At 52.1% G+C, this 256,727-nt stretch overlaps 2 protein-coding genes and 1 non-coding gene across 5 annotated transcripts; 1 reads left to right on the top strand and 2 right to left on the bottom strand.

The window, feature by feature from the left end:
* Nucleotides 1–13,814: 13,814 nt before the first annotated feature.
* On the top strand, nt 13,815–212,370 carry TSPAN18 (tetraspanin 18). Of its 3 annotated transcripts, none has more exons than XM_065944119.1 (12): nt 13,815–14,107; nt 52,483–52,564; nt 144,396–144,536; nt 181,137–181,212; nt 182,329–182,392; nt 186,192–186,264; nt 188,488–188,682; nt 194,935–195,009; nt 196,035–196,133; nt 196,665–196,847; nt 206,889–206,972; nt 209,144–212,370. In XM_065944119.1, the coding sequence occupies exons 6-12, from the start codon at nt 186,202–186,204 to the stop codon at nt 209,189–209,191; spliced, it is 747 nt and encodes a 248-aa protein (XP_065800191.1). In that variant the 5' UTR covers nt 13,815–14,107; nt 52,483–52,564; nt 144,396–144,536; nt 181,137–181,212; nt 182,329–182,392; nt 186,192–186,201; the 3' UTR covers nt 209,192–212,370. The 3 variants fall into 3 exon arrangements, with proteins under 3 accessions (XP_065800191.1, XP_065800190.1, XP_065800189.1); XM_065944118.1 differs by lacking the exon at nt 182,329–182,392 and adding an exon at nt 98,426–98,565; XM_065944117.1 differs by lacking the exon at nt 182,329–182,392.
* On the bottom strand, nt 212,371–230,041 carry TP53I11 (tumor protein p53 inducible protein 11). Its single transcript, XM_065944120.1, has 8 exons — nt 229,861–230,041; nt 218,090–218,157; nt 217,154–217,313; nt 216,461–216,519; nt 216,224–216,272; nt 215,800–215,896; nt 214,973–215,074; nt 212,371–214,510 (listed from the first exon to the last, which is right to left on the bottom strand). Exons 3-8 carry the CDS (start codon nt 217,280–217,282, stop codon nt 214,377–214,379), a joined length of 570 nt encoding a protein of 189 aa, XP_065800192.1. The 5' UTR covers nt 217,283–217,313; nt 218,090–218,157; nt 229,861–230,041; the 3' UTR covers nt 212,371–214,376.
* Nucleotides 230,042–239,309: 9,268 nt separating this feature from the next.
* On the bottom strand, nt 239,310–239,382 carry TRNAE-UUC (transfer RNA glutamic acid (anticodon UUC)). Its single transcript has one exon. It is a non-coding gene; the product is annotated as a tRNA-Glu (tRNA).
* Nucleotides 239,383–256,727: the final 17,345 nt, after the last annotated feature.

Genomic DNA, 256,727 nt, shown 5'->3' with positions numbered 1-256,727 from the left:
TCCGACTCTTTGTGATCCCCATGGACTATAGCCCGCCAAGCTCCTCTGGCCATGGAATTCTCCAGGCAAGAATGCTGGAGTGGGCCGCCATTCATAAAACCTGCCAAACATATCTTTCCAGCTCTTCTTCCTCAACCTCCTCCATGTTCCTTATGCGTTCAGCCCCACTGAGCTTCTAGCAGCTCATTCATTCATTCAGCTCATTCACTCACTCACTCAGCATTAGCATCTACTATTGCCGGGCACTGAATTAGACATCAAGGCTGCAGCCCTCATGAAGCTTGCAGTCACTCCCACTATCACATTTTACACACTCCAGTGACTTTGCACAAGCTGTGTCATTTGCCTCAAATCCAGTCACCTTTCTCCTACCCCTATTCACCTCTTTTCACCAAGGCCCAGCCATTTTCCTCTCTGGGGACCTTTCTGATGCCCCAGACTCAAAGAGATGGGTGTTTCCAGAGTTTTCTACCTTGTTATCTACAGGGTTTTCTCAAAGGCAGGGACCTGAATTTATTCATCCCTCTATCTCCAAGTATTTGAATGAATGAGGGTTAGTAAGGATTCCCCAGATTTGATTAAAGTTGACTAATGGTATCTGGTCATTAGCTCAGCTGAGATGAGCTGGCAGTTGGTCTAACATCTCTTTGCACATGAACTGTCAGCAGTGTTCTTTGGAGAAGAGTATGGCCTCCTAGAGAATGATGGAGGGTTCTCCAGGCTGGAGCCCCTGGACTGGAGGAGAGAGGTCTGTTGAGGAGGGGTACGGGAGCCAGGGAGGTGTTTCTGGTCCCAGCTAGTTCAAGCCACCAGCGCCAGCTGTCCCCTGTGGCCTCTGAGGAGAGCTGAGGTAACCATGGCAACCAGGCACCGGAGCCAGGAATGGATGGAGCCAGACCCATGGAGAGGCCTGCGGGCCAGGCCGGGCCCCAGGGTCACCATGTGTGTGTGGGGGGGCATACAGGAGGAAATGAAGGGGTGCTCCAGGACTGGCTGTGGGAAAGGGGCGACCGTAAGGCTGAGATTCAGGGCTCTGAGTTGGTTAACCATCATTATGCATCACATGGCACACAGTTCTCTGGGTCCCAGCCCCCTTCTCTGAGAACAGGAAAGAAAGATGGAGTGAGGAATATGGGGAGAGAAACTGACACTGGGAAGAGAGAGGCAGGAGGCAGAGCGGGAGGGAGAAAGAGAGATTATTAGCAGGAGAAAAGACAGACAGAGGAGAGAGGAAGAGGGACAGGGCAGATTCCCACATAAAGTGCCAACGGAGGACAGACAGAAAGAAAGGGACACGGAGACTGAGGGACACAGAGATGCAGAGATGCACGGAGAGATGAGGAGTAAAGCTAGTAGGAGACGGAGAATGAAAGGGAAAACAGAGAGAAGCTGAGGCAGAGTTAGAGGAAGGATTAAATACAGAGAGCAGCCAAGGGAGGCTGAAGAACACTGGGGCAGGAAATCAGAATCAACAAGAGGGTAAGAGAGAGAAGGCAGGCAGGAGAGACCAGCAGAGAAAAGAAAGGAACTTAGAAGAAAGAGAGAATGGCTAAACATACGGAAAAGAAAAAGGAATCAGAAATAGAGAGATGAGCAGGAAAGGGGGCAGGAGGATTGAGCTAAAAGATGAGCAGATTGGCAGTGGGTGCCCAGCCCCGCCCCACCGGGATCTGAGCCCCAGCCATTGGGAGGGACCCAGGAGAACCTCGATCTGCCCTAGGAAAGGTCAGGAGCGCTGTGCCCCTTGCCTCCCAGGAGAAGAGCCAAGATCCCATCAGTGCCCCCAGGCCCAGACACGAGGGGCCCGGCTGCTCAGTGGGGACCGCTGGGAACAGCGGCGGTGACGATGCCGCAGGAGGCTGGCTGCTGAAGTGTTTCCTGGTGGAAGCTGCATTCCCCAATCCTCCATATGTCCCGCGCATATGTTTAGCAACCTGCCTCCAAACTGGGAGCCGTATTTACGCCCAGGGCGGGTGACAGTCTATTGTTGGAGAAAGGAAGCTGGCAGTGTTTTACATTTCAAGGTGTCACTGCCATCTTTGCAGGTTGGGATTCCCTGGCAACCTGCAGCTCTTGCCTAGTGGAAAAGTCAGAGCTACTGTGTTGCCGCCAAGAGATAAATTCCCCCTAGACGGTGGTGCCAGCAAGGAGATTGTTCTCTTTCAAAGAACTTAAGGTGCCTTTCCCCCTCTGATGGTTATCACATTTTTGCCTTGGTTGCTGGGAAGCTCGACTCTAAATGGTCATAGTTCATGCACGTATAACCAGTTTCCAAGTTGGCAATTCTTTACTTGACTCTTTTGGATCACCAGGGCTTTCTACAGCCCCTGATACTGTGTGTGAAATGATTTCGTCTGCTCCATCACAAAGCACCATAGGTTAGGTGCCTTGAACCACAAACATATATTTTTCACAGTTTTGGAGGCTGGGAAGTTTAAGATCAAGGTGCCAGCAGATTCACTGTCTGGTGAAGACCCTCTTTCTGGCTTGCAGATGGATATATATATATATATATATATATATATATTTTTTTTTTTTTTTTTGCTGTATCCTCATATGACAAAGAAAGGAGACTCTGGAGTTTCTTCATTTTGCCAGAGCACTGATCCCATCATGGGGGTCTATGTAACAAGCCTAATAATCTCCCAAAGACCCTACCTCCAAATACCATCACGTTGTGAGTAGGAATTCCACATATCAATCTGGGGGGACATGTTCAATCCATACCAATTCCACGGATGTAAATTTTTCTGTGAAGGAATTTTCAGCTTCTCAACATTCTCAAATCTGTTCATGACCTTTAAAGGATTAAGAAAAAGGGAGCATGGACTAGCCTGGTGGTCCAGTGATTGAGACTCTGTGATTTCAATTCAAAGGGCACGGGTTCGACCTCTGGTTGGGAAACTAAAATACTGCATGCTGCAAGGGATGGCCAAAAGAAAAAAAAAAAAGGGAGGGGGCAGTCAGGGTTCAGCTTATACCATCCCTTGGATAACTAACCCTTTCTTTAAAGCCACACCTTCTGTGAGGTGGGGGCAACATGGTAGGAGCAGCTGATAATCGCTGTCATGAAGATGAAGCCAGCTGACATGCACTCAGCCTGCGGTAGCGCTGATAGCAGGACTTGATCACTGTTTGTTGTCCCGACTGTTTTACCAAGTTACCCTCTGGTGTGACTTCCAGCATGGTGCCTTGTATACAGCAGGCGCTCAATAAACACATACCTGCCTGCCTAATTTACTGCCTGAGCTTCTCATGTCCCTAGTGCCTCTACCCGGCCTCTGAAATGTGGCCTGACCTAAAGGAATCTGAGAAGAAAGGGCATGTGTAAGAAGACTTGCAATAATCCCATTTCTGAGACTTCTCTGGCTGTCCAGTGGTTAGGACTCCGTGCTTCTACTACAGGGGGCGCAGGTTCAATCCCTGGTTGGTGAACTAGAATCCTGCATGCCACGTAGAAAAAATAAAAAGGAAAATAAATCCCGTTTCTGTCTAAGTCCCTCACACAAAAGGACTCTCCCCTTCTCCGCGCCCCCCCCACCCTCATTTAGGCCAAGCAAGCTCACCTGTCCTGTCTTTTCTGTCCTTGTGCTGGGGGGACTTGAGCCCAGGTGGGGAGAAGAGGCTCCCAGAGGGCTGCCTCCTTCTGATGGAAGCACCAGGGCAAATGATGAAGATAAGAGGGGCAGACGCATTTGTGCTTAGCGGTGTCCCTTTCCCAGATAGAGGGAGCAGCCCGTGCAAAGGCCCTGGGGTGGGAATATGTCTGGCATGCTACTGTTGGAGCCAGTATGATTGGGGCAGGATAAGTGAGGTAGGAGATGGAAGGAGACGATATAAGGCTAGTGGGGAGAACAGATAAACCCGCTATTGCACTGTCAGAACTTCAGCTCTTACTCTGAGAAGCAGCGTGGACACGCAGGGCTGCCCTTTGATCTGTCCTCCACCTTGGTCCTCAGAGGTCTGCAGGTGATCTGTGGGAAAACCCCTAGTAGAAGTGAACGCCCCTGTGGGTGACAGAAAGGCTGGGATCACCGTCTCTGGCAAGCCAAAGGATGGCATCGTGTGCAGAGCCCTGAGCCCGGATAGTCCCGGTGTCCCTTGACCACTAGCGCCGGCATCTTTGGCCTTTGACTTTTGAGTCCAACAGTGAAGGCTGGAGCTCCCTCCCGGAGCTGAGGTTGGCTGAGTCTTGGGGGCTGGCTGCTGTGGCCAGCGGTTCCCTAGGGAACTTGCATTTGAGAGTGAGAGTACATGACAGAGAAAGACACAGGGCAATCCAGGCAAAAGCAGGATCCTGAGTCAGGGGGATGACAGGTAACGGGCGTGGACAGGGCCGGGACCTAGAGGTATTTACACAGACGCCAAGGCCTGAGCTGGAAGGGAATTCACAGCTCATCTCATCCAACCTGTAGGAGCCAGAAAGGGCAAGGCCTTCTCCAGCTCACAAGCCTATCACCAATTCCAGCTAGAATCTTCATCTGCTGATGACCAGGGTGGTCAGACCCCTCCACCCCCAATCCCGTCACCTCCAAGTTTTGAGTATATTCAGGGCTCCATGGAGCCCCTCTTTGGGCTTAATTATTCCCTTGAGTTTTTAGTTTGTTTTAGAGGGTAGCGGTTCTGGGCTTTAGAAAGCGAAGTATGAATTGTACAGTGAGTTTTATCTCTATTAATAAAGTGCTAATGCTCAGCTTGGCCTCATAGGAAGTGTGGGAGTGTCACCCCCTTTCCCATAAGTGGCCTTGGGGTCTTTCCCTACCGTGGACCATGAGGAGGGACTGGGCCACTCTGCCTTCACTGGGCAGTCTCATGTCTAGTCAGTCCCAAGGTAGACAGCTTTTCCCACGGTCTGTGGGCATCTCAAAAGCAGGGATTGCGTCTCTCAGGTTCACCTTTAAACGCCCCCAGTGTTTATCCAGCTGCTGGCCCATGGGCAGGACTCTAAAATATTGACCGGATAAATGAAACCTCTGAATTGAAGCATCTTTCCCCAGAATGCAGCACACTATCTCCAAATACATGGGGCTCAAAGGCAGAGATTATCAGAACAAGATTTTTTTCTTTTTTTTTCTTTTTTTGGCCAGGATGAATATGCTATTTGTTATTTTCCTTTTAGAGGAATTTATCTTCTAATTCTGCTTTGCTAAAGCTAACACTTTTTGATTTATTTGATTCACTCCTTCATTCACCAGGTATTTATCAAATCCTTACCAAGTGCCAGATGCTACGAATTAGACAGTGGAAGTGAATGGTTCGCGAATCCTCGGTCGTGAGCACCTGTGATCTGCTCTGGGGTAACGGTCTGAGTGGACCCAGGGTCTTGTCGCAAAGGCTGGCCTCGAAAAGAGGGAGCCAGAATGCAAACATTCTGGGGGCGCTTAATGGAGTGAAGCTGTTTATGCTGGGGAAGCATTTCTATAAACTGCACATGGGGCCTTTTATCCACCTTATAATTGGCTCGGGCTCCTCTGTAACTGGGGATAAATCAGACATAAGCCTGTCTCTAGGTTTATTAGAGTTTTACATATTTGGAATAAAAAGTAAGGGATCTGGCAGGCAGTAGCAGAGAAGAAAAATGTGGGTAGAAGGAAAAAAACAGGAGGAGAGAAGCTGGACCAATGGGGTCGACCCTCGTCCTGCTGCATGCAAGTCAGCAGATGAACTTGGCTTCCATGGACCTGCTGGGTTCTGGGAGGTTCCACAGCTGCACGGCAAGTCAGCTGGATAAAATCACTTTTGATAAACCAGGAAATACTCCCCTTTACCTCTCCTCTGGGAGTTTTTATTCCCTATCTTCCTTTGCAAGCCTCTCAAACTTCCTCTTTTGTCAGAATGCTAGACGGAGGTCAGTAGACATCGCCGTGCAAAACAAGAGAAAGTCAGAGAAAAGCTGACCGTTGCCTAATGCTTGTTAACTCAGGAATGAGAGCCACTCCATATTTTGTTGGTGGAGGGGTCTCGAAGGTCAGTTCACTTATTGGCACATGGACTAGCTGTTCCCATTAAATGAGTCAGTCACCATGTGAACATTAATTTGAGTAAATGAATCAGCCTCTCTCTGAGAAAGAAAAAAGATGCCATTAAGCAGTGTGGACGTGTACCAACACACACACTTACATAAGTGCAAACATGTACCATCATACACACACACAGATATATACCATTACATGTAACATGTATACACATCGTAAGCATAGATGTGTCCCCTTACACACACACACACACACACACACACACACACACACCTCAAGCAGAAGGCTAGCCAACCATCCCAGTTCCTTCCATCTCTGAGGTCCTGGGAGCTCACAAGTCCTGTCACCATGACAGCCAAGTGCAGATCTGTCCTTGGAGCTGGCCCGGCAGGGAGCCAGGCTTCTCAACCCTGCTCTCTGTAGCTATCTGGCTCCTGAGCACGTGGAATGAACATCAAAATCCAGGACCACGAGGTGGCCGCACCTTCTTGTCACGCACCCAGTACACACCCCAGTGACCTGAGAGCCTGCATGACCCCTGAAGGGTCACTCAGCTCCACACAGGCAGCCCTTCCTGGCTAGACCGAGCTCGTAGGCCAGTCACCCGGCCTGCGTCACAGAAGTCAAGGCCACTGCAGGCAGAACATCTAGGCTTCTTTCTGGTTCTGCTGCCGCTCTGCTCGCGAGTTACTCTACCTCCCTGAATCTCACTTTGCTCATCTGTAAAATGGGGATGGGTCTAATAGCCACAGGGTTATCGGGAAGAACAGAGAGCCAATGTGTGTGAAGGAGTGAGTCAGGATATAGAAACTGGACTCTGGAATACGGCTGACTGCCTGGGTTCAAATTCCATCCCACCAGCTAGGGCATTGAGGACAGGCAACTTAATCTCTCTAAGCCTTTGTTTTCCTCTCTGTAAAAGGGGGACACTAATGGATTCTTCCTTACAGGATTTTTGGGAGGAACAGAGTACAGTGTTAAGCGAGCTTCCTGGGCTTCAGTAAGAGCTCAATGAAGTTCTTGTCTGCGGCCTTTGCAGCTTAGCCTCCTTCTAAGCACACAGTATGCTCACAGCACCTAGTGTATCAGTGAGACTCGGTCTGCAAGGGAAATAAGTAGAACAGTCTTGAATACTTGCCCTGTACCCTCTAGAAGCACTTTCCATGTGCTATTTCAATGAATCTTGAGGAGGAAGAGACTGAGCTTCAGGGAGGTTAAGTCACAGCCCCCGTCTAATCTGCCCCAGAGTCCAAAGAGTTGCAACATGCTAACACTGCAAGGAAATCGATCTTAATCCCAATGACTTCCCCGTTGGCTTGAGTGTCCCAGATGAGGGATCCAGGGCCCATGGGCAGAACTGCCCTTGGCCAAAGACCCGTCTCTAAGGGCTTTCTGCAGTCAATTCTGGATATTGCCTAAGGCCCCCGATTGACCAAAAATGTGCATGGCCACATCCTTCTTCGGAAGCTGTTTTCATCAGAGGGCAGAAAGGGTGGACACAGGCTCTTAGTTTAGGGGGTAGAGGTGTGGGGGTCTGCTGTTAGGTCAGACTGGGAAGTCGGTAGCCACTAGCAACTTAGGCTCTGACGACAGAAAATGAGGCAGGTGGTTTGGTCAAAAGAACACCGATTTGGAAGCAGTACTCAACTTCGCCCAAACTCTGAAGTCAACTTGCTGGCAGATGGATAAATGGTTGCTACCCACCCTGGGCTTAAAGTCAGTGTTTTCATCTGTGAAGTGAGAAGTCTGTTTTACAGGGTGAGTCTTAACTTTAAAACTTTTCTGATTGCATTGATGGTTCAATCACCCAAAGAAAGGTAGGGACCAAATACATTCTCTGTTCTAACTCAGGTTTGTATGTCCAGGTATGGAGCCACTTCCTTGCTGACAGTTGCATCTTCAGGAATTTTTATTGGATTGACTGAATTGTACCAGGAGGACTCTGAGTCCAAAACACAGATGATAAAGATGATTTAAAAAATCGAAACTTGGAATTGTTACTTGCTTTCTGGTTTTCAAAGCCCCTTTGCAGATGTCATCTTCTTCAATGTTTACAACTGCCCCGTGGGGTAGCTCCTATCATCTTCCTTCACAAAAGCACAGGGAGGCTGAGAGAAGCCAGGCCACTTGACCAAGGTCACACAGCCAGAATGTCCAGTGCCAGGATGACCCTCTTTCTGACCTCTTCCCTGCCCACCACCCTCTCCCTGTCTCCTGAGTATGTGCCCCCAAAGGTGGTGAAAAGAGAAAGGTTTGAATTCTTGTGCATTTTTTTGCTGGGAAAATTATGGGACGTCTTTGAGCTTTTCTCTCCAGCCGTCCCCATCTAATGGAATTGTTTGGAGGCTTCAGCGAGCTGGTGCTTTAAAAAACAGCCTTATCACAGTGCCTGTCATACAGTGTACATTCCTCTTGTTAAAGATCAGGAGTCTAAAGCAGTTTTCCCATCTCTCTTTAGTCTGCTCTAAAGAGAGGGAAAGTAACTTGCCCAAAACCACACAGCTGGGACATAAAAGAGCCAGATTTCGAACCTGGGTTTATCCAACCTTAAAACCCAAGCCTCTACCCAAGTAAGCACTCATGAATGGCAGCTGCTATTGGGCTGGCCAAAAAGTTATTTCAGGTTTTTTTCCCTAAGATCTTCTGGGAAAACCTGAGCCAACTTTTAGGCCGACCCAATAGTATTGTATTACTTACTATCAGTTAATAAGGTAACGATGAAGGTTCAGAAGTATCCTTATCTGGCAGGATCTAGTCGAGGAGCTGCTTTCTGGAAAACTGGACTACAAAACACCCACAGGAAGCTCAACCCTGGGCCCTTCCCAGCGCACCTATCCAGTGTTAATGCTAGTCTCTAAGTTGTGTCTAAACTCTTTGCGACTCCACGGACTGTAACCCGCCAGCCTCCTCTGTCCCTGAAACTGTCCAGGCAAGAACACTGGCGTGGGTAGCCGTTCCCATCTCCAGGGGATCCTCCCAACCCAGGGACTGAACCCCGATGGTCTCCTGCATTGCAGGCAGATCCTTTACCATCTGAGCCACCAGGGAAGCCCAACTACGAAGAATCCACCTCTTTTCCTGCAGAGGGTGGGGGAGGGGGCACAGGCCATCCCTTTCTCCCAGCTCCCAGCCAGCAGCATTCCTGGGGGTGGAGGAAGACCTTGGCAGGCAGGCCCTCGGGCCTGGTGCTGAAAACTCTCAGTAAGACTGCCCAGTGTCGGTGGGTAAGCTAGTTGGAGGCAGAAAAAGAGAGAAGGGGCGGGGGTGGGGAGGATCCTATAACTGGTCCAGGCTCTGGAGGGTCATAATCAAATTCATCAAAGCTCCAAAGAGTGTTCCAAGGATTTGCAAATTTATTTCTATGAAGATCATTGCAAAGATAAACAAATTCAATCACACTCAGTTGTACATTTAATGAACTGTCATTTTGGGGGAAATGATTGCAAATTACATATAAAAAGAGACAATTCAGGGGAAAAAAAAATCAGGGAGGCAATGATTAAATATTTATAATGCAGACTGCCTTGGAAAGGCTGGGTTGGAAGGTCAAGATGTCTTCTGGGAAAAGGATCTAGCCCGACTAGCATTGGTTCAGCCAGCAATCCACACATGAGGTGCACCTTCACTGAGCATTCATTATATGCCAGGGGTTTTCCAGGAGACTCCCACAACCACCCCAACTTACAATTGTAAACTGTATTTAGAATTCCCATCTAGAAATACATCAGTGCACTGAGGCTCAGAGAGTTCTGAAGTGGCCAGTTTATGGTGGCACAGGTAGGAAGTCGTACCCATGTCCCCTGAGCACTGATCCTGCCAGGTGCCGAAGGCCCGCAGATGAACAAGGCAGGGCCCCAGGACTTGAGAGGCTCACAGTCTAATCGGCCATAAATTTATAAGTGTCAGGAGCAAAAGGTCATCTCTTCTAGTGATTTCGAATTCTTTTCAAGTGAAGGACACTTTCTCCTTGAAATCTTAATGTGAGACACCAGCGTGCAAAACAGAAGAAAAGGGACCTTGCTTCTGGCTAACGCATGGAAGGAGAGGTCCTTCCCTCTTCCATGGTCTTTAGGAGCAGGAACTGCCAGCCTGAACTGAGACCCACTGAGTCCCCCTAAACAGCTCACTTTATAGATGGGAACACTGAGGCCTAGAGAGGGAAGGGGACTGTCAAGATGGGCAGGACTGGGACTCGGCTCCATGGACTCGTGTTTTGGGGCTCCTGGCTCGGCCTGAGTGCCTCCAGGATGCCACAGCGTGGCTGCCCACTCCAGGTGTCCTGTACCCAGAGGCTGCAGCAGAGTTCCCGGGTTGCCCAACCGGCCGCTCTCAGTGAGTTTGGGGCTTTCATGCCAATGCAACATTGTTTACAGTGACAGAGAAAAATAACGTCTAAGAACCCTTTGGAGGAGAGGTGAGTATTTTCAGAAGAACCATTTGTGCTAGACCCTCAAACACCAGGCGAGTAAAAAGGGCCCTGACCTCGAAGTCAGGAGGCTTCGTTCAATGCCCAGTTCTCTGACCACCAGTGGCAGCTGGTCTGCAGTTCCTCCTCACTTTTCCCATCTATAAAATGAGTGGTTGTAGTACAGGGAATTCTCCACAAGATTGCTGCCAGGGTGGACAAACGCGGAATCTAGAACCTTTGGGGCCAGGCCACTTCTGGGTTTATGATAAGCACAGATGTGAGAATGGACCATAAAGAAGGCTGAGAGCCGAAGAATTGATGCTTTTGAATTGCGGTGCTGGAGAAGACTCTTGAGAGTCCCTTGGAAAGCAAGGAGATCAAACCAGTCCATCCTAAAGAAAATCAACCCTGAATATTCTTTGGAAGCACGGATGCTGAAGCTGAAACTCCTACACTTTGGCCACCTGATGTGAAGAGCTGACCCATTAGAAAAGACCCTGATGCTGGGAAAGATTGAGGGCAGGAGGAGAAGGGGACGACAGAGGATTAGGTGGTTGGATGGCATCACCGACTCAACGGATGTGAATTTGAGGGAACTCTGGGAGACGGTGAAGGACACGGAAGCCTGGTGTGCTGCAATCCACGGGGTGACAAAGAGTCAGACACGACTTCGTAACGGAACAACAACAGACTCCAGTCGGTCTGCAGTGGCCTTAACACCACCTTCACTCCTTCCTGGGGACCACTCACCCTTCTTCACAGCCCCACCCCCAACACAACATTTCCTCCCTTACTGGCCTCACCCCAATCCACCCCCTCTCCTCGGTGAAGCCATCTTTCTCTGTCTTCCAATAAGCCACAATCTTAGCTCCTTCCTTGCTTTTATCAAAGGATGAAATCTCAGGAGGGATCCCAGAAGCCATCTGCCCTGGCCCCTAGTGGTGCAGGCGGCGACACTGATGTCAGACGAGGCAGGACTTCCCCGAGTCCATCCAGTGAGAAGGAGCGAGTCTGGCTCTCTGGAACCCAGATCACTTTGTCTAGTCCAGGACTAAACTGGTTGCGGTTCCTGACTTTTGCCAAAAAGTACTTTTTGCCTAATACATTTAGAATTGGGTTTCCCGATTATGGGGCATCAGAGATTCTCAAGGAAACTTTACGGGGGCCTTTAATACCCCCAATGGACCTCCCGGGGAGGAGGGGTGGATGTTCCTTTCCAACTCTCAGTCCTTTTGATCTGGAGTCTTGGTTTATTGCTGCTGTGTCCTTAACACTTTTTTTTTTCCTTGTTAAGCTTTCTTTTTCAGAGACAGAGGGGCCTCTGGCTCCACACCTTCCCTAGGCATCAGTATCTTGTTGGAATTTTTTTTTTTTTTTTTACTGTGGTTAAATATACATTGCTAGAATTTAATAACACTATTTTATTTTCACTGTCTTCATTTTTATGGTTACCTCCTATTTATAGTAGTGTGATGCCCGTTTTCCATTTATGGTAATGATATAACATTTCTTTGTAAAAACAAGCTCATTTAAGTTTTTTAAAAAAAAGGGAGAGAGCGATAAAACAGACAAACAAAAAGCCCAAGAGCTGATTTAAAGAAAGCTATTAAGCAAATGGTTCTGTCTGGTGTGCAGATATGGCCAGATTATCCACGGAGGCAGGAGAAGGGCTGAGGTCTGGGAAACTCTGACTTGGAACCAGAGGTCTCCTTCCAGCTGGGTGTCCGAATGTCCAAATGGCCTGCTCCGTCCTCCTCTCACTGCTCCCTTCTCCTGCTTCGCCCTGCCTGCTTCTGCCAATCCCCGGGACCCTCAGAAACTCCATCCCTCCCTCCTGGTGCCTCTGGCCCCCACCTCCCAGGCCCCCAGCACCCTCTTGGTAGGTTCACGCTTTCTTCCTCTTTAAATTTATGTGGCGCCTCGCATCCAAAGAGGCCCACACAGCCGGCCTCTTCCAAGAGCATTCCAGAAACAGAGAGCCTATGGGGTTTCTCAGTGCAAAGGGTCAGCCTCTCCCCCAACCCTGTTTTGGCAGCTGAAGGGGTGAATGTGGAGCCTGAAGCCCTTTCAAGTGTTCTTTGTCCTCGTTTTACAGACACTGCACTAGTAAAGATTTTTCTTCCCTTGGGGTAGGCGTTGCTCACTCTGGGTCCATTTAAAAACTGTGAATCCAGGTTTTTTTCTTTTCCTCCCAGTCACTCCCCTAAGGTATTATCCTCACCACGATTTACTCAGTGAAATAGCTGAAAGGACCAGACATCTTCGAAGTCCTTAGAAGGATGTATCCTTTTCCTGGAATGTGGGCAAGGAAAGGCAGCGACTTCCTGCCCCTTGCAAACACTGCCCGATGGCCTGACATCACCAACATTCCTATCCAAGACTGGAGTAGGTTCAACTCCTATCAGTCACTCACCCCTGAGTGCAAATCAGTTGACCAAGGGGCCTCCCGCAGAGCTTGAGCGTGTTTGAATGTCCAGGCAGCCAGGCACGGAGTATGGATGCTTCAGAACCGCGACTCCAAAAGTTGTTGCCCAGGGAAAGAGAGTTGGGCAACCCAGGCCCCCTCTCCTCTGGGGGGATAGGGGGCATTTTCACTTGGGCTGTCTGCTTTGGTCGGCTTCCTTGCCCATTTTGTCCGGGGCAGGCAGGGGCTGGGGGCGGGGGGGTTAGCTACTTCACACAGCAAAGGTTCAGAGGTTAAATGTCTCGGTGAAGTCATGTGTCAGTGGCCGGAGCGGGGGATGTGGCTGAGGCACTGGTACAAAGATGAACAGATAAGCCCTGAGATGGAGACACAGGTCTGGCCTTTTGAAATCAAGTCATTTGCTTCTGGTCTGGGGTCCGCACCCCCCAGCCACCTGGACCACCCCCACCCCCCACTTCCTGCAGCAACCCCTCCAGGTGTCTCTGTTAAGGACAGAGTTCAAAGCAGCCCAGGGAGAGTGAATCCCTCCTGGTTTTCAACAGGTCCTTCCAGGGCAGCGGGAAGCCGAGGAGCGAGGTCCCCACGGAGGATCATCCCACCCCCAGCCCTGAGGTCCGGTCAGGGACGTGGAGGGGGCAGCGTGGAAGTTTCCCTGGAACACATCCCCTGTCTAGGGTACCCCTCTCCCCACACCCCCAGTGGATCTCCAGAATTCAGACGAACCAAGGGCGGGGAGGCGGGCAAGAGGGCAGGAAGGGGAGACGAGCAGAGGGAGGCCCCAGGGGCCCCCGGGGCGAGGCCGGGATGCCGTCCAGAAGGCAGGGACCGAGGCCGGGAGGGGACGAGGGGGGCCGGCCCGCCGGAGGAGACGTGCCTTCACGGCAGCGGTGGCGGCGGCGGCGGCGGCTGGAGACTGAAGGGGAGGAGGTTCGGGGAGGGGAGGGCGCGCGGGCGAGAGCGAGGGAGGGACGGAGCGGCGGCGGGGAGGTGGGGCCGGCGGGCGGGCGGGCGGCTGCAGCAGCCGCCGGCGACTCCGGGGCTCCAGGCTGCGGGGCGGACGCAGCGCCGAGCGATCCACCGCGGAGCCGCGCGAGGCCGCCCGAGCCCCGAGTCCCGAGCCAGCGCCGCGGCCGCAGCCGCCGCCTCGCGCCGGTCGGTCCCCGGACGCGCCGCCGCCGCCAACGCCGGGAAGGCAGCGGGCGCCGAGCAAGTTGCGAGCGCGCCTCTCCGCCCGGGGGAAAGTTTCCCCCGCGGCCGCCGACGCGAGTTGGCGCGGGGTCCGGCCGCTGCGGCTGGAAGGTAGGGGCCCCGCACCTCCGCGCCTTCCGCGCGCTCCGCCGCCGCGCCCCCCGGGGGACTTGGGGACCCAAGCGCGCCCTCCTCGGCGTGGTAGGGGTTGGGGTGGAATGGGGGGAGCTCCTAGGATGGCTCTGGGGAAGCCCGGGAACCGAGTTCTACTTCGGCTAGAGGCTGGGGAAGGGGCGGGGAAGACGTGCTCGCCCGCATCCGCGCTCCGAACCCGCCGAGGGCCGGCGGCGTCCCCCGGGGACAGGTGCAGCGCGGCCCGGCGCTCCGGGCCGGGTGAGTGGGGGGCGCATGCAGAACGGCGCCGGGTGGGGGGCAGGTGTGGTTGCGAGGTCGGGGGGCTAGGCGAGGGCTGAGTCCGGAGGGGAGGGGGTGCGCGCCACGCCGCTCTGTAAGAGGATGGGGGGTGGGGGCGCAGGTAGGGACTAGGGATTAGGAGCGAGGATCAGGGCTGTGGGGATTGCCCGCCCCAGCGGGGCCACCGAGGGCCGACAGTCTTCGGGGTCCCTGGAAGCGGGGCGGGGGCGCCACGCTTTTCTTCGGGGGGGTCCCCCTTGACTCCGAACGCGGTGTGTGCGGTTTGGGGAAGCCGAGACTCCGGTAGGTGCTCGGTGAATCCGAAACTCGAGCACATCCAGATTTAGGGTCGCAGCGGGAGAACGCTTGGAGGGTTGGCGGGCGCGGGTGGGTTCGCGCCGGCTTGGCGTCCGGGCCGGATTGAGGGGAGTTGGCTCCCGCCAGGGGGCGCCCTTCTCTGGCCCTTTCACCCCTAGAAAGGCGAGTCCTGGTTCCAGAGAGACAAACGCACGGAAATGCAGGACCTACAGACCGCAACCACAGACCAGCCCCCAACGCCCGGGGGACCCCCCACTGAGGAGCACCGCACCCCAGGCGGGATGGGGGAGAGGGTTGGAGTGTGAAGCTAGGGTGCCCCCAGTTATAACTGTGCATTGGAAAGCTTGGCTTTCAGAAGCTGGTTTTTCTTGGGCGACCTGGCAGGATGTCTGGGTGAATAAAAAAAATTCACCCTCAGAAAAACAAAAAGGAGGGGAACTTTACATTAACAGCAAATCGGTGTGAAATGATTGGATGGGAGAATTAACTTTCTGAGGTTTCTATGGAGCCTGAAACCTAAACGGCTGAATGCACCCTTTTTGTGAAAGTTGTACCTTTGGTTCCAGGGATCTGGCCAGATCCCTTTCTGGTGTGTGTGGTGTTGAGGGTCTTAGGGTGTATCCTTTCTCTGGGCACAGGGTGGGGTTGATGGGGGCGCCTTTCGCAGTCCAGTGGTAAATTTCTCAGTCAACAAGAGCCCCTCCTCTTGGGGTCTGGAGTCCACAGGCTGCATTCATCTGATCATTTCACAATTATTGGTGGAAATCTGCTGTGTGTCCCACTGTGGGACTTCAGGTGTGTGTTGAATCTGTGAGTCTGTGCTAAGGCCTTGGAAAGCAGAAGACTGCTGGCTTCTGTGAAGAGCATCGTCTTTGCCATGTGTGGGACTGTTCAACATTGAAGGGACACTATAGGGACTGTGGTCTCACTTTCTCTCATTCTCTCCCTCCTCCCAGCACCCTGAGTGAGTACAACTGAGCAAATCTAAGAATGTGCAGTGGCCTCGTAGTGGCCGGTAGAAATTTTCATCTTTCTCTTGGCTCCAAACAGTGGCTCATTGGGCAGCACCCCCACCCCCGCCTCCTTCCTCTCGTGTCCCCAGAGTCCCCTGCAAAGGTGATAGAGACGGGGTGGTCCTTGAAAGAGAGCTGAGGTTCTTGCTTTCGGTATAGCAAATGTTTTTTATTGGATGCTCTCAAATTGCTATAGGACAAAGTTGCCACGAAGAAAGAGCAGCATGGTTTTTATTTTGCATAGAGGAGGCCATGAAGGGAGGAGACAGAGGAAAGGGTGGAGAGGCCTGCTGTCTCTGGGTTTGTCTTCAAGACATTCCATGGGGCCAGAAAACAAAAGGAGTTGTTTTGTTTGTGTTCAGTTTTGTGTTTTATGACTCGTTTTTCTGCCGAGGGAAGCCTGCCCCAAACAGCCCTGCCCTTGGAACCTGGGAGTGAGCAAGGGGCCCCCACAGGGCTGGCAGGTCTGCCTTCTATCCATCCTCCCTGCCCACCCCCTTCACAGCCAACCTGCCCCGAAAAGAGGAGGGGGTTGAGACTCCGAGGGCATCTGACGTCCATGTTTGAGTACCATGTGTGGGCTCAGTCTGCTCCCTGGGAAACTAAGATCTCTGATCCAGTAGAATTTCAGGTCTCCTGGTCTAACAGTCCCCAGACACATTCAAATGGCAGAACTGTGGGATATCTTTACCCAGCCCGAGGCTGAAATGGCAGTATATGGATGAAAGTTCCAGGCCACTTTTTAGAGGCATTGGTTCATCTGGAGTAGTAGTTAGGACACCTTGGGTTGATCCAGCAAAAACTGGCCCCCTGCCTCCTTTCAGAACTGCCTCGTCAGCCCGGAAACAGCTACCTGAATTACTGAATGAGTTTTTAATGGTCTGGGGCCAGGGTGGGGTTTGGGGAGACAGAATGGGGATGGAGAACAGGATAAACCTGTAAGATGAGAGTGTCGGCCCAGGAGATTCTGAGGAGGCCTTGCAACTTAAAGTCAGGAGAGTCTGACATTTCAGGGCGCTAGGCAGCCCTGTCTTCCGTCCAGCGGGGGGCACCTCTCCTGGCCATGTCTTGTTCTCTCTGCCCCCGCACAGCAACGTGAACCGGGAGCCTGTCAGCCATCAGACTGTGGCCTGCGGACAGAGAGGGTGATGTTGTGACCAGTTCCTGCTGGGCTCCTCATTTCTGCCTGCAGACTTGTCCACTATATTTCTCTGGATGTCTCTCCAGCTTTCACTGTCTGCTCTTTCCCGGGAAGAGCAAATGGTGGCCCCTCTAAGGGACCCCCCTCTTTCCAGAGGGCTGCTTTTCCGGTCTGTTTCATCAGCCATTGAGAAGAAAAACCAGGAACATTTGTTCATGCTCAGCTGGGACACAGCAAAGGGAGGGGGCCCTTTGGAAGCCAGCACTTTGGTCCCCCAGAGCAGATGACGGGTTGATGGGTATTTTCGCAATCTGATGCTGTTAAGTAACCCGCCAGCCTGGGCTCCTCCTGCTGCTCGGGCTGCCACCTTGGACCCGCATCAGCGCTCTGCCCTGGGTGGTTGGGGGATAGAGTGTGCAGATAATGAAACGCTGATTAAGAAGAGAGGGAGAGAGAGAGATGGGCCTCAGTGTTTGCAGCTGGCAAAGCAGATCTTTCATCTCAGCACTTGTTATCTTCAGGTCCAGCCCTTGCCCCTTGTTGGTACGCAAGACTCCTGGTTTAATTAGTAATTAAACCACTTGGAGATGAGCAAAACCATGTGCGCTAGTCGTATGCGTGTGTGTACTTACTGATTGGCAACAGGATGCAGTGGAAAGGTCACTGGACCAGCTGGATCAGGAGTAAGGAGACCTGTGTTCTAGCCCCAATTCTATTGCAGCTGGAGCTGTGGGACCTCGAGTGAGTCACTACCCCTCTCTGAGCCTTAGTTTCCCCATCTCTCTAGACACAACATGGTGAGGCAGTTAGGCTGCCTGGGTTTGAATGTCAGCTTTCTTCTACTTATTAGCCATGTGACCGTAGGCCATGCAACCTCTGGTGCCTCAGTTTCCTGATCTGTAAAATGGGACTAATAACACTCCCTCAGATTGTTGCGAAACATCAACAAGATAAAACATGTGAAACGCTTAGCACTGTGCCAGGCAGGTAGTAAATGCTCAGCAGACGTTCAGTATCATCACTGTCATTATTATTACTTCTGCAGTTGCTGTTATTGTGAAATGGGGGAGATCAACGTTGACCCTTTCCAGCTCTGATATTTTGGGGCATGGTGTATGTGTGTGTGTGTGTGTGTGTGTGTGTCTGCTTTAGAGATGGAAGACTAGGGTGAATATTTTTGTTGCTTGTTTTCTTTTTTTCTTCCTTTCCCTGCCTCACTGGAGGGACTCCTGAGTTAAAACCTTGTGCGTGTTCTCATGATAGCCCCATCCTTGTGGCAGGAAGCCCAATGTGACGTCACTGAAAATATCCTGCTTTCTGGCACTTGAGGGATGATATTTCATCAGCTAGTAGATGCCCATCCTTTGTCTCCCACCCTTAACCATAGTACGAAGACCATATGTGCAGATAATGAGTTTAAGCTGATAAACAACTCCCAGATTCACCCAAATAAAAGGCCATCCTCCTAGAAGACACTTTCGACTTTAAAATAAATAATCTGGCTCCTCGGCTGCATTGCACTATGTCTGGCTGGCACTGCTTCCCTCTCAGTGTTCTGCCCCTCAGTCTGTTGCAGGGACGTGGGCCGGGCCAGACCCATGGTCTGGGCTATGTCAGCCATCCTGGCGGGGCAGCCTCTAGCGGCACCGCGGCCTCATCTCTCTCCAGCAGAGGCTGTTCTCTGAGCCATTCCAGCAATGATCTTCATGATGGCAGATGTTTGGGGAGTGCTTACCGTCAGCCAGGACCTAGACAATGCTTCATCTCACCTCCAACCCTGAAAGCTGGTTCAGATATCGCCCCCGTTTCACAGATTAGAATGTACGGCTCAGAAAAAGCAAGCCAGTAAGTTGGGGGGGGACTGGAACTAGATCCTAGGTCGATCTGTTTCACCCTTTTGTGATGTTTCTCTCCCATCAAAACCGCCTGTGGAGCCCCAAAGCCCAGGAAAGATTTCCCTGAGATATGATCAGATCTCCTCTTCTCTGCTTTTGCTCATCTTCCAGTCTCAGAGTGCTTTATGAGATGCTCTTTTTTCATCCTCTGTTGATTTCTCAGCCGTCCTGGGGATGCTGAGAGGTAGGAGATTTTGGGGACAAGATTGCTTATAGGAAGGGGATGATCTCATTCAGCCACAGAAAGTTGTAGTTGACAGAGGATGCGTGTTGGAGTCACAGATGTGAACTTGCTTCTTGTGCCTGCCGTTTATTGACTCTGTGGCCTTGGTTTCCAGTGTCAAGCGAAGTAACACCAGCAACCACAGCAGGTGACCCCAGACTCTCAGTGGCTTAACCGTGTGGGTTCAGTTCTCACTCATGCTACTCGTCTAGCATGGATCTCTGCTCCACACGGTCGTTTAGGGACCCCGGCGGATGGTGGCTCCACCGTCATTATAGCTGCACATCCTGGGTGATGTGGCATCCATGGTTACTGCAGAAGGAGAGGAGAGCGATGGAGAAGGAAAAGGCCCGGGAAGACTCCACTGCCTCAGCGGGAGGTGACACACATCACTTCAGCTCTGGTGCTTCGGTCAGAACCCCAAACCAGCTGCAAGGGAGGCTGCTATTTACCGGGCACTAACTCCTTGCATTTCTATTTCCTGGGTAGAGTGCTTTGAGGATTCACTGAGATGATGCATTTGAAGCTTCTAGCGTAGACCTGGCACATAATTAGTCCTTAAACTACACAGATGCTTCCTTTCCTTAATGATCCTTGATGTGCATTGCTCTTAGGAGATTACAGACCGTATACCTAGAAATGACCTCTGGGCAGATGATGTAGTGCCCATAATACACGGGAGAGAGGCAGGGCTCAGAGAGGCCAAGGGACTGGCCCGTGAACACACAGCAAGGGTGCAGAGCCAGGCCCTTGACCTCCGCCCCAGAGCTCCCATGGCCTCCTTTGCCCTACTGAAATTTGCTGCTCTGAGGACTTCTTCCAAGACCCTCCAGAGCCTACTTCTTCTGTCTCCTCTTCCCGTGCCCTAATGGGGAAGAGCTCTGTGTTCATCTTCTGTATGTGCAAGGGGCAGGGGGAGAGGAGGCTGGAAGAGGCTGCAGGAACTATCTGGAAGCTGAGGCAGTAGCCCTAGGGCATGAGAAGGCTTGGCTGTAAATACTCATGGTGAAAGCCATAGGCATTTGGGCCCTACATACACTGCTTTGGGAACTGCTGTGCATTCAAGCTTTGGGGTGCCCCCCAAATGACACAGAAAGTTACCTGGGTTTCCTGTCCCATCTCTGCAGCCTCCTACTTCCCCTTTCGCTCCTTGTGGGACTGAGCAAGTAAAGACAGGGAGTCTAATGAGGCTTCGCAGCCCAGTTTTTCTGAGAACAGTAAGATGGTCAAACTTTGATTGGAATCCTGACTCCTCTGCTTAGCATGAGTGCATCTTTCTGCGCCTCAGTTTTCTCCTCTGTAAAATGGAAAGGATGTAGAAAGCTATAGAGCTAACTAAGCGCCTGGCACTTAGTAGGTGTCAGAATGTTTGCGCATTCCTCCTCGCCCACTTGAGTTAGAAGGGAGTGATGCCTCTGGCCAGGGGCCAGCATCTGAAGCGAAGCTCCAAGTGCTCCCCGCCTCCCCAGCGTCCTCCCCTCCGCCCCCCAACACACCCATCCTTCACTCCCGTCTCTTGGATGGAGAGGGTCTGGGCTCCCATCCTGGGTGGCCTCGGGCTGGGCTCTCGTGTTGAACTAATGCGGCTTCCATGTGAAATGGGAGAAGAATTTGGAGCCCCGGCCCTTGGATTTAGGCCCGTCTTTTCATGTCTAATTACCACTGTGGGCGCAGGGCCTGGGGGTGCCGCTGAGAGAGGCCGCCTCTCTGGCTGGGACAGATTGCCGCATTCTCGCTGGCCAAGAGCGTCTCAGCCTCCTGGGAGCGCGGCGGCCCGCACCACCTGGTGCCTGGCATACAGGGCTCCCTCCCCAGGGCGAGCCCAGGGTGCTCATTTTGCCCACGTTTTTAGCCCCCGGGGAATGAGGGGCTCCTCCAGCCAAAATATAAACACCCCTAGGATAATGGGGATTTACTGTCCCCTCCCTTGCAAAAGACCTCCCAGGAATAGCTGATAGACTGGACACTGGGGTGGAAGGCTCTTTGGGAAGGTTTGGCTCCTCAAGACAGGATTCAGAGGTGGCCTATGTCCCCCTGAGTAGAGGGGATGATTGTTCCTGGGGGCACAGAGAGACTGGCCTTCCATTGCAGCTGCCACCAAGATGCCCACGGCTTCTCTGCGAAGCAGGGGTGGGGTGGCAAGCTAGTTAGGCTATGAGTCAGGCACTGTGAGGTCCCTAAAACACACTCATTCCCTCCTGCCCCCAGACGTCAGCTGCTGCAGCCCCTCCCCACTAAAGACTGCGGCAGAGCTTAGGACCAGCTCAAGAGCCCGATGAGGCTGTATTGGTTTCCCGGGGCTGCAGTGATAAATACCCTAAACTGGGAGCTTCCAACCACAGACATTCATCCTCTCACAGTTCTGGAGGCTGAAAGTCCAACATCAAGGTGTCAGCAGGGCTCTAGGGGAGGGTCCTTCCTTGCTCCTGGTGGCTGTTGGCAGTTCTTGGTGTTCCTTGGCTTGTAGACACATCACTCCAGTCTCCTCTTCTGTCGTCACAAGCTGTTCTCCCTGTGTCTGTCCTTCCTCTTCTTATGAGGACTCCAGTCACATTGGATTAGAGCCTAGTGACCTCATCTGAACTTGATGGCATTGGCAAAGACCCTGTTTTCAAATAAGGTCATGGACTAGCGATAAGGATGTCAACACAGCTTTGGGGGCACACAATTCAATCCATAACAGGTGGGTATGTTATCACTCAGGGTCACTCAACTATACAATTAGTAATGGGGATTGGGGGCAGGAGGAGAAGGGGACGACAGAGGATGAGATGGTTCGATGGCATCACCAACTCGGTGGACATGGGTTTGAGTAAACTCCGGGAGTTGGTGATGGACCGGGAAGCCTGGCGTGCTGTGATTCTTGGGGTTGCAAAGAGTCGGACACGACTGAGTGACTGAACTGAACTGAACTGAACTGAATCTCTCTACATTTCAGTCTTCTTATCAATAAAGTGAGGATTCACACCCACTCGTTGCCTAGTTATAAGCATCAGAAGAGGCAGTGTCTGCATCAGACATGCTCTGTCCACCACTGACATTTGTCAGATGCTGTTTTCCATGTTTGTTCCCTCCCAACAGTCTTGGAGGGGACACTAGTGGTAAAGACCCCGCCTGCCAATGCAGGAGATGTAAGAGACGTGGTTTCAATCCTTTGGGTCAGCAAGATCCCCTCGAGGAGGAAATGGCAACCCATTCCAGTATTCTTGCTTGGAGAATCCCGTGGACAGAGGAGCCTGGCGGGCTACAGACCATGGGCTCGCAAAGAGTTGGACACGACTGAAGCGACTTAGCACACAGCACACAACAGGCTTGGAAGGGTGTCGGGTGTTCAATACGGGCTTAAGAAACATCGATGCATGTGAATCATGACTAATTTACTTTCTTTTTTAACCTTGTCTTTGTTGGGGGGTACCTGTTGCCTCCATCTCCTCTCAGGCTGAGAATGTCTGGTCCTGATGAATTATCCTTGCTGTTTATCCTAGGTTCGCCTTCAGCACCAGAGATCACAATGATGTTGGCAAGTTGGGTTCCTCTCCCCCGGGGGCGGTATCCCGACTTCTCTGCACAAGAAGGGGGGTTAGCTGAGGCTTCCAGCCCCCGAGCCCATCCCACAGGGACCCTGGAGGGTTTGGAGGCTCAGCTGTGGAGGCCGAGGTTCAGATACACAGCTGCATCCCGTGCATTGAAAGCAGAAGAGGCAACATGCCATGCAGGGTTAGGCGTTCTGAGCATAAGGGCCCTGGTTCAAGTCCCAATTCAGCCACAGTCCATGACTTTCAGTGGCCTTTAACCAAATACTTAAGTTTTCTGTACCACCATAAGGTTATTTTTTTTTAACTGAGGTCTGATTGACATAAGACATTATATTAGTTTCAGATGTATAACATGATTACCCAATTTTTTATGTTTTGTGAAATGATCACCATCATAAGGCTTTATAAAGATAAAATAAGATTAAAATGCATAGATGTATCTTTTAGGATGGAACGTGGCACCTCAAAAGTGTTCAATGAATGTTGGAATTGTTCTAATTATTTTATTTATGATATGTTTTCCTCAGTGGGATGAGGGCGGAGACTTGTCTGTCTCATTCTCCATGGAGCCCACAGCATGTGTAACTCAGTGCTCAGGACAAAATAGATGGATGTTCATAGGTGTTCATACATGCTGAATGAATGAATGAATGAATTCTTAGAGCTTTTTGGGATCTCATCCTCCTTTGCTGAGCACCAAGGCCTCTACCGGTAACCCCCTTAGGTGGGGGCACTGGGGATATATGGGGACAAACCCGCGGGGAGCCAGGGGTGGCGGGACAAACTCATGACAAGCAGTTACATCTGGGGGCTGGGGCAGCAAAGGCCTCCGCATGGAAGTAAGTACAAGTTAAAGCTTGGGGATGAGGAGGAGCTGGGGAAGAGGAGCCTGGAAGGTTGTGGGTACCAGGAAACAGGCTGTGTGGTGGCCCGCTGGGGAAAGCCGTGTTCAGAAGCTTCCAGTGCCCCGAGACTCGGGATGGGGGAGCAGACGGCCACGACCAGCAGAGACACTCACCCGCCTGCTGCCACACGGAAGGCCAGTCCTCCTCCGGTATTGTTACCTAGCGGGTGTGCCTCACTCGAGGTGGCCGGATCTGTGAAATGCCAGCTGGATCAGAGGCTCCTCGTCCCATTTACAGACAGTTAACTCTCAGATTCCCGTTCCTCCCTACCGCCTTAAAAATAAAATTCAATTTACTGACGTTCAACCTGCATGCTTTGTTAGAGGAAGCATCTGTTGTGTAATGTGATCATGCTAGCCATGTTGCGCTCTTTTGGAAACCCTTCCATGTTCTCACTTGCGTTTATTTTAGTGTATGTGCTGCCACAGCGAGCACCTCGCTTGCGTTTCTAAGACTTTCCGGCAACCTCTGCCCCCTCTGCCACCCAAGCCTTCCGCCACCTGGCTTCCTTCTCTTGCCCCTGCCTGCACAGGGCCACTCTGAATGTTCTTCCCCAGTCACTACAATCATTCGCTCCTTTTTTAGCTACCCATCTCCCCTTTATCCTTTGGATCCTATCACTTCCTCCAAGAAGCCCTCCTTGACTTTCAAGTAGACCAGATTTCTCACCCATTGGCTCTGATGGCTCCACTGTGCTGTGTGCTTAGGCTCTAGTCGTAGTCCAGCCCCATGAACTACAGCCCAACAGGCTCCTCTGTCCCTGGGGATTCTCCAGGCAAGTATACTGCAGTGGGTTGCCATGCTTCCTCCAGGGAATCTTCCCAACCCAGGGATAGAGCCCAGGTCTCCCGCATTGCAGGCGGATTCTTTACCGTCTGAGCCACCAAGGGAAGCCATGAATACCGGAGTGGGTAGCCTATCCCTTCTCCAGGGGATATTCCTGACCCAGCCAGGGATTGAACCAGGGCCTCCTGCATTGCAGGTGGGTTCTTCACCAGCCGAGCTAACAGGGAAGCCCCGATAGCTCTGCTATCCTCTTCTTAACAGGAGTTTGTTAAAATTGGGTGATTGTTGACTTGTCTGTGTGATTATTTAACTTTCACCTCCCCATTCTAGTGTAACCCCTGTCAGCCTTGGCTCATCCCTGGGTCCCAGGCACCTGGCAGGTGCTCACAAAATGCCTTCCTCCATTTTTACCCTTTGCAGACCAGTCTTTTTCAGGTTATTTTGGGTGAAGGGTGCAGTGACCACGTATTGATCACTTTCAGGGTGCCAGGCACTTACAATCCCTATCTCATCCAAAGGGATGGTTTGCAGCGTTGGGCAAGTTACTCAACCTCTTTGTTCATCACTTTCTTGTCCATAAAATGGTGCTAAAAATAATACCTGATTTATTGGGTTGTTGCGGACACTAAGTAAGTTAATTCTTATCAGATTTATTTTTCACAGTTTTGGGTAGAAGGGTAGAAGTTCATGATCAAGGTGTTGGCAGATTCAGTTTCTTCTGAGGGCTGTCTTCTAGGCTTGCAGCAGGCTGTCTGCTCACTGGGTCCTTTGTGCATGTGTACTTCTGGTGTCCCCTGGGGGTCCAATCTTGTGTCCCCCGAGGGTCCAAATCTCTTTTTATAAGGGCATTAGTCAGATTGGATTACGACCCACCCTAAAAGCCTCGTTTTAATTTGATCATCTCTTTAAAGACCCAGCATTACACAGTCTGTTCCGTGGCTCTGCTCCTCTGTGGGACACCAAGGTCTTCTCTGTTGGAGCCAGTTCGTGTCTTATCTGCCAGAGTGGGAGGAAATCAGGATCCAGGGGTCTTAGAGGTCTGTCACCTGGTCCTGAGCTCGCCTCCAGCCCTTAATTCCTTTGTTTGACAGCAGCTGCCAAACCTCTAAGGGAACTGGGACCCGTGGTGCTGCAGGTGGAGTAGAGGGAGGCCACGGGCCCGGGGAGGTGAGGAGGAGGTGGGAGGGCCCTAGGAAGTCAGGGGGGTGGCTTATTCTGGGTTTTCTCCCTCTCTATAGGTCTTTTTCTTTTCTTTTCTTTACTTTCTAGAAGCTCTTTGAAATAAATCACTTTTTATTGATAAAAGACCAAAGAAAAAAATAATCAGAATAAACATAGTAAGAGAGTATAGAAATAGAACAAAAGCAGATTCAATGGAAACTGAGTCTTAAGCCCATCTCCTTACCCAGACCCACTGTGAGCAACCCCCAACCCTGCTGAATTGTTTACCCAGTAAATGAGCACAGCTGTGTATATAGCGCCTGTTATTCTCATATACAGTACGTCCCTCACGTATGAAGGAGTTCCAAGAACACATTCGTTAAGTCCAGTTTGTAAGTCTAGCAGTTAGCCTAGGTACCCAACTATATGTATATATATGTCTTATATACAGTATGGTGAAATGAAGTCACTCAGTCATGGCCAATTCTGTGGCCCCATGGACTCTAGCCCATCAGGCTCCTCCACCCATGGCATTTTCCAGGCAAGAGTACCGGAGTGGGTTGCCATTTCCTTCTCCAGGGGATCTTCCCAACCCAGGGATCGAACCTGGGTCTCCAGCATTGCAGGCAGACACTTTTACCATCTAGGCCACCAAGTCTGCCAGTATATATGTATATATATGTATATTTGTCCTATATACAGTAGGTCCATCACGTATGAAGTTCCATTCCAAGAACACGGTTGTAAGTCCAACAAAGTTAGCCTAGGTACCCAACTAACACGATCTGCTATATAGTACTGTACTGTAACAGGTTTATGATACTTTTCACACAAACGATACAAAAAATAAATCAAACATTTTTAGCCTCTCAGTACAGTACCTTGAAGAGTAGAGTAGTACCAGTGTAACAGTTGGCGCCCAGGGGCGTGTTTGCATCCTTGAACATTTGCAACTTGAAGGGAGGGGGCTTGTGCCCCTGGAGGCATTTCCCCCTTTCTACTTTGCATGGTGCATTTTCTCATTTGTCCTGTCTTAGCATATACACTTCTGCCTTGGTCTAGATGGGGTCTCCAAAAACATACCCTGAGCAAGGATTTGGGTACAAAGAGTGTATGTGTGGTGAGGTTGTCTCAGACAGGCGGGTGGGCAGGGAGGGGAGGAGAGCCAGTCAAAGATGTGTAACAGGCCGCCTCCTGCTGTGGGCACCCGGGGCCCCGTCCCACTGGGGACCCTCCCAGAGACTGTGTGAAGCACCCCTCAGACTTGGTCCAGCAGGTGGTCACCAACTTCCAGCTCTCACTGGTTGAGGGTGGCTCCTGGGGGCATCAGCTTCCGGAAGCTTCCAGCCTGCCTTCAAACCAAGAGACCGAATGGGGGTGCTTGAGTAGGGGCTCCCGGAGTCAGCAGAACTGTCCCCAAAGACGTAGCGAGGCTCCAGAGTGGCCCGCGGGGCAGCGGAGAGGCACGGCCCCGTGTCAGTCACTAGCCGCGCCGTCTCGGGATGGGTGCCTGGCGTACCCCTGTGTGGACAGCGTGATGCCTTTGCTGGATTCCCACTGCTGGGCTGAATTGCTTTTCTGGGACACACCTCTTTCTCGCTGCTCCTCCAAGCAGACAATGTGTGGTGACCACCTCCTGTGGAGTGGCCAGCCTGGGTCCGTGGCCATCTTCTCTTTCCGTGGTTTCCGGGTCCTCTCTGACCTCTTCCTGGCCCCTGCCCATCCCCGCTGAGTCCCTACAGATGTCATTTTGACCCTTTCATCTCATGGGGCCGGGAGCCTGGCCTAGTGGGGTTTCTGAAAGACCCTGGGGCCTTTTGGAGAGCATTTGTGAAAGAGGGGTTAGCAGGTCACTCCAGAGAGTGGTTTCCACCTTCCCCCAGGGTTGGACGAGGACGTCCACTGGCAGATCAAAAGGCTTTTTGTTGTTGTTTTATTTTCCTTTCCAGCGGCTTCTTGCTGGGGAAGCAGGCTTGCAGAGCCAAGGCAAACAGAGCGACCTCTGAGGCCGCTGCTGCTGGTTCTGTGAGGCTGAGGAGATAGAGGTCAGGTTGCAGGGGCTGCGGAGGGGCTGGAGCGGGGGCCACGGGTGGTGGCTTTCCCCGACGTGGGGCCCTTCTCTCCTCTGGGCCCAGAGACCAAACGGAGACTACGGGGGCCAAGTTCAGAGCCTGGAATGGGCTCACGGAGGCCTGGGAACTGGGTGGGGACGCCACGAGGGCTGAGCAGGGCATGGCAGCCCACTCCAGTGTTCTTGCCTGGGGAATGGCCATGGACAGAGGAGCCTGGTGGCCTCCGGTCCACGGGGTCACAGAGCCAGACACGACTGAAGCGACTTAGCATGCACGCACCAAGAGGGGGGGACTAGACCCCAATCCCTGAATCGCCATCCTTACCGTTGTTCCCCAGCTGAGGAGGTGGGGCGAGCCCTGGATGGGGGTCCAGACAGTCAGAACCTAGACCTAACCCTGTTTGGGCTGCAACCAGCGCTGCGGACCTCTGACATCACACCCACACCCTGGGGAGCAGGACTGCTCCTCCTCCACGTCTGCTCTGGCTCCAGAACCTCCCCTCCGTGTCTCCAACAGGGACTACAACCGAATGGCCGCGAATCCCTTGGAGAAAAGCGCTCAGGAAGCCAAGGCGTGGTTGTTGATGGAAGCGGGGGTGTTGTTTAAATAAATTAAAAGTGCAAGAGGAAAATCCATCAGCATTATTCTCAATAGCGGGGATGATATGCCTAACATTTCCTCCCTTTCATTTGATCATTTTCTCTTCTCAAAATAGTTTGGAGAAAGAAAATGTCTGATGATTTGCTGCACAATAAGCTCAAATAAATATACTCTTTAAAAAAAAAGTGGTTGCTATGTAATTGAATTGAAATAATAGGCAATTTTTGTTTCTAAGTAGCCCTACCACTCACAAAGCTCTATTCAAACCTGTTGGAGAGGTGCATGTGTGTGTGTTTGTGGGCAAAGAAAAGAAAAAAAAGATCTCTGTTAAGGAATCTTTAGGCAAGGCAATAATAATGATAACAATATATTTAAATAAAGTTCTGTGCATGTCTGCTGGGGAGAAATGTACGGGATTAAAATTAAATGCTTTTCTAGAAGGAAGAGTTTCGAAGGCAGTTGTAGAGCCCAGGTGGTATTTGAGTGGGGATATAAATAAGTAAGGGGGAATTCCGGCTTCTGAATTCCACACTTCAAATCCAAACTCTTCAAATCCTCACCAGCTATATGGCCTTGGCAAGTTTTTTATCCTAACTGAACCTCAGTTTCCTCATCTGGAAAGAAGGGGACAATACAAGCTGGACCCACTTGGTGTTGCGTGCGGCATGACCTTCTATATTGGTTCTCTTTCCTCCCCTTTCCATCCCAGAAGCACAGCAGAATTTTTCCATGTGTCCAGCAGACACCCATGTATATGATGTCATTTGATGCCCAACAGTCTGATTGGGGTGAGATTTTTAATCCTTGTTTTATGGAAGGGAAACTTGAGTTGCTAAGATACTGGAATTCCATAGATCACCCAGTTGTTTTCAGTGGTATGAGAAACTGGAAGGGTTTCTCTGAACCATTGTAAGGCCCAGCCTTTTCCATTGCAAGAGGATCCTTGCCTGGGAGGTCTGTTGAGTGCAGAAAAGGGTTCCTGGTGTTGCTTGGTGAAAGAATTCATTCATTCTTTCTTTATTCCATTGTGTGTCCTGTCAGCTCTCTGCATCCACAGATTTTGCATTGGTGGATTCAACCAACTGTGGATTGAAAATATTCAAAAATAAAAATTTCAGAAAGCTCCAAAACAAGCAAAACTTGAATTTACCACACTCCAGCAACTATTTGGGCTGCCCTGGTGGCTCAGTGGTAAAGAATCCGCCTGCCAGTGCAGAAGATGCAACAGACGTGGTTTCAAACCCACTCCACTATTCTTGCTTGGAAAATTCCATGGACCATGGAGCCTGGTGGACTACTCCATGGGGTGGCAAAGAGTCAGACAGGACTGAGCAACTGAGAGAGAGAGAGAAAGATCAACTATTTACATAGCATTTACAGAGCAACTATTTACATAGCATTTGGTGGTTCAGATGGTAAAGAATCTGCCCATAGTGCAGGAGACTGAGATTCCATCCTTGGGTCGGGAAGATTCCCTGGCAACCCACTCCGGTATTCTTGCCTGAAGAATTCCGTGGACAGAGGAGCCTGCGGGCTGCAGTCCATGGAGTCGCAAGAAGTCGAACATGACTGAGCAACTGATATTTTCACTTTTCCCTTCGGGTATTATAAGCAATAAGATGATGTCAAGGATACAGAAGGATGGGTGTAGGTTACATGTAAATACAACACCATTTTATATGCGGGATCAGTGGACTTTGCTATCCTTGGAGGTCCTGTAACCAATCTCGAGGGATGACTGTACTAGACTTTTACCGAAGATTTGAGGTGGAGGGTGCTACATCCAGAAGGTGTATAACCATCTGGTTCAACACTGGTTTTGAAGCCCCTGAACCCCACCCACCATGAGGAGTCTCTCCTGGATCCCTGACTCAGGCTGCGCCCTCTTGCCCACCCGTCTCATGTCCCAACCTTCGCCCCTGTCTCAGGCCCCCTCTGTTCCTGCCTCTGAGGACATGGAGTTTCTGGTCTCCTGGAAGGTCCTCTGTGCCTTGTGTGGCTGACTCAGGCTTGGTACTGCTCTCACTTGGAGAATGATGGGAACCCACCTCACCTTCCTTTCCTCCCATACAAAGTCACCCTTGGTCAGAGATTTTTTACCAGTCCTGGCTGGGCTCCTGATGCTGCTTGATTTTCTGAGACTGTCTGTGCCTTGGTACCTAAAGGTTCTTGAGAGAATAGTTTTCTTAAGGGTCCTCCCAGGGGGAGCGGCAGGTCATCCCTAGTTCACGTCTGTAGTCTTGTCTCTCCTGCCAGTTGACGGGATGCTGTGATCAGAGGTAGTATTTATTCCCCCAAAAGAGAATTAAGGAGCTGATGTCACACCGATGTGTACACATGTGTGCAATTGGATGGGTTTTGCGGGGCCCTGAACCTGGGCCTTGGGCTTCCCAGGTGGTGCTAGTGGTAAAGAACCTGTCTGCCAATGCAGGAAACATAAGACATGCAGGGAGATCCCCTGGAGGAGGGCATGGTAACCCACTCCAGTATTCTTGTCTGGAGAATTGCATGGATAGAGGAGCCTTGCTTCGATCCACGGGGTCACAGGAGTTGGACACGACTGAAGGGACTTAGCACACACACAGGAACCTGAGCCTTAAGGCGTCACCAAGGGCCACGTTGGAAATGAGTGCCATGCTGGAGGCAGCAGACGACTGTCCCTTTGGGATGGGGACAGGTCCATCCTGTCCATCCTGTCCCCTTGGATAGGGCAAGGTCCATCCCAGCCAGTTTTGTAGTAATGGGACGAGAACCTTGCAGCGGTCAGGGCCTGGGCCTGGGGTCAGGGCACCATGGGTAGATTCTGACCCTGCCACTTTCTGCTGTGTGTGTGTGTGTGTGTGTGTGTGTGTGTGTGTGAGAGAGAGAGAGAGAGAGAGAGAGAGAGAGAGAGAGAGCGACCTCGAGTTGCTTTTTTTAATTCTATGTGAAACTAGATAACAGCAGTGCAGGTTGGTGGGAAGCTGAGTAACTCAATCAGGTCCTGCCATGAACACGAGTCCTCAGAAGTTTGGGGAGAGGTGTGTGCGAGGGTAGGAATGCCCCACATTTTGAGCTGGACGTCTCCCAAACACTGCAGGCACTCCGGGTCTTGCCTGTGGTCTCCAATGCGGATGTGGGCATGGACGGGCGTGCTGTCCTTCCTCTGCCACCCCGGGAGCCCCAAAGCTCTGTAGAAGGCGAAGACTTTGGAGGTGAAGATACAACTGTTCCCAAGGGGGAAGATGCTGTTTTAAGACAATCCAAAGACTCAGTTTGGGGCACCTTTGGCTAAAAATGACCCGGAAAGGCAGATGTTAGGGATCTTTGAGTATTTTTGAGCTAAAAAAAAAAAAAAAAATTCTAGCATGAGCAAGGGGAAAAGAGCGAGAAGGAGCCATCTGGCCTGGTTGAGGGGAGAAAATGAAATTGCGTGGTTTTCATTTGCAGCAAAGCACACTGTGAGTTTTTCTGCAAATGTTAATAAAGACAGAAAGCAGTGGGACCACGTAGGCCACCTGCCCCCCGGCTGCTGCTGGAAGCTGCTCCATCTTGGAGCCCCTCCCTGGGTTTGTGTGGATTATCGCATTGGAAAAGGACAATTTTCAGCCATGTTGGGTCACCGAACTCAGCTGCATTAGGGAAAATCTCTTTCTTGGAGCCCAGGGATCAGCGTGAGAATGGCTTCTCGCCGGCTCTTGGCCGAGGCCTTGTCTCTGAGCTGAGATCCCAGCCCGCAGCCAGCCTGGACGCTGTCTCCACTGTTTACTGCTTAGCGGGGAAGAAGTGAACCAGATGTGATTGGTTTGGGATGAATGAGGTTGCCATTGTGTTTCTGGCTTTTCCAGTAGTTCCTAATTGGCTGTGAGAGGTCCCCTGGAGAGAGTGAGAGAGCCCTGGATTAGCGATGGGGAGATGGTTCAGGTTCCCCTTGGGCGAGGCACTGGCCGTCTCTGGACTTGTTTGCCACCCATAAAACCTGCAGCCAAAACCCCAAAGAAACACAAATACCCCAGGGCAGAGATAAATCATCTTCATGGCAAGCTTCTTGGGTTGGCGTGGGAATCAGAATCAAAGAAGTTGAAGAATGGGGCCAGGCTTGGGTTTGGTCTCTTCTCTGTTTCTTACCCGTCCTGAATGTAAAAGGCGGAGCCACTTAGGAAAGTAGCAAGCATTTCCAGAGGCCAACACTGAATAGCAGGAGCGGCAAATACATACATGTGTGCATGCTAAGTTGCTCCAGTCATGTCCAACTCTCTGCGAACCTATGGACCATAGCCTGCCAGGATCCTCTGTCCATGGGATTCTCCAGGCAAGAGTCCCGAGTGGGTTGCCATGCCCTCATCCAAGGGATCTTCCTGACCTAGGTGTCTAACCCACATTTCCAAAGTCCCGGTACTGGGAGACAGGTTCTTTACCACTAGTGCCAACTGCAAAGTCCCAGTGGCAAATGCATTTAATCTCAAATGCCAACTCTGATCGATTAGTAGGGCCTGCTGAAAGGTAGATCAGGCTGGGTTACTTGGACTCAACAGGAAGGAGGGCCAGGATCAATTATTGATGTCTGTTACGGCTGGAGGAAGGTGGAGTGTTGGCCCAGAGGGTAGATTTAGGGAACCCTAGGGTGCTGGGTGGGCCCCCAACTGGCAGTAGTGGTAAAGAACCCGCCTGCCAGTGCAGGAGACACAAGAGATGTGGGTTCAATGCCTGGGTCAGGAAGATCCCCTGGAGGAGGGCATGGCAACCCTCCCAGTATTCTTGCCTGGAGAATCCCATGGACAGAGGAGCCTGACGGGCTACAGTCCATACAGCCACACAGAGGCAGACACGACTGAAGCGACTTAGCACCTCTGGGGTGCTGGAGACTACCTGCTGGGACCCTCGGTTCTCTGCTGTCACTGGCTTCGTGCTCTATGGCCTCAGGCAGAGATTCTTAATTAGGATGCATTCCAAAATAATCATGCCTGGGTGGGTGTCTGTGTTCTCAGGAAGTCTGTTCGGTACTAGTGCAGTGCTGGGCATGTGTCATTTGAAGAGATCGTCCAAATGATTGCAATGTGTTGTGCTGGCCAAAAATTCTTCTGGGGTTTTCTATAAGATGTTACGGAAACACCCGAACAAATTTTTAGGCCAACCCAGTAATTTTATCCTCATAGAGAAATACTCACTGAAGGACAGCCTTTGACAGCTAACTGAGATCTCAATCACTCATCAGTGTGGTGAAGGGGAATGTTAGAATCTTCCCTACTGTTGTCATATGAACTTGTGAGGCACTGCAGAAGATGATTTGGCTGGTGGCTACATTGCATGAAGTGCATAGGCCAAAGATGCAACATGAACATGGTGGCCTGCAGGCCAGATCCTAGCTGGATCTGGCTATCTGCACCTACCTGGATCTGCACCTATCTGTTTAAGGTGCAGAATGTTTAAGACATAAAACTGACTCAACATTAAAATATTGGGTGTGTGTGCATGCTTAGTTGCTTCGGTTGTGTCCGACTCTGAGACCCAATGGACTGTAGCCCACCAGAATCGTCTGTCCATGGGATTCTCCAGGCAAGAATACTGGAGTGCATTGCCATTTCCTTCTCCAGGGGATCTTCCCAACCTGGAGATTGAACCCATGTCTGTCTGCATCTCCTGCATTGCAGGTGAATTCTTTACCTACTGAGCCACCTAGGAAGCCCAGCTAAAGCATACATAGACCATGCATACATAGATGATATGACCCAACAATTCCACTCTTAAGTATACTTCCAATAGGGAAGTGTATATGTGCTCCTAAAAGGCATGTATAAGAATTTCTGTGGCTTCATTCTCCATGAGAGATGATAGATACCTGGAAACAACTCAATGTTCATTACTTCTAGAATGGATATGGAAGTACTACACAGCAGAGAATGAATGAACTCTTGCTGCTGATGGCAAGTTGGGGGGAAATCTCAGAAAACTGATATTAAGCAAAAGACCCCAGAGGTGAAAGCGAATACATAGAATGATTCTATTTATATAAAGTTCAAAGTCAGCAAAATGAAGCTATGGTGTTAAATCAAGTCACGATAGTGTTTCTATTTGGGCATAAGTCGGGAGAGCCTGGAAGAGGGCACCAGGGGCTTCTGGGCGCTGGTTTGTTCCTTTTCGTGCTCTGCTTGCTGGTTTTACGGGTGTGTCCAGTTTGGGACTATTCATGGAGCTGTGCATTTCAGATCCAGGTACTTTTCTGTTTATAGGTTATATTTCAATATATTGCATTGTTAACAAAACAGAAAACAGAATTCTAGCCAGTTGAGAAAGAGACGTAGCATAGAACTCTAGGTTTCTGCTTTCTTTGACAAAGGAGCCCCTTCATGGCAAGAGTAGGCTAGGGGTGAGCAGGAGCTGCCCCCTTGGGACAGGTTGTCTGTCGGGATTTGCCTTTGAAACGCTGCCCTATGGGACTCCCAGCCTCCTGCAGGGAGAAAGGCTTTGCGGGTGAGTGATGGGTGACGTAGAACAGGCAAAGCCTCCAGGGCAGACTGGCTTCGGTCCTGACCATGTGGACACTTAGAATTTTGTAGATGTTGGGCGAGTTGTTTAGTCTCTCTGAGTCTCAGTTAACCTGTTTGCAAAGCCATAAGAGTAACACCCACTTCAAAGGATTGTTTGGGGGTCGGGACAAGATAGGATGAGAAAATGCGTGGTATGCCTCGTGGCTGGGTCTGCTTGGCAGAGGGACATTTGCCTGGTGCTGTCCCTTCATGCCTACTGGGAGCACGAGACTCTATGGTTACTGAGATGTGGCCACCTGGACCCATGTCCCTTTGCTGAGCTTGACATGGGAGGTGGGAGACCTTCTCTCTGGTCCAGTCCTGTGCACCAGGGCCTGGCTTGCATGGAAGGGCAGGGCCTGCCTCTGGCTGATCAGGGCCAGGCGCCCAGGCAAAGTGACACCCACAACTCCTAATAGCTAATACTGCCCATCACGGTGCCAGGCACTCCTGCAGAAGCAAGCATCTGCCTTGCCCTGCGCACAGCTGGGAACCTGCCATCTTCACTTCCTTCTTGCTCCTGGTGTCTGCTTCTCCTTCCTGCTTGCAGTGGCCAGAGCAGCCCTCCTTAAGGGGGGGGGGGTCCTCAGGAACAGAGTGCATCTGGAAGACCCTTGCTGGCTGCATCTCTGCTGTTCACCAGGCTTCCTTATCCCAGGAATCACCCAGACGGGGAGATGTATGACCAAGTGATTTCCCCTCTCCAAGCCTCAGTGGCCTGATCTGGAAAGTGGGTGTTGATCACACCTGTTCCTCAGGGCTGTTCAAGAATCCTAACTATGACTGTGAATGTTACCGTCGCTGTTGACTGTTGGCCGTGAGAAAGCATCAGGTGGGCCCTTGAGGGTGGACTTTGGGGTAAAGGATGTGGTTTGAAATGGGCTCTTTGTCTCAGAACAATCTGTTTTGATTTATTTGACTGTGGGAATTTGAAAACGGCCCAAATGCTTTTCCTCCTCTTGTTCTCTCTCTCCAACACTCGGATTTCCCCTCGCTCACCCGTTCACTCACTCCCCGCGCAGAACCCTCTTGCTCATGTTTGTTCACACTTCCCTGCTCGTCAAAATGCAGGGGGGAGGTCAGATGCCCCAGAGGTTTCTCCTTCTCCATCAGAGGCTCGTGCTGTCACAACTACTTACACTCGGAGGTATAAACGGTCATTTTCACACTCAGACTTCCCTCCTGACCCTTGCTCATCCCCTCCACCCCCCACCCCTGCAGAGCCTGCAGAGCCTTGAGGTCAGGAGATCTGGTTCTCACTCAGTTTCTTTAACCCAAAGACTCTATGACTGTGTGATGCAGGCAGAATCACTCAGCTTCTCTGGGCCTTGGTTCCCTCTCTCACAACAGAGGCAAAGCGACCAGTTTGCATTTAGAGGGATCATCACTTTCTTCTGGCGTGTCTCAGAGGCTCTGAGATAAAGTTCTTTCCACATCTTAATTTCCCTGACGCTGCAAATGAGTGGATTCGATCTCATTAGGCAGACTGTGCGCCAACCTGAAGTTGTTCTTTAGCCATTTCCTGGTGCTGAGGACACATCATTTTATTTGGAGTCTAGAACTTAAAACGAGGTCAGGAGAAACCAGAAAGTTCAAGATGGTGATTCATGCTTGAGTTTGGAGAGACACAACATCATAACATCTCACTGGATCCCATTCCTCTTCCCCTTGGTGTCCCCAGGAGAGGTGACTCGGGAAACAGGGATGGTGGTCAGTTTGCCATTGCTGATGTGGGAAGGGGGTGGAAATCAGGAGAAAGATGCTATGTTTCCTGCACCAAGTCCAGCAGAAGGATCCACTTTATTTTGTGTCCCTGTCTCTGCCCCAGGTTATGGCAAATACATGGCATTTACTGTCCCCTTGAATACTTGCATCAGCCCTACAGGTTATGTATGAAAATTATTTCCATTTTAAGGATGGTGAGATAGGAACCTGGGAGGTCATAGCTGGGTCTGTGACAGGGCAGCGACCTACACTTGTGCTAAGCTTTGACCCCAAAAGCACGCTGTCCTGAGTGGCCCAGTGATGCCAACATGGAGGCGGGAGAAATGGGATTTCAAGACGGGAGTCTGAAAATTAATCCTCCTCTAGTACAGGCTCATTATGAACCTTGGGTAAATCTCTTACCCTCTTTGGGCCTCAGTCATGCATTGTAAGTGCTTCTTAGGTGGCTCAGTGGGTAAAGAATCGGCCTGCAATGCAGAAGGCATGAGTTTGATCCCTGGGTCAGGAAGATCCCCTGGAGGTGGGCATGGAACCCACTCCAGTACTCTTGCCTGGAAAATTCTTGAACAGAAGAGCCTGGTGGGCTACAGTCCACAGGGTCACAAAGAGTCAGACGCGACTGAAGCCATTGAGCACACGTGCATGCACATTCATTGTAAAATGGAGAAGAGGATCAACTGATCCCTAAGTCCCTTTCCAGAGTGATATTTTGTGGCTGTGTGGGGCAGTATGTGCAGTGATTTCGGGCAGTGATTCAGAGATAGGGTGCTGGGGTTAAATCCTGCTGCAGAGCTGTGTGGCCTTGGGTAGGTTACTCAGCTTCTCTGACGCACAGATTTTCCATCTGCAAAATGCAGAGAAGCTCAATGTCTGTTGCATAAAGCTTCCATGAGGGCTGAGAGAGAGAGTACCTGGGACAGTGTAAGTGTTGGCATGTGAGCCAGCGCTTACTGGGCTTTTATGCTCCGTCTCGGCTGATGCTTTCTCTAGGGGTGTGGACGTGCTGCCTGCCAGAGAGAGCCCATCCCAGAGTCAGAGGCATTCTGTCCCCAAGTGCTATTACACACGGATCACCATGATCCCTTTGGATTAAAAAACATTTGCCCGTTAGATGTCTTAACCAAGGTACCATGTTCGGCATCCCAGATGCCAGATGCCAAAGTGAAAAGGGTCTGGGATGACTTAGTCCAGTGGCATGCAACTTACCTGTGGTCACAGACCTCAAAGAAAGTTCCGGATCCCGGATCCGGATGCCAAAGTGAAAAGGGTCTGGGATGACTTAGTCCAGTGGCATGCAACTTACCTGTGGTCACAGACCTCAAAGAAAGTTCACCGTGGAGCCTTCAAAACAACTCAGAGAGGAGCTGCCCTGTTGAAGCAGGCATAGGCGGCTGGTCCCCCCCTCCCCTCTCCTTCTCCACGTGGGTATCTCCTGAGGAACCCCTGGGAAACGCATTCTGAGAATCACAGGCCATTAGGTTACAGTTAATGAAACTGAGATCCCGAAAGGGGCATGAACTCACCCAGGAATCAGAGGCTGACACATCTGCTAGAATCATTTTCATTAGCAGTATCATTTCCCATTTTTAGAAGAGGGCTCTCCTGTGTTTCTTTTGGCCATTGATCTTAATTAATCACCTAGAGATGAGTCTTTCAATATTGACACTTCCTTAGTGGCTGACATTTCTGAATTATTCTCTTCTGCCTTCCTCATAGGTAGAGGTGGATGGTTATTTATTGTTAAATCAAGGAAAATGGGGCTTTTACTTGGAATCTTTTGAAACAGAGTATTTACCCAAACAATCCTGCCCGACTCTGTAAACATATTTGACCAAAATAAATAATAAATAAATTAATTGTGAGCAGAATGAATCCACAGATAGGGTAGTTTGTAGGGGCTCTTGAGAGCCCTATTGAGATGAAGCGTCTTCCCCCATTCCCCCTTTTGCAGCCCTCCACCTCAATTTGGTTTTCCAGATCACAAGGTATTCTTCCCTCAACACCTAATTTCCGCACAGATTTAACCAGCAGTGACCTGCCACATGAAGAGCTTTACTAAGAATCAATAGGCGTGGGTCTCTGGTATGTGCTCCACGCCTGCTGCATATTAAACACCCCGGCAGCGACAGCAAGACTGATGCTGGCAAGACATCTGGGGCGTCATAGCACAGCAGGTCCCCCTTGCCCATTTTAAGGGCAAGGCGAAGGTCCAGAGATGCTTGGTGGCTTGCCCAAGGTCACACAGCGATTTGGAGGCAGGAGCCCATGTCCTCCAGGATTCCAAGGCCATGTCCCTTTCCAACACACTGAACCCCCTCTTCGTGGAAACCAGGCTGCCGTTTGCTTTAAGATACAGGTAATAAACCAGTCTGTAATGCCTGTGTGGGCAAGGAGAGAGATGGAGTGTGCTATTAATTAGAGGCTGCCCTTTAGAGTCGCTGAATGGGGTTAGCTAGAAGAGATGCCATCAGAGCAGGGAGAGAGGGGTTCTGAGACAAGTGCTGAGTCCTGATGGGAGGTTCCAGGAATGGAGAAGAGCCCAGCCTGCAAGTGTGGGAGAGACACATGTGAATCCAATTCAAGGCTGGCGAGGTTTGCGCTTGACTTCCCAGCACATGGTGCTCTGGGAGTGGGTGGGAACATGGTCTTCTCCAAGCCTGACCCTGGCAGCCCGGCAGATGTGTTTATTTCTTCCTTTTCCACTTGGGAGGCAGGCGTCTGGCAGGGTGGTTAGGCAGGCAAGCTGTGGGGGCCAGACTGCCTGGGGTTCAGATCCTGGCTCTTGCTGTTGAGATCCACGATCTGAGGCTAACTTCCATGTTCTCATCTGTAGAACGGGGAGAGTAATAGTAGTTTCGGCCTGGATGGTGTGATGGTGAGGCGTTAATGAGGTGGTCCACTTAGGTGCTTAGAGCCCCACCTGCCCTGACAGATGGGATGGGCAAGCAGTTTGTTTTAGCTGCTAGCCTGGGGGTCGTACACGGGTGTGTATTTCTCCATTTAGAAAATAATGTTTATCACTTCTTTTCTGATTGTAACAATCTCTCATACACAAACACCAGTTACCTAAAGATGCCCACTGGTAACATTTTGCTGTAGTTTCTTTCCACTTTTACCCCTGTGCATGGTGTGTGTGTGTGTGTAATTGAGCATGTACTGTTGAAGTATACTTTTCAAAAAATTATAAATCCTGACTCACATGTAAATCTAGAGCAAACAAGGATCAAAGACTGATTTAACTTGTAAGCGAGGGAGCCAACAGGAGAAGCTCATGGGTAAAGCTGGTTCTCAGGAGAACCAGAGAGTCAGCAGTTATGCAGGCATGGGAGAAAGAATACTGGGAGAAGATAGCTGGATTGGATACACAAAGCTTAAGCCTCACCTTTGGGCTAGCTTTTCTACCAGACCAAAGAATTCACCTGTAACCTCCCATGAGTCTAACTTACATTTCTCTAGAATCCTCTAGATCAGCAGTTTCCACCCTTTTTGTCCCCAGGGGCCTGTTTCATGGAAGGCAATTTTTCCGCAGACCCGGCTGCGGAGGGGAGGATGGTTTCAGGATGATTCAATCTCATTACATTTATTGTGCACTTTATTTCTGTTATTATTACATCAGCTCCACCTCCGATCATCCGAGGCATTAGATCCCGGAGGTTGCGGACCCCTGCCCTAGATAATCACTCCTTGGGTGAGTCTGCTTAACAGTGCTCCAATGTGATGTTGAAAGTTCAGTTATCATTTATCCCACCAGTGTCTATATATTCTTCCTGATCATGGGCTAGCTAACTGCACACTTCACCTTTTATACTTAATATTCCCTCACGTTCATTTTTTTTTCAAAAGCAAGTTTCGAGGGAGGACCAAGAGTCCCCCAAGGGTGTGACTCGTCCTTCAGCCCAGCTTGACTGAGGTGCCCCACACCCTCCACCTTGGGGTCCCAGGGCAACTGCATTGGCCTCCTGCTGCATTTTCTTGTATTTGTCAATTTCCTTCTCTCGGTCTCCTCATCTAGACTGAGTTTTCTGAGATCAGAGATTTGTTGAGCCGAACCGTCTTCCTGACCCTTCTTTCCCAAGCACCTAATAAGTGATTCTTCTGCCATGCTTGTCCAGGGATGTTAAGAGGCCTGGCCTTCGTCAGTTACAAAAGATGAACCGTGCTGTTTCCGAACTAGCAGGGCTCCTCTCCAGGACTGGCTGCGTCCTTCTGTTGAGTCAGAGAAGCTCTCAACCCCCACTGAATATCACAGCCTTCTCACCCCCACCCCCACCCCCCATGCCTGATTCTGCCATTTAATTGTGTTTGGAGGGCTCCACACACTCCGTCTAGATAACTCGGCTCTCTCTTCTCTGTAGCACTCTTGAGACTGAGCTGAGTTCCTAACTTTCTTTTTCCTAATCAAGGTCTTAAAGGGGTAAAAAGTTCTTGGCCACCTCCAGCTGTGGAGGGAGAGGGGTGATGGAAGGATTAATCTCTAAGTGATGAATTTTAAAGCCCTCTTGTTCCATGTGTTGGGAAAAACCCATCAAAATGCTAATAGATCTGCCGTCTCACCTCCTGCAGACCCTTTTCTGAATTGGAATATATTTACAGGGAAATATATTGAGCAGGGAAGGATTACAAGGAGTTGGGGTGCTTTTTTCCCTGATTCCACTGCAGCCCCGTGGGTTGTAAATGCTGAATTAATAGCCCCATGTTGCAGAGGAGAGCTGTGGTGGGCTGTAGACTTGGCCCTTCAGTTATGAATTCTCAGCTTTCGGCTTCCTGGCTAACGGCAGGGCAGCTGGTTTGGAAACATCTCTATTACTGTCATGTGGCTTTTTAATACTGATTCTCTCAGAGGCAGAATAGCCTCAGACAGGCGTTCCCGTAGGTGTAAAGCTGGCTGCTCAGCGGATCCCCGTTGAGTTCAGGGTCTGCAGCGTGTTGAGATTCATTTTGTGCCAAAGTCAGCTTCCGCACTGAGACGGTCTCAGCTCTTCTTGAACCCTATGCTGGGAAATGCTGGATTGTTCTTGAAGCCTTTGAAACTCTAGGCATCTTTGTCCAAACAGCCCAATGGCCTGAGAACTTCTCAGATGTATCCTCCGGAGACAGGATACTTATGGGGTTAGCCTAATGCACACTGGACTCTGGAGAAGTGACTCTAGAACTTTGGCTACAGACAGCATCATGAGTTCTGGTCCTTCCTCTGCCTGGTCCAGCTCTGTCACGGCAAACAAGTGACCTCTCTGAGCATCACTTCCTTCCTTTGTTAGTGACGAGGAGGATGCTGGCCACTTAGTACAAGAGTACTGGGCTCAGATTTTTCATTTCTCTGTGCTTCAGATGACACAGTGAAGCCAGAGCCGAGCAAGCCAGGCTCCATCTTCAGAGATAAGTCCCTTAAACTGTTAGGGCTCCTGGGTCCCTCTGGGTGCTTGTCTGACAGGTCTGCAGGAGCCCCGATCTCCTTGTGAGGATGAGTGAGCCTTATTAGCAGATAGTCTTATTGATTCTTTTTCCCTTTCTCTATGAACTAAACCAATGTTTGGGCTTCCCAGATGGTGCTAGTGGTAAAGAACCCGCCCGCCAGTGCAGGAGACATAAGACGTGTGGGTTCGATCCTTGGGTCATGAAGATCCCCTGGAGGAGGGCATGGCAACCCACTCCAGTATTCTTGCTTGGAGAATCCCCATGGACAGAGGAGCCTGGTGGGCTACAGTCCATGGGGTCGCAAAGAGTCAGACACAACTGAATCGACTTAGCACACTCGCAAACCGATGTTCAGTTACATAAAAACCCTGTGGCTCAATTCACTTTCCTCATCTGTGACATGGGAAGAGTGTTAATTCTCTCCTTGCAGTGTGGGAGGAAGAGGAGTGAAGATCAGAAGTACAGTCAACTCCAGGGGATGCATAGCCTTTGTCCCCCCTGCCCCCTCGGGTACCAAAAAGTGCTTCCAGTCAGGAAAGAGGGGGAGCAGATGCAGGGCAATGCCCGCTGACAACAGGGCAGTCTCGCCAGTTCTCCTTCTTGTTCTGTCAAGCATCGTGGGGTGGCATCTGTCCCACGGATCCCGGTACTATGCAGAGGGCACGGGAGATCCTCACTAGCATGTGCAGAAAAACTCCAGACATGACGGCAGGTGCCGAGATGGGGAGAGGATCACTAATGACAGTTGCAGTGAGAATTAACAGCTTCACGTGTTAATTTGTGGGGAAGGGACATTTCTCTTCCGGGCCCTTCCACCCTCCCCAAGCCACCAAGAGCTAATGGGCTCAGATTGGGAGTCCCTCGCCAACCAGGCAGATCCTCCTGGGCCCCGGCTAGCAGTGCCAGCGCCCGCTGTTCCATGCCCGATGGCAGGTGCGGCCCTCCCCTCCCTGAGTGAAGATAAATCATACCTCCCAGTCTTTCTGAGGATGTCACGGCTCCCACTTCAGCCCCATCGAGACCCTGAGACACAATTAACAGGCTCATTCAGGGACTCATCATGGGAACAGAGGGTGATGGGGCTGAGTGACAGGGCGGGCAGCCCTGGGAAGCGCTCTTCCTCCCCCAGCGAGACAAGGGCAGGTGGAGAGACAAGGCAGAGGCGTGATGAGCTCAGGAGGCTTCATTAAGGGCTGCCCGGGGGATCTTTGAGATGCAGGACGCAGCAGGAACTCGTCCTGAACAAGCCTTGGCTTCTCTCCCTCTCCCCCACCCCCAGGCCAACCCCCTGCGTTGCTAATTTTAAACAAAGCAAAACAAAGCCCCAGCTTTGCTTTGGAGCCATAAACTGCAGAGCTTTTATCCATCAACAAGCAATGCATCCGGCTGGATGTGGCCCAGCCTGGATCCCGTGGCCTGGCATCAGTGTGGGGCGAGGGGGCCCAAGGCTGAGTTGGCTTCCAGGACTCACCGAGGATGCTGTCCCTTCTTGGGGCTCAAGACTCAGAGTACTTGTGATCACAGAACTCAGAAGGAAGGCTGGTCCACCTAGGGTGGCTAGTAGATAGAGAGGGAGAAAAACAGAGAGAGAGGGAAAGAGAGAGAGATTTCTAGCAGGAGCTAGCCAGGAAAAGGCTCATTATTGAGCTGACCACCTTCTTCTGTCCCTCCTTTCCTCGCTGTCTCTTCCAGGAAGACTTCCCAGCTCTCCACTGTGAAATCCTACTGACTTGGGACTCTAGGATATCAAGAGGCTCTCAGTCAGTCAGCTTCAACATTATCTGGAAACTTAATATGTAATCAGTCAGAAAGTCCATCTGTTGTGAATTAAGTGGTAGGCTGTACATACAGGGTGTAGATGCCATGTTCTGAGTGTAGGACCCCTGAGGGAGAGAGGGCAGGGTCTGAGGACTATGACTTGGAACTACTGATCATGACCACTACCCTCTTTATAGAAAGTAGCAACAAGGTCTTCCATGTAATTTCTATGGCCTCCGAGGGCTTATTCTGTGCTGAGCACCGTGGGAATCACTTATAATCCCTTAGCTCATCTAATCTACAGCTCAGGCCACTGAGGTAGGACTGTGGTGGTCCAGAATTTGCACGTGACTAACGTGAGGTTTAATGGGATAAAGGCCCCTAAAGGTGGCAGGTGGCCTAGTTGAGACTCATACCTAGGCCTGTGGGAGAGGAAAGCCTGGTCTCTTAACCATGGTGCTTACTGCCATTTGATGCTGAGGGCACTCCACCTACCATCCACCTTGCCCCACATTGCAGAGAGGCAGTAGGCTCCAGTGAGGGATTTTCTCCCTTTGAGCCTGCTCACAGGTAACCATCCAAATGGTTCTACACTGTCCACTGAGCCTGACCTTTCAGCCATTTTGCTGTTGTTCAATTGCTAAGTTGTGTCCAACTCATTGGGACCCCAAGGACTGCAGCACACCAGACTCCCCATCCTTCACTATCTCCTGGAGTCTATTCAAACTCAAATCCATTGAGTTGGGGGTGCCATCCAACCATTGCATCCTCTGTTGTCCCCTTCTCTTACTGCCTGCAATCTCTCCCAGCATCATGGTCTTTTCCAATGAGTCAACTCTTTGCATCACTTGGCCAAAGTATTGGAACTTCAGCTTCAGCATCCTTCCAATGAATATTTAGTGTTGATTTCCTTTAGGATTAAACTTCCCTGGGGTCTCAGACGGTAAAGTGTCTGCCTACAATATGGGAGACCCGGGTTCAATCCCTGGGTTGGGAAGATATCCTGGAGAAGGAAATAGTAACCCACTTCAGTATTCTTGCCTGGAAAATCCCATGGACAGAGAAGCCTAGTAAGCTACAGTCCATGGGGTCGCAAAGTGTTGGACACAACAGAGCGACTTCACTTTCACTTTCACTTTCCTTTAGGATTGACTGGTTTGATCTCCTTGTTGTCCAAGGGACTCTCAAGAGTCTTCTCCAGCATCACAGTTTGAAAGCATTAATTCTTTGCCATTCAGCCTTCTTTATGATCCAACTCTCACATCTGTAGATGACTACTGGAAAAAACATAGCCTCTTGGGGTCCACAGGAAATTACACAAATAGTTGAGTCTTTCATTCCTTCTCTTATCTCCATTAACCAAGTTGTTCTGCCTTCCTACTTTTCATATAAAACCCGTTCTTTTATAGATACATTCACTTCCATCTGTCCTCCTATTCATTTCTCCATTTACCTGTCCATCTATCCATCATCCATCCATCCATGTGTATCATCTGTCATCCGTTTCTGTTTCCATGCATCCATGCATGCTTGCATTCATTTATCTGTACATTTCTACATGCATGTATCCATCGTTTGTCTTTCTATATCCTTAATTATTCATCCATCCCTGGAACCAACTACAATCTAGTTCCCTTTTCTCTTCTACCGTTCAGTTCTTGAGCAGATCCACTCTCTATCCATCCATTTATTCGTCTATCATAGCAACTACCCATTCATCCAACTACTCTGTGCTGAGTCAGGAATTGAGACCACAGAGCGGGTAAGACATCACCCACATCCTTCAGTCTGATGGATGAGAAAGCTCACATGAAGAAGAAACCAGACTGTGCTCAGATGCTGACTTTACTACCTGTACACACAAATTGTTATAAGAGTCCAGAGAACAGTGATTAATCATGCCTGTGTAAGTCTGGGAAGGTTTCTCAGAGCAGTTATTGAAGGAGGGTTCTGCAGGATGACTAGGAGCTTGCCCAATGATCTGGGGAGTGTGGGGTTGGGGCTGAAGTTCAGGATGAGGAAAGGCAGAACGGACTTCCAGGTGGAATGAAAAACAGCCAAATCCGACTGAGTGTGGTGGTGTGGCATGAGTGTCCAGGTCAGTTCAGTTTGACTATGGGGTCTGTGCATATTGCGAGGACCTGAAGATGGGCCTGGGAAGGCTGCCAGGGGTCAGATGATAAAAGGTCCTATGTATAACAGAGGGAGGCCAAGAAACCCACTGAAGCAGGAGAGAAAGACATGGGCTCAGTCTGGCAGCAAAGGAGAGGGCATGTTGGAAGGAACAGAGGCAACAGGCTGGTAGATGAGAGGGAGCCTATTTGCAGTAAGCAGACAGGTGACCTCGGGCTGTGCCCAGGCAGGGACCAGCAGGGGCAGTGAGGATAGAGAAACAGGGATGACTGGGCAGACATGGGATGGGAGAGAAACAATGACCGGGAGAAGAGGGAAGTCTTTGATCTGGGTGTCCTGTTCTACGGGTACTCTGCTTTTGAAAAGCCAGCAGGCGGCCGTATACTCCTAGTGTGTACACCATTGTGTGTATGTGTGTGTGTGTACACTATTTCAATTTTAATATAGAGTGGAAAACATCAGGGTAGATATTTAAGTCTCTCATCTTGGTCTTATCCAGGATACTGAATTGGCTATCAGATTTTTTTCCTATACATTTATTTAAAATGCAGATTTGCTTTGCTTGGAAGAAAGGAGAAAGAAGATCTAAGTTTTGAGCCAGACCTTGCAAAACGGGAGCACCTGGCTAATATCATCACTAACTAGCACTGACTAAGCTCTTACTGTGTATTTTATGGATTCCAAGGCACCCTTCTTTGTATCTTTCGCTTCTGTTAGGTCCATATCATTTCTGTCCTTTATTGTGCCCATCTTTGCATAAAATGTTCCCTTGGTATCTCTAATTTTCTTGAAGAGTCTTTCCCATTCTATTGTTTCCTTCTATTTCTTTGCACTGATCACTGAGGAAGGCTCTCTTATCTCTCCTTGCTATTCTTTGGAACTTTGCATTCAAATGGGTGTATCTTTCCTTTTCTCCTTTGCCTTTTACTTCTATTCTTTTCATAGCTGTTTGTAAGGTCTCCTCAGACAACCATTTTGCCTTTTTGCCTTTCTTTTTCTTGGGGATGGTCTTGATCACTGCCTGCTGTACAATGTCACGAGCCTCTGTCCATAGTTCTTCAAGCACTGTTATCAGATCTAATCCCTTAGATCTGAAGGGAATCTATTTCTCACTTCCACTGTATAATCTAAGGGATTTGATTTAAATCATACCTGAATGGTCTAGTGGTTTTCCCTACTTTCTTCAATTTAAGTCTGAATTTGGCAATAAGGAGTTCATGATCTGAGCCACAGTCAGCTCCTGGTCTTGTTTTTGCTGACTATATAGAGCTTCTCCATCTTTGGTTGCAAAGAATATGATCAATCTGATTTCGGTATTGACCATCTGGTGATGTTGATGTGTAGAGTCTTCTCTTGTGTTGTTGGAAGAGGGTGTTTGCTATGACCAGTGCATTCTCTTGGCAAAACTCTATTAACCTTTGCCCTCCTTCATTTTGTACTCCAAGGACAAATTTGCCTGTTACTCCAGGTATCTCTTGACTTCCTAATTTTGCATTCTAGACCCTTATAATGAAAAGGACATCTTTTTTGGGTGTTAGTTCTAGAAGGTCTTATAAGTCTTCATAGAACCGTTCAGCTTCTTCAGTGTTACCGGTTGGGGCATAGACTTGGATTGTTGTGATACTGAATGATTTGCCTTGAAAATGAACAGAGATTATTCTGCTGTTTTTGAGACTGCACCCAAGTACTGCATTTTGGACTCTTTTGTTGACTATGAGGGCTCCATTTCTTCTAAGGGATTCTTGCCCATAGTAACTCTTAAAGAGATGGGAATACCAGACCACCTGACCTCCTCCTGAGAAATCTGTATGCAGGTCAAGGAGCAACAGTTAGAACTGGACATGGAACAGCAGACTGGTTCCAAATTGGGAAAGAAGTATGTCAAGGTTGTAAATTGTCACCCTGCTTATTTAACTTATATGCAGAGTACATCATGTGAAATGCCAGCTGGATGAAGCACAAGTTGGAACCAAGATTGCTGGTAGAAATATCAATAACCTCAGATATGCAGATGATACTACCCTTATGGCAGAAAGCAAAGAACTAAAGAACCTCTTGATGAAAGTGAAAGAGTAGAGTGAAAAAGTTGGCTTAAAACCCAGTATTCAGAAAACGAAGGCCGTGGCAACTGGTCCCATCACTTCAGGGCAAATAGATGGGGAAACAGTGGAAACAGTGACAGACTTTATTTTTCTGGACTCCAAAATCACTGCAGATGGTGACTGCAGCCTTGAAATTAAAAGACGCTTGCTCCTTGAAAGAAAAGCTATGACCAACATAGACAGCATATTAAAAAGCAGAGACATTACATTGATGACAAATGTCCATCTAGTCAAGGCTATGGTTTTTCCAGTAGTCATGTATGGATGTGAGAGTTGGACTATAAAGAAAGTTGAGCGCTGAAGAATTGATGCTTTTGAAATGTGGTGTTGGAGAAGACTCTTGAGAGTCCCTTGGACTGCAAGGAGATCCAACCAATCCATCCTAAAGGAAATCAGTCCTGAATATTCATTGGAAAGACTGATGCTGAAGCTGAAAATTCAACACTTTGGCCACCTGAGGGGAAGAACTGACTCCTTGGAAAAGACTCTGATACTGGGAAAGATTGAAGGCAGGAGGAGAAAGGGACGACAAATGGTTGGATGGCATCACCAACTCGACGGACATGAGTTTGAGCAAGCTCCGGGAGTTGTTGATGGACAGGGAAGCCTGGCGTGCTGCAGTCCATGGGGTTGCAAAGAGTTAGACACAACTGAGTGACTGAACTGAACTGAAGGCACCCTTGTTAAAAAAATATTTAAAGGTCTCTGAAATGGGGGTGCATCATACAAAAAGTGATGTCGTAATCAAATAGCTTAGCAGGCACTGTTTTCTCTTTATCAGAAACCCATAAAATAATGGTGCAATTATAACCCATGGAGTCTTACATTCAAGAAACAGGGTATCATGTGCCAGGCTCTTAGCTGAGTTCTGTGTGTACATTCGTCATGTCATCCTCACATTGTATGAGTCATCAGCTGTTGTTAACCCTGTTTCCCAGATGAGGAGCTGAGGCGTGGAGCAGGAAGTTCATTTGCTCAAGGTCACAGAGCTAGTCAGAGGTGGACTCAGGATTCTATAGTTTGTTGTGATCCACATAGTCAAAGGCCTTAGCTTAGTCAATGATGCTGCAGCTGAAGCTCCAATAATTTAGCCACCTGATGTGAACTCATTGGAAAAGACCCTGATGCTGGGAAAGACAGAAGGCAGGAGGAGAAAGGGGCGACAGAGGACAAGATGGCTGGATGGCATCACCGACTCAACAGACATGAATTTGAGCAAGCTTTGGGAGATGGTGAAGGACAGGCAAGCCTGGCGCGCTGCAGTCCCTGGGGCTGCAAAGAGCAACTGAGCGACTGAACAACAGGATTCCAACCTGTTTCACTTTAAACCTGCAGGTGGAGGGGGTGGGTGGGGAATTTTTGGATAAAAGCAAGAGCAAGTCCACAGCAAGAGACAACCTGGTCAACCGCAGCCGCCATCACCCTGCCGGCCACATTTCGATGCTGCCTCTTGTCACCAGCCCCCCCACCCCCAGCCCCCACATTGCCATCTTGGCCCTAAACCCTAGGATTCTTTTCCCCTCCTCGAGGGCTCTGGGTCTAACATCTGTAGTGATTTCCCTCCCCCACAGAGAGGAGAGGGCTGGGAGGAGATCTCAGGGGAGAAGGGAAGACATTCCGAGCCCAGCTGGTTTCCCTCACACAATGCAGATTTGCTTAAATGGGAATTAGGATTAGTGCCGGATTTCACCTCTCCTGGCAGGCTGGTAATAAACTAATCTCCTCTTAGGCTGCAGGAAGACAGAATTCCAACGAAGACTGAAGACAGCTTCGGGGCTCGGAAGTGCAAAACCTGAAAAGTAATTTTGTTGTTGACGGGCCTTGCTCGCACCTCTTGACACGCAGCCCGCGGCTCCTTCCCAGCGTGGCTGCAGCCTTTAATTTTGTTAATGTGTGACATTCACCCAGGCTGCGTGGCTGATGGGCACACTTGACATTAATATGTGTTCCTCGCGATCCCTAGAGCTCATAAAAGCTCATTATCAGTTCTGAGCCTGTAAATGTAGTTCCCGGGCTCAGGTGGATGAGGAACACGGAGATGCTCCAGGGAAGTGAAACAGTGGACAGCTACATAAGCCAAGAAATAAACTCCTTCCTCATCCAGGGAACACGACCTGCCAGGCCAGTGGGAGGTGAACAGAAAAGCAACTCTGCAGGCTAAACTCTGAGTTCAGATTTGCATTCAAGCAAAGGGGCTGCTGCCCTGTTATTTGAGAGGAGTCAATCCAGTATTTTGGGGCTTTCCTAGTGCCTCGGCACTAAAGAATCCGCCTGCCAATTCAGGAGACTTGGGTTTGATCCCTGGGTTGGGAAGATCCCCTGAAGAAGGAAATGGCCCCACTCCAGTACCCTTGCCTGGGAAATCCCATGGACAGAGGAGCCTGGCGGGCTACAGTCCATGGAGTCGCAAAAGAGTCAGACACGACTAACTGACTAAATAACAACAACAACAATAGGGAAAAGGCAGTTTGTCAAATATGATGTTTGCAGAGCCTCTGCCTGGCCATCCAGCTTCGAGGCATCCAGGCTTTGGAAGTGCTTGAAAATGTCCACACAGAAATGAATGCACCAAGGGGGGCATGGCCACAAGTTGGTCACAGCCAGAAATGGAAACACGCACATGTGCATGGTGGGTGAGGTGAGGGACTGTGGTCCACACCTGCCATGGATACCGTGCAGCTGTGAAGAAGACTCCAGAAGATGGCTGTGTGCTCACTTGCAGGGGTAGACATGGTCTCACAGAGAGCTGGGATTGTATAACACGTGTAAGGTCCCACGGTGTAAAAGGTTGCACTGTCTGCGTGTGGGCCCCCATGGGTACATGCTAATACACACATGTACACAAATATGGCGCTAGCAGTAAAGAACCTGCCTGCCAGTGCAGGAGACATAAGAGACACAGGTTCAATCCCTGGGTGGGGAAGGTCCCCGGGATGAGGGTATGGCAACCTACTCCAATATTCTTGCCTGGAGAATCCCATGGACAGAGGAGCCTGGTGGGCTACGGTCCATGGGATCACAAAGAGTCAGACATGACTGAAACGACTTAGCGTGCACGCACACACATATGTGATTACATGGACTATAGCCTGGAAGGCCATATTACAGAGATTGCACAGTGAGTCTATCTGTTAAACAGGATAAATGCATATGGAAAAACTTGCACTTTTGTAGTTAAAAATGAAAATTATATACATATACATCCATATCCATATTCATGTGCATGGATGTATATGGAGATGGATATGGCTGTAGGTGTATCTGTACATGTACATGTATCGTGAATTCCTCTGACTGTAGCTTTAGTCTGGCCCACTGGACTGACACCATCTGGGTGGATGTCTGAGGCAGAGATAGCCAAATAGAATGAGGTCATGTCCTCTGGCCAAGCCTTGTTCCCCATCAGTTAGCAGGGAGCTCTGATAGTTTCTTTTAGGCATCGGGTGCACTGGCGCTGGGATATACAGGGCAAGACCCTGAACTCATTGCTCTCCTTGAACTAGGCCTCCCCCACCATGGAGAGGGCAGTTTCAAGGGCTTGACTTCCCTGAGTGTTGTCCCGGGTCTGTCCCTTTTCAGCAGTATGGCGGTGTGGGCAAGTTAACGCCCCGGAATTCATTGTGGTCCTCATTCCTAACGGGGTCATGCTTTCTCATGAGATTGTTGAGGGTGTTGGGATCATTGTCATTATTATCTGAGGCAACATGAAATTCAATCGGGGCTTCTGTGCGGCCGGGGCATTGGAAGGCAGGGATGGGGGCCCCCGGCCCTCCCTGTTTCTGCTCAGCGGTGTCTTTTGCTCAGCTGGGCATGTGAACAAGCTGGTCCCCTGGAACCGGCCTAAGCCTTGGCTGACAGGTATGCAGCCTGGACGTGGTGAATTTGATCCTTCCCCTGTGACCCGCGAACTCTTCGTCAAACTGACAGAGAGGAGGTGGAGGGTTGAGGGGAGAGGCTGGACTTCTGGGTCCTGGGCTCTGGAGCCGAGTTGTTTTTCTCATCACCGGTGTTCTCCACTTACTATTTATCTGTGCCTGAATACCAGATCTTGAAAGTGTGGCTCTGCCCCAGAGGCTGCATTCATTAAGCAGTGATTAATTCTCTTTCGCATTTTCAAAATGACTCAGAGAGCCTTTCCTTCACCCGAGGAAAGTGGAGTCCCCACACCGAGTTGATAATATTCTAGCTAGAAGCAAAGAGATGCAGTGTGGTGCTGCGATCAGCCTGCTCCGCGTCATCACAGGGCGGTTGTACAGGCTCCTGGGGTTATTTTGGATGACTGAAAATACACCCCGGGCCCTAGGCTCTGGGGACGCCATCCTGGGACCCTTGGTGGGGCTGGGTGCTTGCTTCTGTCTTTCTGGGCCCTGTCTGGCTTCTGTATCACCTCCCGCAGAGATGGGAGGTGGGAGTGGGTGAACATCTAGATGATGCGGCCCCCAGAAGCCGCATGCCCCCCATCCCTTGCCTTATTTATTTATTTTTGGCGGTGCTGGTTGCTGCGTGGGCGTTTCTCCAGTTGGGGCAAGTGGAGGCCACTGTCTAACTGTGGTGTGCGGGCTTCTAATTGAGGTGGCTTGTCTGGTGGTGGACCACCGGCTCTAGGGCACATGGGCTTCAGTAGTTGTGGCGTGTGGGCTCCGTAGTCGTGATGCGTGGGATCTTTCCAGATCAGGGATCAAACCCCTGTCTCCTGCTTTGGCAGGTGGATTCTTTACCCCTGAGCCACCAGGGAAGGCCCCCTTAGCCTTTTAAAATGTATTTCTCTCTGTCCTCCTTCTAGAGTTTATCCAGAAGCCACCATCAGAAAGAGACCCCAGGAGAATCTTGACACCCCAGACAGGAGAAGACACCAGTTGAAAAAGGTAAGGCTGGCGCCCTGGAGGCGCGGATCTCAACTTATTCAAATAAGAGGGTCGAATCTTCTTCTCTCCTCTCCCTGCTCCCAGACCCTCTGTGGCTGAGTGAGAAAGCTCTCAGCTCGTGCTGGAGGCTGCAGGGCAGGCGAAGGGCGGCTTTTCTCTTGTCCTCACCCCCAGATGTTTACTCTGTGACGGGAGCAAAGGTGAGGGGTGAGGGATGAGGAGAAGGAGCCTGACGCTGAAGGGGGAATCTCACCAGACTGGGTGCTGCCCCACTGATGGGGTGGAAGGTCAGGGTTGGTCCTGAGACAACCCAGGAGGTGAGGGTTGAAGGGCTGGAGGAAGTGAACCCTCCTGGGGAAAGCAGAGTTCCTGGAGGTTCACAGAGGGTCCCAGCTCTCTCAAAGACCCCTCCCTACCTCCCCTCCCCCACACCCCCCACACCCCTCCCCCACACCCACCATAATCTTGGGACTGTGGGAAGGAAATACCTTCCTAGGGTGATTTCCACCCCTACCTCTCCCCTCATGCACTCCCCCCATTCCAAGACTCTTTTTGGATAAAGTTTAAATCCACAAGTACTAGGATCAGTCATCACATTCCACGACGGAACTGGGAATGCTTTGGTCTGCTTCCTGGGTTCTGGAAGCTTCTTGGGCTGCTCACAATCCCAGGTCTGGTGATAGGCCGGGTCGCCTCATTTTTTTCCCCGAAGGTTCCTGAATGAGGAGCCAGGATGTGTGACTTCTGGCGCTCAGTCTGTGCCTTATTTTCTCATCTGCAAAATGGGGCAGCAGTGACTTGAATCTCTGTTCCAACCACACGTGCCTGGCTGAGGTCTCAAGACCAGGGCTGAGCTAGAGGAAGGGACGGGTGGTGGTATCGGGGTGGGGGGAATGGCAGGGAGGCAGAGGTTTGGTCAAGTCTGTAGAGAGGAGAGGGGATCAGAAAGCTCTGAGAGATCTGATTGCCTGTCTAGGTCCCCAGGGGAAAGACCACAGGTGCAGACCACAGAGGTTCGGATGGAACTGTGTTTGAATCCCAGCTAATCAGAAGAGTCAGATTTACTAACCTTGATTGAAGCTTCTCCATGCCAACTGCAGGGTTAAGTTGCAGTTTATGTACCAACAGCCCTCCTGTCACCTCCATCTTAGGGAAGAGAAAACCAGGTCTCAGAGAAGTTAAGTGACTCGCTCAAGGTCACTCAGCACTGTGTGGCTGAATTTGAAGCACCTCCTTGAACTACCCAACCATTCTTGTGCAACTTGCTTACCGGTTCCATGACTTGAATCTTAAGGTTAAAAAATTCCTTGAAACCAAATCACATCTCTGAACTTCATTTCTTAAAAAAGACACAAAACTGTCTTTTTAACAATTTTTTTATTAAAGTTTGGGCCCTTGTTAAAATCTCTGCAGGTCTTGGTTTTCTGGTGCCCGTGGTTGGGACGCAGTTGGTCACTTTCTGAGTCACTAATCTGGCGTTCCACCAGTCTCCAAGCTCATCCTGTCAACGGTGGAGTATGCATCCTGGCTGACTGGGGTTATTTTAGGTTGAAATCCGAGGCAGGGTGGCCAGGTCCTAGCAGCAGATAAAGCAGGACCAGGTCAAGGGCCACCCAAGTGGACAGTGCAGAGGAGCAGTGAGGCCAGGAATCGGGGATGGGGGGCTTCTCTAGAGCCCTCATAGCATCTGTCTTGCAGCTCCCCGGGCTCCACCAGCCACCTCGGTCATAATCTTCAGTGTAAACCTCCTGGCAGTGACTGCCCTCATCGCCGCAGGAAGCAATCACCTTATCAGAGCCTGGATTCCTGCCTGATTTTCTTAATCAGGGGAAGGCGCTGAAGTGAGTCAGAAATAGCTTAACTTCCTCAGGATCTTTCTGTAAGGGATGTTTCGCCATCAGGGGAAGCCTTGGGCCTTGGGAGAGAGGAAAGAGTCTCTTGAAGTACAGAAAGAAAAACAGTGAGGGGGCTGTTGATCTTGGTTTACCATCAGCAAGGCTGCTGAGACAGCAGTGATCTCACCTGGCTCTGTTGTTAATCAGAAAACAGAAATGTTATAGTCACAGGGAGCACGTAAAGATGACCATCAGCTATGGGCAGACAGGCATGCACTGTTGTGGGAAATGTATGCTGGCGTCTCATAGCCAGACTGATGGAGGCTGAGTCCCAGCTCTGCCCTTCAGTAGCCATTTGACTCCAGATGAGTGCTTTGATCACCCAGAGTGATCTCAGTTTTCTTATCCATTAAATGGGCAAATAGTATGCACCCCTACTGAGTGGTTGTAAGGGCCAGGAAATCTCCAGCGCGATGCTCCTTTCTGCTTTGAATGAGGGACGCTCCCTGGAATGATGTGGGTGGCCTTCCGAGGTGACCTCTGTGAAGAGGCTTGGGCTCTTGACATGAGAAAGCTGGGTGTTTGTGAGCATAGTGGGGTCACCCTGGAGACACATACCTCTTTCTGTATGTGATCTAAAAATGGCCCGAGAGGAAGTGCCTGGGTTGTGTCAGCTCTCTGTTCTGACACTCCTGGGGCGGGAGGCCATGTAGGGTGTGAACAGTTCTTCCTGAGCCTTAATTCCATGGTTTACATTTGACTCCCAGTGATCTTTCCTGGGTCCTCTCTGGAGGTAATCACGGTTCCTCCCCACATCCCGGGAGGCAGGGATTAATGAGCTCTTTTTAAGGACAGTTGGGATTCTGAAAAGTGGTAAATTATCCTAGGGTTCACCTCTAAAAAGCAGCAAGGTTAGGACCCAAACCCAGGGTTCCTGCCCTAAAGACAGTGTGTTTGCCATAGCACCCCACAGCACCCACAGTCCCCTCAAAGGCAGCCCTCCACATTTCCAGAGGCTCCTGGTGTGTGTCCTCATAGGCTCCATATAGCACTGCAGTGGTTCCCCGCTGTGCCCACAGGGGCATCTAAAGCACCCCAGGCCTCACATCATCACCCCGTGGCGTTCATGGTGGTCCCCATGTGGCTAAAGAGCACCCCGCATGCCTGCAGTGATACACCACGGCAGGCTCCCACATTGGCACTGCTCCTGTGTTCTCCACCCAGCCTTGCATGGAGTGTGGAGCTCAGGAAGAATGGGGAGTCCCTTGATGTTTTTATCTGCCCAGCCAGCCCTTTACAGAAGACTGAGAAAATGAATGAGGGCAGCTTCCTGGAAGCCTCCTGATCATCTTCCTGCTGAGATCTCACAGCAGGAAGCAAGTGGCTGGTGGGGTGGGTGGTGGTGAAGAAGGCCTGCTGCCCCCGCAGTAGAGCCTCTACTCACTTACCTATTTTCACTTTTGTTGCTTGTGCTTTTGGTGTCATATCTAAGACTCCGTTGCCAAATCCAAACTAATAAAGATTCACCTCAGTGTTTTCTTCTGAGTTTTAAGACCTTAGCTCTTATATTTAGGCCATTGATTCATTTGAGTTAATTTTTGTATTTGGTTTGAGATAGGAGTCCAACTTCATTCTTTGGCACATGAATATCCTTGGACAACCATTGAAGAGACTGTTTTTCTCCATTGCATAGTCTTGGCACCCTTGTTGAAAATTCATTGGCCATAGGTATATAGGTTTGTTTCTGTAATCTCAGTTCTCTTCCACTGGTCTATGTGTTGTTGTTTAGTCGATAAGTCTTGTCCAACTCTTTGTGGCCCCATGGACTGTAGCACACCAGACTTCCCTGACCTTCACTATCTCCTGGAATTTGCTCAGACTCATGTCCATTGAGTCAATGATGCCATCCAACCATCTCATCCGTCGTCATCCCCTTTTCCTCCTTCCCTCTATCTTTCCTAGCATCAGAGTCTTTTCCAATGAGTCAACTCTTCACATCAGATGACCAAATTTTTGGAGCATCGACTTCAGCATCAGTCCTTCCAACGAATATTCAGAGTTTATTTCCTTTAGGATTGACTTGTTTGTTCTCCTTTCTGTCCTCTGGCCTATATGTCTATCTTTATGCTGTTGCCATGCTGTTTTGATTACTGTAGCTTTATGTATAATTTTTTGGAGGGGTATTAGAGCTCCCCAAGTGATTCCAATGTACAGCCACCATTGCTCACTACTGGTGTTTAGAGGAAGATGAAGCACAGTCAGGGAGGCTGGTTGGGAGGCTGCCAGGATGATTCAGGGCAGCGCAGGGCAGAGAAGATGTGACCCTGAACTAAAGCTTCAGTCACTGAGGTGAGGAGGCCATGATAAAGTCGAAAGAGGTTAATGAGGGAGACATCCTGATTCTCCTTGATTCTGGAAAGGCTTCAGAGGTGTCAAACAGAAGCCAGTGGTCCAGGTGAGCTTGATTAACCTCCCATCCAACCCTAGTGTGATTTTGAGGAAGACCTGAGTCCCAGTCCAGCTCATCTCCCTGTGACTCGTGACAGTAACCTAGTCCTTCTCTGCCTTCCAGGATATTGTCCATACCAAACCTTTCCTTTCTCTCTTTTTCAAGTTGTTCTAGATTAGCACAAGAAGGTCATCCCAGGACCACACACACTTTGTCCCTATGTTTTTCCCTCTGAAATGTCCCCTCTCCCTGACCTGGTTGGCTGAGAGAACAAGGCCAGACTGACCCTTCACTCTGTGGGGTGACCACTCCTTAACATCATGGATAGTTGATAATAAGTCTAAACTTACTCATCTAAAGGATAAGCAAAGTATTATTTTTCTGTTCCTGCAGCAAAAATGAGCATAACATGCCCTTAAAAGGTTTTTTTTTTAAGTAATGACATATATCCACACTGTGAGTCACAGCTGAAGAACTTTCAAATAGCCAGATGTGACAAAGAGTGAGGGAATAGAAACTTCATTTTCAGATGCATTTCACCATCACAGAGGCGAAATGCCTTGCCCAAAGTCACAGAGCTATGGAAGGAGATGGGCTTCGTCTGCAGGTCTTCTGACCTGGACTGGTGATCCTCCTACTGCACCCAGCCACCTTTTTTTATTGGGTAACAGTGTATTCTTTTTTATAGTCTATTTTATAGGGCTTCCCTAGGTGGCTCAGGGGTAAAGAATACACCTGCCAATGCAGGAGACATGGGCTCGATCCCTGATCCGGAAGATCCCACATGGGATCAGAACAACTTGTGCTCTAGAACCCGGGAGTTGCAACTACTGAGCTCAACATGCTGCAACTCCTGAAGCCTGCATGCCCTAGAGCCCGTGCTCCACAGCAAGAGAAGCCACTGCAATGAGAAGCCCATGCACCGCAGCCAGAGAGCAGCCCCCACTCGCCGCAACTAGGGGAAGCCTGTGCACCCCAAAGAAGACCCAGCACTACCAAGAATAAGTTTTTTTAAAAAAACGTATAAAATAATGTTTGTTCATTAATAGCCTACAAATAAAGCAAAAAGCCCAAATCAGCTGGCAGGGCTGCTTTGGTGGCTGTGGTCGTATATCATCTGCCCAGAGCTGCTGCTGTGAGAAGAAATGAATGGAGACGTCCCCTGTGCTTTGGGGTTTGCTAAGACGCCTTCCTTTTCTGGGCCATGGGCAGGGGTGTGTTATGGGTTGGAGGCAGGAGAGTGGGGTCTGGACTCTGAAGCTTTTTTCTTTTTTAAAGTAGACTTTGTTTTCTAGAGCAGTTTTAGATTCACAGCAAAATTGAGGGGAAAGTGCAGAGAATTCTCATATTCTCTCTGTCTCTGTACATTCCTACACACACGTATAGCCACCCCGACTACTGACATCCCACACCCAGCGGTACATACAGTACAGTTGAGGGACCTACACTGACACATCGTCATCACCCAAAGCCCATAGTTTATACTGTGGTTCTCTGTTGGTGTTGTATATTCATTCTATGGGTTTTGACAAGTGGATAATGACATGTATCCACCATTACAGTATATACAGAGTAGTTTCACTGCCCTAAAAATCCTCTGTGCTCCACCAATTCATCCTTTCCCCTCTACTAAACCCTGGAAACCTCTGATCTTTTTACTGTCTCTGTAGTTTTGCCTTTTCCTGCATGTCATAGAGTTGGAATCATACAGTATGGAGCCTTTTCAAATTGGCTTCTTTCACTTAGTAATGTGCGTTTAAGGTTCTTCCATGTCTTTTCATGTTTTGATAGTTCAACTTCTCTTTTTTCCCCTATTTTTTATTGTGGTGAAATATATATAACAGAATTTAATATTTTAACCATTTGAAATGCACAGTTCAGTGGTATTAAGTGCATTTAAAATTGTTGTGCAACCACCCCTACCATCCATCTCCAGAATGCTTTTCATCTTGTAAAAATAAACAGTAAACAATAATTTCATATTCCCTTCTCCTCCCAGCCTCTGGCAAACCCCTTCATCTTTCCTGTTGCTGTGATTTTAACTTCTTTAAGTGCCTTATATAAGTGGAATCATCCATTATTATTATTTTTGTAATGGCTTATTTCACTTAGTGTAATGTCCCTAAGGTTTGTCCATGTTGTAGTGTATGACAGAATTTCCTTCCTTTTAAAGCTGAGCAATATTTCTCTGTATGTGTAAACTACATTTTGCTAATCCATTCATCTGTTGGACCCTTAGAGTGTATTCATATTTTAGCCATTGCCAGTAACGTTGCTAAGTTCATTTTTTTTTAGCACTGAATAGTATCCATGTCTGATTGTACCACAGTTTATTTATCCATCACCTACTGAAGGATATTGGGCTTCCCCTGGTGGCTCAGACAGTAAAGAATCTGCCTGCAATGCGGGAGACCTGGGTTCCATCCCTGGGTTGGGAAGATCCCCTGGAGGAGGGCATGGCAACCCACTCCAATATTCTTGCCTGGAGAACCCCCACAGACAGAAGAGCCTGGCGGGCTGCAGTCTATGGAGTAGCAAAGAGTCTGACACAACTGAATGACTAAGCACAGTACAACTGAAAGATATGCTGTTTGCTTTCAAGTTTTGGCAATTATGAATAAAGCTACTGTAGAACTTCTGCAGATTCTGGTGTGTACATAAATTTTCAACTCATTTGAGTAAATACCAATCAGCACAACTGCTGGATTATGTGGTAAAAGTATGTTTAAATTTGTGAGAAACTGCCAAAGTATCTTCCAAAGTGGCGATACTATTTTGCATTCCAAACACCTATGAATGAGAGTTCTTGTTGTTTCACATCTTGGTCAGCATTTGGTGTTGTCAGTGATTTGAATTTTGGCCATTTTTACAGGTGTATAGCAGTATCCAATTTTGTTTCAGTTTGCAGTTCTCTGATCACATATGGTGTAAAGCATCTTTTTATATGCTTATTTTCCATCTGTGGATCTTTGGTGAGTTGTCGGTTCAGGTGTTTTGTCATTTTTAAATTGGGTTATTTGTTTACTTACTGTTGAGTTTTAACAACAAAGCAAGTTTACAAATTTACAAGTTCTTTGTATATTTTGGGTAATAATTCTTTATCTGTGCATCTTTGCAACATTTTCTCCCAGTCTATGACTTCTTGTTCTCTTGACAATGTCTTTCACAGAGTAGAATTTGACAATTTTAATCAAGTCTAGCTTATCCATTATTTCTTTCATGAATTATGATGTTGTATCTGAAAAGTCACTGCCATACCCAAAGTCGTCTAGATCGTTCTCCTGTGTTATCTTTTAGGAGTTTCATAATTTTGTGTTTTATGTTTATGTCTGTGATCCATTTTGAGTTAATTTTTGTGATAATTATAAGATCTGAGTCTATATGTGTGTGTGCATATATATTTTTGCTTGTGGATATTGAGTTGTTCCAGCACCATTTGTTGAAAAGGCTACTTCTCCAATGCATCCCCTTTGCTTCTTTGTCAGAGATCAGTTTGCTGTATTTTTGTGGGTCTGTTTCTGCTCTTTATTCTATTCCATTGATTTATGTGATCACTATTTTGCCAGTACCATACTGTTTTGATTACTATAGCTTGTAAATCTTGAAGTCAGTAGTGCCAGTCTTCTGAATTTGCTCTTCTTCATTTTAATGTAGGCTATTCTGGATCTTTTGCATCTTCATAAGACTTTAAAATCAGTTTTGGGTATCCACAAAATAATTTTCTGCAGTGTTAACTGAGGTTGTATTGAATTTATAGATCAAATTTGGAAGAACTGACATCTTGACGATACTGAGTCTTTGTATCCATGAACATGGAATATTTCTCTAATCATTTGGTTTCTTCTTTGATGTCTCTCATCATAGTTTTGTAGTTTTCCTCATAAAGATCTTTTAAATATTTTGTTAGAATTATACCTAAGTGTTTCATTTCTTTTGGTGCCAATGGAAATGTATAATTTTTAAAAAATTTCAAATTCCACTTGTTCACTGCTTGTGAATAGGGAAGCAAGGGACGTTTGTATACTAAGCTTGTGTCCTGCAACCTCACTTTACTATAAACACTTATTGGTTCCAAGCAGTTTTCTGTCAGTTTTTTCAAATTTTAAAGATAGACAATCATGTCATATGTGAACAAAGACAGTTTTATTTCTTCCTTCCCAATCTGTAAAATTAAAATGCCTGTAGAAAGTAGAAACAGTCGGACATGACTGAGTGACTGAACTGAGAAAGCAAAAAAGTTTCTTTCCTTATATGTAAAAATAAAAAAAGCCTATGTCTTATTGCACTAGCTAGGACTTCCAGTACAATATTGAAAAGCAATGGTGAGAAGGGATGTACTTTCCTTGTTTCTTAATGGGAGAGTTTCTAGCTTTTCACCATTAACGATGATGTTAGATATGGGTTTTTATAGACATTCCTTATCAAGTTGATAAAATTTCCCTCTATTTCTCTAGTCTTCTGAGAGTTTTATCATGAATGGGTATTGGATTTTGTCATGCTGTTTTTATATCTATTAATGTGGTCATGTGATGTTTCTTCTTTAGCTGATTGATATAATGGATTACTTTAGCTGGTTTTTGAATATTGAAACAGCCTTGCATACCTGGGATAAATCCCACTTGGCCATATTGTATAATTCTTTTTATACTTTTTTCAGTTCTATTTGTTCATATTTTGTGGAAGATTTTTACATGTATGTTTATGAGATATTTGTCTATAGTTTTCTTGTAATATCTTTTTCAGTTTTGTCAGGCCAAGTCGCTTCAGTCACGTCCAACTCTTTGCGACCTCATGGACTATAGTCCACCAGGCTCCTCTGTCCATGGGGATTCTCTAGCAAGAATACTGAAGTGGATTACCATTTCCTTCTCCAGGGCTTCTTCCCAACGTGGGGATCAAACTCAAGTCTCCCTCATTGCAGGCAGATTCTTTACCAGCTGAGCCACCAGAGAAGCTCAAAAGTCACTCAGTTGTGTCTGACTCTTTGCAACCCCATGGACTATATAATGCAGAGAATTCTCCAGGCCAGAACACTGGAGTGGGTAACCTTTCCCTTCTCCAGGGGATCTTCCCAACCCAGGGATTGAACCCAGGTCTCCCACATTGCAGGCAGATTCTTTACCAGCTGAGCCACAAGGGAAGTCCAAGAATACTGGAGTGGGTAGCCTATCCCTTCTCCAGCAGATCTTCCCGACCCAGGAATCGAACCGGGGTTTCCTGCATTGCGGGTAGATTCTTTACCTACTGAGCTATCAGGGAAGCCCTGTTTTCACTTTTGGTATTAGGTTAATACTGCTCTCATAGAATGAGTCAGAACATATTTTCTCTACTAGTATCTTCTGGAAGAAATTGTTGTGAATTGATACATTCCTCCTTAAATGTTTGGTAGAATTCACCAGTGAACCCATGTGTGCCTAATGTTTTCTTTTTTTGACAGGTTATTAATTTTTGATTCAAAATATTTAATAGATACAGGCCTATTCAGATTGCATATTTCTTTTTGTATGATTTTTGGCAGATTGTGTCTTTCAAGAAATTGGTCTGTTTCATCTTGGTTATCAAATTTAAGGGCATAGAATTATTCACATTATCCTTTTATTTCCCTTTTCATGTTTGTAGGAACTATAGTGATGTCCTCTCTTTCATTTCTGATATTAATAATTTGTATTTTCTCTTTTTTTTTCCCTTAGCCTGGCTAGAGGCTTTTTCATTTTTGCCGGTTTTCTCAAAGAACCAGCTTTTGATTTTGTTGATTTTCTGTATTGATTTCCTCTTCTTTGAAGCCCGTGTTTTAATCATGGATGTGTCACTAACTGACATGGATCTGAGGGGTCTTGAGGCTAAGTCCCTCCCATTCTGAGTCTCAGTTTCTGCATCTGCAAAATGGTTGTGATGATAGCAATACTTCGCCCAGAGTTAGTCTGAGGGAAGATGTCAAATTTAAGTCCACTTCATTGATTCAGTAAATGCTGTTGAGCCTTTGGTATGTATGTACCAGGTTCTGCTTTATCTGCTAGGAATGTAGTATTGTGAACAAAACAACACAGTCCCTGCCCTCATGGAGCTTGAGCTCTAGTTGGAGGAGACAGAGATCAAACACATAAACTGAGTGTCAGACAGTATTAGAGGCAGGAAGAGAAAGGCAGGGGCTAAGGATGTGCTATTTCAGATAGGGGGCATCCTGATCAGATGTCATTTGAACAGAGACTTGCAGGCAGTGAGGAGTGAGCCTGGACTTCATCTGTGGGAAGAGCCTTCCCGGTGAAGGGAACAGCAAGAGTAAGGGCCATAACGGCAGCTGACAGGTTGGGGGATCAGCAAGGAGGCCACAGGGCTAGAACGAGGGAGGAAGGAGGGGGACGAGGCCAGGAGGGAGCTGCCAGTCAGGTGAGGACTGTGGATTTGGATTCTAAGTGTGATGGGAAGCCAGTGTACAAGGAGGAGACAGGATCGATTTTGTTTTACCCAATAAGATAATACATTTTACCAAGATTGCTCTGACTGCAGGATAGAGGACAGATTGTAGGGGACAAGGAGACTGGGGTAGAGACTGATCCAGGCCAGAGATGAGGTGATTTTGGAAGGACAAAAGGGTGGTGGAGGTGCTTTGAAGCCAAATCATTCATAATCTGTTTGGGAAGTAGAGCTGATAGACTCACTGATGAGGAGGAAGAGAAATAGAGGCGTCATGGATGACTGTAGAGTTTTGTGCCTGTAAATGCAGGAGCCGCGGTGGCTAGTCTTTGGTGAAGGTTGAGGGGCACATACATACTGAGCTCTCTTTTGAGCTATTTTAAGTTGGGACACTGATCCATCCAAATGGAGGTGGCAAAAACGCGAATGAAGGAACATACCTGGAGTTCAGGGGCGAGGTCAGTGCTGGAGAGGCAAATCTGGGAGCCATCAGCGGACAGAGTACTTCCAGCCTTCGTCCCTAATGAGACCCCCTCGGGGTGAGTGTAGATGGAGATGATGGAGCAGTGCAGGGTCTTGGAGGACCTGCAGAAGGTGCCCACTGGCGGCTACCCGGAGCTGCCCAGAGGGCGGCCCGTCTGGGACACCAGGGCGAACAGATCTTAGCTTTGCATTGTCCAGGGAACTGTTGTGGAAGAGAAGCCAGCTGCGAGAGCAAGCCCAGGCTTAGCTTGCCCCGAAGGCGAGCGCTGTTCAATTATCGATGCTCGACATGAACTAGAACAGGGCAGCAGGACGAGGTACCTAGGATATGCGACACCCAGGGAAGATGGCTCTTAACACCTGTCATCTCTGCACAACAAAATTATTTTCAGTAATAGCAGTGAAATAAAACCAATTCTAATAATGGCCAGAAAAGAAATAGCAAAACGTTCCTTTCAGTGGACTTTATATACAGAACCATGCCAGTCAACAAACATTACAGCACACACAAAAAAAGCGGGGGGGAGAAGTAATGAGTTCACACCTTTTAATTACGTTAATGGATTTTTTTGGAAAAAGAAAAAAATTGCACAAAGAAAGTTCCAAAAGCATGAAACCCGCAAGGCTGGGAGAATGAACAGAGGTGGCTGCCTTGGCAATAATCTGTTCCAATGTCCTTGCAGTCACTGTGCTGTCATTGCCTAGCTCAGGTCAACTATTTAAGACTTGAATATCTGGTGTCTGTGAGAATATCCAGTATCAAAGGTGCTGGTACAAAGAGAACTAGTACAAAGTACTAGTACCACCTCGTACAGAGAGAACTCACTCGGCTCTGAATCCTTTTTCTCGGCTCTGAATCCTATTCCTCTGAATCTTTTCTCTGAACGTGTGCAGCAGAATCGGCAAATGTTGGGGTCTGGCTGTACTAGAGGTTGTTCTCTGAACTCACATCCATGTAAGCACAATATTTACGAAAGGTCAAGTAATAAAAATGTGCTCATCTGGAGCTTCCACACATATTATTAAAACTCAGCCGTGATTACAGCAGTTGTTTAGAACTTGGAACAACAAGATTGTTTTTTTCAAGGCAGTACATTTTATCATTGACATTGTTTAGCGTTGTCAGCTTTTAGCTGTTTTTATGTTTGTTTTAAATGTTCCTGCAGACAATGCATCCCCTATTGCCTACACCTTGTGCAGATTGCTCCTACCACCTGGTCCTTGGGAGATAATGCAGGAAACGAATGGGCCTCTTGTCCTGGGCGGGGGTGGAGAGGAGGCCGGTGGAGAACTCTGAAGAGGTGATGCTATGGATGGGCCCTGCTGTGTGACCGCCTAGTTTCCAGGTGGAAATAGGTGCAGAAAGACCTTTTAGGTGTCCTGTATACACTGAGGAGAGAAGTAGGAGGACCCTGAGTAGGTTGGCATTAGGCGCTAGTTCCTAAAGGTCACCCTGAGTCTGAGCACCATCTATGTACAAGGTCTAGCATAACAGAGAGCCGAACACGGAACGCTGCCTCCGTGGAGTGACAGTTTGCCCTGGTGGATAAGAGACGACATCCGCCCTGGAGACGCACCCAGCCCTGCTCAGTGGGATCCTGGCTCTCCTCCGCCCCTCCCTCTCTCCCCTTCCCTTTCCTTTTTCTGCAGAGCAGTCCATGAAGATAGCCGTTCTAATGAAAAATCTCATAAATACCAGGAGATAAGCATCCAGGACCTTGGGTTTTTATTTCTGCCAAGACTCCCTGGAGAGCCTCCTTGGTAGGAAATATCCCTTCAGAGCTGAGATTTTCTCCCGGGCTTCAAAGACAGTGCTGGCTTCTTAGGGACACAACATCTGTTTAAACTGAACTTGAACCGGGAGGCAGGCGCATCCCCTACAGGAGGGGGACACAGTGGAGCAGGAGGGTGCGGAATCTGCCCTCTGGCCTAGGAAAAGCTCCCCAGGCCTGTTCCTCCTTCTAGCGGTGCGTCCTCCTGCCAGGGGGTGGCTCTGGATAAACGCAGAGCGCTGGCAGAGGGCGAAGGCTACAGGGGTCTCAGACCTGAGGCTGGGCTTTGTGCTGCCTGCTCCCCAAATAGCCCCCCAACCCATGACTGCCAAGGCTTCTGCACCCAGGGGACAGAGCAAGGAGACCCAGGGTGACAGAGCAGCTTCTGCAGCCTGGGTGGTCTTCTGGGCCCTGGGAGCCCGTTTCCAAGCCCAGACATCCCAGCTCTTGGCATTTGTACCAACCAATCCTCTCTTCCCCCATCCCCTTTCTTTCGTTTCTCCCTTCGTCATTCGCTGAGCATCCTCTGGGATACAGGAATTAAAAATCCCTGGTCCATAACTTCAACAAACTTGAAATCTGATAGAACAACCTGATTGCTCTCCAAGATAAGAAAAATTGAGGGTTTTGTGTGCCTGGGCGGACATGCCAGCGCACACGGTTATTGTTAAGGCCGTAAAACAACATTAGAGAGGGCTTGGGAAATGGAGGGAAGAGAACGCAGGCAGTGCCCCTCTCAGGACAAGAGGCCTATTCGCTTCCTGCTTTTGTTCCCACTCAGGCACACATACAGCAGAGATGCCTCCAGAAAGTTCACCAAGTTCAGCTTCCTGCTTTTCTTTGCACACCAGGTCCCGCTGCAAAACAGCCATGTGGGACTCCTTCCTGGGCAGTACCAGGCTAGGGGCCCCCATTCCGGCAGCTTGCTTCCGATGCCCGCCAGTGCTCGACGCTAAATGTGTGCCCCCTGGAAAGGGTTGCCAGGTTAGCAGATCGCACTACAGGACGCCCTGGTTAACTCGAACTTTGTAGAGCCAGCAAGGCGTTTTTTAGTGCGAGTGTGATTCCCATCAGTAGGAGTCCCTAGTGGCTCAGTTGGCAAAGAATCCGCCTGCAATACAGGAGACCTGGGTCCGATCCCTGGGTCCGATCCCTGGGTCCGATCCCTGGGTTCGATCCCTGGGTCCGATCCCTGGGTTCGATCCCTGGGTCCGATCCCTGGGTCAGGAAGACCCTCCTGGAGAAGAGAATGGCTACCCACTCCAATATTCTTGCCTGGAGTATTCCATGGACAGAGGAGCCTGGTGGGCTATAGTCCTTGGGGTCGCAGAGTCGGACATGACTGAGCAACTAATACCTCACACTCTTATGTTCCATTAGTATCAGTCCCACAGACTATTAGGAACGAAAACTGAAACATTCTTTAGTGTTTGTCTGAAATTCAGACTTCACTGAGCATCTTGGACTTTACCTGGAAACTGTACCTGGAGAGTCCTGTTGCATGTGTAAGTCAAGGCTGCTTTATTGAATGCTAGAGAAAACTAGCTGGTGATATGCTTCCTTTCCCGTTTTGTGCGGAACACTCTCCCTAACTTGAATCTATCCCTGCTTTTTTTATTGTGTCTCCCCGACAACTCTGATAGCCATGGCTCTGTGGCTTAGCGCACTTGGAGGTCAATGAATTCATCCCCTGTGGTCCTTCTGAGTACATCTCTCCCTCAGCCTCTTTCTGGAGACTGCCAATGACTGCAGATATTTGGTTTGCTTTATGGAGGGAGAAGGAAGGGCTGGTGGGAGGTATTAGCATTCCCCCTTGGGTCCATGGAGCTGCTTCCTCCAGAGCCCATCAGCTTCTCTAGCTGCCACAGATATAAGCAGTCGTGCCCATCTTTGCCCTGCTGGAAGGAGCAAAGGTTTGAGGATGTGTCCAGGGCTGCAGACCCGCAGAGGTTTATGACATCTTTCTCCCCATCAATGAACTTATTTTTCATTCTAAGGCAGCTTCAGGGAATAAAAATATAAATCGAAGTGGCAGACAGTAAAGAAAAAAAAATGATTGACTGGAGAGTGGGAAGACAGAGTGATGCCTTGTGGTTAAATGGATTTTCTGTTTAACTGAGGGTTAAGTAGAAAACTCGTTTTGATTCATCCTCTGCTCTTGCAAATCTTTCTGAAATGTATTAGCCTGCTCCCTGGTTTTCCTAAGTGCACCATAATGACCATAATTGAATCTCTTTGCTGGCAGAGCATCCTGTGGGGCGTTGGGGCATGCTGTTGTAAATGTCAGTCCTTTAGGTGCAGTCGGGACCTGGGCTTTGGAGCCTGTGGCGTAGGCTGTGTGCCATGCAGTGGCCCTTCCTTCACATCCACCGCCACCTCCTTCAGTCTTCCCAGCCACTCTGGACTGGGACTCAGGAAGGGGCCCATTTGCAGATGTGGAAACTGAGGTCCATGACGTGACGGACTCTCTTCAAGTCACTCTGGCTGGTAGAGGAGCTGAACCTGAAGCTAGTAGAAATGGTGGTGGTGAGTTGGTCTGGATTCAAATCCTGGCCCTTATTTCCTGGCTGGAAGAAGACCATTAAGCTTCATGAACCTCAGTTTCTCCATCTCTGAATTGGGCATAATAACCTTTCCTTACAGAGCTGCTGATGAGATGAAGTGAGGTAATTGTGGGTGGGCTGCACACCTAGGTCTTCATTTTTAAAAAAAAACAAAATGGCACATACACTTTCTTATCCCCAAATGTCTCACATGCCTGGTCCTGGGACCCTGTCTCCAGCTTCTTTCTACTTGCTGTCCTGCCTCCTCTGTGCCTTAATCGTTTGCAAGACTGCAGGTCCAGAATGTCCGGGTTTGAATCCTGACCTTGTGTCCCACTCCTTGGGTGGTTCTGTTTCTGGGCCTCAGTTTTCCCATCTATAAAATGGGGATAGTAGTGACCTGCCTTGTAGGGTTGTTGTGGGGATTAAAAGCAAGAGAGCTTGTCCAGGCCAGTGTTATGCAAGGATTTGCCATTGTCGTTCTAGGACTTGCTTATGTGAGTCCAGGTTAATCAGGCTTTTAGGATTTGGTCCATACCCTGAGCATGTTAGCAGGAGTAGACTTGCAGACCAGGCTCCCTGTTGGTGCCCCAGGAGTTTGCAGTCAGTCTGGGGAGAAGGAAAGAGCTGCTCTTTCTTCCTGCCATTGTCTGACGGGTGTTTACCCCTCGTTGAGTGCTCAGAGAAGTACACCAGGAGGGAGCCATGGGTGGGTTATGAGGGGCCCTACTTTTGCCCTGACAGGGCCCCTGCCCAGAGGTCATCACCCTCCAATTGTCTGTCTGTCTGTGACCTTGGTGCTCCCTCTCCGTATGTCACGGATCCCTAGCATTTCAAGAAGGCATTTGTTTCTCTCCTTACCAAGGGATCCACTTGGAGCACAGAGGGCTCTCTGTGTGTGCCCTCTGGACTCCCCCTGGGGTCCAGGCTGGAGGGTGAGAAGGACACTTCGTCAAGCCAAGCCTAAGCCAATGAGGCCACCTGTTTGGGCTCTGGCCCGCTGGGTCCACACCTCCGTGGGTCTTCCGAGTCCTGCCGAGCCACCTCCTTGCTCTCCGAGTCACCCTCTCTGGACACCCTCTGGGATTTTTTGCAGCAGCTGAATAGTCACCTTGGTACTTGGGGACAGGAACAGCAGCCTGTGTGCAAAGCCCCGGGTAGGCTGGTTTATTTATGCGTTTATCTTTACTGGGAAGGCTGAGAGAAACGGCGCGGTTTGTGAATATTTACAGGCACATTACTACAGGGAGGAAATGAATTCATTCCGTCTCCTCTCCCGCTGTTAACAGATCGCACTGTGGTTCCCCACCGCCCGCCTCCCACAGCCCTCCCTGCGCTTGTAATTCCATGTCGTCTTTTTTGTTTGTTTGTCTTTTTTGTTTGTTTTGCCTTTTGGCCGAGCCGTGGCGGTATGTGGGGATCGAACCTGCGATCCCTGCATAGGAAGCGCAGAGTCTTAACCACTGGCCTGACACAGAAGTCCGCCTTGTAAGTTTTTACTCCAGCTTCAGAAGGGGCAGCCGGGAAGATGCATCAGTGTGATTCCCCCATGCACTTACTGAGCACCTACTGTATTCCATCCCCAGTTCTGGTGCTGGGGGTACTGAGGTGAGTGCCGCGCCTATTGCCCCGGCTCTCCCCCTCAAGGGGAACTGTGGACAAGAACAGCAGTGTCTGTTGGAGGAAAACAGTTGCTTTGAGACCTGTGGCCATGCTGGGGATGGGCAAGATGGGATCTGTCTGTATAACAGGGGGGAAGGCTGGGAAGTAGCAAGGCTGCTTGTCCTGGGCCTGAAAGGACTTTTTCCCAGCAGAAAGGGTCACTTGGGCAGAGGCCAGAGCACAGAGCCTTGGAGGTGTGAAGGACGGCACTTCCTGGGGGTGGGGTGGCAGGGAACCTTCTGGTGGGTTAGACATGGCATCCGTGGAAGGAAGCAGGAGGAGGAGGAGCTGGAAATGGGGGTGGGCTGGGTCGTTTCTGGTTCTGAGCTGGGGAGGGAGGGGACCTAAAGGGAAGACGGGGACCAGGGTTGCCCAGTTTCCAGAGGTAGACAGGTGGAGCACTTGTCCTGTGGCGAAGGACTAAATTGGCGAATAATGGCCTCTATTGAAAGAAGGAGTTTCCCATCCCCTCCCCCCCCTCCCCTTCTCCTCCCTCCCCCTCCTCCTCCCTCCCTCTCCTCCCTCCCCTCTCCCCCTCCCCCTGTTCTGAACTGACAGTCTTGTGGTCTGTGGTTCTCAGAACCTCAAGTGTTGGGGTCAACTCTGACCAAGGGCAGGGCTGGCCCAGATCGTTCCGGACAGGTGGCAGTCTAGGCGGCCACCTGTTCAACCGCCAGAGGGCGTGGGGATCCCTTGGGACATCGGGCTTGGTCCCTGGTCCACAAGCAAGGCCTCCCCACCGTAGTTGGTCAGATGCCCACCACATCCAGTCTGTGCAGTGAGAACCTCGGCTCGGGCTCTGGGTCCTGCTGAGCTGAGGGAGGAGCTGGGCTGCCCCCCGGGGACTTCGCTGGGGGGCTCAGGCCGGGCCCGGCGCGTCGGTCCTGGGAGCCTGCCCGGGCGTTGACTCTGGGCTCTTCTCGGTGGGGGGAACCTTCCATCGTGCTCACTTTCCTCCCAGGTTTGCTCTTTCTGCCCCAGCCCGCCCCTCCTGGGGTGCCCTGTGTCCTCAGGTTACCTGAGATCAGGGGCAGTGAGATACCCCTTTGCCCTCAGGATTCTGAAATGAGGCCGGACGGGAGCACAGACTTCAGAACTGTCTGAGTCCTCCCCTGGCCAGGTGCCCTCAGACGCTAATAAAAGCACTGTGTGTTTTTCGGATTCAGGGAGGGTCCCTCCTTGACCTGTGACGGGTGGGAGGGAGTGGGGCAGGCCAGCCAGGGTTCAGATCCTGGGGAAGGGTAGAGGGAGGCAGCGAGGTTCCCAGGTTGGGAGGCTTTGGGATCATGGCTGTGGTTGAAATTGATCACCCTGGGAGCCTGCACCGTGGCCTTGTTAAGACACAGGCTGCCTTCAACTGCTTCTAATGGGCACTTGCCCCTGCCAGCCTCATGCCTTCATGCTCATCATCCTGGGCATGTACGGATCGCACGCCTGTGCACACATCCAACACACCTGTGTATACCTATTCTCCCCTGCACGCACCCATTCATGCAAGTGCCCTCACATCCCAGCACGTGCCTCTCCTCCACACCTACCCCGGCTCCCGCTTCCTACCCACAGCCTTCCTATACACACCCTGTCCTTTCCATAGAGTCCCTCCCGACCCCACCATTCATGAGCACGCACACACATGCATAGGCTGCAACCAGACTTTTAGATGACCTTGCTTGTTTCTCAGCCTGCAGAATTCTGGATTATCTGGGATTCTTTTTACTCAGATGCTGAGCCCAGCAAGGGCTCCAGAGAGAGTGAGAAGGTTGAGTCAGAGTAAGCCTGGACCCAGTGCAACTGCCCTGTGAGGCAAGTGTCCTGACTCCTCCTGTTTCACACATCCATCCATCCACCCATCCATCTACCCATCCACCTATCTATCCATCCATCCACCCATCTACCCTTCTATCCATCCATCCATTCATCCTTCATCTATCCATTCACCAGTCCATCCATCTATCCATCCATCCATTCACTTATTAATCTACCCACCATTTATTCCAGCACATACTCATAGCAGTGAACCAGGCATTTCTTTCATGGTCTGAGAACCCTATGAAATGACATAGGGCCTTGATACTTGTTTTTGAAACGAGAAAACTTGGAATCTAGTTTCTGTCTCTAGCTAGCTTTGTGACCTTGGTCATATCCTGTCATCCTTAAGGCTTAGTTTCCCCACCTGTTAAATGGGAATCATGGTGCCTCATCCCAGGAAGAGTGCTGGGCCCTGGGGATGGTAGCCATGAGCAGTAACTTGGGGACTTCTGTGTCCATCATCAAAACCCTCCTTGAAAATTCTGATTCAAAAAGATACATGCACCCCAATGTTCACAACAGAACTATTTACAATAGCCAACCATGAAAGCAACCTAAATGTCCATTAACAGATAATGGAGAGGGAAGATGTCATATATATACATACAATGGAATACTACTCAGTCATAAAAAAGGAAGAATGCCATTTGCAACATGGATGAACGTAGAGATGATCATACTAAGTATTAATAAGGCAGTCAGAGAAAGTCAAATGTCATATGATATCACTTGTATGTAGATCTAAAATATGACACAAACGAACTTATCTACAAAACAGAACAGACTCACAAACATAGAAAACAAGGTCACCAGAGGGGAAAGGGTAGGAGGGTTAAGTTAGGAGTTTGGATTAACAGATACAAACTACCATATAGAAAATAGGTAAGCAGCAAGGTCCTACTGCACAGTACAGGGAACTATATTTAATATCCTGTAATAAACCATAATGGAAAAGAATACAAAAAAATATACATATGTATAACTGAATCACTTTGCTATACATCAGAAACTAACATAACATTGTAAATCAATTATACTTCAATAAAAAAGTCAAAACCTTCCTTAAAATAGGGATGAAACGAGGCAAAATAAACTCCCTGCAACCTGCAGCTTCATAGGGTTGGAACGAGAAGCCAGGATGTGGGTCCTGGTGGATCTTTGGATCTGTCTGCAGAATGCCTACATTTCAGCCATGGTTGGTCAGTTTCTATTTTTCTGTCCTTTTAAGAGAAAGACATTGAGAAAGGACTAGCTATCACACACATTAAGGAAATGTGCTGCTCTAGAGGTTTCTGCAAAGGGAGGGAGGAGCAGCCAGAAGCTGGTGGCTTAGCCATCAGGGGGCTGCACTGGGGGGGTCCCCGGCATCTCTAGGGAGCAGACAGTGAAGCCGGCTGGAGGCTCGGGAAACCTCGCTGACGGTGGAAGGTTGGGCCTTGCTGGAGGGCAGCCCACAGTCACCAGATCCCCTCCACAGCCCTGGGCCTTCTTGATGCAGGTCCAGAAGTTAGGGCTGCCTAGGGCCCGGGGCAATGAAGAGGTGGCTAGTGGCTGTGTTTTGTTTTTTTTTTTTTTTTCAATATTATTACACTTTTAAGTGGTTATTGGAAAATATGATGGCTAACTTCTTTTTTAAAAATAATTTATTTACTTATGGTGGTGCTGGGTCTTCGTTGCTGAGAAGGCTTTTCCCTAGAAATGGCGAGTGGGGACTACTCTCTAGGTGCGATGTGCGGGCTTCTCATTGTGGGGGCTTCGCTTGTCGCAGGGCACGGGCTCTAGGGCGCACAGGCTTCAGGAGCTACGGCACATGGGCTCAGGAGTCATGGCTCCTGGGCTTCCTGCGTGTGGGGTCTTCCCGGATGAGGGATCAAACCCACGTCTCCTGCATTGGCAAGTGGATTCTTTACCACCAAGCCCCCAGGGAAGCCCCTGGCTAACTTCTTGAGAAGGCACACACACACACACACACACACACAAACAGAATGACCGTGAGCTCCTTGATGCATGGGACGCTGGCATATCGGCCTTTGTTGCTCCAGAGGTCCTAACAGCCGCAGTAGGGGTAGCAGATCTCTGTTGGATGAGGAAGGAATGGGATGTTGCAGCAGCTTGCCTGTACTTGCCTCTGTCTCTTCGCCGTCCCTGGCATGCTTAGTAACAATGTCAGACTTATGGAGCCTCTGGAAAAAGGAAGAATAAAAGAGATGTCAGATAAGCGTCCAAACCTGCAACTAGGAGACAAGTCCTGGAGAGCTAATGCACAGTGTAGTGAGAATGGGCAACACTATTGTATTAGTCACTGAAGTTGCTAGGAGACTAGATCTTAATCATTCCCAGCTCAAAAAAGAAGTGATGGGACTTCCCTGGTGGTTCAGTGGTTAAGATTTTGCCTTCCAATGCAGGGGATGTGGGTTCCATCCCTGGTCAGGGAGCTATGATCCCACATGCCTTGCGGCCAAAATCCAAAGCATAAAACAGAAGCAATATTGTACCAAATTCAATAAAGACTTAAAAAATGGCCCACATTAAAAAAAGAAAAAGAAACAACCATGTAATATAATAAAAGTGCTATCACTATAATGGCAATATACATACATTAAATCAACTTGTTGGACACCTTGAATTTATACAATGTTATATGTCAAATACTTTGGCCACCTGATATAAAGAGCCGACTCATTAGAAAAGACCCTGATGCTGGGAAAGATAGAAGGCAGGAGAAGAAGGGGACGACAGAGGACAAGATGGTTAGATGGCATCACCAACTCAATGGACATGAGTTTGAGCAAGCTTCGGGGGATGGTGAAAGACAGGGAAGTCTGGCGTGCTGCAGTCCTTGGGGTCGCAAAGAATCACACATGACTGAGCAGCTGAACAACAGCAACAAATATGTCAATACATTTCAATAAATAAATAAGTAAACTTATTTTTAAAATAAATGAAATAACAGCTGTTGAAGGAATTATATATACTTTCATCCAGCAACTTTTTCTTCCCCGCCCCAGCCACAAAGAATTAGAAACTTTATTGGAGTACAATTTATATTCAGATCGAAAGCATTCCATACATTCTGACCTTGTTTACGCCCCTGTAATCCGAATTCCCAGCAAGACAGGAAACTTTTCCATCAGCCCGGGGAGTTTCCTCATGCCTTTTCCAGTTAACCATGGCTCTGCTTTGTATCACTGTAGGTTAGCTTTGTTCTAGAACTTCCTATAAATGGAATCACACAGTTTGCGCTCTTGTGTCTGGCTTCCTTCCCTCAGCTTGTTGTTGTTGTTCAGTTGCCAAGTTGTGTCTGACTCTTTGCGACCCCAACAGCATGCCAGGCTTCCCTGTCCTTCACCATCTCCTGGAGTTTACTCAAGTTCATTGAGCTTGTTGAGTCAGTGATGCTACCTAACCATCTTGATGTTTCTGAAATTCATGCCTGTTGTTGGGAGCTATGTGGGGAGCTCATTACTTTGAAGTGCTTCACAATATTTTATCTTATGTATATACAATATCTTGTTTATACATTCATCCTTTTTGATGGGCCTTTGCATGTTCCCAGTTTTGGACTATTATGTAATCAAACTCCTATGAACATTTGAGTACAAGTCTTTGCGTGGATCCCTGCTTTCTTTTCTCATGTGTAAATATCTAGGAGTAGAATGGTTGCATTAGAGGGCAAGTGTATGTTTAACTTAAAAGAAAGTGCCAAGCTATTTTCTAAAATTCTTGTACCATTTCACACCTCCACCAGCTGTGTCTGAAGGTTCCAATTCCTCCATAGCCTGATCAACACTTGGTATTGTCAACAGAGCTTTTCGATTTTAGACATTCTATAGTTATGTGACATTCATTATTTCATTATTTTCATGTGTACTTCCCTGTTGGGCCAGTGGAGTTGAGCATCTTTCATCTGAATGTCTTCTTTTGTGGACTCTCATTCAAGTCTTTTGCCCATTTTTTTATTGAATTGTCTTTTTATTATTGAGTTAAAGGGATTATTTAACTTTTGGAAGACAACCTTACAGAATAGCTTCACAATCTTATAGTGGGCAGAGACTTATTAGACAGGACAATAAAAATAGGAACCGTAAAAGGAAAAACGGATGAATTGGACTTCACCAAAATTTAAAACTTCTGCTTATTCACTTTTAAGAAAAATGAATCAGAAATCCACAGACCGGAAGAAGAAAATCACAGCACATGTGCCCAGGATGTACCACAACCATTTTATGAGGACTTGCTTCTACCTGGCACTTGCCCCACCCTATGAGGTCCTACAGACCCCACTCCCCTAGCAGCCAGGGTGCTCGCTATTGAAACCAAGTCTAACCCTGCTGAACTTGCAGCACCCACAGGGTAAGCCCCTGCACCCTGGAGGTGGCCTCAAGACTCCGCCCCCTGCCACTCAAGATCTTGAGTTCGCGCCCTGGTCTCGCAGTCTCGCGAGGCCCTAAGCTCTCCCGAGAGAGCTCCCTTCACAAAGGCTGTTCCTGAAGAACACACTGTTCTGGCGGTTCACGCAGCGGCCTCGTCTCCCCCTTCAGAATTCACCTGAGGTGAACCTTCTTGAGGGGAACGTCCCTGGACCCTAGAGGTGGAAGCCGACTCCAGGTGGGGGCTTGGGTGGAAGCGGGGGTCAGGAATCAGCCTGCGTTGCAGGGAGAGACTGAGGCGTGATTCAGAGCTCCCCGCTCATCCTTTGACTCAGGGACAAAACGCCAGCTATTTAATGACAGGTGGGTGCTGGTTCTGACCGGCCAGGTAGACCCTGGTCAGAGCGCTGAGTCGCAGAGGTCCTTGCGGAGAGCAGACACCCCTCCTTCAGCTGCTGGGGAGGGGCTGGGGGGCTGGGGGAGACTTTGGAGCCCAGAGCAACAGTTAGTTGTTGATACCAACCGGTGCCAGCGTATGGCAGGACTCTTGTCAGACCCGGAGTGTGCAGGCGAGCTCTTGGCCTGTCCGGTTGGCCTTCTGGTCCCGGCTCACGGTCTTGCCTTTACCCTGTTTTATCTAAAGCCTTTTTATTCATCTCAACCCATTATCGTTCCAACACGCCTTCAGATGATGAGACTGTGATCAGGCATCAGTGCCCCCATCAGACCTGTGGAACCCTTGGCCATCGCTCTCTGGGGACAGCCCCCTGTCCTGTCCTCGGCACTCGGAGCTGAGCCTGGGACGCAGGAATTGCTCAATGAATCTGTCACCAACCAGTGAAGGTTAGCTCACAACCACCCCCCGTGATAGACAACTAAGTTATTCTTGTTTTGTCTCGAAGTCAGGTCTAACTCTATGCGATCCCATGGACTGTAGCTCGCCAGGCTCCTCTGTCCGTGAGACTTCCCAAGCAAGAATACTGGAGTGGGTTGCCGTTTCCTTCTCCAGGATATCTTCCTGACCCAGGAACTGGACCTGACTCTTCTGCATTACAGGCAGACTCTTTACCACTGAGCCATCTGGGAAGCCCAGACAACTGAGTACATTCTTCCGTTTTCTCAGTTGGGAAACGGAGGCTGCGGGAAACTCGGTGGCTTGTTCAGGGTCTCACAACTGATGAGAGGCAGAGTCACGAGGGAAAAGCAGATCTGGTTTCTGGCATTTTCTGCCCTATGATGGCTACATTATTTCCTCCTAAGTTTAAACCCAATAGTGGAAGAAAGTGGTGAATGTTATAAAAATGTGCAATGTTATATAAATGAAAGGTATCATTAAAAATGTCTATGTTGATTTTAATCATCTCCAACTACAATAATGAGACAAAGCATCTTTTGAAACATGGGCAAGATTAGGGCTAAAATTTAGATTTTTTTAGGGTCTTTGGTATATCTCACGTGTGAATGCTTCTGTTGAACATTGGGATGCAAAGGATATTTATCAAGTAAGTGTAGGGGATCAATTATAGCAACACATTGAACACGTGAGGACCCATCGCCCCAACCCAGAAACAGCAGAGGCTTCACCGGACCTGAGCCAGTCTCTTCCCAGCCCGGATTTTGCATCTGTCCCCCTCTAGCCTTTTTTTTTATGACTTTTCCACATCCGTGACTTTAATATTTTCTCTTCATTGATACATTCATCCAGCAAATGCTGGTAGAGCTCTACTCCCTGGAGGAGTCTTACAGAGTCTCCCACTCCCACCCCTGCAGTTTTTAAAAATGAAGAAAGATAGGTGATTTTTTTTTCCTCTGACCCCGCCCCCCCAAAAAAAATTCCTCCTGGTGGTATGTGTGTCCCACCCCCCACCACTCCGTGAAGCCAGCTTTTCCTCTCAAGTGCCTCCTTTGCTTTTTGGCGCAGACTGTAGTCCTCTGTGAGTGTTTTTCCACAAAGTATTTGTGGCTTTGGCAAGGTGGTTTATACCGTTCATAGTGCTCCCTTTGTCCGGAGGTTCCCCGGCTCTGCTCCACCCTATGTGCATCGGGTCATTGACTGGACCTGGCAAAGCAGAACTTTGCTCCCAGGCCCTTTAATTCTATTTCCGTTTTATTGATTTAAATTTAATAGCCATGTGTGGCTAGTGGCGGCCACAGTGGCCAGTGCAGTTTGGAGGAGCGGTTTCCTGCAAAGGGAGGTGTTCGACAAGAGCTGGTGGCATCTCATCCCTGGCTTTATTTCTCCTGTACCCGGAGAAGCCAGCCAGGATCAAGGAAGTCATGTGTCAGAGTTGATTTCTACATGAATTCCCTCCCCTCTGCTCTAAGCAGAGAAGAGAGCAAGAGGAAGGAAGAATCCAGGTGTCCGGCTGCCTTTGCCTTTCTGCAGACGAGGCTGTGCAGAGCGCCTGGCCGTCCAGAGAGTGATGAGGACAGCAAAAGGAGAGAGATGTGCGGGTATTCGGTGTGCGACAACCTTGCCCCACCACACTCGCATCAGGGGCTGGGTTTCATTCACGTGGGGAGAAGGGAATGCTGTATAAATTCATCAATGAGTTCTTTTCACAGCTTATGAATGTTTACATGAGGCAGGGCTGGGTTCGGCAGAAAAGCTGAGGTTCTCGCTAACAGAAATAAGTCACGGGAGGGGAAATAAAAAAATCACCCAATGGCAGGGTTTACAGGATTCTTCCCCTCTTTAGCCATCGCCGCCAGAATTAAATTGTCCAATTTGGAGCCTTGGAAAGGAAAATAGCTCTATTGGTTTTTATATCTACTAAGAAAAAAGCTTTCCAAGATTTGTCTGTTCCTTTCTGAACTTGCTGTGTGGCCTAAGACAAGTTACTTACCCTCTCTGGACCTCAGGCTCTCCATCTGACAAGGGTGGGCAATGGTACCTCGCAGGGGGCTTTTAGGAATTTGCTGAGACAAAAAGCGGCTGTCATACGGCAGAGGGAGGTGTGCTCACAAGGAGACTTCAAGATTAGTGATGCTGGTTCAGGAGCAAGCCAAGGGTGGAGTGTGTGCCAGAAATCCAGAATTATGGTATTTGTGGAATGAAAAGAAAAAAGTACCCCAGATCAGTGGGAAATGAATCTTTATTTTCATAGTCTGTCAGCAGGACACTGCAAGCACTGGAAAAGGAAAAACAATAATAGTCCGTCTTTAAATGTAGCTCTGGCTCCCTCCGCCCAATCTTTGTGGGACGGTGCATAGACCAGAAAGACCCCTTCAGGAGCCCTCACCCCATGCCACAGCCCCTGGTGAGTGCTTTGGGGGCCTGGGGTGATGCTGGCTGGTAGTCCAGGGAGCAGAGTCTCTTGGGATTTTATGAGCTGTCAGTAGGACACCAATCATGAGAATGTCCTTATCCTGCCCCTGAGTCCAGGACCTCGGGCATCATGGACTCACAGCCCTTGGTCCGTCACTTGGGCAGTACCTTCACTGCTGGGCTATCGGAGGCCAGGAAGGTGCCTGGCTGCATGCGTGTGTGTGTGTGTGCACGCACACCTGTGTGAATGCTTGCTCTGAGCTGTCAGAGAACAGAAAAGGAGATGGGATAGCAGACATCTACGGATACCCAGAACCTGGTCAAGCAGAGTGAGGTGACCCAAACAGGGACACCACGAGGTTTAGAGTCCTGCGCTTCCCCTTTGAGCCTCGACATCCTCATCTGTGAAGTGGGACTGAGGAAAGCTAGCTCACAGGGCGAGAGGACAGGTCAGTGCGGGCCAGGGGCACAACGGGAGCCAGGACAGGGTGGCCCGGTGACGGAGTCGTCCTGGGAGTGGCTTCCTCTCGTGGATCCCCTTAGGAGAGGTTATTTTGTGTTGGAGGTGGGGATTCTCTAGTGCATCTAAGGCAAGGTCTGTCCTGAGCTCCTTCTCCAGGCCCTCAGAAAATGAAGGCTACTCTGGTCCCCATGTCGAGGCAAGCAGCAGCCCCAGGCTGGGTAACGAGGTCTTCTGAGCAACTCCGTGCCCCGTGAACTTTTGGAAACTGGGTCTGGGACAGGCTATCCTGCCCCGTCTCCTCTCTCACTGCTGAAACATACAACAGGGACGGAAGGCGAGGTCAGTGGAGATGCCCTTGGCAATGCTCTGCCATTGGCCGGCTCTAGCCCGGGTGAGCAAAGGGACCAGTGTCATTGGGCCCCTGCTTCTCCAGCTTTGGTGGCAGAAGATGGAGGGATCCCTGAAACACGTTCATAATGATACACATTCAAACATTTGAGCTAATGGGCTCACATGTTCAATTAGTAACAACATATCGGGTCCTCCGAAGAGGTTTCAGAGTTTGCATCTGGACCCCTAACATGGAGAGGCTGGAAGCCTTGGCTGTGATTGAAGAGCTGGTGGGGGCATCTTTCTGTTCTGACGAGTACCTGCCCCTGCCTCCACTGGCCCCACCTCCTCATGGCCATCGAGAGATGCTCAGAGGCGGGCCAGCCACCCCTTCTGTGGACCATCTCCTCCTCCAGGTCCCCGCTGTGTCCCCTGCCATGGAAGAGCCATCACCAGGGTCTGGGCATCTGCTCTGGAAAGAGGAGCCAGGCTCTGGGGACGGTGTGCAGGGTGTGGTGGTATTGGCAAGGGTTCATGGTCACAGCGGTGCCCCAGGGCTTTAGAATCAGGGTGTCCTTGGTCTGTGTGGCCTTGGGCAAGTCATCTCACCCAGTGAGCTTCAGTGTGTAACGGCGCTTACATCGAAGGACTGTTTCTCAGCAGTCAATTAGGGGCTAAGACTGTATTCATTCATTCAAAATTATTTGTTGAACATTTACAGTGTGCTGCAGCCACCGTTCTGGGTAGTGAACAAAGGTCCTTCTTTTCTGGATGTTACATTCTAGTGGGAGAGACAGACAATGAAATATATGGTCAATGTGAACCGATTTATATGTTATATACATAGCATATATTCAATTGTATGCCTGTCATTAAATATATACTTACTGTAGGCTCATATATTATATATAAACAAATATGTACTTCAGGTAGTGAGAAAATCAGTGAGTGATGATGGGGGATGCTGTTTGCAATAGAGGGGATAGAGGGGTCGGGGAGAGCCCTCTGACAGGGATGTTTAAGCAGAGACCAGAGGAAGTGAGGGAACACGCCCAGGGCTCCTGTGGCACAGAGGGCTGCAGACAGGGGAACCGCGGGCACCAAGGGCTTGGCTTTCCAGAACTGGGGTGATGCGTGGGGGAGCGAGTGCGAGGAGGCCGGGGAGGCAGCCGGGCGTCATGCAGGGTCTTGCACATGTCGTGAGGACTGCGCGGCTTGTCTGACCGACTACTTGGCACAGACTAGGTGCTACCTAAGTGCGCCTGCATTCGCTCATTCGGTGTTTGTTAGCACTTCCTCAGTGATGGACCCTGAGCAGGGCGTGAGGATGCAGAGAGGACATCTCAGTACCTGCCCTGGGGACTCACAGCCGACTCTGGGACACCAAGGACATCCCCTTCAAGTTGGGGCTTTGGTGGAAGTGATGTAGCCACAAGGAGGTCCCTGTGCCCCTCTGAGCCCCTTCAGCAGTGGCTGAGGCCCAGGAAGGCCTCCCAGGCAAGGGGATGCCTCAGCCAGCCTTGTAGGGTGCGTGGACCTCAGCCCCGGGGAAGCAGCCTGGGAAGGAGGTGCCAAGCTGAGGGTACAGACAACGGCACGTGCCAAGACCCTGAGGTTCGGAGGAGCGTGGCTGTGGGGAAAGGCCCTTTTCTAGTGTGCCTGGAAGTCCAGAGTGCACGAGGGATGGGAAGGGCTGAGAGCCACGGTCTGGGTATGGGAACAGCTCCAACGTGACCCACTGTGTGCCCGAGGTCTGGCTGCACCCGGAGCAGAGCCTGAGAGGAGGGGCCTGTGCGAGCGATTTAAGGCTCTGCCCCCGTGGGAGCTGATGAGGGAGGGGAGGGGAGGGTGTCAAGCCAGGGGCATCCCAGGCGACGTCCGCCAGAAGGTGGCTTTCATTTGAGCCCCGAGGGGAGCTCAGAACTTGTCCTAGGCCAAGGCCAGGGAACAAGGCTTTCCTGTCGGCTATTGGCTCAGCACACCCCACCCCACCCCCCGCCTGCCCCCAGCCTAGAGGAGGGTGGCTCAGAGCACTTCTGACTGTCTGCTGGTGAGCAGAGCATCTCTGAGATGTGAAGGAGAGTCACAGGTATAGGCATTAGAAACAAATGCCCGGGAGGTGAACCCACCATCCCAGTTTGCCAGAGACCAGGGGGTTTCCTGGGACCCGGGACTTTGAGTGCTAAAACCAGGATGTTCGGTCACCCAGAGCATTGCCACAGTGGCCTCTACAATGACCTCACCTCCTCAAGCCTCAGTTTCCTCTTCTGTAACATGGGGTTCATAATTCTGCCACCTTCATGGGGCTGATGGTGAACTTCATCACAAAACCCCAATCAGAGCCCATTGCCCAGACTAGAAGCCACTTGAAGAATGTTCTCTGAACCCAACTTGCCGGGCACTAGGTGACCCCAAGCCTTAGATGGATGGGAGCCGACATTTCCAAAGCCAGGGGTCCTCCTCCCTCACCTCCTACCACAGTCACCCCCTACCCGCTCCCCAGCCACTTGACAAGTGCTCGTGGACTGAGGCCCCAAAGAGGAGGAGGCTGTGTCTTTAAGTGTTCAGAACAGGACTGAAATGTTATGACAGTGCATCTCACAAGGGATGCAGTTTCCACGGCAACCCCACACTAAGATAAGCAAGCCGCCTGCATTTTTTTCTGAAAGGTTCAGGAACAGGGGGGAATTAGGCGATCTGTCAGCGGGTGGGACTTGAAAGCCAGAGCCAAGTCCATTAATCCTTGAGCTCTGATTGCGTTATCCAGCAGTGAACGTGAGCCATCACAGGAGGGAGAAGCCAGGCCCCCTTCCCCTGGCGCCCCGTCTCATGGGCCAGAGCAGCAAGAGGAGGCAAGAGAGAGCCACAGTCAAGTTCTGTTTGAGAAACTGTAACCCACTACGAGCTCCACGCTCAACAATGTTTCCTAGTTCCAGAGAGTTAAAGCCCAATGTGGGGGGTGTGTGTGTGTATCTTTGGGGGCGGGGAGGCGGTGGTGGTTAGTATTGAGGACTCAGTCTCTGTGCTCACACAGACATGGGTTCAAGTTCTGGCTTTGCCAGTGGCTGGGGTATTGGACAAGCTACTTAACCGTTGGAGCCTCAGTTTCTCCATCTGTAAAATGAGATAGTACCGAAAATAACCTGTGTATTATTGTAAAGTAAATCTTGTTGTCAGAGAAGGCAATGGCACCCCACTCCAGTACTCTTGCCTGGAAAATCCCATGGACAGAGGAGACTGGTAGGCTGCAGTCCATGGGGTCGCTACGAGTCAGACACGATTGAGCGACTTCACTTTCACTTTTCACCTTCATGCATTGGAGAAGGAAATGGCAATCCACTCCAGTGTTCTTGCCTGGAGAATCCCAGGGACGGGGGAGCCTGGTGGGCTGCCGTCTATGGGGTCGCACAGAGTCGGACATGACTGAAGCGACTTAGCAGTAGCAGCAGTAAATCATGTTGTAAGTGAAACCGTGTCATGGGATAGGCATGAGGCTTTAATGAGAGAATGGATGTATTGATATGGAACAGTGCTCAGCCCAGTAGCTGGCACACAGTAGAAGCTTAATACATGCTAGTTGGTGGTGTTCAGTCATCCGGTCGTGTCCGGCTCTTCATGACCCAATGGACAGCAGCATGCCAGGCTTCCCTGTCCCTCATCATCTCCCAGAGTTTGCCCAAGTACATATCCATGGCATTGGTGATGCCATCCAGCCATCTCATCATAACTCAGATGCTAGCTATGATCATTTATATTTATTAGCTGAATCAATGGAAGTAAATGGTGCCACTTTGGTTGATGCATGAAAGATGTGTCATAACTGGCTTGGGGAAGAAATTGTTATTATCCAGGCCTTCCCCCTAAGAGCTGCTGCCCTATCTGCCATTGGAAGCCCCCCAGGGTCCTCCCATCACGCTTAAAGTAAGATCTAAGCCCATCCTGTGGGCGGGCTCCTGCCAACCTATCTTACCTCTGCTCTTTGCTGTCTCTATTCTAGCCGTATTGGTTTCCCTGGGTTCCTTCAGCATACCAAGTCAGTTCTTGTCTTCATACCACCTGCTTCTCTGCTGGGACCCCTCTTTCCTCACTGTGGGAGATGTTTGACATCATCCAGCAGTCACCACCTACCAATTCCCTAGTCCTGATATTGGCATCAGATATGTTTAAGATGCTTGCCCTTTAGTCTTCCTATCTGAAGGAAATCCACAGTCCCACCTCACCTCTTCCAGTAAACATGAGCCAGATCGTTTCTTTAAACCTCAGCTTCCTCATCTGTAAAATGGGCATAATGATACCCTTACCTCTGCTCATTCATTCATTCTACCAAGCAGTAGGGCAGAAGTCCCGGAGACTGGGTAGGAGGCATTAGTTCAAGCAGACAATGGTGGTAGCCAGGATCAGATGTGCACCAAACCTCCAGTGAGTTCACACCAGGAACTGCCACCTTCTGAGTACTGCCGCTTCTGGTGGGCCAGGCCCCTGCTCTGAGAGCAGGGAGAAACGTGGACTCTCTCGCCAGACCTCTGGAGGGATCAGCCTCAGGATCTGCTTAGTGCCCAGGTGGCTGGAGCCTGAGGCCGTGTAGCTGCGGGATGCACCTGCTTCCTTAGGGGAGGCACGTGGGACCGCCCCGGGCCCAGAGCCCACAGCAGACTTGCTCCAAGGGTGTTCTGGCACTCTGGGTTGAATGAGGACTGGCCAGAGCCCTTGCCCTTGGGCCTGCTGAATGTGGGGTCGCGGCCCACGAACCTGACCTGTCACCGCCGCTGACCACCCCGAACTGCGAGGTTCTGCCACGACTACATATACACCTGCCAGTCCTTTTCCGTGCCCCAGCGCATCGCCCTTGGGCCCCTTCCGCATTGCAGCCGCCTCTCACTGCCTCAGGGTCCAGGACACCCTTTGCCTGTGATCATCAGCTTTTAAAGAACAGCCAGCTGAGAACTCATGGGATGGCAAGGAGGAGGCTGCTGGTTCTTTGCTCATTTATTTTGACAACTTTAATTTCATTTTAATTATTTATGCTCATGTTTCAGTGTTCACCGGCAAATGGCTGGAGGTGTGCATTTCTCACGGTGGAGAAAGCACGAATGGGAGACTTGGTTTTTAGTTTCTGCTGATTCATGGGGAAAAAAGATGTCAGAGTCCTCTCTTGTTCCCCACTTTCACCCCATGGGTTCCGCCGCCATCCCTGGAGAAGTATTCTGGGTTTGTACCAGGAGGTATAAAGCAAAAGCCCAGGGTTCAGAGTCCCATGGGGAGCTGAGCCCCCTGTTTTAGGCTGGCTGCTCCTTCTTGGATTGTATTGCTGGCCCTCTTGCAGAGGGGTGGCTCGTTGGAACCTGGAATATTAGAATAAGCAGAATGTTTGTGATGACGGGTCTTGCCCTCGTGTTTGTACACAGGGAAAATAATGACCAGAGAGGGACAGGTGTATCCTCAGTCACACAGCAACAGACAGTCCCCAGACCTGCTCACCCCGGGTAAGCTCGAGCCTGCCCTTCCTCCTCCATCTGCCCGTGCTCCTGCCCCAGCTGCAAATGAAAGCAAGAGCACTCAGTTCACTGACATGTGTATCCCTAGGTCCCAGGACCCGAGTCTGCAGGCGTAGTCCCTCTTGAGATACAGGCTTGATGTGGTCGTCACTGGGGTTTCATCAGGGCCACCAGGTGTGTTTCTTCTGTTATCGGCTTTGAGGGTGCCAGGGATACACCCCTGCCCCCAAGTAGTACCCACATCTCATTTCAGGTGTCACCAGACCTGACATTCTGCCATGGGAGGATCTGTCTTTAGGGATAGATAAGCTTTGCACTTGATATTCCTTCTGACGAGGATGCCCTTGGGAGATGGTCTTCATTAAGGCCACAAGGAAGGCTCTAATAACGACCGTGTCTTTTGAGCACATTGCACGATTGGCTCATCTGATTTCTCATGACTCACCAGGAAAGCAGACAAAGCCAGGCTCACTCTGCCCATTTTACAGATGAGAACCCAGAGGCTCCAAGAAGCTGACTCCTCGTGAGGCTCGAGGCCAGTGAGTTCACAAACCAGACTCTGGATATTTGAGCCCTGCTGTACCCATGGGGGGTAGGTGTTAGGGAATAGGGGAGGAGGGGCTGAGGGGTGGTTGAGGGGTAAGAAGGGAGAGGAGGAAAGGCTTTGGCCACCTCTCTGTCCCTCCGCATTTTGGCAGTTAAAAGTTCCATTCATTCATTCATTCCTCCAATGGCACACTGTTTTAGACGGAGAGATCTGTTACTGATCCCCTGCTGTACAGACTGGCTATGTGACCTCAGCTATAGTTAGAGAGATGAAATCTACTTCTCAGTGTTGATGTGAAGGGTTTTAAACTTACCTCCAGTATGTAATAGTGCCTATCTCAGTGCTGGCTATCATGCCTGGCCTCAGCTACGACTCTCCAAGTGGAACAGGCTCCTGGCTGTTTGCTCGGGACTTAGAGCCTGAGTCCCTGTCATCAGGCATGTGGGTGATGATGTGCAGGAGTATTTTCTCAGTTGGACCAGGACCAGGATCACCCTTGGCAATGCCGCAAGCCAGTGACTGTCCTCACCCTTGTCTGCTGAGCAGTCTCCCTCACTCATCCTATCAGCAGATATTGCTGGGACACCTGCAATGGTGAGGTGTTATGCTAGATACCAAGACTAGAACAATGCATAAGGCAATCTCCTTCCCTCATGGAGTTTCCTACCTTCTAGTTCAAGGAGAGAGAAAAGAAATGTGGAAACAAATTAAATACAAAACTTTCAAATGGATGTAGTGCTGGGAAGGAGACAGGGAAATGTGATAGCACCTATGACCATTGTGATGAGGGGCTACTTGGGATGGAGTGGTCAGGGAGAGTCTCTTCACGAAGGTGGATGGTTAGGCAGACTCCTGATATCTGCATGACATTCCAGAGGATGCGAATTGCAGGAAGAGGGACAGGCAAGCGCAAAGACCCTGGGGTGAGATCTGAAAGGAAACCAACCAGGCTGCAGGACAGTGAGTGGCAGGGTGAATTGCATGCAAGTTGGTGGGTAAGGTAGGATCATGGGGAGCTTTAGAAGACAAAGGTTTTGGTTTAGTGTGAGAGAAAGCCATTCGGCAGTTTGCAGCAGGGGGGTGGCATGGTCTGATTGCATTTAGCTCATCTGCCTGCAATACAGGAGACCCAGGTTCAATTCCTGGACCGGGAAGATCCCCTGGAGAAGGAAATGGCAACCCACTTCAGTATTCTTGCCTGGAGAATCCCACAGACAGAGGAACCTGGTGGGTTACAGTCCATGGGGTCGCAAGAATTGGACACGACTTAGCAACTAAACCACCACTGTGGGGAAAAGGCTGGTGGGGCTAGAGGGAATCTGGAAGGTCATTGAGGAGGCAACGATAGCATCCACGCGAGAGATGACGGGGACTGGGACAAGTGCAATAGTAGTTAGAAACGGTGAGCCATGATTAAAGTTGGGACATATCTTGGAGTAGATCCAGTAGGACTTGCTGATGGAGGGGGTGTGAGGGATAAGGGGCAGGAGGGATAGAAAATGGCTGGGAGTTTGGACCTGAGCCTCCAGGAGAAGAGTCCTGCCATTATCAAAAATAGGGGAGCAGATCGACATAGCTGCAGGTCTCCCTAATAAGACAAAAAGATTCTCGTGCAGGGCCTCGTGGGATGAGTTTCCCATGACTGGTTCGTGGAGTGCAGATGTGAATGAGGGAGGAGAAAGAACTCATGAAGGCAGGAACGTGTGAATAAATGAAGCGGGAATGGCTACAGCAGCATCTGACTTTCCCCCCAAGTTGGTGACACAGAACCCTCACCCTTGGCTCTAAAGGATTGTGAAGCAGTGTGTAATTCCGCCACCCTTTCTGGAGATTCGAGATGCAGATTGGGCCCAACAAAGACTTTGATGAGTCCCTCACAAAAGATCCTATTTAACTTGGGTTAAGCCAGCATTTCCCAGACTTCACCGATCACAGGGCCTTTTATTGCTGGTGCACTTAACGTCTGAACACACTTCAAGGAAGGCTCTGCTGGCCGGGCCGCCTCATATCTGCTCAATCGCTGGCTGTCGCTGAAGAGGGTTCAGGGACAAGGTGCACTCCCACACTTGGCTCTGGGGAAATTGCTCCCTGAGCTTAAGGATTATTCTGAAGATGGTGCCATCATTAGCATCATAATAATGGCCACTCCTTACTCAGTCACACCCTGGACCAGGCACTGTTGTGAGTCGTTCCCAGGCATCTTGCATTGAAAGCTCCGAACAGCCCTGGGACTTGGATACTATCACTGCCACCCTCATTTTCAGTTCAGTTCAGTTCAGTTGCTCAGTCGTGTCCGACTCTTTGCAACCTCATGGGCTGCATGCAGTACATCAGGCCTCCCTGTCCATCACCAGGTCCCAGAGTTTACTCAAACTCATGTCCTTTGAGTCGCTGATGCCATCCAGCCATCTCATCCTCTGTCGTCCCCTTCTCTTCCCGCCTTCTATCTTTCCCAGCTTCAGGGTTTTTCAAACGCAAGACTTGGGAGGATTCAGGTCCCAAGGTTGGAAAGCAGCCGAATCAGCAGGTAGTCACTGGAAGGTCTCAGAGCGTGCCCCTCCCGCAGCCTGACCACTACCCTATCCTGCTAGGGGCTGGTACCCTCCCCCATCTGTCCCAGTCCCTGGTCAAACCACAGTGGTGGTAGGGGAGTTGGGGCGGGGGGGGGAGTTGGGGGTTGGAGGAGAGCCCGCAGTTTGGTGTCTGCATTGTTAGCTGGCTGGGAAGCCCACCCCCTGCCCTGCCCCCAGCATCTCAGAAGCCCATGGAATAGGAGAGTTTTAAACAGGAAGCTGGTATAATTTTGGTCAGGAGCTCAGGCAAGAGGGAGAATTCTGCCAGGCAAGAGGGAGAATTCTGCACAGCCACATCCAAAAGAAATAGAGAGGGAGGGTTTAGGGTTTCAAGTTTGTGCGTTTAAGGGATATTAAGACAAATAAAGGACTTTTATTCAGCCCCGTCTGGGCTTGGCCATCTCCTGCTTTTCTAGGCTCTCCCATCCCTCGCTGAATTGAAGGAGACTGGGGTCGACAAGGGGACCCCAGTGCGGGGACGCCGCCCCCACCCCGGCCCCTGTGACTTGGCATATGGTGCCCCCTCCCCGCCCCCTCTCCCAGGCTCCGTCCCAACCAGTGTAGCCCTCCTATCCTTCCCCTCCCTCTTTTTTTTTGTTCTTCCGAGAGCTCCCCAGAGACTGGGCCGCTGTGGGGCCTGCCGGTGCAGAGAGGACACAATGGAATCCTTGTGAGGCTGTAGACCCATCCTGCCCCCTCCCCACGGGGCCTGTGGAACATTCCTCAGCCTTGCCCAAGACCTCCCTGAACCTCGTCCCCTTGGAAAACCAGACTAAGCCAGTCGGGGCGGGGCGGGGTGGGGGGCGGCAGATGGGTTTTCTTTGCCCCAGGAGCCTGTCCCCCTACCCAACCCCACTGCCCTTGCACGGTCCACACCCGTGGTCCACGTAACGCAACCGCAACACAGCGCCAGGCTCGGATCTAGCCGTTTTATTAGATCAGCCAGTTCATTCTTCCCTTAGGTTTTCCCAGCCCCCGTTCAATTGTATTCCAATTCCAGAAACATCTATTAGCCTCTCACCGCGTCGAGCAAGCAGTGACTCGTAAGCGGGGCGTAGGCAGTGGGGGGAGGCAGGGCCGGTGACAGCTGCAGGCACGGATCGGGAGGAGCATGAATGAGTCTTTACGATGTGCCAGCTATGATCAGGCGCTCACAACATTACCCTGTGAGGGAGCTGCTCGGCCTGCCGGCAGCAGAGGCAACAGGCCGCGGGAGTGATGCTCTCTGCTCAGGTTTGCGGTCAGCACACGGCAGAGTCAGGGTTCGAGCCTGGGCAGGCTGCCTTCAGAGCTGCTCTTCGACATCCCCTGCACTTATCAGAAGGTCTGGTGAGCGTTTGTGGGCCACGCATGGTCTCTGCCTCCAAACAGCTTTTCTCAAGCGCGCATGCGTCAAGATTCTCTTTCCAGTTACTGTCTTCAGGCTGACCACCTGGGAATTACAATCTCCATTTTGATGATGGAGAAACTGAGGTCCCAAAGGGTGACTGGAATTGCCAGAAGCACCAGAGCCCATGGATCCAGCATTGGAACCAACCTCTCTAGCTCAACTGATGTTCGCCTGAGCCCTTGGGTGAGGGTCACCTGTGAATGACAGCCAGGTTAATGCAGGAGACCAGCCCCTCTGATCCGTGAGAGAGCCTGCCGCCTGGTCCAGGGCCCTTCCGAACTGACTGATGGGCTTCTATCTGCCTAGTGTTGGAACTGATCTCCCCGGGGGCTCTTCCTGGGCTGTCCAGCAGGACTCTGGGTGACTTCTGCCTGTGGAAGTTTCTAGTTTCCCCACTTGGACCAGAGATCCCCCACGCCACGTGTGGTCCCCTCCCCGAGAGGGCGGCTTCCCAGGACTGGAGGAGGGTACCCACTGTCAGATCCTAAATCAGGGCCAGCTGCAGAGCTTTCCCCACCAGAAGCAAGTGTTTTCAGGGAAGGCTGTCTCCTGGGAAAGGAGATTTCCAGAAGGCCACGATGGCTCACGACCATGCAGGGACCCTGCCTGGCTTTTGGGGTCTGCTGGGGCCTGAGGCTGTAGGTCAGATCTTACAGATCTTCTGACCCCAACCCTAGTCTGATACTTTTTCAGCTACACATGTTTATTTATTTATTTTTTAAATAGCGTCAGAATAAGGATGGCGGGATTGTTGACGCTGAGTGAGTGGTCCACGAGAATTCACTGTGGTATTCTCTCTGTGTGTATCTTTGAAAATTTCCACAATCATCAGTTAAAATCTTAAACTACATATTACCTCCTCAGAAAGGCCTTCTCTGAAAGAAAATATTAGATTACCATTCTCCTCTGCAGTTCTTCTTTGCTTCCTCCACAAAACTTAGGATAACTCGCAGTTCTTTTTATTTATTTGATTACTCCGGGTCTCAGACGCGGCATGTGGATCTTTTTTTTTTTTCAGTTGTAGCATGCAGGATCTTTAGTTGAGGCCTGCAAACTCTTAGCTGCGTGGTGTGGGATCTAGTTCCCTGACCAGAGACTGAAGCCGGGCACCCTGCATTGGGTGCGCAGAATCTTAACCACTGGACCACCAGGGAAGTCCCCTAACTCACAGCTCTTTTTCTTATTTGTCTCCGTCTGTCTCTGTGTTCTCCTCCACTGGCTTGCTGGCCGGCGCATCCATGTCTGCTAGCACGGAGCGGCTAAACTAAACTCCCGTGTAGGTCTTGGGAGTTTCCTCATTAAGAAAGGAGGGAGGTTCTTCGGTGAGTGGAGAAAGAAGTAGATGGGGGGAACCCTGGGGAGACCCCGGGGGTCTCTGATGGGTTAGGAACCCTCCTGGAGAGGGGCAACAAACACAGGGGCCTTGGGAAGTGTTCAGGGACTCAGAGACGCAAAGCCTGATGTGGCTGGGTGAGTAGGGGGCAAGACTAGGGGATAAAGTCGCAGGTGGGGAAGGCCATAGTCTTTGAAGAGTTTGGGTTTATTCTAAGTGCAATGAGATGCCATGAGGTGGCCCAGTGGTTAAGACTCTGTGCTACCAATGCAGGGGGCGTGGGTTCCACTCCTAGCCAGGATCCTAAGATCCCACGTGCCACCGTGGCATGGCCAGAACAAATTTTAATCAAGTAAGCACAATGAGAAACCTGCAGAGGGGTTAAAGCATGAGCGCCAGGTTCTGATTTGCATTTTAAATAAATCTCTGGCTGCTGCATGGAGAATGGATTACAGGGGCCAAAGCAGGAGCCAAGGATCTGGAGGAACAGAGACTGAAGTCAGGACTGCCCCACCCCTGCCTGCATCCCAAGGAAGGACCTGCTGGGGGGTGAGCGTTGCTCACACACATATACACACGCATCTTCTTTCAGGTGGGTTCAAAAACCTGGAAGAGAGGCCACTTGGGGTCTACAGATGGGGTCTACAGGTTAGGGAGAACCCTAGCATCTAGCTGGGAGGTAGGGACCCTCAGTTTGTCTAGACGGATCCTCAAAATAGTGGGAGAGAAGAGGAAATGGAGAGAGGAAAATTACACAGAGGATTTTATTAAGGAAGCCCCCCCACCGACCTGGAGTATGCATGAGTCTACTGATTTAATTATTGTTGTTGTTTATATGTTTCATGTTATTATTCAAACATTAATTAATAATAAATAACATTTTTAGTGTTATTTTGTAAAACATTTTAAAATGCCATTATTGTGACATTGAGCTGCTATGGTCAACTGGTACACCAACCTGTTGATGGTAGGGGAAAGTAGTGAGGACAGCTATGGAGAGAGGAACAGTGTAATTTCATTAGCCACCCATTCATTGAGACCTTGGTGTTTTCCGGACCCTACTAGGTATGAAAAGGTATTCACTAGTCCATAAGACCAGGTTTCTGCCCCTAGGAATTCAGCCTCATAATATTGACTACATATATAAATGAACTACTTTGCTATACAGTTGAGACTAACACAACTTTGTAAATCAACTATACTTCAATTTAAAAAAAATGAAATCTGTGCAATAAAATAACAGATTATCTTTTAAAAAGAAAAGCAAAGGGGTAATTACAGACTATAACACTGAAGTAGGGTATGAATGGTGCCAGAAACAAAATCCACAAGGATAGTTAAGACTTTTTAAGAGGATAGAAGTGAAAGAGGTGTCAGCAAAGCCTTCACTGAGGTGGCCTTGAAGTACTGGGGTTGGGAGGATGACATTTCAGGTAATGGGGTAGCATTTGGCAACATTTGGACATGGGAAAGCATGGCGTGTGTATTTTAAGCAAAGAAGGAATCATCTCTTTTGATGACAGTTCTGGCAACATGTAGAGGAGTAGTGGAATATTAAATTGTAAAGGTAGGTTGGAGTCAGATTATAGAAGTCCTTGAATGCTGAGTTTGCACTTAATTGTTCAGCCTTTTGGAGGGTAGGGAGACTTTGAAAGTTTTGCATCAAGCCAATGGTCAAGGTGGACTTGCTCTGACAGGGCTACAGAGGATGGACTGAAGAGGAGAGACTGGGACCTCTGCCTCCTGCCGAGGTCCAAGCACTAGACCATGCAGATGTCAGGTAGAGCAGGGAGGCTGGGGTAGAGATAAGGGGGCAAATGCAGGAAGCCACGGAAGACCCTGTAGGACTTTGGAACAAACTGGGGGGGAGCGACAGCAGAAATGATGAGGTGACTGGGAGATTGCTGAGGCTGCTACGAAAAGCAGCGAGAGCTCAGGGGATGGGAAAAGAGAAAGCTGGATAGGTCAGGGAGATGATAAACTCAGCTTTGAGCAGAGAGTTATAATGTTCAGCCCACCACTGTTCCTCTATCAGAATTCCATGCCAGCAGTACTCTCTCAGCCCTGAGATGGACGTTCCAGCAACCTTTATTAAGGCTTGAAAAGGAGGATAGAATACTGCCGGTCCGGAGCCTAACTGTGTGGTCTTTATCAGACTACATTGCTACTCACCTTTACTCTGCGTCTTTGATTCTGTTCCTTTCAACTCTTGCAGATATTGAATTCATCTGGGGCCACAAGGCAGGCCACGTTTGTTCTCTTTTTACTCGCATGGACCCAGAATACGTCGCTGTTTGGTAACAGAAGAGTTCAGCAAGGCAGCTGGAAGGGAGGGAAAGAAGGAGAAGGCCTTATTCATCTCAGTTGAGCACTGAGCCTAGCGCTCAGAAGCTTCTTGACTGATATTCACGGACTGGTGTGCAGTGGAGGAGTGATTCTTTGCAGGCTGAGGTTTCAGAGCTCCTCTCTGGTAGTTGCCATATTTACAGTCAACGGTGTATTTATCTTTAAGGCTTGGATATAAATTTTCCTTTCAAGTCCAAAGGCATTTACAAACCTCAGCCTATAAAACAAGCGGGGCTGCATTTCTAAGGAGGAGGAGTGGTGGGGGAGGGAAGAAGGAAGAGGAGAAAACAAGAAAACTTCTCCATCCCCAACCCCCTGCTGATTTCTGGGATAGAGGTTAGAGCTATAAAAACAGCCGGGGGTGTTTAAGTGGGGTGAGCCACCAGCCCAGCCCCTGGGGGTGCTGGGAAGAGGAAGGGGGAAGAAATCAGTTTATGGAGAAGTAATAGACCTTCTCCTGGCTGGCTGCTTTTAGCAGCAAAAACCACAGCCACCCTGGGGGAGGCATGGGGAGTGCCTGTCTGGCGTCTTGGTAGTGGGAGTGGTTGAAGCAGCCCGGCATTGTCCACCCAGAAGAAACTGCTCTGGTTATTGCTTGTTATAAAAGTTGGGTCTGATCGATGCCTGGGCGGGGCCCCTTGGTAGTCGCTCAGTCGTGTCCGCCTCTTTGCAACCCTATGGACTGTAGCCCACCAGGCTCCTCTGTCCATGGAATTCTCCAGTCAAGAATACTGGAGTGAGTAGCCATTTCCTCCTCCCAAGAATCTGCCCCACCCAGGGATTGAACCCCAGTCTCCTGCATTGCAGGCAGATTCTTTTACCATCTGAGCCACCAGGGAAGCCCTTGGCAGAGTACAAAACCAGCTCTAAATGGGAGCCGTGGATGTGCAGATCTGTGCAGACAGCCCCGTGAGAACACATGGGGAGACTCGGCTAATGACAGGTGGCATTTCTGGCCAATTTTCACAGCTCTTTGTGATGCAGAAGTAAAGACTTGTGAGAATGAACGTATGGTTACCAGGGTGGAAAGATGCGGGGGAGGGAGAATTAGGGAGTTAGGGGTTGACATGTACACACTGCTATGTTTAAAACGGATAACCAGCAAGGATCTACTGTGCAGCACAAGGAACTCTGCTCACCGTTGTGTGGCAGCCTGGATAGGAGGGCAGTTTGGGTGGAAAATGGATACACGCGTATGTATGGCATGGATACACGCCGAGTACCTTTGCTCATCACCTGGAAGTATCACAACGTTGTTAATCAGCTCTACGCCAATATAAAATAAAAAGTTAAAAAAAAAATTAGCTGCTTCTGCAGAGGCAAATACAGTCTCAGGGATCTGGGAAGTTTGGAGGTAGGGTCTGCCTCTCTTGTGTGCTGGCTGCTGGTTTCTGGGACGCTCCTGTCTCTTTCAAGGAAAGATTAAGACCCCGCCTGGGAGGCTTGGGTTTCAGTCCCAGGTCTCAGATGAAGGAATTGTGGGGCCTCAGTTCTCTCTAGGTCTCTGTTCTCGCCCTCTGTCTTAGCCTTAGGGCTGCTGTAACAAGTTACCGCAAACTGAGTGCCACAAAAAAAAAAAAAAGTGTAGTCTTTCACACTTCTCGAGGATGAAAGTCTGAAATCAAGGGACCAGCAAGGCCTGAGCTCCACCCAGGGTTCTGGGGAAGAATCCTTCCTGCCTCTTCCAGCTTCTGGTGGCTGCGGGCACTTTTGGTGTTTCCTGACTTAGTAACTGCTCCACTCCTGCCTCTGACCCTGTCTTGCTTCTGTGTCTGTTTTTCTGTGCTTCCGCTCCTCTTACAAGGACTCAGTCGTTGGATTTAGGACCCTCCCTAAGTCAGGATGACCTCATCCTAACTAATTACATGTGAAAAGACCCTTTTCCCAAATAAGGCCACATTCTGAGGTTCCCATGGTCTTGTGTTTGGGGGGAACACAGTTCAACCCAATATATCTTCCTCCTTTAAAGAGTTGTATTTTATGGAGTTCAACATGCGTAGTTCATAAGCAATTATTGAGTGCTTGTTGGGTTCAGAGTGCGGGGGAAGGAACCTCCAAAGATGAGTAAGACACTGTTTTGGATTTGTCAGCTTCATTCATAACAAGTCCATGTCGGCAGAACTTGAGCTAGGCCTGTTGGGGGCTGGATGGGTTCCAAGAAGACAGGGCTTTTTCCCAAGAAATGTAGCTGCTTAACTACAACACCTGTGTGGTGTTTGTATTAGACAACCTCAGACTTCCTTGGACGTCTAAAGAAAAATGTCAGAGCTATCATTTTTTATGTCACTTCTTCCATTATAAAACTCTGTCTCACTTATCTTGGGGCTGAAAGAACATTTTCTGATTCCCCAGACTCTTGATCCAACAACTCTTGGAATATTGACTGGATAATCTAGGAAGTCTTGGCAGGTCCAAGTCAAACAGAACTTTGGGAGTCTGGTTCCTTCAACGCTTCCAGAGAAGGGAGAAAGGACATCAGGAGTCAGAGGCCCATGACATGCTTGAAGATTTTAGGTGGAACTCAGGTGAATTAGAGCACTTTTCATCTTAATGGTTATATAGCTATTAAACATCTCCAACCCATGGTCTCCTGAGTAGTGTTGCTTAAGGTCAGGTTTTAAAAACTAGATTGTTTATTTAAGTCATTTGATAGAGCAAGACTCAGTAAAGAAGAGTACAAATGGGAGATGTTTATGATGATAAGATGAGTGAAGGGAGGTAGTCTGCAACGGGTGTGGTTTACTGCAGATACTGTGATGGGGTTATGGGAGCCACTAGCAAGTTCAGAGAACACTAGCTGAGTGGATTAGAGAGGCTGGCATTCACACCAGGGTTTGGGTCTTGGCTGTACCACTTACTGGCCTGGGAACCTCGGTCAAGTCACTTAATGCCTTTGGGCATCAGTTTCTCCATCTGATGGCTCAGAGAGGATCGTCCCTGTGGAGCACTGGGCACGGAGGGAGAGCTGATGTGGGCTAGAGGTGGCTGTCCAATCAGAGGGGCCTCCGGTGGCATTCAGATTGGAAGACAGGTCCAAACTTCCAGATGCCCAAGAGAGGGGGTAGTGTGGGGCTGGCTGAGTTCCAGGGCTCTGAGCTGGAGGGGTCCCCTCGAATGCTTGACTCTAGGAAGCGATCCTGAGAAGGCAGCCTCCTGCAGTTTCGAGGCTAGAGTGGGATCAGGAGAATAAACTAATTCAGGAAGCTTTGGTTTGATTTTTTCTTTTCTTTTTTTAAAGCTCCTACTATGTGCCAGGTGCTTCACTTGAATTTTTATTACTCCCAAAACAACCCCATGGGGAAAAGTGGTACTATTCCCATTTTACTGATGAGGGGACTGAGGCTCAGAGAAGTGAAGTAACTTGACCAAGGTCTTACAGCTAGAAGAGGCAGAGGGAGGGTTGGAAACCTTCGTTGTCTTTCTTGCTCCAACACCCTGGTCCTACCACCCTCAGGATGGGTGTTTCTGTATCTGGATCCAGGGAACAGCTGTGGTGATGGACAGACCTGGCATAGGAGAAGAGACAGGAAACTGACCAGAAAATCCTACACCGCTTTGCACCTAAGCATCCCCTAAGTAAAGGCACCCCACAGTCTTATGCTCTTCATTTCACCTGTCTTTCTAGAAAGGAGACACAGGGGAACATCACCTCATCTGAGGCTTTCACATTTCTCTGCAGCACAAGAGCCAGTAAAATCGTCCAAACGCATCCTCTGGAGACCATGGGGGCAGGGGGATGCAGTCTCCTGGGATTAAAAAGCAATTTGAACATGAAATTGCTCCCCGGGGCCTGGCAGTTGCACAGGGAGGGAGATATAATTTGACATTTCTTGGAAATGGATATTCTCACTTCCCAGTAGATCTGAATTCGTGGGCTGTCTCCTGGGCTATGTCTCTCTCACACGGTCATGATAGCCGCCGATTGCCCTTATTCTTAGGAGGCTCACATTTGTACGTGGGCTTTCGCTTGAAAACAGGCCTGAGTTCATTTGGCCTTTGGGTCTATTGTGGTTCACCGGACGTCTGTCTAAACTTTGCACCTTGATTTCTCCCCAGGCCCACACTCTGTATAGGCAGAGACCAGGGTGATGATAATAAGACTTAATGGTAATCATATAGCAATTACCACCTGTCAGGGCTTCCCTGGTGGCTCAGCTGGTAAAGAATCCGCCTGCAATGTGGGAGACCTGGGTTTGATTCCTGGGTTGGGAAGATCCACTGGAGAAGGGAAAGGCTACCCACTCCAGTATTCTGGCCGATAGAATTCCATGGACTTTACAGTCACAAGGAGCTGGACATGACTGAGTGACTTTCACTTTCACTTTTCACCCATCAGGCCTTGTTCTAAGCATGTCTCATGTCCTCAATTATTTAACCCTCAGTACAACCCTTTGAGGCAGCTACATTTAGCCTCATTTTAGACGTGACGCCCAGAGAGGTTAGATGACTTGCCCAAAGTCATATAGCTCAGCTGTGATAGAAGGATTAGAACTAGAGTCTGCCTTCTTAACACTTTGCCACACTGCACCTCCCATGAGTTCCTTGGATATGCATCCAGCATTTTCTGAGTAGAGGTCAATTATTGAGTTTATGATACTCAAGAGTACTCATTTATTTTCCAATTTTTCTCCACCGCAAGTTCCGTGAAGCTGGGGCCTGGGCTTCCTCAGTTCTGCATCCCAGGACCTGGCATGGCACTTGGCACATGGAGAATGTTCGATAATGTTGTTTTCGTTAAAAAAAAAAAAAAAAAGATTCAAATTTGAAGTTCCCTTTCAGGAAAATTTGCAACAGTGGGTGCCGAGAATCAGGAAAACCCATTTGAAGAGGAAGGAGCCCACGGAGGCAGCTGGTTGGTGAGACGTGGGGCAGGACGACCCGGCGCCTTGCTCGACACTGAACATTCGTGTGCAGACGAGGTGGGCTCGTGAGTCTGGAGGGCATGGTGCTTGGTGTTGACCTTGAGATGCTCTGAGCCCAGCAATAGCCAGTTCTCCTAAACAATGTTGGCAAGTATGAGGCGGGCAGGGCAGTGTGGTATCATGGTTAGTGCAGCCTGGGCTTGAACTCTGGCTCCCCAGCTCTGATTTTCTTTAAACCTCAAGTTCCCCATCTGTAAAATGGGTTTACTTATGAAGATTAAATGAGAAAAAAAGGCAATAAATGCTCCGCACAGTAAGTGACCCATCAATCTTTAATAAACGTTTGCTTACTACATCTTACGTTTTCAGAATAACTTCCCCATCTCGCACCTGCTGGACCCTCACACAGCCTAGAAAGCCCCCATTCTATAGAGGGGGAAACTGAGGCTGAGAGAGCGTGAAAGTGATTGCCTTAAGTTCCGAGGTTAGACAAGGTTGAACAAAAGTACCGCCAGGGCCGCTGACCCGTAACCCAGTACCCTGCCTCCCCTGCCTCCGTTTCATCATGGAAAGCTCAGGCTTTCTTTACTTTTTTTTTCTTTAAAAAAATAATTTGTTGAGATGAAATCCACATAACATGAAATTAACTATGTTGAGGCCAACAGTTCAGTGGCATCCGGTTCATTGACAGTCTTGTGCAATTACTTCCCATTCTAAAACATTCATGTCATTCCACAGCAGTACCCCTTACCTATTAAGCAGGTTCTCTCCATTCCTCTCTTCCTCCAGCTCCTCATATCTGCCTTCTCTCTCAATAGACTTACCTATTTTGAATATTTCCTATCAGTGGCCTCCTACAATATGCAGCCTTTGTGGATGTAGCCTTTCTTTCACTTAGCAAGTTGTTTTAAAGTTTCATCCATGTTGTAACACGTGTCAGTACCTCATTCCTTTTTGTGGCTGAGTAACATTCCGTGGGGTGGATGGGCCACAGTTAGTTATCCATTCATCTGTTGTCGGGCATTGGATTATTTCCACCCTTTGGTTGCTGTCAGAAGTGCTCCTCTGGCTGTGCATGTACATAGGCTTGCTTTATTACCTATTTAAAATCTCTTGGGTTTATAATACTTTCCTTAAGTTTTAGAGAACTAGGCAGATGCGTGCTGCATTGTCATGTCTTAACATTACTAAGCCGGCAGGCATTTGTAATTAAAGAATTTGGTTCACATCTGTCTCATCCCCCAAAATAATAGGCTTCCTGTGCTACAAATGTGGTTTAAATACCTCAACTTCCCTGGTTCATGTTTTAAACACACAAACGTGTGCACACACACATACAAATACACGCCTGAGCCTTCTCAGGCGGTAGCCACTGCTTTTCCACCGGTTGCTCTCCAACTGGGAGGCTGTGTCTCTGTTGATGTTTATTGACGTAATCTGATGTTTGGGTTTGTAACTGCCTCCATTAGGCACTCAGAGCCACTCAAAAGATGTGAGAAAAGAGAAGGCGGGAGAAAGCACAGCCACCAATTAGCCTTGGGGAGGGACTCAGAAATGCAAGAACAATTCATCTTCCAGTGATAAACTCCTTGACGGCACATACAGTATTTTCTGCTGTTTTTCTTTGGCTCCACATGTGGGGCTCTGCCCCTGTTCAGTTTTGATGCGCTGACAAGCTCCTTCATGAAGGCAGCCGTGGGCGAAGTGAGGAACCCCAGGCAGAGCGGACAAGGGTCAGCTCGCTGCCTGGGGTGACCACTGCCGCGTCAACCCCGTGAGCGGGCAGAGCCAGCCGCGTCGTGTGCTGCCGTCAGTCTGTCCCCTGGTGCGCTGGATGGAAACGCCATTCTCCTTGGCTGATCAGAGCAGGCCTCCCAGGTCGCCACCAGACGGGCCTCCAGGCTGGGCTCGTTCTGCCCTCCGAGGCCACGTAGACCAAACCAGGGCCAAGGGCATGTACTTTGTAGGTCTGTAGACCTGGTTTCAGATTCCCAACCTGGCCACTTCCTGGCTGTGTGACCTTGGAGAAATGACTCAACCTCTCAGAGGTTATAGTAACCAAGAAATGAGCTTGAGCCTATGTGCTCAGTGTCTGGTGCACATTAAGAACTCACTCACTTCTATGATTCTTCTTACTGTGCCCTTTTCCTTCCTCCCTCCAGACTCCAGGCATTTTCTGTTTCTGGGGTGTGATGGGAGCTGTGACTCCTCTGCTGTCCTAAAGGGCAGTCCAAGGGGATGATATACAAAAAAAGAGGACTTCTCTGGTGATCCAGTGGTTAAGACTTTGCCTTCCAATGCAGGGGGTGCAGGTCCTATCCCTGGTCAGGAAGCTTAAGATCCCACATGCCGTTCAGGCAAAAAAACAAAACATAAAACAGAAGCAGCATTGTAACAGATTCGATAAACATTTTAATAATGGTCTACATTTAAAAAAAAACACCTCTTAAAAAAACAAACAAGCAAAAACAGACAAATGCAATCACAGAGGATGTACCATGCTCTGCTGGAAATCCTGCTGGGGGCGTGGACCCATCTTCCTGGGAGTGACTCCCTACTTGGCTCCTAGAGGGTGACCAGCAGCCTGCCTGGTGGAAGAGGTGGGTTGGCATTCATTCCCATGAGGGCCCAGCCTGGGCAGAGGCAGGGAGGGGCTTCAGAACAAGGTGAGCAATGTAGTTAGGTGGGCCGAGGTCTCCAGGTGTGTGTGAGTTTAAGGTGAGATCTGATAGTACCTTACTGCATGCGTGCGCAGTCGCTCAGTTATGTCCGACTCTTTGCAACCCCATGGACTGTAGCCCACTAGGCTCCCCTGTCCTTGGGATATTTCAGGCAAGAATACTGGAATGGAAAAAAAGAAAAAAAAGAATACTGGAGTGGGGTCCCATTTTCTCCTCCAAGGGATCTTCCTAACCCAGGGTTCAAACCCACATCTCTTGCATCTCCTGCATTGGTAGGTGGATTCTTGAACACTGGGCTACCTGGGAAGCCCAGTGCCTTATTGCATGAAGCCTAAGATGAGTTAGAAGTTAAGGCTGGAAGTTAGGGTCTGTCTACAGTATACAAGGTGTGGCTCTTGCTCTCTGCAGAACTAACCAATCCCAGCTCAAATAGGGAACTCAAAGAAGGAATCCCGAAGGGAAATGAGGGCTCAGCAAATGACGGGATGACTTCTCCACCCGCCTCTCCACCCGTCCCAACCCCAAAGGATGTGGGGCACCATGATCATTAAGGCACATGCCAGGTTCATGCAATAGCTTCTCTGGGCTGGAGCAGGGGCTGGTGGATTCTTAGCCGGAGTGAGTCTCTGCAGAAGGGAGGAGGGATGTAGCTGGCAGCCCCTCCTTCAGCGATGCTGCTGCTACTGGCACTAGTGGGGCCTCTTGGGTTTCCGGAAATGCCAAGACCTATTAGTGCACATGTACACGCGTGCACACACACACATACACGGAGCCCACAAAGGGGCCCAAATTACTTGTTTTGCTCTGTGACAGAGATAAATGCTCTGTGTGTGTGAGTTAATTAGTGAAATGACAGAGCAGAGCCGTGTCTCTCTGCAGCCCTCCCCAGCACTAGCCCTGTCCTTTCAGACACCACCTGCCTCCTGCACCCCTCGCATGGCCAGAGCCTGCCGTTATTCACTGTTCTGCTCCTGGTCTCGCTCAGAGTGGCCCTGAACCTTTGATGTCTGCAGGTCTTAGATTTTCTCCAGCCACTCCTGGCCTCAGCAGCCTGGTGCTTCCTGCTTCTGCAAGACAGGGTCTCAACCAGGCTGTTTTTAGAGACAACCCTATGCAGAAAAAGGCCAGCTGAATGTCCTGTGGACAGGGACTTGCAGCCACGACTTGGGGAAAGACACAAAGAAAGAGGGCAGAGTAGATGCAAGTCTGATCCTGGTTTAGCCCCATCTCGGACTTTTCGTGTGATCATGGGCAATTTATGGAACCTCCCATGCCTCAGTGTCCATAGGCGCGAGTCGGGCTCCTGACACAGGCTTGCATCTGTGGTTGGGAAGATGCCCTGAAGTGCCTGGCACAGCCCCAGCACTCCACACCCGGGGTTTTGAACACAGGGTGAGCAAATTGGAGACAGGTTTAACGTTTCTCACATCCGGGACAGGCTGCCAAAGAGCTCTTGAAATTTCCGTTCAGCAGACGCTGCTGGGCGAGAGACCTCTAAGAACTGGCTTTGTGCCTTCCCTTGCTGTGTGACCTTGAATAAGACCGTGGGTCTCTGTAAATGAGGCTAAAAATGAAGGTAGGACAACCACTCCCAGGGCCAGGGCCCCAGATGCATCCGCCACACCTCAAATGCAGTTATTTTGTGGGTTTTTTTTGCAAGACGCACAAAGTCTGGTGCCGAGAGACCCTGGAAACAGTGTGTGGGGCAGAGGGCAATGGTCACTGCCAGAGCGGCATGAAGGACCCAGCTGGTCCAGCAGGAGACTTTCTGGGTCCTCCAGCTCTTGCACGTCAGGAGTCAAGCACACCTGGACTTGGAGGAAAGTTAGGGCTAGAGTTGGGCTTCCCTGGTAGCTCAGCTGGTAAAGAATCCGCCTGCGGTGCAGGAGACCCCAGTTCGGTTCCTGGGAAGATTCCCTGGAGAAGAGATAGGCTACCCAGCTCCAGTATTCTTGGGTTTCCCTGGTTGGCTCAGATGGTAAAGAATCTGCCTGCCCTGTGGGAGACCTGGGTTCGATCCCTGGGTTGGGAAGATCCCCTGGAGGAGGGTAAGGCAACCCACTCCAGTCTTGCCCAGAGAATCCCCAGGGACAGAGGAGCCTAGCGGGCTACAGTCCAGGGGGTCGCCAAGTCGGACACGACTGAGTGACTAAACACAGCTTAGCACAGGGTTAGGATTAGGCTTAGGGGCTGCGATGTGACAAGAATCAAGGGCACAGAGACCATGGAAATGGGGCCTTGGAGACCAGCCCTGAGATCGTCGAACTCTATAAAGCAGTGAAACGACTTTTTAAAATGGAGCTCAAAATAGGAAATAGACAAAAGCAAGGGAGTCTTGGGCAGTTTAATTCTTCATTGTTGGTGGAAAAGGGCTCATTGTTTGGGGCATGTCAGCAGAGCACCAGGGTGGAGGGGCCCAGACTTCATTTCCTTTACCAATAAAATTACCAAAAAAAAAAAAAAGAGTCAGGACTGACATCTGCATCTGGTTGACAACCTCTTCCTGTTACAGAGCAAGGATGTTTAAAAAAAAAAGACAACGACCATCTCCCAGCACCATTATTTCTCAGATGAAGGTCTGGCTCCCTCTCCACCCCAGTGAAGAAGGGCAGGGCTTTGCAAGGAGGACACCCGTCTTCCTGAAACCTCACTGCCTGTCTGGAGTTTGCTCGTTGGCGGATTTGAAATCCACAGCAAGAGCGCTACCAGTGGGAACCGCTTGCAGAGGGTTTCCAGCCACACCGTTTGAAGAGTGTTGACTTGTCCTGCTGCCTCACTGAATAGATGTAGAAACCGAGACCCTGAAAATAAGACAACTCCTTCCCTGGATGTTTCCTGAGGGTATGTTTCATGCATTGCCCCAGGCCCCGAGTACTTCAGCTACCCGAGCTTCAGAGAGAAATTTCATCAAGGAGGACTGGATCCCACAGGAAGAATCAATCACTCATTCTGTCGTTCTTTCATTCATCAATAGCTTTTTGAGCCACTGCAATAGACCAGCTAACATAGAGCCGTTAGGAACCGCCTAACGGGGTTTGAAGCCTGGTGGGACAGACAGATAAACGTAAAGACTAAAGAAAACAAATCAATAAGGTGAAAATGATACACTGATGATGGAACAGAGTAACAGGACAGTGACAATGGGGTGGTCTGGTGATGAGGTGATGTCTGTGTGAAGACCTGAGCCATGAGAAGAGCCTGGTCACGCAGAGGGCTGGTGGAGGCACGTTCCAGGCAGAGGAAGTGGCAAGAGCCATGGTTCTGAGGTGGAAGAGGGTTTGGTGTGGGGAAGCAGCAGCACAAAGTTCCGGAGTGGCATCTCAGTTCAGTTCAGTTCAGTCTCTCAGTCGTGTCCGACTCTGCGACCCCATGGACTGCAGCACGCCAGGCCCCCCTGTCCATCATCAGAGTTTACTCAAACTCATGTCCACTGAGTCGGTGATGCCATCCAACCATCTCATCCTCTGTCATCCCCTTCTCCTCCCACCTTCAATCTTTCCCAGCATCAGGGTCTTTTCAAATGAGTCATTTCTTCGCATCAGGAGGCCAAAGTATTAGAGTTTCAGCTTCAGCATCAGTCCTTCCAATGAATATTCAGGACTGATTTCCTTTAGGATGGACTAGTTTGATCTCCTTGCAGTCCAAGGGACTCTCAAGAGTCTTCTCCAACACCACAGTTCAAAAGCATCAATTCTTCAGTGCTCAGCTTTCTTTATAGTCCAACTCTAACCCCCATACTTGACTACTGGAAAAACCATAGCTTTGACTAGACGGACCTTTGTTGCAGCTGGAGGTGGTGAATCAGGAGGGGAGAGGAGAAAGGAGTAAAAACAAGTGCAGAGGCTCCAGCTGCTGACCCTTGGGGGAGAAAGCCCAGGGGGCCAAGTACTCAGCCAGTACGAGCCTGGGACCCCCACGGGCCTCACATTGGGGTCTGCCTGAGCTTTGGCCAGTGTGAAGATGGAAACCCACCAGGATTCTGGACTGTCCCACGAGGCAGCACTCCTGGGGGAACTTCCCGGCCCTCACTTGAGACCTGCTTTCTGTGACACATGATCTGGGTGCAGAGTGGGTGGGCCAAGAACAAGGAGTTGGTCCTGCATTATCTCAGAGTCTTTCTCAGGCCGTCTCACATCTGAAACCAAGGGACCAAAATAAACCTGCCCTATTCCCAGAAGGTGCTTGGGAATGAAGAGGCAGAAGCTTCATTCCCCAATGCTACAGCTGGCCAGCCCTTCTGCAGAGAGGTGTGTGTGTGTGTGTGTGTATGTGTGTGTGTGTGTGTGTGTGTGGATATGGGTGGGTGGGATAGGTAAGATTTATTCGACAAATATTTATCAAGTACCTACTTGATGCTGGGGATCATTATAGGCCCTGAGGTGCTATGGTGAGGATGACATGCTAAAGAAAAGGAAAGGAGATCATAGAGCAGGATAATGGGGGCTGAGGGTGCAGCCACTTCAGAGCGAGGGGCCAGGGAAAGGGCAGCCTCTCTGAGAAGGGGTTGTTGAGAGCCGAGCTTGAGGGCTCTCCAGCCCTGGGTCATCGGGAGGCAGAGGGGCCAGATGTAGGCCACTGCGTGGGGACAGAACTGTGTGATCCAGGAACATACAGATGGCTGGGTGGCTGGAGCAGAGAAAGCTGGGGAGGGAGCCTGCGCCTCATGTGTCAGAGACTGACGAGACAGGGAAGACTAGTCCCTTCCTTTCGCCCAGTATGTCCAGAAAACAAAGCCAGTGTCAGTGTGGAAAATGCTGGTGCGGTGGGGGAAGCAGCAGAGTCTAGAGACCTGAGCTGTTGTTGTGCTCCCCTGTGCTGCCTGGGGCAAGTCTATCGCTCACCCTGGGCTTCTGCTCTGTAAAACAAGACTGGATTGGAACCTCTCCCACTGCAAATAGCACATTCTTTCTGCTGTAACTGCTGCCTTCTCACAGAAGGGGAGGACACTGCACACATTTGGAGACTGTGCCCTGACAGACTCTCGAGGGGAGTGAGACCATGGAAGTAGATACTGACCGCCTGCTTCTCCTGTGCCCTCCTGCTCCCCCTCAAGCCTGCTGCCTGCCAATCAAAGTGAAGGTAGATTTATTCAAAGGAGTCGGCTTCCCGGCTGCCCGGTGTCCAGGTGCAGGAGGTAGGTGGGCCCAGCAAGAACCTGACAGCCTTCTCTTCTGACTGCTGTCTGCTTTCCCTCTCCTTCTCTTTCCCCCGGGTCTGTCCTGACCTTTCACCCAGGTCTGTCCCTGCCAAGGGTGTGTGTTCAGTTCAGTTCAGTCGCTTAGTGAAGTCCGACTCTTTGTGACCCCATGGACTGCAGCATGCCAGGCCTCCCTGTCCATCACCAACTCCCAGAGTTTACCCAGACTCATGTCCATTGAGTCGGTGATGCCATCCAACCATCTCATCCTCTGTCGTCCCCTTCTCCTGCCCTCAGTCTTTCCCAGCATCAGGGTCTTTTCCAATGAGTCGATTCTTCGCATCAGGTGGCCAAAGTATTGGAGTTTCAGCGTCAGCATCGGTCCTTCCAATGAGCATTCAGGACTGATCTCCTTTAGGATGTGTGAGAGGGTGATAAATCAGAGTGCCCAGCCTGGGTGAGGGCAACCTTTAGGGCAGGAGATCTGGTCCCAGAGCTGGGGTTAGTGGCCTGGATGCTGTCTGATGGCGCTACTCCAACCAACACCCCCCCACCCCACCCCCTGCTCAGGAAAGTGTGGGGCTGGAGGGGAGGATGTAGGGGTCTGCTTGGCAGCACCCCCTCAGGGGACACCTGCTGAGCATCACTGCCTCAGCCTGCTGGTGCGGGGCGGGGGGGGGGGGGGTGTCGGTGCAGCTTGAGGGTCTGTCTCAGGGGGCTGTCCTGGGTTCCAGCCCCTGCTTTGTTATCTGCCAGCATCATGAGCTGAGCAAGTCACTTAACCTCTCTTCCTCATAGTACAATGGGAGTTGCATTTGTTATCATCAAAATAATGCCACATAACAGAAGATCCCAAACCTCAGTGGCTTAAAGCCACATTTATTTTCTTGTTCATGGGCTGTGAGACAGCTGCACCTTGGGTGGGCTAGCCTGGACTCCAGGCTCTGGCTGCAGATTGGGCTTTGAGTCTGTACCACCTGTCTCTCATCCTCCTTAGACCAGTAGCTACTGGGGCTTGATGTCTGCTCTACGCGTGTTTATTCTGCAGGCCAGGCTACTGAGACATGTTCTTTTCATGGCATTTGACCAGTGCCCAAGAGGGCCCTCCCACCCATGCAGAGAGAGCCATGCTCTGCTCTGACATCCTACTGGTCAAAGCAGGCCACCCACTCAGGCCCAAAGTCAAAGGGTGGGCGATCACTGCCCGTGTGAGGCTGTGGCCAGGGTGTGGGTGAGTAATTCTGCTGTGGGGCGGGGAGGCTTGGGAACTCTTAATTCCACTCCAGCTACCACTGAGATGTGGAAGGACTGCACAGCATCCCCATCGCAGACTCAGCATGCACCCACATGATCCAGGTACCATGCAAAGCGCCTCAGGCACATCAGCTCTGCTGGTGGTGGCTCTTCCCCACCCTGTCTTCTTCCCAGATGGGAAAACAAAGCCTCAGGAACTGAAGTCTCACAGACCACCGTTCCCTGAGTCCAAACCCTTAGCCACTGTGGTCCAGGCACTTCCCTTGGTGCCGATTCGCTTATATCCAACCTGCCAACGGTCCCCAGGGGTACCTACTTTGTACAAGGGCTGGCTGAAGCCAGAGAGGGGAGTCCCATAGTGAGATCACCCATCCATCCAAGAAGCCAGAGAATCTGTCCACAGACTTCCAGTTCTTTCCACGCTGAGTGTTCTTATCTGCTCCTTTTAGCCGTAAGTATGTTTTAGGCTAGGAGGGCTGGGAGCAGTAGCCTGCCAGTGTCAGGATATCCAGGTTTTGCCTCTGGCTAGGTGTGTGATGTGGGCAAGTCTCTGTTGTTTGACTTGGCCGGTGCAGGACAGACGGTGAATGACAGGAAAGCCCATTTCCCTCCGAGAGCCCTGCCCGAGCAGGGGACGCTATTTCTATACATCCTCCCTCCAGGACACAGCTCTCCTGGGCCCTGACCCTGACCTTCCTTTGCCCAAGGCCCTGAGGCTGGGGCAAGCCTGAGGCCCCAGAGCTGGAGGATTTCCTGGCTTAGCCCCCCCAGGTGCCAGAGGGCACATGGCAGGGCCCCCCACCCAGGCTCCCAGCCAGGGTTCTCTGTTTCCAGTGCATCAGGGCAGGCGGGGAAGTGGCACGGGCTTTTGAGGCATGATTGGCCCAGTGTCCTGCATTTGTCTGAGACCCGGCTGGGACTCAAGCGGCCTAGGCCTGAGTCCTGGTCCTGCAACTGAGCGCACACGGTCTGCTTTCCCTGAGCCTCAGTTTCTCCATTTGCCAAGTGGCCTAGCATCTCTCACAGCGGTCCTGACCCTGATATTCTAGAGACAGGCCGGACAGGGCCCTCGTGAGCAAATGCTGCAGGCCTTTGCCCTGTCTGAACAGGGAGTGTCATCTCAGACCCTGCTCCTGTGGATCATTAGAACATCCACCGATATCGAAGCTTCTGGTTTCATGTGAAAGTGGTTCTGAGGATGGAGTCAAGTGCTGAACGTCCTTCCTTCAGTGTCGCCTTAAAACTGGTTCTTCTCCTGAGTGGTTGGGGCTGGTCTTGCCAGAGGCAGTGGTCTGAACAAAAAAGAACCATGCCACTTCCTTCAGCCTCCTGGTCTGTAGGAATTTGCACCCTCAGAAGCATCTTAGTGCTGATTAGAGAGCTGGGAGGAGCTGCTAACTATAAGGAGTGGGGTTGGGATATCTTGACTTCTGGAGCTGGAGGTGGGGGTTACATTTCATGCTAATCACAGGGGCCCGGGGAACCCTGCTGTGTGTGTGTATGTGTGGGTATGTCTTGGGTTCTTTAAAACTGCTAATTGTCAGGGTGAAAATATTTTCGCAGATTCGCTCTCCAGGAGAACCGTTATTACTGAGCCCATTGGCAGTCTCGTTGAAGTCAAACGGCCACAGTCAACATGGAAATCCTAATTAATAGACGCTCGTGCTGCTCTCGGGCACGGCAGCGGAAGTAATTATCATGATTTAATTGACTTTTCTCCCCTCTGTTAGGCTCTCTGCTTTTTCCATTTTCTTGAGCTAGAAAGGGTTATTTAAAAAAAAAAAAAACACCTCCTTTCTCTTTCTCTTTTTTCCCCCTTTTAATACAGACTGCCTCTCACCCCACTGCTCTATTTGTCAAATCCTATTACAGTAAATATTGTGACAGCACAAATCTCTGTGTTACAGAAAAGTCCGGCGCCTGAGCCAACGGCTTACTTATAAGGAGCGTGTTGGTTTTGTAAAGGTGCCGGCAGGCCCAGTGAAGGTGTCTGGCGAGCAGAAGGGGAGTCTGTTTGCTGAGAAGTGCTGGTTTTAGCAAGCCCCTTGGGGGGCAGTGGGGACAGAGGACCACGTGCCCTAGAGCCACTCGAGGGAGGTGGCTGTCGAGACACATCCAAGGTTCAAGGCAATCTGAGGGACCGAAGTGGGCCACTTCCAAGCTCCTAGAGCCAGAGAGACACATCTGAAGAACTCTAAACTGCCGTCAGGCCCCTTCGGGGTGGCTCTGTGTCTCATGGCTTTGACCAGCGGTGGCTGCTGATTGGGACTCTGATCCTGGTGAGCGGACCCTGCATTCCCCTGGGTTTCAGTCTCATGGCCAAGGGTCCTTGGAGCTTCCCTGGGCAAGCCTGCCTGAATGCCTTCCCCAGAAGGCTGTGCCTGGTACTGCCAGTGGTCAAAGAATGGGCTGCCCCGGGCCAGGCGTCCTTTCTGATCCTGTCAGCTCTGGACGGTGGGACGGGGTCCTGTGGCCTGCCGTCCACTCTTCAGAGCTATGGGCAAAGCCTTTTGAGGATAGGTGAGACTGTGGGTCCTACCAACATAGCCCTTGAGAGCCTGACTGCCTGGATTTGAATCCTGGTTTGACCACCTACTTGCTGTGCATCCTTGGGCCATGTACTTAAACTTGGCTGCATCTTGGTATCCTCATCTATAAAATGATAGCCCTTACTTCATAGGTTTGTTATAAAAGATATATGACCGCTCTGTGTCACACTGGATAAACACTCAGTAAGATGTTCACTTACTAGCAGGGACAGGTGGACAGGGGAGACAGTTCCTCCATGAGCAAGCAAGAGAACTCTAGAGTCACAGACTCTGAAGATGGCAGGGAGCCTGAGTGACTGTTAGGTTAGCTCTTTCATCATACCCAAGGGGAAACTGAAGCACAGAGAAGGGATGTAACCTTTTATTAATTTCATTATTAAATAATTTTAACAATATAATATTGGGCTATTTGGCATGGAGCTAAAATTAAAACATCTCCTTAGATCTCATTTGGGGCTGCTTAAGAGTGCTTGACTTTTATTAGAATATTACACATTATAAAAGAAAGTAGAAGAGAAGGTGAACCTGGGACTATTCTATTTTTCTTTGTCTCCATTTGGAAATTCTACTTTTAATCTTTTGAAGGAAGTACCTCATCTTTATTGATCTTCTTTTTCAGATGATTCCTATATGTTGGGTCAGTGGGTAGGATGTCACCAATCGGCTGTGTTATTTTAGACACTTAGCTTTGCTGAGCCTCAGTTTCCTCATCTGAAAAATGGACTGCCTGGACTGAAAGCGTCTCAAGGGCAAGGATGGTTTCTTTTTTGCCTCTTCTTCCTCTTCTAGAATGCTGCCTAACTCACATTTCTAGGAATTTCTAGAAATGCTGAATGATCTTTTGAGCTGTCGTGAGGGTCAGAAGGAGTCAGCTTTGTAGACAAGTTGTATGGACAGCTGTGCTCCTGAAAGGGGAGGCCATTTGATGCCGGAATTGAGATTCCAAGAAGTCAAAATACTCCAGACCTTGACGGGTGTATAGAGAGAGGATGTTTGCTGGTTCTTTCTTAGGAGAGCTGGAATGGAGGCTAGACGGGAGGGGGTTGAGATGTGAGTGGAAGATGTAGAAATGGTGACAAAAGGTATAGACAACTCCAGTGAGATGTATGGCTTTGAAAGGGAGGTAGGAATCATCGCTGTGCACGGGGGTGGAGATAAAGTAATGGGTTTACCAGAGAACTTTTTACATGTCGGCGAGACAGGGCCAGGTATAGGAAGCGCTCAGTAAATGTCTCCTGAATTAAACAGATTTCTAGCTGAACCCTTGGGGTTGCCAGGGTCTTTCCCAACATTCTCAATAATGGTTATTGATGAGATGGTTGTAATAAATGAGAACCTAAGACTAGCGTATTGGTTAAGACAATACTGAGGGCTATAAGAGGTAAAGCCTGAATTTCAGTACTTTAACACAATGCAAAATTATTTCTTGCTCAGCAACAGTTCAATGAAAGTGGAAGGTGGCTTTCCATACAGAATTGAGGGCCCCTGTTTCCCTCCATCTTCAACATGTGGCTTCCAAGGTCACCATGGAAAGAGTACGTAAAGGTAGAGAGGGTCCGTCTGCTTCCTCGTCACTTTGGACTAGGAGAGTTCACATCACTTCCACTGGCATTGGTGGAAATGACTCACAGGGCCCCAAAGGTGCAAGGGAGCCTAGGAAATGTAGTTCCTGGTTGAGCAGGCTTTTTCCAGCCATAGTTCTTCACTCTGGACGGAGAGCATGAGTGTTTAGAACAGTCAATCTCTCTGCACTGGAATTGCAACCCTTTTCAGCTCTCTGAGAAGCACTTTCCAACAGCTTGAGGAGACACAATCTAACTAACTGAGAAAACGTTAGACTCCAAATGAACACCAGTCCCTGCTCCTGAGGGCGAAAGAGAGATAAGTCATTGATCTGGGCCTCCGTTTGCCTACTTGTATAATATTAAGTCCTGCCGGTCCAAGTTAAGGGCATTATAGTAGCTAAGGGTTGACGGGCTGCGTTTGAGCACTTGATCTTTCACCTGCTAGCTTGATGGCACCAGACAGGTTTCTAAACTTTCTGAGTTGTTGTCAAGTCCTCCCTGAGTTGCCATGAGGATTATTGGCAAAACACTCCTGGCATATAGTCACGCTCAATAAATGTGAGCTGCTGCTGTTGGTACCCAGGTCCTCTCTCCTTCATTACCTCAACAAAAGTGAACAGTCTTGATTCAGGTTTAAGGGCAAAATGAATAGAATTGATATTGCCTGGAGATCAGCATATTAAAAAGCAGAGACATTATCTTGCCAACAAAGGTCTGTCTAGTCAAAGCTATGGTTTTTCCAGTGGTCATGTATGGATGTGAGAGTTGGACTGTAAAGAAAGCTGAGCACCAAAGAATTAATGCTTTTGAATTGTGGTGTTGGAGAAGACTCTTGAGAGCCCCTTGGACTTCAAGGAGATCCAACCAATCCATCCTAAAGGAAATCAGTCCTGAATATTCATTGGAAGGACTCATACTGAAGCTGAAACTCCAATACTTTGGCCTCCTGATGCAAAGAACTGAGTCCTTGGAAAAGACCCTGATGCTGGGAAAGATTGAAGGTGGGAGGAGAAGGGGATGACAGAGGATGAGATGATTGGATGGCATCACTGACTCAATGGATATGAGTTTGAGTAAACTCCAGGAGTTGGTGATGGACAGGGAGGCCTGGCGTGCTGCAGTCCATGCAGGCCATGGGGTCACAGAGTTGGACACAACTGAGCGACTGAACTGAACTGACTGGAGATCTTCTTGTCTTCCGCATTTTCCATCCCTCTCTGCGACAATTAGAGAGGGTCTTTGGAGTCAAAGGAGCTGGAGCTGGGCAAGATGGGGAGGGGGAACAAGAAGTCAGCTCCTGGGGGCTGGGTGTCGCCATCCCACTCACACTGGAAGACCAGGATCGAACAGGCGTGTTTCTTGCTTGTCTCTGACAGCCACGGGAGCTCTGCTCCGTGGCAGCAGCTGTAAATCAATTAGAAGATGAGGCTTGGTGCTGAGCCCCACCCTCCACCCCCTGCCTCCTGTCTTCTGGGTCCTCCCCTAGTGGAAAACCTACCTCACCAACTCGAGTCCAGGGTTTGGAGTTAAGGCCTCTGAGTTTCTCTGAGCAGCCTGAGTTCTGAGAAATCCATAGACCCCTGGTGCTTCCACATGCCTTCTTCCTCCATGGACTTTCCCTCTGCTGGGGGGGAGGGCCTGGTTTGCCCCCTCCCCACAACCCCCCATTCCATGCCCTTCCTAGCAGTCCTTATTTAGCATTTGAAGTTACCGGCCCTGGTTACTTATTTGGCATGGAGCTTTGTGGCATAACCCCCACTTCAGCTAATCGTTTGGCTTCCTGGGCCTCCGGAGTGGACTACCAGCCAGGCAGGGTTGGGGCAGGCACAGGGCAAGTGGAGGCCTCCCAGTTTCTGAGAAAACCAAGCCGCGACGGGGAGGGTCCCTGGGAAAGGAATGTCCCAGAAGGGGAACTGGCCACTCTGCTGTGCCCCGCACCTCAGGCCAGCACGGCCATCCGTACAAAGCCGGGCCCTTGGCCTGGGGCTGTGGGAAGCCAGGCAGGGACAATGGGAGGAAGGAGAAAGCAGGGAGATAAAGCCCAGAGTCCTGGGGTCTGTGCCTGGGATTCCGGAGGCTGGCTTCTCTCACCCCAGTGAGAGGAGGCTGCAGTGTAAACATGGCTGGGCTTCCTGCGGTTACAGGGCCAGCGCCCTCTCTATTATGCAGTGATCTTCGAGATTATTGTTCCATTTCAGGAGAAGCCTAAGCAAGGACAGACTGCCTATCTGATGCTTCCACAGGGACACTGCCGTCATTCATTCATGCATTAATGCCACAGACATTTATTTGGCACCAGCTGGTACCAAAGGCTTTGCTTGGTGCTGGGAATGTAGAATCAACATCCACCCATCCCTGTCCTTGGTAAGCCCTTCTCTGGTCCTGGAGACAGACACCAAGCAGATCTTTATGGTTCCGCATAGCCAGCTGAACAATCAGAACAAACCCAAGGTTTAGAAGTGATGCTGAGAATGAAGCAATACACTGCCTTTTGAGGGGCACGCACTGGTCAGGGCCCGGCTGGGAGGTCAGGGGTGTTCTGATCTGAGCACCCTAGATGCCTGCTGAGTACCAAAAGTGGTCAAAGAGTTCGCTTTTTTTGTTTTTAAATCTCTTTCCAACTCCAAACCAAAGGACTCTTAGAATGCAACCAATTAGGAGGCTGAGGTTTATCCAGCACCTTCCATGTGTCAGAAACTACTGTGGGAGCTTGTACAGATTATTACCCCAGTGATCTTTTAATCTTCAGGACTCCCTCTGAGGTAGGGCTGACTTTTGTCCCCATTTCACAGAGGAGAGGACTGAGGTCACGGGGCCCATTCACGTCACTGAGGAAGTGGGCAGCTGGGTGGTAAACCAGGTCTGTGGACTCAGAGCCTTCACGCTTCTCCCCGGGTCTCTCTGCCTTTTGCAAACCTCTCCCCATCCGGGTGCTCTCTACAGGGTTCTCAGGTACCTGCAGAGGTGGAGCCCCACCTAGGACAAGGTTAGCCTTGCCTGACTTGATGCCCCCAAGAGGAATCCCCTCCTGTGGGGAGGTGGGGTCTCCTGATGAACGTGAGCTGGGAACAGGAGTCAGGGTCTGGCTGACTTGTGTAAGGATTCTGGCAGGTCTGTGGATCAGCCCTCAAGCCTGATAGAGATGCATCAGGGCAGACTGTCTGTGGCTGTCCATGTCACCTGGGGCCTGCCTTCTTTTACAAGGCCATTTCCTGGATTCTCAGCTTCCCCATTTATCCGCGGAGCCCCTGCTGGACTTGTTTTTCCTTTAGTATGTTTCGAGGTGGGTGACTTCTCAGCATGTCTTGCAGTATGTGCAGGGTGAAGTGGCCTTGGAAATCAGGCTCTGCGCCCCCACCCTGCCCCTCTGCTGGCCGTGGGACCTTGAGCCTGGAGATTCGACGCTTCCCTCTGTTTCCCATGGGTAAAATGGAACAATGATAAAATTTCCCTCAGCAGGCTGGAGGAAAGACGTCAGGAGATAGGGGATATAAAGCACTCTTTACATTCCAGAGTTAGAGGGGTACAGCAGAAAGCAGGGCTTTCCTGGAACAGCCACACAAAAGTCCGCGTCCACCAGTACACGGAGTGCAGGCGTCTGGGGATTGTCCCCGTGTCTGCCGCCTGCAGACGTCGGCAACGTCAGCACCTCAGGTCCTGTGCCCAGGGCTTTACCTGCCTAACTTCTCCCTAGGGTCAGAGATGAGGAAACAGATGCACAGAGTGGTTAAGTAACTTGCCCCAGGTCACACAGCCAGCAGGTCATAGAGGCAGAACTAAAACCGGAAATTCGCCTCCGAAGCCGGAGCCCCTCATCCCGTGGGTCTGCCTCTTAACATCCGGGAGGCCTGTGGCTGGACACACACAGGTGCTTGTGTTCTGAGCGGGGCGTGAGTCAGCCGTGGCGGGGGTGGGGACTGTGTCTATCTGCGAGTCCAGGTGAAGGGCATGGATTTACTCTCTGCGTAGTGTCCTTTCTCCTGTCTGCCTTTTTCAATGAGGCGGTCTGGGTCCACATGCCTCTCCCAGCATTCTGTGCCCCCGCTGCGCTTAGAATCAAACCCCTGCTCCTGTGACAGCCCGGCCCTGCCCTCCTCCCAGGTCACTTCACCCACACCCTCCCCTTTGCCTGGCCCCTGCCACCCCTGCCCCCTCAGCCCCATTCTGGTTCCTAGAACGGGGCCCTTTTCTTGCCTCGGGGGCCCCGCAGAGGCTGTTCCCTGTTTAGAACACTTGTCCAACCTCTGCACGGGGCAGGCCCCTCTCTTTCTTCCGTGTTCAGCCTGTCCGGGGAGCCCTTCCTCGTCTTCTCTTGTGTTCCCCTCTGTTTATTACCATGGTGGCACATGTCTCAAACCAGATTTACAGATTGATTTGGATTTAATAATAGCGATTGGATTTAACAGTGGTCTGAAGTGCCACGGAGGCAGTGACATGTCTGTTGTTCAGACGTGCCCCAGGGTCGTGACCAGCACTTGGCATAAAGGTGTTGCTCGGCATTTGTGTGCTGCTTGGAGGATGAAGGGCTGGGCCAGTTTAGCCAGACAGGAAGGGGATGCAGAAGTATTTATGGAGCATCAGTTAGGTACCAGCCATAGTCTGACCACCTTTCATTCATCTTCTTTGATTTTAGAAGGAAAGATCATTTGTACTTTAGAAGTGAGGAAACTGGGGCAAAGGGTACTTAGACCAGGAATCATTCGAATTCCGACATGGACCAAGCAGCTAATGCAAATAAGTGAGTAGGTTGAGTGACAAATGAACAAACAAACCAGGAGCCCAGGCTCAATGATAATGGGCCTTTAAACCATGACTTGACTGTCTGGGAGCGGTAGACACTGCCGTGAGCTTCAACACACACTCCCTCTGAGGAGAGAAGCAACATTTTACTTCCAGCATTTTTAAATCTTCTGCAATTAAAAAAAAAAAGCCCCAAACTTGGATTTTTAAAGAGATATTTTCCAACTGTTAAATATTGCTGACTCATTCATAGTTTTGTTTTTATTTTTAAATGCCCGTGTGCTACCGCGGTGCTAGGCCAAGGGAGCTCTGGCTTCCCAGACACTGGCTTTCCACTCTGGTTTAGGGCACAGAAAACAGAAAAGCAAAGCTCCTCAGGAAATCTCAGTCTGTCCTGCCCCGTCAGACCCATTGAAAGGCTCTCTTCTGCCTCAGGAACAGATGAAAAGATTATGTGTGCTCTCAGAGCTCTGGACTCAGAAGATGTGGCTCAAAAAAAAAAAAAAAAAAAGATGTCAGGACCGCACGGCACACGGGCGCTGCTGAGTGGTGTTACATTTTCTGGTTCATTGCTCTCAGGGTCCTTCACCCAGGCCTTTGCCTTTGCCAGCCTCAGGGATTCCAGAACTTGGCTTTGGGACAAGCCAAGCCACAAATCCAGACCTGACCATCACTGTGCCTATTCACATAGCCCATTCCCCACTCCCTGGTCCTGCTGGGGAAGTCCAGGTAATCTGGGCTGGGCCATTCATTTATTCACTCATTCATTCATTCAGTCACAACTGTATTTTTATTTTTAATTAGAGTGCATTACAGTATCATGTTAGTTTCAGGTGTACATCTTCAGATTCGCTCTCATGACACGTTATTATAAGGTACTGAATACAGTTCCCTGTGCTCCAAGTAAATCCTTGTTGTTTACCTATTTTATATGCGTCTGTGTGTTAGTCGCTCAGTTGTATCCGACTCTTTGTGACCCCATGGACTGTGGCATGCTAGGTTCCTCTATCCATGGAGGCAAGAATACTGGAGTGGGTTGCCATGCCCTTCTCCAGGGGATCTTCCTGACCCAGGGATTGAACCCAGGTCTCCGACATTCCAGGCAGACTCTTTACCATTTGAGCTACTTGGGAAGTCCCATTTTATATCTAGTACTCTGTATCTGTTAATCCCATCCTCCTAATTTACCCCTCTCCCCACTTTCCTCTGTAGAAACCGTATATTTCTTTTCTATGTCTGTGAGTCTGTTTATGTTTTGTAAACAAGTTGATTTGTATTTTTTGTTTAGATTCCACATGTAAGTTGTATCATACATTTGTCTTTCTCTGTCTGACTTACTGTGGTGATCTCTAGGTCCATTCATGTTGCTGCAAATGGCCATGTTTTACCCTTTTGTGGCTGAGTAATATTCCATTGTAGACATATACCACATCTTCTTTATCCGTTCATCTGTTGATGGACGCTTAGGGTGCTTCCATATCTTGGCTACTACACAAATGTATGTTGATGTCCGCTCTGTGCTGGGCAATATTCTCCATGCTGGGAAAACGGTGAACAAAGTCTCCATCCCCCAGAACTTTCCTTCAGTGAGTAACTGGGGGAGTGGGGAGCTGCCTGAGACAGAGTGGTCCAGGAAGGCCTCTTGGAGGAGGTGACATCTGAGCAGAGACCTGAATGAAATAAGGAAATGAACCGAGCAAAGATCCAGGATAAGAGATTCTTACCAGAGGGAGCACCAGTACCCAGATGCCATGACTCCCTGCATGGAGCATCTTGGGGACTTTTATTTTCCAGCAGTGCCCCTTTGACACCTACTAAGTGAGGCTGTTCACTAATGCCTCTCTGCTCTCCCACCCCGTGCCTTTGTCCTGCATAATGCCAAATACCAGGAATGCCCTTCCTCCCTTCTCTGCCTGTCCAAAGCTCCCACATTTGGAAGACACCTCCTCCAGGAAGCCTGCCTACACTGCTCCGACAAAAGCACTGTCTCGCAGCTTGGAGCTCCACAGCATGGTCTGCCCGGTTCACTGTTCACTTCTGCCCCTAGCTGTTCTTGACGTAGGGCACAGGGCAGGACACATGGACGCATGGACCTGGGCTTAAAACCTAGCTTTCCTTCCTGCTGGCTTAGTGACCTTGGGCAACTAGCCAAACCCTCCATGCCCATTCTTTCATCTATAAGGTGGACTAGTAAGATTACCTTGGGGCTTCCCTGGTGACTCAGTTCGTGAAGAATCTGCAATGCAAGAAACCACCTGCAATGCAGGAGACCCAGGTTCAATCCCTGGGTTGGGAAGATCCCCTGGAGAAGGAAAGGGCAACCCACTCTGTATTCTTGCGTGGAAAATCCCATGGAGAGAGGAGCCTTGCAGGCTACAATCCACAGGATCACAAAGAGTTGAACGTGACTGAACAATTAAACCACCACCATCACCGCCTTTGTGAACTGGGCCAAATCATTAATCATTAACCAAGATTACCTTGCAGGGTTCATTTAATGATTAGAGGCTAAGTGAAGCCCCCACCTCCTTCCTGGCATGCCACAAATTGTAACTGTGTGATAATTACTCCTCCTTTGCTTTTACCTGCCCTGACCCCAAGGGTATTACCATCCACCTCCTCCAGGAAGCCCTCCATGGCCTCCCAGGCTTAGTCCTTCTTTCCTCTTACACCCCCCAGCATTTCATTAATGACTGATTTTGCCCCTTAGAACAGTTGTTAGATGATTTTATCTTTTATGCTAGATTCGTGTTATGAGGATGCATGACATAATCTTCCATCATGGTGCTCTTCTGTGGTGGCTAAATTTGCTGTGGATCCTGGTAAACCCAGAAGGGTGGCCAGCAGGGAAGAGGAACTGGGAGCATCAGAGAAGGTGACATGTACAGACACTGGCCCTGACCCACACCTTACTTCTGCCTTGATTTTTCCTTCTTAAAAGTCACCTGGGTCTCTGGGATCTGCGGACTGGCAGGAGAATAAAGACGCCCCCATTCCTGTTCATCTGTAATTGACTGCTCACTCCCATCTAAAGAGAAGGCTGATTTGCCCATCACCTGCCCAGATGGAACCTGCTGGGCAGGTAAATAACACACAGAAAAGGAATTTATGACGGCAGCTGGGAGATCATTAATTACTGCTGGCCCCCCTCTGCCGGGCCTTGTGCAGCCAGGGATCAGCCTTTGTTTCCAAGGTTTAAACCCAGGCGGGTCTCGGAGACTAGGAGCAAAGAGGGACCTGTCTGTGATTTTTTTTTCTTTCTTTTGAAAGGACTCCATGGGGCGATGAGGGGACCAAGGCACTGAAGAGCAAGTCATTAGCCCCTTCCTAGCCTTGTACCCAGTCCCACTGAAACAAGCAAGGACCTGCCAGCTCCCACGGCCCTTTAGAGCCCCCCCTTCTCTGCTGAGCAAGCAAATTGCTGCCTGAGATGGGCCTTGCGTTGACTGGGAGGAGGAGAGTCCAGAGGGTTCCTTCTCGGGAAGCCGGAGAAGCAACCCCAGAGAAAGCCTGACAGATGGGCTTCAGATCACACTGCGTGCCTGAGCTGGCGAATGATGAATCTAGTTTATTTGTATTTGTTTTTTACTTTGATGAAACCCAAGACCCCACAAGGACTTTTCACCTATCGTCCTTTACTAGATGTCTCTCCCCAACCCCCTTCCTCCATGTTCTCACATCTCCGAGGGGTTGAGGTAGTCATCACACAGAGAAGTGAGGCCGGAGTGCTTGGTCTCAGACTGATGGCAATTCAAATCCCACTCGGCTACTTACTTACTTTGTAACTTGGTCACTGTTCAATCGCTCAGTCGTGTCTGACTCTTTTTGGCCCCAAGGACTGCAGCATGCCAGAGTTCCCTGTCCTCCACCATCTCCCGAAGCTTGTTTAGACTCATGTCCATTGAGTCGATGATGCTATCCAACCATCTCATCCCCTGTCACCCCGTTCTTGGGCATATTGTTAAACTTCTCTGGCCCCAGCTTCCTCATCTGAAAAGTGGAAATCATCACAGCATTCACCTCGAAGGGTTGATATTCAATGAGATGACATATGTATCCTTATCTGGATATCCCAGAAGTAGACTCCAAGATAAGCATTTGTGAAAAAGGGATTTATTCAGGAAGAAACCAGTAAGAAGTTGTGGGAACAGAATGGGGAAGGAAGAAAGATGCCGAGAAAGGGAGCAAAGTCAGGCTGAGTCCAGCAGAGGCTGCTCCCCTGACCCTGCCGGGAACTCAGGGGTGTAGATTGCATCTCTGAGTTTGTCTCACCCTGAGACAAGAGAGCTGGACTTGCGTCTGCCCGTGCCCTCAGACACTGGCTGAGGGCCACCCGAGCATATGGGGGACGATGTAAGCTCCCAGACACTCTGGTTCCCTAAACACGGGGACAAAGGGCTCTGGCAGCCCAAGGGCAGTCTTCTCATGAGGGTGGCAGGTGCAGGCCTTGGGAGGAAAAAACACACAGAACAGGGGCCCTTGGAGGAGCCCGGACAGTGCTGCCACCATATGTGAAGCTCTTAGCTAGCACTGAGGATGCGGACTGTGGTACCAGGGATCAGAATCACTGGACAAGTACTGAAGGTAAGGGTAAATCCGCCTGCCAATGCAGGAGAGACGCATTCCATCCCTGGGTCAGGAAGATTCCCTGGAGAAGGAAATGGCAACCCACTCCAGTATTCTTGGCTGGGAAATCCCATGGACGCAGGAGCCTGGCAGGATATAATCCATACATAGGGCTGTAAAAGAGTTGGATACGGCTGAGTCAGTAGATCCTTTGTCAGACACCACAGTCCTTTGGAGTTCTAAGCTGATCTTCCTCTTGTTTCCTGAGAGCTCTTCTGTGCCTTCCATGAGGTCCGGACTGCCCTCAGGGGTCCGATTTTGCTGGAAAAGCCAGCTACAGCCCAACTCTGATCACACTGCATCCCGTTTCACTGGATGGGTGGTGACACCGAGGTGTGTCCCCTCCACGGTTGATGAGCCTCTGGGTGCAGAGGTAGGCAGAGCAATGAGCCCCCAAAGATGCCCACATCCTAATGCCTGGAACCTCCGAATTTATTTTTTTATGTGCCTAAAGGAACTTTGTAAACAAGTGAAGGGTCTTGAGATGGGACGTTATCCTGACTGACCTGGGTGGGGTCAGTCTAATCACATGGATCCTTAAAAGATCCAAAGGGGAGTTTGACTGCAGAGGGGCGTGTCGGGAGGATGCAGCCTGAGAAAGGCGAGGCTGGCCTTGGATGATGCTGAAGACATGGGGACCACGAGGCAAGGAGTACAGGCAGCATGTAGAATCTGGAAAAGGCTTCTCCCTCATGTTTCCAGAGGGAGCACAGTCCTGCTAACACCTTGACTTTTGCTGAGTCCCATTTCAAAGGACTTCTGTCTGACTTGCCAAACTGTGAGACAATAACTGTGCCTTGCTTTCAGCCCCTACATTTGTGGCAGTTCATTAGAGAAGCCAGAGGAAACCGTGTGAGGTGGTGTGATGTGTCAGCTTGGCAGGGCTGTCGTACCCAGTGACCGAAGCAAACACCAATCGAGGCGTTGCCCTGAAGGTCTTTTGTAGACATGGCTAGACCATCTGCAATCCGTTGACTTAGGTGTGTAGAAGGGCCTTATCCAATCAATTAAAAGGCCTTAAGAGCAAAAACTGAGGTTTCCCAGGAAAGAAGGAATTCTGCCTCGAGAATGCATCAACTCCCATCTGAGCTTCCAACCCACCTTTTAGATATGGGACTTCCCAGCCTGACAACAGCATAAAGCAGTTCCTTAAGAGAACTCTCTCGATAGATACACACACAGATTTATTACACATATGTAATATTGTGCATGTGTGATATATGTGATATCATCTATATGAGATACATAGATATATACATGGTTATATATAAAACTGCTCTTGGTCCTGTGTCTCTGGAGAACCGGCAGGTATAGGTGGCTCTCAGTGTTTTTGGCTATTGTGGACCTGCTGTGAACGTTGTGGTGGCCACACAAATGTGTTTCTGCTCATTTTACCTCCAGGGCAAGCAGCCCCGTGGTTCAGAGTGTTAGTGTCCTGGGCTCGGGTCTCTCAGCTCCCACCCTGCCCTCCCTCCACGAAAGCTGCCTCCCCGGCCTCCTGCAAGGGGAAACCACTTCCCAGACACCCTCTGGGACAAGGCCAGATACATGAGCCTGTGGCCACTGAGGTTCTCCCTCGGGCTCTTCGTCCGCTTTTCCTGGGACCTCTGGTCCGTCTTTCTCCCTCCCACAGGCTCCCGGGGTGTCCTCGCTTCTCTGTCTCCCCTGCACATCCTCTCTCGAGTCCAGATCCCGCTGCCTCTCTTCTTCTCGTATTCAGCCTGTCTCCTCTCTCTACCTCCCTCTCTCCCCATCCCTTGGAGTCTGTCTGCCCCAGGGCCCCTTTCTGCCAGCTCTTCCCCCCACCACCTGCCTTCTCTCTGCTTCACGAATCTTGTCTAATGGCTTTCTGGAGCCAAGACTGGCACCATTAGACTGAGCATGTGATGGGGGGAATGGTGACAGAGTGATGCCCCCAGATGCTCCAGGGCCGTTTAGGGGTGGGGGCGGGGCTTTGGCCAATGGGGAGGAGCCAGGGGGCAGGCTGGGCCAGTGACTATCTAAGGAGGCCAAGGTGAATGCGATGTGTTGAGTCCCCAGGGATCCCCACGCAGGAAGGTCTTCCTGGGACCCAGAGCCGGTCCTGCCCGCCCCAGGCACACTCCCCACTCTGCGTGCGCATTCCTAGGTGCCACACTCAGGGTGGGTGACTGTGCTCCGTCCCTTGCAGAGTGGAGCCCTCGGCCAGCACCTCCCTGAGTGCAGGGCCACCTCGGGAATGAGCAGTGTCCCAGGTCACCCTGGACCTCGCTCTACAAGACACAAAGGTGCCGCCTTGGCCAAGTCCTCCACGGGGAGAAAACGTTCCCATGACAGCCAGGGAAGCTTGAGCAAGGTTACTTGAGGCTCAGTTTATCATTGTTCTTTTTAGTCACTCAGTCGTGTCTGACTCTTTGTGACCCCATGGACTGCAGCAAGTCAGACTTCCCTGTCCTTCACTATCTCCTGGAGTTTGCTCAGACTCATTTCCATTGATGCCATCCTATCATCTCATCCTCTGTTGCCCCCTTCTCCTCCTGCCCTTTATCATCCCCAGCATCAGGATCTTTTTCAGTGAGTCGGCTCTTGGCATCAGGTGGCCAAAGTGTGGAGCTTCAGCTTCAGTATCAGTCCTTCCAATGAATATTTAGGGTTAATTTCCTTTAGGGTTGGCTGGTTCAGTTTACCCATCTATTAAATGGGACTGAAGGTGATGTAGGGGCCACTGCTAAGCGCACAAGGAGGCTGCTTGAGAGGGTGTCCCGCAGTGCCGGGCATCCCGTGAAGGCCCATAAAGCCCAGCCAGCCTTGTTACCTGGGGGTGGAGTGAGTATCCTTCTGTGTTTCAACTGCACAGGCCTCTTTCTCCCTCTTTAGTGGGGAGTTGATAAAATCAGAGCTGGAAGCCACAGGACATCAAAAGCAACATTTGCACAGTGCTTTGGAAGGAATAAAGCCCTTTTCATAGGTGATGGCACTTAATGTTCTTAACTGCTTGGGCGGGGGGAAGGGAATTATTCTTCTCATTTTGCAGAGAAGACTCAAGTTCAAAGACATGTAACGTGCGCCTGAGGGCACTCAGCTCTGAGCTGGGATGCAGCAGGATTCCAACCGAGGGCAGTCCGATTCCAGAAGGCTCTCTTTCCCCTCACTGGCTGCCTCTGGGAGGGGCAGGCGCAGACGCCAACGGGCAACACAAACCTCAGTTTCAACATCAGTGCAGCTGCACGCTGTTGCTGGTGTGCAAAGCGCCCCTCCTTAATTATCCTGCTTGATCATGACACAGCTTGCAGCGCAGGCGGGAGACCTTAGCCCCACTTTACAGACAAGAAAAGCACAGCCTGGAGAGATGGAATCTCCCGCCCACAGATGGCACAGAGCCGTCTGTGTCCAAGCTCAGGGCTTCAGGTGTGTGACTGTGGGCACATCTCTTCACTGCTCCGAGCCTCAGTTACCCAACTAATCCTGTCTCCGAAGGCTCTAGTGAGAATTAAATGACACAAGGATGCAGAGAGCCTGGCATCGTCACAGTACCTGCTGGGTCCTCTATACCTCAACATTTTCTTTCTTTGGGAAATTCTGACATGAGCTTCTGAAGGCAGCAGGAGCTCTGGAGTGCTGCCTGAGAGGATGGAAGAAAATGCAGATATACACGAGTGTCTACAGTGTATATGTCAGAGGGTTTAATGGTGGCAGACACCACGGCTGACCACAGGGAATTTACACCGCAGTGCAGAAGACAGAAAATAAGAAATCCACGAGTTCCTCCAATGATTCCATGTTTTAATCAGTGGGATGAAGGTAGAAAGAGAAAACACAGGGAGGGACTGCTTCTCTGGTCAGGGAAGGTCTTTGAGGAGCAGAACTCTGAGTCAGGGTCCTGAAACAGGCAAGGGTTGGCCATGCAGAGCTAGGGAGAAGATGGTTCCGAGTTAAGACGGCAGGATGTGCAAAGGCCCTGGGTCAGGAATGGATCTGAGTGTTGTAGGCTGGAGGGAAGAGCATTATGGCTGGGACCTAGTGACAGATGAGAGAGAAGTTCAAGCCGAGGCTGGGAAGGTTGGCAGGGATCTAACCATGAGGATCTGGTCATGGATTTGGACTTTTAAGTTGAATAAGAAGCAGTAGATAAGGTTTTAAGCAAGGAGGGACATGGAATAATTTTGACTTTAAGAAGTAAGCAGTTTACAAACTCATAAACATTTCTCCCTGGAGAAGGAAATGGCAACCCACTCCAGTATTCTTGCCTGAAAAACCCCATGGACAGAGGAGCCTGGTGGCTCATGGGGTCGCAAAGAGTCGGACACAGCTGCCTGACTAAGCACAAGCAGTTCTAGCTGGAAGGATCTCTAAATAGGATCTAGTCCATCCGTCTATAGTGCGGTGGGGAACCTGAGGCCCTGGAGGTGAGAAGTTGGTGGGCAACGTCATACAGCATTTGGAGGCAGAAGCAACCCTGGAATGCAGGACCCCAGACTCCAGCTTCAGTTCTCTTCCCTTTGAAAGGTCAGCAGAAGCCCCAGCCCAGGAACAACCTCTGTTTCCTTCAAGGATGAGCCCAGCACAGTCCTGGCCCAATCGCCTGCAGGATCATGCTAGCATCGGTGCTTTCGCAGGTCAAACCAGTGGCTGTCCGTTTCTCATGACGACCTCTTCCACGGCCACCATCTCTAGATCCCTCGACACCAAAGAAACACACATGGGCCAAGTTTGAATTTTAAACCACACCCTCGCTGGAGTAATTGCAATTCTGCCTGAACGTACTTGACCCCATGCAAAGAGACATCTGCTAGCAATTCTGGGAATGCAGTTAGCATTTTTGCTCTGTGATGCTCAGAGCATTTCACGTGCATGACCATGTTTCTCCCTCTTGGAGGGGACTCCTGGCAGCACAACCCTCTCTTTTTTGCAGATGGGGTGATGAGGCCAGGAGTGGCCAGCTGACTTACACAGAGTCAGGGAGGGAGAGCAAGCCAGACAAGGGGCCTCTCTCAGCAAGTGAAAGGGAAGAGAAAGAATAAAATGAACATACCACCTTCAGATTCTAGCATCAGACTCTAAGAATCATTCTCCAGGCTCTGAGAATCATAAAATGATAGAGCTGACATGCCTCAGAGATGGCTGGGTCCAGTGGATCCTCAGGTTATTTATTTGTTTGGCTGCACTAGGTCTTCCTTGCGGCATGTGGGATCTATCTGTGCTGCGGTATGCAGGGTCTTTAGTTACAGCATGTGAGATCTAGTTCCCTGACCAGGGATCGAGCCCCACATTGGGCTCCCTGCATTGGGAGTGTGGAGTCTAAGCCACTGGATCACCAGGGAAGTTCAATCTTCTGGGAATTAAAAAAAAATCCTTTTAGGGATAATACATATACAGTAAAATACATCCATCTCCCGTACACAGCTCAGAGATTCTCTTAGGGACCAAGCAACCACCGTGCAGGCCAAGCTGGAGGTGAAGCCTGGCCATGCAGAACTGGGGAGACGAGGGCCCCGGTCCTGGCCATGCAGACCTGGGGAGATCAGGGCCCCGGTCCTGGCCATGCAGAACTGGGGAGACGAGGGCCCCGGTCCTGGCCATGCAGACCTGGGGAGACGAGGGCCCCGGTCCTGGCCATGCAGACCTGGGGAGACCAGGGCCCCGGTCCTGGCCATGCAGACCTGGGGAGACGAGGGCCCCGGTCCTGGCCATGCAGAACTGGGGAGACGAGGGCCCCGGTCCTGGCCATGCAGAACTGGGGAGACGAGGGCCCCGGTCCTGGCCATGCAGAACTGGGGAGATGAGGGCCCCGGTCCTGGCCATGCAGAACTGGGGAGATGAGGGCCCCGGTCCTGGCCATGCAGACCTGGGGAGATCAGGGCCCCGGTCCTGGCCATGCAGAACTGGGGAGACGAGGGCCCCGGTCCTGGCCATGCAGAACTGGGGAGACGAGGGCCCCGGTCCTGGCCATGCAGAACTGGGGAGACGAGGGCCCCGGTCCTGGCCATGCAGAACTGGGGAGACGAGGGCCCCGGTCCTGGCCATGCAGAACTGGGGAGACGAGGGCCCCGGTCCTGGCCATGCAGACCTGGGGAGACGAGGGCCCCGGTTGGAGATGGCAAGGTGTGCAACAGCCCCGGGGGCAGGAATGGGTTTGAGTGGAGAAGGGTGGAGCGAAGAGCGTCATATGGCCTCGCGACAGATGAGGGAGAGGCCCAAGCCAAGGCCAGGGAGGTTGGCAGGCACCCATCCCACCAGCCCAGAGGCGCTCCTGTGTCCCATCCCCGGTGACACGCTCCTTTCCTCACCCCCCCCCTTACCCCCAAGTACCTGCTGTTCTGGCTTCAGTCACCATCAAGCTGTTGTTCTTGTTCTCGAACTTCATGTAAGTGGAATCATACAGCTTGAGTTCCTCCAGGCCTGGATTCTTTTGCTCAACGCAGTGATTTTAAGATCCTTCCATTGTTGTTACACATGACAGTAGTTCTTTTTTTTAGCTGTTGTGTAATATTCCATCACACACACACACACACACACACACACGCTTCCTTGGTGGCTCATCAATAAAAGAGTCTGCCTGCAATGTGGGAGATGAGGGTTCAATCCCTGTGTTGGGAAGATCCCCTGGAGAAAGAAATGGCAACCCACTCCAGTATTCTTGCCTGGGAAATCCCATGGACAGAGGAGCCTGGTGGGCTACAGTCCTTGGGGTCATAAAGAGTTGGACACAACTTATCAACTAAGCTACCACCACCATACACATGAAATGACTTACCACAGCACTTATATATATATATATAACAACTGATTCATCTATTTTTCTGTGTGGGCATCAAGTTATATCCCATTGGTGGTGCTTATAAAGAGAGCTGCAACAAATATTTTGTGATCCAGGTCATTTTGTGGGCACTTGCAGGCTTTTCTCTTGGGTGTATAACCAGGAGTGGAAATGATGAATTGTCATGGGTTTGACTTTAATAGACAGTACCCAAGAGGATGGTTGTGCCACGTGAAGCTCCTGCCACCTGCGTGTGACTGTTCTAGTCTCTCCATCTCCTCACCTGTGCTTGATGTCATCCCCCTGTTCAATTTTAGTCAACCAGTGGGCCAGTATCTCAGTACCGCGATGAGATACTGTGGTTTTTATTTGCATTTCCCTGGCGACTAATGATGCTGAGCACCTTTTCATATACTTATCAGCTATGTGAATTTCTTTTGGGGATGATCTTTTCAAGTCTTTCACCCAATTTCAACTGGGTTATTTTCTTATTGATTTGTAGGCATTCTTTACATGTTCTGGATACAAGTCCTCTGTCATACGTATGTATAATAAATACAGCTTTCAGTCTGCATTTTTTTTTTTTTAACTCTCTAAATGGTATCTGGGGATAGTTTGAGAAGGAAGAGAATAAATACTATGGAGAGCTTCTGTTGTGACCATCCAGGTGCTCTGCACGTCCGTCTCAACTTTGCTGATGTTCATCACCATTCAGGGAGGTGAATATCGTCACCCCATCTCTTCAGGCCCCCACACCACCGGACAATAAGGGATTTAAGGAGCTGGCCCGACATCTCAGAGTTGGCAAGTGTCTGGGCTGAACTTCTCTGGTCCCAGGCTGCCTCTTTCTGTTTTGAGTGTCAGCTGGACAGGTAGTGGTCCCCTCCACCTCCCGCCACCCACCCCCATCCTTAGCCTGTCTTGCTATCAACAGCCAAGTGGAGAGAAAGATCAAGGAGATGCATATCTCTTTGCCTTTCCTGGAGTGAGGGCTTTCTAATTTGGCCGCCTTGTTTTATTTGAAGTGAATTTCTTGGCATCTTTAACTAAATTCACATTCCATTGCAGATTCACAAGAGCTTCCAAAAGCATCTTGAAAAGGTTGGCACAGCCTGGTGTTTGGGATTATTCTTAATGCCAATACCTTAAATGTATATAATTCGTTTAGTTTAGAAAGTGCTTCCATGATGAATGTCTTATTGCATATTCATTAGTTAAGCCAGTGAAATAAGCAGGGCAACAGTCATTAACGAGCTCACATTCAGAGGCCAGAACTGATTTGTCCTGATCTGCAGAAGCTGGGGCTGGAGATACCTCGGGAAACAAAACATCAGGGCTCAGCCGGGGTCTGGCTGGTCCCAGGAGCCCCAGGCATTCAGCAGAAACAGCCGACTCCGGGTGTGTGCGTGCTGGGCCAGCGCGGCCGGGAGGAAATGGAGTTGCATTTATTATAAACTGTGAACCAAGACAGCCTTCCTGCCCAGCGGGAGGACAGGTAGGGAAGTGCCTGCTTGTCCAGGAGTTTTCTGTCTCTCACCTGGCATTCCACAATTGTTTGAGGAGTTCTGCTGGGAGCAGGGCCTGTGCCAGGGAAGCAGAGATGAGTCAGCAGGTTCGAGTCCTTTCGCAGCGAACCCGGCCCTGTTAACAAGTACCACTGACTGAGCGCTCTCTGCCTGCCAAGCCCAGAGTGAACTCCGTGGGCATTCATGTCCTCTAACCCTCACCAGGACCTGTGAGTGTGATGACCCCCTCAGGCTCTGGGGGAGCCAGGGAGAGGCCTGTACACCGCCAACCCTGCAGGAGGCAGGAGGCAAGGCTGACCCAAACAGGGCACAGGGCCAGGGCCTCCAAGGACAGAAATCAGGAAGGCTTCATGGAGGTGGTGGCTTTCAACCAAGGCCCTTGAAGAATAGGTAGGATTTTGAGTGCAGAAATAGGAACAGGGGGCCGTGCTAGCTGAGGCAACAACAGAGGCAAAGGCCAGGGATGGGAGAGCAAGTTCAGGCAGCTGAGGGTGGTGGCCAAGGGCATGCCCTGCAGTCAGCAAGACCCAAGAGTGAGCCTTGGCTCCTCGAGCACCTGTTCTTTGATCTTCAGTGAATTGTATCACTTTCCCCTTCCTCAGTCTCCCTCAGCTTTTAAAACAAATAGAGGTGAGGGAATTCCCTGGCAGTCCTGTGATCAGGACTCAGCGTTTTCACTGCGGGTTTAATCTCTGGTTGGGGAATTGAGATCCTGCAAGCCACACAGCACGGCCAAAAATAATAATAATTACAACTTCATTTCATTAAAGAAAATTGAGGTGAAATTCACATGACATAAAATTAACCATTTTAAATTAACAGTCCAGCGGCATTTAGTCCAGTGTTATGCAATCACTGCTTTTATCTAGTTCCAGAACCTTTCCTTCACCCAAAAGAAAACCCCAGACACATCAAGGGTGCCTCCCTGCAGCCTATGGCAACCACTAATTTGCTTTCTGTGTATATAGACTGACCTATTCTAGAAGTCTCATATAAGTGGAATCATACAACACACGGCCTTTTGTACCTGACTTCTTTCACTTAGCATAATGTTTTGGAGGTTTATCCATACTATAGCATGTATTGGTACTTCCTTTTTCTGAGAGAATAATATTCCATTGAATGGATCTATTACATTCCTATGTTTATCCGTGTAAATATTGATGACATTTGGGGTGTTTCCACCTTTTGGCTCCTGTGAATAGTGCCGCCGTCAGCATTTGGGTACAAGTATCTGTTTAGTCCTGTCTTCAGTTCTCTGGGGCACAGACCCAGGAATGGAACTGCTGGGTCATAAGGTGGCACAACGGTAAAGAATCTTTTGCCAATGCAAGAGATGCAGGTTCGATCCCTGCGTCAGGAAGATCCCCTGGAGGAGGGAATGGCAATCCAGTATTCTTGCCTAGAGAATTCCATGGACAGAGGAGCCTGATAGGCCCAAGTCCATGGGGTCTTAAAGAGTCAGACACAACTGAGCAACGGAGCTTGCATGCACACACATGGTAATTTTATGATGAGCTTGTTGGGGATACCGCATAATTTTGAACCTCAGTTTCTGCATCTGTAGAAGGGATGGTAATGACAGCTTTCCCATACAAGGTCGATGGAACAGGGTTTTTGAGGATTAAATGAAGTCCAGCGCCCAGGGCAGCCAGGGCTCAGGGTGCATTGGGAGAGCTCCTGTTGCAGAGGGCTGAAGGGTGTGGGCGGGAAGGGTGAGGGGCTGGGCTCAGCTGCGTCCCCGGGCGGTGGGCTGACTGAGACATTCTGCCCTTTCCTCTCCAAGATGGGGCAGAGTGTGAGGGTGGCTGGTGCTCTGGGAACCAGAGCCTTGTCCTGCTCTTGGATCCAAGGAGGCTAGCCTGCCCTGGCCCCACTGCACCGCCCTCACTCAGGGTCATGGCTGTCGGATTCATGCCAGGGGGCCTGGGGGCGGGGGAGCCACCACTGCCTGCAAGGGTAACTTCCCCCCATTTGCCTCCTGCCCCCTTGCCACTTCACTCCTTTCAGAGCCTCGCATGGAGCTGTCCAGGCTTGGCCAGCAGCAGGGGTCAGAAACCGAATTAACAGGTAACAATTCCCATTTTCTGCCTGTCACCCGCCTGGCTGAACTGCAAAATCTGTGACATAACAAGAATTGGGGGAAGGGTGGGGAGGAGCCTGATGGGTGGGACTCATTTAAGAGGGAGAGCCCCCCAGGCTTGTGATGGGGGAAGGGTCCAGGATGGCACCAGGGAAGCAATCACCGGTGACCCACACTCCCACTGGCTGCCATCCTTGAGCTGCCTATCCCAGGAGGTGGCAGAGGGGAATAGCCAGCTATTCATGCATCCTTGGGTCATCCCCCAGGGATGACCCTAACCACTGGGAGTCCCTGCCCTCCATCTCAGATGTATTCAGGTCCCCTTTGTGAATGGGAGGCAAGCCCTGGGGTCCAGCAATCAGGCAGAACTGAGGTCAAATCCAAGTGCAGTCACATAGGAGTTGCCAGTGACCCTGGGCAAATGACAACTCTCTGAGCCTCAGCTCCATCTATTAAGTAGGAGCTAACGAAACTTCTTGGCTGGGTTGTTGCTGGTGTTGAGTGATGCCAGGAGGAACAGGGTTGCCCAGTGTCTGAAGCTCTTGATGCTCAGTCCGGTGAGGGAGCAGTGGTCGTGGTTGAAGGGACTGTGTCGTGATCGGCCTGTGTCTCAGGTCTGACTCCCGCTGGGTGCATGCTCCCAAGACGGCAGGAGCCGTGTCTGTCTCCTTTGTGACTTAGGTTGGGTTGTCTAAAAGCAGAACGTGAACAGGGACGGTTATGCAAGTGAATTATCGAGGGAGGACACTCAGGACCAGAGAGAGAAGCAGGATAAGGCAGAGAAGAAGTTAAGCAAGGATGGGGTTCAAGAGCTTTCTAGCCTCAGCTGAACCCCAGGGGAGCTCCGGGGCATGAATGACATTGAGTTTGTGGCCAGCACACTCTGCCGGGGGCAATGGCCTATTCCTGGGCATGGGGACAGGGCTGTAGCTTCCCAGGCATCACTGGGTGATGTGGACCCAAACAGCCAGAGCCAGCAGTGCCCCCAGAGAAGGGGCACATGGAGACTTTTGCATCTTTCATGGCTGTGGTCAAAGGAGGGGTGTGCCATCCAGGGGGCTTCCCCGGTGGCTTAGGCATAAAGAATCCACCTTCAATGCAGGAGATCTAGGTTCCATCCCTGGGTCGAGCAGATCCCCTGGAGGCGAGCATGGCAACCCACTCCAGTGTTCAGGCCCTGCAGGGAAGGGCGCCCACACCTGCAATCCCTTCCTCTGGAATTAGAAAACACTGGCTGTGGTGCCTGGCAGACTTAGGTGTGAAGCCCCTTTCTACCACCTACTGGAATCACCCACCTCTCTGGGTCTCCATTTAGAGAGCCCTCCACGGGCTTCCCAGGTGGTGCTAGTGGTAAAGAATCCACCTGCCAAAGTAGCAGATGCAAGAGACACAGGTTCGATCCCTGGGTTGGGAAGATACCCTGAAGGAGGAAATGGCAACCCACTCCCGTATTCTTGCTTGGAAAATCCCATGGACAGAGGAGCCTGGCGGGCTACAATCCATGGGGTCACAGAGTCGGACACAGCTGAGCATCTGAGCTCAATACCCCATAGGGTCCACAGGAGGACACATCAGATGCTACGTGGACTGTGGCTCCATTGTACCTGCTGGGCAGGTGGAGTCAGGCTTCCTGCTCTCTCCATCTGCGTGGAGGCTCTCACCATCCCAGGACCGGTCTCTCCTGCCTGGCCCGGCCTGGCGCTCCTTCCCTCCCCCAGACGGGAGGTGGACTAGCGATCTCTAGTAACCCCTGTCCCCAGGGCCAGGAGTGGGGAAGGCCATTGTTCTCAGCTCCCTTCCTCCAGGAATGAGAAACACAGCTGGAGCTTTCAGCATCGGGGTCAGCCAAGGACTGGGACTTCCCCAGAGGTGTTTGTCCCCAGATGATTGAGGAATTCTCACTGGTATTTAACAATACATGGAGATATTCCCCTCATGAATAAAAAGAACACGTTTCAGGGGAGGTTAGAAGCCCTAATGGTGGGTTCCTTTCTCCAGAGCTCTGAGAAGTGGCCACTGTTTGTCCAGAAAACTGATGTTTGGTCCAGAGCTGTGTTTGCATGTGGCCAAGGTGTCATAAGGCAAGCCCCCCTTCAGGGTGGGCCTACCAGGGGTCTGGGAGGGCTGTACTCCGTCCTGTGAGGACCAGCCACTTCTCAGAGTCCCTGCTGACCTGAGGATGGCACAGAGCAGTGAAGGAGCTGTAGCTGAGATTTCCCCCAGCTGGAGCTGTAATTGTAATACTAACAAAAGCTCCCACTTACTGAGGCTAAGTTGGCCCAGACGCTATGCTGGGCAATCTCCTTGTGTCTTCTCGTTTAACTTTATGAGTGAGAAATGTCATTGAACCCATTTTACAGGTGAGGAAACTGAGGCTTCAAGGGGTTCACATAGGTTTCCAGTATCATAATGAAACATGGGCTCAGCCTTTGAATTTAGCCTCACCCCCCACCCCCAGTGAAGCTATAAGAGCCATGGGTTGTTGAATCTGTCGGCACCTGGCTGGCTTTCTCCCAGGTACAGGGCTTGTCACCCCCGGGACTCTGAAGCCTCAGGGACTTCAGATTCTTCCTCATCTCACTTTTGCCCATCTGTGGGGACTTGGCCCCCTTCCATTCACTTGAGCATTGAAGATCATTGTACTAGCGGTTAAGAGCCTGCCTGCCAGTGCAGGAAACAGAAGAGACACTGATTCAGTCCCTGGATCAGGAAGATCCCCTGGAGGAGGAAATGGCAACCCACTCCAGTATTCTCGCCTTGAGAACCCCATGGATGGAGGAGGCTGGCAGACCACAGTCCCTGGGGTTGAAAAGAGTCGGACACGACTGAAGTGACTTAGCACACACGTCTCATTTTGTAGAGGAGAAAAGAGAAGCCCAGGGCACACAGCAAGGCTGTCCCAGAGCTGAGACGAGAACAAAGGTTTCTGCCTTCTGGTCAGCATTCTTGATGTTCTTGACCTTATTACTTTAATCCAACACCAGAGTTTGCCTTGGGTGTTGGCGTGTGCATGTACTTGTATGCGTTTGTGTGTGCGTGTCTGTATGTGTATTTGTGAGTGAAGAGCCAGAGTGGGTCGGGGGAGGGAGGGGGCCCAGGAGGCCCATGGGGCGAGGAAGAAGGCCTCCCTGCTCAGCCACTTTCATGTGACAGCTGAGCCCGGGCCAGCAGTGAGCCCGGCTGGCCCTAAGTGAGGACAACTGCACCCTGACTTTGCACGCCCCTCCCTACATCTGTCATCTGGGCTGGTACTGCCTCCGTGGAGGTTGGTGGCCGGAGCACTGGCCCTGTGGCCTTGCCCTGTGGCTGAGCAGGGAGCTTTATATAAACTCCAGGCAAGAGAAATATTCGATCCTATGTGCCCTGGAAGCGTTCCCATCAGTTTCCCAGCAGGGGGGCTTCAGAGCTCCAAAGAACAAGGCTTGAACTTCAGACAAAGAAGGAAAACCCTGGACCTAAAGTGGCCCCCATCAGCCTCTCCGTGAATTCCGTTTGGCTCCCCACTAGCCCAGGCTTTGCCAGCCGTGACCACCGGCTCCCTGTCCTTTCCCCTTTCACGTCTCCGCCAGAGCACAGCCTAGAGGCTGCTCCTTCCACCTGTCATGCCAGGGAAGGCCCCTGAGCCACTGACTGGGCCATGCCCTCTGCGTTTCCCTCTCTTCACCTTCTCCTTGGACCGGAGCCCACTCATCTGGAGCCCACTCCTTCATCCGTGCTGCCATCCGTTCCATCTAGCGCCTGGGGATGGCCAGCAATTTGAGCCTTTGGAGGTGCAGCAATGAGGTTTGAAGCACTTCCCAGCCTCTGCCCGCTCCCAGCTCCCTGTAAACTACCTCTGCCATGTGACCTCTGCCCTCCCGCAGCACCTAACAGAGATTTCTACAGCCGGCACTCAGGGAGTCTTTGCTGAATGAATAAATGAATGACAAATATCACTTTCCTGCCTTCTGTTGTAATGATTCTCCACCCACAGGAACTTCTCCACCCATAGATCTAGAACTACATGCCGAGTTCTATTTTAGACACTGAATTTCTATATGTTCCCAGGGTTTACTATTCTTACTGTGGTTTAATCACTAAGTCGTGTCCGACCCTTGTGACCCCCATGGACTACTGTAGCCCACCAGGCTCCTCTGTCCATGGAATTTTCCAGTCAAGCATACTGGAGTGGATTGCCATTTCCTTCTCCAGAGGATCTTCCCGACCCGGGGATTGAACTTGGGTTTTCTGCATTGCAGGCAGATCCTTTACCATCTGAGCTACCAGGGAAGCCCCATTATTCTTACTAATAATAACAAAATAGCTAACACTGTCTGGCTCGTCCCACATACCAAACAGTGTGATCAGAGTGTGCATGACCTCACAAGAATGCTATTGGTGGGAGCTATTATTAGCCTCACTTTACAGCTAATAACTGAGGCTAACCCTTGGACAGCAAGGAGATCAAACCAGTCAATCCTAAAGGAAATAAATTCTGAATATTCATCGGAAGGACTGATGCTGAAGCTCCAATAATTTGACCACCTAATGTGATGAGCCAACTCTTTGGAAAAGACCCTGATGCTGGGAAAGATTGAGGGCAGGAAGAGAAGGGGACAGCGGAGAATGAGTTCGTTGGATGGCATCACTGACTCAATGAACACGAGTTTGAGCAAACTCTGGGAGATGGTGAAGGACAGGGAGGCCTGGAGTGCTGCAGCCCATGGGGTTGCAAAGAGTTGGACACGACTTAGCAACTTAGCAACTTAACAACTGAGGCTAATAGCTAAGAGAAGTTCAGGGACTTTCCCAAAGTCACATAGGAGTCAGAGGTAGAGACAGGACTCTACCAGGGGTCTGACTCCAGAGCCCAATGTTTTACGTTTATCAAGTAAGTGAATGACTCACTGTTCCTGATGTTTTTGTAACTGAAGGAGTTGAGTCACATGAGAAGTAGCTCCATTGGCCCCGTCTGTGCAAAGAAAGGTGTGCGTGATGCACACTCAGGCACACCACCACCACCCCTTGGCTCTCTCCAGGGTGTGCCGTCTGCGCTGGATCTGTCACTGTGTCCCTTACACTCCCCTCTTGAGCGGACCACACGGTGGCCCCTGCATCCGAGGTTCCTGATACAGTCTCTTTGCTCAGCTGGACTTGTGGTTTCTGTGCCTGAAAATATGGATTTTTATTTTTATTTTTTTCTTTATGGATGTAGTTGGTTTTATTTGCTTCGGGGTTTTTGTTTGCTTGTTTTTACTTTTCGGCCATGTTGCGTGGCAAGTAGCGTCTTCGTTTCCCAACCAGGGATTGAACCTGTGCCCCCTGCGGTGGAAGCACAGAGTCTTAACCGCTGGGTCTCCAGAGAAGTCCTGAATCCTTCTTAAATGCAGCTGGTTTGAAGATTTTTATGGGGGGGGGGGACAGGGGAGGGGAAATAACCAGTGAGGAATAAACCCCAAATTCCAAGATAAACCTAAGTCCATGGAGATATGCAGGCTCATAAAATACTCTGGGGCTTCCCAGCTTGATGGGTATGAATGCCTGTCAAATCTTGCAAGACATTCATTCCTTCATTCATCCTCAAAAGCTTAGGTGCTCGTGCAACCAAGCAATGATGGAATTTGGAGCATTGGTGATCATCCAGCGAGGGCAGGTGGCATAGGCAGTAGTGAGTTACAGACGGTTGTTGAGCAGGAGAGTGGCATGGTCCAAGCTCTGCTCCCTGAGGACTCGTCTCCCTGCCCATGGAGGATGAAATAGGCTGAAGGCAGCAGGGAGATGGTGTGGAGGCTGATGGCCGTGGACCAGGAGAGAAAGGATGAAGGCTTGGCTCCGGGAAGTGGGGCCCATGGAGGTGGCCGGCAGAGGGGAGAGGACAAGGTAGGAAGTTTCCTGGTAGGCGGGACCAAGCTCTAAGTGAGGCATAGAGAGTGGAATCCGAAAGATTGAATGTTAGGGAGACTGATTGGGAGGATTCCTGGAGAGGCCATTTCTGGGTAAATAATAGTGATGTGTTAGTAATTCAGTCGTGTCTGACTCTTTGTGACCCCATGGATTATAGCCTGCCTGGTTCCTCTGTCCATGGAATTCTCCAGGCAAGAATACTGGAGTGGTTAGCCGGTCCCTTCTCCAGGGGATATTCCCAACCCAGGGCTTGAACCCTGTCTCCTGCATTGCAGGTGGATTATTTACCATCTGAGCCACCAGGGAAGCCCAAATAATAACAATATAGTTATAATAGATATTACTGGAGCCTGACTCTGTGCCAGGCTCTGTACTAAATGCTTCATGTTTTCTATCATATGCAATACAAGACCCCTCTGAAGTAACAGCTGCTCTGTTTCCATCTTGCACATGGGGGAACTGAGGCATGGTTAACTCAACGGAGGTGACACAGAGTAACTGGTAGAGCTGAGATTCGGCTCTAGGCAGCTGCCTGCAGAGTGCCCCCAGGTAACCCCTGCCGGCCGCTGCCCCTCCATCCACAGGCCAGTGGGCGGCCAGCTTCCTTTCAGCAAAGGACGTGGATTTCCAAGCTGGAGAGCTGAGCGGAGAGGACCAGGACGAATGCTGCTGCTGCTGCTAAGTCGCTTCAGTCGTGTCCGACTCTGCGACCCCATACGGCAGCCCACCAGGCTCCTCTGTCCCTGGGATTCTCCATGCAAGAATACTGGAGTGGGTTGCCATTTCCTTCTCCAATGCATGCATGCATGCTAAGCCGCTTCAGTCATGTTCGACTCTGTGTGACCCCATGGACAGCAGCCCACCAGGCTCCTCTGCCCACAGGATTCTCTAGGCAAGAGTACTGGGTTGTCATTTCCTTCTCCGCAGGATGAATGAGGATCACATTAAACCCAGTGTCTGTGCAGAAGCAGCACAGCAGGGAGGAGGCCGGCAGCCTGCCTGGGCTCTTTGCTCTGCCTGGTGGGGACATCAGCCCAGAATATTAGTGAGAGGGCAGGGTAGGAAGGAAAAGGAAGGAGAGAAGAAAAATCGCTGCCCGTCATACCTGTCCTTTGGCGAGGCCGGCTAATTATCAAACCCTCGGCAATAAAATATTTCGTTTTGGTGTAATTGCAAAGTAATTATGTGGTGCGGGTTGTGTATTAATTGTGTTGATTAATAACACTCAGGTAGTAATTAAACATCTGCTTCATAATCGAGTGTGGGCTGAAGCTTAACATACATGCGTGCACGCATGCGTGCCTGGGCCACAGGCAGAGCTCCTTCGTCCCTGTGGGTGTGTGTGTGTGTGTGAGAGAGAGAGAGAGAGAGAGAGAGAGAGAGAGAGAGAGAGAGAGAGAGCCTGACTGAGTTAAGCGACCCCTCCCCTCCCCACCATACAATAGGCCTTTGTGCCCCCTGCTCACTGGAACACGGGGAGGAACCGACCTGGGCCTGGGCCATGCCAACCTGCAGCCACTCTCGGAACAGAACCCCAGGCCCCCATGTGCCCCTCCTGGCTGGCAGGGTGGGCACAGGAACTCAGGGTTCCACACATAGCAAGGTGCTAGGGTCTTAGAACACCCTTTGCTATCAGTATTGGATGAGTTGGGCTTTGAGGGTCCTTTCTTGGGCAGAGTACTTTTCTCCAGAGCGAGGAAAAAGTTCTTATTACAGGATCCACCATGACTAAGGCCCAAGTAATAGCTCTGCACACCCGTCAGGGCTGGATTTAATAATCTGATCCCAGACGACGCAGGGACCAGGGCGGGACGCTGACCCGGGTGCCTGGAGCCTGGGGTTCTAGGCTGGATCCTCCTACCGCCAGCTGCTGTGTGATCTTGGGCAACTGGTTCTCCTCCTCCCTCCGGTTCCAGGTCTGTAAGACAAAGGACACTGAGCTTACATGTCTCCAGGGGCCTTTCCAGATCTGCTGTACTTGGATTCTAATTTGGTTTGTACTAATTAGGAATCAGAGACAATTTAAATTCAATACATATGATCCTTAGTGGGTAAACAATTGGAAATAACTCCTTCCTTTATGACTTCTCAAAGGCTCACTCATGAGCAATGAGAACCCAAGCTAAAATCAATAGCTTTTATGTTTAAGGCAGAGAAATTGCAGATTCCTTGAGCTGCTGGGCATTGCAATTCATTCTTGTATTTTAAAATTTTATGTTTATGTTTATGGACTGCCATTAGGTAATATGGATCCGTCCTGAAGGTTGATTTTTTTCATTAACTTAACTCATTTTACTTATTAGTTCACATTTATAGCTTGGGTTTAATAAGCACACGGCACAAAAGTCATAAAGCAGCCCTTTTCTTTAGCAATATTTTAAAATCAGGACTCTTCTCTGAGTCATCCCACATTTATTTGCTCATAATTTGCTTCTCCTGTGATTTGAGGCCCAACACTGCCAATTCCAGCCACTCCTTTGACCTTGAACTTCAGTGTCTTCATTTGTAATAGGGGAAGGTCATCACTAATTTAAAAAAGCAATAAATGCTTACCTTTTATAAAGCAAGCATACAACAATCACTTAGTTTGTTCAGAATACCTCTTATAGATTATCTGGTTGAATTCCACATCTCTTTATTTTTTTCAGTTTAGAGGGAAGGCAACTGAGGCCCAGCGAGGTAAACTGACATGCCTGAGAGAAAGCATGAGGACAGTGACAGAGCTGGGACCAAACCCAACATGTCCTAATCCAGTCATCATCTCCCCCACACTCCTGTGTCACCTCCCCACAACCTGCCAGTTTCAATATCCCCCCCACCTTCCCCACGCCTCCAGCAACCCTTCATCCACCTCCAGCCCCACCATCAGCCCTGCCCATCCTCCCTCCATCCTCTCCTTGTCTGTTTCCCCTTGCCTGGTCTCCTAGCCATTGTCAACCTCCTAAAGCATGTTTCTGCTCTATGACCTTCAGTGGCTCCCCTTTGCCTTTGAATAGAGTTCATCGTCCTTGGTCCTGCATTCAAGGACCTTCATCATCCAGCCCCTTCCTATCTCATTTCTCATTCTACCCCTGTGGGCAGCCTTGCCTCTGGTCCTGAGTACCCACTGCGCACTTGAGCACCACCCTGCCTTTGCTCACTCTGGCCGTTTTGCCACAGTGCCCTCATCTGCATGCATTCAAATCTGCCTCCTCCTCCAGGAAGCCTTCCCGGGGCCCAAGCAGGAAGGGGCCCCTCCTTCCTCTGAACTGAAAGCAAAGTGATGAGCCCCCCCGAAGCCACTCTGAACTATGGAGACCTGGGCATGGTCACTTTTCCCTGTAACAGGAGCTCTTTTGAAAGGCAGAGTTGGTACCTCACCTGGCACCCCCAGAGTCCCAGTACATAGTAGGTGCTCCATTAATGCTCCTGTCCCTTGAGGTCTCCAGGCAATAGAAAGCCTTGTGTCCTCTCACTCAGGGCCAGCCCAGTGCAAACTTGGCTAGAGAGTTTGTCCAAGTTCTTTCAGCTTCCAGCAGCTCTGCTCCCCTCTGTTCCTGCGTGCTTCCTTCTGTCTGTTCAGAGGCATTCCTTCTTGGTCAGTGGCTTGAACACGCAACCATGAAACCTCTCTCCACCCGTTGAAACTTTCCCATCTTGGGCCCCAGTTACTCAGCTTACTGCTGCAAGAATAGCCCTCTGGTTTCTGACAAGTGAAATCCAGCCGTGACCTTAACAGCGAATCATGGTGAAGAACAGTAGACACGGAGGGGCCGAGCCCTGCTCCGTATCCAAGCCTGAAAACCCTCTGCTTTATGGGTGGGGAGACTGAGGCCCAGGGGAGGAGCAGGGGGACTTAACCTAAAGGCCTTGGCTGGATTCCCAGTCATTGCTCCCTCGGGAACTCTCTGCTACTTCCTGGGTTGCCTTGGCCACTAGATTTCGAACCACAGCCCTGGCTGTGGGCACGGAACGTCATGGTTTGCAAGCCTTTTTCCTTAGGCGGTCATCTTAGCAGCTCAGTGAGGGGGTCCCTGAGGCTCAGAGAGGCGGGTTGCAGCCACGATCACACAGCCAGTGGCTAGTGGCTGGAGTCCAGGTCTGACTGGTCCCCAGTGGGTGCAAGGTGCCACTCACCTGCTGGCTTCCCCGCTCACTGGCAGCAGCACCAGGTGTCTACCAGGCTCTGTCTGCTGGATCTGTCCCCGGCTGGGGCAGGCAACCCCAGGGGCCATGGAGGAGACTGAGTCAAGAAAGAGGCCAAGGGCAGGACATGCCAGCCTCCTGGGCAGCAGTCAGAGGAGCATGGGATCCGGGGATAAGTGATGCGGGCCAGGCTGCATGGCAGGATCTGTGAGCACAGGCCCAACTCGTAGGCAGCAGAGCAGGGGTTCGGGGGCCACCATGGGATGGCCCGGGCCCTCTGCCTGCCCACTCCCCAGCCCCATTGGTCATCCAGGATTTCTGGGCCCTGGCTTCAGGCAGCAACTTCATTCAGCAGTGACCAACCCTCATTTACAATGTCTACACGCTCACACACGCAACTCCCCCAACTCCTTGCATGTGTTATAAGACACAAAGGCTCCTGAATTTCTCTTGTGCTCCTTCTATTTTAAACAGTCTAGACAGCCGCATCCCACAGCAGTCAAGAGCTTCTGCCCTTAAATCAACTCTGGAGTTCAAATGCAATTGGTGATGTTTTAACAACCCTGTGTCTCTGCTCATTATTTAACCTCTCTGAGCCTCAGTTTCTCCTCAATAAATTGGGAAGGCTAGCAATGTTAGAATTAAAGGGGAACTAGTGTGGAAAGCACTGACCACAGGACTCTTCCATCTCATTTTCCAACCTCCTCATGGACAGCCTTCACTCCAAGTCCTTCTCCCTCCGCTGTGTCTCCCCATGCCTTTGCTCACCCAGCACCCTGCCCACAGCTCCCTGCTTTCATCTCCACACACACACACATCTGCCCCCTCCTCCAGGAAGCCTTAATGTGCCTGCTGGTGTCATCACTGCCAGCATCATAAGGGCATTAGAAGAGGAGGAGCCTCGGGCTTCCACGGTGGTCCAGGGTTGAGACTCTGAGCTTCCACTGCAGGGGCATGGGTTTGATCCCTGGTCAAGGAATTAAGATTCCGCAAGCATGCAGCACAGCCAAAAAATAAAAAGAGAGAAGGAAATGTACATTGGCATCTCTGCCTGTGAGTTGGTTGAGGTGGGGGTGGTGGTGGTTAGAGCTGACTTGGAGAGATTGTCGGGACTGGTGGTAAGTCTGACACCCCCTTCACAACTAGAGAAGCTAAGAACTCCATGAAGGGGAGGATGTGCCTGAGTGCTCAGGGCAAGCTAGTTCCATGTTGGGGCTGGAGCCCAGAACTCCTGCCTGCGGATTCAAGGGGTCCAATGCTGCCACCTCCTCCTGGGAGAGAGGATGCCCCCCCCCCACCACTGCCATATTAATTGAGGGGGTGGTCTACTTCTCTCAGCAGATTTGAGGGAGCTGGGCTGGGATGGAAACGGGAGGGTGGAGGTTGAGTGTCCCGCCTTTGAGCTGCTTCATCAGCTGGGGGAGGAGGTGGAGGCCCAGAGAGGCCAAGACACATCCATCATCTGGATGGGGGTTGAAGCAGGGACCACAGGCGGCCATGGTGAACCTGGAAAGAGTCACAGCTGCAGAGAGGCTGCCAGAACAGTCTCCACTGTCGCCTCTTTCCTGAAGCCGTTCATTTAGTTCTTCATCATACCCTTATTGGAAAAAGCTGAGAAGGCCACTCCTCCTGCGGAATTCGCCCCCCACCCTCCACCCCTCCCCAGTTCTCCTGTGCCGCCTGGTGACATTAGCTCACCAGCTTGCAGAGTGCTAATGACATTTGCATTTTGCTGGCTGGTGAAATGTGGGCTGGGGTGTGGGGAGCCCGTGGGTAGGTGGGGAGTTGCAGCCAGCAGGGAGAGGCAGGTACGCTGGGCTGTGAAGGGAGAGATGGGGATGGACAGTGGGAGCTGAGAACGTGAATCACAGGTAACATCGAGAGATTCTTTTTGTCTAAAGACTTGCCAAGGGCTCAAGGCACCTCCCAAGTCCAACGCTCTGACCCTCATAGACCCTGCTCTGGGTCGCCTCCCTGGCTTTTTGGAGTGATGGCTGTGAGCCAAATGCTCTGCTGTGGCCCCACAGACTTGGGAGAGTCATTTTCACTCCCTGCAATCCTTCAGGAGAGATGCTACTTGTTTTCTTGTTCTGCAGACCAGGAGACTGATGCTCTGAGAGGATGCCTGCTTCCCCCAGGGTCTCTCACTCCCGGAAAGAGGTTGCCCCGACATGTGATGGAAGTCCATGTGCCTGCAAGCCCATGCTCCCAGCCACCCTGGAAACTACCTCCCATAGCTTGTCCAGGCTTGGACGCAGCCAGAGGACCACTCTCCGTTCAGGCTGTGAGCAGCATTCATCTGTCAGACCAGGAGCAGAGCCTGTGCCCAGGCTGCTCCAGGGGTGCCCGTCTGACGACCACAAGGGAGGGCGTGGCCCGGGAGAGAGCACCCAGCCACGGGTTAGGCGAAACTGCGGTTTCGACTTCACTCTGCCACCAACTTGCTGTGACTTTGGGCAAGTCGCTGCCCCTCTCTGGGTGGGGGGGGGGGGTGTCTCTTCATTGCTAAAACGAGGCCATTAGTCTGGCTGGATGGAGCATCCCAGGAGTGTATTTTCACACGAGGAAAAAAACTCTCTCCACCAATGCGCGTGAACTCGCAGTTTCCTCCCACTCACTCAGACATATAAAATGATGTTTCACATCAAAGCAAATTGGGAAACATTCATCAAGCCTCCCGTTCTGCCAAGGGCGCTGTGCTAGACACAGTGGGTGTGATCTTGCGTATTTCTATCCAGGATGGACACACAGGCGTATGCATATCTTTGTGTCTTGGAACTGTTTCCAGGCAAGTTCAGTTGGGACCTAGAGGGTGACTCCCCCCACAACCCTGAGGCCCAGGCCCAGGCTCCCGCCCGCCAGCCGCCCTTTGCACTCTCTCCTCCGGGCCCAGAGTGCATTTTAAACAAACAGACCTTGGGCAGTGTGAGCTGATGGGGTCCCCCACTCGCAGCCATGACCGGTTCTGCTTGTCTCTCACAGGTGGACATCTCCGTGACAGCCGGGGCTTGCAGAGACCAGACCTTCCGAAACTGTCATCAAAGCAACGTGAACCCTTTGCATCTGAACTTCTAAAAACGTGGGCACAATCTTTTTCCAGACTTCTCAACACCGGCTACCCAGGTAAGGGAGCTCGGGGTGTTTAGCACGGGGTTTTATGCAGCTTTTGCTGCTGCTAACAGCAGCCGTTGGAGGACACCCTAATCATTCTTTATCACTGTGTGTTGTTGTATTCCCTTCACTAGCAGGAGAGCCCAGTGGCTAAGGCTTTAAAGTTGAACAGAGTTGGGTTCCAATCCTGAATCACCAGTTACTAGCTGTGTGACCTTGGGCAGGTTTCTCAACCTTTCTATGAGTCTGCTTCTTCCTCAGTCAAATGAGAAAGCAACAGCACCCCTCTCTTGGGTTTGTGGTGAAGATAAAATGAAGTAATATATGAAAAGCCCTTAGAACAGGACATGTAGTAAGCTTAGAATGCAGTAAGCGTTAGCTGTTACTAATAGCATCACTGTACTTGTGACAATCTATAATTAACTCATCCTCATGTTGAGTCCTTGTCTGTCTCCTGCAATAGAATATGGACTCCAGAGGACAGGGGTTTGTCTGTCTCATTCTTAGTTGAACCCCCAGATCCCAGCAGAGTAAGAGAGTGAAAGTGAAGTCGCTCAGTCATGTCTGACTCTTTGCGACGCCATGGACCGTAGCCCACCAGGCTCCTCCATCCATGGCATTTCCCAGGCAAGAGTACTGTTGTGGGTTGCCATTTCCTTCTCCAGGGGATCTTCTCCACCCAGGGATCGAACCCAGGTCTCCTGCCCTGCGGGCAGACGCTTTACCGCCTGAGCCATCGGGGAAGCCAGCAGAGTAAACTGGCTGTTATTTGCCGAATGAATGAATGAGTGCGTGAAGCTGTTTTACCTATATTATGCAGAATCCTCAGGACAATTCTTGAGGGTCCTTGCACTTATAAGGATAATCACTTGGTTATATGTGATAAAAATGCAAACTAAATTTCCTTAAGCAAGAGACAGGTTGATTTTCCTCTCAGGAAATTTCTAAGCTAAAGGGATCCTTTGACATAAAAACGTTAGGGACCCAAGTTCCTTTTGTGCTGTGGTTGCACCCATCGCTTGTCTACATGACCCACGATGGCCCGTGACTGTCTCTCCATTCGGGTTGGCAAGAAGGAAGAAATCAGAAAAGGAGAGGGTGTCCCTTTCTTTAAGAGGTGCACACATCACTTCCTCTCAGCTCCCATTGGCCAGAGTAGAGTCCTGCGGCACAATTAGCTGCAAGGGAGGCTGGAAGTTAGAGTCTTTATTCTAGGGGATTATCTGCCCAATTATAATTCTATTAAAAAGAAAAGAGGGGCAATGGATACTAAGGGACCCTCTGCCTTGCCAGTTGATATGATCCCCCCTTTTTTTCATCCTCCATGCCTTCTTCCTCACCCCCAGAAACCAATGATCCTTTTACTGCCTTCTTTCCTTTGTGCTGTTTCCAGAATGTCATATAATGGAATCATATAGTAGGTACCGTTGTCAGACTGTCTTCTTTCACTTCATAATATGTATTCCTCCATGTCTTTTCATGACTTGATGGCTCATTCATTTTCATCACTGAATAATATTCCACAGAAGGCACCAGAATTCATTTATCCATTCATCTGTTGAAAGAAATTTTGGTTATTTCCAGTTTGGGGTGATTATGAACAAAGCTACTATAAACATGCATGTGCAGGTTTTTGTGTGGACATAAGTTCTCAGTCAGCTGGGTAACTATGTAGGAGCATGACTGCTGAATTGTACGGGTAGAGTATATCTCGCTGTTTGAGGGACTGCCAAGCTGTCTTCCAAAGTGGCTGTTTCACTTTGCATCCCCACCAGCAACAAGCGAGAGTTCCATTTGCGCCGTCTCATCACCACCAACTGGTGCTGCCAGTTTTGTAGGTTTTTGTCCTTCTGTCAGGTATTTGGTGCTATGATACCCACTTAAAGTTGAGGATCCTGCAACAGAGAGAGCAGCTTGCCCAAGATGACACAGCGGGTAAAAGATCAAGGAATTTTCCCTACCTGCTCGACAACTGAGCCCAGTCATACCCCACTGCCTCTCCCCTCTGCAGGTCTCTGAGGCATCGCCAAAGCCATGGGGTGACTCTTCCCACCCCAAGCTCAGGAGGGCCCTCATTCACTGTGTGGTGTCTGTTTCTCGAAGCAGAACTGAAGTTCAGTGAACAGAACAACGAGCGATGGCAGCAGAGTGAATGGATTTGAGTCCAGGTTGGAGGGGTCTCATTAGATTAGCCCAACGAGACCCCTAGGTGGGGCAGCGGACACAGGGTGGTGGGATGGGGTAGGGCGATGAGTGAAGTATTAGCTTCTCAGTCATTTCCGACTCCTTGCAACTCCATGGTCTAGAGCCCGCACAGGCTCCTCTGTCCATGGAACTCTCCAGACAAGAATACTGGAGTGGGTTGCCATCTCCTTCTCTGGGGGACCTTCTCAACCCAGAGATTGAACCCAGGTGTGCTGCATTACTAGACAGGTTCTTTACTGTCTCAACCACCAGGGAAGCCAGGCAAAGCCTGAACTGAGCTCAGATGCCACATCATTTGGGAGCCAACGCTCATTTCAACCCTGATAAAGCAAGAGGATATGCAACATATTCATTTTGTTTGTTTGTTCTGTTTTCCAATATCATGGCAATCTGGGACCTGTTTATTGGTGTCCAAGGTTCAAGACATGCCCAGGTCTGTGCCTTCTGCTTCCTTCCTTGTGGGATTCAGTCCCTAGTAAGCACTCCCCACGTGGCAGTAGGGCAGCGGCCAGCAGCTCCAGGCTGACATCCTGTTCACTGCAAACCCAATGAAAGGAGAGCTTCCATTTCCCAGGAGTGAATTAGAGCCCAGGTTGGAGGGATCTCACTAGCTCAGCCAAAACACAACCCTAGGTGGGGCCAGACAACGGCGAAGGCTGGGGTACGGGTGAGTCCCAGAGGCTGCTGGCTTGTGTCCGGTTCCTGGGTCTGAGGGGAAGGCTAGAGCTGCTGCCCAGGTCAGAAGAACCAGTGACGGGCCAGAAGTGAAGGTCGGCTGCAGGGAGTACCGGAAGTCCCAGAGTCGAAGCTTATTGGCTGGTCTCGGGTCACATGACCACCTCTGACCAATCACTGAAGGAGAGGATGTGCTCATTGACCGGACTAGGCCAGTGTTGAGTGGTCTGTGCTTGGAGGGGGGTGTGTGTGCGCGCGTGCTGTGGGTGGGAGGATTCAGCCTGAAAGTGAGAGGGCTGGTACCCCAAAGGGGAATCCGGGTGCTATTTTCAGAAGAAGGAGGAAGGGATGCTGGGCAGACACAACAGGTACTCCCTACTGGTGCCGTGGCAGGGGGCGGGGGCTGCTTTGTCCTAAACGGGCCCTTTGTGGCTTGCAGCACCCGGGTAGCTTCTCTCTGACAGATGCGTTCCGTTTCAGTGGATCTGGTATCTGAAAGCCACACACACACTCTCTCTCTCTCTCTCTCTCTCTCTCTCTCTGTCTCTCTCTCTGCAGGTGTCGCTTCACTTTCTGAAAGTATTGTCCAGAAAGCAAGGGCTTCCTAAATTGAGTCCTTGTGTTCCCTATTTCAGCTACCACTTGAAAGTGAAAGTCGCTCCATTGTGTCCGACTCTTGGCGACCCCATGAACTATATACAGTCCATGGAATTCTCCAGACCAGAATACTGGAGTGGGAGGCCTTTCCCTTCTCCAGGGCATCTTCCCAACCCAGGGATCGAACCCAGGTCTCCCGCATTGCAGGTGGATTCTTGACCAGCTGGGTCACAACAGCTACCGCTTACCTGGAGGCTTTGGGTTGCCCTTCCCTTGCTGGGAGGGCCTTTTGGTTTCTTTTCGCCACCCCCACTCGCTCATCTCTGGGGAAAGTTTCTTGAGCCACTTTAGCATTTGCGTGTGTGCGTGCTAAGTCACTTCCATCCTGTCTGACTCTGTGTGACCCCATGGACTGTAGCCTGCCAGGCTCCTGTGTCCATGGGATTCTCCAGCCAGAATATTGGACTGGGTTGCCGTGCCCTCCTTCAGGGGATCTTCCCAACCCAGGGATCAAACCCGCGTCTCCTGCATTGCAGGCAGATTCTTTATGGCTGAGCCACCACGAAGCCCACTTTAGCGTTTATTTGCCCTAAATGGCCTCCCAGAAGACCTGGCCTATGACTGCCCAGAGAGGGCCCACAGCCCTCCCCTCAGCCACCTCCTTCCTGCGGCCTCTCGGAGGGATGGAAGAGGAGAGGAGGAGGTCACTGGTGGAGCTGGAGGGGCCCCAGGAGTCCCCGGGTTTGCAGGCCAGCCTCGTAGCCCCAGCTGACGTGCACCGTGGAAGCTCTGTTATGCATTTACGGTACGGTGTATGATTTCATTTGGAAAAAGATTGCTCTGCAGAAAAAAGATGGAAAACCACAGTGTTTGATGCTGCCTCCCAGGCAACTGTGGCCAAGTGCTTTTTAAGATCTGTCCTTTGTTGATTTCGGTCAACCACAAATCTCCTGGCCCTGTACCCGTGTCTCTCTCTCTCTCTCTCTCCATCTCTCTCCCCTGTGAATTCTGCGGCCCTGACTCACCACACAGACCCACTCAGCGTCCAGCACCACCCTGCCTTATATGGGATGCTCACTGCTCTGAGGTCAATATGTATTAATTCATTTCTACAGCCGTTGTCTTTTGAGCTCCTACTGTGTTCCAGACACTGTTTATTTTCTGGGGATTAGAAGTGGGCAAAGTCGAAAGGTTCCTGCCCTCAGGGATCCCTCCCATCTCCTCTGTGAGATCCACTGAGGGCAGGATCTTTCCTCTGGGTTTTTTTCCCCAACCCCTCATATAGTGTCTCATTCAATGCCAAACTGTAGTTGGACTTGGCGGATGTTTGTCACAATTATTTTCCACATTATTTTTTAAAGCCCCCACTTATGACTGATGCTGCAGAGACACTGGAGTGATTTGGTCCTCACCCTCTAGGACTGAGAGTTTAAGATGCAGCTGGCGATAGGCCCTGAAGAGGAAGGAAGATTAGAGATCTGTATGCAAACACAGTCAGGGGTGTGCATGAGTCAAGAGTAGGCCAACCTCTGCACTCCCAGCCAGCGCTGGGGGCCCTGCTCCGAGCCACCTGGTTATAAGGGATAGACATGAAAGTAAGTCTCGTCATTTGAGGTGGAGAATGGGAGAGTTTGGAGCAGAAATATGAAGGAAGGCTGGGAGGTGCAAAGACCAGTTCAGGAAGACTCTTCTGGGTGGTGATAGTTGTGGGAAATCAGGGGAAAGCAGTGTATTTGATCTGGGCTTTGAAAACTGGGTAGGACATGGGACAGGCGAAGATGCTGGGGGGAGGGCTTTCCAGGAGAAAGAACAGTGAGAGCTGAAGCCTGGAGGCGGGAGCTCTGGAGCTTGGAAGACTGTACCAGGCAGGAAGTGAGATGAAGGCAGTCAGCTTCTTCTGTGCAGTCCTCCAGGCTTGGCCGCCTTAAACCACAGACTGGGTTTGGAGCCGAGTGGCTCTTCTGTTTCCCCTTTTTCCCTTCCATGCCCAGGAGAGGGAGTTTTGGAGGGGCCCTTTAGAAGAGACAGTGCTGCACCCCGACCAAGAATAATGAATCTTCCCATCTCAAGGTTCTTTGCAGAACTTCGAAACCATGATCAGTGACAGTGTCGCAAGCAGCAGGCCTAGGGGCAGACCCAGCACTGAAGGGAGGGGCACTCTCGAACTCTTGGCCCCGCTGTGCTCCTGAGGCCCCCAGCCTCCCTGTGTGTAGTCTGTGCTTTGTAACATGAGGGGTGAGGCCCCTCCAGCTTTAAACTTTTATTCCGAGTCAGACCTGCGTGCAGACCCCAGCTCTGCTACTGATACAGGCTTGGCCCTCTGAGCCTCAGTTTTCTCATCTGCAAATTGGGGCTAATAATACTCTGTATCTCCCAGGACTGATGTGAAGATGCAATGAAATAACTAAGTGAGATAATGTGCTTGGTAGCACACCTGACGGCGCTCGGTACTTTGTGATATACCACTGATGTTACTGGTGTTAACATTATTTATATTTTCAGTTTTATAACTCTGTGGGAGGAATCCTCAGCAAACTCTTTGTGTAGGTGTCTGAAAGGCAGCCTATGTCCACGTCCCCCAAAATTGGGTGATGTGGTTGAGAGTCACACCCCTCTTATCTCCAAATGGGGACATAGCTGCCTTCCTCAAAATCACATTCATTCATTCATCCATCATACATGCCGTGTTCCGGGGTCTCTGAGAGGCACGTAGGATCTTGTTGAATGGGGCACCTACGCTGCCTGCTCTCAGCAGCTCAGACGGTGCTTGGGGCAGTCTCTGCCCTCCAGCTGGCCCCGTGGATACCACTGGCCAGAGGAGCTCATGGCAGCGTAAATGCACTCGAGTCTGCAGGTTGGAACATGGGGAGAAATCCTACCCTGTCTCCTGCAGTTCCTGGAGCTTTGCATAACCCCTTCCTTTCCATCGTGGGACTAATGGATGAAATGCCACAGAATCCACCGCATCTAGCTGGTCTGGTGTATGTTTGGGTTGGATTGCCAAGACCAGGCTTGGCATTATGCACATGAAGGCATCTGGGAGAGGAAGCCCAGCAGTGGGCATGGGTTACAGGGCTGTGTTTTACTCTTACTGCCTGTGATGCTTGTTTGGGTCCCGGATTGCAAAGGGTCCTGGGTCCTTCTTGGAGGACACAAAGCTGGCAAATTGGAAGGTGCTAAGGGGTCCTATCTGTCTTGCGCTTACCTGATCCTCTCCTGGTGGCTGGAGCATCTCACACTCTCTGATCCCCAGCGTCTAGCACAGAGCCAGGCATGCCAGGCTTCAGGGGTTGGGGATGGTTGGACGGATGGGTGGATCACAGTGAATTCACTGTCATACACACTTTCCTTGCCTTGGCCCAAATTTCCAAGGCGATTTGGTGATACCAGGTCCTGGGTTTGTTTTTCTTTGACAGTTTGATTTGGGTTCTGTGCAAAACCAGTAGTTTTCAAGTAGTGGAGTAAACACAAAACAAATGGCTTTGGGGGCCTGTCAGTGTTTCAGCTTCAGTTGCAGGAGGTGGTGTGGTGTGTACCCTGATCTAAGGATGAAACCTTAGATCTGTCAGACTTTACATCTGTCTGTCAGACACAGGAGAGTTCAAACCCCCGCTCCAAGGGTGGGTAATCTTGGACATGTTACTTAGTTTGGATCAAATTCTGTTTTCTCATTTAGAAAATGATAATACTAATAGCTTCCAACTCGTAGCGCTGTGATGAGCATTAGATTAAATAATGGGTGTTACAACGTGGAGTAGCGCTTTGGTAGCTCATGGTAGATGCTCAAGAGAGGATGATGATGTATTTAATGACACCTTAAGCTATTGTGGCATAGACTTCTCCCTTCTGAACAAATTTTTGCAGACTGCTTTGCATTGTTAAGACAAAAATTATTTTTGAAGGTTATTGTTATAGAAGTAATACATGCTCCTTAAAAATGCAAGTGAAAGGATTTAAATGTAAAAACCAGTACCCCCACCCACCCTCTGCCACCTTCCAGCTCTTTCCCTCCCCTTCCCCAGCAATATTCTCTTTGAATGAGGAGCTTCCCAAGTCTGGGAATTCTCTCCTTTTTTGCTGCCTTAAGGGCAGATAGGCAGTCAGAAGGGGACAGTGGACAGTTGCCATTATGGCCAAAGGTGCTGCAGTCAGTACCAGCCGTCCTATTGGAGCCAGAGCAGCCTGTGTGTCCTTGGCTCCAGTTGTCTCTGAGCCTTGAGGGTCTCCAGTGTTATGTCCTGGAGTCCTGGGGCGGTAGCCTGAGGGGTCGCACTCCTACCAAGCTCGAAGTGGGAGGCTTGTAGACACAAATCTGGCCGCGTGGCCAGGCCCTCTTTTGTCACTGTGCCCCAGGGCTCCGTCCAGCCCAAGCTTCCATGTTCCTAGCAAGACAGTTGCTCCTTCCTGTCCACCTTCTGCCAGTCTGCTCTTCCTGTTCTCTGCTGCCTTCCAGAGGATTCCGGTGCAAGATCAAGTTTGAGAACAATAGGCAGGCAGCCAGGGTCTGATACACTGTGGTGCAGTCACACTTAGAAGGGGTGAAGGAGCCCACGCTGGGGGAGGGGGAGGTCTTGGGGGAGGCTTGGATTATGAATGACTTAAAGGTGGACAAAGACTTCTGTGTGTGACTTAGGGGAGGGGAGTGGATTCCTGGCCAAAGGATCAGCCCATGCGAAGTCCCTGGGGCGTGCTAGAGCCCCAGCATTCAAGGAGCTACAAGGGGTGCTGCTGGGCGTGGGGGAGGGGAGGGCACAATCAATAGGCGTCTTGTGCTCTGAGTTTGGGCTTTTCCCCAGGAGTGCTGGGGAACCATGGAAGGGTTTATGCAGAGGAAGGATGATGGGGAAGATGGATGGTTGCATGGGGTTCCTGGATCACAGCAGGGGGCAGGCTGTCTTCTGGAGGGCACGGCTGAGCCTGCAGCAGATGAAGAGAAGGAGCCAGTGTGGGGCTGGGCCGCCCTGAGTTGTGGAGGAGCCTGGCCCATTACTAGAACATTCGCTCAGGAGAGTACAAGAGCCCAGGTAACCATCTTTGTCCCTCTCTGACTTAGGACGTTGAAAGGATGCTGTCTTGTACTGCAATTAGTCTGTGCATTCATGCCTTCCCTCCCCAGAGTCTCCACTCACTGTTTCTGGGGTGAAAGTGAAAATGAAAGTCACTCAGTTGCATCCGACTCTTTGCCACTCCATGGGCTCTACTCTCCGTGGAATTCTCCAGGCCAGAATACTGAAGTGGGTAGCCTTTCCCTCCTCCAGGCGATCTTCCCAGCCCAGGGATCAAACCCAGGTCTTCCTCATTGCAGGCAGATTCTTTACCTGCTGAGTCACAAGGGAAGCCCAAGAATACTGGAGTGGGTAGCCTATCCCTTCTCCAGGGGATCTTCCCAACCTAGGAATCAAACCTGCATTGCAGGTGGATTCTTTACCAACTGCGCACAAGAGACTAAAGTGCCTCCTGCACGTCTGGGATCTGGGTCCCGAGTGAGGCAGCAAGAGAGAGAAGAGCAAATGGAGATTCCCTCTGAGGGTGGAGCAGGGTAGAGGCTGGGAAGGTGGGAGGGCCCCGGCACGGTGTGGGTCAGAAGGGCCCCTGGCCTTCCCAACCTCAGTGCTGGCTTGGGGAGCCCCCTGAAGAGGAGGAGGCAGAGGAAGCCCCCAGCCCAGTTCCCTCCTCTGAGGCCCAGCCTCCCTCACTGTCTTCCAGGGCCAGGCCGGCACTTGAAAGGGAGCCGGGGCCTCTCCCAGGCCTGGGATTCTTGATTGGGAAGGGGCCTCTGATGAGCTCATCCTGTGGTGAGTCCAGAGCTGGGAGGATGCGGAGTCTGCAGGGAGGCCAGATCTGCGTGCCCCTGCGGGGCAGAGGAGGGGCAGGTATGAAACAGGCCTCGGGCTGGAGGGCCAGACGGGGCCCTTTTGCCCGGTTGGGCAGCATCTTTGGGGTGGGAGCTCCTGCTCTTCCTGCCCTCACTCCCAGGGCTAGTTTAGGATGAAGTGCAGTTGCCTGGAGCCTAGTGATGCTCACCCTGGCCCAGTCCCTGTGTATTCGAGTACCATGTTAGCCCCAAACAGCAATCAGCGGTGGTATGCGGCAGGAGCTCAGGGGAGCTATGATTCCAGCTGAGGACATACCAGTCAGGCCCTGCCCTCTATGTCCCCTCCCTCAGGGGTTCAGAAATGGCTCCGGCTTTTCTACTTTCCTCTCAGTCCAGATTTAACTCTCAAGGAAAATGACCAGCATGGATTTGTGGACTCGCAAGCTAAGTGGACTAGCAGGGCTTCCAAGGTCATCTGTTTTGACTTCTTGAGAGTTATTTATTAAGCCTCTGCTTACATACCTCTAGTGATGGGGAGCTCACTACTAACCAAGAATCCGCTTTCATTCAGATTGCTCTGAAAGTTATTCTCCTGCTTGACATAGACCCTGGGTTCAAATCTTACTTCTGCCACTTCCTGTGCAGTCTCAGGCAAGTGACGTAGCTTCCATAGCTCTGGTTTTCTTTCACGTTAAATGGGTCTGATAAATGTTGCTGTGTAGTTGCTCAATTGTGTCCAACTCATGCATCCCCACGGACTGTAGCCCACCAGGCTCCTCTGTCCATGGGATTTCCCAGGCAAGAATACTCGAGTGGGTTGCCATTTCCTTCTCCAGGGGATCTTCCCAACCCAGGGATCGAACCCGGGTCTCCTGCATTGACAGGTGGATTCTTTACTATGGAGCCACCTGGGAAGCCAAGGTTTGATAAGTACTCACTTCTCATTTATGTTTAAACTAGACAGCTTTACAACCATGAGCAAGTCAGATCTGTCCGCAGTGCATAGGTCTGTGTCCAGGTAAGACTTTGCTGTGGGTCTGCAGGCCCACAGCCAGTCACATCACCTGGTGAATACCCACCCTCCCCAGCACATAGTAGGTGCTCAGCAGATAATGGGTTGCGTCTCCTTCTCCCTCAAGTGGACCCAGCAGTGCCTTCAGACACGGCCAGGCCAAGTCCTTGGCTTTTATCCTAACTCAGAGACCCAGAACCAGAAAGTGCTCTGAGCTGCCACACAGCACTGGTCTCTGAAGTCTTCCGGGAGGCCAGTTTCCTCCAGGACTCTGGATTCCTCACCCTTCTGCAGAACCCCTCCTCCTCACATCACCTGAGGTTCTCTGCAGGCTTTTAATGAGGTTGGCCAGTGGGTCTGTTCCATTTCCTCGAATCCTGCACAACAAAAGATAACAAGGAAGTACCCAGGCGAAGCCACAGGTGGAGGAGACGGGAGGTGACCTCAGGCCTCCTGACCTCTGACCTTAATCTGCTACAACCAAGCTTCCCGTGGGGTGTGGACATCACCCTCCACCACACCACCGGTTCCTCTGGAATCCTGTTTTATTGGTGACTGTTTTGGTTTTGTTTTTAACAGCTTTATTGAGGCAAAATTTATGCACCATAAAATTCTCTCACTTTAAGGGTATGATTCAATGATTTGTAGTAAATTTATGAAGTTGTATAACCATCACTACAATCTAATTTTAGACTATTTCCATCACCCTCCAAAAGAAACCTGGTTCCTATTTTCTGTCAGTCCCCGTTCCCACCCCCTGCCCCAGGCAACAACCAATCTACCCTCTGTCTCTATAAATTTTGCCTTTTCTGGACATTTTTTATAAAGGGAATCATGCATTGTGTGTGGACTCCTGTTTTTCATAGCCTGGTGGAGGTGGGTGGAGACCATGTCCACTCTTTCCACAGCCGGCCAAGGCCAAGTTGTAAGTGTGCTTTTTGAGAGCTGTAAGAACTCATAAGGACACCGAGTACAATCTTTATTTCAGTGCAAACAAGAAATCCTCCAACCCTGATCCTGCACTCAGACTCTGACATCTGCTTGAATACACCCAGTGTCAGGCAGCTTACTACCTCCGCTACCTTACTGCCTTCCCAGAGACTGAAGGAAATTTGCATGTCCTGATCACACACCAAGTGCCACTGGCCCATACACCCAGTGTATTGCCAGATATTATTGATATCTTTCATCTTTGGTTTCATCCTCTGAGATGAAATCATTTTACAGCGGAGAAAATTGTAGTTCAGAGGGATTGAGGCACTCCCCCAAAAGCAGGAAGTGGCGGACACCAGGATTTAAACCCTAGGCCTCTCTGACTCTACAGAGATGGGAGATACATATTACTGTATCCAGATGAACTGTGTCTCCCTGTAACTGTCACATGTCATTTCTAGTTTTGCCAGTTAGACCCATGCGTGCAGGCGTGCTATGTCGCTTCAGTTGTGTCTGATTCTTGGCAACCCCACGGACTGTAGCCTGCCAGGCTATTTTGTCCGTGAGATTCTTCAGGCAAGAATACTGGAGTGGGTTGCCATGCCCTCCTCGAGGAAGCTTTCTCAACCCGGGGATCGAAACCAAGTCTCTTTCATCTCCTGCATTGGGAAACAGGTTCTTTACCACTAACGCCCCAGTAGGACCCTCCCATGCTACCAACCTGGACATGAGGAGGTTGGAGGGAGAAAGAGTTGAGGAAGACTTCTTGGAGGAGGTGATATCTGAGTTGGGACTTGGAAAATGAGCAGGAATTAACAGACAGAGCTGGTCAGGAAGTTTTTTTCCCAGGGACTCTTCTAACTGCTGTCCCTTCTAATATTTCACAGCTGCTTGAGGCTGGAGAGAACTATTGAAAATATCTTCTCTTGCTGTTCATATTGTATGAAAATGTTTTCTTGCTGTTCATTCTTCCCCAAACATCACCAGTAAGTAGAGGTCCAACAACAGTGCTTGAATACCTTCAGGGACAGTGAGCATACCCCCTGACCTGGGAACCTTTTCCATTGTAGAACTGCTCTGGCTCTAAACCAGGCCGAAGATGACTCCCTGTAGCCACAGCCAGCTTGTAGTCACATAGGATGCGGTCAGCCCCTCTCCCCTCCACTGGCCTTCAGATGCTGGGCATAGCAGCAGGTCTTGGAAACAGCCTGAAAGTCTTGGCCAAAATGTGTCCCATTCCTGCACCCATGCTCCTTGATATAGACTGTCCATGCTGCTCGGGCATGGCCACCTGCTTCTGGGATGCCCAGTCCCTGCCCTTGAACTTGGAGGCAGGTTCAGGTAGAGTGTGGACTTGGTAGTGAATGCCAGCTTCACAGCCCAGCTTTGCCACTCACCAGGTGTGACCTTGGGACAAGTCCCTTAAGTTCACATGCCTCACTGCCCATGTATCAAATGAGATTAGGGAGAATTATATTAGTCAGCTAGAGCTACCGTCACAAAACAGAACAGTCTGGGGGCTTAAACAGAAGACATCTGTTCTCTCACAGTTCTAGAGAGTCAAGAAGTCCAAGATCAAGGTGCCAGGAAGTTTAATTTGAGGTGAGCCCTCTCCTCCCGGCTCATAGGCAGCCACTTTCTCACTGTGTCCTCACATGGCCTTTGCTCTGTGTCTGCCCAGAGAGAGAGAGAGAGGAACCTCTGGGGTCTTCTCCTCTTCTTATAGAGACACTAATCCTGTTGGATGAGGGCCCCACCCTTATGACCTCATTTAACCTCAGTCACCTCCCTAAGGGCTGCATCTCTAACATAGTCAGCTGGGGGAATTCAGACTGTGCTGTGTGTGCTGTGCTTAGGCACCCAGTCACGTCTGACTCTTTGGGACTCTTTGAACTGCAGCCTGCCAGGCTCCTCTGTCCATGGGAATTCTCCAGGCAAGAATACTGGAGTGGGTGGTTATCACCATAAAAAAGTAAAAAAAAAAACCCAGCATCTATTTATATCATGCTTCTGTACCAGGCTCCATCGGAGTGTTTTATAGAGCCGGATGTAAGCTTCATGTCAGCCTTGTGAGATAGATATTCTTTGTATCCCAGTTGTGCAGTGAAGAGACAGAGGCACAGAGAGGTGAAGTGACTGGCCCCGGGTCACCCAGCCATCAAGTGCCCAAGAGGTTAATAGCATTGATGCCATTATTTATTTGAATAGTATTTATTAAGCTTCCTTGGTGGCTCGTGGTAACGAATCTGCCTGCCAATGCAGGAGACATAGGTTCAATCCCTGGGTTGGGAACAGCCCCTGGAGAAGGAAATGGCAACCCACTCGAGTACTCTTGCCTGGGAAATTCCATGGACAGAGGAGCCTGGTGGGCTGGAGTTCGTGGGGTCGCAAAAGAGTCAGGCATGCCTTAGCAACTAAACAATAATAACAAATTCATTCAGAGTAATCTGAGCATGCCAAGAACTCAGTCCCTGCCCTCTGGGAATTCACAGGCTGGTGGAGGAGACAGACCCGAGGGCAGGTAGTGGCAGCACTGTGTGCTGAGTGCTCTAATGGGGCAAACCCAGGGAGCCTCATGGAGCTCACAGCTTGACATCTGTGCTGTGGCAGCTAGCAAGGCCCGGGGAGACGCCAGGGAGGGCTTTCTGGAAGAAGCAGCATTTAAGCTGAGATCAGAAAGAACCAACCTGAATACAGAGCTGGGAATGAGAGTGTGCAGTTGTGGGTTGTTGGAGGATCCATAAACTGATCATTTCCATTCTAAGATATTCCAGCGGTCCTGTGACAGCACAGGGGTTCTTTGGTGACCCAGGGTCTCTGATATCGCCTAGATGTCCTGGAGCAGCCCAGCTGCATCCCCCCACTGCCCACCCCCGTGCTGAAACCTGGAAGTTCCATACTGGTTCAGGGAATTATACGGTAGCCCCTCAATCTTTTCTGACACTCAGGGGACCTGTGTGGTCTCAGTGCAGTGTGGAAACCCAGGGATCTGGACACTCCCAGGATCACTGCGGGAGCTTCTGCGGGTTCCAGATGTTTTGAACCCTGGAGATTCTGTAATAACCTCAAGGATTGCGTGTCATCTCTGGGGTCCCCTAGCTGTACTCTTTATGTTTTCAGAAAGAAGAATATGCAGACTCATAGTAGGCAAACTCTTTGATGGGGGGAAAAGGAAATGGCATGGAACGATCTACACCTGGATGTGCATTTACAAGACTTGTGCTAAGACACTTCAGTCATGTCCAACTCTGTGCGACCCTATGGACTGTAGCCCACCAGGCTCCTCTGTCCATGGGATTCTCCAGGCAAGGATACTGAAATAGGTTGCCATTTCCTTCTCCTGGGGATCTTCCCAACCCAGAGATCAAACCCATATCTCTTATGTCTCCTGCATTGGCAAGTGGATTCTTTAACACTGCAGCCACCTAGAAAGCCCTTTACAAGACTTAAACAGGTGGAACATCTAAGGAGATGTGGCTAGAAGCCCTCTGCCTCCAGAAGCCTGGGGGATTCAAGGAGTCTTGATTCTTTAGGGTCTCTTTCCTTCCGGAAAGCTGAAAGTGAGCCACCTCTGGGGGGTGGCACTGCTGGGTTCGTCCCAGCCCCACTCACTGCTCCAGGCCAGCTGGGAGACTTGTCTTAGCCTCAGGTTCGTGCCTGCGGGGTAGGACTGATACTCCCCGCTGTTTCACGGGGGGCTCGAGGAGCCGAGTGGGCAAGGGAGAGCTCTGTATGAAAGTACGAGAATGTGGTCCTGCCTCACCACAGGCGCTGTGTGCCCTGGGGAAAACTCCTTCATCCGGGATTTCCTCAGTTTCCTCATCTGTAGAAAGCAGATGGGAAGAGCTCAGTGCAGGACATACAATAGTTCCTCATTCAAGGCCAGTTCTACCCCCAATTCCTCCACCTCCAAACAGAGGCGGCAGCCAGCTATCCCGGGTGTGGGGAAGAGGGTGGTTTTCAAGTGGAAGAGCCCGTCTGGCCCCAGGAAAGTCAACCTTTGCCTTTTTTTCATCCTGGGCAGAGTCAACTGAGAGCTGCCTTTGTCGGGGACTGGGCTAAGAGCTGTACCCTCATGATCTCATGCAGTCCTCCCTACAACACCGTGAGATGGTGATATGGTAATCCCATTATACAGACAAGCAAACGGAGGCACAGAGAAGGCAGTCAAGTTGTCCTGATGGAAACAGGGCAAACCTTTGTCTCCAAGCCTGTCTTGATTGCAAAGCCTGGACACTAATCACTTCTCTCCCCAGGTATCTTTCTAGAAACAGCCAGGGGAGAAAGAGGAAAACAGTGAGATGAGAACCGGTTGGAGAACTAATTGGACATTTGGTGCCTGGGTGGGTTGGCCTGGCTGGGTTGGACCCAGGCTGGCTCCTTGAACCCTTTGAGGATTCCCTTCCTTCAGCAGACTGGACCCCTCCCTTCTAGTGGCCCCTTTTTAGAGAAACTGCTGGTGGAGGGTGTGGGAGCCTCTGGTCTGAACAAGAACCAGTTCTATCCACACTTCAGAGGTCTTCGTCTTGGCAGAAGGAAGACAGACATGGTAACTGGAAGAGAAGGGCGTCTGGGGGCCCGCTGACCCACTTTGCTTTTCCAGCCAGTTGGAACTTGGCATCAAACAGAAGGGCAAGATTCACTTTCCCATCCCCGCCATAGCCAGATCGGCCGTGGTTCTGGGATCCATGGTAGAAAGGGGGACCCCAGGGACCAGCTCCTGTGCTACAGCCTACATGCTCCCCCGTCGGGCTCCCCCAGCCCAATGCGGGCCTGAAACCCAGACAGCCCAGCCCAGAGCCAGCCTCTCTGATGCCACAGCCAAACACCAGACCACTTATCAGGCTTTTCCAGAGAACCAGCATCCCCAAGCAGAGCTCCAAGCCTGCAATTAGGAGAGCAGCAAAGGGCTTAACTTTCTCTGGGCTGCGGGCTTTTGAGTGGGAAAGATAAGCTTGGTCTGGATTAAGCTGGAGGGTAAAATAATATTTACTCTCAAACAGTGCTCTGTCTCGGGGCGAGTCTGGGCCCTGGGGCTTCGAGGGACCAGGGTCGCCAGGAGGTCTGCCGTCCCCTGCCAGGTCCCCAGATGTCTCGCCTCCCCACCCACCATCCCCTGGGCGGGCTCCACAAGCCTGCTCCCTGCAGTGTTTGCTCTCATTATGAAAAGAAAATGAGAAGAAGCTATAATGTTCAGTGTGTTATTATCTGCAGAGCAGTTGGCCTGTGTAATTATCTCCTCCAATCCGTGAAACTACCTTGGGAGTTGGGCTTACTGACCCCCAAAATAGACCTAGACTCAAGTCCCAGTTACTTTCTAACTCTTGACCCGATGGAAGTGACTTCATTTCCCGTGAACCTCAGTTTTTCACCTGTAAAATGGGAGTGCTAATAGCTTCTTCAGAGTGTGGTCAGGATGAGGCACAGTGTCTATAAAACACCTCACCAGGGCCCCGGATCCCAGTGGCTTAATAAACAGTAGGTTGTTTTCAGAAATAAGATGGTGCTACTGGTAAAGAACCCGCCTGCCTATGCAAGAGATGTAAGAGATGTGGGTTTGATCCCTGGGTCAGGAAGATCCCCTGGAGGAGGAAATGGCAACCCACTCCAGTATTCTTGCCTGGAGAATCCCATGGACATGGGAGCCTGACAGGCTACAGTCCACAGGGTCCCAAAGAGTCAGACATGACTTAAGTGACTTAGCACTTAGCACTGGTAAGAGAAACCGCAGATAGGTGAACTCCCGTCTGTTTTCAGTGGTAAAGCTGAGAGGCACAATCAAGGCGATGAAGGCATGGCCTTGTGTGAGCCTGGCCTCCAGCCACTGCGCCAGGGAGAGGGGGAGCCGGGTGGGCAGGGAGGCCCTGGGAGAGGTGGCCTTTCAGACACAGCCTCAGGGGCCAGAGCAGGGGAAGAGGCCCCAGTGCTTCCTGTCCCCTGTCCCCTTTGTGGAACAACCGGCCCATTCTCTGCTCCTCATCCCGGGCTTCACTGATTTGTGCCCCGGGAGGCAGGCAGAGGAGCACCCTGGCTCATTCCCGAGGAGAACAAAGCCAGAGGTCAAGGCTGGCTCAGCCGGGGCAGGCTCTGGCTCCCGGGAAGGAGGGGGGACTGAGAATGAAGCAAGGTCTGCACTGCCCTCCCTCCCTCCCGCCCCCAGCCCTGCTGCAAGAGGAGCCCTTCTGGGTCCTGGGGTAACCTCAGCGCCCGTGACCTAGCTGTGAGACTGGGGGGAGACCCCTGCCCCTCTCTGGGGCTCATCCTCTCATCTCCAAAACGAGGGTCTCAGAAATAAACAGGTTAGCAGATGCAAACTAATGTGTGAAAGTGAAAGTCGCTCAGTCATGTCCGACTCTTTGCGACCCCATGGACTATGCAGTCCATGGAATTCTCCAGGCCAGAATACTGGAGTGGGTGCTGTTCTCTCCTCCAGGGGATCTTCCTAATCAAGGGATCGAACTCAGGTCTCCCACATTGCAGGGGGATTCTATACCAGCTGAGCCACAAGGGAAGCCAAACTAATGTATACAGGATGCATAAACAACAAGGTCCTACTGTATGACATGGGGAACTATATTCAACATCCTGTGATGAACCTGAGCGACTGAGCAACAACAGATATGTATGTATAACTGAATGACTTTGCTGTACTGCAGAAATTAACACAACACTGTAACTTAACTATACTTCAATAAAATTTAAAAAAAAAAGCTGAAGGGAACTCTGCCAGTGCTGGAGAAATCAAGGAAGGCTTCATGGCTGAGGAGCCATCAAGCAGGGCATTGAAGGGTGAGAACAAGCTCTCTAGGTGGACAAGGAAGGAAAAGATATTCCAGGCCCAGGCTGCAATACTCACAAAGACCGAGCAGCTTCAGAGTGTGGAGGAAATGGCCCCTTTGCAATGATTTGTTTTAATTAGATGAATAATACATGTTCCTAGTAAGAAAAAAGTCACTGAATATAAAGAATTAAAAGTCACCAAGAGGCGGTTTATGTTTGATACTGTTTCAGCCCTTTTTAATATGATTAAGTAAGGGGTCTTTAAACTCCCTAATAAATGGAGAATCTCAGATTCTAGGCAGGCAGAGAAAGAACAAAGACCTGTCTTCTGGAACTGGAGCCAGAACCCGAGCGCTGGACAGAGGGGCAGCGTTTCCCGGGCGTGGGGGCTGGGAAGATCACAGCCGGGTGAGGTGGGGGTCGCGGTGGACGCCCAGGCAGACACTCGGGCGAGGGGGACAGTGCAGGCCCCTGACCCCACCACCCCTCACGGCGCAGGGCCTGCAGCGGGACCGCCGGGGCCGAGGCAGGGAGGCCAGGCGAGGGTCTCGTGAGCACAAATGGGGCTCCTGGCACGCCCCTGCCTCTGTCAGCTGGCAGAAGTGGCCGTCCCGCCGCTAAGCAGCTGAGAGGTCCCCATCATGGCTCAACTGTGGTTTCCTAAGCCGTCTGGCTGCAGCCTGGGGAGGGGGCCTAATGACGCTGTGAGGTCACTGCTGTGGTCTTGCCAACTCTTCAGCGCCACCTTTAACATATGGTTCATCTTAATGGACTTGGGGCTAAGACAGGGGGTCAGCAGGGGCCGGGGGAGGGGCTGTGTACCCAGGACAGGTGGCTTGAGCTGGCAGTGATGGGCCAACATCAGTGCAGGTTGATCTGTTTGTTCCTCGACCTCCAGGTCCAAGGCCAAACGTGAAGTCTCTTCCCGAGTAGTGGCCCATCTTCCCTGGACTCCTGCCTCATTTCTCCCAGCTCCCAACACCAGAGAATTTTCCCCAGAGGCCTTACCCAGGGTGCCTTATCTACTTGGCACAATTAAAACAGTCCATGACGGAGCCCTTGGTCGCACCCTCACCTCCAGTATCCTGTCGTATTGGACAGTCTGGGCACCTGGGGTCCCTGGGGGGAATCGCAGATCTTTGTGGCTGGAGCAGGGGGACGCAGTGACCACCTGAACCATCGTCACCTTAGTTATGAATATAGGATGGAGTGTTCCATTTCCTTCACGGCCCCTGTGAAATCTGTTAGCAGTAATTATGAAGTTATGGGGAATTCCCAGTCCTCCTAATTAGTGTTAATAGGGGCTGGGTGAGCTAGTCATGGGAAAATAGATGTCTTTGTTTGCGTTGTTGAAACTAGAGGGCTGCGTCCTGCCTTTAGGTGTGATTCAGCTACGTTCTCTTCTCTCCCCCCACCTCTTAGTCCTATACCTGGCACCGTGAATGTACACACTGTGTACACACCCGCCAGCCATCGTATTCACTGTGCGCACACACATACACACGTGCACACAGGTACACACACACACAACTGCGGCAGCCCAAGATTGCAAGTTGTGCTGCTGGGTTTGGATGCTGGATTAAGACATCATTTTGCAAAGCAGGCACCAAAGCCACACTCCCGGCCCTTCTTGGCAGTACCCTCAGAAGCCCCCACCCCCACGCCATACCCCCACCCCAGAGACCCCGCTGAGCTGGGCTCCCCAGATTAGACCGTATTAACAAACCATTACACGTTCCAATTAGCACTGCGAGTGAAGCTGGCTGGCTGAGCAGGGTAATAAGCTCTCCTCTCGCTGTTAACAGGTCAAAGCGTATTTCCCCAGGAGGGAGGATTCCCCCCACCACCCCATCCCCCGTTCTCTGTTGTGAAAATGAGATCTGTGCGCAACTCCTCACCATCTGGGTCTGGGGCCATTCTGGAGGGGTTTCCTCTGGACCAAGCAGGAGAGAGACAATGAGTGAGGAGCTGAAACTGACATGTATTGTGCAGTGTGCGCTGTTGAACCTGTGCGAGGACCTTCTACGGAGAATGTGCTTTTTCAGCTGAGGTGTGGGTACCCACATCACCTGGGGTATTCTTCCCCAAGCCAGGGGCTGCACAGAATCTCAGAAATAGCTCTGTGTATCCTAATGGAACATCAATGCCCTCAAAGATTTGGAAGATAATACCTTATGTTTATATTAAAACAACTGTGGATATACTTTGCTGTTGAATGAAAAAAAATATATATATATATGACATGAATATGTGAGGTGAAATAGGAGATTTACAGGCAATTCTGCTCTCCTACTTTCTTCTCTGGGCTGGGTCCCCTGATTTCCAGGTGTGTGAGGATAACAGGATTCCTTCCATAGCCTCTGAAAGAACTGAAGAGGGGAGAGTTTGTGAGATTCTAAGCCATAGCACAATGCTGTGTGATATTGGACAAGTCACTATACCTCTCTGATCCTCCTGTCTCTAGGGAAATGGTTATAACACCACCTCAGGGCCAGCTTCAAAGGTATGCAACCTGGGCAGTGGCCCAGAGCCCTGCCCTTGGTTTAATGGTCTGCTGTTGCCATCTTGTAAGTCATAATAACTTTTGAATGAGACACCTTCACTTTTACTGGGCCTCACAAATAATGTAACTGGTCCTGCATCTTCCAATACTGTTTTAACAAGAGTCAAATCAGAATCATGTGAAAGAGGCCCACACAGAGATTTATTCCTCCTTGCCTCTCTTCCTTTTTTCCTTCTGTCTTCAAACGTACATCGAGCACTCCTTCTGTGGCAGGCACTGTATCAGAGGCTGGGATTCAGCAATGAACCAGACAAACAAGGTTGCTGCCTTCCTGCATTCGAGGGAAAGGGACAGAAGGCAAATAACTGAAAGAGAGCTTTGTTGGAGATAAGTGTCAATGCGGGGATGGATGGTGACTGGCTGTTCTTATTCAGTCGCTCAGTCACGTCTGACTCTTTGCGACCCCATGGACTGCAGCACGCCAGGCTTCCCCGTCCTTTACCGTCTCCTGGAATTTGCTTAAACTCTTGTCCTTTGAGTCCATGATGGTGACTGAGGAGAGGGACTATTTTAGGTTGTTGGGGAGCAGAGTTGGGAGTGGTCGGGGAAGATCTCCTTGCAGAATTTGATCAGAGACCTGAATGAAGTGAGGGAATACAATGTGTAGAATATCGGCAGGAGAGTCCCAGGCAGAAGGACCAGCGTGTGCAAAGGCCCTGAGGCAGGTGTGTGCTTACCATGTGGAAGAGACCAGGGTGACTGGAGCTGACTGGAGTGGGGTGAAGGAGGAGAGATAGCCTAAGATGAGCTTGGGGGTGGGGGGGCTTGTAAGCTGTTGTGAGGATGGGATGAGGTAAGTATCAGGCTGGCCAAAAAGTTCATTCGAGTGTTTTGCATAATGTTAAGAAAAACCTGAACACACTTTTTGACTAACCCAATAAATGACCCAGGGTTAGAGGATTCCTTCACCAGTGCTGGTTGCTTCTGGTCCCCTACGATTAGTACATGGAGGCCAGAATGGCAGGGGGAGGGATGAAGTGTCCCTTTGTCCCCTGGAAACTCGAGGACATGTTGTCCCTGGGCAGGGATGTGTGGCAGGCCCTCCGGTTTGGTGAGAGGTGATGACGCCTGCCTTAGATCTCTGCCTCCTCCCTGGGCCTCTGAGGCTCCATCTCTGACAAGCTGTGCGATCGAAAGGCCAACCCCCCCAAAAAACCAGGCCAACCCAAGGCACCCCAATGCCGTATGCGCCAGAAGTGCCCCCACGACGGCCATCATGGTGCAGCTTCATAAGCCCTGTCCCCTTCCTCCAAATGAACTCCGAGATGGATGGCATGAACGCCAGGCAGTGGGGCAGCCAGGCGGCCTCAGGTTCCAGGTCCCGTGGGCAGAGCTTTGGAAGCTGTCCTCTGCTAAGCATGTGGGTAATCAGAGACCCTTCCTGCCTGCCAATGGACCCAGGGCAGAGGCCCACAGCGTCTCTTCCTCCAGCCTCTGTGACCCTGGGGAAGGGATCCCATCTCCTCATCTGTAAATGAGGACACTAATAGTGATGTGAGGCTCAAACGAGAGGGCAATCAAAGCGCATGGCACACGGCAAGTAGCCATTCCCTGAGACCCTTTGGGAGTGGGGTGTCAGCCTGGGTGTCCCCTCTGAGACTCAGGAGCCAGTCACAGGTGACCTGGGAAGTGAACGGCAGAGGGTGAAACAACCTGAAAACTAACCCGTATGCTGAGGCTCTTCAGGATGTGCTGTGTGACGGGGGCAGGTCTGCAGAGCATGAAAAGGATGGACTCTAGGACCTCGGGGGCCCCTCAAGGCTTGACCTTCTCTAAGATGGGAAAGTGATGGAGTCCTCACTGAGACCCCATCCACCAGGACACCATTCCTCCCCATGTGAGGGCAGCAGACCGCAGGTCCCACATTTGCCCAGTGGCCCTTCAGGGCCGGGCCTGCAGGCTGAAGGCTCTGGCCATCAGTCTTTCTGCAGCAGCCTGGGGTCCCCCTGCTATTACAGATGGGAGAGGGGCAGCGTCAGGCCTTTGTTACAAGCCCAGACTCTGGAGTCAGCCCTGCTGCTTTCTCACTGTGCATCCTCAAGCAAGTGGCTTAACCTCTCTGAGCCTTGGTTGTCACAGCTGAAAACGGGACAATAAGAGCATCTACGTGGGACCACGGAAGCCAATGAGAACCGTGTGTGGCCCATGTAGTGCTGTGGACGTGCAACACGTTCTTGTTATTCTTTCTCTCCTGCTGAACTGGTTCCACAGCTGAGGGCAGGGACCCTCCTTCCCAGGCCCTGGCTTCTCAGACCCCTGCCACCCTCTGGACCTCTGCCACTTCTGCCCTTGAGGGCCAGTCCCTTCTGGAAGCAGCTGGGCAGATGTAACCTCGTGATGGGGACAAGATAACCTGGGAAGAAAGGACCTCTTTGGGTACCACTGATGAAGTTGAACAAAGGACCTCTAAATCCATATTTTTAAGGAACACATGACCTTAAAAGGATGTGAAGTAATTGAAAAGCAGCAGAGAGAAAGGCACAGGCCTAGGCTTTAGAACTCACACAGTTCAGCCTAACCCTCTCTCCCACTGCTCTCTAATCCTTCAGGGTCTTCATCCTAGTCTCCTCCTCCATGAACTAAGGGTAGTCGCAAGGTGTCAGAAGGCTTCATTGGGACGTTTGTGAAAATCTATATTCTCCACCCAGCACCAGACAATGCGTGTGGGCCTTCCCTGAGGCTCCACTCTGTACCAGGCCCTGTTCTAAGCACCTCCGTATTTCCTTCATCCCAATTTCCTGGGAGGCACTGATTGCCCTAGGGTGGAGCTCGAAGGTGGTTTATCCCCTCCCTGTTGCTTCACCTGGTTTTTGGATCTAGGTTTTCCTTGCCTCCTATGGGAACACTGACCTTGGAAAGTCCAATATGAAGCCTCTACAGAAGAACCCGCCTGCCAACGCAGGAGACATAAGAGGGTCAGGTTTGTTCCCTGGGTTGGGAGGATCCCCTGGAGGAGGGCATGGCGGCCCACTCCGGTATTCTTGCTCGGAGAACTCCATGGACAGAGGAGCCTGGCGGGCTATGGTCCATGGGTCACAAAAGAGTCGGACATGACTGAGTGACTGTGCACTCACGGACAGAAGATCCGCTTCCCCACAGAGTTTCTTCTCCAATAACATCTACTGTTCAGAATTACACCCAGGAAGGGGCAACTGGTGGAGTAATGGCCTGAGACAAAATGCAGAACCACCTCGCCAATACGCCCCTTGGCTCCCGGCATAGCCCTGCCGCCCACGTCTGCCTGGACGTGACCCAGGTCTGCACCGGTGGTCAGGGCCCTCGGGGGCTCAGAGGTGCTCGTTCAAAGTCACACGGGCACCTGGGGGTGGGCTCCGAGGGCAGCCCAGGACGGCCTCGTCCTACAGCCTGTTCTGTGCCCCCGCCCCCGCCTCACCCCCACAGGGTCTCTGGGAAACCCCAGCTTGCCCCCTGAACTCGCTGAGTCTTCCTCTTCCTTAATTAGCGGGCAGCTGGGGGGAAATGAAACACCTGCCACGTTCTTCCTTTTCCCAGCAAGGAGGCTCCCCAGGCTCCCCGCTCCCAGCAGGGCCCCGGCAGTCCGCAGGCTGCCTTGGGCAAGCAGGCTCACACGTGCAGAGCCTCTCAATTAAACGTGGCTGCCACCCGCTGGGGGTCACGGTCCCAGGGCAGGGCTAGGGGATTTCCGTCCAGACCCCCGAGAAGGTGGGCTTTAAGAGGAAAGGGATCTAGCCACCATCAGCAGGTAGCCTTCCACCCCTGCAGGAAGTGGTCACAATCTGTGTGTGTGTGTGTGTATGTGTGTGTGTGTGTGTGTGTGTGTGTGTGTGTGTGTGTGTACGCGCACTCATGCTTTCAGAGAGGGGAGACAGCGCAGACAGAGCAGAGAGATGGGACTCGAGATGGAGAGACAGAGGGAAGCCTGGTATCCAGGACCTGAGACAGAGTCAGAGGGGACTGGTCCAGCCACAGAGCTAGCTGGTGGCCGTGAAATCCCAAACGGATTTGATTCCAGAACCCTGGACTTTTTATCCTTACCTACCCTGGAGCTATGGATTTGCCTGAGCCCCTGAACCTGTCTCCATCTAAGCCCAGCCCCACGCTGCCTGCCTCTTCCTTCAGGGCTCCTAGGCACAGCTGGGATGATTTTTTATGGGGAGGAAAGAATGCAGGTCTCTCTGACTCCTGCTCCTCCTCTTCTCAGGCCCCAGCCCCGTCTTCCCTTGATTCATTTCCTCTCTGGATCTTCTCAAGCCAGCCAGGACTCTGTCATGATCCTTCTCCTTTCCCTTTGCTTCCCCTCCATAACTTGAACTCCAAATACCTGTAGTCATTCTTCTAATGGGAAGGGGTTGTGGCCCTCCCTAAATCAGGCCAGATGACTGGAATCGTTGCAGTTGGCCTGGGAAGACCGGGTGTCTCTAATATTTACTACCGAGTGACTATAAGTGGGGCAGTGGACCTGGTGGGTGTGAGGCTTGGGTGGGGCTTGGCTCCATCTCCGGTGACAGCTCCTGGTCCCTGGGGAGTTGGAGGAGCCTTCCATGGAATGAAGGATGCTCAGAGGAGGAGCGGGCAGCCTCACCAGCCTGCCCTCAGCACAGGAAGATGTCTCGGGCGGGAGCATGCCGTTTGCCTCTGCGTGGAGGAGCTTGTTGGGATCACCCAACTTTGAGAGGCCCCCACCCCTACGCTGCACATGGGCATCACTCAGGCAAGAGGGAGGTGAGCCAGGTGCCATGTGGACCCCTCACTGACAGGCTGAGATCCAAGAAAACTCAGAGGCTGATAGGAGAAGACAAAGCAAAAATGGTGGGACATTGACAGCCCTTGGTATAGTTCGAGGAGCCGTGAAATCAGCAGCCTACATCTGGGCTGCAGCCCAGCTTCAATAGGGACTGTGTCATCTCCAGCAAGCTCCTTAACTTCTCTGGGCCACACTCACCATAAAATACTACAGTCATCTCTGCTCTGCTTTTGCCTCGCTGGACGGCTGTGAGGGTTAAGCAAGAACATAAATACAGGAGGGCTTTGGGAGCTGTAAAGCAGAGTATTGATGGGAAAAGTTGCATTGTGATTAATGTAAAAGCGAAAAGTGAAAGTGTTAGTCGCTCAGTCATTTCCGACTCTTTGCAATTCCATGGACTGTAGCCCACCAGGCACCTCTGTCCACGGAATTCTCCAGGCAAGAATACTGGAGTGGGTTGCCATTTCCTCCTCCAGAGGATCTTCCCCAGGGATCAAACCTGGGTCTCTTGCATTCGCTGGCAGATTCTTTACCATCTAAAGCAGGAATTTGGTTAGATGTCAGGAGAACTTCCCTGCTTAAGGAGGAGACATCAGAATGAGGTTATGGGATTTGTCCTCCTTCCTGAAGAGCTTTAAAAATAAGATCAGATCAGTTTGGCTGTTTAAAATAGTCTTGAGTTTGGCAGAGGCATTGGCCAAATGATTTTGGATGTCTTTTCCCTCTCCTGACACATAGTTAATTCGATCAGGAGGAAAGTGATCAGAGCCCACCTCTCTGTGTGTGTATGTGCCTGTGTTTGTACCTATGTGTGTACCCACATTGGTCTGCGGGTCTGTGTCTTATAATTTTGTCTTAGCGTGTGTCTGTGTGTCGCCAAGGCTATGTCTACATTTTTGTCTATGTGCCCGTGTTTTATGTGTAGAGTAAGTTACTGAAGCCAAAAAACCTCTAGGTGACTCATCTTCATTACTGAATGGTTGGAAGAATTTCCTCCTGCCATGCTATCCATCTTGGGAGGACATGAACAAAGCATCAGGGTGAAACGGGATTTTGAATTTGATTTTTATTTATTTGTTGTTGTTTTTGTCATACAACATTCTAAATTTGGGCTAAGAACTAGATGAAGGACACCGGCTCCGGACTGTCCTGCTGAGGCCGGAATACAGGCTTCCCCACGTCCCTGTGATCTTGGGGTCTGACCGCCCGTCTCAAGCCCTCAGTTTCCACATCTGTACAATGGGGGCAATAACACCTCCCTCACAGGGCTGTTGTGAAGGCTGAGCGCATTCGAGCCTGTAAAGCCCTTAGCACAGTGCCCGGCCTGTAGAAAGGGCTTTACACACGCCCCTCCTGTTACAGGCCTTAACTTTCAGCAGGATTTCCAGCCTGGCTCCTGACAGAGGTGGCAGAGAGAGTTCCAGGGGCCTCGGGTTCCAGGGTGCCTCTCAGCAGCTGTGTGGCCTTGGGTGAGTCACTTCCCTCTCTGATCCCCATTCTCAGTTGTAAGTTGGGACCAGTAACGTACCTGCCTCATAGGATTATAGCGAGGCTCAAAGGAGAGAGTGTAAGACTTTAACACAGCGTCCACTGCACTGAGCACTTAAGAACACAAAAAAATCTGTCTGTGACAGAGAGCGCCCCCTCAGAGTCCCTCCCCTTCCATTACCTGCTCCCTTCCCCCTGCTTACAGCTGCTTGGGCTTCTGTCCCATTCCATCAGACACCAGCTCAGTTCAGTCGCTCAGTCGTGTCTGACTCTCTGCGAGCCCATGGACTGCAGCACGCCAGGCCTCCCCGTCCATCTCCAACTCCCAGAGTTTACCCAAATGCACATCCATTGAGTCGGTGATGCCATCCAACCATCTCACCCTCTGTCGTCCCCTTCTCCCGCCTTCAGTCTTTCCCAGCATCAGGGTCTTTTCAAAGACCCCTGTGGTGGGGGTCAGGAGCTGCCGGGGCTCCCCCACCTCTTACCCCAGCTCAGACCTCTGCCCTTTCCCGCCCAGTTCCCAGGACCCCTTAATACCCGAGGAGCCATTAAATATTTAAATCCGGGCTGTGTGGCAGCCAGGTTGCCCCAGCAACAGTCCTGCATATTTTGGGATGGATTGCCAAGTCTTTCAAAGGGTCTCCCGCTGCTCTGGCCTGAAGGGGGATGAAATGTGGGAAGGGAGAACTGTCAGAGGGAGGGCGGGCCGGGGGCTCCGGAGCCTCACTGAGACTTACAGAGGCCGTCATCGTGGGAATCAGCCGGAGGACTGGAGGGTCAGAGACAGGGCAGGATTCTCCCCGGTTTTCCAGAGTCTGGACTTGAATCCAGGCCTCACGCCTGCCAGCTTGTTCTCTTTACTTGTTTCCACCTTGTGTGCGTGTTGTCTGGATTGGGGTCTGCACCCCAGTTCTGCCTCCAGCTAGACCACCGTGGGAACCTTACCTTCTCTGGGCCTCCATGTGCTGCTGGGGATAATTCACTCATTTCAGATGATGTTGGAACATTGTTCAGCACGGCTCCTGGCCCACGTGAAGCAGGAGCAGTCATTATATTGATGATATTCCATCCCGGGGCTTCCCTGGTGGCTCAGCGGTAAAGAATCTGCCTGCCAATGCAGGAGAAGCAGGTTCAATCCCTGGGTCAGGAAGATCCCCGGAGGAGGAAGTGGCAACTCACTCCAGTATTCTTACCTGGGAAATCTTATGGACAGAGGAGCCGGGCAAGGTATGGCCCATGGGGTCGCAAAGAATCGGATACGACTTAGCGACTGAATAACCACCACCCCTGTTTGCGCTAAGGGGACCCCAAGGAAGTAGGAGACACAGCCCCGGCCACCAAAGGCTTATATCTGATGGGAAGTTCTGCCAGCAACGGTAAATTCTGAGGACACGTCCAGTGTCCCCTGTCCCCTCCAATCCCAGCGTGAGTCTGCCTGGGAGTTGTCTGGGATGCATTTTGAGACCGGCCCCCAGCATACGGCAGGGAGCACCCAGGCTGGGAGCCTGGGCTGTGCCATCCAGCCGTGACTCTGCTGTGTGTCCTTGGGCAAGTCCCTTCCCCTCTGGATGCCAGTCTCCTCGGCTGTGGGATGAGGGTGACTCTGAGTCACTTTCCGGGGGCATGGAGGCACCAGCCACCCATAAAGATGGCCCATTCCCCACCCCACCTCATCCTGTGATGCCCTTTTAGGAAGTAAGCCTAAGGAGATGAGGCCAGCCCTTCTAGTTCCTTGTGACCTCCACATGGACTCTGCTCTCTAGTCCTCAAAGCACCTCCTTTCCTGTATTTTCTCCCCTCTTAAACCCCACTGCTGCCTCCCACCCCAGCCCCAGGCTCTCTCCAAAGGCAGGAGGATTTCCAGAGAATTAACATCTCTGCTCCAGAAGCTCCAGACACGTGCTGGCTCGTCCCAGACAGAGGCCAGTGGTGCGGAATCCTTGCCTGCTTCTCCATGAAGGGGAGGGTGGGCAAGTGGGAGGCCCAGAGGAGGCCAGGAGTCACGTGCTGGATGCTGGATTATGTCAGGGAACCTGGGCTTCGGCTGCCCATGGTGATGGAGGAGGGATGCTGGGCATCGAACCGGCAGACGGCCATTGGCTGGTTGCACCGATACCCTTCTAGATTTGGGGAGCATGATTTTCAGCCGGCCTAGGGCCCCAGCATCCTGGATAGACCTCGGCGGGGGGGATCTCACCTTGAGGTCTTTGAACCCAACACTGTAGACCTCTCCAGGGATGGATCCAAAGGAAAGTCCTACGCAGGGCCCCTCCTGGAGCCCACAGAATCCAAATCTCAGGGCTGGAGCCTGGAAGTTCGAGGGCTTATTAACAAATTTCTCAGGGACTTCTCAGACAGGCTGGCTCCCTGGCCGCCGCCTCCACCCCAGCTGGCTGGGTCTGCCCTGGGCGGGAAGGCGGCCACATTCAACTACAGTCAGCTTAGGATTCTGATCCCTCCATCCTACCCCCCCGCCTCTCCCCTGCCCCTGTGGTCCCATCTGCTCCTGCTATAAACTTGCTGCCCCTCTGCTGGGGGCAGGGGCTGAGGGGAGAGGGCATCCTCTGTCTGGGGGTGGGGGTGGGGTGAGGGGGGGATGGAGATCAGAAGTGACAAAGTGGATTAATGAGCTACAGACGGGGAGGGCATCACCATCAGGGATGATCTATGTCCCAGGCAAGAGTTCCCATCCCAGGGTCCACGGATCACACGGAACTCAAGAAATTGGCAAGCCTGGGGGGAAAAATTCTCTCTTTACTTTGACTAACATTTACCTGACCTTAAGCATATCTTCTTACTCGTGTTGTTCAGTCGCTAAGTCATGTCCAGCTCTTTGCGACCCCATGGACTGCAGCACACCAGGCTTCCCTGACCTTCACCATCTCCCGGAGTTTGCTCAAACTCACGTCCATTGAGTCGGTGATGCCATCCGACCATCTCGTCCTCTGTGAGCACAGGCAACAAGCTGTAGTGTTGTTAGCTGTACTCGTAATATTGCCATCGATAGGTGGAAGCAGATATTTTCACATTGCCCCCAAACTGTGGCAGATCTTTTGAAATTACAAGAGCTGTCAAATTTATCACTAGGTCTTGAATTTAATGAGTTAATAAAGAAGTATTTTCGTATTATAAACATTTTGAAAATATTTCGATAACATTATTTAATATAATTAGTTTAATCCCATGTATCTTATTTTACGTAGGAGTGGGGGAAAGGAGCTTAACTTTCGGATCAGGCCGGGGGAATCCCTAGGGGAGACTGCTCACTGTCTCTGAGCCCAGTTCAATCACAGGTCAGTGGGGGAGCAGAGCCGCCTCCTAGGACTCTTGAGAGGATCTGTATGCTGTTAGTTCAAGGCCAGATAGATACACAATAAGAGTTCACTAGGTGCAAGCTCTGGGTAGCATAAAGTTTAACACAAGCTTCCAGGAGGTGCCCTGGAGAATAAGGAACTCAAGAGGTGTAACCAGAAGCCGCACTTGAACCAGGCTGGGCAGGGAGAACCCACACGGGGAAGAAGGCTGCCAGACGCTGGGGTCACAGTGATGCTTCCCAGCACCTCGTCCCACAGGGCTGTAGGTTTACCCCCAAAGACCTGCTGCTGCTGCTGTCACTTCAGTCGTGTCCGCCTCTGTGCGACCCCATAGACGGCAGCCCACCAGGCTCCCCCGTCCCTGGGATTCTCCAGGCAAGAACACTGGAGTGGGTTGCCATTTCCTTCTCCAATGCATGAAAGTGAAAAGTGATAAGTGAAGTCGCTCAGTCGTGTCTGACTGGTAGCGACCCCATGGACTGCAGCCCACCAGGCTCCTCTGTCCATGGGATTTTCCAGGCAAGAGTACTGGAGTGGGGTGCCATTGCCTTCTCTGCCAAAGACCTGCAGTGCTCACTAAATGAAGAATGAATGAAAGAAGGTGTTTTCTGATGTAAATTACCACAAGAATAATGTTTGTCTGGGAGAGAGTTTGTTCTTTGCCCATCCAGGCGGGCCCTGGGGTAGACGCTCTCTGAATTCCATGAAAGCAGCCAAGCTGGCTTCCAGCCTTTGGTGGAGGGTGCAGGGCCTTCCCAGAGGCCTTTGCACATGGGTCGTCTCAAGGGCAAAGGCAGAAAGATGGAGCCAATGCCCCGTCCCAGGAACTGTCATAGACGAGCGCCTTTTGTGGTTCTGAGTCCAGTTCAGGTCCGTGGGGCAGGGGACAAGGATTGTAGCAAGGGTCACTCTGGGGACTGACCACCCAAAGTCCCTGGGCCACACCTCTGGAGGATGACCAGCGCAGAAGGACAGGAATCCTGCTTTGTTGCCCAGTAATTTCTCCAACCTTAGGCCAGGGGTGTCATCTCTCCGAGCCTCAGTTTCCTCTTTTATGAAGCAGGAGTGCCTATCTCCTGGGTGATTGAGAAATAATGTGTGTAAAATGCTCTCCAAAGTCAAAATAAATTAAGATGTTAGTCTCAGGAGGCTGCCTTGAGTGGTGGGAAGAGTGTGAGTGCTACTAAATCTCTTCAGTCGTGTCTGACTCTTTGCGACCCCATGGACTGCAGCCTGCCAGGCTCCTCTGTCCATGGAATTCTCCAGGCAAGAATACTGGAGTGAGTTGCCATATCCTTCTCCGGGGGATCTTCCCGATCCAGGGACTGAACCCGTGTCTCTTACATTTCTTGTAAAGAAGCAGGCGGCTTCTTTACCACTAGCGCCACCTGGGAAGCCCCAAGTGGGCAGAGCAGGGGGCTTAAAATCAGGAGTTCTAGTTCTGACCCTGCTGTGAGACTTTGGACCAGACCCTGCCCTTCCCTGGGCCTTAGCATCCCCCAGTGTGAAAAGAGAAAGTTGGAGTCAGACCTCACTAAGGCGTCCTTCCCTGAAGATCCTCTGATGGCAGAGGAGAGAGCCTGTGGCAGGAACACGCAGTGCCCAGAACTGGTTCAGCTCCCGGATCAGAGACTGCTCTCCAAGACGCTGCAGCCACTCTGCTTCCTCGACATTCAAGATTCAGTGAGTGCGGGCCCGGGGAAGGCTGTCACTTAGGATCTGCTGCATCCACCACAGGCTCTGCCTCCAGGAGCCTAATTAGATGTTATCCCCCATCAGCTGTGTCCATGTCCCCACGTCTGTGCCATTCATCAGGCATGCCAGGATTGGGGGCCAATTGCTTGTTTATGAGACCGTCTGTCTTGAGATGAAGCGCAGCAAGCACCGCCAGCGAGCAGATAAGTTCCTCCCCCCTCGGCTTGGAACCTGACGACAAGCATCGTCGCTGTTCCCGCAAGTCTCAGCCCCAAGTCCTTACTTTTTTTTCTTTTTTGGCCAGACCGCTCAGCACATGGGCTCTTGTTCCCTAACCAGGGATTAAACCCGTGGCCCGAAGGGCAGAGTCTTAACCATTGGACTGCCAGGGAAATACTGCCTTGCTTTTTTTGTTTGTTTGATTTTTCTAAGCCTCAGTCCCATGTCCTAAAGAAGGAAAACATGGGGCCTAGAGTCAGGCAGACTGGGGTCAGTTCTGGCTCTAAGGGTTTTTCGAGCCCCCTGGGGCCTTAGTTTCCTCTTTTTTGAAAGGGAACAATGGCAATTCATCTAATTTGCAGATTTCTTTGGAGGATCAAGTAAGGTCATTATAGGAAAATGCCCAGAACGCAATGCCCTGCAGCATCACTGAGGCTCAAAAATGCTGGTCCCTGCCAACAAAAATGTGTGTCCTCCCCTCACACAGGCCCCCCAGGCTTCTAGGCTGCCCCTGTCGCACCCCCTGTTGCCCACTAAGGCGGTCAGTGCTCATTTCCCTTCCTGCCTGGCTCGGGGTCATTGTGGCTGTCAACTATTCTGAGTACCGGGTTATGAATTCTCAGTGGACTGGAGTCCTTGAGGGAGGGAAGCCGCTGGCCTCCGTGCCTTGAACCCAGCCCAGTGCTGGCATAAACACCCAGGAAGGAAGGAATGCTAAAGTGCTTTTACCGACGCTACCTCTTTGAATCCACGCACTGACCCTGGGAGTTAGATGTGAGAATGCCCATCTCAGAGGTGAAGCCATGGAGGCTCAGGTGATGAGGAGGCGGCCCAGGCCTCCCAGCTTGTTGGCGGCAAGGGCACTGGTTGAGACCCAGGTGAGGCTGGCCCCCTGGGACTCCCAGAGGCTCTGCCCTGCACCACAGGGCCCTCACCTGGCAGGAGCGAATACAAGACCTTTCTTGACTCCCAAAGCAGGCCTACCTTTGCTTCCTCCGATGGCGGTTTTGCTCTGTCTGTCCACATGCTTTCTTTTCTATCTCTCCTGAAAGCACGCCCAGGGTGGGGGCTAGAGGCGGTGAAAGCAAAAGCAGTGATTTATGAACTGAGCTGTTCTTCTTCATCAGAGAACCGCTCCCGGGCCTGCTCTGTGCAGATGGAACTGAGTGGCCATCTGGGGGCAGTGGGAGAGGCAAGATGAATAAAGCTGTCTGGCCCACGCCGGCGCCTGCAGAGGAGAACCCGGCAGGGCCATGTGACCTCGTCCCATGTCTGCCCCTCTCTGGGCCTCGGGGCTCCCATCTGTCACGGGATGGCAGGACGGGGTCATCCCCCAGAGGCCTGCAGCTGGCATGGGGGAGGATGCTAGCCGGTCCCTGGGACACACTCGCCTGGTTGCCTGACTCTGGGCTGACAGCACTGGGTTAGAAACTGAGACTGAGGCATCGCACTCCTTTCTGGCAAGCCAGGTCCATGGACCTTATCGGAAGCTCTGCTTTGGAGTCTAGCAGGCTTAGGCTTGATTCGTGGCCAGGTCTTACGAAACATGTGATTAAAATCCAGGCCAGTTAATTATATTCTCTGAGCCTCAGTTCCCTCATCTGTTATATGAGTTAACAATGATACCCCTTTCCTAGGTGAAGATTAAACAAAAGAATGTGGGAGAAATGCTTAGCAGAGTCTGATACATGATAAATGCTCAATACCACCAGTTATTATGAGGTTCAGTTATCACAAAGTTGGAGCAACTAATTTGACTTTGGGGCCACCAAGAGGAAAGATAGATATATAGATAGATACACACACACACACACACACACACACATATATATATGTCTCTCCTGACCAAGCCAGATGTCCATGGTCTGCCCCACACCCACCTCCACTGATAACTGGTGAACATAGTCTGGGCATCCACCTATTTTCAATATATGAGGATGCTGATAATAATAACTCCTCATAGGAGCAGTGCTTTGCAGTTTTCCAAGTGCTTTCACATCATATCACTTCATTTCACGTGCCTCACTGCACGAATTCTTACAACCACCTCCGACTTCAAAGTTGAGAATCGCAGTTTTCAGGGGAGAACCTAGCATCTCAGGGAGGGCAGTGACTTTCCAAAGGCCTCCAGGGAGCCTGGCCAAGGCAGGGGCCGTCCCAGGCTGTGCAGAGGCAGTGGTGATGGCTGAGCGTGGCGGGCATCTCCCAGGCCATCCTTTCCCAGCTTCCCCTTAGGGCAGATCTCCGCTGTGTCCAAAAACAGTTGGGGAGGGGGCACCCTGGCAAAGAGGAGGGCAGGAGATGTCAGAGATTCACATGGAGTTCAGCACCTCCTCCTTGCTCCTGGGGTGGGGGTGGGGGGGCTTCTGCATCACCCAGCCCTTCATCCCAGCCTCAGTGTCCAGAGGAAAGTGGGTCACATCTCATCCAGGACAACTACAAGCCTGAGATGCTGGGCAGAGAATGGTGATATTGGCACGCAGGCTAGGATGGGGCAGGAGAAGGACAGGGATAAGAGAAAACTATGACCTCCTCCTGCTTCCCTGAGCCCTGGGGTCAGGCATGGGATGTAGTCCCTGAACTAGACTCGAGCTCCCCTTCCGAAGGCTGCAGAAACCTGAGTTTTAAGAAGGAACCGAAGTTGGCTTCATTTTGCCCGGGAAGCCACCCTTGGACAGTTCCAGCCCAAACGTCCTTGACCCTCGCCTAGACCTGTGGGTTTTTTACCGCAGATGTCCACCTGGGTAGCAGGGTCCTACCTGGTAGAGACAGTGTCCTCCCTTCCCCACACCCCCCAGGGCCAGTTTCAGGGAATCCCTCACTGTTCAGTTGAGACTGGGCTTCTAGCCTCTTCCCTACTCCTGCCCCCAACACAGCTATTCTACCATCTTGCCTGAAGTTTCTAGGAGAAAGAGCCTAGAAATCTCAGGAGGATACTCAGCTTTGCCACTTAAATTTCTAAGGCTCAGCTTCCTTCTAGAAAATGGAGCAATATAGTCCACCTTCCAAGGCCGTCATGAGGATTCACCATAATTACATGGGTGGATGCACAGCCCTTTCCACAAAGGCTAGTTTTGATTCTGACTCCTGGGTGTGGATTCCTGGCCCATAACTTGCTAGCTGTGTGATGCTGGACAAGTCGCTTCCTTCTCCAGAACTCAGTTTCCATTGTAAAATGAGGGTGATGGTATGTCTACTTCCTAGGCTTGTTCTTGGCATCTAATGAGCTCATGTATGTAAGTGTGTAGCCCAAAGCCATGCAGCAGATACCAAGGCAAGTGGCTGAAGAACTTTCCACGTGTTTATGTTTAGGGCAGAGTACCAGCTTCCAGGGCCTCTGAGAGCTCACAGGAGGGAGGCCCCTTCTCCTGCCTTCCTTCCCATCTGCCCATCCCCACCTCTACACTCCCTCCAAGCAGGAGTAACCCCTGCACCACTCCCATCCCAACTGAAAGCTCCCCAACTGCCCCCAGTGGAGTTACTCCAGGGGAGAGTTTGTCCTCCTTCCTGTGGTCCTCAGCCCTATTGACATCCCTTCCCTTGGCCCCTCCAATCTCCGACCCCGACCACCACCCAAGTGTGAGTTCGTGCTTATTTGCACCTCTATTCCCTAACACAGCACCCAGCGCAGAGTAGATGGATGGTGGATGGATGGATGGATGGATGGATGGAGGGATAAATGAAAGGAGAGGGATGTATTGTGTTGGCCAGAAAGTTCATCCAGGTTTTTCCATAACATCTTATGGCCAACCTACTGTATGGATGAATGGATGGCTGGACAGAGAGGAATCTTCGGTCTACAGCCCAACCCCCCCTCCACCACTGATGAGATGGGAAAGGAATCTGAACTGGTACCCGAGGCCCAGACATCCCCGCGTCCTGCCATGGGGATGCCCGTGCAGCTGTGCCCCCGGCCTCGGTTTTCCCTGGCGGTGTCTTCCAGCCCATGTTTGAGCAGGAGCAGCTGCGGAATTCCCCACTCGTGTGATCGGCCAGGCATCTCCATATGGGCCCCCTCAACTGCTGAAACCACACCCTCATTTCCACTGCTGGGAGCTGGCTGGCTAAAAGAGCCTTCTGGCAAATCCTTAGGCAAAGCTAAGGAACCCTTTCCAGTGTCAAATTTCTCTCCCCCTGGGAGGCAGGGTTTCTGGGGAGGCTGTTTGATTTACAGGGCCCGGCCGGCTCTCTCTCTCTGCTGGGGCATCACTGCAGATGCCCAGGGAGCCGCCAGGTGGCATCCCAGGGTATGGGCCCCCACACCTCCTCCCGGTTCATCAGCTGCATGCAGCAGTGTGTCAGCAGGGATGAAGCCCGCGCCAGAAACCTCAAGTCTCTTGGAGATGAGGTTCCCCTCGCAGCCCCAGCGCGGGCAGCCAGCAGCTGCCAGGCGGGCAGAGGGCAGGCGCGGCGTGCGGGCCTCCCCAGCTGGAGTGCCCCAGGTGCCGAGAGCTTTTCATCAGCGCTAATGGGCCCAGATCGGCAAGGCCCTGAGTGTGTGTCCGAAGGGCGGGCAGGTGTTCACATGCAGCTTCCCGAATGTGGCTGCTCCTTATTTCTAGAGTAATTGAGTATTTTCTCTTACAGGACAAGCTGGCCCAATAAGGGAGACTGACCAGGAGACGCTGTCCTGCTGACGTCGGGAGAACTGTCCAGGAGAAAAGTCAGTAATTGCTCCCTGCGCCCCGCCCCCCCCCCCCCCCGCACCTGCCGTATCCCCGACTCCACCCCGTCTCCCCGGAAGATCTCAGCCTGTCCTTTCCCAGATCCTTTCCTGCCGTCTCTCGTTCCCCGAATCTCACCGTGTCTTTCTCCATCTTCCCCTCTCTTTCTGACTTTGCCTCTCTCCCTGATTTACTGAGTTTCTATTGTTCTCTGTGTCTTTCTCTTTTCCCGCTCTCCATTCATTCCTTCATCCAGACAGAGAAACTGAGGACCCACACGTGCCAGGCACTGCTCTGGACACTAGAACGTGGCAGTGAGCAAAACAAGTCCACGCCTTTCTCAGCATGCATTCTAACAGGGGAAGGTGTGTGCTACCAAAAGAAATAAATGAAATATTGAGACTAGCCTCAGGGCACTGGCCTAGGCTTTAAGAAACAGGTCTCCCTAGGCCCAGATCCCTCACTAACTGGCTCTGTAACTTAGCTACACCTCCTTCCCCGTTTGAAACCTGTTTTTCCATTTCCACGGTGACGTAAGTTACACAAGGACTGGACTCTAAATCAGTTATTACACAGACAGAAGTGTCACATTATAGTTCCCCTTCAAGTCCATAAACACCTTTGGCTTTGTTATACATGAAGCAGCTCGTTGCATCCAGGGCCACACTGAATCATAAAACACCCATCTGTGAGCAAGGAAGCCCCAGCGTCCGGGAGCAGGGGGCGCTGGGACGGGCACACGAGACTTGAGACTATGAGAGCCGTGGCCGCAAGTCCTCAGCTCCCACCCAGGCCCGCCCTGGGGCTGGCGCCTGCGTGGAAGGGCAGCCGGATCCGCAAACCTCAACTGCCTTCCCAGCACCTGTGAGATGTGAGTTCATGAGTGGTGCAGTGGTAAAGAATCTGCCTACCAACGCAGGAGACCAATGCAGGAGACTGGAGAAGGAAATGGCAACCCGCTCCAGTATTCTTGCCTGGAGAATCCCAGGACAGAGGAGGTTGGTGGGCTACAGTCCATGGGGTTGTAAAGAGTTGGACACGACTGAACAACTGACCACGCACACACAAGATTAAGTTTGCCTGTGAGACTGACTCTTGCATTTCATCTTTTTAAGCCCCAAGATTTAAAGGACTTTTTTTGCCAAACAGCACTGCCTTTACCAAGTCATCATTTACCAAGTATGTTTCTTCCTACTGCGGCCTCCTATGCACCTGGTAGTTAGGACTTCTGAACAACCTGGGAATAGGGTTCCCAACCTGGGAATACGGTTCCCAACCTGGGTGGTTGAATTGCTCCAAAACCGAAGTCACTTGCCCCATGAGTTAGCCGGTGGTGAGGGGATGATTTCTGAGATGTTACCTAAAATCCTGAAAATGACTCTAGGAGATTGCTGGCCTAGAGGAACCCAGTGTGAGAACCACAAGAGATGCAGTTCGATCCCTGAGTCAGGAAGATTGCCTGGCGTACAAAATGGCAACCTGCTCCAGTATCCTTGCCTGGGAAATCTCGTGGACAGAGGAGCCTGGCGGGCTACAGTCCATGGGATGGCAAAAGAGTTGGACTTGACTGAGTACTTGGGCAGAGGAGGTGTGAAGACAGGCCTGAATTTTAGAGGAAAATGGGTGAATGGGGCAAGGGAATTAGCATTCATTGAAAACGAGGATTAAGAGCTGTGGTTCCAGGGACCTTCCTGGTCATCCAGTAACCAGGACTTCACGTTTCCAATGCAGGGGGCCCGGGTTCAATCCCTGGTCAGGGAACAGGATCCCACATACCACGACTGAGGGTCTGCATGCCGCGAATAAAAGATGCCACATGCTGCAACTAGAGTCAAATAAATAAAATTAACTTTTAATTAAAAAAAATAAAGAGTTGTGGTTCTAGATTAAGACAGACCTGGGTTCAAATCCTGGCTCGGGCAATTCCATGCTGTGTGACCTTAGACAAGTGATTCCTCCGAGGCTTAATTCCCTCACCTGAAACAAGGGCAATGACATTACCTACCTCCAGGAGCTTCAGGAAGACCAAATGAGGTTGTGCATGTGCCTTGGCACATAGTAAGACTCAGCGGAGCCGGAAGTTACTCACTGTTGCTGTTAGCATCTGCCTTGCACCAAGCTCTGTGCTCTGTATTTTCCATCCATTATGAGGAAGGCATTATTTTTGTATAATTTTAAAGATAAGGAAACTCAGATGCATACAGTACAAGAACTTGCTCGAGGCCACCAGCTGAGCCTGGCTGAGCTGGGATGTGGTCCTCCATCAGGCTCCCAAGCCCTCTGTCCACTCAGTTCCCTGCCCTGGAGCTGGGCCCAGGCCCCCTGCCTCCATCCGCCCTCCAGCTCACATCATCTCTCCCTCTACCTTCCTCACCTTGGTCAGAGGCTCTTCCCAGGAGACACGTCCTCTTTTATTGCATTCGTCTGGGAGCCCAGCACTCCACAAGCTGCCCATTAGATATAATCTCTAATGAACGTGATACATAATAAATACAGGTAGCCCGTTTATGAGCTGCTATGTTTATTATGCCCCTTAATTGCCAAACAGTCAGAGCCAGCTGAAGCCAGATCCGACCCTGGGGACTCGGCTTTGCCTGGGTGGGCCGAGGAGAGGGCCCCCCGCCTCCGGCAGACTCTCTCAGCATCTCACAGGGGCGGTCCCTCCTGCCCTCCAAAGGCCCATCCAAGTCCGAACCTGATGGCAGAAGCTCACAGGCCGTCAAACTCCTCCATCGTTTTGCAGATGGAGACACTGAGGCTGCAGAGAAGTGACTTGGGGCTGGACGTGGGGCTCCCAGCTCCCCATCCAGGGCTCCTTCTGCCCTGCGTCTGCCGCCACCGGCCCCTGGGGCAGGGAGAGCACAGCGTGTGGACTGGGCTGAGCGGCCCGCTCACAAGCTCCAGGGGGTTGAGCAGGCCACCTCACGCCCTGAGCCTCAGTGTCCTCACCTATGAAATGAACACGGTGCTTCCTGCCTGTGACACTGTGGAAAGATTCAGGGCAGTCACGTCCTGGAGCTGGCATATGACTGGCAAGGAATCCGTCTTCAGTGACTGCGCTTTCCTGTATTCTTCCCCCTGTCCAAGGAGCACGGCGTCTCAGCGGATGTGTGGTGTTGCATCGGCCAAGTGCCCGAGGGAGAGGGGTCAGCATGCAGTGCCTGGGTGCAGGTCATTATCCTGGGGTCCTGGTCTCATGGACCACAACAGCCCAGTGAGTCACCTGTGACTATCAAGTTAGGTGTCTTCCTAGTAAGGGCTGTCCACCCCATGCTGAAGCAGGCTCTGTGGGGAGCCCTGACGTAGGATGTCTCATTTAATCCTCACAACATGCCACGATGTAGGTCCTAAACACCCACGTTCATGGATGAAGAAACGGAGGCTCTAAGAGGTTACATCATTTACCAGACACAGAGGTAGAGAGGTGTGAAGAGCCAGGATCAGAGCCCAGGTGTGTCTGACTTCAGAGACCCCGCTTGGGACTGTCCTGCTTAGATGCAGGTTAGATGCTGCTTCTGGAAGGTCAGAGATGGAGGAGTTGGAGGAGGGTGGCTGGCTTGGTCTGGGGACCTGTTCTGGAGGTCGAGAGCCTGGACTTGGAGATGATGCAAGAGACAAGGATGAGCCATTGTCAGGGACGATGATTTAACAACTGATGCACATGGCGTGGACCTGGAGACGCTACACAGGCCTGCCATACCCACAGGTCCCCACTGCGTCTCAGCCTTCCGCGGGCTGCTGGGAGGACAGAGCCTGGACCAGGGATCCTCCCGGACCTGCCGTCTTCTCCCCAGGGCTGTCAGAAAGAAAGTGTGGGAATACTGAATGTGGTGTACTGAACTTGACCATGGCTTATGTGCACCTTGAAGGCTGACTTGTGATAGCGGATGCCATCTGCTTCCCCCGGGCACAGGGGAAGGCTTGTTTTCAAGCCGCAGTGCCTGGCATCAAGTCATTGCACAATAAATGCTGGCAGAATAGAACTGTATTCAGTGGTCTGTCTCGCTACCATGGACGTACTTAAGAGTCCATAGAGACCAGGGAGGCTCCGGGGGAAGGTGGGATGCGGTAGGTCTCATGATGGAGGTGGTCAGGGTTGGGGGAGTGTCTGGGGGCTTGAGGCCCCAAGAGGTGCCAGCAACTCTTTCCCTGCAACACCCCCTCCCCTGGGGGCAGGTCCTTCTGGTCAGAGGGCATGTGGGGTGGTAGGAAGCTTGTCAGGCCTGGGTCCTGATCCTGCTCCATGACCTCCGCAAGACCCTCACGGCTCTGAGCCTTAGTTTCTCATCTATCAAATAGAAGGCTCACGCCTGCAATCAAGTAACATCATGACGTCATACCTCTGAGCGTGCACCACGTGGTGCTAAGCATGTTTATGCATTATTCCAGTTAATCCCCCCAGTACCGCTGGGGAGGAAGCTTCTGTTTTTAATCTCCCTTTTCAACTTGGAGCGAGTGGGACTCAGAGAGGTGGAGTCATCTGCCTGAGTGCAAGCGTGCGTGCTAAGTCACTCCAGCCGTGTCTGATTCTTTGCAACACTATGCACCATAGTCTGCCAGGCTCCTCTGTCCGTGGGATTCTCCAGGCAAGAATACTGGAGTGGGTTGCCCTGCCCTCCTCCAGGGGATCTTTCCAACCCAGGGATCGAACCCGCATCTCTTATGTCTCCTGCTTTGGCAGGTGGGTTCTTTACCACGAGCGCCACCTGGGAAGCCCCCGTTTGCCTGAGACAACACAGCACATGAATGGTAGAGAACCCAGGCTGGCTGGCTCACAAGTCCTCACTCCTAACTCCAGCACCCCAGGGCAGAGCCCTGTGATGAGGAAACTGTGAGCAACTGTTCTCTTCCCCTCTCAGCTCCAGAGGCGGGCTGGCCAGTGGGACACCCCAAGGGGGAGGAGGCGGAGGATGGGCAAGGGTTCTTTCTGGATGGGGTCCCCCAGCGAGAGGACTGAAGGGGCCTTGCCGTTTTGCAGGGGGATCACCATGGAAGGAGACTGTCTGAGCTGCATGAAGTATCTGATGTTTGTGTTCAATTTCTTCATATTTGTGAGTATTCCTGGAACGTGTCTGGGGCTCTCCCCCGGCCTCTGCAGGGTGGGGGAAACTGACTGCTGCTTGCTGAGAGTCACGTGGGGCTGAGGTCCAGGGCCAGTGCTAGCAGCTGCCCTACCTGGCTGGCTGGGGGTTCGTGGTGGGGAGACCCTGAGTAGTGCCCACCCCACTCGGAGAGCCCGCCGTCACAGGAGAGACGTTTTGCACAGTCCCAGGATAGTTCAGCTGTTCTAAAAGAAAGGGGGCAGAGGCTTTAGCCCCGGCTACTACCCTGGGGTCTGACCCCTCGTAGGGAGCTGAGGTGAAAGGGAAGGTGGAGATGATCACAGGGTAGCAGGAGCCGCCACCAAGCTCTGAGCCACTGAGCAGTTTCGGACTGCGGAGCAGAGCGGACGTAGCCACCTGATGCGGTCTGAAGCCTCCCCGGGACTGGGACACCTGGGTTCACAGCCCGACTCTGCACCTCACCTGTGATGTCACCAAAACACATGCCGCCTCCCTGAACCTCAGTATCCTCATCCCTTAATCTTCTACCTCAACAGATTCTTTGACAATGAAGCAAGATTAGTTTAGGAAGTGCCTGGAATGTATCAGCTCCACCCCCGTCCAACTTATGGATTCTATACAGGAAAGAACAGAGGCCCCGAGGGCCCAGGGGCTCAGCCCAGAGCCCTGCAACCCTGCCCACCTGCTCTGCTCAGACCTCTGGGCTCTCCCGGGAGCAGAGCCGCGCTCGTCACATGACCCCACCTCGACCTTTGACCTTAGTGCAGCCAAGACCTGGATGAGTAAACAGCCGCTGAAGTCCGCCAGGGCAGGGCCCCGAGGAAGGAGAGGCCCCTTCCGGTCAAGACTGACTCCGTCAGTCTGTCTGTCTGTCTCCATCTATTCTGTGTCCACTTCAGCAACTTTCCTGGATTCCCCTCCCCTGCCCCTAATTCTGAAGAGCAGGCAACCCCACAGACTTGAATTCTAGACCCAACTTCCAAGCGGGATGACCCTGGGCCGCTCAGTTTGTGCCTGAGCCCCCCTTGAAGCAGAACTCAGCACACAACTGTTAAAACTCCCAAACCTCCAGCAGCCGTGAGGAGGGGACACGGGTTTTCCTGGAGGTTTTGGGGGGAAACCAGGGAGAAAAACCAGACAGCAAAACGTTGCTTCTGCTGTTGGGTGTGCCTGGCCCCCCGGGCCTCTGCGCCCCAACCCTCCCCCCGCCGCACCTGAAAGAACCGTCTTTCGCCCCAAATCATCCAACTCTCCCCGCTGCTTACAGACCTCGTCTGTGAGCCGGCAGTTTTGCGTCATTTTGCATCACTCCTCCGGTCTTCCCACCACGCGGGGATTTCAAGCACTTCCCTGTCTTTAAAATCCATGATGCCCAGTGATTTCTCCTGCAACAGGTCTGTTTCCAAGAGACTGGTCTGTGCTCAAGACCAATGGAACGGATGTCTATTGAACCCTGCTAGGCACCTTCAAGTCCTTGGGAGGTGGGAACAGTATCTTCGTTTAACCATGAGGAAGCTAGGGCTCAGAGAGGTTAAGGCGCTTTACCAAGGTCTCACAGCTAATACGTGGCACAGCCCTTTCTCTGGACTGAGCTGCCTCTCGAGAGATAAATAAGGCGTGGAGAGGTGGACTGTGGAGATGAAGTCATGAACAAGAAGGAGCAGATTTGAGAGTGGGGAGCCCGCCCCAACTGAGAGCTCCTGTGAGGACAAAGAGGATGGTTTCCTCTGTGTTTTCCCAGCATAGGTGTCAGAGCATGTTCACGAATTTGGGGAGGGTCTTGGGGCTGGAGTCCGGGGGACCTGGGGCTCAGCCCTGGCTCTGCTATGAACCTACTGCATGGCCTTTGGCAAATCGTTGGCCCCCTCTGGGGCTCAGCGTGGAATCAGGGGGTTGGACTGAATGACCTCAGTGGCTCTAACACTTTAGGAGAACATGAAAGTGGCAGATAGACTCTACGGGACGTGGTTCCCCGCAGCCCAAAGTAGAGTGTTGGCCAGAGACGGGCTCTGGAGGGTGCGTGATGCACACTAGGTCAGAGTTAAGAAGGGAAATTCAAAGCAGAGGAAAACACAGTTGGAGTTTCTGCCCAGATCACTCAGCACCTCCGCCCCAGGGCCTTGAGCAGGGAACTGGTGTGTGTGTGTGGAGTGTCTAACCGCGGTGTCTCCCCGTGTCTTCTCCACGCTCCTGCCTGACCCCGGGGAGCAGCTGGGCGGAGCCTGCTTGCTGGGCATCGGCATCTGGGTCATGGTGGACCCCACCGGCTTCCGGGAGATCGTGGCCGCCAACCCCCTGCTCATCACGGGCGCCTACATCCTCCTGGCCATGGGGGGCCTGCTTTTCCTGCTCGGCTTCCTGGGCTGCTGCGGGGCCGTCCGGGAGAACAAGTGTCTGCTGCTGTTCGTGAGTATCCCATCCCCCACCTCACCCATGGGTGCCCTGGTTGGGGGTGCGGGGTGGATAGAGGCCTGCATCCACACCAGGGGGGACTCACACTGAGGTCTGAGCCAGGTAGGCTGTCCACTGGGGTCTGAGCCAGGTAGGCTGGCCTCCAGGAGCAGGAGAGCCACCAACCCTTGCCATATGCGTCCGTGCTGGCTGGGTGCCTGCCGCCTGGTCGAGCCGCCCCCAGGCGCGCGGTGGCCTCGGCCTCCAGGTTCAAATGGCCAGGCTTCCCCACAGCAGGGTCAGCTGAGAACACTGAGTCATGATGCTTTTCGACTTGCTTCCAAGAACTCAAATATATAAGTCCGTGATAAAAGAGCGAAGATTGCTATCAGATAAATCATCCAGCTTTCCCATTTCCACTTCTAAAATGGAAGTGACATGATCTCGGTAGGCCCTTTATTCATTAAATGAATGGTCTTTGGCGGGCTGTCACAGGCCACGTGGCTCACTCGTGCTATAGGTGCATCGAGGGCTGAGTGACCACCCATGGTATTGGGCGGGTGGGGTCAGGCGAGCCTGGGTGAGCTGGGTTTGTGTGCGGGACTCTGTCTCATAACTAACAGTGTGACTCGGTTTAGTTTCCTAACCTCCCTGAGCCTTAGCGTCTGCTGCTGAAGCGAGAGGCCGACTCGCTCGGCTGTAGACGGGACTCAAAGGAGACCTGCAGCGGATGTCGGGTTTGTGGGGTCTTCTGTATCCACACGGGCTGTGGCCCTTTCTCTCCTTACTGGTCTGGCCTTGGTGATGGGGCTTCCTCCCCTCCCAGGTCCTGTGCCTTCGGGATTAGGAAAACAGGGTTGAGCGCAATTTTGCCGGAGGGGAAGTTAACAGCAGCCCAGCTTGGCCCCGCGGCTGGGCCAACTTGCAGACGCGCCTCGCCAGCGAGCGGCGGGTGGGTCAGGAGTTAAGTGAGAGGGAGGCGCGGGCCGGTCCGCGAAGCGGCCTCGCGAGGCGTCTGGCGCCCCCTGGCGGACAGCTCTGTGCAGTGTCCGATGGTGCCGGCCGTCTGGGCTTGGGGAGCCTGGGACTCTGAAAGGGTCTGAGGAGTGGTCCCAGGACACACCAAACCCACCCTCCCCGCCCACCCTGCACCTCTGTGCCTGGGGCTCCTCCAGCATGAACGGGCTCATCTCTGAAGCCAAGACAGAAACCAGGCTGGCGCTCCCAGCCAGGAGCAAGCGGGGGACCTCGCAAGCCCTCTCCAGCTAAGTGGCCCCTTCAGAGCCTGCCAGCTGGACGAGGCATCGCTCTCCCCAGTGCCTAGGGGAGAAGGCCGAGGCCCAGGAGGGGGCTGGCTGCAACTCTCCCTGGAGAGAGACCTAAGTCCTGGTGCGGCTGGTCTGCCCACCAACGCCTTAAAGCCCCCCTCTCGCCGCCTCCTGCTCTTTGGTCTCACTTCCGTCTCATCCTGTCTGCTTGTCCCCCCCTTTTCTCACGCTTCCCCTGGCTCTGTCTCCCTGTCTCTCTCTGCCTTCCTCTTGATCCCGGGGTTTCTGTCCCTGCTGCCTTTCCTTGTCCTGGACGCCCCCTTGTCTCTGCCCCTCTCCCGCTTGTCCTCACCCCCTTGACTTCCCCTACCTCCCCTCTCCTCCTCCCCTTCCCGCTGTCCTGTCCCCTCCACTTTCCTCTCTAAGGCACACGACCCTGAGGCCACAGTGCAGGTCAAAGGCAGCAGATGCTTGGACCCGGTCCGCTGTCTCAGAGGGACTGGTCCAGGGGTTCCTAACCTGGAATGAACTCAAGTGGTTCAAAGCGCAACCAAAATCATATGCAAAATATTATGTGTGTGTGCCTATAACATGTGTGTTCTCTGTCTGTGTGGTGTGCATACTTGCATCTTTCTGGGGCCCCCACAGCTTCTGGAAGCTTTTCAGAAAGATTCATGATCTGAAAAGTAAGAAGAACCACTTTCTTTTCCAACCTGGACTCGGCCTTGCAGGGTGGTTCCAACACCAAGTCTCACCGCTCCTTGGTCGTTAAAGAAGCCTGAGCCGCCTCGTCACACTTCAGTGAAGAAGTCAAGATTAGTCTTGGGAGAAACAAAGAGAGAGTGACTTCAGTCCCCTGTGGAACTGGAGCTCAGAGGCCCACAGAGAGAGGAGGCCTGGGGGTGGAGGTCACCTGGGCGACCCCTGCCCCTGCTTGGAGGCTAAGCCCTGAGGGGTCCCAGCGACCCTTAGCCCAGGAATAATGTCACCTAATGACCTACTTTTCTCAAAAAATTTTCCAAACAGTCCTGTTGATCAATTCTAGAGCATTTTCATGTACCATAGGACAACTTCAGCCTCTTTGTGATATTTTGTGGCATCCCTTTTTGCCTATCTGCTTACCTATAAACAGTTCAAGGAATGTTTTTAACCCATTTATTGAAAACTTCACATTTTAAAAATATTTTATAACCAAGGCATGCTAAATTGGAAAAGAGAACAGCAAAAAGGGAAGAGTATAATCTGAAAGCGATAAAACAAGCTGAATCGTACATCAAGTATGTAAATTTGGTAAATATTATTAGAAATGAGAACGAAAAGCAGATGTATTGTAGGCAGATGGGTTAGAAAAGTCTGGAAATGCTCATGAGTAGGCAAAATAGCAGTTTTTACCCCTTTATTAATCGTCTGATGCTAAGCAAAGTGTTGTAAATTTGATGTTGAGGAATTACTGGCAAATGTGCCCTTAGGCAAATGGGATGAGGTCAGATAACTCAAGACTAACACTCTGAGAAAGGCCCTGGTTTGGGGGAGCCCCAGAAAGCATCAGCCCTGTGGCTGGGTCCAGGCAGGATCCCCCTTCAAATAGCCAGTAGTAATCTCGTCAAGCAGGAGGCAGTTGCTTCATGCTGGAGACGCGGGCAGAAGTGACCTTGTTACTGATTTTGACCCCACAGCCCTGCACTTTCCTCCAGGTGACTGACACACTCATGTCACCCCCTCCGTGCCCAGGCTTTTGGGGGGCCCTGCTTCAGGCGGGAACAATGGCCAGGAGATCTGCAGACCCTCTTCCTCTGGGGAGACCTGCTTTCCCCATCAATGAGTTACAGATTTATTCTTTCATTTCATCTCATGACTCTTATGCTTTTCATCTTGTGAATCTCATTTCATGGATCATGAATCTTGGCTCAGTGGAAACTCCATCAGAGTGGGGATCACATCACCCTTGTGTGTGTTTGTTTATCGGTACTTAGCACAGTGGGCTTCCCGGATGGCTCAGAGTGATAAAGAATCCACCTGCCAATGCAGCAGACAAGGGTTTGATCCCTGGATCAGGAAGATTCCCTGGAGAAGGAAATGGCAACTCACTCCAATATTCTTGCCTGGGAAGTCCCAGGGACAGAGGAGCCTGAGGCTACAGTTCATGGGATTGCAGAAGAGTTGGACACGACTTAGCAACTAAACAACAGCCACCTAGCACAGTACCTGGCACAGAGTATGTGCTCAGTAAACAGAAGGAACAGGGAGGAGGCGTGGGTCAGAGCGTGGCCTTTGGAGTCAGAAAAGCCTGGTTCTTATCCCTCTGTGCCACTTCCTGGCTGTGTGACCTGGACTCAGTTACTTAACCTTTCTGAACTTCAGATCCCTCATATGTAAACTGGAGATAATAATACCTCCTTACCAGGCATAATATTGGGATCATCATTCATTAAGAAAATGTACATCTTGCCTAACTCTGTTCCTGGCACATATAAGCGTTTGATAAACTGAAAACAAAACAATTGTTGTTGATCCACAAGAGACCCTGCAGGCCATCTGAGTCTTAAAACCTGGGGCTCTGGTTCCGACAGGTCAGGAACCAGACCTGCGGTAAGCCTCACTGCAGTCACCTGTGTGGGGTGACCTTGGACTGAAGTTGGGAGGTACAGCTCCCCAACCAGAAGGTGACAGATCTCCTGTGCCCTGGGCAGCCTGCCCCTGGCCACAGTGTCCATCCCATCCCCCTCCACTTCCAAGAGCTGGTCCTTGGGTTAAGAGGTACGTTCCCCACCTCTGCAGCCTCTCATCCCTGTGACAGTGATGAAGGGCCCTGGCAGGGCTCCTGGCACCTCCATTTGGCTGGCGACAGATGGTCATACGGTTCTGTTTCACAAGGCCTCCACGGAGCCCTGCCCTCTGCCCTCTCGGTGGAGTTGCTGGCAGTCCTCAGGCTGGCAAACAGCAGCCTCGGAAATGGTTTCCACCCCAGCGATGTGACTGAGCTGTCTCTGCCTATCGATCTCGGCTTAGGCAGTTATAAACTATGGATGAGCCGCAGCTCGTGAACTCCGCGTGCTCGTCACTCTGGGAGCGTGCGTGCACTTTCCGGGGGACTTAGCACCGCCTCAGTGAGATAATGCAGGTGACGCGCCATGCCCAATGTGAGGATGACTCTGATGGTGGCTCAGAACCAAGAGCCAGCGTGGCCTTCCTGGAGACAAGCCCGGGAGTGGGCGATCTCTGGATAAAGCACGGTAACCATCATCTATCCAGCGCTTGGGGCTTCCTGGGCGGCACTACTGTTAAAGAACCTGCTTGCCAATGCAGGAGACTTAAGACACTCGGGCTCAATCCCTGGATCAGGAAGATCCCCTGGAGGAGGGCGTGACAACCCAGTCCAGTATTCTTGCCTGGAGACAATCCCGTGGACAGAGGAGCCTGGTGGGCTGCAGTTCATAGGGTCGCAAAGAGACGGACACAACTGAAGCGACTTAGCACTCACGCACTCCCTCGGGCAACCAGCGCTTAACACCTAAGCATGGCTCTTACGTGAGTCATTTCATTGAACCCTCTGGGCAGCCTGGCAAAGCAGCTGCGGACCATCAACACCCTTGTTCTACTGATGGAGAAACTGGAACCCAGACACGGTAGAACCTGACGGAGCTGGCCCAGCTGGCAAGTGGCACAGTGGAAATAAACACGGGACCTCCAATTCTAGAACACAGGCTCCTAACACTCTGTTATCCTGGAACCCAGAAAACCCTCCAGGTCTTAAGACTTTCAAAGCGAGGCAGGGTGGGCTGAAGGGCTGAGGACAAGTTCAGCATCCTTTGCTTCCTTCCAGCCTGTGCACACACGGTGCATACTTAAGGACTATGACCCAATCAAGGGAGCAGGTCCCGGGGCTGCCATGTCCATGTGCGCTGGGGTTTTGGGGCCCTGTTGGTGGTCTTCAGGTGGGGTGACAACTCCAGGATTGTCCCAGTGCAAGGGGACAACGCTGAGAGGTGAGGGCACAGCCACTTCCTCTCTTTTCTGCCGACAACCATCCACCGTAACAGTGCCCATGATGGCCAGGACCTAGAGATAGCAGATAGCAAGGTCATTATGGCGAGTTGGTCATTCATGGATTCATTTACTCATCAGAGAGCCGTATACCAACACCGGTGCTGTCCAGTCATCGAGATCACTGCCCGCTGGATCCCAGCTGATGGTGGTGATCCAGCGGGGACGCAGCGGCTGCAGTACACACTTCTGCGGGGCCCTGTGATGTGGGTGGAGCCAGGAACCGAGTCTGGAAAGCAGGGTGCTAGTGGGCAAACAAGGGCAGGGCTTTCCAGATACAGGGAGCTCAGCATGTGAGGTTCCCAAGGCGAGAGGTGTCGTGGTGAGTTTGGGCAACATGGAGACATGCAGAGAGTAGCACAGAGCGGGGCTCTGTTAGATTCCAGACCCCCAGCCCCTGGGTTTTCAGATTTTGATAGACCTAACACCTTCCCTCCAGTCATGCTCCTTTACTGCAGCTGAAAAATAATGTCCCTTCCCCTACTACCCTTGGGAATGAGAGGCAGTGGGGCAGGGAGAGGTGGTCCTGGGCCCGATGGGGTGGAGACAGCCAGCCAGGGATCCCCAGGGACTTCAGGATTCCCACTACTTGGACAGTCCACCTGGGGGAGGTCCAAACAAGTTTCAACATCAATCTTCTTCAAGGGCTGCCAAGTACGGTTGCTCAGGGCGCACACTGCACAAGGGGCCGCTGAAGGGTGCCATTTGCACAGAAGGTGTGTCTGTGTGTTTATCTGTTCCATATTTGTGTTACGAGCTTGTTGGCTCCAAAGGTGGATTGTTGGGGTGTTTGTTATGAAAAATGTCTGGTTTATGGCAGTGAAGTTCCTCAGTCTTATGAAATCAGTACATTGCCACCATTGTGTGACAGAGGGAAGGGTGCCTCAGAGAGCAGTCAGCTGTCCCCTTCCTATCTGCCCTCGGGACTCACAGGTCTGCCCCCTTCTCTCTGCAGTTCTTCTTGTTCATCCTGATCATCTTCTTGGCAGAGCTCTCAGCAGCCATCCTGGCCTTCATCTTCAGGGAAAATGTACGTACCTGGCCCCGTGTGCCCTGGCCCATTCATGGCCAGCCCCTCCATCCCCAGAGGGTCTCACAGAGTCAGCATCCTCTCATCCAGTGGTTCCAGCTCCAATCACAATCCACCACCCCAGTGAAGCCCTGCAGCCCAAAAAGAAACCTGCAAGCCTGTCCCTGCAAGGGTTTTCCAAAAGGTCAGAGTCAGAGGGCCCTTAAGGGTCTGCGCTCTTTCCAAGCGTCTGGTGCAACCCCATCCCTGACTCTAGAATCTTCCATTCTATGCCTTGCCCAGCACTGGCCTAACAGTAGTCGTTTCATAGTCCAAGGATAGGCAGAGAGGCTGCCCACCCCCCACCCTACCCCCAACGCCCACGCAGAATCTGCACCAAGCAGGAGAACAGGGCAGAGTCCCCCTGGACGAGGCCCTGGCAGGGATGCAGTTTGTTCTCTTGCCCCCAGAGACTATCTTATCCCAGAGGGTCCAACCACCGGGGGGCCCCACCCTTCCCTGCAGAGGGGAGCAGGGTGATCAGGCCTCCGGAGAGTATTTTGAAGGTAGCAGCGACTTCCAAGGGCCTCTTTGGAAACTGCAGCTCTGCAGAGATGGCCTGCTGCACACACAGTGGCTTCTTCAGGGCCCAGGACACAGCGCATCCACTCGGTTCTGTCTGAGGAACAGCTCAGGGTTAGGGAGTGGCAGGAGGGGTGAGTCCCCCACCGTGGACCCTCCACCCTCTAGGAAGAGCTGCAGTACCAGTGGAGGTTCCCCAGTGGCTTGCTGAGGGCTGTGTGGGTGGTCTGCGTGTTCATGCTGGGGATCTGACGATGCAGGGAGGCCACAGGTCCTTAGAGGTGGGGGATGGACCCCAAGGACCCGCCCCAAGTCAGCTGCTTAGGAGGAGGGTCCCTGGCACGGGGGCCCAGAGGCCTTCCCCCACCCTCCTCCGGAGCAGATCAGTGGAGAGGCCAGGGAAGGGGGCGCCCGCCGTATCAAGCTGCCATGGCCCTCAGCCCAGCCCCTCCCTCTGCCTCCAGCTCACCCGTGAATTCTTCACCAAGGAGCTCGCCAAGCATTACCAGGGGAACAATGACACGGACGTCTTCTCCGCCACCTGGAACTCCGTCATGATCACAGTGAGTGGCCCCAGCGATGCTCTGAGCCCTCAGAGCCCTGACGCCCAGGGGGCCCATTGTCTGGCCTCCGGAGCCTCGCTCTCCGCGCCTATGCAGATGTCAGTAATCAACCAGGCACTCATCCGCCCAGCCCCGGCCCAGCCTCAGGACCGGCAGCCATCCGCACAGCATCTCGGGCAGCCGTGGCCCATCAGCCACAGTCCGAACTCAGGGTGAAACCTGTTTGCCCTCCCTGTCCTGAGTCCTCAAGCAACTGTAAATCATCAGTGATGGTAACCATAGCAACTACTTACTGAGTGCTCAGCGCCGGTGAAGTAGGAATTGTTACCACCACTCTCATTTTACCGATGAGGACACCGGAGGCTCAGAGAGGCTGAGTGGCTTTCCCGTGGTTGCCCAGGAGGAGCAGCTGGAGCCCGCTCCCACCTGGGTCACGACTCCCCCCACTACACTGCCCCACACTGGCCTGAGTCTCCTCACTCTCATACCTGGCTCCGGCTCCTACCTCCCCTTCTCTTCGCTCTCTCCTAGTTCGGTTGCTGTGGAGTCAACGGGCCCGAAGACTTTAAGTATGCATCAGTGTTCCGACTCCTGACTTTGGACAGTGACGAGGTGCCGGAGGCCTGCTGCCGGAGAGAACCCCAGAGTCGGGACGGGGTCCTGCTGAGCAGAGAGGAATGCCTCCTAGGAAGGGATCCATTCCTGAACAAGCAGGTACCAGGCCCTGCTTCCCCTGGCAGAGGAGACCTGTCCATCAGGATTGGCTGGCCAAGCTGGGTGGGTGGCAATGTGAGCCCAGAAGGTCTGAAGGCACTCAGGGAATCCCGTGGAAATGTTGGCTGTGTTGTGGGACTCCTGAACGGGGGCTAAGGAAGGCTCCATTCATGCCCCTGAGATCCAGCCAAAGGGGTTAAAGGATGAGAATGGCAGACAGTCCATCAGTGGCATAGACCAGAGGAGTGGGCATTTTGGCTGGGGTTCAAGGGTAACTAGGAGTTTTCCAGTGGTCCAGGTAGAACACTCCCTGAGCTTCTGGTAATGCAGGTCTCAAGAACCAAAACCAGAATTACACAGCAGGGCCCCTCCTCAGCTGTGCACTTTATTTGGGGAAAACTCACATTCGTCATGTGGAAGCACCCCCAGACGCCAAGAGAATAAGGTTTCCCTGACCTTAGCCTCCAAGGTCAGGGAAGCTCCTGGACTTCTTGGCTTCTTTTACAACTCAGTCTGAGAAGAAGCCCTTTCCCTTCCTGCTGTGTCCCCTCTGGGAGATACACAGTGCCCTTGACCTTGACCCCCCTTCCTGCTGACCAGTCCCCGCACCCCTCAGGGGGATGTGCGAGATCAGGCTGGGGGAGGGTGGGCCAGTGGGGGGAAAACGAGGGCGAGCTGAGCCCCACACCCCGTGCTTGATTCCACCTTTGATGAGCCTCCCATGGGAGAGCTCCGGATGCCTGGGGCCACAGCAGGGGACAGGAGACAAAGCCCCTGTTCCCGCAAGGCTTACAGTCTGGTTAGAGGAAGCAGATGATAAGCAAGCAGCGAGCACATAAGAAGTCATGATCTCACATGAAATAATCATTTCACTGTAAAGAAAATAAAACTGGATGATGGGCTAGAAGGGACAGGATGGGATGGGGGTAGGGCTTAAGGCAAACCTCTCAGAGTCCCCCCAGGGAAGAGGAGAGTTGGGCTAAGGCCTGACTCTGGCCATCTGGTGAGACTCTTTCCAGCTTCAGCTTTGCCTCATAAACTCATCACCCTCTTCCCCTGCACCTGCCCACGTCATGTCAAAGGATTCCCCAGGCCCGGAGAGTCACATTCCTCCACCCCTTATGGTCCTCTGTCCCTGCGATGAATGAAAGAGACCTAAGTAAAGAAACAAAGGTCCCAGGACAAGGCTGCTGTGAGCTGGGGGCAGGGGCAGCCGCTCCCAGGAGTTAGGTCTCAGCCCCGAGGAGAGGCTGCAGAGGATGGGGGGAGTTTCAGGCTGTGATGTCAGGCAGACCAGGGATGTCAGAAGCTGTGTCACCTTGGCCAGGACTCACTCTCCAGACCTCAGATTGCCCATGCAGTGGCAGAGATGGCTGGCTGCCCTCATGTTCAGTTCATGCTTCCTCCTTGGAAAGAGGAGGTTTATAGACCCAGTGACCACCAGGTAAAGCCGCTCTTCCAGCCTCCCTTGCAGCTAGGCCACATGGCCAAAGGGAGGAAAGCAGAGGTGATCTGTGCAACTGAGTCATGTCCTGCAGAGAAGGTGCTGTGCCCACCCCTTCTCCCTCTCATCCCCCACCCCCAGCTCGTGATTGACAGCCATCTCAGACCTTGCAGAGGAAGGTGACCCCCTAGAATATCCAAGCATCAAGAGAGAAGGTACCTAGGCCACTGACAACCTTATGAAGCAGAGCAGCCAGCAACTCAGGGGTTGATCAGTCAGTTCAGTTGCTCAGTCATGTCCGACTCTTTGTGACCCCACGGACCACAGCACGCCAGGCTTCCCTGTCCATCACCAGCTCCTGGAGTTTACTCAAACTCACGTCCATCGAGTCGGTGTTGCCATCCAACCATGTCATCCTCTGTCATCCCCTTCTCCTCCCACCTTCAATCTTTCCCAGCATCAGGGTCTTTTCCAATGAGTCAGTTGTTTGCATCAGGTGGTCAAAGTATTGGAGTTTCAGCTTCAGCATCAGTCCTTCCAATGAATATTCAGGACTGATTTCCTTTAGGATGGACTGGTTGGATCTCCTTGCAGTCCAAGTGACTCTCAAGAGTCTTCTCCAACATCACAGTTCAAAAGCATCAATTCTTCAGTGCTCAGCTTTCTTTATAGTCCGACTCTCACATCCATACATGACCACTGGAGAAACCATAGCTTGGTCTATGCTTTTGATGAAGACAGGGGTTGATAAAGACAAACAAACTTCTACCAATAGGAGTTTGCCTGCAGCCAAACCTCTCTCCTAAAGCCACTTGTGAATTGTTTAGGGAGGTTTCTCATGGACCCTGTTCTTTACTGGCTTCATCCTCCATTACACTGCCTCCTTCCATCTCCCGGGTGTGACTTTGAAATCGAAGCTCATCAGAGAGGTCCCTGTGCAGCTACATTAGTTCCGTGACTCTTCCCCAGCTCCTCATGAGGACTGCCTGAGCCTGACTTCTGGGATTCCTTTTCTGAGGCACTAGCATCCCCCCTGAGCACTCTTCCTTTTAAAAGCTTCTGCTGAGGGACTCTCTCTGTTTTTTCTCCAAAGCCTACTTCCCTAAATCCCAGGATGCCTTTCTGACTTTGCCTCACATCCTCATCACAATGTTGAGTCAGTAAGCAACATATTTGATTCCAAGTAACTGAAAATCTACATTAAGGCAAATGCCTTTGTGTTTCACACACGGTAAGAATTCTGGAAGATGGTGGCGTCTCTGTTTATCAATGGCTCCATCGTGTCAGCCAAGGTCTAGTCTCTGTAATCCTTGCAGCCTTTCCTTGTGCTTAGTACTTCATCGTGGCAAAATGGCTGCCATGGCTCCAGGCATTCCACTCGTTGAAGATGGGAAGAAACTTAAAAGGTGGTGCCAGCTACTTTCCCAGAAACCTCCCTAAGACTTCTGCTTAGAAGTCTCATTGGCCAGAACTCAGTCACATAGCTGTCAGGAGCTGAGGCGGAGGGCACTCATCCATGGGTATTGAGTTAGTCCATCAACTCTGTTTATCACTGAATGCCAATGAAGAGAAATGAGGAAGTCCCCAAGGAATGTGATCCAAAATGAAAAATCAGGCTCCTCCATAGGTATGAGCTGAATCCACCATGGCGGCTTCTCCTGCTCATTCCTCAGTCTTCCCTGGGTTAAGATAGTCATATGGGCAAGTCAAGAATGTATTTCCCTGCTTAGAAAAAAAAATCAGGGGTTGTCCCAGGAGATGGTGACCTAGCTAGATCTTGACCCATCTATTTTCAGGAATAGAGGAAAACATCTATTTTCACTTGTCAGGGTGGTCTTGAGTCTTCTCGCCCCATAGCATCACTGATTCTTTGCTTTATCCTCAAGGATCCCCCCCTGCTTCCTGGGTGGTCATGAGTATGGGTGTTGCTGTGACTCTCATAGACATAAATTTCTACACTCTCATCTTCCTGACAAGGGAAAAGCACTCCAGCCAGAGAGGGAGAGCAGCCTGTGCAAAGGCCCTGGGGTAGGAGGGAGCATGGTGGTCCCAGAACCAAGGGAAGGCCAGTATGGCTGGAGTACAGTGAATAAGGCAAGACTAGCTCCAGGCAAGGGTATCAGCAGGGCCAGACCATGCAGTGCCTGTGGACCCAGGGCAAAGATGCTGGAAAAGCAAAGAAGCCCAAGTTCTATGTGGGGTTGTGGCCATGTTGGCTCTCTGGCTGCTTACTGGCCGGTGGTTAGAGATGGGCCTGAGTAGACAGGAGGGATTTGTACACTGGTCCCAGTGAGAAACGAGGATGGGTTAGACCAGGATGACAGTAGAGGAGACACAGAGAGGTGTATGGATCTGAGAAAGGAATCAGGAGGTAAAACGGTGGTAGATTGACTTTGGAGAAGGGAGGATGAGGCGGTGTTGAGAGTGACTTCGTAAGTTCTGGTTGGGGGAGGACCTCAGATCTGCCCTGGGGCGTGTGGAATGGGCCTGCAGGCAGTGGGCAGCTGGACTTGCTGGGCTCGGGGGAAGGTCCGTGCTGGACATAGAAGCGTGGCGGTCTTCATGGTGGCCCCTCTGGCCTCTGTCAGATGAGGTTGGGGGGTGACGGCGGCAGGGAGTCAGGGTGGGGGCATGTTCCCTCCCTGCAGAGATGGAGCGGTGGTGCTGGCGATAGCAGCACAGCTCCGGCACACAGTCTGGTGGCAGAGTGGGGAAGGCCGGTCCCTGCAGTGTCTCCCTGGCGGCGTATGGGGTCAGGGCTGGGCGTCCGTCCTGAGCGGGAGGAAGAGGTGATACCCAGGGTGCTGGCTGGAGTTTGGGGCCCTGAGCCAGGGACCCCGCCCAGGGGAGCAGGAACCAAGGCTTCCTGATGCGACTGCTTCCCCTTAGAATAGAGCAGAGAAGCAGCTTGCACTCCCCTTAGTACAAACCCGCTTCCCTGCCTCCGCGGCGGTGACCCTGAGCCAGTGGTCGTCTGCTCCCTCCTTCCGTTCCTCTTCCTCGAGGGGCTGGAATGGAGTCCAAGTCAGAACAAGCACTTGAGGCCCCAGCAGAGTCCTGGCCAGAGGGGACACTCACGGGGTCCTGGCGGCATCTCCATCCGTCCCCTGCCCTGGCTGCTCTCCCTGAGGGGATCTCAGTGGCAGGGCCTCCATCAGCCAAGCCATCTGCTTAGTTCAGCCCAGGGTGAACCTTTGGTGTCAGAGCCCGACAGAGGGCAGATGAGCAGTTAAGGCCCCGGGTGCCCCGCCCGCAGCAGGCGAGGGGTGCAGGGACAACTTCCCTCGGCCAGATAAGGCCCCCCCCAGGCCTAAGAAGGCCCCCCAGGCCCAGGTGAGGCATGTGAAAGTCAACATCAAGTTCAGAAGGGGGTTACTGCTTCTCCTATCCCCTTATGGTACAGGGGTGCATGCGTATGTATGGTATGGGGTCCACTGATCCCCGGGATTGTACAGGGCAAGCCCAGTTCTGCACTTAGACATCTCCCACCCCCCAGGCTGTGCTCTGAGGGGCCCAGAGAGAAAGCACATGGTCCTAACGGGGGCTGAGGGGTGGGTCCCTGCCAGCACTATTCCACCTGCTTTATCCGTAACATCTCATCTTATCCTCATACCAATCCTAGGACGTAGTTAGCCTACACAGGCCCCAGTCTTTGGATGGGGCAAAGGAGGCTGAGAAAACGTAAGTACAGGCACACCTCGGAGAGAGTGAGGGTTCGGTTCCAGACCATTGCAGTGAAGCGAGGGACCCTAATGCAGGGGCCCCAGGTTTAATCCCTGGCTGGGGAACTAGATCCCACATGCCACAGCTAACACCTAGCACAGCCAAATAAATAAGCAAATTTTTTTAAAAAATGGTTTTTACACTACCCCTTAGTCTGTTACGTGTGTAATCACTTTACATCAAAAGAAAAAAAAATCAGTATGCATGCCATAATTTAAAAATTCTGTGTTGCTAAAAAATGCTCACCGTTATCTGAGACATCAGCAAGAGGCAGTGTGTGCTAAGTCGCTCAGTCGTGTCCGACTCTTTGCGACCCCATGGACTGCAGCCCGCCAGACTCCTCTGTCCATGGGATTCTCCAGGCAAGAATGCTGGAGTGGGTTGCCATGCCCTCCTCCAGGTTATCTTTCTGACCCAGGGATCGAACCCACATCTCTTACGTCTCCTGCGTTGGCAGGTGGGTTCTTTATCACCAGTCCCACCTGGGAAGCACGAGGTAATAGTAACATCAAAGATCACTGATCACAGATTCCCGTGACACCTCTAATAAGGATGAAAATGCTGGAAGAATGGTGAGAATTACCAAAATGAGGCACAGAGGCATGAAGTGAGCAACCCCTGTTGGAAAAATGGCACCAGCAGCCTTGCTCAATGCAGGGTTGCCACAAACCATCACTTTCTAAAAGCATACAATATCTGTGAAGTGCAATAAAACGAAATGTGCCTGTAAGCTCACCAGTAAGCAAGTGGCTGGTGTTACCTGTGTAACCACTTTTCCCCGGGTTACTGGTGCCTCTCGTCTGGGTGGCCCCTCAAAGCACATCGTAAGTCCAGGCTGTGTTGTGTGAGTGGGGCGTGGAGTATGGTGGCAGGAGGCGGGCTGGGGGGCGGGGAGGAGGTGAGTGGCAGCCTCGAGGAATGATGGGAGGTTGGGAGGCTTGAAGCCCCTCTCCCAGGCTTCTCCCAGTCTCCTTCCCTTCCCTCTGGAGCAGGCCTGCTTGCTGCTGCTGCGGTTCTATGTTGGGGTTCTGATGCTTTAAAAAAAAGCTAAACAAAGCAAGAGCTCCCCAGGTGGCGCTAGTGGTAAAGAACTCGCCTGCCAATACAAGAGATGTAAGAGACGTAAGGTAATACAAACTGCTGGGAAAAGAAGAGACGTGAGAGGCAAAGGAGGAAAGGAGAGGTATTCCCATCTGAATGCAGAGTTCCAAAGAATAGCAAGGAGAGATAAGAAAGCCTTCCTCAGTGATCAATGCAAAGAAATAGAGGAAAACAATAGAATGGGAAAGACTAGAGATCTCTTCAAGACAATTAGAGATACCACGGGAATATTTCATGCAAAGATGGGCACAATAAAGGACAGAAATGGTAGGGACCTAACAGAAACAGAAGATATTAAGAAGAGGTGACAAGAATACACAGAAGAACTGTACAAAAAAGATCACAACCCATATAATCACAATGATGTGATTACTCACCTAGAGCCAGACATCCTCGAATGCAAAGTCAAGTGGGCCTTAGGAGGCATCACTATGAACAAAGCTAGTGGAGGTGATGGAATTCCAGTTGAGCTATTTCAAATCCAAAATGATGCTGGGAAAGTGCTGCACTCAATATGCCAGGAAATTTGGGAAACTCAGCAGTGGCCACAGGACTGGAAAATGTCAGTTTTCATTCCAATCCCAAAGAAAGGCAATGGCAAAGAATGCTCAAACTACTGCACAATTGCACTCATCCCACACACTAGCAAGTAATGCTCAAAATTCTCCAAGCCAGGCTTCAACAGTATGTGAACTGTGAACTTCCAGATGTTCAAGCTGGATTTAGAAAAGGCAGAGAAATGAGAGATCAAATCGTCAACATCCGTTGGATCACTGAAAAATCAAGAGAGTTCCAGAAAAATATCTACTTCTGCTTTATTGACTACGCCAAAGCCTTCCACTATGTGGATCACAACAAACTGGAAAATTCTTCAAAAGATGGGAATGCCAGGCTACCTTACCTGCCTCCTGAGAAATCTGTATGCAGGTCAAGAAGCAACACTTAGGACCTTACATGGAGCAACAGACTGGCTCCAAATCATGAAAGGTGTACCTCAAGGCTGTATCTTGTCACCCTGCTTGTTTAACTTACATGCAGAGTAAATCATGAGAAACCTTGGGCTGGATGAAGCATAATGAAGATCACCGGGAGAAATATCAATAACCTCAGATATGCAGATGACACCACCCTTATGGCAGAAGGTGAAGAACTAAAGAGCCTCTTGATGAAAGTGAAAGAGGAGAGTGAAAGAGTTGGCTTAAAGCTTAACATTTGGAAAGCTAAGATCATGGCATCTGGTCCCATCACTCATGGCAAATAGATGGGGAAACAATGGAAACAGTGAGAGACTTTATTTCTTTGGGCTCCAAAATCACTGCTGATAGTGACTACAGCTATGAAATTAAAAGACGCTTGCTCCTTGGAAGAAAAGTTATGACCAACCTAGACAACATATTAAAAAGCAGAGACACTACTTTGCCGACAAACGTCTGTCTAGTCAAAGCCATGGTTTTTTCAGTGGTCATGTATGGATGTGAGAGTTGGACTGTGAAGAAAGCTGAGCGCCAAAGAATTAATGCTTTTGAACTGTGATGTTGGAGAAGACTCTTGAGAGTCCCTTGGACTGCAAGGAGATCCAACCAGTCCATCCTAAAGGAGATCAGTCCTGGGTGTTCATTGGACGGACTGATGCTGAAGCTGAAACTCCAATACTTTGGCCACTTGAGGGGAAGAACTGACTCATTTGAAAAGACCCTGATGCTAGGAAGGATTGAAGGTGGGAGGAGAAGCAGACAACAGATGATGAGATGGTTGGATGGCATCACCGATTTGATGGACATGAGCTTGAGTAAGTTCCAGGAGTTGGTGATGGACAGGGAAGCCTGGCATGCTGCAGTCCACGGGGTCACAAAGAGTCGGACATGACTGAGCGACTGAACTGAATTGAAAGTGATACAGGTTTGATCCCTGGGTCAGGAAGATGAGGGCATGGCAACCCACTCCAATGTTCTTGCCTGGAGAATCCCCACAGACAGAGGAGCCTGGTGGAGTCGGACCCGACTGAAGCAACTTAACACAAACACAGGCAAACGGAGCAAGGGGGTTGGCGGTTTGAGTTCCGCCCCAACACGGGTCTGCAGGCAGATCCAGGATGGCCCCAGGCCTGGCCGGCTGCATGGGGCTTCCCTGCCAGCTCTGAAGCCACCTCCAACCACGCTGGGTTCCAGACCAGCTGGCCCGTGGGAGGGCGCCCTTAGAGCTCCAGCCACACAGCGCTTGGCTGGGCTCCCAGTCAGCTAAGGCCATCGTTCCTTGTCATCCTTGCCAGGCCTGGGGTGTCTCGGCCTGACCATGGCACAGCCTTAGAAATCACCTGGGGCATCTGCTCACCACGTAGGTTCCTGGGCTCCACACCAGACACCACCTCCGCCCCTCTGATCCAGGGTCCTGGGGGGTGAAGCCTTGGCGTGTGTATTGTTAACTACTTCCCAGATGATTCTGACATACCGTCGGCCCCAAGAACACTGCGGATCCAGCTCACCATGCTGGGGGTCTGTTCATCTGGGAGCATCCCGTATGTGTGCGGGGTGCTCAAAGAGGGGCCTGTGGGGCCTTCCCTGCCCAGCCCCCATCAGCCTCCAGCAGGAGGGTCGCATGCCATCTGCCCGGCCACTCTGCCCAGATCAGGTCCTGCTGTCACCTGCCTGCGTGCAGCCTCATGGCGTGTCATTTCCACTTCCAGCCAGTGAGGCAGAGCTTCCGGGTGGCTGACAATGGGTGTGAGCCCCCAAGAATCACCTAAGAAGCAACCCCAAATCTCAACAGAACCCAGACACAGCCAGTGTCACCAACAGAGACCGGGCGTGATCCCCTAACCCCCACCTGGCAACTCCTTCCCTTGCAGGTCCCCTGGCTGGGCCCAAGGAATATGCAGATTCTCCTAAAAGAAAGAAAATTCTCTCTCTTTAAAAATACATCCATTCAAAGCAAATACCACACATCAGTCTCTGGTCAGCATGGAGCAGAGGGAGGGAGCGTGGGCTCAAAGATGACCAAGGCGTGAGGCACTCAGGGTCAGATGGGGCGGCAGTCACATGCTGGTATGCTGTCCCCCTCTTTCTGTCTCATCCTCTCACTGGCTCCATCTCTGTCTCAGTCCGTATATCCTGAGGACTGCCTGAGAAAGCAGTAATAGCATGGGAATTCAGTCCATTTAGAAGGGGCCCTGTGAGAGCTGGGCCGGTCCTGGAAGGCTGCCTGGAGGTGGTGAGGTATGTGCTAGATCTTGAAGAATGGGCTGGCTTTCCTTAGGACGGAGGTTGCAAACCAAAATCCTGCTGCCAGGCTGGCAATGGGGAGGAGTAGAGAGTGGGTGTGGGACGATAGAAGATGGTGGGGACTGCGAATCCCCAGGGGGCACCTGTCCCCAGGGAGAGCCACGTGGAAATGACGGCCTACCTTACTGGACCTTCTGATTTTTTTTTGAGAGCAGAAGGGAGTCCAGACATTTGTTGGAAATTTTCCAATATTCCCATCAAAAGAGAAAAAAGGGTCTGTGTCTGATTGAGCAGCAGTCAAGCTGGCCATTTTCAGCCCCACCTTAGGGGCTAGAGGGCCAGGTGGGTCTCTGGCGCCAAGTTGCTGCATTTATGGGCCTCCTGCCTCCCAGCCCCTCCCCGATGAACTATCCCAACAGCAGTGGGACAGGGTAGGCCGGCTGCTGCCTGAGCTTTGGGGCCACAGGCCAGTTCCCACGCTTCACAACCCGGTCGGGAGGCTGGCCCCTGCCTGTCCCTCCTGGCTTTGGCCTCACCTCTGGTCCTTCCCCGCAGGGCTGTTACACAGTGATCCTCAACGCCTTCGAGACGTACGTCTACCTGGCCGGGGCCCTGGCCATAGGGGTGCTGGCCATCGAGGTAAGTGAAGGCCCCCACTTCTGCAGCTCCCCAGAAGCAAGACCCCCTCACAGAGTCTGGGGCAGACCCTCCCGTAGCCTGTACCCCCAGCCTACCTCCAGCTCCAGATCCCTAACCCAGGACCCAATGGGACCCCGCTTCGGGGACTGTGGAGTGATAAGCCCAGCCATGCCGGTCTGTTCCCTGAGTTGTTATGGGTCTCTGGACACATCTGAGCAAGTCTCCAGGCAATGAGGGTAGACAGGCCCTCAGAGTCACTCGCCCCCAAACCCCGCACCCCACCCAAGGTCCAGAGTGAGCTCTGAAGGATCAACGCAGCTGATTTGAGGGAGGGGCTACAGCATGTGCTTCTAGATCAGGCCTCTTCTCTGTGGGGTGTTCAGAGCCCGTGGGGCCTTGCTAACCTCACAAGTTGCAGATGGAGTCCCAGCAGTGAAGATCAGAAGGGCGCTGAGCCCCCTTAACAGGAAGGCCGCTGCAGACGCTTAGAGCCGCCACTAGGTGGCGCTGTAGTCAAACGGTGGCGCTGCCCCCTTCCTTCTACCCACCCCTGTCTGGGATCTCAAATCCCCTGGCCTGGGAGGTTGCGCAGTTTTGCCCACGCCGGATGATCTGAAGAAAGGGGCGGCCAGTCCTTGGCCAGCGGGGAAAGGGAATCAGGCAGCGCAATCCTCAGCCTACATCTCCCTCCTAGCACCATAAACCTGGACTTGCTTAGCTTCTTACTGTGTCCTTTGCTGTTGTTCAGTCGCTCAATTGTGTCCGACTGTTTGGGACCCCACGGACTGCAGCACGCCAGGCTTCCCTGTCCTTCACCATCTCCCGAAGCTTGCTCAGACTCGTGTCCATTGGGTACTGTGTCCTGCAATCCTAGAGCAGTTTTGTGAAGACTTTCGAGGATGGGGAGGTGGATTTATTCATTCACCCATTCATTCACTCATCAAGCATAGATTGAGACCCAGCTGTGCACCAGCACTGTTCTAGGTGGACAAGTCCTCTCCTGGGAGGAAACATGCTCAGGAAACATGGATCAGTACCAGGCCCCCTGGGAAATCGTAGACGCGCGTACCCTGCAGGAAGAACACGCGCTTCTGGAGTTCAGCTCCCAGATCTGCCTCTCCCCGCACACAGGATGCCTGAGCCAGTTTCCCTATTTGCAAAATGATGCTAAAAGCTGGCTCCTACAGCACTGTGGACATCAGAGGTGGTGGGGACCCTGTGAGGGGGGCTCATTAAGCAGTGTCTGTGTTCCCAATCTGCTGCCCTCACACCCAGCCCACAAGCCCAGCTGTGTGTGTGGTGGGAGGAGGTGGGGGCAGGACCTCAGACAGGGACAGTTACCATATGCCTCGCCTCCCCCACCCAGAGTCCCTCCTGGAGGCTTGGTCATGAGCCTGTGGTCTGGGGACTGCACCTTGCACTCCTTGCAGGAGCTCTGGCATCGGGGTGCAAGCCAGCCTGAATAGACATCCCTAAGTCAGAGTCTCTGCATACCCCACCCTCCCATGGCCCTTAGACAGGTGTTCAGTGACTGTGCTCCTATTTTGGGGAAGGGCGATGTCTTTCTTGGTTGTCAATAATATTTCTAGTAACTTTTAATTAAACATCTACTATATAATAGGACTCATTATATTGTTAATCAGCTTAGACTTCCCATCTCACCCCCCTTCTGTGAGCTAGAAGGAGGGGAGTGCAGGGGCCGTGAGGCTGGCCTCTGGACTCAGAATGCCTAGGCTCCGACCCCGCCTTCCTCGTTGTTATTGTGTGATCTCAGGTGGGTTCCATGATCTCTCTGGGTCTCACTTCCTGATCTGTGAAAATACTTCTGAGAAAGCAGTTAGAACTGTGTCCAGCACGCAGTAAACTCTTTCAGGCCCAAAGAATGGAAGTTTTGGCCCACGTTTGCTGGTGGCAAATAAGAGAGCTGGATTTGAACCTATGGCCCAAGCCGCCTCCTTTTCATGACCACACTGCGTGAGGGGACAGTGGCTGGCAGAGGGTCTTGCCCCACCCAGGGCAGTCTCAGGAGTGCCTGCAGCGAGGGTGTGCTAAGAGTGACGGGTGAGCCCCCTTGCTGTGCCAGGGCAGGCAGCCCCTTCTCCTCAGGGTGGGACAGCGCCCTGGAAGGCTGTGAGCCCAGACTGACACGCCAAATCCTACTTTCTTTGCAGCTTTTTGCCATGATCTTTGCCATGTGCCTCTTCCGGGGCATTCAGTAGAGGGCGTGGCCTGAAGCTTGAAGACTCACCCCGCCCACCACTGCCCAGCACCCAACGCCCTCCCCTCCCCCGCACCCCTGCCCTCTTGGCCCCGGGGGAGGAGGTGAGGCCATCCTGAGTGGCCAGGAAAAGGGGGCAGAGGAAAATAGCTATTTTTTTAACAAAACAAAATGAAGACAAAACTATGGACTGATACAGCCCGTCTGGACTGGAGTGGGCACCGCAGGTTCACTGCATGGACCCAGGCACACCCAGGAGGCAGTCTGCACTGGAGACCAAAGCAAGAGCAGGCCCAGACCCCCTCCTCGGCCCAGCCAGATCCGGCAGCCGGGGACCTGGGCCCTCGGCTCACAGCTTCAGGACTGGGTGCCAAGAATGTAAGGATGTAGGCAAATGAAGCAAAAGAAGATGGTGGAGGAAGCCTGGCGAAGCCCAGGGGCCCCCAGGAGACCTGGTCACCACATCCTTGAGGATTTGAAACCTACTCGGAATCCCTGGTCCCCCAAGGATGGAGTTGTCCTGCCTCAGGCCGGGGCCAAGGGTAGGATCCAGACACTGGATCCAAGGATGGCCCGGCTGGTAGGGTCCACGCTCCCCATCTGTCGGACCGAATACCCTGGAAAGCCCAGAGAGGGGCAGTTTCTCATCCACAGTCACACAGCACATGCATGACCGTTCCGGACAAGAACCCGGTCACCCCGAGGCTGCCTGTCACTCCTCCCAAGGGTCTGCTCCTCCCAGCAGATCTGCCGCTCACGGCTCCCTGGCCTCCGCATCCTGGTTTCCCAGAAGAGAGAGGGCAAGCTGGTCAGGAGTGGCCTCCTCCCAGCTCCACAGCTAAGAACGTTCTCGACTCTACCCTCCCTGCTCTCCACCCCCTGCCCACCTCCCTACGCTCTTCTCTAAGTCCCAGGAACACACACACAGGCACATACACACCACAGCCCCTTTTCCACACTGCCCACCTTTCCTCACAAGCCCCTCTCTGGCTCCCAGGGCAGGAAGGAACCCCCTGGATCATCTGGCTCACCTCTCCTCACTCAGAATTGCCGCTTGGATGCCTTCCGCATGATCCCTGCCAAGACTTCTCCATCTCCTTCTTGCACACCTCCAAGGTCAGGGAGCTCACTACCTCCCAAGACAGGCTTCTCTTTGGACTGCTCTGACGTCTGCATCAGCTCAGTACACACGAGAGGTTTCTGCTTTCCTCTGGTTCTGTCCATGTCATGCCACGTGCTCTCCCTCTCTGTCCCCAAGTGTGAAGGCCACACATTGTCCCCCCCGAGCCCCTTTGCCCTCAGGCTAAAGACCCCCAGAGCACCTGTCAGTTTTGCTCTGCCATGGCTTTCCGGTCCCCTCACCGTCTGTAGCACACACTTCTGAGTGTTTCCTCTAGGATCTGGCAAGGGGAGGTCTCACAGACTCACCCACACCTACACAGCACCCACAGATCAGCCCCTTATGTGTGCAGGTCTCGAATTCTAGACCAGTGTTGGCAAGTGCACTGCAAGATGTCTCGACCCTGACCAGTCAGGAGTGGCAGCTGGGCAGAGGATCTGAGCTCTGGTCTGGGCTCAGTGGGCAAGGGACAGTGTGATCTTGATTAGTGATGTCTGCCAAGCAACTCGGGCTGGATTGGTGATGTCTGCCACAGGCACGGGCGTGGAAGAGGCGGTATGTTACCTGCTCTCCTCCTATCATTGTCCGCCTTTAGGGTCTGGGAAGGACCCATTCTGTCTCACAGGCCCTAAGCCAGCTTCCAGCCTCCCCTCCAGCCTTCCAGCCACCAGGAGATAGAGCAGCGGCCTAGACCTCGTGCTCCCCTGGTCTGCCAACTGACCCTCCTGACCACCGGAGCTCTCTCTGGTCTGGATCTTTCCACAGTGCTCCTGTATCAGACTGCCCTGGCACCTCCATAAATGATGTTACAAACTCCCTAGTGACCCGGCAGCCCCAGGACCCCGGAGGCCATGCAGCTGGTACTCCAGCCGGGCCTCTAGACCCACCCGTAAGTTGGCTCCAACTTCCTGCAAAGGGCTGGTATGAGGTGGACAAAATAAAGAAAGCAAGCTGATTAAGCAGGGGTTAGGGTCAATTTGGGCAACTGTGTGGCTTCAGTGTAGGGGTGCCCTAGGCATCAAGGCCCCATCCAGTCCCCACTGCCCAGATTTTGGGGCCTTCAAGGTAAGAACCACCAGGCATCAGACACCACCCCCCCCACGCCCCTGAGACGAAAGGCTGGCCGTGGAGGAACATCTGGGGGAGGTGGGTTTGAGGGCGGATGTGAGAGTCGCTCATCACCAAGGGCTTTCCAGAAAGGGTCAAGGAGCCCAGATCTGCCACCACTGACTACATTCTGGGGCTGGAAAGGGGAAGCAGGCCTCTGCTCTATAGCATTAATGCAGGCTGGCAGCTATTTGCAGGGCTGTCTGCGACCATTCTGAACAGGCCTGAGAAGGCTAAGCCCAGCCCCAACAGCCCTCGATGGGTGCAGATGGCAATTTGGAGGCTGCTGGGGAGGGGGTGGGGCTTCCTAGGTGGCACTGATGGTAACGAAACGGCTGGCCAATGCAGGAGACGTAACAGACGTGGGTTCGATCCCTGGGTTGAGAAGGTTCCCTGGAGGAGGGCATGGCAACCCACTCCAGTATTCCTGTCTGGAGAATCCCATGGACAGAGGAGCCTGGCTGGCTATAATCTATAGGGTCACAGAGTCAGGACATGACTTAGGCAAATTAGCATGCACACATGGGGCGGGGCGGGGTGGGGCATGGAGTCTCTTAGCTGAGACTTCCTGAGCCTGAAAATAGAACAGGAACCAGGGAGTCCTTGCGCTTGGTCACATACCGAACGCAGGACTGAAAAGGCCACCTTCCTGCTTAGGGGCCGGGGGCTGGGACCCTGCCCAGCATCCCACGTCCCCCCTCTCCTCTCCACGCCTAAGGAGCCCAGAAAGGACCCTCCAAGCCAGCGGAGGCCCCAGCCCCCCACCTCCCTAGAAGCCCCCTCGTCCCTTCCCTGGTGGGTCCTATCCGATGAAAGTCTATTTTGGAAACTGTACATGTTCCCTGCCGTAGGTAGCAGAGCTAATTTATCATGTTTATCCCCTGTGAGCCTCCCTTTTTTATATTATATATCAAGAGGAGTTTTTGTAATATAAAACAGGACGCCCACATTGACGGTTTTGCACTGGTTTTTGTGACTGTTTCTTACAAAAAGAAAAAGGAACGAAGAATAAATAGTGACCGTGAGGAACGGTGGTCTTGATTGGGGGTGGGGGCGGAGGAGGCTGGGGCTGAGGCAGGAGCTTGGCAGGAGTGAACCAGGCGGGGGCATCTTGGATCTTCTCGAGCCTTCAGCAGGGACAGCGCCATCCCTGCGGGCCCTCGTTCACCCTCTCTGGAGCCAAGGTCGTGCCACCCGCCCCAGCTTGGCTGGCCCGGCCCAGCTCTGCTCTGGCGCCCACGCTTCCCCCTTCCCTGCCAGCCTCCCTCCCCTGCTCAGCGGTTGGTTCTTAGGACAAACCGTCCATCACTTGCTGGCGCAGTAGCCAGGCCTCGAAAAGCATGCGTCAGCTTCGACACAGCGGGGCCAGGGCCGGGGGCACGGCCTGCCCGCCACCAACACCACCTTCCAAAGGCCGCACTGGCTCCGGGCCTGCCTGGGACTCGGTGGAGGGGTGCGGGGGGTGGTGGACATGATTCTACAGGGAGACTAGAACCTCAGCCCAAGAGACGGAGGCCCCATGGGAATGGCCCGTCCTCAGGTTCCCGCTTCCCCTGCCCTCAGCCACAGCCAGCAGCCTTGGGCTCCCGACCCGCCGAGCGGGCCTCCGTTAACAGCAGTGGCATCACTGGGCAAAGGCCATGGTGCTGGCTTTGTGGCCGCAGGGACAGCTGTGGGCCTGGGGAGGGCAGTGAGGCCCAGGGGCGGGGTGGGGGGCCCCCTACGTGGCAGCAGCCGGAGCTGGGCTACACCTCAGGACCACCCAGCCCGCCCCTCCAACGCGGTGCTGAGACAGGAGGCAAGTCTGAGCCCGGCCTGCTTCCCTGCACACCCGTCCCCAGGACACGGGGGCCGCCAGTCTCGGCGTGAAGGAGCGAAGGAGGGACTCGCGGCGGGGGGTGGGCAGCACGAGGGTGCTGGGTCTGCAGGGGTCTCAGCTCCTTCGGGGCAGTGGGGGAGACGGGTGTGAGTGGAGGAGGCCTGCTGAACTGTTTCTATTTTTTTTTTTCCTGCCCTGCTGAGCTTTGAAGGGTACCCAGTCACACCCACAGCCTGGCCTCAGTGGCAAACCCAGGACAGAAGGCCAAAGGGCAGCACCCTGGGGAAGGGGAGAAGGTGCCCGAGGGGGCTGGGCCGGGTGTGCAGCAGACCCCGGAGGACACGCCCAAGTGAGGAGGAATGCTCTTCTCTCTGCCTGACCCCAAGCCCCATCACTGACAGGTGGCCTTCATCCGGGGTTACCCGGGGGTCCATCTGTCAGGGCCGGCCTGGGGCCGGGGAAGTGCTGGGAAGGGGATGTTTAGGGGGCCTCCACAAGCTGGGGCCAAGGCAGAGAAGCCAAGAGTGAGCCCGGGGCTGAGGACAGGGCCTCGCTGCCCCTAGGAGGCGGAAAGGGAGATGCTGGCTCAAAGGTGGCCCCCCACCCGGCTCCCTGCCAGCCCACAGCTGTGCTGGGCATTTAGGAGGCACAGGGGCCCCTGTGTGCGGAGGGGGCCTGCATGGAAGGGAAGGGGCCCAGGGTCGAGGTCTTGGGTCTTCCAGGCAGGGGCAGGAGCCAAGTTTGGCAGCTTGGGCAGCGTTGGCCGGGGGATGTAGGGGACGGACAGGGAGGCAGTCCACAGCCTCTCAAGAAAGAAGGGTCTCGTGACAGGGGAAGGGGCCTGACCCGGCTGGATGCCCGTGACTCAAGCTCTCCCGTGAGCGTCTGTCCAGGGGGACCCAGAGGCCGGGAGGCCCACGAGAAGGAGGCGTCACCGTGCCAGGGGCAGGACGGGGTACAGGGGCCCCGTTCCCTCCCCAGCTCTGAGGGCCCGAGAGATCACAGCATCCGGGGAGGAAGGGGAAGGCGCCCGCCTTGCCTGCCCGGGGCAGGGTGCTTCCTGCCTTCCAGAACCAAAGGGGACCCGAGGGTGGTCCCAGGGCCTCCCTGCCCCAGAGGGGCCCCTGGCCCTGCGGGTGGCTACACCTTCTTGGGTTTTCGGCCGACTTGGTAGTAGTAGTAAACGCTGATGGCGACAAAAAGGAGGCGGCTGGCCAGCAGCAGCAGGATCCCCTGAGACACGAGGCCCGTCTCGGCTAGCGTGGCCGTGACCACTGCGGGAGAGAGGCGGGGGGAACGGGGTCAGGAGCGCAGTTCCTCCCCCCTGCGCGGGACGCCAGGGGCCCGGGGCAGCTGCCTGGCTGACCACCGACCCGTCCTGCCCTGAGCTGGGGCGTCCGGCCAGCCACAGGTAGGTCTGTTGTCAGTCCCCCACGTGGCAGGGGCAGGGGCGAGCACGTGCGCACAGCTGGGCGTGTGTTGTCCCCTCCCTGGGGACACGAGGGAGCGGTGGGCGGTGGATGCATGGACGTGCACTCAGGAACAGGCACACGCGGGCCGTGTGCGCACTCACAGGTGAACACGGCCACACGAGTCCCTCCCCTGCACACGGGTTTTCATCACTTCCCGGAAATCAAGTGGCAAGAGCTGGGGGAGGTCAGGGATTAAGCTGCCGGCACCCCATCAGCTACCCGCCACCACCCGCCCACCCCACCACTGTCCAGCTCAGGACTCACCCAGGAACTGGACCGAGAAATAGCAGGCTTCAGTGAGCAGAGTCCATCGGATGATGACCTTCTCAGCCGTGTAGAGAGCATTCCACATGATCAGGGAGATGCCTGTGGCCAGGGACAAGGAAGGGACTGGGCGCGGGGCGGCCTGATCCAACCCCCTCCACCCCGGTCCTTGAGGCAGGGGCAAGGGGTCCGCTCCTCTTCCCTTCGGCAAAGTCGCCAGGACCCCAGGCATCCCCTGCCCCTACTCACAGGCAGGGAGGTTTTGGAAGGGAGGCTGGATCGCACCCCACAGATAACCCTGAACGTCAGACTGAGACTTTAGCCTGCAGGTAATAGGGAGCCATAGAAAGTTTTGGCGACGCGGAGGGACACCACAGGTGTGGGGTCTTAAATGCTGTCGTTCACTTTCCTAACAGGCACTGCTTGCGTGTAACTCAGGCTGGAGAAGAAACAGAAGCCGTGAGGGTTTTACAGACGCTGTGCTGATTTCGCCTCCTCTTCTAGGCTGTGAGACCCTGGTGGGCTGAACCTGGGCTTCCTTCATCTCTCTGTCCCAACGCCCTGGTGGAGCACTGCATGCAGCAGGCGCTCAGTAAGTGCTCTGTCTCAGATGGCGGTTATGAACAGCCCGAACCACGGGCGATGTTCCATCAGTGGCCGCAAGATGGTAGCACACAGCCGGCAGAGACAGACTCGGCAGCTGAAGGGCGGGCTCTGGGAAGCGGAGCCCCAGCACAAAGAAAAGAAAGGCTCCCCAGGTTTCCCTCGCCCTCCATGGGCCCCCGAGGTGCCCATCACCTTCCCAGCGTCCGCCCAGCAACACTCACTGAGGAGGGCCCCGCCATAGAGGCGGATGGGGGTCTTGCTGGTCACCTGCGCTCCGTCGAAGACCGCATCGTAGAGCTGGTCTGGAAAGGCAAGGGCCTGTGGACGGTGGGCGGGAGGCTCGGGGTGAGGGGCTCCCTGTGGAGCCTTCCCCTTGGACATCTCCTTCCCTCCCCCAGCAGCAGGGTCAGGACCCCGACTGCCCCCACCCCGTGCACGGCAGCAGAGATCTCAGGTTCCAAGGACAAAGAGTCGGGACCGTGGACCAGGGGATCTCGGATGCTCCAGGGCAGGGCACAGGTGGGGATGAGCATCCGAACAGGTCAGGGAGGCGGCCAGAGAGCCGGATGGCCCTGCGGGGAAAGGCAGCAGGGGGTCCCAGGGAAGGGGAGGGTGCCAGGTCCCAGGGCTGGGGCAGGGACTCACCATGATGGCAATGCCGGAGAAGAGAACAGCAGAGACAAACTGCCAGACTCTGGGGAGACGTGGAGAGGAAGGTCAGAGGCAGACCCCCTCGCTGCCACCCCAGGTCCCACCCCGGGACCCTCCCCTCTCTGGGCAAGATGGAGGGATAGCTGGTCTGGAGGAGGAAACCAAGGATGAGACTACACAGGCCCCTCCCCGCAGCCCTGCCCCCAGCAACACTCACAAGTCGATGCTCACCTGAGCCCCAAAGGCTCTCGAACAGCAAACTTGATCTCATTGCCTAAGACCTGGCTGATCTGTGGACAGAGACGGGTCAGGAGGCAGCGCTGTCTGCCCAGCTCACTCCCTACCTCCCAGCGCCTGCTAGATGCTCAGGGACCCACCTGTGTGCCTCTGCTTAGCCAGAGTCACCTAGGCTGGGAGGGTCACACTGAGGCCACTCTCTGCCTGCTCTTGATACCAGGGCCCAGGAGAAGCTGAAAATATGGGGGCTGAGAAATGTGAGCTCAGGCATCTCCCAGCTGTGGACTTGAAGCCTGGCTCCACCATTCACTGGTGTGGTCCTGGGCAAGTCTTTGATCTCTCAGAGCCTCAGTTTTCCTCATCCATAAAATGGGTTAATAACCGAACCTACATCTCCCAGGGCTAACAGGAAGATAAAATGTTTATAGAGCAGCTGGTGCCGTAACAAGCAAATAAACAGCACTCAACTAATTCTAACCACCTGTTTTCATTACTGCTACTATTCCTCTGACACATCAATTACATTTCCAGAAGATATGCGCTGAATCTGGGGTTCCCCTGCAGCTATATGGGTCTCAGCTACTCTTCTCCCCAAACAGTGGGCCAGACCCGCCTCCTCCAATTGGTGTTCAGAGGCAGACCCCCATGTGTGGCTGGTTCAAGGCCCCTCCTCCGACCCCGGCCCACCTTGGAGCGGTGGACCTCCCCATCATCGTCCTCCCCGCCCACGCCGAGGATCTTGCGGGTCTTCAGGCGGCTCACAAGGTCCGTCTGGCTGTGCTTCTTCATGAGAGGCGGGGGCTGCTTGGCTGCCATTGTGTCCTGGGGCCCGGCCTCTGCAGGAGAGCTGCGGGGAGACACTGGTCTCAGCCACCGACCTTGACCAGCACCCAGATCTCAGAAGGCGGTCAGACCCCAGCCTGGGGCAGCAGGTGGACACCAGAGGACTCTGAGGGCCTAGGCTTAGTACTGGGCTCCCTAACCACCCTGCTGTGGGATGAAAGGGGCGAGTCGCTGCCCTGTCCTAGCCTCAACTTCCTCATCTGTAAAATGGGTTAGAGTAGATGGTCTTAAGAACTTCCAGCTCTACCAGCCCGTCTGGCCTAAATGGATGTGGCCCACCCCCAGTGACCAGGCTGGAGGGAGCCTAACAGACAGCCTCAGGGGAAGTGTAGGCCTAGAACTAGGCATTCAGGCCTGGATGCAGACCAGACCCAAAGATTCTTGGAGGCAGGGAGTTAACTGGGGCCTGGGTCAGCCTGGCCAGAAAAGGGAAGGGTCTGCCCAAGCCTGGGTAGGGGTCCTGAGTGCTGGGGTCCAGGCCCCCGCAGAACTTTGGCCCAGACAATTCCTACTGCCCAGCAAGCCCTCCCATCCACCCACCCACACTCCCAGACAACCTCCACTCAGCCTGCCAGCACTGGAAAGAAGAGCGGGGGGGCCCCAGGACCCAGCCGAGCCAGAGGAGGGACGGCCAGGAGGGACGGCCGGGAGGGACGGCCGGGCTCTGTGGCAGCAGTCCGGCCTTACCTCTCCCCTACCCCCCACCCATAAGCCTTGAAGGCCCCCAATCGCCAGCCCCCCCCACCAACTCCACCTCCGGCCAGGATCTTGAGCACCTACTGTGTGCCGGACGATGGAGACGCTGAGGGGAGTTGAGTGGCCGTCCTCACCTTCAGTCAGCACAAAATCTACGGGAAGGAGACAGCAGTGTAAGCCAGAGTGAGGTCAAGGTGTCCAGAAGCTGGCCCCGAGGGGGGCCTCCTGTGACCACAGCCATCCTGCTAGACAGGTACCACTTATACCCATTCTACAGATGAGGAAACCAAGTTCAATGAAGTTCAGCAGAGACCAGGTTAAAGAATGGTAGCAACCCCCACCCTAGTATGTGCCCCACTCATGCTGGGTGCCTCCCACATCCCTGCACCTCATTCCCACCCACAATAACTCCAGCAGGGCAGGAAAACCACCCCCCGATAACCCACAAGGCTCAGAAGTTGCCTGTCCCTCGGCCAGAGACCCGAGGTGGGCTTGCTGGACACCCCAGACCAGGCCTCAGACGCAGGTCTTCCGTCTTGTGGCCCCAGCCACGTCGCAGCCTCCTGGCCACAGCCAGGGCTGCCAGAGGGAGGGCACAGACGTGTCCCCAGGTCACCTCCAGCCCTCCAGCCTCCCAGTGTCTCAGAACAAAATAAAGCGCCCAGCAAACAAACATCAGAACAAAGACTCATACGGCGGGACGTTCAGATAATGTGGCTTTAGACCAGATGAGCTGGGCATGGAGCACAGCGGCCCCGAGTTTAGGGAGAGTGGTCATTCAGCTCCAGTTCAGTTGCTCAGTCGTGTCCAACTCTTTGCGACCCCATGAATCACAGCACTCCAGGCCTCCCTGTCCATCACCAACTCCCGGAGTTCACCCAAATCCATGTCCATCAAGTAGGTGATGCCATCCAATCATATCATCCTCAGTCGTCCCCTTCTCCTGCCCTCAATCTTTCCCAGCATCAGGGTCTTTTCAAACGAGTCAGCTCTCCGCATCAGGTGGCCAAAGTACTGCTGTTTCAGCTTCAACATCAGTCCTTCCAATGAACACCCAGGACTGCTCTCCTTTAGGATGGACTGGTTGGATCTCCTTGCAGTCCAAGGGATGCTCAAGAGCCTTCTCCAACACCACAGTTCAAAAGCATCAATTCTTTGGCACTTTTTTTTATAGCCCAACTTTCTTTATAGTCCAACTTTATAGCTTTCTTTATAGTCCAACTCTCACATCCATACATGACAACTGGAAAAACCATAGCCGTGACTAGACAGACCTTTGTTGACAAAGTAATGTCTCTGCTTTTGACTGGAGGTCTTCTGTGAGTGATGCCCAGACCCAGCGGCCCTCCGAAGCCCCGCAAGCCTAGTGCCTCATCTGTACAAAAAGGGCAGCTATGCTTTTCCCTCCCGTGTATATACACACTCGGGGAGTGGGAGGCGGCAGCTGGCGGTGACCCGGAAGGCAGCCCAATGCCGGTCAGAGGGGGTGGCCGCCAACCCCAGCCTGGGGCAACCAGGGTGTAACTGGGCTCCTCGGGGCGGGACGGGGGCGGGGAGGTGGCCCAGGCACTGTCACAGCTCAGTCACTTGCCACCACCTTCCTGTGAATCCAGGTAGAAGGTATAATTAGACTTGCGTCCCTCCCGATGCCAGATGGACCGCGGGAGGCTGCCACCGCAAGGAACAGCCCAGAGCTGGCCCCCACCCGGCCCTCCACCAAGGAAGCACCTGGCAGCCACCCTTCCGCTTCCAGCCTCCCCTTTGGTCTTTTATTTGCATACAGCAAAATGGACCTTCTTTGTGGTCTGTAGTGCTAAGAATCGTAGCACAAGGACAGGTAACCACCCTCCCACATGAGGACCCTCACCACTCAGACCCTGCCCTCGCCCCAACCCCTGGCAACCACCGATCTGTTCTGTCATCTGCCGCTATAGTTTTATTTCTGCACACGTGTTACACAAATGGAATCATATAGTATATAACCTCAGAGACCCACTTCCTTCTTTCGTTCAGCATTGTGCCTTTGAGACCCATCCGCGCTGTGTGCATGGACGGTCCCTTCCTCTTGGCAGGAGACTGGTATTCCCGGATGTCAACGTACCAGTTCGCTTCCCCTATCACTCACTGACTGACATCTGCATTGTTTGAGTTTGACCATTAAGAATAGAACTGCCATAAACATTCGTGTGCAGGTTCGGGTGTGACCATGAGTTTTCATTTCTCTAAGGTAAATGCTTGGGCGTGGATTTATATTGAATTACAATATACAGTAAAGCTACACTCAACTCTAGAAGTGCTAGACTGCGTTCCAAAGCAGCGAGCCATTTTCGTTTCCCCACAACGCACAAGTGTTCCTGTTCCTCCACGTTCTCCCCAGCATCAGCCATCCTCAAACTTGACTTTGGCCCTTCATATAGGTCTCCCTGGCATTTTAACCCTTCTCACCCAGACCGGCCAGGCTGCCTGACTCAGTTCTGCTGTGCCTGTTACTAGCTGTGTGGGCAAGTCACACAGCTCTGAGCCTCGGTTTTCCCCATCTGTGAAATGGAGCTGTAATTCTCAGCTCCTAGAGATCCAGGGGCAAAAAGAGAAGCTCGGTCCCAGCACACAGCACAGCACCTGCATGTTTAAATGAAAGACGTACATTTAGTAAGGATTAGCTGTGAGCCGGGCACGGGGCAGTGGCACCCGGCCTCTGCCCCTGCCCTTCAGCAGCTTACAGTCTGGGCGGGGGTCGGGATGCTGACCTGTCAGCCACCCATCAGAGCAAGTTGCTTCTCTGAGCCCCAGTGTTCTCATCTATGAAATGGAAACAATAATCCTTACATTTTCCCTAGGGCTGGTCAAAGGAGACACAAAATAACGGCCAGAAATTAGTTAATAAAGGGCCAGCTAACTGCTAAAGCCGGAAGAGCTTAGCTGCCGAAGCTGTACTCTCCCAAGTTCAAAGCCCAGATCTACCACTTCTTAGCTGTGTGCCTGTGGGCAAGTCACTTAACCTCTCTGGGCCTCAGTGGCCCCATCTGCAGCTGGGAAAGCCAAGGGTCTTCCCTCACTGGGAAGCTGTCAGAAAACACACATGGAGAGAGCATGGGGCAGTGCCAGGCACACGCCAAGTGCTCAGCTGAGATGGGCACCGAGGCACAGACACCCCCTCCTCCCCATGCCCCCCATGTGGCAAGCACTCGGATGGAGACTGGGGAGGATCAGGAGAACGGCCTAACTAGCATTTCCTAACGTCTGCACCCGCTGGACCAAGCCCCAGGATCTCAATCCCATCGCCTAAGGCTGACGTTCCGGGCCAGGTCAGCGATCCCCGCTCAGAGGGTCAGCTGCCTTCCTCTGCCCCCGTGCCCCCCCCACCAACACAGCACAGCGCTCCCCTTGGCACCCCAGGCCCAGGGCTGGTACAGATGGCGAGGGTGGGGGGGGGGGTCACAGCATCCTGGGCGCCATCGGACGCCCAGCATCGCTGATGTGGGATGAGCCTTATCCAGACACTGCCGTCAGGAACCTGGGCCGGGGGGACCCACTGTCGCCACCCCTAGAGCCCAGGGCCTGGCCCCAGCAGTGAGCTCACCACCGACAACGGGCCCTCCCGCCTCCCAGGGAGAGTGAGATCCTGAACTTTATCTCCAGGGAGCAGGGTCCCCAGCAGCCGGCCGGGCCTCCAGAGCTAACTGCTCTGAGCGCTGACTCCCGGGGCTTCTTCACCCCAGGACCGGGCCCTGCTCCCCCCAGGGAGGGCAGGTGGGCAGCTCTCACCAACCCCTAAGCACCCAACCCCGAGACGACCCACACACCCCCATCTGCCTGTGAACTGTCCTCCCTTTCAAGGCCTCTCCACGTGTCTTTTTTAGGAGTGGCCCCACTTTAACCTAGGACAGGACGGAGGGAGTGTCCCCCGCTCCCTCCCTGCACCCCAGCTGGACAGTGGCTTTGGGACAGCCAGACCCGGGTTCGAATCCTGCTTCTGTAAGGCGCAGCAGCTCTCCCCGTTTCTGCCCCTGTGCTAATGAGAAGGGGCACTCTGCAGAAGTGAGGGGAGGGACGGAGGGAGGGAGTACATACGAGCAGGTGCCAAGAGCAAAGCGCCCTTCCGCCCTGCCCAGGGCCAGGTCAAGCCGAGCGCGTTCGCCTCCCCTTTCCTCACCCAGCCGTGCAAGTGGAAAAAGCCTGCCTGTCACAGCTGTCACCCTTCCATGCCCAGGCCCTGCTGCCCCCTGAAGGGCCCCTAGGGCTCCCCCGCAGGGTGCCAGGTTGGTGCCAGGCTGCCCAAGGCAAGTGAGAGAGGGGCGGGAGCAGGGCTGCCTCTCCACCGGCCAGGCAAGGAGAAGGGGAAATTCGGCTTGCAGCCCCCAGACCCAGCGTGCATGACGTTTTGCATGCTGCCCCCAGCCAGCTTCTCTGACCTCAGTTCCCAATAATCCGGCAAATCACGGGCCTTCGAACAGTTGTTCCCCTTTCTGAACCACCGCCCTCGGCTCCTCCCACCCCGAGGCCCCGGCTCCTCAAGGGCTTTGCAGCGCCCCTTCTCCAGGGTGCCGGCCCAGGGCACAGTGCCCTCCCCACTCTGAACTCTCAGTGGTGGCCACAGGCCACTTCCGGCCCATCCTTCTGAGCATTTCAGGGCCAGCTGGCTTCCCCAGGACCCAGCGATCTGAAGGTAGAGCTGGTATTGGGCCCACCTGAGAACCGTCCTGCTGGTCCCCAGACAGAGACACTCAACGGCACAGACAAATACCAGACAGGGGCCAAGGCAAGCAGGCCTCCCCTACCCCACCCAGCACACTCAGGATCACCCTCTGAGCTGGCGGGGCCCGAGGGGAGGCTCTGCTCCAAACACAGGCTGCCAAGGCACAGCGCCGAGGCCCAGGGCGGGCAGGCGCTGCCCCGGGCCACGCGTGAGCTGGCGACACAGGAGGGGCAGGGAAGGGACTCTGTGGTCGGGCAGAGTTGGGTTCCAATCTGGCCAGGCGGCCTTGGGCAAGCAGGTCAGGGGTGCTGAAGACTCCCCGAGAGTGGCTGGGCTTCCCCCTGGCATCTGGGGTGCCTAGGAAATGGGTGGAGACTGGATGAGAGCGTGGGATGAGACCCACCCCCCCACCCCCAGAAAGCCGCAGCCATCTCGAGGGGAGTGCCACAGGGCAGCGCTTACTGACCGCTTTGCTCATGGGGCCTGAACAGCCCGGGGCGTGGCAGGAGCTCAACAAAAATTTGTGACAAAAGTTGGGGGGAAGGGTTTTGAGGTCCCCTGCTGGCCAAGATCTGACACCCTTCCCCCCACCCCTGTAGGCCCTTCCCCCTTCCTTGTCCGAGGCCAGAAAAGAACACCCGCAAAGACCTCCCAGAGGCTGAAGGGGTGGAAGGGGCCGTGATGGGACAGAGGCAGCAACGCCCCCAGAAACTGGACCGAGAGAAGGGCTCGCTGGGGCGGGGGTGCTGGGCAGGGGAGTGCTCTGGGCTGGGGGTTACAAGGGTCAGGGGAGGAAGGGAGGGTGGGCATAAACTCCATGATTGGGCACACTGGGGTTCAAATCCCCAACCCTTTCTCTCAATTGTTCTGTGACGTCAGGAAAGCTACCTAACCTCTCCCAGCCTCCTCATTTGTGAAACCACAGGACGACGTCTCAGCTCAGAGCGTTCTGATTAGACAGACTGAGAAAAGGCGTGGAGGGGCCTGGCCCCTGGTGCTCCCCAGAGGACAGCAATTAACAACACTCACGGGGCAGCCGTCCAGGCCCTGCCCCACAGCAGATCCATGGGCTGGGGCATCACTCCCGTGTCAATCTTGGAGGACCTCTCCCAACCCCCCCAGAGCCTTCCCGGGAAGCCGGTTTCCATAGAAACAGATGGACTGCAGAGCAGTCCCCTTCGTGGAGACTGTGCCCCCACGAGGGCTGGCTTAGGAACCTAACCGGCAGGGGAGGGGGCCCAGAACACCCACCAGCTGCCAAGCCTCTGGTGATTCAGGGGGGAGTCACTGCTGCTGAGTATCAGACCCAAGAGCTGCTTCCTTTGCAAATAAGACCCTCTGTAAGAGGGTCAGTGTACCTAAGGAGAAACGCCCCCGGATCCTCCACCTCAGGAAAGGAGGCAGTGGACAAGTACTTCCAGACCAGGAATTCTGTGCTCACCCCCAGAGCCCGATGAGAGCAGCTGTATTACAGATAAGGAAACTAAGGCCCAAGTGACTTACACACATGTGTATCTCGGGCTAAGTGACAAAGCTGAAATTCCAACCAAGTTAACGGTGCCTAATGGATATTCAGAGAGGAGCTCGTGTGTGTGTGTGTGTGTGTGTACGTGCTGGGGCTGGCGTGTGGGGCTGGGGCTGTGGTGTGGTGAACAACACCCAACAAGAATCAAGCTCTAAGCCTTCTTCCCCATCACATCTCCCCTTGAAAGCCCCTGGCAGGTTGCCAGCATCTGAACCCCGCCCTGGGGTCCAGCCTCCCTTGGATGAAGGCCCTGTGGCTCCGGCAGGACCTGGGGAGGGCTGCAGGGAGACCCATTGTTCTGTTATCACGTTGGTACAAAATAGCTGGAAATGGGGACTGGATCATGCAGCGGAGTAGTGGGGGAAGTGAGAGCCGGAGCCTCCCAGCCCCGGGCAGAGGGAAGGGAGGCAGGGAGAGCCCAGCAAGGGCACCGTGGGGGCTAGGAGGTCCAGAGACAGCATCATCCTTCTTGCAGCCCTTTCCTAGGGCAGCCCATCAGCCCCTTGGGCAAGAGGGGGTCTAAAGACCCCCAGCCCTGAGCCCTCCGCTTAGTTAGGCCCTCAGGCAGAGTGAGTCTCCAGTCTCAAGGGTCCAAGTCTTGGGCTCTGCCCCATGAGTCCTGTGCCTTCGGGCAGATTGACTTCCTGGAGCATCCGTCCCTTCATTGTAAACAGGGTGGCAACGCCTGACTTATTAGGCTGTCAGCAGGGTCATACAGCTGCATCACGGCCACCATCACGGCGGCCTCTGGGGTGCAGGTTTTTGCCAGGGTGGGGGGTTTTCCTCAGCACACAAGGGCTAAGTGCAGAAGCCAAGGCAAGGGTACCGAGCGGCAGGACTTCCTTGCAGCGTGTCCCTCGAGAGCAGAGCGCAGTTATTCTAAAGGCCAGCCCGCCGTGTCTCTCAAGTAGCCGGTGAGTCAGGGGAGGGCGGGTGCCAGCTTCACCACCCGGGCTCAGGATGTCTCAAAGGCGAGGATGACGGAGTAGAACGGGCCAAGGAGAGGAAAGAACACGATTCAAATCCCGCGGGGACATAAACCTGCCCCTGTTTCAGGGCTCGGCAGTCAAGAAAGGGATTCCACACCCCATTTCCAAGAACCTCCAGGAACACAGGAGCTGGCAGCAGAAGGTTTGACAGAAGCTGGAAGGCTGAGTCCTGAGTCACTGGGCCGGGAGACGGGACAACTGAGGTCAACCACAGACTCTGCCCTCGCGGGAGAGGGTAAGCCGGGGCCTGACCTTGAGACTCAGTTTCCTCCGTCTCAAAAAATGAAAGCGTGGTCTCCACGGCCCCACCTGGCTGTGATATTCCTGACTTGGTTTCCAGACCCTGTCACTCACCAGCCACACTCCAGCTCCAGCAAAGAATCCGGCACAGGCTGTCCCGCCCCCAAGTCCCACCAGCACCTCGCTCATTGGCTCTAGAAACACACAATCGTGCTGCCTTTCGACTAGTTCTCTTTCTTTTGAAGCTGCAGAATTTCCAGGACAGAGGAAAGCCCACATTTTTATCATGAACATCTCTAAGGCCTTAGGGACAGAAAAAATGAAACATCCCCTCTGCGTTGGAGAGGGTGAGAGGGCAGGGCAGGCAAGGAGCAAGAAGGAGGGGCCACGGTGGGGGGCTGCCACTGACTTCCCCAGCCATTTTGATGGCCATCCACCACCACTCAGGAGTCACTGCGAGGGGCATCCCTGTCCCTACCGTCATAAAGGGCAGAACACATGGAGAATTCCTGTCCTTTTCAACCCAGGAACAGGCCAGCCTCCCCCCTGGCCCAGTGACCACGTCAGGGCCCTCAAAGGCAGCTGGTGCTCCCAGACCCTGTGCGGCCATGGTCATCGGGACAGCCTGGCTTCCAGATTCCATGAGCTCTTATGAGAAGGCAGTGGACATACCCTTTGTACCTCCAACTCCTCCCACCTCCCCCGCTGCTGAAGATGCTCAGAATCTTGGAGGGGAGGAGAAAGGGAGTTTCCCTGAAGAGATGCTCCACTATTTTGAGCTAACCTTTTCATAAGCAAGAAGCTATTTGCCCTTTGGGTGGGCTGGGAGAGGTAAGCAGAAAGGTCCCGGTACTTCTCCTGGGGCCTGGATGGGCCAGAACCACAGACCAGAACCGGCCACCTTCCCCAGGATGTGGGGCTCTGGCATGACTCAAAAGACCTGTGCTGACATCCTGGCTCCATCACGCTGCTAGCTGCATGGCCTTGGGCCTGTGACACCACCTCTCTGGGGCTCCTTCTGTTTCCTCCTCTGTAATAATGACATGCACCTCCCGCCCATGAGAAGAGGCACAAGAACCCCTAACATAGCACTGATCTCTGGTGGATGCTCGAAAATTATGGTGCTGTTATTTTCAGACAAGGGAATTCAACATCTTTGCTCAGTCTCTCCCCTGGCCATATCAGCTTCAGAACAGGTCTCCCTGTAGCGGCCACATGTGGATACAGAGTCGGGGGGTGCTTTCAGAGAAGGGGCCGTAGGAAGGAAGTGGGAAGAGAGAACTAGGGTCACTCTGGCTCAGGAGAAAGAAGACAGCCTGAGTGTACGGACCACAGGTGGGGAGGGAGCACCTGGGAAAGGCCAGAACTAAGTCTGTGTGGCTTCCCTCCGTGTCCCTAGCATTTGGCCAGGCCTGGCCCTGCGAGAGGCACAGCCACTGTTGTGAATAAATGGTTGGGATGCAGGGTGAAGGGAAAATATTCTGAGCTAGGAGTTAGAACACTGGGCATCCCACCCTGCCACTGCCACTCCTGAGTGGCTTGCCCTGGCGTTACTTATATGTCATCTCTGAGCATCACTTCCTTCATCTGTGCGATGGGAATGCTTGTGCCCTCTCAGCCTGCCTCGTCTCCTATCTCTTCCCCACCCTCTCACTCTACTAGCTGCACTGGCTCCCTGTGTGTGGATGCTCAGTCACTCTGCCATGTCTAACTCTTTGCAACCCCATGGACGGTAGCCTGCCAGACTCCTCTGTCCGTGGGATGCCCAGGCAAGAATACTGGAATGGGTTGCCATTTCCTCCTCCAGTGCATCTTTCTGACTTAGGGATCAAACCCACAGTTCTTAGGTCTCCTGCACTGGCAGGCGGATTCTTTACCACTGAGCCACCAGGGAAGCCGCTGGCTCCTTACGGTTCCTCAAAAAGAGCAGGCATGTTCCAGACTCAGGGCCTTTGCACAGGCTGTTCTCTGTCAGATCTTTAGTCCCCGCAACTCTCCCCAAAGCTCACTCTCTCAAAACCTTAGCTGAAAAGTAACCTCTTCAGGGAGACCTCCCTGACCACCCTATTGGAAATGGTGACCCCACCCTTGGCCTCCACACTCCCCCCAACACTCAACTTTCCCCCGCCTCACCTCTCAATATACTACATAATTTGCTTATTTTACTTTATTAGTGATTTATCCCTCCCTCACTCTGTGTCAGCTCCAGAAGGGCAAGAATCTTCCAATTTCGTTCACAGCTGTCTCGTAGTGCCCAGAACTATATCTGGCACTTTATTCATTAAATCATGTTGGCCTAGCCCTCACTCACAGTCTTGTTCAGTAAATGAAAGAAAGGAAAGAACAGTTCTGGGCTGTGTGAATATCACAGGTCACTGCTAACACCATGCCAACCCCAGGACCAACCAGCACCAGCAAGCCCTTCCTCCAGCAGAGGAGGGAGGACCATAAGACCCTGCTGGAGGGCAGGCAGTTGAGTGTGGGGCTGCAGGCCCTGGGGTGGGGGTGAGATTGAGGGGTCTGCAGAGAACAGGCCTGAGCTGTGCCTCCAGCAGGTGCTGACAGCCAAACATGGTTGGAGGGCTTTGGGCCTCAGCCCTCCACTCCAAATTTAGAAGGATATATTAAGCTGACAGCAAGTGGGCAGAAAAGGAGGAGTCAGAGCCGCAGGTTCCCAAGACAATGGGGCCTGGAGGGGACCTTGGAGGCCAGAGGGCCCGTTTTACAGATGGCATAACAGAGGCCCGGAGAATACCGTGGTCTTATTTATTATACTAACAACCCAACAAGAAAAATCTTCGCTCCCCCTGGGCTAAACGGAACGAGGCTGAAAAATGGACTTTGCCCCGTCCTGGCTCACCACCTGCGGATCCAGGTGGCAACTCAGAGCCATGGACCTGCCTGGAGGTGACGACGGAGTCCCTGGTATCTGCGGGCTGGGGGAAGAGAAGGTATCAGTTCCTTCCCCACAGGCCACCAGGGCTGGAGGTCCAAAAAGCCGCTCAGTGAGGGCAGGCATCCCCGGTGCCCTCCCCGCAGAACGGCCCCACCAGGAAAAGTTTATCCGAAGGAAATCAGGCAGGAAGTGCGGGGCCGTCCGTGGGGCGGCGAGGCCGCCTTGGGCGTCGGCGCTGGGCGCTGGGCTCTGGGCTCGGGAGAAGCTCGGGGCTCTCGGCCTCCACCCTCCACCGGGCTCCCGCCCCCGCCCCCTTCGCTCCCGGGTAGAAACCCGCTTCCCCCCGGGGCCTCGCGGGGGCGACGGGAGCCCAGGACCCGGCGGGGGAGGGCGGGGCGACAGGACGCCTAGCGAGATCCCCACCGCTCTGGGGCGCCAGGGGGTGGGCGCGGCGTTCTGCCGGCTCCCCTGAGGACCCGCAGGGTGGGTGCGCGGTCACGGCCCAGGGTTGGCAGTCCCCGGCCACTGAGCGCCAGGACAATGGCCCCGCACTGCCCCCGTCCCGCTAAGCGCGCGGCTCCAGAGGGAGTGGAGAGCGCCGGCTTCCACCTGTGCGTCCCTAACCCCCTCCCAACAATTGGGGCTTAGGCGCGGCTCACGCCTCTGCTGCCCCCAACCCCCGAGACTGGGGTCTCCCGATCTGGCTCCTCCCCCCTCCCATGGGTCCTTTATCTCCCAGCTCCAGACACCCACCCACTTTCTGAGGCTCGAGTCTGCGAGCCTTGGCGGGGGGTGGCGGCTCCAGGCGGTAGCTCTGGGCTGTTGGGCCGCCTGCGGTCGTCCCCGCCCCCGGCCCCCCGAACCAGAAGATCCGGCCAGACTTGTGGGCAGCGGGAACTCCGCCACCTCCAGCCTCGACCCAGCGGGGGCGAGGAAAGGGTCTGGCAAGTTTGTGCCGCGCGCACCCCGGACCTGGGAACAATGGAGGGAGGAGGAGGATGGGGACGGGGATGGAGCGGGGGAGGGGACGGGAGAACCGAGCGCGGGGACCGAGTCAGACCCCAGAGCGGGAGAAACTGCTTTCCGCTCGGCTTCTCCCTCGCTCCGAAGCAGAGAGCCCGAGCCCAAGACGGGGAGGCCGAGGGCGGAATCAACAGTCCAGGAGGGAGGAGACGGAAGACGGAGGAAGCCAGAGGAGAAAGGGAAACCGAGTCAGAGGACAGGGCAGCGAGCGGAGAGCGCGAACGAGAGGACCAGAAGGGGCTGCGGGACGGCGCCCAGGAGAGCCGAGGATGGGGGTGGGGGCGGAGATCCCCGGGGTCCCGGCAGAACCTGCCGGCGCGGAGAGGTGCTGGGGCGCCCGGCTCGCGCGCACTGGGTCCTCACTGTCCCTGGCGGTCCCTGCGGCCGCAAGAGCCCCGCCGGGCTGTGCTGCGCAGGCACCCGGCCGGCTGGCGGCGGGAAGGGAAAGTGCGAGGCTCCGAAGCGGCGGCGGGGAGCAGAACTTACGTTCGTAGCGCCTGCTGGCGCCGGCGCTGCGCGGAGCTGGGGGACTCGGGCCCTCGGGCGCCTCACATCGCGCCGCCCGCGCGGGGCAGGGCAGGGCAGGGCCGGCTGCACTGCGCGCGGCGCCCTGTGCGGCCGGGGTTTGCCCGAGTCTGGCGGCCCGAGCTGGTCCCTCCTCTCAGTTCCGCGCGCAAGCCAATGGCGCGCCGTCCCCTCCCACGCGCCGGGCTGCCTCGCCCCCGAGGGTGGCCGCCGGGGCGGGCGGGAGAGAGGGGTTGGGGGGACTAGGCCCCCCGGGCTCCCCAGCAGAGGCGTTCCCGGAGATGGCCCGCGGGGGGCGCGCTCACGCCCCGGGGGGAAGGCGGTCGGGAATCCTAACGGAGGGCGGGCGCCTCCCAGGGAAGACTTTCGTGGCAAGTTCTCCTTTCGTGAGACTATCAACACCCCCATAGGTTGGCAAGCCACCTTGTCTTAAATATCCTTGGGGTATCCCCTGGGGCCTAGGCCAGTATCTAAAATGGAAAGGACTCTGCTTCGACTGGTAGATACCGAAGTGTGTAAGAACACAGTTGTACAACAATGGTCCTCGTTTTGCTGAACGCCCGCTCTGTGCCAGGCACCGCGTGCTGCAGGAATTACAAGTATTAACTCATGTAATTCTCACAACCACCTATGGGGCCGGGATGATGGATCCCATTTTATAGACGGCCGTCATTAATGTTTGATTTCATTTAGCCTTCTGGCTTCCAGCCTAGGCTCACCCTTCTGGTCGCCCCTTATTTGGTGTGACTTTGTCAAACAACCTGACACCATCAACCCCTCCAACCTGCCCTCCCCGCCCCCCCCCCCCCCCCAGCACACTCACACATCTCCATCCTCCAGCCTAATATCCGACCTCAGCCAGGTTGCTGCAAATAAGATCTTATCTGGGGCTCATTGGCACCGCGGGGGGAGGGTGGGCATTGTGGTGAGTCCTTTTATGCCCACACATCCTGTGGTGGGGAAGAGGGATGAGAATGAAGTTTGGGGGTCCCAGAGGCTTTCTGGGAACCTTTCAGCCTAAACTAGATTCCTACAGCAATAACTCCGCCCACACACACCAAGATTCTGGGTTCATTTCAATCCTTTGTTACCAGTAATGTGTTTCCCTACCCCACCTCCCACCAGCCTCCTCCCTAGAAAAAACATCTACCTCTTTATCTTGGCTGATGGTCTCAATGGGGGAGGAGGTGGCTGGAAGAGGAAGGCAAGCCTGCTGACAAACTCCCTCTTCTTGGCAAGGTAAACAAAGGGGGCAGAGAAAGGTGAGTGGTTCCCCCAGGCTTCTAGCTAGGTGGGCATTTTGACTCCAGCTCTGAATTTTTTTTTTTTTTCCCTGCACCCATTCCTTAATCAGGTTTCGGGATCTCCGACGGCCCAGATCCAAATCCTGACTCAGCCTTTTGGAAACTGTGTGGCTGGCCCCAGACGAGTTACCCAACTTCTAGCGGTTTGAATTTCTCAGTGTACAAAATGGGGCAACCAAAAGTAGGAACCACTGTGGCTGTTGTGGACATTTAAATGGCAGCAACTCACACTTACTGGGCACTGACTGCATCAGGTGCTCAGAGCTGGGGTGCCAAGCAGACTCGCATCACCCTGCTGGGAGTTAGGACTGGGTGGGAGATGCTGTGCCCTTTCCACGGAAGTAAACAGGAAGTGCCTGTCTCACAGGAAGTGCTCAGTGAGGTTAGCTGCCTAATTAGCAAGGTAACAACTCTGATCCCGAGGCAGTGCAGTGGCCCACACTGTCACCATTCCTGCTGCCAGCCAAGTGCCTGGCCGGTGATAGCCAATAATGAGTGAATGAATGAATATGACTACAGATCTGGATTGTTCCTGGGTGTGCTGGGTGAAGCACAGACCCAAGATCTCCCTGACTGGAGTCTCAGGGCTTGGTAGTAGCCTTTGTGACCACTTAGAGTCTCAGCGCACTGCCTTAACAGAACTGGCTCAAGCAGGAATGATGAGTTCATTGGTCATTCCCCCTGCCTTCCCAGCAGCATGCCCAAGGGCGGGCACCAGACTCACTGGTATGCAGTGTTACCCCTGATTGCCCCCTCCAACTTGGAGACACTTCTAGTGCCCCCCCAGGTGTGACTCCTTATACAAGAGCCTGCCTTATATCAGTAGAAGGAGGTTATAGGGATCACGCCAAGATCTCCAATTCAGAAGGAGCTGCGCCCGTAGAGCTGAGCACCCTGTCACTAGCGGCATACAAGCAGAAGCCAGGGAAGAGTTGATGAGGGTGCCAAAGGAGGGGTTCTCACCCTAGTGGTGTTTGATGTGGATAAACCTTGAGCCCTGGGTGACTCGATCCTGTGTGCTTGTTTCCTAAGCCCATCATATGGGAGGGGTGAGCACAAGCTTCTTCATCCTTTGTGAAGGAGGCAATGTTGACTGGGCCCTTCTGGTGTGCCAGGCAAGGTGCTGGCTGCTAAGGTCCCAGTCCCTGTCCTTGAAGAGCTGACAGCTCCTGGGAGACAGATACACTCACATATAGTCAACAGCAACAGTAGAAACAGCTGACAGTAACAGTCAAAGTGCTTGGGGGGTGGGGGGCGCAGAGGAGAACGTAAAGACATTCCGCATTATCCTTGGCGTCCACTTTCACTAAAGAGCCCATTAGAAGCTCTGTTCTTTTCCTTCCTATGCAGTTTTCTAGAGTGATGTGCTTCTATTGCAGGAACATTCTTTACACTGCCATTCTACCCTTAACATTTCTGAGTTACCTCATCTTTACAATGAACATAAATGTAAAGAGGGTAAAAACTGACACATTGATTGTTGATTTTATTTATTTGTTTTGGCCATGCCACACAGCTTCGGGGATCTTAGATCTCAGACCCTGGATTGAACTCGGCACTCCTGCAGCAGAAGTGTAGAGTCCTAAGCACTGGACTGCCAGCGAATCCCCCAAAACCAGCACTTTAAAGTGCTGCCCAAATCTAGACAAGAATAGATGCCTGACACATGGTAGCCGTGAGATGTCATGATGATTTACAGTGCAGGACAGGGAAGGTTAGCTGACAGGGAGAGAGAAAGGGGTTAGGACCCGGGCTCTGCTTCTAATCAGCATGGGGCCCTCTCTACTGCTCCTGAAAAACGGAAATAGAAAAGTACCTGCCTCTTGTGCTTGTGAGAGCCACGTGAGGTGATGAGATGCAAACGGTTTGCAAACTGGAAATGCGAATTCCTATTATTACCATTCATACTGCGATTCTCATTATTGTGAAATGAATCCCTCAAAGCCCCAGGGGGGTGGGGGTGGAGCCCGGAGCCACCAGCTGGGGGTGGGTCACTCCCCTCCAGCCTCCCACAGGAGCCTGGGAACAGCTGGGGCTCCATCTGCCCTGGGCCCAGCCGGCAGGAGGGCGGTGGCCCCTCCTTTGTGCCCGTGTGTCTGTGTGTGCGGCACACGCAGGTGGGTGTTAGAAGGTGGCGGGGGCACAGGGTATGCCAGTGTCTATGGTTAGAAATCACTTGTGGATTGTGAATCCCTGGGGAAGAATGCAGATGCCATTAGATTTAAGATTCCAGCAGTGGAACCAGTGTTGGCACCCAAGAGATGAGGAGAGAGGCTGGGGGGAGTGTGGGTTGGTCTAGTCTTTGGTGTTAGGGACTGGGGATAGGTCTCACCAGGGTCCCCTCTCGGGATGAGAGGGGGCTGGGGGCGGGGACGTGTAGAGGAAGATGTCAGAGGCCTGTGGTGCTTGAGCCCAGGGATTTCGGAACAGACTCTTGTTGTTCAGTTGCTCAGTCGTGTCCGACTCTTGTGACCCCATGGACTGCAGCACGCCAGGCCTCCCTGTCCATCACCAACTCCCAGACTTTACTCAGACTCATGTCCATTGAGTCGGTGATGCCATCCAAGCATCTCATCCTCAATCGTCCCCTTCTCCTCCCGCCTTCAGTCTTTCCCAGCATCAGGGTCTTTTTCAGTGAGTCGGCTCTTCCCATCATGTGGCCAAAGTACTGGAGCTTCAGCTTCAGCATCAGTCCTGCCAATGAATATTCAGGACTGATTTCTTTCAGGTTGACTACTTTGATCTCCTTGCAAGAACTGACTGGCCTGGCTTCAAATCCTTGGTTTGGGCCAGTGATTTCACTTCTCTGAACCTCAGGTTCCTGGTCTGTAAAATGGGAGTAATAGTGGAGCCTTCCTCCAAGAGGTTATTGGGAATTTAAGAGAGAGGATGCTTGGTAAGCCCTTAGAAAGAGAAGGCACACAGCAGACCGTTGAGGCTGATATTATTAGTAGGAAGCCCGTAAGATGAGGGAGGGAGAGGGCCTCCGAGGGGCTGGTGCTCTGGAAACTGGAAAATTAGCTCTGGGGTGAGCTCTGTCAAGCCAGGGGGTGGTGAAAACTACCACAACGAGCACCATGTCGGCCCGGGGCGAAGGTCTGCTGTCCCAGGACACAGGGCTTTCACAAAGCAGGCCAGATGGGCTCTCATAACTCCTGCCGCTTTCCTTCCTGGTTCGCCTCACTTCCTCCAGAGCTGCTTCCTTCCCTGTGAGCCTGTCGGTAAGAAGATCTCTGAGTCTTTCCTCTCCAGTCCCGGCAGGCCCGGGCTGAGCGCAGCCTTGGGGACTGGGAGGAGCCGCCAGGAACTCAGGGACCCTGGGGCCGGCCTCCCCCACACTGCCTAGCCTCTGCCTCCAGCTCGGGGAGAGCTGCCCAGGCTCCTTCCCTCCATGGCCGCCCTCCCTCCTATGAATCATCCCCACCGCTGCTGTTGCTGCTCCAGGACCACAGAAAGTCAAGCAGCTCCTCACCTTGGGGAGAGGCAGCCTGTTATGATGGGGGCGGAAGCAGGCAGGCTCAGTCCTTCTAAAGGAAGGAGGTAACAGCTCAGCCTTGGGACCAGCGACCACAGCCAGCCCTTTCTTACATCCATGGAGTGAGCTCAAGGGGGCAGGTGAGGGTAGGACTTGGGAGTTAGACCACCCTGGGTTTAGGGTCAAGTCCCCAGTCTCCTGCTAATTAGGTCTGTGGCCATAGTTGAGTAACTCAACCTCTCTGAGTCTTGGTTTCTCCATCTGTCAAATGGGAAGAGAAAAATGACGAGGCACAGGGTACTTGGAGGATTAAGTGAGGCACAGCTCAGAGCCTGGCTCACGTAAGGGCTCAGTTAATGCTCATTGACTCAGTGAATAAATGAACGTGTGGAAATGGCAACGAGTGGGCTGGAGGGAGGTGCATATGACTGTCTTGGGGAAAGCCAACCTCTGCCATCTGCAGGGGGTGGGGGGGTGCTGTCTGGGGCCCAGGACACCTGTTTTTCTGTGCTGCTATGAAGAAGGCAGCTTCCAAAACTCAGACAGAGTGGAGTAGGGACTACCCCCTGTGGGTACAGCTGACATTTCTGCAAATCAAATAAGAGCCTCAGGATGGGGGCAAACTCTGAAAGCGCTGAGCCCTGCCTGACCACAAAGAATTGCTATGGGGTCGGGGAACAGCAGGTAGTGGATCTTCAGCTTGGGAGACCCCCCGCACCCCTTCACAGTGACAGCATTCTGCACCCACTCTGGGCTGTGAGGTCAGGACCTTGGTCCCTGGGTAGCCAGCTAGGGCCGTGAGCAGCACCTCACCTGCCTTCTGCCCATTGGGTACCACACCGCAGAGGGCTCTATCATCTCAGTAGATCACTTTCAGACGCCTATTTGGGTGATTTACAGGTATTCATCATAACAAAGGATCACTTGTGGCTCGGATGGTAAAGAATCTGCCTGCAATGTGGTAGTCTTCCAGGGTCAGGAAGATCCCCTGGAGAAGGGCATGGCAACCCACTCCAGTATGTTTGCCTGGAGAATCCCACGGACTAAGGAGCCTGGCAGGCTACAGCCCATGGGGTCGCAAAGAGTCGGACACGACTGAGCAACTAACACACACACACACCTTAACAAATGTTATGAGGTTGGTACCCAGTATTAGTCCCATTCTATAGATGTGGAAACTGAGGCTCATTGAGTTCCATAACTTGCCCAAGGCCACACCCCAGGAGCAGTGAGGTCAGGATTGGAACCCCAGGCCCATTGCCGCAGATGGCTCTGGCTGTGAGGCTGACCAGGGCACAGATGGTTGAATCTCCTGCAAGGCTGAGCAGACTGTCAGCCCCGCCCTATCCCCAGTATGGGGCTTCCCAGGTGGTCCTAGTAAAGAAGCAACCTGCCAATGAAGGTAGATGTAAGAGACAAGGGTTTGATCCCTGGGTAGGGAGGATCCCTGGAGGAGGAAATGACAGCCCCCTCCAGTATTCTTGCTTGGAGAATCCCATGGACAGAGGGGTCTGGTGGGCTACATCCACGGGGTTGCGAAGAGTCAGGCACAACTGAAGCGACTTAGCACGTATGCACACATCTCCAGTGTAGTCATCCAACCCTGGAGTAAGGGCAAACGTTTACATTTATAGCAGTAATTCACAAATGGCTTTTGAGCAGTGGTTCTCAAAGCATGGTTACAGGAAGCAGGTTAGAAATGCAAAGTCTTGGTCTCACCTCAGATTACACGGAATGGAAACTCTGAAGAGACAGAGTTGCTGGGCCAGCAATCTGCATTTCAACCAGTCCTCCCTGCGATTCTGATGAAGCTAAAGTTTAAGAACGATGGCTTCAGAGCTTACAACGCAGAGTAAGTTCCTAGACGCTCTTATTTAAACTGACACTTGGCTGTTATTCGGCATGTTCTACAGGTAAGAGTAATGAGTCCCCCTCTGCCAGATCATCACCCACCAGAGAAGTGGAAGAGATGGGCCTGGGACCCACAGTCTGCGGCGGTCCTGTTGTGTCGTTTTGTTCCCCCACCCCCTAGCTCTTGGGTATAGACTGCTGACCTAGGCGAGGAGGCGGAGGGGCTCAGAGCCGAGGGACTGAGGGTGGGAGGGGGGAGCCAGCTGCCCTCCTTTCCCGGGGAGGGGGCGGGCCGTGTTTATTATTCTTTCGGAGGTGCCCCAGCCCAAATTCACATAAATACAGCCCAGCCTGGCGTGTTGCGGTATCGGTTTATTAATACTCGCGGGGCGCTGCCAAGGCGGATCGCAATAACAAAGGCGGCCTCGCCGCCACGCACCGCGCCGGAGGCACCATTATGTAATTGCTCCGAGGAGGAGCGCAGGGCTGGGCGTGCCCGAGGCGCTGGGCACCCGCGGCCGCCGCCCGTACTTGGGGGGAGGGGGACTCAGCCGGCTGGGAGGCTGCGCTCAGCGGCGCGGGGACTCCGGGGGGCGGTGGAGGGAGCACCTACCAAGGAGTCCTCACCCCGCGCGCTCCTCCTCCCACGCCAGAGCCCGCGGCCTGGAGGCGGGTTAACCCCTGCGTGGCTGGGTGCAGCCTGCTGCTCCTGGGATGGGGGCCCCCAGAGGCAGATCCCCAGTCCGCCCCGCCCAGTCACCCCCCTCCCCAACCCCGGCAGGCTGAACCAGGGTCTCCCGTCCCCCCACTCACCGCCACTGCCGGTGTCTTTGTCCAATCCTCACTGAAGTCGAGGTAGAGAGAAGAGACACGTTGGGCAACCTGTGGGTCCAAGACCCGTGCCTCGCGTATCAAGCGTCTGTGACATGGCCCATTTTACAGATGGGAACCTGAGGCCCCGTGCACCGTAAATTCCAGCCCGCGAATCTGTCAGCTCCAAAATCCACGGTTTTCCCCTGGTACCCTGCAAGAGGTCTTTATAACCACCGTGGATCAGTTGTTGCCTCTGTTTGCCTATTTGGGGCCCGAGCACCGGGATGCTGGCGACGGTGTGGATCTCCTTGTTAGGGTCTGGGGAAGGGGTTCGGCTTGGGACGCGCTGGTGTTCACTGCGCTGAGGGTGCCAAGGCCGCGCTGTTGCCTGTTGGGGTGAGTGGGGGTCAGCACACCGGCCCCGCCCCCACACGCCGCGCCAGCCCGGACCCTGCGAAGCCACCCTGCCAGACCCCCCAAACACTCCAGTGCTTCAGCCCTCCTGGCCTTTGCCCAGGCTGGGCCTTCTATCCGGAGTACCCTCCTGCCATCCACCTGGCAGTCTCATTCCTGAGCGGTCCTTCCCAGCACCTCCCCCCTGCTCCCTCCATCACAGTGTACCAGGAAGCCTTCAAGGCCGCCTCTTCCAGCCCTGGGAGCACCTGGTAACTGCACCTGCCTGCCAGGCTCTTCTGTCCAAGGGATTCTCCAGGTAAGAATGCTGGACTGGGCTGCCAAGCCCTCCTCCGGGGGATCTTCGTGAGCCGGCCCGAACAGCGTCTCCTGCATTGGCAGGCGGGTTCTTCACCGCTAGTACCACCTGGGAAGCCCCCTTAAGTAAACTCCCCCAAATCACCAGCTGGTAAGGGACACAGCCTGGCTTCGAACCCTAGTCTTGATAACTCCTGTGTTTCTCATCTCCCTTTTACAGGATTATTTTGGCAATTGGATGAGAAATACTGAAGGCCCAGCATACAGCAGGTGCTCAATAAATTATGTGCCCCTCCACTCTAGCTCCCAAGATTTGCCCACTTCCCCACCACCCCCACCCCCCGCCCCGGGCATTCTGGGAGCCCCTCTGTTGCGGTGTGGCTGAAGGAAGGGGTTGCTGGAAGACTTTGGCAGAAGGAAGTGTTCTGGTTTCTGAGTAAGAATAAATTATTGTTTTATATCCTTATATTAAGAGAAGGGCACAGTGTGTGTTTGCCAATCTAAGCATGTTGAGCTGCTGCGTCTTGTGTTTTGCCAATTGCTGAAATGTATTTCCAGCCCCAGGCAGTAAACAGTAGCCCACTCTGCCTGGCTGCTGCTGCACTCCAGAGGTGGGGAAGGACAGCGGCCCCAGGCAGGGCTATGGGGAGAGGAGGTGTCAGTGGGCATCCTCAGGGCGGGAGAGAGTTGCTGGGGATCCCCTCCAGGTTGTTAGGATTTGGAGAGCAGGACTTTTCCTTTATCTGAGCCTCAGTTTACACAGCTGAAGATGGGCCCATTGCTAGGGCCCTGTCCCTGTCACAGGTGATGAAAGTAACTGAGAAAGTGCTTTGTACTCAGGAGCCTCCTTATTGTTGGTGGTGGTGTTACTTCCTGAGAGCAGTGGGAGTGCCTATGTCTATGTTGCCTCAACTCAGCTACCAGCACCTACCCTGCCTCCCCAACTGTAGCCCAAGTCACTGTCATCTCTCACCTCAATTGCTGTCTGTCCTCCTAACTGGTCTCCAGCTCGTAGCTTTGCCTTCTCCAGCTTGCCATCCATTCAGCAGTCCAAGAGAGCTTTGGAAAAGTTTACTGGAGAAGACGAAACATGACTTCCCCTGCTGCTTTGGGTAAAATCCAGACTCATCACTGTGGCATCTTGGCCCTCCGTTCTCTGCCCTCCTTCTCTCTTTCCCTTGCACCAGCCACACGGTGTTCACCTTCCTAGTTCTTTCTTTCTTTTTGGCGGCACGGTGCAACTTGCAAGATCTTAGCTCCCTGACCAGGGATTGAACTCGGACCCTCAGCAGTGAAAGTGCCAAGTCCTAACCACTGGACCACCAGGGAATTTCCCGACCACCTTCCCAGTTCTTGTATCCACTGAACTTATTTCTACTTTGGGCCCTTGGTACATGCTGTTCCCTCTGCCTGGAATGCTGTTCCCATAAGGCCTTCCCATGGCAGCCTCTGTCTCTCTCTTTCAACCCTGGTGTCAACTGAAAGGTCATCTCAGAGAGCGTACTCAGTCACCATATCATAGTTGACCCCTATCACCCAACTGGTTCATCTTTTCTGTACCTTGACAGCAGGTGTCACCATCTAAGATTACCTTTCCATTTTTACATGTATCTGTTTCTTTTATCTGCCTCCAATAAATATACCCTCCTTGCCAATAGAAACTTGATTTGTTTCACTCACCATTGTATTCCTAGCACCTTATTCTGTACATATTACATAAGAGAGAGAGAGGTGGGGAGATTGACAGAGGGATTGAGAATAATTGCTAATAAATAATAGTGTAGCGCAGAAGCGCCAGATATTAATCCTATCCTATTGCACAGGGAATGTTGCAGTGCACAACCTGGGCAACAGTACCCAACAGCCTGAGGGTAAAGGCCGTCATAAACCTGTCACTTCATTTTGCAAGATATTTAAATGAACTTCTAATGTTTGAGCTAAAATGAGTATGTAAATATACACACATAAAACAAGTGATTTTTGCCACAGAGAAGCTTGTAATCTGGTGGGGGAGACAGACATTTGGGCAGATGCTACTCCCAGTTGCCCTCTCGGGCACTGCCGTGTCCTGCTGTCTGGATCCATCCTTTGTGCTGTTCCCTCCACTGGAATGCTCTTCCCCCACCACGCCCAGTCCTCACCTAGACTCTTGTTCATGCTTCTCTTAGCTCATTTCCTCTCAAATTCTTTCCTGGCCGCTCACCTGCATCTCCCATACTCTAGTCCCAGTTTGGGTTCCCAAAGACCCTCTTCAAACCGGGGTTGGGTCTGCCGGAAAGTCTCGTGAGTTAGGGCTCTTGGGAAAGGCTTCCCAGAAACGGTGACATTTAACTGAGCCGGGAAGGACGAATGGGAGCAATGGAAAGGGGTGGAGTGATGGAGAGTCAGCCCTGGAAGGGGCTGGAGACCTCTTCGGCCCCACTCTCTCATTTTATAGATGGGCAAACTGAAGCCCCGAAAGGCTGTGGGAATTGCTCAAAACCGCTTACCCTTTAGTGGCAGATCCAGGTTAGGATGGAGGTGACCCCAGCAACTTTCTCAAGACACCCTGGTGGACTTGAGAGTTAGGTTCGGAGTGCCCAGGGCCGGCTGAGAGCTACTTCCAGGCGGGACTGTGTCCAGTTCACTGTCGTATCTGTGTGCCTAGTCCAGGGTGGACATGTAGTGGGTGTCTGAGGAGTGCAGGGAGTGTGTGTCGGGGGCGGGGGGATGTCTGTGAGAGCAGAGGTGGTCTTGGTCTCAGCAGCCCCCCTCCAACACACATCCAGCTCCCCGGCCCGGAGCGTAACCCCTGAAGTCCAAGGAGCCTAACCTCTGGCGGGTGCAACGAGCTTTTGAATGAGTCCCCCAAGCTGCCCCTCCCCTCCCCTCCCCCTCCCCTCCCCCTCCCCCACCAGGGACCCAGGGCAGCCCGCAGCCACCCTGACCTCTCTGCTCAGTCCAGCTTTCTCTTTCTTTGCCTTCTGCCTTGCTTCACACTCAATCCCTCCCCCGCCCTGGTGAATGCAAACTGAAAAGAAAAAAAAAAAAGAGAGAGAGAGATCCCATTCGGCAGCGATGGCGTCAACAGTGAAAAGTACCCAATTTGAGGAGTAATCGCTCCTGTAATGATTGCCAGAGCCCTGAGTCACTACAGCACATCAGGGGAGGCGCTGGGTCTCCTGGGCCCCCTGAGTCATGCCGCTTGGGCTGTTTAATACCCAGACCTCAGTGTCTGCGCCTGTGGGGCGGAGGGAACACTGGCCCGAAGGAAGGGACAGAGGGTTGCTCCATCTCATGACTCTCCCAGACGCTGAGGGTCAGAGGTCAAGGTGGCGCACACAGCCCGTATGGATCAGGGGACACGGTCAGCCTACCCGGGGCCCGTGGGAGGAATGCAGTGCTGGGGTCGGGGCTGCCGGAAAGGCTTGTGAGTTAGGACTCTTGGGAAAGGCTTCCTAGAAATGGTGACATTTAACTGAGCCGGGAAGGGCAGATGGGAGCTATGGAAAGTGGTGGAGTGATGGAGAGCCAGCCCTGGAAGGGGCTGGAGACCTCTTCGGCCCCACTCTCTCATTTTACAGATGGGCAAACTGAGGCCCCAGAAGGCTGTGGGAATTGCTCAAAACCGCTTACCTTTTAGTGGCAGAGCCCAGTTCGGATGCAGGTGTCTGACTCCTTCTGCAGTGCTCTTTCTTCTGATATCAGTCTAGCTCATAGCACTAATGAGGTCAGCGTGTTGACTGCTGAGTGTGAGTCAGGCTCTGCGCTCAATGCCTTCTGTGTGTGTGTGTGTGTCTTTGTGTACTATCTCCTTCCATCTTTGGATAATGGTATAAGGTAGGACTAGAATATAGGTCCTGTTTTACTTTAGTAAGGTTCAGAGAGGTTAAATGACCTATTCAAGGGCACACAGCATGCCTTCCTTAGCCCCCGAAATCCCTCTAGGGGACTCGTCCTTCCAGCGAAGGCCAGTGGTCCCAAGAGGAGCGAGGGCAGCTTCAGGGCCCCATCCCTGGGAAGGCTGCCCCCTCTCTCTCCTCTCTGAAGAGGATTAGGGAGGAATCCCTTCCCCAAAGGGGTGAGGAGGGACCTGGACCTTCCCTCAGGGCCCCCACAGGAAGAGAAGGCTGATGGTCAGGGAGATGAGAGGCAGACATCTCAAGTCCCCACCAATGAGAGTCTGCCTTGCCAGGGCCCGTCTGAGATCGATGGCGCGTGGATTCCAGCTTTGTGGGGAGGAACTTGGGTGGAGCTGGAGGAGGGAGGGGGAGGACGAGGCCCAGTGAAGACAGGGCAGCTCTCAGTGGCAGGCTGGCCCCTCACTCAGGCCCCCAGGTAGGAAAGGGTCCCGGGGACAATGAGTTATCTCTTAGAAGTGGGGGTGTTGCTCTGGGCACCATAGAAGGAGGGCCACAAAATGAGGGGAGGTGTTTTTAAAGGATTTAATAATATTTTTTAAATGCAAGGTACTATTGTCATCCTGGGATTTCCTTACAATTACTTTAGAGTTTAATGTTTTATTTAGAGTTTCCCTGGGGATAGAGGGAGATGCCATCATCTTTTCAGCACTTGGGCTTTAAATGTTTTTAAGTGTGGGGAGGGGAGAAGTGTCACGAGGGTCTCAGGGCCATTCCTGCTCTCCCCTGGGAGATGGCAGGGAACTGTGGTCCAAGAGCCACTAACTAAGGAGCCAGCAGCATTCGATACCAGACCAGCCTCTGGCAGGACCTTCCTGTGTGAGGTTTACTTTGTGAAATCGCCTGCCTTTGGGGGCTGCGGTTTCTTCCCCTGTGAATTGGGAATGGCGACTTGCCTGTGTCACAGAACTTTAACTGCCATTCAGGCTAAAAATAAATAGAGAAGACAGCGAGCAAACCCGTGCCTGTGAGGCCTGCTGGGAATCACCTGGAAGGTTTACCAAGATTGCAGATTCTGGACTCCCTGCGTGGCCCAGCGGTTAAGAATCCGCCTCTGCCAATGCAGGGTTCGATCCCTGGTCCAGGAAGATCCCGCATGCTTCAGGGCAGCTAAGCCTCTGCACCACAGCTAGTGAAGCCCTCACGCCCTAGAGCCTGTGCTCTGCAACTAAAGAAGCCGCCACGATGAACAGCAGTCGCGAGAAAGACCACGCACAGCGGCAAAGACCCAGCACGGCCAACCTCCCAGTGAAAAGCATGCAGATCCACAGGGCCCTCCCTAGACCTTCCGGGTCAGAATCTAGCCACCCCTCCCCACCCCAAGTCACCCTGAGGTCCAGGCAGACTGAGGGCCACAGCCGTGAGGTGGTGAGCGCTCACCAGGAGCCAGAGATTCAAGCCGCGGTCTTGGCTTAACTTCCGAGGAACTGTGTGGTCTCAGCGGGTGGCTGGCGTCTTTTGTGCAGACTCAGGGGACTGGCCTGGGCCGGGCCATGTCAAAAGGTGTTCACACCATCACGGTGCCTCTCTGGGTGCTCAGAGGTGGGGCTGCCCGGCAGTGGGAGGTGAGAAGGGCGTGGGCCTGGCACAGAGGCACAGTGAGTTTGGGGCCCAGGACCCACTGACCACTTCTGAAAGAGGGGGAGGACAGACTCCACCAGCCCCCGGCTTCCAGCTGGGCCTCCAGGCTTCTCCAGCCTTCAGGGAGGGGTGGCAGCAGGCCATCTGCTCAGGCCTGGGCCGGGGCGGGGAGGTGGGGAGCACTGAATGGCCTTTCTGTTGGGACCCAGCCTGAAGAACAGATGGCAGGGGGGCCGCAGGCGGGTGAGGGGGTAGGCAGGGGCCGGGCCTGCCCGCCTTGCTCCTGCCAAGTCACAAAGTCCTCTCTTCCAGGGAGAGGAGGCTCCCACAGGCCATTCATGGCGACCGCAGCCAGGAAGATGTGGGTTTAAGGAGATTAGCGGGGGCAGCTTCAGCTGGAGCCAGGATGGAGCGGGAGGGAAGGGGAGGTGCTGTCAGAGCCACCTCTGGCCCAGGCAGCTTAGGGCTCACTTCATCTAAGTGAGATCCAACCAGTCCATCTTAAAGGAAATCCACCCTGCATACTCACTGGAAGGACTGATGCTGAAGCTGAAGCTCTGACACTTTGGCCACCTGATACAAACAGCCAACTCACTGGAAAAGACCCTGATGCTGGGGAAGATTGAAGGCAGAAGGAGAAGAGGGCAACAGAGGATGAGATGATTGGGTGGCATCACCGATGCAATGGACATGAATTTGGGCCAAGGAGATGGTGAAGGACAGGGAAGCCTGACGTGCTGTGGTCCACCGGGTCTTAAAGAGTCCGAGAGGACTTGGCAACTGAACAAGTTTAAACCTGTCCCCCTGGTTTTGCCAGTTGGGACACTGAGGCCTGGAAAGGGGCAGAGACCCCACCCCATGTCCCCCAGCAGGTCAGCGGCAGAGCCGGGAATAGAACCCAGGGTCGGGATTTGAGGCTCTTCCTGTTACCCCCCCCCTTTCCCTCCTCCCTACCCTGTGATCAGGCCCTGGCTGCCTCCCCAGACCTGGCCCTGGCATGCCCACCTGTGTGTTTGCTCGAACTTTTCCTCCTGCAAATCTTTCCAGACCCAAATGCAGCTTCCACTTTTGAGGAACATTCCTTGGAGCCTAGATATCTGACATGGGAGGCCTGTGCTGTTGGCTCTGGGTGATAGAGGCCATTTCCCTTCATGGTAAAGGAGTAACTGATACCCAAAGAGGAATGATGTTTAAAAATGGTTCCCACCACATTCTACCTCGTGGGCTTCAAGTTTTCTTTAAAATATATTCGAGCTATCCCAGGTACTGACAAGGAATCTGGTGAAACAGGGTCCCTTTGGGTCTCTTTCTTGAAAAGAGAAATTTTCCCCTGTTTTTTCTCCAAGGTTTCCTAGAGGGTCAGATTTCACCCCTTTTCAGAGGCAAGCGCTGAGCAGGAGAAGCTGGGGTGGGTGCCGGTGGAGCGGCCGCACCTGCTGACACCCAGATGAGGCTGCCGACTGTCCCTCCTCTCTATGCCGAGGACAAGCGGGCCCCAGAGTGATGCAGCTCACAGCGCTGGCTCAGAAAGAGGAGTTGGAGGTGGGGAGGGGAAGGGCCGTCACTTTGTGCCTGCAGAGAAACCCAGGTGTGGTCCTGGCTCCACGTGCGTGAGCCTAGACCCCTCTCTGCACCTCATCTGTGCCTCCCTGGCCAGGCTGTAGGGACATCCCACGAGGGTTCGGGGAGGGTCATGTGAGCACAGACAGCAGTCCCCAGGGAGGGCGACGTCAGGCCTCAAACCCTGTCCCTTGTAGGGCCCTGCCCAGGCGACGACACCACTGTCCCCCTGACCACACACTTCCCGGGCGCCGTAGTCGCTTGTGCCAAGGAAGCGCCAACTGTCTCTTCATCCAGAAGTGCTCCCTGTCCCGACATTGCTGTGCGTCTTTAGCTGCCACCCTGCCCCTCTCTGATACTCTGGCTTCTCGGCCCTCGAAGGAGGGCAGCTGACATCTCGCTCTTCAAAGCCCCAAAGAGCCGCTCCAGGCTTTCTCTGAGCACCGTGGACAGGTCCGGGGACATCTGGCCTCCCTGATGTCAGCAAGGCTGGCGGGGCCTGAGGCCAGAGATGGGGAGCTGGTTCCCATATGTGGAGCTTCTAGCGGTGGCCGAGAGACGAGGCTGATCCAGAGAACTTTTGTAGGTCTGCCCAGACCAGATTCATTCATCTCGTTGTTCACTTGCTTAGTGAGAACTTGCAGTGTGCCTGGGCCCACGGTGGGCTCCAAGCGCACAGCGGTGAGAAAGGCGAGTCTGGGGACTCCCCGGGCATCCCCTAAGTTTATCCTCTGGGAGAAGAGACAGCGAAGTCTGTGAACAGATTTGCACAGTGACAAAATGTGGTGGGTGCTCTGGAGGTTATGAAGGAGCATGGAGACAGAGGATACTTGCAGAGGGGAGGCGTGGTTAGTAATCTCTAGGTGAGGGGCTGACCCTGGCCGCTTACAGGTGTGATCTTAGAACCGGGACCTGAAGGGTGAGAGGGAGCCGGGGGCAGTGACTTGACCAAACCCACATTTCTCGCATATTCCTGAGCTCTGGCGGGCTCCTGTTTGTGACAGAGATGGTAAGGGAGTGAGGAGGACGGCTAGGGACCTGACACAGAGGTCTCCACAGTGGGGTGCAGACACCCCAGGAGGTGTGCAGGGGAGTTCGCTGGGGAGAAAGGAATGTTCAAAATTGATATTTCCATTTCCATTTAATCCAAAAAGGGGCGGGAGGAGAATTTCGTTTTACCAGTATTTATGGACTTACACTGATGTCCATATTTGGTCTGTATGTCAAATGTTACTGCGGGAAAGATTGGGCTGGCAGCCCGGCCTTTTTCTTTGCTGTCTGCATTTTGAAGAATTTTCTCTTCATTGGAGACCGGTTCAGCAAATTTCTAGATTAGAATACTCTCCGACTGACTTTTCACCAAGTGGAAGGAGGATTTAAAAGGAAGGCGTAAAGGAGGGACAAAACATGTAAGAAACCTTGAATATAATGCAAGTGCTCGAATCCAGAATGAGGCCTGGTGTGGGCCCTTTGCCTCCCAGCATCCACTCTGACAGCCACAGAGGAGCAAACATCGTGATGATCCAACTGGGTCTAATAAGAGAGTGATCCCCAAAGTTCAGATATGAGTGAGAAGACAATTTGCAACAAGAATTTGTATCCACCACTATGACTCTGCCTGTGTGTTTAGTCGTGTCCGACCCCGTGGACTGTAGCCTGCCAGGCTCCTCTGTCCATGGGGTTTTCCAGGCAGGAATATTGGAATAGGTTGCCATTTCCTTCTCCAGGGGATCTTCCCAACCCAGGGATCAAACCTGCATCTCCCACGTCTCCTGCATTGCAGGATGGGTCTTTACCCACTGAGCCATGGATTCCAACTTTAAATGTAGATTTTTGGTTTGTGGTCTTAGCGAATGATGGCGTAAAACCAGTCACACTTATTAAAACATTAAAAATATTATTGTAATCTGATTTAATTGAATTGCACTTTCAATTTATATTTTTGTGCCTGTTCAATAACATTCAGCCTACATGAGTAGGGTAATGCATGATTATTACTTATAAATGAAGAGAGATTTTCAGTGGGTGTGGTCAAAACTTTTTGCTGTGTCAGGGGCATGAGCAAGCTTGATGGACACTCCTGGACTGTGATGTGAGGATTTCATCTGGAAGGGATTTTTTTTTTTTTTAACTCCCCAAATGAAACAGTTCATTCCCTTAAAGGGTAAACGGCAGATCCTGGCAAATCTTTCGCTTATTTATTCACTGGCCAGTAATAGAAGTGAACACACATCCTGGCTGAAAGGGAGGGTGCTTCTGATGGTTGTGCATGGAGCTGGAGACTGGGAACTTGCCCGCTGTAAGGTTTGCCTGCTGGCTACCTCTATACTGAGACCCACTTCTCTGGCCTGACCTTATCAGCCACGCCAGGGCTGACTGTGTCTGTTTATAGCATCCTGGAAAGGTGCCTGATGCTGCACTGTGAGTACGGAGGGTCTGCTGTGTGTCAGGCCCCAGACCCTTCATTCCACATCCCTGCCTCCCTCCCTTGGAGCCCGGCATCAGGCTGGCAGCTCCCCTGGGGATTTGCCTCCCTGCCTTTCTTGTGCCTTTGGGGCTTAAGCTCTTCTCCAGGTACAGCACTGATGCCATCTCCCCCCACCCCTCCTCACACACCCAGAGTCCAGCAGACCTGGGGAAAGATGTGTCCAACTGCCTGCAGCTGAGCTAAGCCAGGCTTCCAGCCCCAAGCAGCTCCAGGTCCTCTGGCTGGAGGGTCAGGGCACCAGGTCCTTCTCATCAGGTCCCTCCAAGCTTTCCTTTTCCCAAAAAGGTCTTCACAAACTCCAGCGGTCCTTGGATGCCCCCAGTTGCCCAAAATTGGGCTATCAGGCCTCCTGCCTCCCCTCTCCCCACCCCGCCCCGATGCCTGTCACTCCTGCCACCGTGATCCAGTCAGAAAACTCCCCAGAGCAAGCTCCCATTCCTGTTCCCAGGCATCAGTCTCCATGTTGTTGGCATCAGTGCACATTTATTAATAAAATGAGCAAAATAACCAAATGCTTCGGCAGCTTCTGACGTTTGCCTGAGGCTCTCCGCGTGCCTAGTGGCACCAGAGAGCAGAGACGGGGCCCTGAAGAGGAAGTCTTTGTGGAGCCAAAGGGGCCAGGTCCCTGATCCTTGATGAGACCTTGCAGAATGCACAAGAGCTGATGAAATAGCTTGGGTGGCTTTGGGAAAGGAAGCCATGACGGGGGCAGGGTGGCCTGCAAAAGGCTGCTTAGAAGACCTTGCTCCAGACAGCCCCTTGCAGCCCTCCTCCTCGGAGAGAGAGGGCCAGACTAGAACCACACCCCCACTCCCCACCCCTCCCAAGCCCCAGGGAGCCGTGGAGAGTGGGTTAGAACCCATCCACCAGCCGAAGTGCTCTTCGTGAAAATGATGCCACTGCAACAGTCAAATCCTACCCTTGTGGGTCCCTTGCCAGATCATCTAGCCCAGCTTCCCACTTCCAGACCACCTGGGATGCTGCACTCACTGCAAACGCATCTTGGGCCCATCCTGGACTCCCCGGGAAACTTTGTTTATCACACGTTCTCCATGTGTTGGTATGTGGTCAGGTCAACACTCAGGAGCCACAAATTTAACCTCTCAATTTTCATTCCCCTCCCCCCGACAAAACAAAACAAATCAAAAAACCAGGGTAAGGTGAGGAAGAAGACAACTGTTTTAATCGTCCAGGATCATTATGAAGATTAAATTAAAGAATGTAATTTTTAAAAAAACACCAAAATCTAATCACTAAGCCTGGTATGTATGAACTCATTTAACCCTCATCACAACCCTAGGAGGCAGACATCCTATTAAGCCCGTTTCACGGATGAGGAGGGCTCTCCCGGTGGCTCAGCAGTAGAGAATCTGCCTGCCAGTGCAGGAGATGTGAGTTCGATCGCTGCATTGGGAAGATCCTCTGGAGAAGAAAATGACAACTCACTCCAGTGTTCTTGCCTGGAAGATGCCATGGACAGAAGAGCCTGGCAGGCTACAGTCCACGGGGTTGCAAAGAGTAGGAAATGAATGAGCAACTCAACAACAGCAACAACAACAGATGAGGGGACTGAAGCTCAGAGAGGTTAAGTGATTTGCCTGAGGCTGCACAGAGAGTTGTGGCTATGATTCAGGCAAACTGCTTGGTAGAGTGCCTGAAACTTAGTAAATTGGTAGTTTATTTAAAAGAAAAAGCAAAAAAGGAGTTCAGATCTATGGCTCAGTCTTGGGGAGAGGACATTGTCCTTGCCTTGCTCCCCAAATTTTCTGCCCTACCCCTGGTCAACCCACCCCCAACCAAAGGCTGTCCGGGTAGAAGCACCCGAACTGCCCAGATTCGCAGCCAGAGCCGGCGCCTCTGCCCCAGTCCCTGCATCCCAGGACCCGAGGAGAATCTTGGAAGCTGAGTCCAGCCTGATCCCTCTGGTACTGGTGCACCCACTCAGGCCGTTTCACCCTGACGTCCGCATAGGCTTTCTCACCATGCGTTAAGCCTCCTCAGCTCACACCTGTGTGTTCAAGTTCTCAAGCGATGCTTTTCTTCGAGTGGTGGGTCATGTATGCTAGAAGAGTAAGTCTGGCACAGGGATCTCAGCGGGATGGAAGGAATGTGCATTCAGCCAAACATTGGGATGGGACCTGGGTATGTTGTCTTTTCTCTTCCCAGATGCCATGTTTAGGATCCCTTCAGAACGTTTACCCCCATCTCATAGCTGAGAAAACTAAGGCTCAAAGCTTAAGCAACTTGTGATGGTCATAAATAATAGTTTACATTTACTGAGTGCATCGTGTGTAAGGATCGACTCCCTTAATTCTCACAAGGACCCTCAGAGGCCCAGCTGTTGTCCTCACAGGGAAGATAAGTGACTTGCCCAGGATTGCCTAGGAAGTAACAAAGCTAAAATTCAAACCCTGGTTGCTGTGGGTCCAGAACACTTCCCTCTGTCTCTAAATGTCAGTGTTTAAGCATTTCCTGATTTGTTTAGACACTGGAAAACTATCCCCAGGTTTTCTCAAACCCCCTCCTGCTTGTTGGTATTGTAGTTCAGTCACTCAGTCCAGTCCAACTCTTTGCAACCCCATGGACTGCAGCAGACCAGGCTTTCCTGTCCTTCACCATCTCTTGGAGTTTGCTCAAACTCATGTTCATTGAGTCTGTGATGCCATCTAACCATCTTATTCTCTGTCATCCCCTTCTCCTCCTGCCCTCAATCCTTCCCAGTAACATGGTCTTTTCCATTGAGTCAGTTCTTTGAATCAGGTGGCCAAAGTACTGGAGTCTCAGTTTCAACATCAGTCCTTCCAATGAATATTCAGGACTGATTTCCTTTAGGATGGACTGGTTGGATCTCCTTGTAGTCCAAGGGACTCTCAAGAGTCTTCTCCAACACCACAGTTCAAAAGCATCAATTCTTCAGTGCTCAGCCTTCTTTATGGTCCAACTCTCACATCCATACATGGAAAAACCGTGGCTTTGACTATACGGACCTTTGTTGGCAAAGTAATATCTCTGCTTTTCAGTACACTGTCTAGGTTTGTCATAACTTTTCTTCCAAGGAGCAAGCGTCTTTTAATTTCATGACTGCAGTCACCATCTGCCTTGAGTTTGGAGCCCAATAAAGTAAAGTCTGTCATTTGTCTCCCCATCTATTTGCCATGAAGTGATGGGATGGGATGCCTTATCTCCCTACTTGGAGGCCTGGATTTGTAACAGAGGGCACGGGGTTTGGGCCCCCGCTTGCTCTGTGACCTTGGACAACTTGCTTCACCTCTCTGCTTTGGTTTCATCATCTGGGAAAGAGGAGGAGTGATCCTTGTCGACATTTCTGACTTGTGAGGATCTACCTGGAGAGACACTGCAAGTACATGACCCACATAAAGGACCTGTAACAGGACTTGGTCTCATTCAGCCTCAGCTTGTACCACCTTCCTCTCCCTCTGGGTCACCTTTGCTTACAGTTCAACAAATGCTGGGTTCCAGGGGTGCCTCTGGAAGTGGGGCCGGCTGGAGTCTGGGACCTGCCCACCCACTGGCCCCGGTGTCTGCCCGGGAGGTTGCACTGCAGCCCACCTGAGCCGCCTCCCAGCTGTCTTCACACGCGCCCTCCCGATGGGGGCCTCTCTCTCAAATGCCCCTGCTCCACTCCCCTAGCCTCAGTCATCCTCTGAAGCTCACGTTCCACCTTCCAGGAAACCTTTCCTCGTTGATCAGGACCTCTCTGAGCTCCTCCTGCGACCTCCTCCAGCCAGCCTTTGTTGTGTCCGGAAAGGCCTTGCTAACGAAGCAGAGCCCCGCAGCTCTCTGCCCGGCAGCCTCCAGCACAGAGCCGAGCCCACTGGTTCAGAGGGCTTCCGTGCCAGCCCTGCCAACCCACAGGGATGGTCAGCGGGTTGCTTCACCTTTCTGGGCCTCAGCTTCTAATTCCATAAAGTGAGGATAATTATGGTATCTGCTTCACGGTGTTGCTGTGAAGGTTAAACGAAGCAATTTGTGTAAAAGGCTACACCCAGTGCCAGAAATAGAGGAAGACCTCAATAATGCTAGATAGTAATAATGATAAAGAGAAAGGTGAAAGTATTAATTCCATTGATGGGCTAGGGCATTAGCTGATGAGTTACACATTGCTTGAGATCTAGGGCTGGTGGAATATTTTTTAAAAAGGGTCTTTTCTTTGTGGGTATTTGGCCAGGGTGGGGGTGGGGAGAGGGGAGCAGGTAGGAGGCGGATGCAGAGGTAGGTCCCTGGCCTCAGCCACTCCTGGGAAGGTCTGCAGAGCCTAGGAGGAGAAAAGCCCTCCTTTCTATAGCAACTCCTCTGCCCACATCCCCGAGGGAGGGTGCGGGATGGTACTGTGTGACTCTACCCTAGCTAGGGGTAATTAGACTCAAAGTGGACCTGTGACCCTATCTGGGTCAGTCGTTCCTGCCCTTGAACACCGGGATTTGAGACGGGGTGGAGAGGGAGGGACACAGCGGGTTGGTCTCTCTGCAGGGCTGGGATGGAGCCAGAAGAGGGGCCCTAGTTGCTCCAGGCAGCCATGGCCTCTGAGGAATGGAAACTGCTCTTGGCCAAGAGGGAGAGGAACAAGGCCAGCTGGCAGCGGGGACCCAGATGAGGAGGGAGAGACATTCCCCACGGTTCTGAGCCCAGCTCTCGTCTCCCCAGACCTGGCCCTACCTGCCAGTCCCACATGGGCAATCTGGAAGACACTGTCATGGTTTCAAAAAGATGTCCCCTTTGTTACTGAACCCAGCGTGAACTGGTTTCCTGGGCTCAAAACTCTGGAGCCCAACCACTATGTCCTTGCCTCCATCCAGGCCAGAAAACACCCAATCCAGGAGTCCCCATCTCCAGAATTCATTCATCAGAAAACTTGGAAGAGAAGATCTGGGAACGGAAGTGTTTGGTCTCCTCTGGGGTCAGAAGTGGGGCTCTGAAACCCAGGTAGTGGTTCTTAGGAACCGCTATTACAGATAAAGTTAGTTGAGGTGATGGAATTCCAGCCGAGCTATTTAAAATCCTGAAAGATGATGCTGTTAAAGTGCTGCACACGATATGTCAGCAAATGTGGAAAACTCAACAGTGGCCAAAGAACTGGAAAAGTTCAGTTTTCATTCCAATCCCAAAGAATGTTCAAACTACTGAACAATTGTGCTTATTTCACATGCTAGTAAGATTATGCACACAATCCTTCAAGCTAGACTTCATCAGTATGCGAAATGAGAACTTCCAGATATAAAAGCTGGGTTTAAAAAAGGCAGCGGAAACAGAGATCAAATTGCCAACATCCCTTGGATCATAGAGAAAGCAAGGGAATTCCAAGAAAACATCTGCTTCATTGTCTGTGCTAAAGCCTTTGACTGTGTGGATTACAACAAACTATGGAAAATTCTTAAAGAGATGGGAATACCAGACCACCTTTTCTGTCTCCTGAGAAATCTGTACTCAGGTCAAGAAGCAACAGTTAGGACTTACATGGAACAAATGGACTGCTTCAAAATTGGGAAAGGAGTACATCGAGGCTGTATATTGTCACCCTGTTTATTTAACTTATATGCAGAGTACATCATGCGAAATGCTGGGCTGGATGAATCACAAGCTGGAATCAAGAATGCCAGGAGAAATATCAACAACCTCAGATATGCAGATGATAGATAATACCACCCTAAGACAGAAAGCGAAGAGGAACTGAAGAGCCTCTTGATGAGAGTGAAAGAGGAGAGTGGAAAAAGCTGGCTTAAAATTCAACATTCAAAAAACTGAGATCATGGCATCCAGTCCCATCACTTCATGGCAAATAGAAGGGGAAAAAGTAGAAGCAGTGACAGGTTTTATTTTCTTGGGCTCCAAAATCATTGTGGACATTGACTGCAGCCGTGAAATTAAGACTCTTGTTCCTTGGAGGGAAAGCTATGACAAACCCAGATAGCATATTAAAAAACAAAGACATCAATTTGCTGACGAAGATTGGTATAGTCAAAGCTATGGTTTTTCCAGTAGTCATGTAAGGATTTGAGAGTTGGACCATAAAGAAAGCTGAGCGCCAAAGAACTGATACTTTCAAATTGTGGTGCTGGAGAAGACTCTTAAGAGTTCCTTGGACTGCAAGGGGATCCAACCAGTCCATCCTAAAGAAATTCAACCCTGAATACTCACTGGAAGGACTGATGCTGATGCTGAAGCTCCAATTCTTTGTCTACCTGATGCGAAAAACCAACTCATTTGAAAAGACCCGGATGCTGGGAAAGATTGAAGGCAGGAGGAGAAGGGGATTACAGAGGATGAGATGGTTGGGTGGCATCACTGACTCGATGAGCATGAGTTTGAGCAAACTCCAGGAGATAGTGGAGGAGAGGGATGCCTGTCATGCTGCAGTCCATGGGGTCACGAAGAGTCAGACACAACTTAATGACTGAACAACAATAACCCAAGATCAGGGGCTGCCCTCTAACCATTCGAGTGTGGGGCAGCAGCTAGAACTCCTTGCTTTGATCTGTGTGGCATTGAACCATTTCTGAAAACTTGATCCCAAGACAGAGCCCCCATTACAGATGCTGGATAAAAAGCTAACCAGGGTTCCCCCTTATTCCGTCCTTTAGATATGTGGGTTGTCTTGTCATCCTCTGGGAGACGTTCCTGGACCTTCCCATCAGACCAACGTGGTCTTTCTCCCTTTTATCTTGGACATCCATCAGCTGTGGCTGTCACAACCCTGAATGCAAGCAGATTGTGGACAGAGGCAGAGCACGTGCTTCTGAGCCCTACCACTCATTCGCATTTGTGAACTGGGGTGAAATTCCCCCCACTGAATTCCTTAAAGGATCTTACAGTACCACATACCTGAAGAGCTCAGTACAAAGCCTGGTGTTTAGTGAAATTTCAAAAAAGTCCATTTTTTTTTTACTGTTTGTTTATACATGTCTGTGTTCCCCACTGGACTGTAAGTGCTTTGAAAAGCCAGGAGCTATTTATGGCTGCAGCCTCCCGTTTCGCAGTGCCTGGCACACGGTGGATACCTGCCCGGTCAGCAGTAATGGGTTTTGCATCCACAAGATTCCCTGGGTCCCAGCCACCAATGGGACTGACCAGGCAGCGTGCTGGTTCAGCTGAGCTCAAGCCCAGCTGTGGTCTCCACCTTGCCAGGTTGTGTAGCCACTCGAGACTGGATGAATCTGAATCCCAAGCCCATTTGAAATGAGACAAGATTTCGGGGCCTGGTGTTCTGTTTGAGAACATGCATGACCTGTCCCTGACTGAGATTTCTCCATCAAGCCTGACTCAGAACAAGTGACAGGGTGGGGAGACATGGCAATCTTTCCTGGAGGGAGCCCAGCCCTGCCACTCTGCCTCAGCTGGCCAAGGAGTGCTTTGCTGAGTTGTAGGGATTCAGTGCTCAAAGTTTCAGAGGAGTCTGGGCCTCTAAGGTTCTCAGAATCCCCCACCCAAGGGTCCCCATTTCAGATGTCAGGGTCCCACTCTCTCCTGAGTAGGGCTCTGGCTCTACTTTGGAGATCTGTCTAGATCGTGCACTAGCTTCCCTGGCAGCCCTGCCCCTCTCCAAGTCCGCCCTGAGCCTGATCAGCAATGCAGGCTTCCCTTTGGCTGCAGGAAGAGAGAGTCTTTAAACAGTACCATTGAGGGTTTGGGTGTTTGCCATATGCCATGAGTTGATACTTGATTGACCTGAGCCTGTTTCTTTCTTTCTTTAAGGCCTCCAAAGCAGTTAACAGCAGCCAGCCAGCCTCACACTGCCAACAGGCTTAAAATCTGTGATGCTTAGTATAGCAGCTTGTCATACCCACCCCCGCCCCAATCCCACTGCAGTGGGGTCCTCACCGTGTCTCACCAAGTGATCCGGTCCAGCATGCCACAGGACCAACTGTCTTAGCCTAGAGTCCCCTCAAAACAGAACCCAATGAATGGGTATGTGTCCAAGGACTTTATTTTGGAGGTGATCCCAGGGAGCAGAAATGAGGGACCAATCCGACTGAAAAAAGAAAAGCAGAAAATCCAAATTAACGGAGCTTCACCAGGTCACTGCTGTGGGTGACTGGGGCTCAGTGCTACTGGGACCTTCCAAAAGCAGCGTATTGAAGGACCTTCCAGCTTGTCAGCCAGATGGCGAGCTGGCAGGAGCAGCCATCCATCAACTCCGGGCCCCATTGGTTGAAGCTGGCCCAGAGAAAGACAGCTTCCTTCCACACATCCTCATGCTGAGCGTACTCCTGGGCCAGCAGCCCATGTTGGGCGCTGCACAAGCTCTAGGGCAGAGAAAGAAAAATGCCTGGTACTCACATGAGGCGAGATGCTGTCAGTGCAAAGTGAATCGAAGCCCGCGTGAAACTGTTTGCCACAGCGTGGCTGAAAATAGAGGTGCCGCTGAGTGCCTGGGAGGCTGTGAATATGGGCTCTCCAACCAGACTGCATTCAAATTCTTTTGCTGTGTTTCATTTTCCTCTGCTCATAAAGGCGGACTACTAAGAGGAAAATACTATTTAATAGACTGCGTTGTGATGAGGTTAAGGAGAAAATTCACACGAGGTGCTTAAAAACGGTGACAAGTAAGAAGCACATAACAAGACTTTAATAAAGAATGATGTTATTATCCTCATTTTAAAGTTGAGGGAACTGAGATGTAATTTCTAAGGGATGCCAAGAGAGAAGAGAATGAGAGGGAGGGAGCCACTTGATTGAGACTCCATTCAAACCTCCAAAGGGGTGTCGGTTTGCAACTCACAGGAAAACTTGGTTTCCTAACCAGAATCTCTTGCCCTTCGCCTATCCTGCCCACTTCCCCTGTCTTGTGAGGGGTTGCAGGATGGAAAGCAGGCACTCTTTCTTGCCCTGAACATGCATATGTGCGTTCTTTGCTCTGGCTACAGGGTCCATAGGTTCCTTGTGGTGTCACAGCTGGTTGCTATGGAGACCAGGTCTGTGAATGTCAAGTCTGGGTTCATGAAGAGCAGAGGGATCAGCTGGGTCCAGGGGGAGAGGAAAATGCAGCACCCCGGGGGGTCTCATAAACACCTCTCTCCCATGCCCTGAACACGCAGACACACACCATGGAGCCAGCAGCACCCCCTACCCACTTGGTGTCCGCTGCCCAACCCGCTTGCTTGAGATCTGACAACATACATTTGGTGGCA

This window comes from Muntiacus reevesi, chromosome 9 (genome assembly GCF_963930625.1).
Source record: "Muntiacus reevesi chromosome 9, mMunRee1.1, whole genome shotgun sequence".
NCBI lineage: Eukaryota > Metazoa > Chordata > Mammalia > Artiodactyla > Cervidae > Muntiacus > Muntiacus reevesi.
This window is presented reverse-complemented; position numbering and strand designations above follow the sequence as displayed.

Coding starts and splice junctions, on each gene's coding strand:
- TSPAN18 (XM_065944117.1), top strand. CDS start 186,202: ATGGAAGGAGACTGTCTGAGCTGCATGAAGTATCTGATGTTTGTGTTC. Junction 196,134..196,664: donor GGAACTCCGTCATGATCACA/GTGAGTGGCCCC, acceptor GCTCTCTCCTAG/TTCGGTTGCTGTGGAGTCAA. Junction 206,973..209,143: donor TAGGGGTGCTGGCCATCGAG/GTAAGTGAAGGC, acceptor CTTTCTTTGCAG/CTTTTTGCCATGATCTTTGC.
- TP53I11 (XM_065944120.1), bottom strand. CDS start 217,282: ATGGCAGCCAAGCAGCCCCCGCCTCTCATGAAGAAGCACAGCCAGACG. Junction 215,075..215,799: donor CTATGGCGGGGCCCTCCTCA/GTGAGTGTTGCT, acceptor CCCTGGCCACAG/GCATCTCCCTGATCATGTGG. Junction 214,511..214,972: donor TTTCTCGGTCCAGTTCCTGG/GTGAGTCCTGAG, acceptor TCTCTCCCGCAG/TGGTCACGGCCACGCTAGCC.